The 237216-nt window shown below is 39.1% G+C and overlaps 1 protein-coding gene and 1 long non-coding RNA gene across 3 annotated transcripts; one reads left to right on the top strand and one right to left on the bottom strand.

Annotated features, from left to right (window-relative positions):
* Window positions 1–23804: 23804 nt before the first annotated feature.
* On the top strand, window positions 23805–157128 carry LOC308056329 (guanine nucleotide-binding protein G(q) subunit alpha). 2 transcript variants are annotated; one of them, XM_080371522.1, is made up of 8 exons: window positions 23805–24394; window positions 25096–25240; window positions 68985–69169; window positions 118180–118334; window positions 130860–130988; window positions 131950–132079; window positions 149427–149580; window positions 152161–157128. In XM_080371522.1, the coding sequence occupies exons 2-8, from the start codon at window positions 25105–25107 to the stop codon at window positions 152349–152351; spliced, it is 1080 nt and encodes a 359-aa protein (XP_080227648.1). In that variant the 5' UTR covers window positions 23805–24394; window positions 25096–25104; the 3' UTR covers window positions 152352–157128. The 2 variants fall into 2 exon arrangements, with proteins under 2 accessions (XP_080227648.1, XP_080227647.1); XM_080371521.1 differs by lacking the exon at window positions 23805–24394 and having other exon boundaries at window positions 24668–25240.
* On the bottom strand, window positions 132494–149418 carry LOC308056330. The gene is made up of 2 exons (XR_013924785.1): window positions 149024–149418; window positions 132494–148819 (listed from the first exon to the last, which is right to left on the bottom strand). It is a non-coding gene; the product is annotated as an uncharacterized lncRNA (long non-coding RNA).
* Window positions 157129–237216: the final 80088 nt, after the last annotated feature.

Raw genomic sequence — 237216 nt, 5'->3', positions numbered from 1 at the left:
TGGGAAGAAGGAGGGGTGAGGGGAAGGTGTTCTTACTGATTTGAATGGTAATAAATTGAACTGAATGCCCCAAGTTGAGTCTGTTTTGCCTGTGGTGGTAATTGCTGAATGATCTCCCTGTCCTTATCTTGACCCATGAGCCTTTTGTTGTATTTTCTTTCCCCTGTCCAGCTGAGGAAGGGAGTGACAGACAGGCTTTGGTGGGCACCTGGCATTCAGCCAAGGTCAAACCACCACAAAAAAAATAATGCTGAGTGTTCATTTCCTCAGCATTTGAATCACTGATTTTGGTTTGCATTCTGTTTACTCCTCTAAAGTTTAAGGGGTTTGTTTACATCTTTTTTTTTTATTTTTTTAATCAGATTTTGGTATACGTGACACAGCCAAAAGGGCTGGGCACTGATAAGTGTCAGAAATGTTCCATGTATATGAATCATTGTGTAGGCTCTAAATGCAGGCTTTATGCAGTAGACAGCTGTAATATTTGTAATGATGAATCTACAGCTGATGTCTCATTCTGCATCCTAGTCTTTACTTTGTAGGGTTTTCACAGCCTACAAACTGAAGTAATCCTCTTTATGGCCACTGTGTGCTTTGAAAATAACATAAAGGTTTGGATCACTGTTCAGTTGCTAAAAAATGTAGTATAATACTGCCATTCAAGAATTGTTCTAGATTTCCAAGGAAAAAAAAATTACGGCAAGCTATGACCACTTCAACCCGAACCACAGTATTATGTGAATGGGGTATGTACTACACACTCCCTTGTTTTGCAAATGATAAAAAAGCCATATTAGCTTCCTGTTGTTCAAAAGTATTCCCATAGTCTTTTGTGGTCACAGACTTCCAGATAGTTACACTAGTCTCTACATTCAAATGTAGAAAGAACAGCAGACAGAAAATAAATTTATTAGAGCATGAAAGTCTGCCACAGTTGACACTTAACAATACTTATTCAGGACACTAGAAAAGAGGCTGATTTACACTAATAATCATTGACAAGATACAAACACTTGACTTTTTGAGGGCTTTTCTTAATTTCTTGCATTTATTCATTGCTGTATATCAAAGCCCAACTTACCAATAATGAGACCTTGAGGTTTTTTGCTTCTTAGTAACTATCCATACAAGTAAAGTAGTATTTAAATATTTTTAAGCATGTAATATATATGACATGCTTGTAATTACATTTATTTTAGAGTACTTAGGTGTTGGAGTAAGCCATTTTGCTGTATTTCCTTTTTATCATGTTCAGTCATTGCCTTCATAGCACTTCTGACAATATTCTGACAAAAATATGAGAGCTATTCAGTTAATTTTGTCTCATTAAAGTATTAAAAAATGATACTTGGAATTTTTACTGTAGTGTTTTATATTTTCTCTTTGGCTAGATTTTTCATTTTTATGTAAAGTGTCCCACATTTCGTGACTATAACCATTACTTGCTTTTTCAGTCAGGGACAGTTCCCATTACTGTCTTAGAACTTCAAAAATATGCAATGACTTGGTGAGATACCAGATGTCCCTGCTGTAAAGAACAGTCCCAAACCAGACCTAATTCTGTCACTTTTGCAAATGATGTCTTCTTTATCAGTCATCATTTTGCTGAATTTGTTGAGCTAATTCTTGTTCTTGTTCTTACCATTTTGTTCCTGTAGCTTTCTAGGCCATATGCTCTTTGGATTTTGTTTGTTTGTTTGTTTGATGTATACTAATTCTAATTTTTAATCTGATTTAACACTACAAACCTTTGTCAGTCTCACACCACAGTCAATGTTAGCTTTCTTAGGGGCATCAGGGAGAGAAAGAAAGGGCTGTGCCGTCGTCTACTCTATCAGTGGGTGGGCAGCAGATATTTTTCTCTTGGCATTATGGAGACATTTGGAAGGTATCCTACTAGAGTGGTGTTTTTATACATTATCCCTTACTGCATAGTATGTGTTAAAGGAACAACTTACCATTTTGCCTGCCTTTTTTTTTTTTTTTTGAACTTCTGTATCTAGCCTTTTAAAGTCTGCTTCCAAGACTAAATAGCTAGCAATTCTCCTCTGTTGTGCAGTATGCCAGCTGGGATTGAATGCTAAGTGGCAAAAGGACAAAAAAACAATTTCCAGAACTATCGGAAAAAGTTTTAAGAGCTGCTGCTAGAGCAGTTCTGCACAGCTTCTGTCCAGAAGCCTCAGAGGGTACATTGTTGCTAGGTGGCAATGTTCCTTAAGCAAAGGTGGATCAGTAGAGTCTGTACATCTTTTGCTTAAAGCAAGGACAAAATAATTACTTCCTTGTGTCATCATTAGACAGCTTTATCATACTTTTCTTGGAAGCTTATGATTGCATAATGACAAGTGAACAGTGTTATTTATTATTTGCATTATACTGTAACAGGGCAGGGCACTTCAACACACACAAAATGAGTAAAACAAAATTTGGATGTCTAACTTGGGGCAGTCCAAAGGCATGTCAGGTTAAAAAAGAACGTGTCACGGTTTCTGAATTTTCACAGTAATGCACAGTGAGAGATCCAAAGAGGTGTGAAACTTGGTGTAAAGAAAGAAATTCTTCTGATAATAAGCAATTGCTGAGAATCTCTTGAAACATGGAGTGGGCACTGGAGACTGAAGCAGTGGTAAGGAGATAAACTTTGGACAGCCTGAAAGGAAAAGAGAAAGAGAAGGCTGGTCAAGGTGGAAGTATAAAATACTTAAAGACTAAGGAGACCAAAAAAAAAAAAAAAAGAAAAAAGGAAAGGGGGGGGGGGCAAAAAAAAAGCAGAGTGCAAGGGTAAGTATTCTTTGTTTTAGAAATCTTGAGTTGGATACAGACCAAATAGATTCACTTCTCTCCACAACAGCCTTTAAAGTCAACTAAATCATCTGCAGACTCGCTGCAGACCCAACAGAGTCTTTCTTGCTCAGACCAGTCATCTCTCTTGCCCAATACTCATTCTCCTACAGTTGCTAATAGAAATACTCTATAGGCATAAAAACCTGGCTTTTGTCCAGAGAAGGGCAACGAAGATGGTGCAGGGTCTGGAGCACAAGTGTTATGAGGACCAGCTGAGGGAACTGGGGCTGTTTAGTCTGGAGAGGAGGAGGCTCAGGGAGGGCCTTGTTGCTCTCTACAACCACTTGAAAGGAGGTTGTAGGGAGGTAGGGTGTAGGTCTCTTCTCCCAGATAACAAGCGACAGGACAAGAGGAAACAAGAGGCAGTCCTGGGTTAACAGTTGGACTTGATGATCTCAAAGGTCTTCTCCAACCTGAATGATTCTATGATTCTGTGACCATTTCATGCCCTTTTCTCCTGCTTGCAGCTCCAATGCCCTATTTTGATTTTCTCTAGAGAAGTCACAAATAAATCATTGTACTGGCAGAGAAAAGAACTGAACAGGAATAGTGCTTCTGTGTGTTTCCCAACATGTGTTAACTACTGAATATAAATTCATTATATAAAAATATACATTAGTGTCTTTTATGCTACTTTATTAATAGATCACTTTGTTTACATTATCGAGCACCAACTGGTAGTCTTCAAATTCAGATCCCCTACCCACAAGGAACACTGTAGATACAAACCATACTGACACTGTTTCTGATGCAGTTTGAAAGTATAGTAATAGTGATGAAGGGATTTTTAGCCATTATTTTAATTATTTAGTTGTCACATATAGTGCCAGCTCATTTTACATTATCACCTCAGAAGTCTGATAAAGACATAAGTTTTACTGTGGCATGTGGCCTAATGCACTGCTGTATGTGGTGGGTTGACATTGGCTGGCTCCCAGACATCCATCCAGCTGCTCTTTCACTACTCCTCAACAGGACAAGGGAAAACAAAGTAAGATGAGAAAGATCACAAGCTGAGGTAAAGACATTGATTGCTTACCAATTACCATCATGGGCAAAACAGACTTGACTTGGGGATGATTAATTTGCTGACAATGAAAAAATAGGGTACGATGGTGAGACTCAAAGACACTTAGCTACCTACCCACTCTCCTTTCTTCCCAGGCTCAAATTCACTCCCAACTCCTCCACCTTCTCCCTGCTGAGCAGCACAGGGGGATGAGGAATGGGGGCTGCAGTCAGTCCATAACTACTCCTCACTGCCACCCTTTCTTCCTCACACTGCTCCCCTGCTCTGGCATGGGGTCCCTCCTACAGGATACAGTCCTTCATGAACTGCTCCAGCATGGCTCCTTCCCACACTGTGCAGTCCTTCAGGAACTGACTGCTGCAATGTGGGCCCCCCACAAACCAGGAGGCTGCTCCTGTGTGGGCTATCCACAGGCTGCCGCTTCCTTCAGGGCATGTCCACCTGCTCCGGCATGGGGCCCTCCACAGGCTGCAGGTGGGTATCTGCTCCACCGCGGACCTCCATGGGCTGTAGGGGGACAACCTGCTTCACCATAGTCTTCACCACAGGCTGCAGGGGAATCTCTGCTCCAGCATCTCAAGCACTGTAGAAGAACGGCTGCAGAAGCATGGCCTTAGAATCTCTGAAGATCTGCACAATCCAGGCCTGGTATTAGAATAGGCCTGTAATCACAATTGTACTGAAGTTGCTGTGCTGAAGTTAACAAGAAAGGTAGCCTTGAGCTATTCGTGAATCCTGAGACCAAGTAATTATGTCGTGCCAACAGGCCGTGGCTGTTACAAGCTACAGCTGCTGGGAAAGCAGGTGCAGGGCCAAGAAAGGTAGGGACCGGTATGGGAATATAGGGAGTAACAAACTACAAGGCTGAAGCACAGCAACACAATTAGCAACATGGATAGAATGCTTATTTTAGTCATGATAATTAGGGGTGTGAGAACCATGCGTGTTTAGAGACTACTAACCAATTATATTTCTGCTTTACGAATATACATGTGTATCGGTTCTATATAAGTGGTGTTAGAAACTAATAAAGTTGAGCAAGATGCATAACTCATATTGAGTGACTTCTTGACTCCGGCGAACCCTTCTTCCAACAGAGCACCTCCTCCCCTCCTTCCCCATTGGCATTAGTGTCTGCAAGGCTGCTTCTCCCATGTTTTTCTCACTCCCTCTCACAGCTGCTGTGCAGTGTTTTTTACCCTTTCCTAAACAGGTTTTCCCCAAGGAGCCCCCTTCTCGGCTGAGGGGCCAGGCTGTGCCCTGCGGTGGGTCAGCTGGAGCTGCCTGGACCTGGCTGTGCCCGATGCAGGGCAGCCCCAGCTGCCAGTGCCTGGGCACAGCACCCCATACACCACACCATAGCCCCTGCCTTGACAACTGTAGCACACACTAGGGAAAATTTGTACATCCTAATGATTATTAGGATAATGTACAGCACACATGCTTCTCAATCTTGAAAGGTTTTTTAGAGTTTCTGAAAACTAAGCACAAATACAAAAATGTATTTTTTTTACCGGCCATATATATTTTTAAACATAACTGTTATTATCTGAATAAGAGAGGTAAATGGATACCTGCTGGAACAGTGTTCCCAGAGACAATAAACAGCAATTGGTAATGAAATTATTTCTCTCTAAAAGGAACAGGCTAAGTGAGAAAGCAGCTACTGCCCACTGTATTTCTAGCCAGGTCAGAAGAGCAAAGGAAACTTAGAAACACAATGAATGATCAATATACAAAGTAAATAGAAGTAACAGCCTGACTTTTATAAAATGTACTTGAAAAGGTACGTACAATTGCCATCACAATTATAGGAGATCATACTGCTGATGATTCAGTGCATACCCTGAGGAGTACAAGATGAGAATATTCTGCACCAAGTACTAAACAGAAGCTAGGTGTTTCTCATGTGATGGTTTGAGAGAGACAGAGAGAGAAAAAGCAAAGCTGGGAAGCTGCATATAGAGATAGTGTGCAATCCTGAAAAGAGCGGGAAAGAGTAAGAAGGCAGGAATTATTCAAAGCACCTGAAAAGTGATTCTAGTGAGATGGCTCTTGTCCTGAATATGTAGCTAACATGGGCTCTTCCACTGTACCAGCAGAACTTCCTTGTGAAGACAACTTGCAATGCTGACTGACACAAAATTGAGAGCTGTAATCTGACATGTTTCAAAAACTGCTGAGGAAACCCAAGAAAAGACATGTCTATTTGGGGCCGTATTTGCTCAATATAATAATAGTCTTTGATCATATTTCAGTCTTTCTTTACTGTTATATTTTCTTTCTGACCTTAGGTTTTACTAATTAACTGAGAAATTAGCATGTAATTTTGTGGAAAATCAACAGCTTTAAGAGGCAGGATGATACTTATTTATCAGGCAGGTGACAGTAACTGTTCAACTTTCTGTTTTTTCCTAAGGTCTGGTAATGAGAGAGAGTCCCTTTTTGACTTCAATTGATCAAAGTTATTATTCATTTCAGTGCCACTACTATGATTTACTATAAAAAAGAATGCTTTCCTGTACTATCAAAAAAAGAATGCAAGCAGTATTGAAATCAGTGTGTTCACACATTTTCCCGAAGAGCAGAAAGCTGCACTGGGGATTTAGCCAATATTTGGCCAATATTGGACAGCTAATTCTATTGATCCAAATAACTACATTTCAATTGAGAAAATATATTAGAAGAAAATAAAGACAAATTAAAAGCTTTGAGAAAGAGCCTTAGGAGTGGATTCAAAAGAAGATTGTAGACTGGGATGTAGAACAGAGAGTCCCAGTGAATACCAGTATCCCTGGCGTGGTGAATAAGCAGCCCATAAACACGCACACTTGGGCTGGAACCTCAAAGGAAACCCCCAGCCATTCAAGCTGCCAGACACTGGAGTCTGCTTCCAGCAGTGGAGGAAAACAAGATTTCTTATGAATTGGAGCTCCATGTATTTATGAAAGCAGTTACGCTGAATCCCCAACAGCAATAGGAGACTGGGTCAATACTGTGATCCCGTGAGTCACAATTGCGTGAAATAGCCCAGCTCCACATCATGTGACGAACATACTGCTCCTGTCTGAACTAACTGAACTTTGATACAGGCAGATGCTCAGCAAGTAGGCTTCACATACTTGTGTAAGCCCTGTGTGAGGCTATCCATGAGAACACAGCACCAACCCCAAAAAAAGTTTGGCTGGATACTGGGCTGATAACGAGCTGAGACTAAGCTGATAACCAGCTGAAACTGCATGAACACAGCAGAAAATCTGATGACAGATCAACCACTTTACACTATAAATATCTGCAGCCATCAGGGCCTGTTGAGCTCTCCCTCTGTAGCATCTGGCTGTGCTGCAGCGATCTCCCCTTGAGCAGGGACACCTCTCAAGGTCACCCTTCAAGGCTGAGAGATCCCTTACCTGACACTGGACACTGATGGTTTGATAGGTGACATTTTTTGCATGAATGTAACATTTAAGGTACATATACTAAGTTTATGTGATAATCTTTGTATCCTGTATTAAGTGTCATAAACAGTATTGACTGCTAATCCATCTTATTAAATGTTTGACATACCTAAATTTACTGATCAGAACTCAATAAACTAACTACTACATGCAACCTGTCTGAGTGATCTCTGCCTCTTCTCCTGCGACGCACTGCTATCTCTGTTTCTTTATATGCAGAATCATTCTCAGGAAAGAAAGGTATTTTCAGGTGAAGCTTAACTGTCTGCTTTATAAACTATCCAACTGGCATTTTCTGTATGCAGATTCTTTTTCTTTTTTTCACAGCACAGCTAGCTTAAAGACCAGCCGTCAAGTATTTCAATTCTCCAACATCTAAGCACGAGATACACTGTAAGGAAGACAAGACAAGGCCTCTTCCTTCAGCTTTTGACTTTGCAGCCTGCACTTATATAGCAAAACACTTAAGAAATCAATTTTATTCAGATACGTAAATCTGTTTGAGCCAAGTGGAGTTTACAACTAAGTGCTTTGCAATTTTCACGTCATAGCTGATACTTCTTATTTTTATGAAGAGACATGAAAAATTGAGTGAGATTAAGAATCACAGCTTGTTGCTGTATCATATGCAATAAAATACAATTTTTCAATATTGAACTCCTTATGCATAATTACATATTAGTATTTAAAAATAAGTCTGTATTGCTATTCATTATTTATTGCTACTTCAGGAGTAGATAGGATTTCTAAACAGATATTGATTAGACTTTGCTGTTAGTGGGAGAAAGAACACATTCACTTTATGGACTGCATTAGTATAGTTTATCAATTAAACGCTGCATTTTTGGGGGTAGAGATCTTGTTATGAACATTTCTTAAACCCTGAAATACCAAACTGTTCATGCTAATACAGATAACAAGATACAAACAAAATAATGGGTTTATTGCAAAGGTAAACCTAGACTCCAAATGTTGCCTCATGAAACAAAGCTTCTGTGTCTCTGTGAGGCTTTAATCAGAAGGTGATTAGGCACACTTGAATGCCTTTGTAATTTTTCTGGATTTTACATCACAATGACTTGTTAAAGTCCATAAAAATTCATCTGGTGGCATGTAGCCACAAAAATCTGTGTGTAAAAGTGAGCTCATCTCTGTGATCTTTATTGTAATTCCTGAATAACAAACCCAAATAAAGTCTCTAGAAACGTTTTTAAAAACTGGTCATCATGGAGAGTATTACACAGAATGTGCCTACTGAACATGTTCCTTCAAAGAAGAGAGCTTGTTGTGAGGGCAGTAGGTACTAAAAGGAAATCCAGAAATGCTGACCAAGGAAACAATGTCCTGAATAAAACAAGTGATATTTGCCTAGTAATAAGGGAGCTGCTAACTGATTGGGTGTTTTATTAATAGTGATGCATGTAACTGCTAAATTAGTTACTCTGTACTTACTTGCAGAGTGGCTGAAGTTTTCTTTGAATTCAGTTCTACTTCTATCAAGACGGTATACATGAATACATACGAATACAGACAGCACTTTGCCATGGCAGAGAGAAGGAAATGTACCCATTGAGAGAACTTTTATTGTTGAAGTATCTATTTTAGCACACAGGGCTTCACATATGTACTTCTCTTGCAAGTACTGTCAATTAGGGCTGGAATCCCAATGTTCTATACACTAAATTGAACTACAGGAAAAAGTTGATTGCTGTCTATCCACACACTTTACAAAGCATATCTGGTACTACTGCATGAAAATGTACATGAACCAAGTGGCCAAATGGGGCAATGGAGACAAAAATGGAATGTAACAGAGATTAAGTACACCATAAGAACTGTGGACTATAGTTTATGACACAGGATTCTAGTAACAAACAGTACTCTCGGCTCACTGCTAGAACTAGCTGTTGTGTATTGTATCAGACGTAAGCCTCAAGGAACGACTTGATAAAACTTTTGTGAAGACTGTGGAGCTGGTTTTTTTTTTCGTTCAGAAAAAAGAGAGGGGTAGCAATCATAAAGGTAAAATAAAAAAATTAATGAGATACTTTAGCAGCAGGAAAACAGAATTAAAACTGCAATTAAATCATACTTCACATGATACAGGGGACAGAAAAATTGTGAGTTATCTGAGATTAAAAAAAATGTCTTCATGAATCTTGGGGAGTTATTTCTTTAATGAGACCACAAAGTGGGAGCAAAAATCAACCATTTTGGTTTAGCTGGTTTATTTCTTCATTAACTATCACAAATGCCTGATCAAGCCACACAACTGCTTCAGAAAGAGTGCAAGATGCTGTATTGGGAGCCTTACAGAAGACATGAAACTTGAAGAGTTGGTGATCTTGAACAAGCCATGTCTGACCTATTGGAACTTGCATTTGAGAAGCCCACATGTTATTAGTACAATCTGTAAATTATAACATCTATTTGGGAAAGGTAAACTACATATGGATCAAGGCGGGGGAATGTATTGGTCCTCCCCAGGAGGAGAGCACTGCACACTGCAGCGCACCTGGGCAGGTGCTGCATGCCCAGGGTGGCCTTTCAGGCTGTGCCGTGGCATGCTGCACAGTTCCCTTGGCCATGGGACAGACCCAGACCACGCATGGTGCTGGAGGAGCCTGCAGGCAGCTCCTGCTCCGTACTGCAATGACACCTCCTGCATGGCCTTGCAGTTATCTAACAATAAGGCAAGGAGTTCTCATGAGAACATTCTGTAGAAACAGAATTGTTTTCTTGCAAGATAATTATATATTACTTCAAATGACCAAAAGGGAGTTTCTCCCCACGGACAGGATCTGCTCTGCACAGTGCACTGTGGGAAAATCCATCAAGATTCCATCTGATGTTGCATGAACATAAGGTGTGCAGCATCTGAGGGCACACAAGATGTTATTCACTATCTATATTAATCTTCCTAGTCTGTCCTTTTGCAGCAGTTACCTTACCAAGCCATTTGTTGTTTGGCCTTTCTTACTGAGATCCAGAAAGATCCAGAAAGAAGCAGCAGTGCATACCCCAGAGAACAGATGGTATTTGGTGTTTATGAGGCCAAAGAAACAGGGGTTTGCTGAACTATTTTTTGGAAGTCAGAATTATGAAAAAGAAAGGTAATTTCATTTCAAGAATCTTGAACTCCACAGAGAAATTTAAGAGTAAGTACCAATATATATGATAGACTAGAGCATTTTACCTAAATTTTTTTTGTGTACAATGCTGCCACCTGTCATGGTTTAACCCCAGCCAGCAACTAAGTACCATGCAGCCACTCACTTGTTGCCCCCACTCCTCCACTCCAGTGGGAGGGGGAGGAGAACTGGGAAGAAAGGCAAAACTCATTGGCTGAGATAAGAACAAATTGATAATTGAATAACAACAGCAACAATAAGTGTAATGAAGAGGAGAGAGGGAGAGAATAAAATCCAAACAGGGGAAAAAAAAAGAAGTGGTGCACAATACAGTTGCTCACCACCTGCTGACTGATGCCCAGCCAGTCCCTGAGCAGCTGTCAGCAGGACCCAGACAACTCCCCCCAGTTTATATACTGAGCACGATGTTCTCTGGTGTGGAATATCTCTTCGGGTAGTTCAGCTAGCTGGGCCTAAATGGACAGTTTAATTATTTCTTCATTTCCAGAACCCCTGGTACTATTGTCTCAATTGTCTCAATTTAATAATTGTCTCAGTGTCTGAACAGTCTCAACAAGGATTTTCATTTCATTTGATGTTGACCTGTGACAAATTTATCTTCTTAGAGCACAACTTCTGAAAAAATTTTCTATGGAGACTAATATTTCTAGTCACATAGAATTTTTAGCTTAATTTGCATCTAAGGCTATGACATATTCTTAGAAGGTGTTGATGAAACCACTAGTCTTTCAGCAAAAAACCACAAAAGTTTAGTTTAGGTCATGGGAATTATGAATTTTTAATATTTTATATTAAAATATTAAACACTGCTTTTCTTATTAAATGACTATTGAATCTTATTTCAAGCAATTTTGATCCAAAAGACAATGTCTATGCTTATTCAAATGTCAAGACAAATAGGTAAGTACTTTCTGCCACTTGTCTCTATAGCCTTTTCTAATATCCAACATATACACAAAGTGCCACTCATTCATCTCTTTAAATCCTTATTTGTTTTCTTTTGATGTAACTACATTTAGGGTCTAACCATGAAATTGTTTATTTAGTTAAAGTTGTTATTTAGGCAAGGGAAGCAAAGTGATATTTTACAAAAAGACTCAGTTGTGTCTAATAGCCTCGTATTAAGTGAAAAAATGAAAAATAAAAAATACAGGTTTTGGCTTTGGGCTTTTTCTTTTTGAAATACACTGAAATAAACATTTTTTCTGAATGCTGTTGATCTACTAAGCTTTGTACACTGCTTATTTAACACATTGGATGGCAATTTTTATTTATCAAATGAAAAAAATGGTAACATATTATAAAAGACTTATTTTTATTTCATCTGGTTATATATTTCATAAATGATTTCTAATGGCAACAGTGATGTTTCAGACTCAAAAAAATGCAATTAACCTTGTTACTTCACTGTACCTTAGAACTGATGGTTTTCTAAAACTGGTGTTGCTGGAAGAAAAGGAACAATGACACAACTTATACATGTTATATTCTCTGTATCTACAGAGAGGCAAAGCCTGTAGAAAGAGATATTGTCTTTCATTAGAACATCTGATATGTGTAGTTGAAAAATGGTAAGTCTTGGACTCGGTAAGTTTGACCATGCTGCAAATTATACTGCTTTTTTAAAGACAATGTAATTGTTCAAGAAAATGTATTTTGAATTAAGAAATTTCAAGGGCTGACGCTGCTAAGTGGCAGAACCAGGCATCAGCCCTTGTACAGCCCTGATCCAAGGCTGGTTTAAAACCCAGTCAAGTTAATCAGTAGGAGAATAGAAAAGCAATAGATCATCAATTTGTATACACAGTTGCCCTCAGAAACACAGATGTCTTTAGAAAAGTTAGTATATATGGATAGGAATTCCTTGTTCAAAGAATAAGTGTGCATGAAGGATTGTGTGAGTTAAAGCAAGCGGAAAGAAGATCATGATCCAAAGGGGACCTTGAAACTGAGGCAGAGACTGGAACCAGAATAAATGAATCAACAGGGACAGGGTCAGATGATGGATTCGCAGAACTGACAAGACCAAAGGAAACTCCTCAAAGTTTGGACACTGACAAATGATTTAATAAGTGTATATAAGCTAAGCTGCATCTCTTTGTTCTTTGCCACTCACTGAGGTGGTAGCCCAACTCTTGAGTTGTGATTAAAGCAAGCCTAGTGGTACGCATGTCTGTGTGAATGTCTCCTTTACTAATACTAATACTAATACTAATTAACATATGTCAAATGAAGTTGTCAGTAGTTGGTTCAGTAAAGTTAATCCATACCTTGATCTACTTTACAACTTAAAGATCAAAAGAAGCTGACACAAAAAAAGCAACTTCACTACTGCCTGCATTACTTCCTGTCTTTACCTGTAACTTACACACTAAAGTGCTCAATTAATAAAAAGATTGACAGTAAAGAAATTAGTAAAACAAAGAAAATTGCATAGAGGAAGTCAGTGTCTTTAGGGAAGAGTGCTATACAGCGCTATATCGGGGGTTTTGCCCTCTTTAAAAATTCTGAATTTAAATTCAACTTGCATGTTATTTTGGTAAGATAATCTGTTTCTGTGTTCATGTTTCTCCATCCATTGATTGGTTACTTCTAACAAAAAAACCCATGCCAAAACCTAGTCATGATGCATAAAATCTTGAGTTGGTATCATTGGTATGCATGACAGAACATATTTAGGAGAATTTTGACTCATGCTTAGGGCCTTTTTACATGTGCTAGCTCATTTGAGGTCATTAAAAATAGAATAAATATTTGACTCAAAAATATCAGGAAGTGAAGAGGAGGTAGCCATTTATAATTACCTGAAACAGGATAATAGTGGCACTGTCATTTCTGTGCAAAGAAATAAAGTATGATGTTTCTTACAGGCACTGAATTAATTCTTAGAGCATGTCTTAAGCTTTTTCCAAGCAAACTGCAAAACTACAACACAAACGGTGTGCAGTGCACTTTTGAACTAAGCCTTAAAAGGGGAACTCAAAGGCCACTGGTCTGATGCATTTAGATTCCAGGCTCCTAAGGGATATTTTTCCCATGAAAAACACTGCTTCTCAGTACATTGTGCAAGAAACTACATGAGGAGCCAAATTCTGTTTTCAGTAGATCCACAAGGCTTCTCTTTCACCAGTTTTAGCTGATGATTTGTATTCTAAGTTAAAAATGAGCCTGAAGTAAATACTTGCAAAGTTTAGCAGTCACCAAACAGCCAAGAAAAGAAAGTAAGGCTTTGTATGTTAAAAAAACTGCAGATGCATTCATGCAACATTTTGCACATTTGCTAAGCAAACAGATGGTCAAACATGACATCTGTTTCAGCTCTCTTCTAGAGCTTTTGGAGGAATAAATTGTATCTTATCCTGAACAGAACCTAAAGGCTCATTCTGGTTGTCTTTTCATGCACAATACATGTAGAAGCAACAGTATCACTGACATAAAGTCATCACCTTTCTTTTGATATCTGTGTGCATGTATTTGTTGCGATTTATACATAGGGGTCCTGAATTTGGAGGGCCTGTCATATGAAGTGGAGTGACAACATTCTAGTGTACCCTTCACCAAGTGCAATTGCCTTACTACCAAATAAAATGCATTTGGGTCTCCACCAGTAAATCACTGGCTAAACTTCTCTTTACTTCAACTTGATGGTTGATTTCTAGTCTAGGTTTCCAGTTATTCTGAAACACAACAGACTTCTGCCTCCACCCATAAAATCTCCTTTGAATGCTGAGACTGTGTATCCAACCCTTACTTTCGTAATAAACTGAAAAAAACAAAAGCCAGGGCAGGGATGGGGGGTGGGGGGCAGGAGGGGCAGTGAGGCAGAGGGAAGGAGAGACAACCAAAAAGCCTTTGCCAAATTTACAAAACATAGCTAATAAAACAAAAATTTAAACATTGCCAGAAAACTAAGTTGTCCTGGGAAAATGGCCTACCTAGAACTCTGTCTGAGGCTAACAGCTAATAAGGATTCACATTAAAAAAGGAGTATTTCTGTGAATGCCTGTTAAATGCCAAAGCACAAGCTACTTCTGAAAATATTTATGTAGACAAGCAATTCTAGGAAAATGCAACTCATATCGTTGAGAGTTTCTTCAGAGGAACCCATGGTATCCCTGTAATACAATACTGATGTGACAAGGCTTGTGAGCCCAATTTCACATTGACTGTGCATTTAGACAAAAACATATGGGGGTATGAAGGGAGGAGAACAGGAGAGCTGCTTGTTCACAATGTTCAGTGCAACATGTACACTCCCAAGCACACAATTCAGCTTCACCTTTTCATTTCTTATGTGTATGTCTTTTTGGCTTTTCCACGTATCTGTGATAAAGGTATCAGTGCTGCATATAGAAGGAGAAACACTGGCTTGCCTGAAGGCAAAGGAAGTATCCATCAGTGTTTATTACTTAAATTTCTTTTTTCCTTCTATGATTTTCCACCTCGATATACCAAAAATACACCCATGTTAATTTCTTGTTGACTATTTAGCTGTGTGACACAGCTAAATATTCCTTTTGGAGGAGTAAACTCTACTTTGTTCTCAGGCAAACCCAATGGCTCAGTCTAATTGATTTCTATTGAAAGCATCTGTAGAGAGAACAGCATTACTGACTTATAAAGTAATCAGCATCATTCAGGCATCCATGTGCACACACATGTTGTCACACTATTATCTCAAACCAGAGATTATCATAAAGCTGAATTTAATAAATTCAGAATTTACAATTATCAACACGTTATTAAATCTTACAGCAAAAAGAAATCATAAGACAGTGCACCATTTTTCTTTAGCATACAGCAGTCTCTTCATAGACAGGTAAATGGAACAAGATAAACTGTATGTTTGCACAAAGATTTAAATCCTATCTTTGCACAGGACACATGCAAAACATGTCAAAGTATACACGCTCATGCACATTATGCTATAAATGCCAACAAACTTGAGAATACTAAATACTTGGAAAACAAATTAAATACTCTAGTTCTCTCCACTGTTAGCATCACATTAGCAGAAACTGGAAAATGGTACTTCTTTATTGTTAAAATTTTTCTTTTACCTGACTGACATTTTACCCATCAGAACAAAATCCAGGTTTTCCAGTTATTTGTATACAGTCGGACAGCAGGGGGAGCTCAACGCTTTTTTCCTGATAAATCTCACAGAATCGTGACTAGTTTCTTAGCATAAGCAGATATTAAATGGCAAAAGTTTCCCCTCATAAGTACAAGAGGTTTGAATATGCAATGTAATCCAAAAGTATAGCTAAATTGTTCTCAGTATCCAACTTAGAATTTAACCACAGATTCTTCTGAAATTTTCCCAGTCTCTTCAAAGTTGTAGATCCATTAAACATTTACTTTGGAGTGAAAAATTAACTTCTTGCAATCTCTTTAAATATATAACCACCAAAACAAAAACAACATTTCAGAGTATTTTTATTTCGATTCTGTGTAGGGTTGTGCAAAGCCACAATTCAAAATATAACCAGAATAGGAAGCAGACCAATACAAATATAGCACCCTGACAGCTTGCTTCTTTACAATACCCACACGAAGGTAATGCATGTTTTTTATCCGAGCGCATTTAAACCACCTTAGCACTCTATACAACTGTCCATATAGGTCCAAAGCAGCATTTTGTGAGTGTTTCAAAGTCTATTTTGTCTGTCTTTTCAGACAAATGAAACCAGCCATGTTATCCTTTGCCCTACTGATGAATCTCCATAATTCCCTGAAGTATTACTATAGATTCACCAGTCTTTCTTAAGAGAATACAGCATTATCTAAATTCAGCGTTAAGTGCAGGGGGATTTGACTAATATGCAGCAATCACTGTACTACTACCATTATCTGTGCATCTCAGGCACAAGAATTTTTTCCATTTCTGCCAAAGTTCAGGTTCACAAATCATCCCATATTGTCTTAGGCAACGTACTATCTGGCTATCTTACAGTTAAAGTGAGGTTATAGTTTTAACAAACGTTACATAACTAAAGTTACAACTGTATTTATAAACTGAGGCTTACAATACGACCAACATTTTTACTTCAGAATGGAAGCAAGTGCCTCAATTCCTGCAGAAGTGCCAAATGGAAGCCAATTATTTGCTATCATCAAGCTCAGTTTTCTCCACTATGTTAAATACCTTTCCAGGAATCCTACTTTCCTCAAGTATTTGTGATGGTTTTACGTAAGACTTAAAGAGGACTATTTTTTCTTAGTGCTACAAGCTTTTCTAATGGATTGTCACATGAAGATAGCAAGATACCTCCATTGTTACTGTACTTTTGCTTAAAGGAAGACATTGATTATTTGTTGTCTTAAGATCTTCTCTGCACTCACTTTAAAACAGTAAAGACTGGAAACAGTCTCCTGATGGACTTCTGCTATAATTTTATAAAATTAGATATAGCAATAAAAATCATTTAATTGTCCATCCAAAAATGCAATTGACCAGGTCATAATTTTTATCCTTATGTCACTTATCACTCAGATATTTCCTTTTGTTTTTCACAAAGAGATTTGGTAGTAATGTGCAAAAGACATTGATGCCTCTATTAATACAAGACATAAAGCACAGTCCAAGTACAGAACTTATTACTGAAGCTTCCAAATTCTTGCAGTGAATTTGTGTTTGGATTGTATACTGTAAAAGGCAATTTTAGGAAGTACTATTACATGAAACAGAATATTTATTTTCTGTTCATATTCACTGGAAAAATATCACATTGTCTCATGTTTACATACTCTAACACTATATATATGGAAGTTCTGCGGTAAGAGGTATTTGCTGTTTCCTAGCTGTAAATTGTCAGTTTGCATTCACATATAAATTAATTTTTGCACTGAATTTTCTCCATTTATATATTTATTTCTATGTTAGTTACCTTTTAAGATCATCAGGTGAAAATACCTCCATAAACACGAGAGAACTAAAATGCATTGTCCCTTTAAATTTTTTGCCATTGGCAGACTCTCTTTGATTTACGGTGTTTAACAATACCTGAATCTGTAATGACAGTGTGTGGTGTCTACTGGAATTGCACCAAGAGTATCCAATTATTATTTACTCTGCTATAGTATTGTGCAGGCAGAACAATAGAAATATTAGTAGAATAGAACAATAGAAACAATAGTAGAAATATTTCTACTTCTGATGTTGCCATCATGGTTTATCACTTTATATTTACAGTTACATAAACTGCATTCTGTGCTGTAAGTACTCAATCCCAGCTGGAACACTTTGCTTGCACTGAAATACAAAAATATTTCTGAACAACCTAAGTCTTACTGCAGATCCATCTTTTGAGTGGGCATTGCTTAGGTATTATAACTTAAGAAAATATAATGTAAGATGGTAATTTTTCATTTTAGAAACTAAAATTTGGTGTTAAGATTATGAAAAGTATTGTAGCATGCTTTGATTTTGGATTTGTTTTCCATTATAAAATTATGGCCAGTGAGATAGTTATCCATAGTTCTTTTATGGATAAATAAATAAATAATTAAATAAAAAGACATACTTTGGCTTACAAAAAAAGCAGCTCAGCTAATACACTCTTTGGATGATAGAAGGTATTATGAATAATATTTCTCAATGAAATACAAGAAGAACTACCTCTGTCTGGGTACTGTGTAACTCTTACCTCCCTGTCTTGTGACACAGAAAGAAATAAGGTGGGAATGATGGCCTATGAGTTCTAATAGTTAGACTGTTTCTGAGGATATACCATGAAATATCTGCTGAACAAACTGGAGGATTCACACCATTACATTGTGTATGTTAAAGATCTTAAAGGGAGCTCAGGGTCTGATGCTACCACGTATGGTGATGAAAAACAGCGTAACTCCATTAAAGATGATGGAGTTACAATACTATGAACCTTGAATGAAATCAGAATTAGGTAGCATATACACAAGAGCAGACTGTAGGAGTAAAGAAAAAAAGGAAAAGATAGGAAAGGAATGCTTGAGGTCTTAGATAAATAATCCAAACATCTAATGTCATTGATATACAACGCAGCAAAGCAGGAGGTGTCCTACTGACAACAAATGAACTAGACCTTATACGAAGTGTCTATAGGTTAATTAGTATGCATGATGAAATAGCTAAGAGTAACTCATTCTGGAGCTGCACAAAAATGGAAGTCCCATAAAGAAGAAAACCTGCCTTGTAAAAAATAATGCTAATTCAAAAAGGTGCAAGAAAAAATGTGCTTGAATGTGAAGTACATAATAAATAAGCATAAAAGGTATCTCAACAAGAACGATAGTACTCCTGTGCTGCCAAAATACTCATTTATAATTCAGGTCACAGAGGTGAAGTACTAGTATCCCACAGACTAGATGCTGGGAGGAACGCTTTATCAGACTTTGCTGAAACTTTTGGGAAGAGATTTTAATCTGTCTATATAACAAATAACAAAAATACAAATACGATAGCCTGGATACATAACTGGCATCCATTTCATGATAAAAACAGTAAATAATAAGACAAAAGTCATGGCAGACACAGCAGGTGCTAATACTGAACACTCAATACTTTTGAACCTAATGGTGCTAATACTGGACGCTTTTTACTAGGCTACTGTAGTACTGTGGTATCAGCTCAGACCTACCAAATTGTGTAATTTGTGTGATATGTCTCTGTCAAGTGCAGGGGTGTTCAGGGCTGGAATTTACGATCCTGTCCCACCAGACCTGTGCAGACCACATGTGACCTGCTGTGGCCAGCAGCACCTGATTGTCACAGAGAACGGGGTCTGGACCACCCTGCGCCTACAGGCCTTGAGCAGGCTCAAAGACTCAGCTGAACCTTTGGGAAGCCACTGCAATTCCTTAAACGAACAGCAAACTAACTCGGGAAAACCAGTAACGCTAGAACGGTGCCACGCAGAGCAAAGGAGTGACACTAGCCGGTGACAGCCCGGGCCGCCCGCAGCGGGGACGGAAGGTGAGAGACAGCGCCGCCCAGCGGCGGGCGCTGCAGGGCGCCGGAGGGCAGAAGCGTCCCTGTCTCTTGTCCCACTTCCCTGCACTATGCGCACCAGGGCCTGCTGCCCACGGCGGTCATGTCACCCCGAGGCCTGCTGCCCACAGCAGCCACCTCACCTCCTGTGCCGCTGACAGCAGCCGTCTCACCCACAGGGCCAAGCAGGCGGCTTCGGTGTCACCCTTGTCCTTGCAGTCGCCATGGCACCTTCCCCCCCGCACCAGCCTCTGCCTGCCCTCTCCAGCCGGAGAAGAATAACATCTGGACAAGACTTTATCCGGCCCTGAGCACAACCTACCACTCGTCCCACGAGGTGCTACTTTACGGATAAGTTTCCCTCGCCCGCGGAGGGCGCTTTCTGGGAGAGGCTGTGAGCACTGGCGCGCGGCACGCCGGCGGCCGGGCAGAGACAGCGCCGCGCTGCGGGGCGGACAGCCCTGGAGGGCCGGACAGCCCCATCACGCAACGGCAGGCGGCTGCGGCCCTCACCGCGCCGCGGACGGGCGCCGACACGCGGCGGCGCTGACATCACCACGGTCCCTGGCCGAGGGACGGAGGGAAAAGTCACCGTTTCCGCCCCGCAGCAGGAAGGCGCAGGAAACCGGCAGCACCAGCCGCCCGCTACCGCCGGCCCTCCGCGGCCCCCGGCCGCGGCTGCGCGGGCTGGCCGCCCTCCCGTAGCGCGTCTTCCGGCCGGCAGGGGGCGCCGCCGCTGCGCCGCGGGCGGGCGGGAACTCTCGGGCGCTGTGCGAAGCGGCCGTGGGGCGGCGCGGGGGGCTGCCCGGGGCGCGGGGGCTGGCTGTGGCTGCACGGTCGCCGTGTCCGTGCGTGCAAGCGGGGGACGTTGGGGTGGGGTATAAACGTCTCCCGAGAAGTGCGCCCTGCCGCTAGTTTTACCCACACGCCTGCACGTCTCCACCCATGCCCCAGCCCTCCTCCCTCGGAACGCTGCGCGAAGCCGCGAAGCTGCGCAGGGCCGCAGCCGCGCTGCAGGGGCCTCGCCGCGCACAGCACGTCCGGGGCCGTGCCGGGCAGGCAGCGGCTTCCCCACCGCTCCGCAACCACCCGCTTTCCTTCGCCGCCAGGCGGGATGTGCTACTGCGCCGCCGCCGGCTGAGGCTGCGGCAAGGGCTGGAGTGAGGAGTCCCACTGGCATTTTGTAAGCTGTGGCAAACCCCTGGAAGTCATCATTAATAAGGGTACCTCATAAAGAAAAAGGAGTATCTGGTACTTGAAACGGCGAAGGAAAACATGAAACAATGCTGAGGCTTTTGATCGTGTGCTACATTATGCTGTAATGTCTATGGTGAGTATGGTGCTACACATACCATACTTCTCTACAGAAAACCCCTCCACTGATTCTGATCGAAAAAAATTAGTAAGATCAAGAGAGAGCGTGTGAGGAACAAAGAATATCAAACAATTCTTGGACTTCTTCAGAAATAAGTCATCAATAAGATCCTCAACATGCAAATAGGTAAAATGAAATAAACATTAAGATTTTCACATAAATCAAATGAACAAATATTTTTTTAACCCTTCCTTAGTCATTAGTCTGTACCTCAGGGCTATGGTGAACAGCTATTACTTTGAAATAAATAATGCTGGGGAACATTCAGAAGGTGATCTGTCAAGACTCACACTAGAACATCAGCTGAAGGAAATTGCAGATACTGGATGTTGCTCATTTAACAGTAGAGAACCAGCAGATACAATGTTTGTTGTTCTAAAAAAGACCCAAAACCCCAAAACCTACAAACAAAAACCTGATTAGGATGACATACAATTTGTTCTGCTCAGACATACTGATGGCCTCTAAATTAACTAAGTACTTACAAACAAGACTAAGATGTGCTTGTGCGTAGCACTGTGAAAACATCTTCCTAATGCACAATGACATTCAACAAGCACTTGCAAAATATTCCATTGCTTAAGATGAGACGCTAACTACAAAGTTCCTGCAATATTGCTATACATGATCTGCTCTTTCACTGTCACGTGAGCACCAATTTCATATACTACACAGATCCTGTTCCAAACAGGATCTGTTTGGAATCTGCAAAACATCACAAGAAAACTTATCTCAAGCGGAAGAGACAGGGGAGAGTGTCAGTATCTTCAGGCATATGGAAGGAAGAAATTAAAAACTGGGATGTATTAGTGCAAAGAATGATACGGAGATGATGAAAGAGTGCTGGTTTCCCAGCCTCTGCTGGTGCTTCTGAGCAAAGCCACTGAAGATGCGGGGCATTTAATACCATATTTTGCTCCCTCAGTCACTTGTAATTTCCTGTGGCAGTAAGCAACATTAAAAATGTCTCAGAGACAATGCGTTGCTATGAGCCATGCACTAGAGACTACTCGGGTAGAGGAGTATGAGATTATTAATGCTACAGGGGAGGCTTATCAGGAAGTATCTGCCCAGGATTAGGTAACAGTATGGATAGTATCTATGGATAATAATTATCTGTATGGGCAATAATGGTGTCTGTCATTTACTGTAGTTCTTATTAGGATAAAATATTTATAAAGGATGTTTCATGTTTCAAAACAAAAGCCAACCATTATGGAGCTGAGCGCTGGAAAGAAATTTCCTCGTAGATTTATTATCATGTAATTGTCCATAATGGAGTTCTTCTGACTTCCACAAAGTCACAAAGCAAGTGGGTAAAACAGTGTGTAATAGCTATCTGCTGATGCCAGATTCAGGATTAGATGGTTTATCCATTAAAAATCTAGATATTTATTCAGTGGGATTTAAAATCCAATGGTGTCAATGGGAGCAGTACATACAGATTGAATTTATGGTCCCTGGGGTGTCTTTTCTCATAAAAAATGCAAAATTAAATGACAGTTCTGCATTTGAGGTACACACTGTGTGTTCATGCCCTATACAATGAGCATATAAAAAAGCTGGTTAAAAAAGCTGAGTCAGACTCAATCTACCAGGGAACGTTACAATATCGTCTGAAGTACTTAGTTTCTAATGGAACCACTGTGCCCTCAGTTTGGAGTGGATTTTGGTACAGTTCACCCAAAAGCTGAAAATTCATCAACCCACTCATGCTGTTTCTTTAGACGTGACGCCAGAACATGGTTACTGTGGACTTGAACTCTATGTACCAGGGTTCTAGGCACAAAACATCCATTGAGTGTCTCTTGTGACCTGTACCATGCACACATCTTCACCTTTTCAGTCTTCAGCTTTTCAAAGAAAACTCTAGCATGTTACCAATTAATTTCATGAAGAAATTCTACCTCCCCACCTTTTGTTACTTACTCACATTTTTACGTACCCTATCTCTGTAATTCAATCAGTAGATGTCTTTATTTGGTTTAATATTAATGCATTAATCTGGGACCACAAGATAAATACGTAGATATACCTACGTACATGTGGGTTTTAAAAACAAGAAGATGCTTTGAATGAAATACAATTTATAACTAGAATTACACAGTTTTGACTAAAACTCATGTCTTAATGGAATAAAGAAATGTAAATTATAAAAAAGATTCCAAGTGGTATTAACCTTTTCTTATACATTATACATACTAATACAATATAGAGCTATGTGGAAATTGGGCATTTTTTAAAGTAATGAATTTTTTTTTCATGCTCTAAAAATTGATTGACTGTAGTATTTTCTTGATTATGTTATTTTCATGTTTTAATTCCCTCCTAGTCTTAGACTTTACGGCAGACTTTATTTAATTCATGTTGTCAGTACATATGAAGAGTTTTAGGAAAGACCATTTGAATTTCAAAACAGACGTCAACAGGTGCTGGAGAGGACATCATACCCTAAGCTAGAAGATGGAGAGTGATGTGCCCATCTACCCACTGTATAGGCTAGTATGAGTTTCCCAGCAGATTTTGCAACATTCCTAGGTACAGAGTTTAATGTGGAGGTGAGCAAAGGAAGGGCAGGTATGGGAGTTTTGCAAGTTTTACAAATCCACGAAAACTAGAAGCTATGTCAACACATCCCACCCCATTGTGTACCATCACCCTGGGGGCTACCGGAGGGCAGCATGAGGACTGCTTTTGGGGACTGGGAAGCTCATGGGGAGCAGGGCTGGGGCGAGGGGTGGCAGTTCAAAGTGTTGGCTGAATACAAGTTACAATAGCAAAGCACGAACTGCAGCGTATCGGTGTCTTTCAGTGAGGCAGTCAAGGGTGCCACTGCTCTAGTGGTAAACGTCGTTGCTTTTTGCCGCATGTGACTGAACCTCTCCAGCAGCGTGTCAGGGCTGTGGGCTCAAAAATTTGCTTGTGCCTGGTGGTGCGCGTGTGTCCTGCTTTGCGAAGGGGGCACTTCTCCCCTCCCTCCTCCCTTCCCGCCTCTCAGTTGCCACATATTGCCCCCCACCCTGCCAGCCCAAGTCATGCGTCCTAGGACGGGCACAAAATAAAGATGTGTCCCCTCGACCCTGCCAGCCCAAATCATGTGTCCTAGGACGGACACGAGATAAAGATGTGTCCCCCCGACTGAAAAAACAAGGAAGCGAAAGCAAACGCAGCGGCGGGCGCGGGGGAAGGCTCTGCCCTGCTGGCCGGACGGGAGCAGGCTGCGTTCCTCGCGGCCATTTGGTGCGAGAAGTCGCCCGCTCTGTCCCCCACGTCCCCTCCCCTGCCCTCCGCCACCGCAGCAAGGCGGGCGGGGGCGGCCTTGGGGCGCCGCGCCCGGCTGGGGGCGGGGGGCGGCATCCCGGGGGGGCCCGGCTCCCCCGGCCGCTGGCCCCCGGCGTGCGGCGGCGCGGGGGGAGAGCGGGAGACGGGCCGCCATATTTCTGCCTCACCACGCCCGCGGAGCCGAGCCATTGAAAAGCCGGGCTCGCCCGGCCCTTGGCTGCCTGCTCGCCTCCTTTTCCTCGGCAGCGGTTCCCCGCCACCCTCCCCCTCTCGTCCTTACTGGTAGGGCAGGGGCGAGCGGCGGCAGCTCCCCGGCAGCGGCTCTCCCCGCCCGAGGGGCGAGCGGCCGCCCCGCCGCCGCGCCGGGAAGGAGGGTCGGCCCTGAGGCAGCTCTCCCCGCCGGGCGCGCGCCGAGGTCTCCGGGCAGCGGCGGGCTCTCCCACCGCGCCGGAGCTGGGCGCCCGCTCCGCGGCACGGGAAGCGGCGGGGAAATGTGTGTGCGGAGGGGGGGAGGGATTAGCGGGCATTAGCATTTCCACGGGGGGTGGGGTGGTCGCGTCGGAGGGCGGTGGGGGTGTCGTCCGCCAGGGATAGCTGGGGACCGCTTTGGCTGCGGGCGGCGGCGGCGGAAAGGGAGCAGCAGGGCGAGGGCGGCGGCGGCCAGCGGCTCGGCTCGGCTGGGTAGAGCTGCTGCCGCCGTGGTGGATGTTTCCATGCTGTTTGGTGCATGATTTAGAGGAGAGGAGGAGTTGGCAGCGGCGGGTGTCAGCGGCAAGGAGCGCGGACCCGCGCCGCCAGCGGCCCTGCCTCTTTCTCCTCGCCCCTGTGTGGCATCGAGGCAGCTGCCTGCGCTTGCCCTGGGGCGCCCGGCGGGTGCTCTCGGGCAGAGAGCCCCTGTGCCCCCCGGGGCCGGTGCGGCGGCGGCGGGGTGCGTGTGGCTGTGCGTGCGATTTTAGGGGGTGGGGGGGTTGTGTCTGAACCAGTTAGGAAGAATGACTCTGGAGTCCATCATGGCGTGCTGCCTGAGCGAGGAAGCCAAGGAAGCCCGGCGGATCAACGACGAGATCGAGCGGCAGCTGCGCCGGGACAAGCGGGACGCCCGCCGGGAGCTGAAGCTGCTGCTGCTGGGTGAGTGCTGGCTGCCGCCGGCCGCCTCGGCCCGGCCGCCTCGGCTCGGCTCGGCTCGGCTCGGGCCGCCGCCGGCACGCACGCCCCCGGTACCGCCGGTGCTGCAGCCCCGGCCCCGCCGCCGCCGTCTCGGGCTCTCTCCGGCCGGCGCGTTACATGGCGGGGCCGAGGCAGCCGGCGGCGGGGTCGCTCGGGCTGCCCCTTCGGACGCTCGCCGCCGCCGGCCGTACCCTGGCCGCCTCGGGGCGTGTGTGCCCGGCCGTGGGCATCGCCGGCGGCGGCGGGGCGAGCGGCCGCGGCTCCCGCGGGTGGGCTCGGTGCGGGGGGGAGCGGCTTTCCAAAATGGAGAGGGGAAGGATGGATGGCGGGTGAGCGAGGGGGTGCGGGGTGGGGGGGAACAGGGGCACATGTTGGCGACGGTGTTTGTGGGAGAGCGGTGGATTAACGGAGGGACGCGCAGGGGGAGTCGTTGTGCAGATCGGTGGTGGCGGGTTTAATGTCTGCATTGTTCTGCGAGCCTCGGGAAGGTGGTTGGCTCAGTGGTTGCGTTTCTTACGGCGATTTTCGATTTAATGAGGTAAACTGGTATAAGCGGCTTATGCTCAGATTGTGGATGGGTTTTTAGAAAGAAAAGGGAACGGCAAAGCCCCAGATGCATACGCGAGGCTGAGGAGTAACCTGAAGTATGCAGGAGGGTGACTATCTTTGATAGCTTCGGAGTCCACCCACTGGTCAAGAAATAAAATCTATTGTATCATTTCTCTTTAATTAAAACAGAGGTTGTTATTTCAGAGCCGCAAGTATGCAGAGGCAGTGTTTATCTAACAAAAATTTGGCTTGTGTTAAAATAGGCCTTTTGAATTAAAATACTGCCCTTAATCCAGTGTGCTCTAGCATGTCGCGCAGCTTTCTTGGTAATGGGGCTTCTGCCTGGGACCGGGAGGCCTTGAAATATGTCTGCACCACTGTCTGGTGTGTGGATGAGTGGGGATGTTCCAAGTGGATGCGGGATGTTTATGCAGAAAACTTTTGTCTTTGGTCATGTCTAGGAAAGTAGTGATTTATACTGGGGGAGTAAACTGCCTTTTCAGTGAGGTAAGGAGAGTTTAAAGGAAAAGTCAGAATGCATTTTAGTGCTTCTGTATGAATATGCTATTTTCTGCAGCTTGTCTTCTAGATATGGAGAAAGCTGTTGGGATCCTTAACTGGTGTGGGAAGGGAGTGGTGAAGACAGATGCAGCAGTCCCAGTAGTAATGTTCTGTCTCATTTTGGCCTGATTTTGGTTTATGGAGATGCATGTTTTGACTGTTACAAGATTGAGGAAGAAGATGAAATAGGGCATAGCTAGCTTGCCTTTACTTAACTTTACAGATACTTAATTACTTAGTGATACACATTTGCTTCAGGAGAGGCAGTTGGCATATTTGACTTGTTACTTGGATCCAGATTGTTTCTGTATTTTCTGGATTTTCTTCTAGAAGTATTAGAGGCTTCTCCCAAGTTTTCAAAAAAGTATGAAATGTACTGAATGAGACCAATATGTATTACCCAGACAAGGAACTCGGAGGTCCACTTCTGAAGTCAGTGATGCAGAGTTTGTACTGTATCGCCAGGTGCTCCCACTGGTAACATGAAGTGTTGGGGTAGGTGGTGGTAGACTGCGATGTAGTTGTGGCATCGCTTTGGACTGAATGGTGCCGTGACTTGAAGGAGAACACTGGAGAAGCTGACCCACAGAAAGTGTTGGGGACAACTCTCTTGACTGCCTTCATGAAAAGTTTTTGCATTCATCACCATCAGTGCAAACCAAGAGTTCTGACACGCATTTGAAGGCATAAGCATGATGTACTGGAGACCAAGAGGGTGAACGTTCAGCTGCTCATACTTGACAGCATATCTGTATACTTGGGTAATGAAACAATACAGAAATTGTTACTGTGCAGACACTTTTGGTCTTTTGTCTTGTCAGCCTCAGTCATACTTTGACTGAAAGTGTGTGTGCATGTGCAGCTGTTTGGATTAACACTTACTGCATTTTGCAAGATGAGATCATTATAGTGGTGTACCACTGTTAGGAGTTGTGGGATTGGGTAGAGATTCATGTTTCAATTTATGAACAAATTTTGAGGAAAACTTTTTTTATTGGTGGGTTTATTTTAGGTATTTAACACCAGTTCCACCCCCCCCACCCCCACCCCCCCAGTCACACTGCTTCCCCGGCATAGGCAGTTGCTTTGCTTCCCCGGCATAGGCAGTTGCTTGGTTATTGAGTTTATGTGGGTCATTCACATGGTTATGAGACAGACAAAACCATTTCAGAATAGAAAAGTAGTCATTATAAACAGTGAGGCTGTAGCACAAAACCCACTTGAAATTCCATGGTTTTTTTTAATTGAATAGACCTTTACTGTCCCATTACATGTCTTTCCCCTTCAAAACTTAAATTACTACAGTGCTTAATTTTATTTGATGTAAACATAGGCAAATGTGTTTGTTTTCTTTTTTTTTTCTTTTATTCAGAAGTGCCAACTTTTCAACCTTTTAAGGTATTGTGGGACTTAAAAGCCTAAGTGGGTTAAAAGCTTTTGAATATGGGACTGAGGCATATCCTTTGGGTCATAAAGAAAGTACTAGCACAGTTTAAGCTGAGCCATGTTAATTGACCGTGCATATTCTTCAGACTTTAAGTGCAAAGTCAAAGGTATTAATAACTCAAAAGGTTTTAAGGCACAAATACGCATATCAATGCAAGATTGTTTTCTTGTTTAAAAATTATGTGTACATATATGTAAATGCACATATGTAGCAAATACAGAGAAACTTACTATTTCATGATCAGAAGAGAAGGGGGTTTTGTCCTTAACTTGTGGAAGATACAGTGCTTCCTTGCAGAGTGAGCTAGTTTCCTCTTGTTACTGTGTGACACACACAGGCACACTGTGCTCAGTACGCATTCATGGTGGTATCTTTTTACTTTTCATGGGATCAAAGAGTTTAAAATGCTCAGTTATTTATGGAAAACTTCTGCTGCATGCTAAGATTATTTTTAAGTATTCGTTTAAAAATAAACCCTATCTGTGATTAAAATACCACTGTTAGGTACATTTTTGTACATCATTGCTTAATTTCTGGAACAGCTTAGAACAGGACAAAGTATTTTTTTACTACTGTAATCCTGAAAAGCCAGAATTCAGAAATATGCACTGGAGCATATTGCATAGTAGTATTTCAGCTAGCACTACTTGGCTGTAAGGTTTTTAAGGCGCTTTGGAATAAATTCAGTATTCTGCTGAATTTGGTTTTAATCTTATGTATTTTCCAAACTCTTCTGGATTTCATTACTGCTGAACACTTTGTGAAACCCTATGATTGTTCTCCAGAGCTTACAGTTGTTAATCGCCATCCATTGTTTGCTGTTAGCTGTAAAAACACTTATATTTTTTTTATAATTGGAAAAAAAAAGAGGTGTTTTAATGTTTTATGTTGTTATATGCCAAACAGAAGTATTCAGCATGCTGGCATTTAAGCATATATATATGTACATATTTATTATTAAGCAGTAAGAGCCATGTGCTCGAGGTCTCACATAATTTTGCTTGTTGTCCATGGAAATTTTGCATGGTCTCAGAAAGCAGCATTTGAGCCTGCAGCGTAGATTGTAGCCATAAACCTTCAATCCTAGTCATTCTCTGCCTGTAAACTGTAGATGTTTATATTATACTCTATTTTCTCAGTGGGAAATACTCACTGTCTTAAGTACGTAAGAAGTTAATGTGGCAGTATCATGCTAGCTGGCTAGCTACCCCTACATATCTATAAACCTTGGCAAAATTTAAGTACTGGAGGTGAGTTACAGTGTTTGCTATTTTGTGGCATATTAGCTGGTGTTGTCATGTACAAAACATGGGGTTTTTTAAGGGGTAGGTGTTTCATATGTTTGAGATGGTCAACTTGCTTCACTGACACGTTTGCTGATATGAGTGTATTTTTATTCTCTATGCATTACCAAAGAAAACAGGTGGAAGATAAACCATTTGAAGTAGTGTTGAGTGGCAAAAAGTCTTAGGTGGAAAGATGCTTTTGAACATAAGCTGAATATCTGGCAAGCATGCAGGATATACATGCATTTATTTTCTTATACCTGTCAGCTGAACTAAAGATTTACATACAGAACTTGGTGAATTAACAAATACTTATACTTTCTGTAGGTAAATTGAAGAGGATGTGGGTCCATTAAGCCATCGGTGGAGTACACTGGTTTTATGTAACTTTTTCTTGAGCTAGAGAAATAAGCAAGCTTCCCTATCTTTCCTGTAACTTGTATTTGCATTGGTCTGGCCTACTGAACACTTTTGAATAATTTGAGGTAGTTTAGTTTAGTATGTACTGCAGTATATATTTACAACTGTAAAATGAACAAATAGTTAAAGTTCATCTTGATATGTGTTGAAACTAGATTGGCAAGTATCTACTATTCAGCAGAAGCTGATTCTAAGGATATAAAATTTCATTCTGGATGCAAAACAAGTTGATGTATTCTTATATAGACATATATGTCCATATATAAAAATATGTCTTTTTTGGAGGAAAACACAGTTCATTATCTGTATATCAGTGTGATAACTTATGAAGAACATAGATTTAGAACATATTTAAGAACATATTTCTTTATTTTTAGTGCATCATGAAGGGATGTTTTGTTTGCAGCCATTAAAAGAGTTTGTTGTTGGTTTTGGTTTTACTACTTTAGAAATGGTCTACATACATTGAAGTTAATAAGAACTAGATGAGGGCCTTAATAGTCAAAAGAATTCTGGCTAATTTAATTTTGTTCATATGTCAAGTGACCCCAAATTCGTATCTTACATTGATGAGCAGTGTTGACTTAGTGCAGGAGGGAAAAGTATATGCTGAGCAGAAGAATCTTTTGAGAATGGACATTTGAGTGTATGTTGCAAAGTTTAAAAAATAATAATTCTGCTCTTTAGCTGCTTCCATTTATTATTGTTGGTACATAATGGCAATTTCATAGGGGAAAGCATTTCTTTTGAAATAATATAACAATCTCTGTAAAATCAATCCCATGAAGATGTGAGATAACATTTAGATGGGTGGTTAATGGTGATTAGCTTTGTTGCAGTAGTAGAATGCTATAAACACCAAGGATCTTTTCTTGCCCTGCTGAATGGTATAAGACTCAGGAAAAATCGGTTCTTGCAGTTGAATGCTACTAAGTAAACAGCTGTTAATAATAAAATAATGGAAGTACTTCAGCACTCACCATTTATTTAATTATAAAACCTCTTCCTGGCAAGATCAAAGATCAGAAAAGCAGTACAAAACCAAGGAAGAATCAGAATGTAGGAAATACTAAGAAGCTGTAAAGGCAGTGTACTTAGCATCAGAGACTGAAGCATGCATGCAGCAGGCTTTAAGTATTGTTAACTCTGTGCAAAGAAGTTAGATGCATTAACACTGGAGGGCATGAGTCTAATAGATAGCAGAGTTCCAGAAGTTAAAAGTTTTGAAAGTTACTGGGAGAGTTCCAGGAACAGCACAAATGTTTTTTCAAGCTAAATTGAAGATTAAATCTTAAAAGTTCTGAAAGCACATTGTTCCCCCAATAATTAATGTTGATACAGAGACTAAACTGAAGGGTGATCATACAGATTTTTGTCCTTTGTGGGTTTTCAAAGGACAAATGGCATGGAATAATCAAACTACTTAATTTGCATACTATGCTTAGCATTTAACCGTACTGTAGAGTTTTATCCCAGAATCCCTGAGCAGATGTAGTTGCTAACAGAAAAGCCCTGTTGTTGCTTTTATTCTGTATTTCAGAAGGTAACCTAGCTATTTAAAAAATAAAATAATAATAAAAAATAGCCACCGAACAAGATTCCTCCTTTGTCAGTCCATTCAGGCAGAATCACCCAGCAAACCACAGATATGAATTATATGGTTTAGGCAAGCCCCATTTTGGTGGTTCATCTTGTCTTTCCTCGAAGAGTAGGTGGTGTGCAATATCTGCGTAGCTTGAATAAAGTAACAGAACATCATAAAGTTGCTGAAAGTAGAACCCCCTAGTGATACAGTAAATTGAAAAGATAGAGCCTGTATCACTGTTGCCTCAGCAGAGCTGAGCTGCATATCAATACTTCTATCTCAAAGCTATGCTGTTTGTGAGTTAGGCTGACCTGCTCTGCTATGTGGAAGCATCTGTTAGGAATGGAACTAGATAGTTTTGTCTAGTTCCTGGGGTCTGGCTCTGGTTTTGTCTCAGAGCAAGTAGATAGATTAAATGTCTACCCAGGGTCCTGTCCTCATTGTTTATTCATGCCTTTGGCCATCTAGGAGAATGTTATGGTGGTCGTTGTCAAAATGCTTTGGGACTGAGCCCCAGTTATCAAAAGTCTGTTGAAAAAGATTTCTTTTTCCCCAAGGCAAATTGTGGATAGGGCAGTTCATGTTTGAAACCCTGTTATATTCCTTCCCCCCAGTCCCAGCTAAAATCTCTTGTCTGAAGAGATGAACGCGATTAGGTCCTTAACTCTTTTAAAGTTAACTGGAAATACTGCTCTAATCTTGGTTAAGTATCACCAAATGTGGACCAGAAGTTTTTTTTCCAGATAGTTAGCCACCTTCAAGTAAAATCCAAGTTAAGAGCTCAGGTTTACTATTCTGTAGGAATTTGGTGTAGTTGGATGTGATGGAAACCCAACCTGTTAGAGATTCTTCCAGTAAACAGGAATTGACAATTTAGAAATGGAGTGTGGTTTTATAAACTGAAGTACTATGTAATGAACATATCTTCGGTCCATTTTGAAATTCTCCATTAGGAAAAAATATTTTATATTTCACAGTATTTGCTCTTACGGCACAGGATATACATTACTGCCTGGTCTTGTTAGTATGTCTTATGTGCGTGAACTATACACTGACTGGCTGCTAGCACACTGCGTCTTGGTCCTTGGCTAGTTCATTGCTCTGCCAGCTGCAGACTCAAAGGAAACTAAGATAATGTTTGGCGAGTATCATTGTGCTAAGTGAGAGCACTTCTGTAAGTAAAGGAAAGTTGCTTTTCTGTCTTTATTCTTTAAACCCATCACAGGAGATTTTTAAACTTGTAAGTCTTCAGTGTTTAGTGTTAGTTATCTTGCTCATGTTAGAGAATGTTTTGAAAAGAATGCTGACCGCTACAGCCCCACGTTTCTGGGTGAACAGAGTCAGACAGAAAGTCAAATGGTTTCTGTAGCAGCAATGCTATCTTACAAGGCTAGAAAAACTCAAAATGCATAGAAGTTGGGAAAGATGCCAGATTTCCTTGTGCTTTTAGGAACTGATCCAGCTTGGGAAACAGGATCAAGTATGGAACATTTATTTTGCTCTGACATTGGCTTTACCAAGCACTGTATGTACCACTCTGTCTCATAGACCAGAGCGGTAAAAGCAATGGAAACTAAATGCTGAAAACTAAAGGCATAATTCATGTATCTTCAACAGGTTCTTACATAGCTGTCCACATACTTGGATGATTTGATGTTTGTCACTTTGAAGAGCGTTGTCTAGGTGACATTGAAATCAACATTTGTATTGACAGTGGAAACCTTTCAAAGCTGGTTTGCAAAAAAGAACAGTTTTGAAAAAAACCCAAAACAAACAACTCCAAAATATTCTTAACTCACTTGATCTTTTAGGAGAGAAAACAATGAGTCTCACAATACTTCTCACTTCTACTTCTTTTTTCGTTTGTTTTTAAAAAAGAAGTAATAGTAGCCTGGAGACTAAGACACTGTATGGTTCTGCTGGGGGAAAAAAAGCCCAAAGAATAAAACACATGGTCTTACACATATATTTGTATACTTCTCTCATTAAATTATCTTTTTCATGTTTATGTGATGATGGAACCTGACACTTGGAAGTATTTTCAAAAAGGGTGGAAATCTTCATGTCTACTTAATCTCTCCTGTCCTGAGGCTGCCAGTTTTTATTAGGGATGTTTATGATGTATGTACCTCGTCATCATTAACAATGGTGAGATCAGTAGCTTATCTCAGAGTGCAGCCCAACATGCAGCTGTCTGACTTTTGAACACTGCTGACCTGGCCCATTAGCGAAAGAGACACTTAGAGATCAAAGTCCCTTTATCTCATTACAGTTCCTCTAATCCATCGAGTCTAATTTTAAGTGAATTTTTGTGTGGTGTTTTCATCCGGGAAGTAATAGGTGTTGCATGTCATGCCAAACGGATTTAGTGCAAATCCCCCATCAGAAACACTTCCCTTGTGTGAAACTTTTTCTAATCCAGCAAGATAGGGAAACCTCTTCGGCAACATCAAGCCAAAACTCTGGCTGTAACTAAGCCTTAACCTTAAGATCATGGGATATATCCTTTTAGAAGATACATTGAAACATGTGTAAGACAGGGAGGTGATTAGAGACAGCCGGAGTGACTTCATAAAGGGCAAAATGTGCCTGACTAATCTATTGGCCTTCTGTGATGGAGCGACTGCATCAGGGGAGAGAGGAAGATGTCATCTTATTTAAGCTTCTGTAAGGCCTTTCATATGGTTCCCCACAATATTGTTACCGCTAAATTGGAGAGATATGGGTTTCATGGATGGTCTGTTAGATGGGTGAGGAATTGGCTTGAATACTGCATCCAAAGAATTACGGTCAATAGCTCAGTGTCCAGCTGGAAGCAGTAATGAGTGATGTCCTGCAAGGGATCATACTGTGTAATAACTTCATTATGACATGGACATTGGGATTGAGTTGCACCCTCAGCAAATTTCCAGTTGATACCAAGCGGAGTGGTGCGTTGGTATGCTTACGGGAAGGGATGCTATCAGAGGGACCCTGACAGGCTTGAGGAGTGGGCGCATGTGAATGTCATCAAGTCCAGCAAGGCCAAGTGCAAGGTGTTGGGTGCATTGCCCCTGGGTTGGGGCAGTCCCCAACATCAGTACAGGCTGGGGGATAAAGGAATTGAAAGCAAGCCTTCAGAGAAGGGCTTGGGGGTAATGGTGGATGAAAAATTAGACAAGACCCAGCAATGTCCACTTGCAGCCCAGAAAGCCAGCTGTACCCTGGGCTGCATAAAAGGAAGCGTGGCAGCAGGTTGAAGGAGGGGATTCTGCCCCTTTGCTCTGCGCTCATCAAGACCCCACCTGGAGTACTGCTGCCAGCTCTGGGCTCCCCAGTACAAGGCAGGCATGGACCTGTTGGAGCAGGTCCTGTGGAGGGCCACAAAAGTGGTCAGTGGCTGGAACACCTCTCCTATTGAGAAAAGCTGAGAGAGTTGGAGTTGCTCAGCCTGGAGACAAGAAGGCTTCAGGGAAACCTTGTTGCAGCCTTTCCCTCTGCAAAGGGGTGCATAAGAAAGACAGGAAAGACTTTTTACCTGGGCCTGTAGCGATAGGACAACGGGCAATGGTTTTAAACTGAAAGTGGGTAGATTTAGATTGGACACAGAGAAGAACTTTTTTAAATTAGTGTGATGAGACATTGAAACAGGTTGCCCAGAGAAGCTGTGGGTGTCCTTTCCATGGAAGTGTTGAAGGTCAGGCTGGATGGAGCCTTGAGCAACCTGATCTAGTGAGATATATCCCCTGCCTGTAGTACAGGGGCTGGACTAGATGATCGTGTAAGGTCCCTTCCAACCCAAACTATTCTGTCATTGGAATGCTTTGGTAGTAAGTAGTTCCCTGGAATTAAAGATGTTACACCTCTTCCCAACCTCACTGCTGGATGGAACAGTACTTTATTTATTTATTTTCCTCTGAAAATGCACCTAAACACACTTACAGTTTTTTCAGTGAGAATGTGGAGAAGAAAAATGTGAGATTTTTTTGTACTGTGTTCAGTTTCCTCATAGTCTCTGATTATCTCAGCATCAAAATGGTAAAATAAACATTTACTGTGATTCATGAAAAGCTGGATTTCACTTAGATGACTGTTTCTCCTGGTTTAGCAGCTGACTTCATAGGAAGGCAGGATGGACCATTTAAGAGTAGATTTGCTTTCATCAAAATGTAAAATCAAGTATTTTCTACAAACAAAACTAAGATTCATTGGAATTGCTGGGTTTGACTTAATTGACTAATAGCATGTTTGATCGAATTCTAGGGTTAGCATCAGTAATATTTTACTTTTAAAGATGGCTTGGCTTGTAATCATTTAAGCTTGGCTTTTAATACCATCTGTGATCATAGCAATCTAGAAACATTCTCTGTCCAGAGCAATTTTTGTTCTCTTGGGGTTTATTTACTTAATTCCATGCATTCTTATGTCTTATCTGCAAGACATGATAATAATGAATTCTGATTCACTGTGGTTTTGTTCTGTGTTTGGCTGTACAACAGAGTAATACACTACTATTAATTATTAAATCTAGTTAGGGTTAAGAACTAGCCTCATGATAATCTCTAAAGATTTTAGCCTTTGAACCAAAACCAGATAAACAACCTGAACAGAATTTGCTAATAGTACTCAATGTACTCCCAATGACAAATGCAAACCTCTGATATTGGACAGTGAAGTTACTGTGTACGTTTTTAAGTAGCTTCCCGTGGAGAAACTCTTGTGTCTTTTCTTTTTGTATGTGTATTTTTTTAGATTTTTTTTTTATTATTATTTATGGCCATCTGAGTTTTATCAGAGCACTTTTCCTTTGGTTATTCTCAGAAAATACTTTGGCTGAATCTTTTAATTTGCAGGCATCTTTGGTGTACAATTTCATGTAGTAAAGTGAGGAGCATAGTATTTAAGTTTTTACATTGAATTTTTTTGTCTGTGGAGTTTTCCCATTAAATAATAGAAAACCAGGAAAGCAGAAGGAGATACATAGCTTTTGTTGTTTAAAAAGACAAATAAGGTGGTTTTTTGTTGTAATTATGCAAAGTTACTGTATATATGACTTGTCATGCTGTTAGGGCATGTTCTTATGTTAGAATAGCTTTAAAAAAGGAAGAAAAAACTCCACAACAGTATTTTGTGATGTCTTTACTTCGTGTTTTAGTGGTTTGTGTCTCTAAGGAGTGACAGTTGTTTTCTGGAATAACCCATAGCTGGAGAACCAGGTCATCACCTTCAGCGCATGTGTTTTATTTGTCTTGCTTACATGATATCAAGCAATTCTGCATAGTGATGTGCAATTTTCTGAACACTTTCCCATTCCTTTGCAAGTTTTTTTATGTGCACAGAAAGCCAAAACTCTGGGAAGTGGTCAGAATGGGGCCATAACCAAGGCAAATGCTTAATTTGTTTATTTAGTGTATTTTACTTTCTTTAAAACAATGTTTCAATCTACCTATCTAGATTGTAGTTTAGGTATAGTGATGTTAATTGTATATATTGGTGTGCTCCATAGCTCCCAGGCTTGCTTGTGTGCTTTCTTTGGTTTTTTTTTGTCGGATGAGGTGGTTTTTGAACCAAAGTACATTGCTATTACACAAAATGCCACCACCCTGTCTGATAACCTGTTCGTTTATTGTGAAATTTATTTTCGGACATTAGGTGAAGTATAAGGAATAAACAGACTACACTATTCATGGTTTAAATTAATCATAATCTTGAAAATTGCATTTATTAACAGCAATTAAGGACAAAAAGAAAATTCCAGTGTCCACTATTTGTGGCTCAGTCTGGATGGTTCAAGTTCAGGACACAGAGACTCCTAACTCTGTAACTGGAGGGTGGATTTGCTAATCCTGTAATCATTCTTGTGGCTGTCTTCTGACTCCTTTCCAGCTCTTCAACATCATTACTGAGGTACAGGTGATGAGAATTGAACACTGATACATATATATTTGTTATTACAAGTACAGGAATAAAATTTCTCTTCTGCTAGTTTGGTTACCACTGCTGAGGTGTGTTCGAGGAGTGCAATAGCCTTTTGAGCCATGATGTTTAATTATGTCTGGATGACTGTCTGCTGTAACTCAAATACTCCTGTAAATAATGGCTTTTCAGGGTGGGTTCATTCATTGACAAGCTTATGTTTAACAGTATTCAGATGCAGTCTTTGCCTGTTTCTGGTTTACAGGTTATTCAAATCACTTTTCAGCATTGTATCCTCTTCATAATTTTCTGGTCCACAGCTTTTGTGTTACCTACAAGTACTGTCAGTAATAATTTGATGGTTTTATTCTGTTTCTTGGGTGTACATATTTGAGTTTCTTACCCCAGTCTTAACGTTGCTGGTATCCTGTTTGGAAGACAGCTGTTTGATGAGGACTTTTGCCTGTGTAATTTAATACTTACTGTTTAAACAACTGTTATATGATGCATGCTGTGTTGGTTTGTTGCATGATCAGTTGCGTAGCAGATGCCTAGTTCCTCAAAACCACTGACCTAGTACAGCAAACCATCTGAAATGTTGTAACTGCATACACTTGGTATGCATTCTCTTTCCCTCACCCCTTTTCCTATCCTTGGGAGTTTTTTGGGTGACACTTTGAGAGTTACAAGGCAGGATAACTTGCTAGCCAGTCATTCTCAAAGTCTTTGCTAAGGGGTGTCTGGACCTGCTGAGTGACAATGTTCTAACTTCAGTAAATTGTTTGTAGTGTTTGTCTTCAGTGGGTGCTACAGTGGAAACTCTTTTTAATTGTCACTGCAAATGTGGTCTGTGTTTCCCTATAAACAAATCAGAAATACTTGCAAACTGTTTTTAATGTGTTAATTTATTAACGCATTACTTGTATGTTTTTAATATGTTAATAAATACAAAGTGTTCTACAGGTTTCAAGTGTTCTGTGATTAACCAAAAAAAAAAAAAAGCAAGGTCTCACATGGAGCCCTAGAGTCCTTTATTTGACTCTTTCTGTTAGCAGTTTGTGAAATTTCCCAAATTTTTGGCTTACCTATTCCAGTTTACCTCTTTTACCTCCACTCCTATCCATGCTGCTTTTATTATTTTGCATTTTTCTTTTTTCTTTTTTTTTTTTTTTTGAATTGCGGATGTCTGAGCTATTTCATAACATGTTCTGAAATTACTCCCAATTGTTTCTGTTTTAAATCTAAATCTTATCTACACTTGTAATTCATTCTGCCAGCTTTTGCTAAAGTAGCTCTCATGAAACTCAGCATACCTGTTAACATAGCTCTACTACTGGTGTTGGACTTCTCTTGTTTACACAAGGCAAATGGTATAGAGTTGTAATCACACAGTTACTTTTGACTGTAGTTGTACCACATGTTCTTTTTCTTAAGAAATACTTCTATGTGGGGCTTTTATTATTTAGAAATTACAGTTCATAAACTTGCAGAAATAAAAAGGTGATTTGCTTGAGACCTTCTAACATTAGTTATGTGGACCTGGGAGATTGTATCTCCTTCCCTTTTCATGAAGGTGTTTAAGGAGCCTCACTCAGTTGTCAAATTAGCTGTGACTGAGTCATCTGCCATGGCACCAGCTTTTGTGTCAATTTTTCCTCTATTAAGAGTTTAAACCAAAAATACTAAGGATCACTGGCAGCAAGCCAATTCTGAAGTATATAAAAAACCTAATCACTGAACTTGTGTAAATCTATGCTTCAGTTACACCTCTCTTCAAATCTATGCCTGTATATTAGCAGTTTTGGGTTTATCATTGGCACCTAGAATGTTTGTACAAGCAGTTAAATTTCTCTGTTTAAATTGATTGTTCATTTAATTTTAATTTTGTTTTGATCTTTTTCTGCTAAATAAGTGCATCACACCCTCCCCCTTACTTTCAATAGTGCAACAATATTCTGACCTCTGTGGCCAGCCTGGCTTTCTGAATGTTTTTCCTCCTTTTCTAACAATGGAAACTGTCCAAACTCTGCAACTCCATCTTCCACAAAAATCCAGTGACTAGTCCCCAGGACAAAACTCTTGAATGTCGTCTTTACCTGTCCAGGAGTTTACCTCTAGGTTGTTGTTTACTTCTGGTATGGAACAGAAACATTGTTCAGACTGCATGTCAGGATAGTAAGTGTGATGTGTTTAGGTGTTTATAATTTGCAAGATTCAAAGTAATTTGTCTCATGGAGTGTACTTCAGGCACATGTACAATTTTGCTGTCATTATTTCTGTTAATTAAAGTTGAGCAAGCCCTTTGATCTATTCCAGGGGGCTTGCTTGCATCCGAATGGAGTGCACTCTTAACAGAATAGCTGTCCCAGCTGCCTGTGCCCTTGCCTCAGGGTACCTGCAGGCTTCTCCTATGTACTGCATGCATAGTGGTCATAGTTTATCCACCTTATAAGCACTGTATGACTATATATCAGTGCTTTTGTCTATGTGTAAATGCTTGGTGAATGCCAGCAGCAGCTGCGTAGCACTTCTGTGAAATATGAAAAAAGCTTCAGTTTGCACCTTGAGAAACACTGGCTTTAGAGGCCTGTTGTAAGGAGTTCCACATCTTCTGCAGAGGGACCGGGTCTATGCTTAAGAAGCGGAGTGCTCCTTGTTATCAAGGAGAAAGTGGATTTCCAGGACTTCACTGCAGTTGGAAGAGTCTGGGATGCTGACAAGATACCTTCTCCCACTTACTATTTAGTTTTTAGACTTCCATGGGCAGACTCAATCCCACCAAGATGAGGATTTGAGGTCAATGGTACTACTACTTACTTGTGGGACTGTATTATCTTGAGTAACAGTGGAGACGAGCAGGTTTTGGGTAGTTTTCAGACCTGCACTAACACAGCCAAAGTATGGCTGGGACATGACTCTGCACTGCCACAGATACAGCCTGAGCTCCCACATGTCCCAGAAAAAAAGTTTCTTCATCTAGTAGAGCACTTAAAACACTTCTCATTCAGCTTCGTGGGCAGTGAGTTGGAGGTTGGGCTTCCCAGTACAAGAAAGGGAGGCATGGAGCTTCTGGAAAGACTGTAGCAAAAGGTGCCTAATGTGGTGAAGGGAGTTAAACTTATCTCCTCTGTGAAGGAAGACTGAGAGAGCTGGGACTGTTCAGCCTGGAGAAGCGTTGGGAAGTGATCTTACCAATTTATACGTACACCTGAAGGAAGGGTACAAAGAGGACAGAGCCAGGTTCTTTTCATTGGTGACCAGTGACAGCAAGAGGCAGTGGGCATAAGCTGAAACACAGGAGTTCCCTCTGAACATCAAGAAAGACTTTTTTGCTGTGAAGATGACTTGGCATTGGCAGAGGTTGCCCAGTGAGGTTGTGGAATCTCCCTCCTTAAGAGATATTAAAAAACCACCTTGACACAGTCCTGGACAGCTTGTTGTAGTTGTCCCTGGTTGAGCAGGGGGATTGTACCAGATGACCTCCAGAGGGCCCTTCCAACCTCAACCATTCTGTGATTCTGTGAAATACGGTGATTGTGCTGTAGGATCATCTTGCAGATACAATGTGCTGTGTGTATTGGGTTTGCGGGGCAAGGTTCAGTAGCAGGGGTGCTACAGGGGTGGCTTCTGTGAGAAGCTGCTAGAAGCTTCCCCAGTGTCCAATGGAGCCAGTGCCAGCTGGCTCCAAGAAGGACCTGCTGCTGCGATCGTGGTAGCACCTCTGGGATAATGCATTTAAGAAGGGGCAACAAAACCCTGCACAACAAACTGCAGTGGAAAAGAGAAGGGAATACATAAGAGCAACAACCCTGCAGACACCAAAATCAGGGGAGGAGGAGCTCCAGGCACTGGAGCAGAGATTCCCCTGCAGCCCACGGTGAGACTAGGCTGTGCCCCTGCAGTCCATGGAGGTTAATGGTGGAGCAGATCCCCACCTGAAGCCTGTGGAGGACCCCACACCAGAGCAGGTGGATATGCCTGAAGGAGGCTGTAACTCCATGAGAAGCCTGTGCTGGAGCAGGTTCCTGGTAGGACCTGTGGCTGTGTGGAGAGAGGAGCCTGCACTGGAGCAGGTTTGCTGGCCGGGCTTGTGACCCCATAGGGGACCCACGCTGGAGCAGTTTGTGAAGAACTGCAGCCTGTGGGAAGGACTCAGGTTGAAGAACTTCACGGAGGACAGTCCCATGGGAGCCCCATGCTTGAGCAGGGGAGGAGTGTGAGGAGTCCTTTCCCTGAGGAGGAAGAAGTGGCAGAGACAATATGTGATGAACTGACTGCAACCCTCATTCCCCAATTCCCCTGTACTTTGTGGGAGGAGGGGTAGAGAATTTGGGAGTGAAATTAAACCCAGAAAGAAGGGAGGAGTATGGCAAAGGTGTCTTTAAGTTTTGGTTTTATTTTTCATTATTCTATTCTGATTTGAATGGTAATAAATTAAACTAATTTCCCCAAGTTAAGTCTGTTTTGCCCGTGACAATAATTGGTGAGTGATCTTTCCCTGTCCTTACGTTGAGCCGTGAGCTTTTCATTATATTTTCTCTCCCCTGTCCAGCTGAGGGGACTGACAGGGGCTTTGGTGGGCACCTTGGTGCCTAGCCAAGGTCAACCCACCATGCTGTTACCAGTTTACCCAAGCTGTTAGTGTGGGATTTCACCAAGCTGCCACCCACGTAACAGTTGCTTATGGGTGTACAAAGAATCATTTTGTAGATACTCCTAGGCCACTGTGACCAGGTACTTGAGGAGAAATTGGTGAAAACCTAAGTTCTGTAGTTCCGAAGTCTTCCAGTGGCAGCAGGCCAGCGTGCTTCTTCGGGAGCTTTTGATTTGCTGCCTGAGTGTGTCGTGTGGGGGAGACAGCAGCGTATCTTGTTACCCTGGGTTGTGGGCTGTGTTGGGTAGTACAGGGCTGTCTTTCACCTGGTCCCTGAACAGGACTGAGACAGGCCATAGCTTCAAGCAGCCTTATCCAGTGTCAATACCTCCAGCAATGTCAGCATCATTATGCAAAGTAGGGCTGTTGTGGTTTCAGGGGCTTAGCAGATCTTTATAAACTGAGCAGCACAGCAAGACTGAAACCCTCCGACCTGGGTACACACACTCTGGCAGTGCTCTAACACCATGTGTAAAGCATGTGCATGTAAGCCCAAGCCGCTGCCGAAACATCCTGGTATCTGACACTTGAGTGTGATCACAAGCTCCTTTGTTTTGCCCGGTGTCTAGTGCCAGCACATTCCTTTTGCACAAGACAAATTATTTATAGATAAAAAGAAGTAACAGAAGGAAAAAATGCTCTCTTCTTGTACCTTCTCAACCCTCATAACTAACAGAAGTGTGTCACAAGGTCAGAGATTATTTGCAACTATGAGTGTTAATCCTTATTGTGTACATCCATGAAAGAGATGTGAAAGACTGATGGCTCTCTATGAAGGTACTGTGGACCAAATATGTGTATTCTAAATAAATAACTTTGAAAAACAGCCAGTCTGCCCATTTGAGGTTACTATCAGGTCAGGTGAAAAGGGTCAGGGGTGAGGAAGAAGTGTGTAGTCTGCTGGTCTGTAGCCCTGCCGTGCTCTGGCCCAGTGCTGGAGCGGCAGAGCAGATGGCTCCTGCCTTTGCTTCTGGGGAGACTGAAGCTGGCAGGCCTTTACTCTGAGGTGGATGCCTGCTAGAGAGTCTGGTGGCTTCTCTTAGAAGACTTGTGGGGATGGTGAGGAGGGACACAGGCTCAGGTGCAGACAGGCACCCACTTCCAAAGCAACAGGTACTCCTGCTCCCAGTGCTTTATTGCTTTCTTTAAGAGCCCCCACTCCTAGCTGGCATTTGAAGGTAAGCCTATAATGCTATAGCTGACTGGTGTGGTGCATGCTCTGTGTCTCCAGTGTCCCATTTCCAGTACCCTAGATCATCTGCTGCCTTGGTGTCCACTGATGACCGTGATGTCTGAGCATGAAGCATGAGGCTGTGACACACATCTTAGCTCTGTGTTTGTTGTGCCACAGGGAAGAATTAAGGTATTGTGGTCTTATAGTAAAACATCTTATGCAGTTGCAGTTCAGTTTGGGAGAGATGGGATGTTTGTCCAGCTGCACAGGAGTGGGAACTGTGGCCCATCAGTAGGTCTGTCTTTTAATTTAAAACTGCGGCTCAGTGGTCCCATGGTAACTAGGCAGTGAAATCCTTGGAGAGGGCTGAACCTCAGTAAGTGAGAGCCATGAGGTAGTCCTGCTTCTGTAACAGCTCTTTGCTGTTACTTTGTAAAAACGGGTGTGGATTTTTTCCTTTTTTCATAACTATGTGTGAGTTTTTTGACAGGTTTTACTTGGCTTTTTTGTTCTTTTTTGTTTGTTTTAAAGTAGTCTTCTGAGCCCTCAACTTCTAGAATTTCTTTGCATCTTGACCTGACAAAGCAAATGATGGCAAATTCTTTCCCAGGCTTTCCTTAGGTGATTCCAGAAATGGCTGTTAGCTGAGTCAGCTGTTTGAGGCTATGCTATTTTCTTTTCTTTCTTTGTGAAAACCAGTAAATGAAAGGAAGGCAAAAGCTATTTGAATGCTGGTTTATCTTTTTTGTCTGTCCTTTCGTTGTAGCCTGCTTTAAATATACAAAGACCTTTGCTTCCTGCAAAGATTTGTCTTTCGGTCTTATCCCTCCCCCTGCAGAATAAGGTGTGCTTAAAAAAAACCAAACCAACCAAACCGCAGAAAACAAAACCTCTTCCATGTCATGAAACAGAAGTGTAGAAAAGTTGGAGCTTTTGGTGTGCACTCTTCCTGCAGCCAAGTATAGTGAGCTTGTTAGTTTTCCAGAATATCTTGCTCTGTGATAAAGTAAGTACCTTGGAATAACTCAGGTTTCCTTCACTGAGAAAACTGTAATGAGGAAGTTTAGAAATGAATTTTTATACTTAGGCTTGCAGTTGTAATTTAAGGCTTTACCTTCCTACCGTTCTTCCTTCTGATTCAGTTGCCATACTAATGAACCCCTTTTCACAGAGGGGGAAAATTAGTTTCTCCCCAAGTCTTTTTGAAGTAAAAGACCTCCTTGACCAACTGATAATGCAAATTCCACAGTTTTTTGCTTTCACAGTAATCTTGTTCTGAATTTCAGGCAACCCTTTAAGTCCATCATCAAGCAAGGTAGATTGGTTTTGTGATAAAGCGGATTATTGCAATCCTGTGTAGTGACATTAATGTCACCTAGGAGTATTTCCTCTTTTTCTTAAACTAATTGTATCTGTGTAACAAGAAGTATCATGAACCTCCTTCTCTTCCCAGTAATCTTCTTGTAATTATAATTCTACAAGTTTTATTTCAGAACAATGCTGGAAATTAGACCAGGCTTTGTTACTAGATCAATTAAATCCACACTTACCATAATTTCTGAAACAAAATGATGATTTAGGCTGATGCAGGTTTTGCTTGGGTTTTTTTGGGGGGGTTTGTTTGTTTGTTCGTTCGTCTTGTAGTGCTTTTGATGCTGTAAATTTACCAGGGAATGACGGCATCTCACCAACTTTGCTATTTTTCTGTGATCCACTTAAAAGAATTGTTAAAGTTTGGATCCCACTGCATGATTCTGTTTCTAAATGATAAGGACTTTGCCTATAACTGAGGACTTCATGGATCATTATCTTACCTTCACACAACAGCTTTTCTATTTGGCAAAATGTCATAGTGAAACCAAATTTTCCAGTGGAGGAAGGAGAGAGGCAGGAGATGTTGCTGTCATAGCTGATGACATTGCTGTTCCCCCTCCAGTACGTCACCCAGTTATAGACTGAGATGGAAAAGAGACTGAGGTACCAAAGCTACCCAAGAGGCAGGTTTTAGTTTATGCTGGACTGGAAATGCTTACCTAGGACTAGTAAAGTTTTCATGTCTCAGCCAATACTCCATGAGATGTCTGAACTAAGTTTCACATTTAAGTATCTTGGGAACATCTTGTTAAAATTCTATAAAAAGTGGCTATTTATAGAAGTTCCTTTTCAATCTTTTCTATTGTGTACAGTCAGGTACTGATATTTTTGGTGATGCCAGTGGTTCATTTGTTCTGAAAAACCTTGTTGTGAGATGTATTTGAATATGCTGTTACATTTGGTCTAAACTATGCAGTCATACTGGTATTTGGAACTAATTTTGACTAATACTTTTTAATGTATTCCTCTAAATGTCTGTTTAAAGGCACAAATCCAATAATTTATTTGTAGTACATCCAGCTTCTTTAATTACTGGCTTCTCACACTGTGGGTCAGTGTGAGAAGGTTTTGCCAGGCTTGCACACCTGACTGCATAAGTTCTTCCTTATTATGCCACACTGTGTAGGTGAAGAATCTGTTTGGAAAGATTGCAGGATTCCTGGAGAGAACTGGGTCCTCCACCAGCAAGTACGTCTCAGTGCCTATCTTGCTTGCCTATTGACGTGATTTAGAAGCCCAGACAGAACAGGTTGAGTGAGTAAGTGTGTGTGTAAATAGGCAGAACTGGCAGGATGGGAAGCTGAGACTACCTTTTGATCAAGGGTGAGAACATGATCCTTTTTGTTCCCTTTATCCAGTGATGCTTCCTGCTTTTCAACCCATGGATGGAAGATACACAGCAGTGCAGACTGACAGTCATCTTTCTTGACAGATTGAAGTTGGGAGTTTGAATTGAATTGTCCAAACAAGAGAAATTAATTAAAGTTTTTCCATGTCCTGCATGACTTAGCTAAATAGTAAGCTCTTTTAAGTAAAAGGAATTACTTTCTCCCGTGGTTGTATTTTGAAGCATGTCCTCACGCTTCATGCCAGGCTTGTAACTCATCAGATGAGCCCCTCTGGGAGGTGAGGGGATGTTTAGTTTACAGGCTCCATCAGCACTTAGAAACTGTGGCAACCACTCCTTGGTTTTGCCAGCTGCATGGTGCTTTAGAGTTCAGAAACAAAATCTTAAACAGCTTGGGAACGTAAATGTACAAAATTGAGGAAGTACAGATTTTGGTCAGTAGAAACACAGAGCAGTGGAGCACAGGTGTAAAATCTTTGCAGTTGTGGACTTGGGCCTAAATTCCAAGTTGTTCTTTCTTGCCTTGTTGATGTGAAGGGAACGTGTCTCACAGCCATCCATGAAAGCCCCGCTGAGGATGAACAGTGAAATTCCCACAAAGAACACTGGGGTATATGTTGGTAGCCTGAGTCAAAGCTGTGGTTCAGAGCCCTAGTTTCAGGTAGGAAGTGTGTTCTCATCGCATACCTAACGCATGAGCCTTTGTAATAATGGATGCATTGCCCTGTCATCTTCTGCCTCAGCTTCAGGAGTCCACAAATTCAATTTCACAGTAGACTGTTGCTGTACTGCCAAGCCTGACACGTAAGGAACTCCAGAAGCTTAAATGCAGTGCCAAAAAGATAATTAAAAATAGTAATTTACAACATGGCTGTCTCAAAGGTAAAGATCCATAATCCCTTACATTGTCTTTGGTTCTATTAAGGAAGAATAAATAAGTGGAAGATATAGAAAAACAGTGGCAAGTACTTGTTGCTTGTACTGTGTGTAGGATTCAGTTAATTTTTCATGGGGTTTTTTTTGAATCCCAATTGGATCCTGATTAATAAATACTGAATAATCTTTTAAGCCCTAGGAAAGCATTTACTATATAGAAGGGAAGACTTCTGCTTAACAGAACAGCGTCCTAACTAAAATCAATGCGTGTACTTTTGGGTAGCCATGTCAGATTATTATTAACTTTTATGAAATAAACCTGCTGTGATCCGAGCAGCTTAATCAACTGAAGCAAAGTTTTACTGTAGAGAAACCAAGGATGTTCTGGACTCATTCTTGTTTTCACACTGCTCTCTTTTTGGATTATAACAGCACAGGAGTGTATGTAATAAGAGGGAATAGTTATGTAGCACTGCACATTTGCTGCGCACCCACTAGCTAATCAGTCACTCTGTCATCTGCAGGAGGGAGGAAGTAGTTAATTATTATTATCCCTGTGTTTATAGGTGGGGAGTGGAGACAAAGGCTAAGTTAGAATAGTGTGAATGGGAGAGTGGGTCGATAAGGCAAAACAGTAGGTGCTGAGAATCTGATGTCTGTGTGGTTTGGTTGTGGGTTTTCTTTTTTTTTTTTTTTTTTTTTTTCTCTTTAAACGAGGTCTAGTCTGATCCCAGGGACTAAATGCCTGGTTGTGGCTAGAATGCATTAGGTGTGGTCCGTAACTGCCATTTTTACTGTTTTCATTCTAAAGGTATCCAGCTTCTCACTTGGAGACATTTTGATGATCATGAAGCAGAGCACAGTGAGGCAGGGAGGTGAGAAATTTCATTTCAAAAGTGGTCTCCTGAATGTAGCTTAAAGACTAGTGTATGTCTACCTAGAGGCGTACTCTGAAGAATGGTTTCAGGTGGGAGTTTTACCATGCCTACAGGTTCGTTGTTTAGTCTGCAGAAAAGGAGGAGGCTGAGGGAAAACCTTACTGCTTTCTACAACTACCTGTAAGGCGGTGGTAGTGAGGTGGGTCTCCCAAGTAACAAGCGATAGGATAAGAGGAAATGGCCTCAAGTTACACCAGGGGAGGTTTAGATTGGATGTTGGGAAAAATGTCTTCACTGAAAGGGTTGTCAAGCATTGGAACAGGCTGCCTAGGAGAGTGGTTGAGTCACCATCCCTGGAGGTATTTAAAAGACATGTAGATGTGGCACTTAGGGACATGGTTTAGTGGTGGACTTGGCAGGGCTTTCTGTAGCTGCATGACATGTTGTTAGAATGAGAGGTTTGATGCTGGCTTTCCCATGTGTCAGTTTTAGGTCTACCAAAATGACCCTGACTTGATTTTTGTCACACTGAAAGTGAGCCAAATACCTTTAACTTGATGTGCAATTATCTTTTAGACATTTCTCAGAAGTTTTTTGGCCACCAATATAAGTGGAAAAGAAAAAGGTAATTTAATAAAGAGATGGGAAGTTTTTGATCGGGGGTTGATAAAGTACATTTAAAGTGTTGGAGAAGTAAGTCTCAGAAATTATCCTACACTACCTAGGGAGGAAAAAATGGATCTTTAGTCCATCAGTTCACCGCCATGGATCTTGCATTATTCTTGGTAAGAAGAAAAATCAGTGTTATTAAGTAAGATGAAGACAAGAAAGCAAAACGTAAAAACTCTTGAGATGGGATTGGACTTGGAGCTAGACACTCTGGCAGGTGATTTCACAGGACATGGAAATAGAAAACATTAACTTCATTGTCCAACTGCACAAGGAGGATCACAGGCTGTCTCTCATGGTCTTGCAGAAAATTAATATCTCATAAATTTGATTAGAAAGATGATCAGTTCAAGTAAATAAATCATAGTGTAATTATACAATGCATTAGCTTCTAGTTAAGATTGCCAGTAAAATACATCTACATAAATAATACATAATACAGTGAATGCATCTGTTCATGCAGCATTGTGTTAGCAGTCCTTCCTTGCAAAAGCCAAGACAACATTTTTGTTTAATAACAGTCTGTTTTGTGACTGTACAGTCTCAAGTTAAATCGCGCATACAGTACTGCTGGTGGGATGCATGTGAACCAACTGCTCCACACCAGCAGCTGACATAAAGGAATTGCCTCTTTGCCCTAGGAGGTCATGTTGGTGATTTAGTAGCTGTCAGTAATGAACTGCTGTTGCAGTATGAAAACACCCAGTGCTATAGGTGCTTCATATAGGACCTCTGTGATTTGACATCAAAATGAGCTCATTACAGTATATGTATGTTATGTACTTAGGTTTGTTGATACTGAGATTCTAATGAGATTCCAGCTGGGATGGTTAAACCATTTGCTTTTCTGCAGAGTGCTGGGTTGGTAGGTTTTAAAATGCTTTGCACAAGGTTATTTATTGCGTAAAGTAGTGCGATAAATAAAGGCGGGAAACGGAAACAAAGATGATATTTGCCAAAACCTATTTACCAAGTCAAAAAAGATGCCAGAAGTAGAACATATTACCTGGATCCCAGTGCAGTTCCTTTTCCAGCAAGCCTTTCTGGTTCACAAATCAAAGAAAATAATTTATGGGTAGTTAGTGAATTGCAGGCTTGGTGCTTCATCCTAGCTCCAAGTTATACAATCCCTGGCTACAGAAAAACTCCAGGGCATCTCTTTCCCTACATACTTGATCTAGATGGTATTTCCCAGCATGAAAGACACATTACTGTTAGTAGTCCACAAGCAAAACTTTAGGAAGCCACTGTCCCTTCTGCTTGCTTTAACCTGTAGAGCTTCAGTAGCGGTTGGTGTTTGTACTTGCCTGTTATGCTTATTCAGGAAATCAGCACATTTCAGCAGTGGTATGATTCAGCCCAGGATGTCTATAAAAGCCCCTTGGGTGAAGGCCAGCACCACAAAGAAACCTCCTATTTTCTCACTGGTAATTCATAATAGTTCAGCCTGCAGTAGTCCAAAGCGAACCTAGCTTAGGACACTTCAGTGTGTGCTGAACATAATTTTGTCCTTTTCAAAGTGTAGGCACTTCAGCGTGTTAGGGCATATTAATCGGGGCTCTTGCAGAGGCAGCCCAGGACGAATCAGTGGGCCAGTTAATTGCCGTGCAACTGGTTGCAGCCTATGAATGTTCTTACAGAGCCCACTCACATGCTCAGAGTAAAAGCAGCGTACACACATACTGTAGTTATTGTGCACATGCTTAGTTAAGCCAGTCCTTTCAGGGAGTGCCAGGCTTACTGCATTCACGCCAGCAGCGTGGTTGCCTTGTGGCTGTGGAGAAAGCCCAGTGATTTTGTAAATGTGTCAGGCATGTAGGCTGTGTACAGACCCAGTAAATGACAGCCTCTGGAAAGTTCTGCGTATTTGCCATAGGTCCTTGCCTGCAGCAGGGAAGCATCATGGCTAGCAACCCTGTACCACCAGATAGTAGGTGGCCTTCCAACGTAAAGTCTTCTGTTTGTCTGCAGAAATAGGGATAGTTGCATTTTAGTCTTGCTAATTCGGGAAAAACCAGTGCAAGAGAAGAGAATAATCTAAGACATTTACCTTAGGCTTTAGACCACGGTATTTAGGGCTATAAAAATGTAAAACTTCTTTCAAATTTAATATACGTTCCAAAGTTAATCAAATACTAGATTACTGGTAGTCATCTATTGTTTGAGAGACAGTATTTGTGTAGTTGAAAGCTGGTATATAGTATGGAGTACACGTCACTGCCTCTGCACTTACTTTTTCCCAGATTGTTTCACATCATCATCTGTGTCTTACTGAAGACAGCTAATGGACCTTCTAGTGGAGGGTGTATGGTCAAAAGAGAGTGTATATGGTGATGGAGTGCCAGTAATCAGAGTTTTGAATGAATCCAAATAGCACTGTGTGGAAATGTAGTTAGAATGGACTTGCTTGTCAATCCAGAGACTATTCTTGATACTGACTTCTGTTTTCAAAAAAATCATAAAGATGCAAAGCAACATGTAAGTAACATTTTATTAACTGTTATTTAAAATGGATGGTTCATGTAGAAAAATTTTTGGAATTATTATTACTATTTTTAATCTCAGTAAAATCTAGCATGCAACTGAGATTTATAGAAGAAAAACACAAGAAAACCAGCCTTGAAATTGGTTCTAATTGGTACTTACTGGTTAGGTACCAATACCCTTTAAAAGTAAAGCAGGGAAATGTCATTGATACCTCTTCTTTTTGATTGTTTAGAAATAAGTAAATAGTTTTCAGTAATGAAATTAACAACAATAACGTAAACACATTGGTAAGGAACTGTTCCGAGGACTGGTAAATCACATACAACAGGTGTAACTGTACTGGGCTCAAATGTGTTCTGGTTTAGGTAACACTGAGAAGGAGTGGGATCATGACCTGTACACCTGGTTCTCTGATGTGACAAAATACCTTGCAAAGAATTGTTTCTTCAAATAGAAGTTAAAAAGCATTAGAACAGGTTAATAATAAACTTGTAACAATAAAGTGGCACTGGTGTTAAGTGTAGAGAATTAGCAGCAAATTAAGGGTTCTGCTGCTTGCATTTGATAGTTTACAAGTACAGTGGTTACTAAAAAACTTTAGAATAAACTCTTTAAATAAATTTGTTTTCATTTGTTAGTATGCTATAACATAGATAAAGTAACTTTTTAGAACAGTGTTTTAATGTGTTTAAGCTTCTGATTAGCTACTAAATCCAGCAGGACTTACTGAGAGAACTAACAAATTAGTTTGATAAAGCTTAACATTTGCACATAAACTGAAGCTACCTGTGTAAAAACTCTGTGGAACAGCTAATTTGTGGTAACTGCTCATACCACGGTAACTGTTATTAGACTCCTCTCTCCCATGTTAAGAACTCTTTAGGTATTTGGGTTACTAAGTGATGGGCAGATAATTTTTGAAAGCAGTTAATGCTCCTTATTCCTTATTTTTTAAGAATGCCTCTAAAATGATTAAAATACACATTGCAGTATACTCTCCTTACATACAGTCTCAGTTTTTTACCCTCATGCATATTAATAAGGCCATAGTTTGCAGCAATCTGTTGGGACTACTTAAAGAGTAATGATGGCAGAATAAAAGCCTTAATAAGAATCACACAAAAAAGGGTTTTATGATTAACCTTTCCAGAGGTCATTATCACTTTCAGGGATGATTCCTTCCCCCCCCGCCCCGCCCCCAAATATGGCATGAACATATATTGGGCCTGCTTAGCTGCAAAAAGTTTTACAATTTGTTGTAGTTCTGATAGTGGAACTTTAGTATTTTGACCCTAAGATGCATAGTGTAAAAATCCATATTTTTAGGTGAATACTGTGTGAGTTTTCTCTTGTTTTCTCTTGCAGACTCAGATTGCAGAGATAACTTTGCATTTAAGACTCAGGAACTTAACCTCTGAAAAATTGTGCAGAAGCCTTCGAAATATGTTTTTTTTTCATTACCTTTAGAAAACAGGTGAAGCTCTGTAGCAGAGAAAGCTGTGAAGATGGCACAGGAAGACTTGATCATCAGATTTGAAAGCTGATTTCAAGATGATGATCAAAACCGATTTATATTCATCTGAATAGACACATTCATTTAAAATTTTGTAACAGGGAATAACATAGGACATCTGGGATTCACTCATCTGTTACCTTCTTTTAGCACATTTCTAGTTTTATTGTTTGTCTGCCATAGTGAGAAAGTAATGTAATATTTTCATAGTGAGAAAACTTGTATAGTTTGGTCAACTGAGTTGCTTTACCGGAGTTGACAAACCTGCTGCTGTTTATGAGGTAACATTTTTCCTGAACAGCTACAAATTGAAGACCTTCCCCAAAACATTTCAGTTGTCTTTTATGAGACTGTTGCCATGTGCCAGGGATTAGAGGACCAGCTTGTGTCCTCTGGCCATAAATGTCAGAATGCTTCCATGTTTTTGTAGGTCATGTTAAAAGAGAAAATAAACTGCAGCTTCTTCATAGCAAACATTTTTAAGGAGGTAACTGCTAATAGTGTAAGGTGTTGATTATACTGGATGTGCACTCATGATTCAGCAGCTTCTGTGTACTTACCTGGGAGGGTGTGGTGGTTAATTTGTTACTAACGTGCAAAGGCTTCCAGCAGTGTTCAGGTCTATGGGGCTGTGGTGTTGGAGCAGCTGGGCTTTTTCTTCCATTTCTTCAGTATAACAGATGAGACAGCTGAGGTCAGCTAAGTGGAAAGGAAGGAAGCTGGAGGAAAAAGGAGGATAGTTCAGGATTACCTGGCCCTGCCTGTCACATTGTGTTCCACTTCCCATCTTTCTAGAAAACAAAAATGTTGCACAGCGTGGAATAGGGTTGGCCACTGCTGCTGTTGAGAGTGGCATCCTAATCCTCGTTCAGTCACCTCTCGCTCACCAGTGTGGCAGCAGCCAAATGGCTCTGTGTTCTGCTTATGTGTGTCTATGCTTGAAGGCTTGGGAGAGAGCTTAAAATGCTCCAGAAATAATTTTTGTGCTATGAGCTTTGTAGGGAACTCTTCCCTGCTTCTGCTCAGTGGAAGAGGGACTCCTTCCTCATACTCCCTCACTAAGGACCAAGTCATGCCTATGCTGGGGGGAGCTGGCTGGCTGCTCTCCCTGTGGTGTCACAGGCAGAGGTTGTTTCTTCCACATGTAGCTCTCCTCTCCTGGCTTGCACAGTGCAGAGACCTGCAGGGAGAGGTAGAACAGCTGCTGGTGGGTCTGTGAGAACTGTCCGAAGGAAATGCAGTCACTGGCAGCGACATCTCTGTCTTTGGTGGTGATGTGGCAAATTCTGTATAATGATACTGAAAACAGTATGGAGGGGTCTGCTGGTCAAAAATTGTAAAGTTAGTGGAGGAAACGGTGTTTGTTTCAATACTTTACCCTGTTTTGAAAAACATCAGCATTATCAACATTTGTACCCTCCATAAAATGAACTCCTTATAGAAGATTGAAGGCCTTTAGGGCAACAGTGGTGTTACGCTGGTTTTTTATACATCTAAATGGTCTAGGCTATTTTTCAATCATTGTAAGCTATTATCTGTAACTTGCCCCCTTCCTTCCCCCCTTCCTTCCCCCCTTCCTTCCCCCCTTCCTTCCTCCCTCCCTCCCTTCTTCCTAAAACAAGCCTGACAAAGAAGAAAACATATTTAGTAACTCGTGTTGCATTTCCCTGAGTTTTCCATGGCATAGTTTTAGACAGTCCAATTTATATAAAAGGGAATTAAAGACTAAAGTTTATCAAAAAAAGTTTTCTAATTTTTAGCTTGAAAACTGTCAGAATTTAAGATCAGACATTTTCTCCACATCTTCATGCGCAGAGGCTCCTTACAGTTGCAGGTCTAGTGTAACTCTAAATAAGCTAGGGTTTTTTTTTTTTTGTTACTGTGTTTTTACTGCAAGAGTATAAATAGAGCGATGCAAAAGTAGAAATAAATACGCAGGTGCCAAATATAGTCACCTTTCAGTATCATGCCATTGTGGTTGTTGGAAGTAAATCCTTGTTTAGCTTTGGATGGTTAACTCTGTGGTTTGTGCTGGATGGGTGCTTGGTTGTTCAGTTGTTTTTTTAAGCTGAACTGGAATTATAATACAAAAAAGTTATAAAGAATGTTGACTTTTGTGGATAACATTTTAATAGCCTAAAATATAAACTAAAAATTTGGACCGGAATACTTTTGACTATTGTGCGAAGGAATGGTGTGTGAAATAAATGTTTACTTCCCGGAAGTTTCCTCTATAGAGGGAAAAACACAGCTAACAGAAACTAGACATGCTACAGCCCCCCACCCACCCCGACCCCACCTCACCCCTGTGTGTGAGCTGCAATTGCATTATGTTTCTTTGCCATGACCATTAAATTTGTATATAGTTTGGTGTACAGAATCAAAATAGGAACAGATTCTCAGCATAAACATGCTCTTGAGTATCTTGCTCCATAGCACTGAAAATGGCTAGAAATACATTCAGGGTAACATCTGTGAAACTAGATGCAAGTATAACTTGTGAGAAGCAGAATTACATTAACTCCCGTAAAACAAAAACCCAGCACCATAGAAAACTTTATTACCTAGGGAGTTAAGTGAATGTAGAACTTTCTCTCAGATGCAGTGGTGAACCAGGATTTGGAATGCCAATAACTTCTATGCCAGCAGCATTCCAGACTTCCATTAAACAGGAAGCCACGTGTCATTTCAGGAGAGGTCAGAGCTATGAAGAGACACTAGCAGAGAAAGGAGGTGACTTTTTCTAAGGTACATAGCCACATCTCGGTAGTACATGTTATTGGCTAGAGTTGATGATGTTGGAGTAAAACAGTAGCTGTAAATCAAAACACATCTAGTTCATGCATTTAAGATTTCTTGTAAATACTGTGAAAGTATCCAGCAAACATACTTTTTCTGAGAGCCAGAAAGGCACATGGGTTATCGACAATTTCCATTGTGTTTGATAATATCTTATGGTTTTTATTACCTATATAATTAGAAAGCAGTTATTTATTAATGTAGCCATTCTTGGTTGCTATTTTATGTGTGTGCGCAAAGTAAATAAACATGCAAAAAAATTCTAAAAACTTTCAGAGGAGGTAATCTGGTATCTACAAAGTTATATAATCACATCTTAAAAAATGTGTAACTTCAGCCTATAACAAGGTAATCATAAAGAGAATTCGCAGTTTTCCTTGAAGAGAACACACGAGTCTTCAAGCTGTCAGTTTTGACTTGTCTGAGATGCAGCTGGGAACTGTTTTCCTTTGAGCTGCTGAAGTAGCTCAACTGAGCAGGTCAGTGGCATCGGAACTGGGGTCAAGCTGATCCCCCTGAAGGGGCACAAGCAGTGCGTGCTGTCCGTGCAGCAGTGTGGTGCTCCACTGTGCTGCCTCCTGACTTCTTTGCTGGAGAAGCAGAACATTAACATGTTTCTCTTCAGCCGTCGGAAAGCAATGCTTTAAATGGCCTGGCATGCTAGTCTAGAACACTGCACTGTGAAAAATGCATATGCAAAATGAGGTGACTGGATGCTTTGACCAGTGAAGTCAGCCCACTTGTCCCTGATATCTTCTCATACCATGCTCTTAGTGACCCAGTAGTAGCTTTCATCCTTCACTTCCCCCAAGCTTAAAATTTTTCAACTTTTTAGTTATTTTCATGAGCAAATGCTGCATCTGAAAAGAATGTTGCATTTCTGTAATCGTGTACTTAGCATGAAAATACCTCTGTGGTGTAGTGTATAAGGCTAAGAAGGATGTCCTCTCAGAACTTAGCTATTCAATTTACTTTCTATTTTTTTCTTAATAAAAACCAGGGATTTTTTTTTCCTGTGGATAATCTAATTATAATTTTTTTAATTATAAAATTGTTCTTTGGTAGTATTACCCTTGACCTGATTTCTAAAACTTGGAGAGTCAGTGGTATATTTGTGTCTTATCGAGTCTTCATCACTCTGTGTGTGTATGTGTATGCACATGAATGTATGCACATAGATATATTTACATTAAAATAAGCAAGGAACATGATTATATCATGAATTTGTTCAGTGTTTCTTTTATTAATTTTATTCAAATCTTGCTAGATTTGAAAGGGTTGAAATCAGACGTGGGCTGTCTTCCCTGAGTTTCAGTAATAACAGCAGTTGTGTCGCTCCTGTGCAGCTAATGAGCTGGCTGGCTCTGGTCCGTGCTCCTTGCAGGGGGAAAATGCCTGCAGAGCAGCTAGCTTCATTTTGGAGGAGCTGCTTAATTAGCGTACAGCTCCTTGCAGTGGCTGAGAAGACGTGAATTGCAAGAGGACGGCAAAAAATAAGTAGCAAGTGATTCTCTCCAGGGAAAGTAGCAGTTAAAAAGTGCTCTCGAGTTAAGGACGATTGACCGTAAGCTGCAGGAAACGTGCCACAATATCTGGCACTGTGCTTCCCTCTTAGTGGATTTGTAACGCTCTTGGCCTTGGAGCCAGCCTGGGTTTCGCTGCTGTGCGCCGGCCGAGAAACAGAGAGGGCTGTGAGCAACACTGCCCACGAGAGAACACGGGGAACGCACATCCAACACCTGAACCTCTCAGATTATTTGAGGGGTGAAAATAAAAGTGGAGTAGTGTGTTCTTACTGTATTGTTGCCGTGCCAGAGCTCCTTACCACGGGCTGTCAGCTCCGCAGGATTCTGCGTGTGTCCTGGGACAGAAGGGATGGGGGGACACTGCGTGTTGTCAGGGACTGGTCTTTCGGGGACAGAGCATCTCTCAACCTTGCTTAGTATCCTCTGAGAAGCTCCCAGGCTGAAGGCGGCTGCCGGGAGGCGCCACCCGGGGCGGGGGGGCAGCCCGCCCGCCAAGGCGCTTCCCAGGCCGCCTTATGGCTGCGGATCGGACGGCGCTACCTGCGCTGGCCTTGCTCTCCGGCCCCGCAGCTTGCCTCTTCCCTGCTCCCCCAGCGGCGGTTACGTGCCGGCCCTGTTCAGCTTTCCGGTAGGAGGTTTCTTTGTTCTTGATGTGCGGCCTAGACCCGCCCCCGCGCCCCGGCCTCGAGTTGAACGCAGTGACCGGCTGTAGCGACACTGCGGCCGGCCGCAGGTGGAAGGGCCGGGGAGGTGGTGTGTGGGGGTGAGATGGGTGCTCCCTCAGGGAGCGCCTGTGGGTGGGCCTGACGCTGGGTGGGAGTGGGTTTCTGTCCTCGCCACCTCTGTCTCCCTGGGGAAGGAGTGTCGTGGTTTAAGCCCAGCCAGCAGCAGAGTACCCTAACCTTCCCTGTGGGGTGGGGCGGAGAGGAGAATCAGGAAAAGGTCAAACCCCCATGGGTTGAGGTAAGAACAGATTAATGATTGAAATAAAGCAGTAATAACAACAACTGCAATGAAGAGGAGAGGGAGAGAGAGGAATACAACATCTTAACAACTAAACCATCAGTGTATTATCAGTATTATTCTCATACTAAGTCCAATACACAGCGCTGTGCCAGCTGCTAAGAGGAAATTAACTGTGTCCCAGCTGAAACCAGGACAAGTGTGGAGGCACCCCCTTCACACTGGCGTGAGGGAAAAAGTTAAATATGAGGCAAAAATATTTACTGTAAAACTTCACAGTTGCCTTACACCATTAAGACAGTATTGCCTTTATGGTGTTCTCAAGTTGTGTTTTGTTTGGAAACCAGGGAAGATACACAATGTGTAATACATGTTGTAAGGTATATTATTTTAAAAATCATGCAGATTCCTCACTGCAGTCAGTGCAGGGTTCTGCTTGCAAGACCCTGCATTTGTTTGTGCTTGTTTGTTTGTAGTTGGACTGAAGTAGAATTACTTTATAATTTTAGTGCTAGGGGTGTATTTGAGGCTTGAAAGCAGCCTTCTGTGCTGGCTGAGTGAATGGACCAGGGAAACTGTCCGACAGGTATCTGCATACTGACATTTGATGTATAGTTCCATTATGTTTCTAATGTAAGTTTGATAATGATACTAGTAAGTTGACTCTTGTCTAATTACGTGTTCAGAAACAGCTGTCACATTATCTTATTAGCACAGATAATGTAGAGTGCTCTGAAGCATGAACAACAAAAATGCAGGAGCAGAAGAGGCTGAGAGGACAGCTTGAGTGTCTTCCTCAGGAGTACGTAACACAGAGAGACCTGAAAGAGTTTAATGGAAAAAAATACTCTTAACTCTTCTTCACCTTCTAGAAGAACCAGCAAAATCTGCTTTTCTTTTTTATTTTTTAATCATCTAAATCCATATGAAAATATTCTTTCTTTGGCATAAATGAGGAATATAGAAGAAGGCTGAAAACCAAAGATAGGGTTTTTTCATTTATTTGTTTTTTTCCACCCTGGAAGGAATGCTCCATCATATCTAGGCTATAGCCCAGAATTTGGGTGAATACAATTAGTGGAAGCACTGGCTGGCCATTTGTGAGGAAAAAATGTACAAAAATGCCAAGAAGCACTTGCAGTTCCTAGTCTTTAATATAAGGTAGCAATATTTAGTAATATCAGAAGTTTTACTTGACATAAATATTGCATCATAACGAAAATGCTGCTATTCTTATGACTTTTATTTTCAGTAAGGATACATTTATACTAGTTCTGGTATAGCAAAACAATTAATTTTCAAGTATTTTCACATTCTAAGAAACAAAATGCATTACTGTATCCTTTCAGCTCCTGGATAGAGCCCTTTTGTATGAGCGGTAGGTCAAAAGTTTATGTCAGACTCAAAATAGAGCTCACAAACATTAAATAGGCTAAATATTATTTAAAAATAAAACTATGGAAAGGGTTTTCATGCTTTTGACTTGATTGGTGTGAACGTATTGTTAAAAATTTATCAAATAACATACTATTTTTTGTCAGCATTTTCAATGGACACAAAAATATACATCAGATATGCTTTCCAGCTGTTACAGTACTTCTTTAAAACATAAATTAGAAAGTAGAACACAAAAATTCGAACTACACCTCATGAAAGCAGAACATGCAAAGTGTAAGGCTTTGTGTGTATGGTAAATATGGCTATTGTTTGTGGAGATGTTCTCGCACATAATTATGTTTGAGAATAGAAAATGTCAAAGAGGTCCAGATTCTCCTTTCCCATTTATAACAATGGCATTTTCATTTGGGTAGAAGAATGTTAGCCCAGGGCAGGGGGACCAACAAAAAACTCTGTTGCTGTATCTTAGACATGAAGATCATTTTTTCTAAAGATGTAGGTACTACTTTTTAAAGTAGTAAGGGTATCTACTCCCTCCCATGGTAAAATCGAAGGCACAATGTTACAATTTTGAATGCTAACAGTATTTGTCCTTGCTTTTAAATAATCAAAGAAAAATGGTCCCTGAAATGGTGTCTCTCAGCATTGCAAGGATTGGAAATTATGTCTGTTAATCCTCCGAGTAACAGAAAATGAAAGAGACTTGAAAGGAATTTGAACAATGAATTACCTTAAATGAAGAATTGAAGCCTTCTGGAACATCAGCTGGAAGAGCAGATGCTATTATTTCTTTATAAATACGTGTAACAGTAGAAAATGCAACACTAGTAAAATATGTAATTACAGATTTTTATAATACATTGATAATATTGAAATTATTTAACATCAAACCATCTTGATGCTTTTGATAACACTGTTTTGCAATTAAATCCCCCCCCCAAAAAAAAAAAAAAAAAAAAAAATCTTAGATTTGAGATATTGAGTATTAAAGAACTGGTAAACTTTTGGTTTTTTAACATGGTTGTATTTTTTCCCAACTTCATTTAAAAACTTTTTAATAGATAGGCTTACTTAATGGCAAGACATTTTATATTACTGTCTTCCTTAATATTAGAGCTAACTCAAGCCTTATCCTGCTATGTGGAGAAACTAAAGTCTCATACTGAAATACAGCTCCTGGAAACCTGCAGGGCATGTGGAGTTATATGGATCATTGCAAACCCCAGTGTTTTCAGGCCACTTTCTATGCACAGGTGAAGGACCATAGGTAGAATATGAAAGAAAGTTAAGAGATTTAACCCTAATCCCGGTTTTGATCCAAATAGTAGTTTTCACAGGAACTCAGGTGGTGGTCAGCATACTACTGCAATTTTCTATTAATGAATAGCTTACAGAAGATCTATGTGTTGGCTTACAGGCGGCTGTATATGATACTGATCTCTTCAAAGAAGTTATGTATTAAAATAAGAGAAAACAAAAGGTTGGGTGAAGAGGATATTGGTTTATCTACCTGGATTTTTATGTTGGGTGAAGAGGATATTGGTTTATCTACCTGGATTTTTATATCAGGCTTGTCACTTAGGTGAAAACCACACATCTTTGGGAACAGTGAGCAGCACAAACTTCGACATGTTTATGCCTTGGAGTCTATTTAAGTGAATCTTCTTTCTAATGCTATATTCTGCCCTCATGTGGATATAAAACCCCATTTTTAATTACGCACAAGTTTCTGAAGACAGATTTGGTCTTTGTGCAAGGAAGGTAAGAATTTGCATTGTACCATTTTTCACTAATGCTGGTGTTCACTTCTGGTTTTGTTCATACTTTTTCTATGGAAGAGCAGCATGCAGTGGACTGATTTTCAACAGTTTGCTGTAAGGTAGAGTTGTGAGCAGCATAAAGAAAATGCTTTTGCGGGTGAAACATAGTTTGTGGCACTTTTTCTGGACGGGTGAGCTCTTATAGGCAGAATTTGTTGAAGTTGCTCCCAAAGAGTTTCTCTTCAGGGAGTCCCTAGTTTTTCAGTGTAATCCTTTCAAGAGGAGGGAGGAGAAGGTCACGCAGGGTGTGGTCCTGTCCTCCTCTGAACCCATTCACTAGGCTCTGTGAAGTCTTGAGGAGTTACTTTTCCTCTGTAAAGGCAGGGAGTTTATATCTTCTCTTGCTTTCTTGCCTCTAAATTATACCCAAACCATAAGAAGATAGCTCTAGAATTGTGAAAATTATCTGATTATAGCTTAAAAGATAAGGCCGTTCTTCTGCTTTGTTGGGTGGGGTATTTTTTTTTTGGGGGGGGGGTGTTTTGGGGTTGGTTTTTTTGTGGGGGGGCTATGTGTTTTGTTTTATAGTGGTTTGGCTTTTGGGTTGTTTTTTTTGGGGCGGTTGGGTTTTGGGTTTCTTTTTTTCAGAATTGAAGGTGGAGAGAGGAAGATGCTGACTTTCAGTGATGGAGTTGTGCCTGGCTGCATAGTAATACAGTGTAGTTTCGATCATCTGGCACAAAGCTATGTTTGATTAACTGGATTTCTTGTGAAGGAGTTCGAAAGGTTCTGTTTCAGTAAAAAGCTTGAATTAATACTCATTTAAGAAGCTGCAGAACATCAGCTGAATTTTAGATTTTAATTCTATCTTCCCAATTATTGGCAACTCAGTGTCTTTCTTAGGCTTTTAGTAGTCACTTGAACTGTTTTAATTGTGTCAGTGGTATAGTGAGGATAAGTATTAATTTTATTTCTTTGAGTTTAATGGCTGTACCAGAGCGACAGTTATTATCTGCTCAAACACAACCAGATTAAATTTGTAAGAGGATTTCTTTGCCCTAGGAAGCATTCAGACTAACTGTATACATAATGGAACATTTTCTTTCCCTTTTTTAAGGAAGTGAGAGAGTCAGCTCCCACAATCTGCTGCAGAGAAGTTCATGAGTACAATATGATATTTATACATATCATAGTAAATGAGAGGGGAAAAGTCATTCTTAAAGACGGTTGATACAGTTTTTATAGTCTAGGTAAGGAAAAGATGTGATAGCTGTAGTAATACTTTGTAACGGATAACATGCTTAGTTTTTCATAAACTTTTAGGACATTCAAGACTGTTCTTGAAACAATTCACTCTAGATTGATGTAGATGTTTCATGTAACTTACTTGAGGTAATTCTCCACTTACTGAGCTATATTCATAAAATTCTACTTGTCCTTTCTTTGGCTTTCTTTGGAAGGAATCTTTACTTACCTTGCCAGGCTCTTTTTGTTGTTAGACGAGTCATTCATGAATTGTATTTTCTTTCATAGAATATTTATAGTCATCTTAACTAGATGTTTATAAATCACTAAAGTGATACAGAGGAGGTAATTTAGTGAATGGCAAAATTATTATAATAAACTTCCTTTTTTGAAAGCAAGTGGAATATGCAGATGTGGATTGTGAACAAAATCATTAAGAAGGTGATTATGTAGTGATTTTAAATGAAAAAGATTCTGTCAGTGGAGCAAACACTTGGCAATAGAACAGTATGTACACCTCTCCCACGTTTTTTATTATTGGCTCTTAATTTAAACCTGTGCTTTGTTAAATCTCAAAGGCCATCCCTTGAGTTCTCTCCTAACTTGACTTTTTGTAGTTATTCTATTCAGCTTTTAACATAAATTCAAAGTGGTGTGCTGTTGGTGTAGGAACAGATGTCAGGAGACCTTAGCTCCCTTTCTGGCTTGTTACGTTACCTTGCTTGAAACTTCAGATGCTTTCCTGTTTTATAGGCTTTCCCATTGGTCTGACTGAAACACCACCGAAAATGTTTCCTGACATCAAATGACTTGTGATGTGTAATCTATTAACATTAATTAAGGTGTTTGATAATCACAGAAGGAAGATACTATGGTTCTACTGTTCATTTTATGGAAAATATAAATAGGCCTACTATATTAATTATCAGGGCTTATAATGTTTCCTCATAGAAATTCTACTCACAGCTCTGGATGAGTCATCATTTAAATTCTGTGGTGTTATACCTCAGTTTTTATGACCAAGATGTTGAACATGGTAAATTCCAAAAATAGATTTATAATTGTATAAAATGGTTGCAGGTATAGGTTGGTACTTAAGTAACAGATGTGATACAGCGATACAGTATGTCATGGAGGTAATATTTTTTTAGCAATGGAGAAAAAGTTGCATGGAGTGCTGGGAGTCCTCAGTTAGAAAGGAGTGCTAGGCAATAGCTGTACCAGCTTGAAGCTGATGGACAGCTCTTGAGTTGTGTCCACTGTTGACAGAGGTGATGGTCAAGGCTCTAGAGATTTGTCCTATTTATCTATCTACAGATAGTCCATTTGTGAGGCATCATGATGAGGAACTTGTCTGTGTAGGTGCTTGATCACATCAGATGGACAGAGCTGTTTGTTTAGGACCCTGCTTGTTTCATTAGCCTCGCTGCCTTCTTTTGATGGAGAAGAAATACTCTAATTCTGCTCCAGAACTTGCATCCAGAACATGTGGGTGTTATGGGGTGAGCTGGGGAGCTTTGCATCCACCTTGAGGAGTTCTCCTGCAGACTCTTACCAGCCTGACATCCCTCCTGACAGTGGCCTTCAGCTGCAAGCCTGAAAACTTCTGTTCCAAGTGGTGGGACAGACTGGCTCCTTTGCTTCAGCTCCCAGGATGATCTCATGCATTCTGTAATATGGTTTGGATATTTTGGCACCGACAAAGCCAGTTCAGTCCAAAGCCTGAATTCTGCTGTTTTCGTGTTTTCATATAGGGCCATACTCAGTTTCAGCAGAAATGTGATCCTGCTGCATTCCACCACTGGAACAGCAACAAAAGAAACCGTATTTTGTGTTTTCTCTATAGCTGAATTAGTACTAGCAGAGAGGACATAAAACTTTATTCCAAGTGAAATATAACTTTATAGTTGAAATAAAATATTTTTGTTCTGGTGTCACCTATTACTGGTTTAGCTCTTACTCCTCACAGGACTTACTCTGCTACTTGATACCTGATGAGGTTGATTTCTGCACTTCTCTTTAAATCTGTGAAGCACTGCACAGCAGTCTGCTGTTTCTGTGTAAATGCTTGATGAAACAGTGTAGGTATAGTAACAGTGAAAGTAGAAAAATGGTCAGCCCATAGAAGTGTCAGGCTGTGCGCAGCCCGCGCAGCATGTTGACTCCACTCTTTCCATGTACCTCTAGGCTTCTTTCTGCTACCAAGTCCCAACCTAAAAGCCTGCCTTCTGCTAATGTACACACTGTTGATTTAACAGTTCTTAGTAAATATACGTGGACAGTGACTAACAGGGTAGTGGATTTTTATGGCTTTTTTTTCCTCTTACATATTAAGAATGTCATTTTCTATCTAGTTTAAATATGACAATTCAAATAATAAAATATACCACTTCGCCGCCGCTGCCCCCCACCCCACCCCACCCCCCCTTTCATAGATCAAACTTAGGAATAAAAACAGAGTCAGGCATAGTTTAGCAGCATTTCTTTTCTTAACAGATGCCAGTGTGGATTTTGCTTAAAGAGCTGCATCTTTAATTTAGTTTTAAAACAAGACTGGTATTTATCACTGAGGATACAATATTTGGATTTATTTAAATTACAACACAGAGAAACATGAAAATAAGTACAGGTATGTGTTGCACACTCATGTGAAAGAAAAGTGTGTTAGCCAGGGCTTCTAGTCTTGTTTTTGAATTAGTCTCCTATGTCTTCCTTGTCAGCCACACATGAGTTTTGAAGCCACTCTGCTAGTAGCTGTATTGTCATCTATTTAAAATTAACCAGGTTTTAAGTTTCACTGTAAGTTTCACAGGACAAAGAATATGTGTTTCAATATTTTGTAGTTTCAGTTTTGCAGGCTGTGCATCAGGAATAACAGTAATAATACAACAAATTATGCATGGTATGTATGTATGTATGTGTGTGCCAGCATGCAAGTTAAGGGATTACTGCTGCATTTAAGCAACCTGACTTCCTTCCTGGTTCTGCTTTTGGAGATATTACTGCTAGGGGGACTTCCAGATCTCTGGTTGTAAAATTCTTGATGATGGTATTTGTTGCTATTACCATTTGAAGAAAAAAATTTTGGGAAGGTCTTCAGAGGTTTTCCAGGTAGTAAGATGCTAAGGTTCTAAAAGTTTTGATAATCCTCTGTGCTGCACGTGAATGGGAATTCATTACTATTTGTGAGAGTTCTTCACTGTTTTTAGAAGACAGTTAATTCTTTCATTCATCACTTGGATTGTTTTTAATCTGGAAAGAAATTTGAAAAATGTCAAATAACCAACCATAGTGTGTGCTTGAAACCAGGAAGTTATTTTTTTTCCATTCACACCATTGACTTCTCTCTGAAGTGCCACCCAAGGGTTATTTTAGGATCATGAGATCCTTTTTGGAAAGTCACTGTTTTTAAAAGATGAAGAAGGAGGCTGGTGGTATTTTTATTTTTATCATTACAGGTATTTTGTGTGGACTTCAGCTGTCTTCTGACAAGCAAGAAGGTATTACTTGTCTGGCTTCAGAGAACTGATAAAAGTCTTGGACTAATTTACATGTGCCAGCAGAAGATTGATTTCACTATAGTTTCATCCCTCTTGGTCCATTGTGCTGATCCACTCTGTTACCATTTCACCTTTGCTTTCTCCTTACATCAGCTAGGGGTATTCCTGAGATGAGGGTGGTAGAAAGAGTGGTTATCAGAAACTGTAAGGTATTCAGAACCTCTCGGGACATGTAGATTTCTTTTTATCCGCTTCCAGATTTTCTTCTTTTTACCAGGTGAAACAGGCCAACTCAGGAGTCCTGTTCAGCCTGTTACCCAGTGTTCTTTTTGTTTATTATGGTGATAGGGAAAATTTTAGGCATGTGTTACCAGGTTGTATTTCTTAACTTGCTCTGTAATGGATGAGGCTGTAGAAAGCATGGTTGGTGTTGTATCAGTCAACATCTTGATCTTGTAATGCCAGTTATGGAATTTTAAAAGCCAAAAAATACATTGAAATAATAAAATCTAGGTTTGACTTAGTGCTGTAACAGTGATAGTTTAAAATCCCATCCCCACCAAGAATAATGCTGTAATGTTGGCAGCTTTGCTTAGCTAAACCCTGGTAATTCATTATGCCAAATTCTCCCCTGTTTCTCTGATAGTAAATAACATTGCTTGTTTTCTTTCCAGTTATTTTAGTTTAGGGAGAAGTATGTGAACAAATCATACCTCTAAGTGGTGTTCTGTCATTATAACGCAGTTTTCACATAAACAGGATTTTTTTTTCTGAAAGATTTGATGCCACTGTTTAAAAAAAAAAAAAAAGCCATACTTGAAATTTCTTTGTATACTTTCCTTGTCAGCAACAATATAAAAATATTTACCTTTTGCCCTTGATCATAACAATCTAAGAGGAACTATCAATGTGAAGTTTTTGTGAGTTCCTGCATGTTGTGCTGAAAATGAACATTTTCACTTCTTGGTAATTTTTGGGCAGCCCTGTAAATTTTAATATTCTTGTGTCATTCATATTCTTTTATCCTGGTTTTTTGAATTTTGTGCTGTAAATTTTACATTATTTCCTTTTTCAACAGGGTAGTTTTTAGGCTGTGCCCCCTGTGCATGTGACACACCATGCAGTTAAGGAGGACTAGAAATTTCTCACTGTTGCTGTGGGCTTAACCAGAAAGTTAGTCTTTGGGCAGGCACGTAGTTTTAAGTGTTGACGTGGGGCAGACTGAAGGAAACTTTGAGATGGCTTTAAAAAAGAGAGAGAGGTACCATTTTCATATATGTATGGGTAGTTATACATACTTTATATGTATATACAGTATATATTTTTCATATACATATGTATTGAAAAAATACATTAAATTACAGTGTGTGTATCTATATCTTTAGATCTCCAAGTATAATTTGTTACTGGTCTTTGGCTGACAGTCTTAGTATGGTAACACCCAATTACAGAACCACAAAGCTGAATAAGATGCAGACTTAAGTTTTAGATTCTCCTTTGGATTTTAATTTTGTTTTCCTACCTACTGCAGTTTTTGTAGACTCACTTTCAAGGTGTAAATAATCTGAAATACTGTCTTCTAACATGATGCAGATTGCTTTACCACCGTGTTTTCTTGCGTGTGATTATCATGTGTGGTATCAATTGCTACCTACACTCCCAGCAAAGATTTAAAAGAATTATAAGCTTTTGTCTTTAAAACATAGCAGATAATCCAAATGTGTTCTTCCTATCTTGATGCTAAGTTTGCATTTGGGGATTTGGAAGGAATCTGGATTCCCTAGTAGGGAAGCGTCAGGACCAAAACTGGAAGTCACTTTGTATTCCACTGATTCAGAGGTGTTTGGTGGAAATGATTGCTTTATGCGTTAAAGCAGTATCTTTAGTAAAAGAGTTAATTGTGTCAAAAAGACGTGTCATATACCATTCTGTGCTTTATAGGTTCATGTTGTTCATATTTTTGTATTAAATGTGTGACATAACTTGCAGAAAAGCTGGACAATATTACAGAATTGCTAAAAAATGTGTGGTATAGCACTTCATATATAAGGACATGACTGTTTCGTAGGTTTCAGAAAAAGAGAAAAACTCTGGTGGTCTTAAAGGTAGCCTGAATTATTTTTGACAGTGTAATAGTTCTGTATTGTCAAGGCTTGTAATTTTCTGCAGTCTTAAGGAAAGTTTGGTAGGTTGGCACACTGGTGGATTGCAGAAGTGTAAAGATCTTACCTCTGATTGTGGTGAACTGGAAGAGAGACAGATTTCATTGACCCAGGGTGGTCTGTACTGTATCACCCTTTCCACAAAGATCTGTGCCTGGTTAGCATGAATTTGTCATGTTGTGTGTGGCAAGTTGAGCCTGGTGGCTAGGCAGTGCCCTGCAGAGGTGGCTTGTGCACCTAGGGCTGCACCCCTGACCACAGCACAGGCTGAGGATCCCTGTGATGGCAGAGGGTCAAGCAGGCTTGGTCTCACGTTTCAGCATGAGAGCACATTCTTCATTGCAATAATAATCGCTTTCTCCCCAGAGAAAGTAAAATTGATTGGTATGTAACAGTGTGCTTGATTTTCTGGGAATGTGTATGTAAGGAAGGCTTATGTTAGAAGTTTGTTTTATGTGTGCGGGAAATGGGACTGAAGATTTCAAAATGATGCTTGTGGTAAAGACAAAAGCTTTTAGAGGCTTCCAGCTTAGATTTTTGCCGAGTGTGGTATCTCTGAAATGGTTATGGGTCGCTCCTTTCACCTTGCACTGCACTGCTGTGAAGCACACTTCTCTGATAAGATACCTAAACATTAGCTAAAGGGGCATGAGGCTGCCTTCATCTTGGGACATGAGTATTATGGTATAAGGCATGAAAGCTTTACAGAAATTATTAAAATAAAACCCAGTCTGAAGGGTAGAAAAGCGCAGCAAGCACTGAGCAATGCACTCTGGTGCATGTGTTTGTTTCCTGCAGGGCTGAATTGCTGAGTGAATGCAGGGTTTGTGTGGCTGTGCAACTGCTCATTCTAAATTTCAACTCCTCTTAAGCAAACAAAGGAATAATATAGGTAAGATCTTCTAGTCACAGAGGATGAGCTCACTGAATTGGAGAAGGAAAAGTCTTGTGAGATGTATCCTGTGTGAAATTTCCAACAAGATCTTAACTTTACATTCACAAATAGTCAGAAATGCTTATTAACAAACTAGTTTTAATACAAAGATGGGAAGAAATTTAAAGGAAGGAAGGAATGACTGCCCATTAATGGATATGAACCAAATTTTAATTAAGGCATATCACATGATTCTGAGGTTAAGGTTTGCAGGGCTGAAATTGTTACACTACTTGCTTTTAAAAAGAAAACCACTAAAAAACGAGACCAAAACACAAACATATCTATTGGTTGTACACGTCCTATCATAATGTCCTGAAGGTTGGCCAAGGAATTTGAAGTTTTTTCTTTCTTCCTGAATTTTTGTGATAAAACATCTCATAGTGATTACCTGAAGTTAGATGTTTTGGACAGTTACACCTTCAATAATGGAAGTTTTTTAAATATGCAGTCATATATGTATATTTTTTACTTTAGTTTTATTCAGTAATTTAGTTATTAAATCAAAATTACAAGTTTTAATTCAGTGGTTCTTCAGTTGCTACTGATGCTGCTGTTAGACACTGAACCGGTCCTTGTAGTTACCTTGCAAACAGCCCTTGGCACTGTTCAACCCTGCACTAAACAAGCTGTCAGCACTGTGCAAAAAAAGTCATGTTTGTATCCATTGGCTAAAGCGTGTCCTTCTTACTTGTCTTGCAGGCACAGGAGAGAGTGGCAAAAGCACGTTTATCAAGCAGATGAGAATCATTCATGGATCAGGTTACTCTGATGAAGACAAAAGGGGCTTTACAAAACTGGTGTACCAGAATATATTTACAGCAATGCAGGCCATGATCAGAGCCATGGATACCCTCAAAATCCCATACAAGTATGAACATAACAAGGTGAGATTTTTGTTTATTTTTGAAACTGAAGCTTTTCCTCTTTTTATTTTAGGAAACCTACTGAAGGTCTCTAAAAAATTACATCACACAAATTATACTCAAAGCTTAGAAGAAAAGGGCATCTTCAGTCCTGCCTTTAGCTAGTTCTCTGCCCTTTTTGCTACTTTGACAACACAAAGTTGCTGCTTTTAACAAGAGAGAGCTGCTCTTAACGAGGTGCCTGAGGGGTTTTGTCACAGGGCAGAGATTTAATGGCAGGCTGCTATTTGACTGTGACTTCAGTTACCCCTTGTCTTTTCCAGCCAGGCCATGCTTTGGCCAGAGCACAGTTAAACCATTCATCTGATCTGTGGCAGAACCTTACTGCTTAAGGTTTGCCATTAACATTACGTGTGGAAAAAATTCAAATTATTAGAAAAATAGGTGGGGATACCTGTTTGTGTGTGAACATACTGGGAAATAAAATTCTTGAAGCAAGACCTTAGAACAGTCAGATTCCTCTAAGAATGATGCTGTTATTGAAATTTAAGAGGACAAAATACATTTGAAATGTTTGGAAGGTTCATCTCCGACTAGCCTGACTTCTTTGCAATGTTTTGGGTTTGTTTTTTTTTTTTTTGTATTTACATTTTAAAAGAAAGGTAAGGAAAATAATTTAAACATTCCATGAAGGAGAGCAAAATGTGTAATATTTACTTGAATACATGGTAAGGCACAGGATTACATAGCTGTATCTCCCACTTCTTATCACAGGAGTGGAACAACTTTGATAACAGTTCCTGAGAACTTGCTGTGATTTTTACTGTTGAGCCAGTATCAGTAACGTTGTCAGATGGGGGGTTTAAGATCTCTCACAAGTGGAGAGCTTACCTTTCTTTCAAGATTGTGGAAGAGTAATGATAATTTAGTAATCCTGGATGAATACAACAATTCAGTAATTCTGGATGGAAATAATACTTTCTCTAATAGATTACTCAAAAGTTCTTTTACTCCAATATTTTTTTTAAATATCAGAAACTATTAAAGAGCAAGGACATCTATGGTAAAGAAGTAAGCTGCCATTAACTGGGGAAGACAGGATGAAATAAACTTGTATTAAGATGAAAATCTTTTGTGTCTACATTTATGAAGTTTAATTATTGGAATTGAACTGCTGTATGTGTTTTAAGATATCTAATTTAGAAGTAGGAAAGATAAAGCTTATTACCAGGTTAAAGAAGAGTTCTTTCCCAATTTGCATCTGCCAGAGTCATTGCAGTTGATCATCCCTTTGTTGGTGATGTAATGTTACAATAGCCAGAGTCTTGTAGGAGCCTGGATTTATGCAGTGGGAAGTCAAGAGGATCCTGTAGGTTAAAATCCATATTGTTAACCTTTTGTATTGGTGGGTGGGGTTTTTTGTGTACATGGAAAAAAATTGAAAAAATTGTCTTAATTGGTAAAAGAGACTGTTGAACTTCCTAGTCTGACTGCATACTGGAGCTGTCTAGTTTCCCCTCATCCCTCATGAATCAAAATAAAATGTGTAATTAGTATTAAAAAGAAAACTGCATTTCTATGTGTATTTCAGGCTTTTGGCTCCATGTTTTTGCTGTGCTCAAAGCATACAGCATAATGACCTGAAAAGTCAGTTGATGGTGAAGCACAATCATTTTTCTTCAAAATTGGTACTGATTGGCACTTTGCCATAGGATCTGGAAGTCCTAATCATAAACCAGGCATTTTTTTTCCTTGTATTGTACTATGGAGTGTGTGTTCTGTAGTTTTCCATAGTTACTATGAGTGCTGAATTTATATACTGTTTTTATATAGTTGCAGTGAGTTGGTTAGGTTTTCATACACATGTATATGCATGGCCAGAGCTGTTCACTTTGTCTACACAGAAATCACTTTCCTAAAGGTAGAAGTCTGTCTTTGTGCTCAGCACCTTCACAAGCATTCCCATTCAGTTTATAATAGGGCTACAGGCAGAGCAAAATGGAATCACCAGCTGACAGGGTCTCAAGGCAATTCCTGTACAAATTCCTTCTAAAATACATGGGAAACCAAACTTGCTGCAACATCACACCAGAATAGAGAAGATTGTGGCCTGCTACATTTGTACTTTGTATACAAGGTCACTTTAAAGCAGTGAACACCAATCAATTGGTTAATGTGCTCCTTTTTTTTAAAGGCAGTTGAAAACAAACTCATTAGCCTAGCAGTCTAGAAAACACAGGAAGGGCACTTCCTATTAATTTGAATCTCCTATCAGGAAGTCCTATCTCTGGAGAGAATATTTCGAAGTTTGAGTAGCAGCGTATTTTTAGCACAGTAGTTGTTTTTTGCACAATAGTTTAGAAAACTGCAGTTCAAGCTGGTATTGATGTGGCTCGGCCTAAAGAAAAGTGGCTGCTTTAGTCAAATTCTTCATGTTCTGCGATACTCTCAAGTGCTACTGTTGAAATGTTTTTTTCTTACTGTACCAATTTTCTTGCCTTTAATTAGGAGTTATCAAAATTGGTGTGTTTCAAATCTCTGCTATGGAATTTGAACTGCTGTCATAGAAAAAAAATAGTTAAGTAGGCTAGTTGCAATCTTTGTGTGGTGTACAATATCACATTTAGTTGGGGTTGTTTTAATATAATCACTGTAGCAAGAGGCAAGTTTGAAGTTTAGCAAGTTCTTGTGGAATGTGTTGGCTTCACAGTCACCAACATAACCAAAGAGGCAAAGACTGAAATGTGTTGTCCTATATTATAATAATCTAGGCTGTTCTGAAAGATTTATTGTCAGTGTAGTGAAAGTCAACTGAGAAGTGTAACTATAGTGTTTAGAATGCAGTATCTCAGAACCGATGATAGAGCATTATAACATGAAAGACATTTCTTTTTTGTGTTAAACTTCAGAATATGAGCTCTACTGAGGTTTAAGATAATGGGTGAGGGTGATCTCTTCTCTTAGGAATTTGTCATAGGAAATGGTGGCTTATGGACTGGGTTTTAGTTTCCTTTCGGGTAAATGTTCTTGTGCTTCCGTTACTTATTTTTTAACGAGAAGTTGTTAAGTTTTCGTGTGGCTCTTGAATTTTAGGGTAAGAAGTATTTTATGAAATATGGGAAAGCCTTAGTTTTTATAAAAATGTTTACAAGCAATTCTCAAATTTGTCTGGTTTTGCAGAATTTTGTGAGTGTACAGTGCTAACTCATGTGCAACCACAGGTAATCCAAATGCACATTTAAAAAAACCCTAAAATACAGGTTTATGTTTTTTATAATTTGTCTTTTTGGAAAGCTGAGCTGTGTATCCATGCTTCTGTCATTCCTTTCAAATACTGAAATAAGACGACTGTTCATTTTAATCTTCTAAATTCTCACATCTTCAGTGTTCTTCAGAATGGCTTAGAAGCCTTTCCTTAAGATAATGTAGTGTCCATTTCTCCTTTTCTATGCTTTTTTTTCCCCCCCATGTCCAATATTGCTGAAGGTGGGGAGTACGCATGGGTGGCTTCCCCCTGCCCCCCCCCCCCCCCCCCCAATCTATTACTATACTAAACAAATAAATTATTACTGTACTAAACACTGACTTCCACTGTTGCCCCAGACTGTTCCCTTTCAGTGTAACTTCCAAAAGACAGTCGCCTCTCTGCTCTAGCGAGCAACAGTATCAGGAAGGTGTCGCTCCATGATGATTACAGGCAGGAAATCTTACTTGAATCCCATGCCCATAATTTCCTGTGAGACTTCTTAAATATTCATAACAAGATAACTGATGTGCGTAACGGTAATAGAAAAGGCTAAAAGAAAGTTTTTAAAGAGGCTGAAAACATAAAAGCTAGTTTTATTGTACAATAGACATCTGCTGTTAAGTTTCTAAGATCGCTTTCTGTGGAACTTGTTTCTGTATTTATGCCTGTTTCCTTTGGGGAATATTTTGCAGTAAAAATAAGCAGATATGGGAAATGCTTTCAGAGTCCAAAATCTTACTGGCATTATCTTCAAGTCCATGTTTACCTTGTTAGCTCATTTGTAATAAGTCAGACAAATCCACTGGAGCAAATACAGACAGAAGCAGGACAACAGGAGCAGGTATGGAGTGAGCCTGTATAAATTTTTATCTTGGAAGAGCAGTTGAGGGTGTTAGTGTTCTGGATCTCTTGGGTGAAATTTGATACTGAACAAACCTAGATGGGAAGAAAGAGCCTTCTGCAGACACCTCACCTAATATATGAAGAGTATGAAGGACTGAATCCAGAACAGCAGTGTGCAAACACTGAGAGGGTATTGAGTGTCAAATGATGCAGAATAAGAGGAATTGCTGGCCTTTTAGCGAGGTATGCTTTTAGGTTTTGCTGGTTTGTTTGGGTTTTTTTTAAAGCAAGAATGATGTTCTTGGGATGGTGAACAAAGTACTAGTTTGGAGCAGGGATAATCAAGCAGCTCTTCAAGCAGATGGAGAAACCTGAATGGTGTCATCTGCATAAGCAGTATTCTGCAGCATCTCAAAACCTGGAACAGAGGGCTTAACAAAGGTTACAAGAAAAAGAGATTAAAGAGTTAAATGCTTCTAATACCAGGAAGTTCCAGATGCATTATTTTGGCAAGAAATAGATCACTGCAGAGCCAGCCAACATGCAAGAGACTATAGCTAGATTTAAAATACCACTGTCTTCTAACAACATGTATTGAGATACAGCAACTGAGGATAGCGTATTCTTTTCAGGAGCCATAATGTGAGGTAAAACCCGTCTCCTTGATAGCCATGTTTCCTCCTGTGAAAACATTGACCAGTGAGCTTTAGGGGCTCCAGTAAAGCCGTGAAAAATTTCCTCCTGAGCACTTCATCAAGAGCCCTTCATGAGCACTTCGGCAATCCTAACTAGATCCCAGCTTCTCACCAGTTGTCTGTCTTGTCTTCTTGTCAGTCTCCATCATTTACTCTTCTCATGCCTTGCCTTGAAATAAGGTTTGCTGCAATGGATTAAGAAAACTTCAGCTAAAATGGACCAAAGTTTTCTGCATGTTTTGTCAGTCTGTTCAGTTTGTACTTCCTATGTGGTAAAAGTTACAGCATCTGAGATGCAATAATTCTTTTTCTTAAAATAAAATTCAGCTTTGGCTTAGAAAACATACTAATTCATGTTCAGCGAAAGTGTTGTTTTAAAAAAACGTAGCACACCCCCCCCTTTTTTTCTCAAGTGTAATTTGTTTTGTATTATAAGATGTATTGCCTGGTAGAGGTATTCACATAATTCCTTCCATCACATCCATTCTTTACTTTTTCTGAAAGGTTATTTTGCTCTTTTTTTCTCTTTGATTAAAGTTGGTATAAAGTCTGCACAGGAGGAGTTGATACATATTCAGCCTGCATCAATCCAGTCACATGCCTGCTTGTTTTCAGACTGTGGGCCCATGTCGACATTGTATTCACTTTGGGTGATTGCATACAGGTGAGGCATGAGGCAAGAGTGCAGTGTTTTGCTTCTGGAAGAGGAGGTTGGCAAAGGCAAATCTAAGCATGACATCAGTTGTGTTATGTGTTAATGTTTTTTCTAATACCTTTATAACAATCAGGGCTGTGGTTGCATCCTTTAGCTTTGGCAAAAAAAAGTGTATAGATCTTGACTGTCCTTTTTTTAGTGTTATGGTGGAGTTAAGATACTGGGTAGGTAGGAAAATAATTTATTGTGGGCAGGTTATTTCTGTGAACAGTCTCAAGCATGGCAAAAGGGACCTTAATATTGGGTTGGAGGGGCAGTAACAACCAAGAGTTGCTTTTAATCCTTCCTAACATTTTTCTAACTCTCACATATCTCTCCATGGCCTTAGTTCCTATCATGTGTAAGAGTTTGTGGGTGCTTGGATGAGGCAGGTGATACTGTGGAAGAGTTGTTATGATTAAAGTTTTTCCTTGTTAATTAAGGTTGTTTCATGATGATGACTTTACATTTTTCGTGATGTGATCTATCACCCAGAGTTAAAATTTGGCTTATTTTTTAGTTATTAAACTTCTAAGCCAGTTTGTAGATACATTATAATAGTAGTTTGCATGTGACTTATTTTGCTAGTTTAGAGATGCTCTATTTTTGGCTATTTTTTGTTTGGCAAACTGTGACCGCTGGTTTAAGTTTAAGAACTTAAGATTTACGTATGTGTTCTTGTGTGTACAGGAGGTAGATGAGTGCACTTGATGTGTGAAGATGTTCTTTGCATTTGGTCTCCTGTCTTTATCTAGCTATTTTTTTCAGCCGTAAACAAAATGCTGCCAGTTGTACAGGTTGGATGAGAAGGTAATTGCCTATCACTGGAGCATGAAGAAGACTTGGGGATGTGGAGAAACACAGTAGCAGCCATTACTTATTTAAATGCTTCAAGGATCATTTAAAGCAGAAATCTGCTGAGTAGGGAAACAGTAGTTTTTACACCTACAGGATTCACTGAGTGTTCTCTCACACTACACTGACAACTTGTTGTGCAGAAACAGGATTTGTGGCCCAGGTAAGAATGTTAAGAATTTTTCTGATATATAGCACTTTTCTGCATTTTACTAAAATACTGCTTTTGAAGTGAGTGTAGATGCAAAGGTAGTATTAATTACCGGTGTACTTTTTCAGTACTGAAAAATAATACATAGTTTGGATTGGCAGATTTTTTTTTTTGTTGCATTTGTTTTTAACTGGGTTTCTTTTGTTAAGGGTATCAGTTCAAGATGATACTCCATGAAAAACTATATTTCTGTGTCTTAAGCCATTACAGCGTATGTACAAATATCATTTGAGAATAAAACTAAAGCCAAAATACTTAGTTGTACCAGCCTCTGAAAGCTAAATGCACTTTCTAAAGGCACCCATCACAATCAAATAGGAAGAATCTTGTGCAACTTTAAGCTCTGAGAGGGTAGGATTTTTTGCCTTCCCCCATGTCAAAAGATAAAACTCTGATTTCTGGGACAGAATGGTTTTGAGAAACTTCTAATGTACATTTTTACAGGATTCCTTTGACCCTATGCATTTTTTTAAAAGCTGCTTTCATTCAAACTCTGGATCACAAAAAGACTTCTTGAAAGCTGAAATCTTTTGCAGTAAAGTTTTAATTACTTTTCCTCATAAACCTAGAACTTTATGGGTTTCTTTTAGTTATTTTTTTCCTCCTTTTCTTTCTTTTATTTTCTTTGTTACTGGAACTTTTAAATACTACCTTGACCTTTGAAAAGTTGAAAGAGTAAAAATGAAGGATTGAAAATAAAGCTACTCAAAACAGTGCAAAATCATACCGGATATTATAAGTTCTTCACAGACAGTAGTCAGCAAATAAAAAGAAGAGCACAGGGCATAATGAAATGTGGTGGCATTTTTCAGAAATATTCCAAGGATTTATAATTCAATTTTGCAGTAGCAATTTGGGGAAGAAATTAATTTAAGTACTTTCTTTTTTGAAGCAGCTGTTGGTATTGGAGTGAGACATTACTAAAAGACATGAAGAATGTTCAAGTAGTGCATGTATGTGCTATAGTATATGTAGTATAAAAGGGATTTGTATTAAAGAAGTTGGAGTTGAAACTTGCTCATAAGGGAAGCTGTATAAGGATATGTATAAGAAACTGAGTAATGCATGAATGGACAGATCTGAGATGTTTTAGAAGAGCCTGCACAATGAAAATAAGTGAGGTATTTCTGCAAGGAAGAGCATAGACTCTGCAGGTGGTTTCTCAAATATGGTCAGGAAGTTTCTAAGGAGACTTCTGCGATCTAGAGAGAGAGTATGTCTTTGTGTAAGCTTGTTAGTTTTTAGAAGCTTGTTCTTTTAGATTCTGTGTAGTAAAAGCTATGTTGTATATAGTTCATTCACTGCTTACAACCCAAGTCTTCCTGCTCTTCCAGAAGAATGTAAACACCTGTCAGCAGTTCTCGCTGAGTCTTGGAATTTCTGGAATTTCATCAGTGTGTAGTTCTAGTGCCACTGACCAGAAGAACAAATTATGTGACCTTATTATTAGACTCATTGTGAAAAGCCTCATTGCAAACAAAAAATTCTTCTGCAGGGCAGTATTTATAAATAAAACCATCCTAATCAGACAGGGGCATGGCAGTACAGCCTTGTAGCACGTGTCGTTGTGATAAACAGTGACTTGCACTGGCTGCCCTTGCCATAGTGAAGTATTCATTCCTGCACTGCAAAATGTTTTAAACACCAACTCCCTCCTGTGAAAAACTATGTAACTTTTCCTCATCTGTGTTGCAGAAAAGAAACCTACATTTTAAAGAAGTAGATCTAGGAGGAGGAGCTAGTAGATCTAGTAGAGGAGCTAATTATTAAGGACTGAATGAAGCTCTCCTTCACTAGCTCTGCTGTTTCCTGATTCCAGTGGGGTGTGTATGCTTTTACTGGTATGTTTCTGCCTATCTGTCCTCTTTTGGACACTCATCATCTTTTGTGGTCTTCCTGTAGAGCTTCCTGTGCACTTCTGTCTGATGATACCATATGAATCAGCAATGTGGGTGGTATTTTGTCCATCTGAAAAATAAGAAAACCGCAACAATAATGCTTTTAATTTTTCTTTATTGAAGTCAGTACTATTGACAGTTACTTTCTTAATTTGCATTGGGATGCACTTCTATGATCCAGCAGGTCTTTTGCAACTTATCATCTACTGACTAGGATATGCAGTAGAAAATAACCTTTTATGAACACATTCCAAGCAGATGTTATAACCATCTGTGTCTACTGAGACAGACACCATCTACAGAAGCCTTGCCAACATAAAATGCAATCAAATTCTGGCTGTTCAACATTTTAATGCAATTTTTTATTGTGTCCTGCGTTGCTGGTCCAAACTACATGAGAATTAGATTTTACAAATTCTTTCCTGTTGGGAAAACAATGATAATTAGATTTCTCATATGAAGGTACCACAATGAGAGGAAATGTAAATAAATATGCCTTGGAGGGAGGTTGGTAGAAGTGTGTGTTAAGAGAGTGATGCAGTTGGTATGTAGACTGGGTTGTCAAGAACCTACTTTTAAAGTAAGGGTTAGTCCCTGAAGATAGTTTTGTTTACTAATGTTTCTTCAGTATTCAGATGGTCTCATTAAGTCATTATTCTTTGAACATGACACAGTTATTTCTCAATAGGGTGTCAAATAAGCTTTTTCCCTAAACACCTTTTTTTTTAATTATTTTCCCCCCCCCTCCATTCTAGATTTGGTGATTAGATCTTTTTCTTTCTGTTAAGGTTTGTATTTCTTTTTATCTTTTTCTTGGGTATTCTCCCAATGAGATCTTAGCGCAGTTCTGTTCTGCTGAAGAGTGTAAGAGGAGGATAACGAGAACTGTTATGCTGCTGGGTTTTTTACCTGATTCTCATGCTCCTTTTGAACTTTTACACTTCTTGAAATTTAGTAAGTTTCTTAGGAGAGTCTTAGTTTTCTCCAGCATGGAGATCCAATATGGATCATGGAATTAACCATATGGGATTGTTACTTGACATGGCTACATATGACTGAATAAAATGTGGTTAAGGTGGTTGTGGAGTAGAGACTTCCTGGTTTAGTTACATTTTCCAGCACCCACTTCTAAGAGACAGGGTTATGCCAGCTGCAGAGTTCCAGGGAATTTTATTACAGTGCTTGTTAAAAGTAAGTACTTCCAAGTGGCTGAGGAACCAAACAGAAAGCAATGCCATAATTTTGGGTTTGCAGTTGGCGGCATTGCACAAAATATAAAACATCCCTTCTATAAGCTACATGACAAGAAGGGACAGTAACTATCTCTTCCTTAAAATGAGTAGAAATGTAATGCATACTTTTAATATGAAGTAATTTTGTCTTAGAAACTGGAGTTCATAGATACTTTGGAAGGCTAAAGGAAAATGTGCTTAACCAGAACCCTACCACACCCAAAATTCAGACATCTGTATTTGTCTCAATCTCCTAATTATGCCTCACTCTATCAGCAGATGAATTTAATGAAAGTAACAGGGGAAGATCTTCACTGGTACAATATGTTATGGGTGCCAGCACTGTTACAGTTCAGTAACATTCAGCATTTTTTTGTGCACTTCATGTAATTTTTTTCCTCAGCACAAACAATTACAGAATAAGGGAAAGGCAAGCTCGTGGCCCTTAAAGTGTTTTTTCTGTTTCAAGGGAATCTTGCCATTCTAAGCGTTTGTGCTGTCTTTCATCCTCTTACACCATCTTGCTGTGCAGAGACCTGGGCTGTTAAGAGACCAGTGGGTAGGTCTGAAATATTAATAACTGGACCTTAAATTGAAGAACAGTGCTGAAAAAGAGCTCAAAGCTGTTGTTGGGAGGCTGTTATGTTGGACTGTGGCTCCGTCCATTGGCCCAGCTTCTGCACCACTTGCCCCACTCTCATCATGAGCTGTTGCAGGATGGACCTGCGTCCACTGTACAGCATGGAGTCATGAATGGAGAGCACTGGTAGCATGCCCAGGACACGCTGCCATGGATCACCATGAGTTACACAGTCTCTGAGCTAGATTCTCTCTCACCCATGTGCAGTAGGCTGTAGGGATCCTGTCTTCAATCCCTCACTTTTACTGTATCATGTGGCCATGAGAAAGTCAGTTTTACCAGAGGTGTTGAAAATGCTTGGATCAACCTGGGTAATTTGGTCTGAATACGCTATAGTAGTGCCTTAATTCGGTTTACTGGCTTAATTTAAATAGCTAGCATAACTACCAATTAGTAAATTGAAGCACCATATCTAAGAACCCAAGTGTGGATCTTGGACAGGATTCCAAAGCATTTAAGTTAACATTAATGTTATTTACTTAAAGATAGAAAACTTCCAAGCAGATTCATTTGCTCAATGGCAATTGTCTTTTTCTGTCTTTTTGACCTCTATATTAAACAAAACTGTTTCCTCCCTTTATAACATCATTGTACCATATGTTAATCCTGCTAGTTTGGTGTTGCTTCAAAACCTGTATGATTGCAGAAATGAATGCTTAACGTTTTTCTCCTGCACCCCCCCTTCCCTGCCCCAGCCCCATGCTGCCTGCCACCCCCAAACCCCACGCCACCCCCTCGCTTTATTAAGTGTTTTGAGTTTATATTGCTTAGCTAGCTTTCAGGGTTTGACCTCAGACCTAACATGCGGCAATAAAACATTGTAGAAATTGTCATTAAGATAGCCTTTTAGGGGGTGATTTTTAATGTACCTTTATTCAGTGCCTTCTCAGATATAGCGGGGAATTAAATATGCCTTCCACTTGTTAAAACAAGAAACAAACTTTTCCCTAAGCTAAGAAAGTGGTCTACCTGAAGCTAAAGTAAGCAACTGAAGTTTTGCTACCAGGTCTCATTTCTTTCATACCTGATTTTTTTGTTGAAGACTTCTTTTCTTTTTAATTTGCAGATGTTGATATTGCTTATTTGTCACCAAAACCAGGGTAGAAAAATCCTTTTTGTTCCTGGTAAAAAATGACAAACATTTTATTCTTTGTTTTGAGATTGAAGGTGTAAACTGTTGCCTGTGCAGAAATTTTCTCTGTTCACTGGTCTGTGGACAGGAATTTCACACATTGTCAGGATGGGGCTTTTTGGTTTTCTGATATGTGTTTGTTTGTTATTTTTTAATCTTGGCAAAGTTACTTTTAAGAAGTGAAATCCTGTGTTCTGGATATTAAGCAGCAGTGATTTAACTAGAATTCAATTTGTAAGTAAGGCAATTTATAAAGAACTTTGCTTCAAAGATACTTTTATTTTAGTATTGGTTATATAAAAAGCAGGAAAAGAGATGCTAGCTTCAACAAATGCAGTTTTTCTCTGAAAAATCAAAAGACAAGCTGCAGTAAATTTCCTTTAATTGGATGAAATTAATGCTGCTCTTCTGGCATCAGTTCTTTTAAATATTTAAAAAGAAAATCTCCACTCTTTGCTGACTTATGTTTGACAGTATTTTAAAGCTTTTTCTAATAGGTTGCTAATTGTACTAGCATTTTGTAGACACGGGTAAGGGCTTTTGATGTCCATGTTTTTATTGCTAAATCTGGATTCAACAAGAGGACACATAACTGAGCAGCTAATTCCACTTTCACTGACTCTCTCTGTCCTTTTTTCTTCTTTTTTTAATTTTATTAATAGGGTTAGCAAATCTGTCTTCTGTGAGAAGTTGTAACAAATGAGTCCTAATTTTGGAAACTGCAGGACTGTGCATAGTCAATTTGTAATGAATAAAAGCTAACGCTTTCTGTCATCATCCTTCCCCATCCCCACCCCCTGCATTACTACCTCTTCTCCTCTTTTTAATGCACTTACTTGCTTTTTAACATTCCACTATCATTGTTGCAATTACATGAAAACAGGATAGGTTTTTGCAACTGAATAAAATTAAAATATAACAATTAGGAAGGCAAAGCTTATTTGCCTTGTCTTCCAGCTCTTCTAATTGAATGCTGTTAACAGAAGTGGATTTGTGCCCCACAGATAGATGATCGGACAGTGAAAGTGTAGTGAGACTTCTGAGAAGATACCTCTTTTTAATTGCACCACCAGCCTCACTTAAAAAAGAATCTGATTCAGCTAACCTGTGTTTTTCTCCACAGTCTTGTGAGTGTTGAAATGCAGTATGTATTGATAGGGCATTTGACTTCCATACACATAGTACACTGGCACAAACATACATCATCTAGTCTGTAGGTCAGCTAAACTGGATGCACTGATGGAGTGGGGTACACAATGCATGCAGGCTAAGCTGCTTCCAGCAGAAAGAGAGCTTGGCTCAAGAATTTTTCCTTGGTAAATGGTAAAAATGTTTAAAAGCCCCATTTTTTACATCTTTAATCTCTGGTTACTTGCCTGTCATTTATGGGTCTTCTTAATGAACACCCCGCTACCACTCCAGACCAGCAGCCTGTGGTTCAGGTGCCATGTGAATTGTGTGCAGTTAGCAGGAATGGGTAGTTCACCCCAGAGCTTTCTCCTGTGGAAACCCCTTTGCCTCTGATTTTCTACAGATTATTTGCTGTAGAAGTTATTCTTGGCAGTTGAGTAGTATTTAGCCACTCATCCAGGAGCCACAGTACCTGCATTTCAGATTAGACAGAGGTAGTAAAAGAATTTCCCACTGATTTTCCTCAACAAAACAATAAAGATGAAAGATGTAGTTGAAATTGTAACCAAAAATGTAAATGCACTTTCAATTTATTTACTCTGCAGGTACCTTCCTCTTTACATGAAGCATCCGTCCAAGCATGTTTTACAAGTCTAGTGGAAGTCCTAACGTAATAACCTTTTAAAAAAAAATTGCATAAAACAAGTATTCAAAGAAATCTTTAACCTTTGTAGTATAAACTAGTATAGACTATATGTATATAAACTAGTTTATATATATATAAACTATATAGTTATGGGACAAATCTAGTATAGAACTAGATTTGGCCCCTAACTGTTTTTCTATTTCTTCCCTAAGGGCATTTATGACTCAGCATGAATTATGGTGGGTCCAGTGGTTGTCCTCTTAATCATGTCCATGAGCACTTCCTCAAACTAATACCAGATTATTCTTGTAAGAATTCATGAGTATGAATGAAGATTGCATAATTGGGCTCAGTATATTTGAAATGTTTAAATTAAGGTCTCTAGCTGATTGTCTTCCTTGACAGATAAGTATTTTAATATATTTATATATGACATATAAATATAAATTTTATATTTATAAATATAATTAAATATACTTGAAATAGTATATTTAATGCTTTGTTTTCCTAATCATATAAATCCATGTCCTTAAGTTTGTGCTGCTTTACTCCCTCTTTTCCCTTGTTTCTGCTAGCTGTGAAGGGGGAGAGGAGGCGGGGGGAGAATTAACATCTCAAGTCATGTTGCCTGAGCTGATTAATTTTAGTCCTTTTCTAAGGATGTAACTACTGAAAAATTGTTTCCCTTTTAATTAAGTGGTAAAGAAAAAAGTGAATGTTTACTAACGATTTTTTTTAATTTAAAAAAGTCTATATAGACAGCAATTCTTTATGGGGATCCTTCCCCAGAAACACATTGCTTCCGGAACAATGCTCCCTTGGGTTTAGGTTTGGCTACTTGATGGCAAGCAAATTAGGGATAACTAATGTTACTTAATACATACTTGGGTTATTCATGAGTCACTGTGTAGTTAATTGTGTTCTTTTTTTTGTCTGTTTTGTTCATTACTTTTCAATCTCCTAACTGTGCAGTGAAAACTTATTGTAGGCATTGATTGAATTAAATCTTGTAACAATGAGTAAATTATATAATTTCAGTACGTTGCTATCTTTTTTTTTTTCTTCTTCTTTTCCTGTTGTTGCTCCTGAGGCTCTAACTAAATGGTGGATCTGTGCAGCCAGTAGCTGAATTAAGTGGGAGGGATTTGCTGGTTACCTGGCAAAGTCATGCACTTTCTGGCAGTTGCAACTTCCGTACCAGTTAGCTTTGACTCTCATCTTTGGAGACTTTTCACACCTATTCCACTTAACAGGGAGACTAAACCTAGTAAGCCAGATTTAAACAAAGTAATAATTTAAAGAGAAAAACAAACAAGCAAGAAAACCAAAATCTACAATGGGCCATACTTTTCTTTTTGAAGTCCTGACAACACCCAGTGAATAGGTTCGGAGAAGGAAAGGTGGTATTCTCTTTGTTATATGTGCTAAAGGTGCTAGACTGGAATTTCTGGGGCTCCTTTCTGTTAAGCTCTGATTACAAGTTGATGGCCTCTTCAGTTCTGCTCAGTATAGGAAGAGAAGAAGGAGCCTTTATTTCTGAAAGCCTTTGTGCGTATGTGTCTTTTGATGGCTGTCTCAGGCTGTTTTAGGTTTTCCTCTTCCTTAAGAACTCAAGTGTAGAAGAGGAACAGTTCTGTATTTCATAACTTCCCTTAAGCATTAGCAGCAGAATACAGTTAGCATACGATGTATGACTGCTGCTGAAAAAAATAATGGTGAGGCTGATTGTAAACTTGTTGGTTCCTTCTGTTAGTGTTTGATAGGGCTGTGAACAGCAGTACAAGCAGCTCGGCGTCTGGGCTGTTAACGCAGGAAGACGGCACTGTTCTAATAGGCATGTGAGTCATGCTTGTTATCTCTGTAAATACAAAAGGAGGAGGCAAGTAATAGTACTTTACTTCGAACAAGTTATTCATGAAACAGCCTTGAAAACTGAACCAAAACAAGCAGCTCCAGGGAGTTACGGAAGTGGTTGATCTGTTACAAACTACGCAGCCTTTCACCATAATACATGGGCTCTGTTACGTAATTGTGACATAACAATCATGGGAGGGTTTGGGGGAGGGGGGGCTTTTCACTGTTCCTCTAATTCAGTTGCTTTTACAACAGAACAAGAAGTGCAGTTGCCTCTGCCTAATATGTTGTTAGTATCAATGAAATTCCTTATCTTGACCATTTTATGAGGGTGTGGAGCACAAGCCTTATGAGGATCAGCTGAGGGAGCTGGGGTTTTTAGTCTGGAGAGGAGAAGCCTCAGGGGGGACCTTATTGCTCTCTACAACCATTTGAAAAGAGGTTGTAGACAGGTAGGGTGTAGGTCTCTTCTCCCAGATAAGAGGTGACAGGACAAGAAGAAATGGTCTCAAGTTATGCTAGAAGTGATTTAAATTGGATAAATTAAATAGGATAAATGTCTTCACTGCAAGTATGGTGAAGCATTGGAACAGGCTGCCAGGGAGATGCTGGAATCACCATCCCTGCAGGTGTTTAAAAAATGCATAGATGCGGTGCTTAGGGACATGGTTTAGTGATGCACTTGGCAGTCCTGGGTTAACAGTTGGACCTGATGATCACAGAGGTCTTTTTCAACCAATTCTATGATTTGGTGGTTTTACACTCTCTGTAAATGCATTAGGTAGAAGATGCTTCATCAAGAAGGATGCTTCATCAGTTACCTCCTTAGTTCACAGACTCCATCAATCTGCCTTTCAATAAGCTCTGCTTGCTCGGTGTTTTAGATTCAAATAAGCCTTTACAGGCCAGGCTCTCATCATTTCAGTGAGAAGCCAGGAGCCCTATAGAATTCAGAAGCAGAGCGTTTGGAATCTGTGCTCTGGTATTTGTGATGCTGATGTGGGAGGCGGTAATGTGGAGAAGGCAGTGTGTGAGCATTAGGTGTGACACAGCACTGAAGGGGTTCACTGCAGAGGTCCATAACTTTTTACTTCTTAAGTTGGCAACAACAAAGTAGTAAATCATTGCAAAGAGTTAGGCAGATGTCAGGAAACTCTCCGTACGGGTGACCAAGCAGTCATTAGGCTGTAACAATATAGCTGTTTTAGTGACTGAGATGAATTATTGCGGTCATCTATTAGGGTAAGGTCTGTCTCAGTGGATCTGGAGGACTATACTGTTCCCTGATCATCCTGTTAAACCTAATCCTGATTAATAGTGGTCTTGGGAAGTTGTATAATGTTTGACTTTATTAGTATAGACATTCATGTACATTTTTAAAAGAAAGTGATACTGCAGTGTTTGCAGTTTCCTAAAAAGTTACAATCTATTTTGAAAAGCTGTTTTGAAAATACATGTCAAGGGTTGTGTATCTTCTGATAAATGCTTTTGTGGGAATACTTTTTTTTTTCCACACTGCTTTAAATATTTGTGGTTAAAGTAATTTTGGAACAGACTGAATAACCGTGCCAATCCTAAATTATCTGTGCTAAGATAATTTTATGTTAACTTGTTTCTAAGTGTGTCACTATTACAATAAAAAATCCAACATCTTGGATGATACTAGTTAAAAACGTAGAGAAGGCCTTCAGCACCATGTGCTGTATGAGAAATGTAATAATGAAAATAAAGTTAGGACAAAACTCCAGTTGACATACAGTAAAAAACTGTATGTTGGGCTACACAGGAAGATTGCATACCAAAATCTTAATGTGTTAGAGCATGCATGATTCATAGTAGTGCTTGGGGAATTTATGAGTAATTGTACAGGAAATAAGAGAAACAATCATTAGTTTATATAAATTAAGACATAGCATACAGGAGAAAATTAGAAAATTTTTTAGCTTTTACTCAATTCAGCAGCCATATGCACTAAACTCACTCCTGTTCAGAGCATCATGAAAATAAGTGAAGTATGTAATCACTGTACATTATGAGGTGCTAACTAAAAAGAGAAAAAAGAAGGTGAAAGGTATAATAAGAAGTCTTAATGGGAGTTTGTGGACTTGTACTGTACAGTGCTGTACAGTCATATCACTAGAAGTCATCCCCTGTGTCCTTTCCCGGGGACACACCTTTGGAAGCTGGAATGTTTATAGGTAGTATGGGGACTAACACAAACAGTTGAGCAAGTTTGGGCAACACCTTGCAGGAACTTGAAAGGCTACAGGGGCAGAGGATGAGAACACAAGAGAAAGTATTGGAGTGGTGGAAAATATGTAAAACAATGGAAAGGAATGGAAAGGAATAGTATAGGGTTGTATGTTCACATAGTATGGTATAGTTGCAGAGGTTCCAAAAATACGAAAATTGCAATTTTTATTGCAGCAGCATGTGATCCAGTATATAATGCTACTTAGTTTTTTCTCTTCCCTGGTTTGAAAAGATTTTTGTATTAAAAATGTATTGTTGTAAACAGATCTAAAAGGTGATCACACTTATCTATATCAATATTTATGTAGAGTTCATTTATGTCAGTTGTAGAGTTCAATAGCCATTTACTCCTGATAGTGTTCTCAAAAGGATAATAAAAAATAATGGAAATATTATCAGATACATAATAGGGTTTTCAGCTTCTCTTCTGGGTTTTTGGTGTGTTTTGGGGATTTTGTTTCGGGGTTTTTTTTGTTACAGCATTCAGGGTCTTTTAGTTCTGTAAGACCTTAAATTATCTGTTTTCCACCTATCACAGTGTTGCTATTGCTTGCTTCTTTTTTGTTGACAACAGACTTATTCATGTCTCTCCAGAGACTTTAAAGCAAGAACACTTAGCCTGTACATAGTTTAGCATTCAGGACATTGCGTTCATTTTTCTTGTGCTGCCAGAAGATACCTTTCCATGGTAAGGAAGGATTCGGTTAAGCAAATAATTCTGTACCTGCCTCCATAATTAGTTGGTTCCAAACTGGGTTGTTCTAACAGTCTTCTGTCTCATTTCATCTGCTGAATTACCAGAAGTCAGGTAGGAATTGCTTTAGGGTTTGGGTTTGTTTGGTTGTTTTTGTTTTTTTGTTTTTACCCATCAAAACTGTGGATTCAATCTAGCCCTTCTGCTCTTCCATGAGGGATTTCATTCTAATAAGGAATCTATACCTGATCTCATTATCCACAGACGTTTCAGGAAAGAAACCCACAGCATTTCATACAGTTTAGTTTAGGATTGTAAAACTGTTGCAGTTTTTTATTGTTGCATTCAGAAGTTGCTTACATCATACCTAATAAGCTAAATAAGTTTATCTTTGTGCCATTATGTTTACCTGTGCAGGTTTAATGTCTGCCTTCAGTAGGATTATGAAGTAGCAAAAAACTGGAACTGTAAAAAAATGCCTTCATAGTTGATTTGTCCAGTCTGGAGTTTTGTCTAAATATGTACTGTATAGAAAGACGAATGTTTTTGTTACGGACATTAAGCAATTGTGGTAACCACTGAGGTGCATAACGTTTTTTTCCTAGTTTCTGAAATTGCAGTACAATGCAACAAACACTGAAGGAGCAATATTCAGTTATGCATCCTCTGTTTTTTCACTTACTTTAAATTTAACTTAAGTTACTTCATCATGATGGCAAGTACAAAACCCTGCAATTTTCATCATGGATCTCAAAATAGGGAAGTATTTTAATGAAATATTCTGAAGATTATTTAAATTAAACATTGTTTTAAATGTTCACTGCTTGGAGAAGAAAAACATTTTGTCTCTACTGGAGAATCTAAATTCAATAGTAAAGCAGCAACAAGCACTTTCAGTTTCAACAACAGCATATTCAGCCAAGAAATGTAATGCAAGAAACCAAAAGTAGCAATATTTGTGCCAGTGAATCCTGTCCCATTTATGTGACTTTTGTATATACGCACACACACCCCTTTTTGCTGAGTTTTAGTTAGATTTTAAATACTTAAAGGAAAAGTCATAACTAGAGAAGCAGCCTGCCAGTTTTGTTGTTACTTTCTCATTAAACAGGACTATTGAGTAGGCTATTACATGATGGACTTTTTCCCCGTTCCTTCTGAAGAAGTTAACATCACTAACAGAGTTTAAAATTTACACCATTTTTCCTGCAAGTAAGTGAATTCTGTAGCAGTACCTGTAGCGGGTACTTACAAAATGGCAACATTGTGCTGAACATGTTTTTATAATCGTTCTGTACACATACCTGAGTCCTATTAGTTCTAGTTAGTTCTGTTTTCAAAGATTTGCAGTGAATGAACAATACTTGTGCAGCTTCATAGGTTTGGAGAGATAGGTCTGTTGGTTGTTTTGATAACTGGTGAAAACACTTAGATACCCTTCCTTTTCCTGGTTGGATGGTCCGTTTGGAATGATTTATTGTAGTATCAGATTACTTTTATGTAATGTTACTGTGTTACAGACCATTAACAAACTTAATTTTGCTCAGATCATTTGTCTAATTTCAGAATCTTGATGGAATAAAGATAGCTTTGTTTATGCTGCCTTTACTTGGGGCAGTGGTACCATTGCATCATATTTCATTATCACTCTATTTCTGGACCATATTTTTAATGCATCTTTTAAAAATGTGTGTTTTTAACAAGCAAAAGAATAGATCTGAATTCTCAAGTTCTCTGTTGTTCAGGAAAAATCACATATCCTATATATTCCTTCCTTCAAATAATTGGCAGATACTGGAAAAAATCAGAATTTTAAAAGTTCCATGCCTTTGTGTGCTGCAAAGCCTCTCTTTGCTAATTTCTTAGAAAATATTTTTGTAACAGCCATCACGGATTATGAGACCAATTTGAGACTGTCATCTGGTAATTCTCAGAACAGCCCTGTTAACCCTCCTGCCTCAAATGTCTTCCTGATTGCCTTCCTTCATTAAGGTCTCTAATGCTTCACAGTTATACTTCACTTTGTTTTCCCTTTCCCTTCTTTTTGTGGCTCACATGTGATTGGAATTTGTTCACCAGAGCCTTCCTGCTGGGCCTGGGTCAAATTCAGAAGGTCCTCTGGGGGCCTGTGCAGGCAATATAATGTCAGCCATAGGATTCCTGCCCTGCTGAGAACTCCATGGGAATCGTAATTTATATGGAAACTCCTTATTTCAGGAAAAGAAATCTTCTCTTCACAGTCTTACCTAATATGTTTGAATTTTATGCCTGAAAGTTCTTGGGGTGTGCATTCCCTAATGGATTGGCCCAACTCTTTTGGGCAAGAGGGACTGGAGGAGTTGAAATGGATTTATTTTTCTCAGTGAGGAAAAGCAAGAAGACAACCCATGGGAATCCTAGGAAATTTTCGTTACTTCTTTTCCTGTTTTTCACAAGAAGTTTTGTATTCTGGTTGAGCACATTTTCAACAAAAGAGAACAAAAGGCAACTCATTAACTGCAAGTTGTATCAACTTTTTTTGAATGTTTACAAGAAACAAAATGTTGATAGAATTAGATCATTTCTTCTGAAACCTTCAGTATCTCCCAAAGAACCATCTGTCAGATTACAATTGAAAAAAAATATTTAAAGGAAATTCTGTGCTACTTTTCATATGTTTTGATTAAGCTAGTGGAAAGTCTGTTTCAGCCTTAATTATAAAGAAATTGCTGTCTTTAGCTCTTTATTTTATTCCCTTATGCACCTTTCCCGATCGATTTGGTTGGGTTTTGTGGTTTGAGTTTTCTTCTGGCTCTTGTCCAGACTAGCAAATTTATTTTGTGTTATTTGCAAGTAAGTTTGGGGGAAGGATGGGGGAAAGCCTTTGTCAATCACAGGTTAATCTAGAAGGAATTCAAATGGAAATGCACCTAGTTATATATAATGCTAGCCTGAACTGGCACCATTTTGTGAAATTCTCAAGTAGGTCTTTCCAAGCCATCTCTTTTCTGCCTTTTTTTTCATCCCCCTTGATTTCTCTTTCCTTTAAAACATAAACCTTCTGTCAAACTTGTGTCATCACTTTAAAGTGTTACTATGGTAAAGTCCAGGTTTGCCATGCATGCAAGAACATTCAAACTCAGAAGATGAAATACAATTTGTTCTCTAAAAATTGGTTTTCTTTTCTGATAATCTTGCTGATTATCTAGCTTGGAACCAGAAAATAGTTAATTGGGAACACTTTTCTTACCGAGTTGCAGGAAGTAAGTTTAACTCCTTGAATGGGACTTTAATGGAGCTTCTCCATAATGATGTATATAGTCTAGAATTGTAAAACTGCTTTACTTTGTTTACATTTCTCATTTTAATTGCATCTTCTATGTAAGAGTTTTTTAAAGTGAGTAGATGAGTTATGCTGTAGCACAAATACTCAGAATAACTGAGAAGTATGCAAGGAGTTATGTAAGGAAGTCCAAATGGATGTTATTTCCTTTAGCTTTCCTCTGAGAATATGTGTCCTTGCTTACTACATATGAAGGAGTTGTAGCTGTTTGAAAAGTTGGAAAGTTCATTCCGTAAATTTTTCTCTACCCACTCGCAGTTTTGTCTTCTGAAGCAGTGAGGCACCTTCCCGTTTCTTTCTGCCTATATTCAACGTTTCTCCATATGCTTTGGATAAGTAGTATTGTAAAGCCTTGCTATACTAGTGACTGTACAATAATTCCAAGTAATTTATTTTTTTGTTTCCATTAAAACAGAAAATTATGTGTAGCTCTGGGGTTTGTTAGCCTTTGGACATCTGCTTTTTTTTTTTGAGGGAAGAAACCTGATTGAAACAAACCAGAATGAAGAAAAATCCTTATGTGTGTTGTTTCTCACTGTTCTTATAGCAGAATAACTTAATACGTAGTAAAAGGAATAGATTACTTAATTCATTATTTTAACTTAAATTAAACTATTAATGATTCCAATACCTGAAGCTTAGATACAGTTATCTCAGAGCACTGATTTTAAACTGCATGTGACTAAAGATGTGCGGTTGTAGAAATAATTCGTATCCACAAAAACTTGCAGACAAATAATGTTTAAAAAAATTCAGTATGGGAGACCTTGAAATATAGGGGTGATCAAACATTGGAACAGGCTGCCCAAGGATGTGTTTAAAAAACTTGTAGATGTGGTGTTTAGGGACATGGTTTAGTGGTGGCCTTTGCAGTTCTGGGTTAATGGTTGGTCTTGATGATCTCAAAGGTCTTTTCCAGTCTAAATGATTCTATTTTTCTATATGAAAAACTTTCCAGTTCAATATTCTGTTAACATGATGCCATCCATAAAGCCGTATTTTGTTTAGTCGTTTTAGATTCCTACTACTGTATTGCAGGTCTGCAAAATATAACTGATGTGTAATTTGAATGAATTTACTTTGTTTTGAAATAGTGTTCAGCATTTACAGTTTCCGTAAGCTGGAGGCTAAATTTACATCTGGTCCTCATAGCTGTAATAAGCACATTACATTCAGTATATATGGACATAACATGTTCATTTCCCAGATTTTTTTTCTAACAGTTTTTGTTCTTAGATGCAGATAACATTCATTCTCTGTTGATTTGCTATTTCTGAGCCCAGTGGTTGTTGTCTTTTCAGTTTGTGGATCCAACAGCAGTGATGATTTCTATTGTCAACATTTTTTACTTTGTCTTGTTTTAGATGTATGCTGAGAAGCAAAACCTATGTTACAGTGTGCTTGTTCTCTTTTAGCTTTAATAATAAATATAGTATTTTATAACAAAGCAGGTATATCTTTATCTGTTTAATATTTAAAATTATACTTAATACTTTTTTTACTCCTTAAGAAGTTAATACAACTTTAACAAGGAATTAGTTTCATATATTTTCATCTTTTATACATATTTAATGTTTTCCCTAGATAAAAAATCCTTTTTACATCTTTAAAATGTTTTGTCTCTGTGATGCAGTATTCTGCTGAAGTCGTGTTGAAAGAATACACCATTTTTGTATTTTCATAGTGTGTGTTTTTCTTAGTTTTTCATCCAAGATAAGGCCAAAAATTTGTTTTCCAGTATAACTTTACATCTCACCATGACTTAATTATTTCATGATTTATCCAGAATCCATTTTTGTGGATTACAGTATATACCTTTTGATGAACTAATACGATAATCAAGCATAAATACTGTGTTGAAGACCTACCTCTTAATAGGCATGTACTTCATACCCAGCAGAATTTAGATAGATCAGTAGCAGAGTAGATCCCCTTTAGTGGAAAGATGTACTTGGTATATGTTGACTCCTCTAACTTTTAGCTTCAGATATATGGTGTAGATATTTCATACCTCCAAAATAAGTGGGAACACTTAAAAATCCATTTAATAGAAATGTTTCTGAATTTGTACCATTCATGTATCTGCCATTTACTAGCTTGGAGTAATATTCATCAAAAGGTGATGCTTATTTGATGATATAAGTGAAAGTTTTGTGTAAGAGGCTGGTGAAGTTTGGAAAATCCTAACATTTGCAGTGGTTTCAGTGAATCTGTGCTGGTTCATGTCAGTTGGGCTCTACATTCAACAATTGGATGTTACTAGTCATAAGATAACTTAGCACTTCAGCAAGTTTTGGAAGAAATGTGTTTTTATTTTCTAAAATACCATACTTCAGCACAAGTAAGAATATTATTTAACTTCCCAAAGAAATCTAAATAAAATTCCAATTTCTTAATGACAAAACTTCTAAGTTTAAAAAGTATTTTTCTACTTAGTATTTTACTTTCATTGTCAGAATATATGTTGCGCTAATGATGATTCCTACATAACAGATGGTGTAATGCATATAAACAGTATATTGCTGTTTCTTCCAGACAAACCAGGTAACAGTGACTTAACCTGTAATCAGTAACATGATGAAAGAAATCACTGTTGCCACCAAAGGCTTGCTTTCTAGGAATGTAGTCCCAGATTACATTTTACTTCCATTTTTCAGTTTTATTATGGGGCTAGTGCGCACTGTCTTGAAAATGTTTTTGAAAATACGCAGAAGTCACAAGGTAGGGCTATCTAATAAAGAAAGAAACAGTGTCAGAAAAATGAGATTAGGGTGGAGAGAATCCTCAACTGCTTGAGCAGTGTCTGCGTTTTGGATGTGTTTCAACTATCTTTTACCAAGATACACCTGTGGAATTTGGCTAAGGATTGTGCATTTTGAATGTATTTCAGTCTGTACTAAAATACTGTAAAATATTTTACAATGTAAGCAGCCAAGTTACATATCTGGATGAAATCTATGTGGTTTTTCTATTGCCGTTTGAAGGCAGCATTTCTAGTAGATATCTCATAAGCAAAACCAAATGAAGGGTATGAACACCATGGAAGTTTCTGAGTGTTTGGCTCATTAGTATTCCATACAGTAATTTTTGCATCTGTTGTGATTGGGTGGGCAAAGAGATTGCTGCAGTGGAGGTGGCCACAGGGGCTTGCAGTACACCAAACATTCCTGGTTACTGGCTCCTCCCATAATTTTGCACAGTGAGACAGAGTTTGGGGTACTTTGTGCTGTTGGCCACCTCTAGTTGCAAACCACCTGCCTATGGTCTTCTGTCTGGTTGATTTTTCTTGTGGAGGTTCTAACTCAGGACTGTAGTCCTGTGAGTGATAAATCTAAATGACCTAATTTAGCTACGAACTCATGAATGTTTATTGTAATGTGCTTCTCTAGAGAAATAAATCTAGCACCTTGAAAATTGCAGTAGTCCACCTTATTCTCAAGAGGCCAGAAATCACCCAGAAGGTTTTTACAGTCTCTCATTCCTGGGCCAAGTAATTGAGAAAATGATAACTAACAATATCCATTAACACATGACATCTGTGAACATTTCAAATGCCCCACAGTCAAGGTTCAAACTAGGGCAGAGCTCATAGATGAGCTTAGGGGCAGGAGGTCCAGATACAAGCCAAGTCTCCATTCTAATACAGCCTTCTTTTTTTCTTTTTATCTTTTTTTTTTTTTTTTTTTTTTTTTTTTTTTTGTAACCTTTAAGAGCAGGCCTAGTTTCCAAACTGAATTAGGCTGATCTGAATCGAGACCTATTTACTGAATGAGTTTGTCTACACTGTAGTTAATTTTAGTTGATTCTCCTGAGTGTTCATGTGTTTATGCATGGAGAAGCCATTGCTTTTGGTAGTGGGTAGCACCTAAAATGTGCTGTAATACTGAAAGAGATTTTAAGTGGAAGAAAAATATGGGAACCACTTAGTTTATTCTTAAAATAGATTTATTAGAAGTCCTTAACTATATTTCTCACTGTTCACAAACGCATGCACAGAAAAAAAATAACAGAAAAATAAAATATGTTCCATAAGCAATAGCCTAAAGTCATATAACAATTAACCAGTGAGTATAACTGCAACAAGCATAACACTTAACTGAAGCTATAGCTTTGGTATAAAACAGACTGTATAATGTATCAGATAGAAACCCAAAGCAGTTATTTCAAACCCAGTTCCTCAAGACTGCATGATACATGCACGCAGCTTTGAATCCAGCAAAGCTTGTGAGTCAGTAAAAGCTCTCCTACTGCCAAAGAATGAGCTCAATTTAAATACCCATTTCTTATGCCCAGAAAGTAAAGTGGCTATTCCCATAGAAGTCTCCTTTTTTTCTCTTTTCTCTTTTTAATGTGATAAACCTACATTCAGGGCCGTAAGAGCTAGCTAGCTTCCAGGCTTTCGGAAAGAACCCAGAACAGTTAAACACCTTGAAAGGAAGTGAAGTCTTAAATGTCTGGCTCTTAAACTGTGTTTCAACAGAAAGTGAAAGAGTGTTAATTTTGCAGTGTGGTCACAAGTGAAGTTTTTTGGTTTGGTTGGTTGGGTTTTTTTTTTTCTGGAAGGGTGGCAGATTTAGCAAACTATCCACAAGGCCTTCAGCAAACAAAACAGTTAAAAATTACAGTGTTAATCCAAGCTGTCCGTATACAATTATTCATGTCTACCTGTATAAGTTTTAAGGGCTTGATGTGGGATGAAAATGAAGAAGTAATGGCTAGTAGAAGGTTACCCTGAGGACAAAAATAAGAGGAGCATGTTGTGCGTGAAAAATAAGAACAATACTGGTAAGGATTCAGTGGTGAAAGGTACATAAATGATGAGTTCTTTTTTCTTTTTCTCTCCAGCTTTCAGTTTTGGTGGTTTGTCTGTTTTAATAGTTCTGATTTCAGAAGATTTCTGTGTGGCTCCAATGTAGCCAGAAAGCTGTCTTCCTCCAGCAGCCTACCGTTCATTGCACTAACACAATTACATATGTTTTCTTGGTAATTTTTCATGGCTAAGTCATCTTTTTGCCCGCTGAGTATTATTAATGATAGCTTAGACATTAATCTCAAGGGTAACAGTGATACACCAAGGTGATCTATTCTGAATGTGTGATCACTAATTTCAGATTTTAATTAAAGACATTTTTTTTCCGATCTGGATCAGAACAGTGAAATCATAGGTTCTAGTTGCAAGATGGAAAATGCCTTCCACCCATTTATATCATGGAAAGCAATTTTTATGTTGAAGGTTTTTGCTAGGCTCTTTTTCCTCTTTTTAGTTTCTTTATAATCATCCTCTTTACACTATAAAGATGCATATTTTCTGATAAATAAATGCAGTTCTCTTGAAGGTCCTGCTTCAAGTCACTGGAGCTGGTTTCTCCCTTTTGACCTTCTGGAGATGCTCTAGTGCACATATTGAGATGTGATGTACTTCGTAAGTGTCTCAGATCCTCTTTCACACCATTTCCTCTGTTTGCTGCTTTCTGATGTAGCTCTGTCAGTTTTCATCTGCACTAAGAGTTTTGAAGTATTTTCAGCTACACCATTTTAAAGAACTGAAGCACATACACTGTATCTGGCATTTATGCTCAGTGTTAAGTCTTGCTCTTCTGCTTTTCCTTATGTCCATCCATTCTCCTCTTCTGTGTTCAGTACTTCCCAAAGCCTTGTTTTCTTTTCCAGAGTCACTGGTGAAGTACTGACTTTGCTGGTAATATAAATTGTACCAAAAAGACTAGCAAGCCTCATTCAGATAAATGGTGTTTGGAGTAAGTGATTTCCATGACATGCAACTTCTGCAAATGAGAAATTAATATTTGTACAAATGCAGAACGATCATCCAGTTTTAAATTTGGAGAACAGTCCACAATATAGTAGCTTGAACAGAGGGTAAAAACTATTTTATTAACTGTAGTATACCTAACACAGTGGCTCGTTAGCATTGGTATAGATCCGAATTACCTTTCAGTAAAATATATTCCAATAGTAATTTTATTGTAAGTTTCTGAAGTTACTTTTAGGTCATACTGAGTTACTTGTTCCTCGCTTAGTCGTGTTTCTGTGTGTGATGTTAGCATGACGTAACCAAATTGATGATGCTTGTCTTGAGGATCAGCTGATTGGAATATTTATTATCTCTTTGGCAAGCAGCTTTGGGCTTTTATTTAGAACTAAGTAAACCTGTTTATTTAGGATAAAAAGTAAATATTTAATTTGTGCACTATCATTTTAGAAGTCTTAAGTGACTGTTAAGGTGGGAACTAATGCATGGTGATGTTGCATTTGCTTTAGGGTTGGTTTCAGCCTTCTTAGAAGGGTAGTCCGAGGGCAGTGAAAGCAGGAATGGGAAAAGAAAAACCCGTTCTCATTCATAAATCATCTTTCCACCTATCAGCCTGCTTCCTGGTTTCTTTTCTGCCGTTGCTTACCTCATTGGGTTCTTCAGTTTCAGCTTTTCTTTTGCAGCCTGACTCGGAGAACATACTTCAGGGATTACCAAATACAGTCCACAGTCACATTCAATCCTCAGTATTCTGCAAAAGCAATTCACAATTTAATTATGGAGGTGTAGAATGTATAGACATGCCCAGCTTCTTCTGTTGTCTAGAAACGGTTAAGCACCTCCTCCATAGTTGTGCAGGTTATGAGGGGCAGCTGTCTCCTGCTTTGTTTGATGCGGTTTATGTGCGTCTCACAATCTCATGGCAAGCTGCCACTATGACACTTGGATGAGTAATTTGGTTTCTCCCAGAGTACTTGTTCTGCTTGTTGCTTGTTCCAAGATCTTTATTTACTCATGTTGGAAGGCAAGACCAGCATTAATCTCGGCAAGGCCTCTTAATGAAGAGAAAAGGACTACTTATGCCATCTGTCTTCAGTCTTTTCAGGGGTATGAACCCCTAGCAGTCTTCAAGGGGTTCAGCATTCAAGTTTTTCTGCATTGGCATGGGTACTGTTGGTACATCACTTGAACATTTAACACTGAAACTGGACTTACCTGTAATGAGGTGCTGAGAGGGGTGTACATGAAAACAGTCAATATGGTGGTGCCTTTACCATGAAAAAGAATAATAAAAATTCTATAACTATATGGTTATAGCTGTGTTTGTTGGTTATTTTTATTAAATAATAAATTCTTCACCTCACCCTCTAAATCTGTGTATAAAAGTGGGGAGACTGGTATAGCAGCAACAATTTAAATATGCTTCTAAAATACTGTTATAGAAATGTGTTTAATACTTCCCTTGGCTTCAGGGTATACAGCCTTCCTTATATAATTGTAATCCTAGGACTATAGGACATGGTACTGCCCACAGGTTATCATCTTTAAAGATGTTGTTTCCTTCCACATCTCTTCCTTCTTGTCGCAATCACTTATTTTTTGGTGGCACATGCAACAGGAAAAGGAACTCAGCAGCTGTACTTTGTATTAACAAAAGTAGATTTGTTGTAAATTAAGGCCACTGAATTCACAGTAACCCTCACAGAAGGGTTGCAGGGCATCTTTTGACATACGAACCCTGTAATTAGTCAACACAGCCTTTTGGACCACTTACATCATTCATTAAATGTGTGTAGTGGTTAGATTTCCAGTATGGTCTGATACCAGGACAAGGCAAGGTGGACAACACAGCGTCCAGATCTTTGCAGGACCCTGATGGAGTTTACCATTTCATTTATCTGGTTTGTATAGGGATAGTGACTTCTGCAGTGCTCATTCAGTACAGACTACAGGAGTTACTCTGCTTTAGATTTCAGTAGAGAGAAGATGAGGCTGCTAAACCATTTAAAAGTTAGAGAATTCTTTTTTGTTGTTTACTCCCTATTCCCTTCCCCCCCCCCCCCCCCCTCCCCCGCTTTCTCATTTCTATCTTGATGTGGAAGTATCACTGCCAGACTGAAGATGTTGCCATTGATCCTGTCAGTTGTAGAGCTGAGGGAGGTTGGGTATATTTTGAGATTGATAACAATCAATGATTTTTGTTACAAGTTTTTTTTCTTGATCAAAGGCATTGCTTACAATTACAGCAGTAGAGTTGCAGGGAGGTACAGTATGTATGATGTATCAAGATATACAGGTAGAATTTGTTGATTCCTATTAAAATAATATGGGAGAAGAACAAACACTGGTGTCTCCAAAAGCATTGAGACGCCAACCACAAGTGAGTGTTTCTCTTAATTTAGTGATGCTGCTTGTCAAACCTTTGGTCTTAATGGGATCACAATATGATTTCTATTTAAAGTTCTGTTTCCTTCTCAAGAAACTGCATTTTAACAAACTCAATTAACTTTTTTCTTCACGAACATGTTTTCCAAATTGTGTGCACATAGCCTACCTGTCAGAGCTGAAGCTATATTTGTGACCCTGCTGGCACTGTGCAGTACCTGTGACGCTGGTGCAGGAGGCTGAGACAGTTTCTGCAGAGAAGCAGCCACAGAAGTGTGCACAGGCAGAGCCTTCTGTTCTTATCCAAACTGTTTTGTTCTTTGTGTGGTTATTTTCCTCCATTATATTTGAGTCACATGATGACTCTCAGGAGGAAACATTGCAAACATTTCTGGCTTTTTTCTGCTTAAATTGAAAAGAGGGTGACCTACAAAGAGCAAAAGACTTGCTGACCTCAAACTGTTATCTTACTTTTTTCCGTTATAGCATGGAATGATTTTACTGTTCTATGATTAGCAGTTTGTGAAAGGTAAATACGTGATTGCTGATCCAAATTTGCCTTTAGATAAACACTTCTGGTGGTGAATTACTGGGGCTTCTGGATGTACTCTTTGCTTTCTGTATCATACTGCCCCTAACTAAGGAAGATTTTTCTGTATTGTGGGAAGCAGACTTTTGAAAAATAATGAGGACTATTTGCAATTTATGATCAAAGAAGAAAAGGGCTGATTACTGCATGGAAAAATCTCATAGCAGAATTCAATATTCTGTTTTCCAAGTTTTGGTGTTTTGTTGGTTTTCTTTTTTCAGTGAAAGCCATATTCTAAAATTTAAACCAGTTCAGTTTGCAGCAGTTACAGCAACTAGTGTGCTGTAAAAGGAGATTAATGAAAGGGAGATGATGTGGGGGAAACAGCACTGAAATTTTCTGGAAGTCATGAGTTCTGGGGTTCCCTTGTCCTGTGCCACAAATAAGAGAAAGTTTAGTATTTGCTTTGAACTATATTGTCAATTTCCTATCTTTACATTACGTGATTTGTAATATTTTATTATACAGTTAAAAATAATTCACCAGTGTGACACCAGTGCAGTGAATTATGCCACTACTGTAAATCCATTATAATCCACATCCAGTGGATTTTGGTTAAAAACAATTTGGTGGCATTTCACATATGGCAACTGAGAGTAACTCTGTAGAATAAGAAATGATCCAACGTTGTTATGCTGATGTCTGAACCAATATATTGTATTTTGATGGTAAAGTTCAGACTTCATTATAAGGGGCATTCCATGCTGTGTCACATAACTACATGGTTAGCATGCATTGATAAGGGTCCCCTCTATCTGCTCAATGTTGACTTTTCTAACTAAATCTGTCATTTAAACCAGACATTTGAAAATACATGTTAGTTATAGTATCAAAATAGTAGCGTGAAGGAAAGTGCACCAGCATACAAAGGAGGTGGCAGAGCCATGCCCTTAACACTATTCTCCAACTTCCCAGCCTTTTAAAATTTTACCCTCTTCTGATAACATTTCCAAGTATGATTTGTGATCATGCAGATCAAGGAAGAGCGTCTCATCCCACACAAGTCTCGTACTGCTTTCTGTGTTAGACTGTAGAGGTGGTTTGAGAACAGCAGTGGATGTGTACATAAATGCACAGACTGCCAGGTCCTGACTGTGGCATGGGCTGTCAGGTCACTAACCGTAGTCATACATCGGAGTGACTGCGGTGCTGCAGTGCTTTTGCAGAAGGTTTAGTGATCAGCACTTCCAAAGAAAGTGTTGGGTGGCTGCAAAACCAGCGTGAAACTTCTAATTTTTCCCCTCCAGCTGTGCTGTCTTTAATTTGATTAATAACGTCCTGGCCTATCTACAGACATGCGTAAGTGTTTCTGCAGGTGGGTGATAAGAGAGGCAGGGGGCTACTGGAGAGGGGCCAGCGGAGGGCTGCCAAGGGGATGAAGGGGCTGGAGCATCTCCCTCATGAGGGAAGGCTGAGCGAGCTGGGCCTGGGTAGCCTGGAGAAGGCTGAGAGGGGATCTTGTCAATGTCTACGAATACCTTAAGGGCAAGTGTCAAAAGGATGGGGCCAGGCTCTTTTCAAGGGTGCCTTTTCAGTGACAGGACAAGGGTCAATGGGCAAAAACACAAGGAGTTTCATCTGAATATGAGGAAGAACTTGTTTACCTTGAGGGTGACAGAGCCCTGGGACAGGCTGCCCAGAGAGGCTGTGCAGTCTCCTTCTCTGGAGACATTCAAAAGCCACTGGATATGGCTCAGCAGCCTGCTCCAGGTGAACCTGCTTTAGCAGGGGGTTGGACCAGATGATCTTCAGAGATCCCTTCCAACCCTGACCATTCCATGAGTCTGTGATTGCATGAAATCAAAGTACTATAATTATCCAGTGAAGCTAAATATTATTCACCTTTAATCCAATTTGTCATTCCTTTTAGGCCAGAAGTCTGAATTAAAATACTTAATCTACTCAGTCCAAAGGAATTAGGGTCATTTTCATATCAAGAGGGAGTTTAAAGCACACTGAAGGAAATTGAAGTCTTGATGATAAATCAGTTGGTACTTGGTCAGGGCAATAGTGCTTTGCTGGCTTTTTCGACAAAATCCTTTCTTAAGGTGAAGTAATGATATCTTCCTTAATTTTAAAGACTAATTACAGACTACTTTTGTTAACCATCTAGTTCAGTCTTCGTACCAGCATTTGCATTAATACTGTAATTCCAATTCAAAATGTTCGTTTATGTGTGTGGTAGCTGCATGCTGATTTCCTAAGTAGTTGCCTGTCTCTTATAGTACTTATGACCAAGGTAGATAAGGCATATTAATAAGCATTTTTTCCGGATAGCAGAATGTAACACAAACAGCCTTTCTTTTCTACACCAACAGCTTTCTTAATCTAACTTGATAGATTTGACTTGAAGATTTTCTGGGAAACTGCCTCAGACATTTCTGGAAAAAAATAGAAGGAGGGTAGATTTGGAAATGCGTGGAGTGGAACCTGTTGACTCCAGGAGGCTTGATGTGATAGGTCAGTATGTAGCTGTTGGCTTTGACCCTAGATCTTCATCTCCTTGCTGTGTCCTGGGGAATCTCCAGAGTATATTGCACAGCAAGAGTAGGTGACTTGAATATGGAAACCTTACTATACTAATAATGAGGCTACACAGTTTTTCTCAATATACAGTTTCTACCTGCCTTACTCAGTTCCCAGAAGCTTCTTCCAGATACACTTCAATCAAAATTAATTCTAAAAAGTCCTCAGTTTTGCTTTCCTTTACATAGATTTAACTCTTATTAAAAACATGGACTTTTATAAACCATTTAGATTACCAAAAACTTAATACAAGCAAACAAACAAAATACTCCAAAAACCTATTTCCCTTCATTTGATGACTAATGACACATTTATAAGGACCATGTCTTATTTTGGCTAATGTCTTGGGAGGATAATACATTTGTGCTTTGGCAGATAAATAAGTCTTCCCAAATGGTTGTTAAAAAGCCTGCTGTGACCTCTCCCTGTAAATACTGAATAGTTAGTAAGCAAAATTAATCATTTAAAAATATATATTAATTAGGTTGTCAGACTATGAATCAATTTTACACATGCCAGGCAGCAAAGTAAGAAGCTTTTCAAGCTCTTACTTGTATAAAACTTGAATCTATGATTTTTGTATAAGAAAGATACTGTGTTTTATTGCTTTTCCTTCCTCCTTCCTAACAATAAAAGTTGACAGCATGTTTCAGGAGGCTGGTATGTTGCCTGAAGCCTTGAAAGAGGAGGCAGCAGTGCTTTGCTGTCCTTTGAATAAGCTCTTTTTGGCATCTGATTGGAGCCAGCAAAAATACGGTATATTTCTAGGAATTAGAAGATTGTACCTGATTTATAAAGAAGCTATCACTTTTTTAGGTCACACATGGCATAAAACTTTCTTTTCTAATTCTCCCTGAAGGCATGTTTCAAATAGTTACTCATCACCGTGATATAATGTCTGTGGTTTCTCTAGAGAAAATAGTGTTGGGTTGCTATCTTTAACATCTTGGGGCTAAATTCATTCTTGAGTGACCCTGTTCTAAGCAACAGCTTTTCATCTGAGATCACATTTTGCCCCCTTACTTCCATCCTGCCAATTTGTTAGTCTAGACATAAAGGGATTAATAAAAGCACCCAAAAGAAGTAGGTGATAGGATATCGGGTAGCTTTTCATGCCTAGGGTAAGTCTGAAGCTTATTTTCAGAGTTTAATTCCAAGAAATGAGGTAATTGTTTAGAAAGACAATCTTCTTGGTTGAACAACACACAAATGCAACCATTTAAGTTAGCTGCAATTTTTGAGAGGAAAATTCCTGCTGGAATCATTTATTAATTTGAAAGGGACCCTCCCAGTACTCTGACATTTCTAGCAATACCAGTTTGAAATAACTGTCTTTGCTGGTATGTGTGAGTCAGCAGAGGGCACTGTCCTCCTTTAACAAAAAGAAAAGATATGCTTTAAAAATACAGAGACAAAATGCTTTTCTTTGCATTGCCTCTTTTTTTTTTTTAAAGTCTGAATTATAATTGTGAAATTTGATACGATAGAATTCTGTACAGGATTATTTTTCATGGAGTGCTTCCTCTTCTGAATTGAAACAGAGGCACGATGACATGATTCCTGTAAAAAGAAGCTGCTGGTGGTTTCCCTCTGCCCATACTGTATTCACCATAGGTTCTTCTCTAGATCATAAATGCAGTGAAACTTCTGCAGGTCCTTTCTGTAGGCAGCTGGATCAGTGGCTGAATTTCTGAACTGCCTGAATCAACTGGCTGTAACCTCTGCTCTGTGAGGAGGCATACAGTCTTTTCAGTTGTAGCTATTTGAACCCATGAGTCGAAGCAGCGCTGTTAGTCCTCTGATGCTTAAAAATGTTTGTAGGGCGAAGCTCATTCAGGCTTTGTACAGGAGTGAGGCTCAGCAGGAGTTTTGTGTATCTGTAGACCTTGTAAGTGAAAATTCACATACTGAGCACTGGGCTTTTGTTGGTTTTGGTGGGTTTTTTTAATGCACTTACTATTGTATTGCAGTGGTTGACTGAAGTAATGGATTTTTGTGGGATTGTAAGGTACAGCCAGTTACTTTGCTTGATAATGGAATTGAAATTTCAGCATGTCCCTGTTTACATAACATTCTTTGCCATTAATGCAACTGTACAACTATACATAAGTATTATTATGGAAAAAATACCCATTATTTGCAATGCTGTTATTGAGCACTGTTCTTCAAAAACAGATACTGGGACAAGCCTGCTATACAGCCCTTAAAAACTATGATGCATGTAAAGTGGGAGAAAGACTACTTGAAACTGCGGTGATTTATTCTAGCTTCTTGGGAAGTCACTGTAGAAAGACTGGCAGTTGAATTTTCTGCCTGCCCCCACCCCCCCACCCCCCCCTTTCTGGTTTCCAGATCCGTATTTAAAAAAAAATAAAAAATACTTCTCTGTGGGCAAAGCAGGAGGAAGATGCTTTCCAAGAAAGTGTGAGGGAGAACTTTTGGTTTGTTACCGTGTAGTCCAATACTTTGAATACTGTTTCCTGATGACAAGCATGTCAGGTGCATGCCATATGCTTGATTAGGAGCCGTGGTGCAATGGAAAAATGTGTCCCTGACTCTGGGGCTGGCATTCTTCTCTGCTCACTGCTGTTGAAAACAGCATTAAGTCTGCCCCAGTTTGTACTAGCTGATATATAGAGAGAGTTGAGTTTACCAGATGCGAATATACCCCCTCCCACCTCTGTATTTGCTGCACCTAGACTCGATGCAGCAGTTTTAATGACACTTAACTGGAGTTTCAACTGGAGTAACACTAAGAAGCAGTCCAGTAGTTCACCTTTTTGCTGTGTGTATATGAACTGCTTTAGCTAGCTCAGGAAAAAATTGTGTATTTTCTTGTGTGTCTGTACAGTAATTATTTGTAGGATTACTGCACAATATTTGTTTGAAGATCTCAGATCAGAAGTGGTCCTCAGAGAAAAGAAAAAAAAAGAAAGGGCATGGATATTTCTCTGAAAGTGTGATTATGTATGCATACTTGAATGTGGTTTTGAAAACAGTTATTGGTAATACTGTCATCATATAGATAAAGCAGTATATTTGGATGATTCGTATTAGCTACAAGAACTGTTGTGAGGGGAAATCTTGCTGCTAATTCTTGCTTACGCTGGTTCAAATCTGAAATATTTTTATGATGTTTTGTCATTGCAGATTTGAGTTAAATTTAAAAATAGGTTTTATCACTAGAAAAAGATTTTACTCATTTGGGCTTGTAAGTTATCAACTGTGAGGTCTTCAGGAGGGTGTAAACTGTTGCTAGTAACTGTCAAAAGAGAAGAAGTTTGGATTTAGTTTTATGTTCAGATTAGCAATGCTAGAACTGAAATGCTACTATTAGTTTTGAACTATTTTGGAAATTCAAAACTATTTCAAAACCATCTTCCACTGCTTCCTTGGGAAACATAAGGATTTATATGAACCAAGGTATGAATCTCAGAATTTTGACACCTACTGAAAGCCTCTGAAAATTTGGCAGTAAAAGTAGTATTTGGAAGACAAGTCAAAACATGATGTTCTGGGACTATTTAATTTTTAAATCTAGTAGTAAGGTAACTTTGGGGTCCACTGCTTTGGATCTCTGTTTACTTATGTGGCCTGTTTTACTTGTTGCTCTGTTTTCTTGAAATCAAAATTAGACACAGCCTGGAAAACAAACTGAACTGGCTGAATTAATGTAATGCAGTCCTTACCAAGCAGTTAAATGTATATAAATGAATTCTGTAAAGAAATGGAAGCTGTTGTTCACAATTAGAATATGATTGCATGTCTATTTAAAAAAAAGTATTTTAGCAGAAGTGAATGTAATCGAGTAGATTTAGGCAGATTATTTTGATCAATTTCAAGGTAGAATATCTAGCAAAAAGAGCATCAAGACAAAAAAAGTATTTGGAAGTTAATTGCAACAGCTGTTGGAAAGGACATGGCAGTTGGCTGATCCATAAAGAGGTTTCTGAAAGTCAGCAGTAGAATTTGCCCAACCCTGTAAAACAGAAGTCCTGTCCAGAGAGTAAAGTGGTTTCTGTTTTCATGATCCTGAACAGCAAAAATGACAGATTCTTACAGCACGTGTCAGAAAAGTATTCACTAGGTCCACAATTTCAGAACCAGTGTGTAAAAATTTCAGTGGAGTGCTATGTGTATTACCAGCAGGAGATGTAGAAGTGTCTAATTTATAGTCTATTGCAAATGTTAACAAGCCACACACTCAAGAGTAAATACTAGGTATGGTGTTTTTTGAAACAGTTCTTTGCAACGGCTTTCAGTTTTTGGACATTAGTATCATCTTCCAGCTCAACTTTCATAGCCATGACAATATTTAAAAGAGTGCAACAGCCTATGCAGTCATTAACAAAACAAGCTGTAAATGCTTAAAATGATCTCACCTCATTAAAATGTTACCTAAGAAAATAAGTAGCCAAAAGCCCCCTAGAAATCTTGAGGATCTGTCTGAGGAGTTAGGGGTATGAAACTTCTAAAAGAGAGGATAAAAGGGCTTATCAACTTTGTTTAACAGATCTGATACTATATTGAGCATACTTTATTCTATATCTAAAACTGAAGCAACTAGATCTAGTGAAAAAGGGGAGAATTAATAACTGAAATCTGAAATTGGACTTTCTGTTTCTCTCTTTCACCTCTGTCATCAGAGAGAACACAGACCAATTGAGAAGATACTGAGTTATCTCCTATGAGCTTAGATCTTGTGTAGCCAGGAGAGGGAGTGAAAAGTTCCCCCTGTCCCTTCCAATGACAGATATTATTTCCTCCTTCTCAGGCCAGCAGCACAGAGATTAAAAGATGCTTAGAAATGACTGTGATGTTGGTAATTAAATGTAGTTCAGTAATTTCAAAGATTAGAACACATTCAGTTTCATTTTGCTTTTGAAAAACAAATATATACCTGTAATTTTCATTTAGTCTGAATATCTGAAATTGCATGATATGCGCGGTAAATTGCCTGTTACAGCAGACTGAGGCAAAGCATTGGAGATACTTCAGTAATTAAGACCTCCATGGCAGAGAACAAATGTTCCCTCATGCTACAATTTTGTATACCCTTCTGGGCAATCTGGAGCTGTAAGATTTTTGAGCAGTTCCTCAGAAATGCCTGCATTTTCCCATCTTCATGGAAAAGTTTGCCTGCAAAGCTAACTTTTGCTTACTCCGTATCTTACTTTTGGGTGACATACTGCTTCTGAACAGATCTGTTGTGAATCATTAAAGGATGGTTTAGTGATAAGAAGTCAGCAAGGGTGGTGTAACATTATAATCATGGTCTGTAACATTGTATGCACTGTTTTCATTTGAGGATTTGTGTTGTGTTGCAAACATTTGATCAGCCTAGTGAAAGCATTACTGAGGTCATTATAGAGTCCAATTCAAGTAACCCCTTTGGGCAGAAGAGTGCCAGGATTGATGTAACACATTATGTCAGGGTATAGTAAAACTTACTGATAGTATAGTATATTGGCACTATATTGATGATAATACTTAGAATTGTAGAACTATTTAGGTTGGAAAAGACCTTTAAGATCATCAAGTCCAACCCCAGGACTGCCAAGTCCACCACTAAACCATGTCCCTAAGCATGTCATATCATGAACTAGAACTCTCTGTGTGCATGTTTATTTGTGAAATGGCTCTGTGTAAATTAGTCTGAAATTCTACTGGATTTCAGTTCACCCAGCTAGGGTTTCACCCTTTCACTGTAAAAGAATGAAGAAGCTATTACGCACCCTTATTTTCTCCCTTTGTGTCTGCCTAATTGTGTATATCTTCACGTTACAGGTGGAGCTAGGGTGAGGAGGGTGCTGCTCTAACAGGTTTTGTGAGGCACTGGCTGCCTTATGTGTAAAAGTCATATATGTAAAAGTCAGTACATACTGACTTACAGCTGCAGCACTCTCACTCTTCAAGTTTTACAATATGCATTTTTAGTTTGTGCATTTAAGTTCAACCTACCAGAAACCACAGGGGTTATTGAAAGTTGCTGTGGCATTGTCTTTCTGTAGTTGAGATTTTGGAAGAGGTAGGTGCAATAAATATGTCTTAGTATGTTTTAACAAGATGTAAAACTTCTAAATTAGAGATGTTTAATGTAAATTGTGGCATGATTTTTAGGCAGGAACATATAAGGCTTGTGTTTATAAACATTTACAGTTGCATCTACATTTTAATATAGTCATATAATTACAACAAAATTTCATGGTAGAATGGGCAGGGAGCCATTTAGCTATCAGTGAAATCATAAACAATTTATCAGGAGGCATTTTAAATCTCTGTTCTGGGATTTTCCGTGGAGTTTTTGATGTTATAATTTTGGATGTTTGCATGTGTCATTCTTGGAAATGAACTTATTAAATATGTTGTCCATGTAGGTCCCAGCTTTTTGAAAAAAATTGCCATGGAAAAATTGAACTTGCTTCATGCATGGGATTGAAAATTTAGCTTTCATTCATATTAATTATATTATATAGCATGATCCAGAAGCTAAAGATACTGCCTAAAGAAAGTGCTGCCAAGTAAATTTATTGTAGCATCTTCGCAGTTCTAAGGGTGTTGAAAAGGTTCTCTCTCTTTTTGCCACTTTGTCTTGTGACCTGATCTCAAACAAAGCTAGGCAGTGGGTCATTTTAACAATAAAAATAAGTAACAATTTAACAAAACAGTAAGGTAGTTCTTTGCTGTACTTTTGCCTTCCTTGTCCCTTTAGTCCATTAAAATTAGTTCCGTCTTTCGGGAGTTTTACTGAGGAGCCACCATTGGCAGACATTTGGTAGCAAGCATATGACTTATTTCTTAAAGTTCCTGCTGTTTAATCTGTTTTTTTTATTATCTGACTGTCAGCTAGGTCTGAAATATTGTTGGAGAGTTTTCCTGTGAGAAATTTCAGGCTTGTTAGCAGTTTCTGACCTGTAATTCAGTTCAGTAACAGGACAACAGTAGCCTGTGGCAACATCAGACTTTTTGGATGTTTATCCCTTCTACTCCATTCCCTAGGTGGTACCTGCTCTTCACAGGAGAGGGACATGTAAATAAATAAGCTAACAAAACAAAGAGAAAAAGTCTGTATCTTTCTCTGCAACATCTGCAAACTGTGTATGCACAGTTTGGAGTGGCTTTCCATGACCCTGCATTGTTTATCACAAATCAGACAATTGAAAAACTTGCTGTGCTTTTTGGCTGTTTTGTCTTTCCATTTTCTATGGGGTCATAAATTGTCCAGGAGAAGATGACAGGCCAGTCTTCTGATTTCCAAGATTTTGGTATGCTTTGTGGGCATTCTTGGTCCATACAAAGGCTACAGAAGAGAAAAAGCAGCAATACCATTTTGAGGCTTTTTGGTTGATGAAGCTTTTCCTCAGGGATCTGGCTGATGTTTAATTTTGAAGACTGGTGCTGCTTTACAGAAGAGAGATGACTGATTTAGTTGCTCCTATAGCTGGAAAGATTAAATGGATATTTGCTATCACATATTTTTTTCCTGAGTTTATTCAGCTAACTGCTGTTGTTCCCAGAGTTAAACACTGTGGTAATACAGCAAAAATATTACTTTGAGTGAAATAGTAAACCCCAGCTTATTTTAAGTGTACAAAAATAGCTAAAGAAAGCAAGTACTTTGTAACAGTGTAACATCAACCCATTGATGGAAAGGAAGTCTTGTGTAAATCCTAATCACCATTAATGTAGTCCTACAGTGACAGAGAGCAGTCTTAAAAAATACCAGGAGTTTTTCAGCAGTTATGTTTCCCTTTTGAAGTAGATTGTGTAGGGTTGAGTATTTCCAAGTACCTTTGGGAATCCCATCATTTTCCTGTTACTGCAAAAGCAAATGGAAGAAATAGTTTTGTTTAAGTCTTAAATCTATTCCTTCCTCACCATGGCAATATCAGGATGTGAAAGTCTTGTGGCTACATTGGATATTCTTGTGTGACCAGTGTAGGTTTTAAAAGTACATGGCAATCCATGTTTGGTGTGTTTATGTGAAATGAACATCATATCTTTACCTTACCTGCTGAAAGATGTATAATTCTACTGTGTTTTGATTAAAGGGAGTGTTAAGAATATGTAATTCTGCTTCAGAATTAACCTCTTTCCCATTCTGGAGACATATTGTTCTAAAACAATGCTTTTAAAATCAAATATAACATTTAAATAGCACATTATATCAAAATTAAAAATTTTCTTGGGGCAGAAAAGAACCAAAACTGAAAAACAAACAATAGGAAAAAATAAATACTACTAGGAAGATAAAAAGCAATGTTCTTGGTTCAACAGGGTAGGCTTCCTGGGTCTTGCAACTAAATATTTTTTTTCCTTGAAATCCTTTCAAGGGCAATTTGTGCATAAGGAAATCAGGCTGAATACTTTGGCTGCAGAAAGTTCCACTAAATCTGTGAAACCTATTACTTGGGGGAGAGTTTTCTTCGAATAATCACAGAGGCATTTCACTAAATTGAAGTGATAGTTTAGACAAAGTGTATTTTTTTACTTGGGGATGTATAAGAATGTGTGAGTCTGTATATGGGCATCTGAATTGCAGCATGGTATATGCCATTTAACAGTCCTGTGACTTGCAATGTAGACATACCAGGTTTGTACTCTGGTCAGTAACCTTGTTAGAAATCCTTACAGAAGAGTTGTCATTTGAAGGTAACAGTTACTTTCTCCTACAGAACTGAACCTTAGTCTCAAATGTAATGATAATGGAGTGGTAATTGCTGTTAATTTAACACTAATATGATTACACTTTCACCATTGGAAATGATTGACCAGTGTGTTGTGACAATATTATGTAACTGCACTTAGTGATACTTAGGACCTTTTTGCACTGTCTTGAGACCTTTAGGTTAAAATACTGTGTTATATAATACAAAAATCTAAAAGTCAGTATTTTTTTTTCAGAGATATGAATTCAGAAAGATTTTTGTCATATTAAATCAATTATTTTACCACAGTTTTCTTGTAAATTACTCTGCTTAGATTTATTACAAGCAAAATTAGGATGAATGTTCAAAACCTAGCCTTATTCATCGAAGAAGAAATAGTGAAGACTTTAACAGTTGAGATTACCTAAGATCACTGCAAGACTGATTCGTTTTAGTTTATCTGCCTCTGTCCTTTTGGTAGGGAGGAAATGGCTTGTGGATACTTCATTTCTCTTTTTCTCCATGTTTTGTTGTTTTCTCCTGTGTTTTGAAGACCTTATTTGTTCTATAGAGGTTGATTGCCAGAAGTGCTTGCCAAAGAAGGCATTTCAGTTGATGGAAGTATTACAATAGGTATAGGGTTTTGAGAGGGAAGGGCTGAATAATGATGAAAGTGGTAATTCAGGCTGTTACATGGATTTGGATATTCTATCAAAGTAACAGTAATGTTAATGTTTATATATTTGTGTTGCTTTTATTTGTTAGGCAACAGCTTAACAGTGATAGCCAGGCAACCTAAAGTTTATTTATGGAAAATAGGAAAGCTGGACAGCAAACAGGAAAATTGATCATACCCTTTTGTTGCCCCATGTTATGATTTGCCACAGCAGAATGAATCCGTGTTAGCTTTGGGCTCTTTAGATCTATTTACTTCTAAACAGTATCCACACGTGTGTTGCTGTAATTGCACTGTCCCATAGCTTTTCTTTCCCTAAATAAACAATGCATTTGTTCCATCTCACAAGAGGGAATCTCATGTTTCATGAAGGGAAACTGTATTTTTATATACTTAATTTTCTAACTCACCTAACTTTCTAAAAGTTACTCACACCGGGTAAATTAGTTATCAGAGAAGAAGCTAACTTTTCTGCCTGACATCAGAAAAATCTTAAGTTTGTTGCTATCAGAAGCTTTTGTTTATAAGAAGAGGATCAGAAACTTCAGGATGTAATGGTATTGTGAAGATCTGGATTCTGTATTTAAGTTGTATACCTAACTTCCCCTGTCTTCTCCATCCGCATGAGTTACGTGTCTCTTAGCACTTGCAACAGAATCTGCTGGGGTCAAGAAGTTGTTTCATAATGTTTCTCTTGCTGTGTTATTGAAACAGCTTTTTTTTATTTTCCCAAGAAGGCTATAGTGATAATATGACCTTTAAAATGTAAGTTTCAGAATCCTTTCATGTATATAGAAATTTTGATATAATCCTCAGTAAAAGCTTGCTTGAATGTTCTGGTTGCAGCCCTATAGTGGTGACTTAGTGTTTGTCTTCCATGTCTGGTGCAGCATAAATCAAGACACCAAGAAAATGGTGTTCTGCAGTGCACAGATAAAGATTCAGCTACCTCCTAAGCTTTCTCTGAGCCCTACTAAAAAAAAAACAACAACCAACAAAAAAACCCTGTAAAGTCATGAGATAATTTGTTTAAATCCTTCTCATTTCATTGTATTTCCCACAAGCCATGGGTTAGGGTCTGTTAAGGCTTTTACAAACAATGACCAGTAAAGAAAAAAATTTTCTTAACGCAAACTCATTTTTTTTTTTTTTAGATTCTATTACGTGTTTGGAATACTTTTTCAAAGAGTTTATGCTATTTTTTTCTTTCCAAAGGTTACAATGTGAAACAGGAAAGGGTAACAGATTCTGATTTACATACTTTGATACCCTATTAACCTTTGTCAGCAGCTGAAGGATGATTAGTGTTGCACCAAGCCTTGTTTCAGCAACACTTGAATTGAATAAATTGAAATACAGTCCTCTGGTATAGCACACCATGAAGCCTCCTCTCTGTTTACCCTAGTCCATTCTGTGCTCTGAAGTTGCTCAAGGGAAGCAACATTGTCTGTACTGTCCTCTTAAAACTTATTTTTTGTGGGCTGCTATGTCAAAACACTCCCCTACCTTGGACCGATTTATCAGTCAGTAGCTGCTGCTCTCTGTCATGTTAAGGAATACATCCCCCAACTGTCTAGTTTTCAAGACAGTGACATAGACTAGCATTACTCTCCTTGAATGGCTTCAAATATCTGCAGGTTTGCAGCAGTCTCCAAAGCAGCATATCTTGCTATACAGCCCTGTAAGGCAAGGTATTTGTATGAACTTGTAGATTAGAAGTCACCGGGGTCTGAGTCTAAAAATTACTCCTGTTATTTATAGAATAAATAATAACTTCTAGTTCTAAGCTGCATTATCAAGAATTCCTCCCCTCCCCTGCCACCCCCAATGCCACCCCCCTCCCCCCCCCCCAAAAAAAAAAAAAAAAAAAAAAAAAGAGAGAGAGACAAATGCATGATTATGATTATGATGATGTCTTTGTAATGACTTCCATTCAGCTGCTAGACTGCTTGGACCTGATCACATGCCATTGCACTCAATTTTACAATCAATGTAAATTACAGTATCCAGACCTAACAAATATCACTGTGCTTGATCCTTCAGTTACTGGTAGCCAAGCACTACAGCCACAGGCTTTTTCTGATTGGTTTGGGAAATCCTTTTACGGAACAGATGTTCCATCCCATGTAAGAGAATTCTTTAAATAGGCACCTTGAAACCAGCTAGCCCACAGAGACCATTGATACAAAGGAACCTTGCCTGCTGCATCTCAAGCATATTCCTTTCTCCTGTGGATTTAAAATCCCATGGGAATTTCTTTTGAAATAGACGGTGCATTTTTTCCTGATCTCCCTTGTGTTAATTTGGGGAAATTAGAGAGGCTATATCAAAAGGAATATAAAAATAAGAACCTTTTTTCCATGCTTGCTACATTGATTGTAGCCACTGTTGTAAGGCTCCAAAATGGTTGATGCACATACAGAGAGAATATGAGACCAGATCCACTGGCTGGCGTGTTAATCCCTAAGAAGCATCAGAGCTTTGAAAAAATTATGAAGATAGTAAGTAGAAAACTGACATGGTGAAGGCTAGAGATTAAAAAATATACTTATTATTAATAAATTGTGGCCAAAAGAGTATTGGCAGAAAGACCAGCATAAAACTATAATGCTGTTCAAGCTCAGAATTAATTTTTAACACTGTCGATAGTTTTCTGAGGGGAATGAAAAAGGAGAAATTACAGCTATTTTGGTATCTCCTTAGGTCAGATTTCCTGGTTTCAGAAGCCAATACTATTCCCAAAACCTCCAGTTTTCTTATTCTGGGATAATTTTTGAATACTTGTAGAAATCAGTGAAGCAGCTTTTAAATATAGGAGAGATGTGATTTAGTAAAAAGAATTGAATGACTGTTTACAAGATTTCTTGCAAATAATATTGAAATTGTTACAAGTAGTTTTATATTCCCAAAAGACCATGGAAGATGTTGACTGCTGATGTCAAAAGTATATTGGACTGAAAAATAATCTACACCATCTCGATTTTGTTTGTGGAACATTACAGCTGAACTAGCAGTTACATATTAATGACCAGTTTGAATTTTATGGTACTTAAAAAATGCTTCAGTTTTGTCTGTCATTTTGGGGTTATTCTCCTCCTCTACTCATCAGACCACACTTGGAGTACTGTGATCAGCTCTGAGGCCCCCAACATAAAAAGGACATGGACCTGTTCGACTGAGTCCAGAGGAGGGCCATGAAGATGATCAGAGGGATGGAGCACCTCTCCTGTGAAAAAAAGTCTGAGAGAGTTGGTGTTGTTCAGCCTGGAGAAGAGAAGGCTCTGGGGAGACCTTAGAGCAGCCCTGCAGTACCCTAAGGGGGCTTATAAGAAAAGAAAGATGGGGACAGACTTGTTAGTAGGGCCTATAATGATAGGACAAGCTGAAAGAAGGTAGATTTAGGTTAGGTGTTGGGAAGAAATTTTTACTGTGGGGATGGTGAGACACTGGAACAGGTTGCCCAGAGAAGCTGTGGATGCCCCATCCCTGGAAGTGCTTAGGGTCAGGTTGGATGGGGCTTTGAGCAACCTGGTCTAGTGGAAGGTGTCCCTGCCTATGGCAGGGGTTTGGAACTAGGTGATCCTTAAGGTCCCTTCCAACTCAAACCATTCTGTAATTCTACAGTAACAACTACTGATGTCCCAAAAGAGAGAACTCTTAAGAAGGTGCAACTTCCTCAGGGGTAACATGGTTGACTTTTTTCTTTTGTCCCCACAAATAATGTTGATTTTTGGGTAAAGTGAGAGGCTTAGTAAAGATAAAAAGTGCTTGATACCATTTATAGTTGCAAAAACTGGATTAATTATGAGTCCTTAGATTTATTCATGTTTGAGTGCTAACTTCAAAAGTTACATTCCAAATCTGCTGTTCATATTAGTGGAAGGGAAACCAAGCCAGTAATTAGCAGCAGTGATACCACATGTCATTCATGACTGATTCTTCTGCTGCATTAAAGTTATGCTTCTCCATCTCACAAGGTTTCTCTAGAATTACTTTTGACTTATACCAGGGCAAATGAGAGAAAAATTAAGCCAAATGATGAGATCCTATATTTTCATCTCTGTCTCCACAATCAGAAATTAGCAGCCGGCAAAAGATGTTGCCTGACAAAGATTCTCAAAGACAGACTGATTGTTGTCTACAGGAAAGTGTAGTACCTCTGGGAACAAGAAGGCATAGCTGAGGATTAATAAAAAATTTGAAATCTATGTGAAGGGGCATTACTTTTTTAAGAGAAGCAGCACTGATGTGAGGTGTGATGAATAGGGTGCAAGCTGTCATGAGTTTGGCCAGGCAAACCCCTGGGAAGCAGGAGCAGTTAATTGAAGAAATGCTGTTTCTGTTAAAAGTTGAATCAGTTTTTCTATGGATGCAACTTATTGGCATTTATCATAATTTATTTTGTAAGTTTTTTCACACAGTACAAAGTGGTATTAATTATATGTCAGAACATACAGAACTGATAAATAGAACAATGCAAGATCTTGGACAGCTTTGTAATAATAAGTCTAGATAGGTAACTGAAGTAATCCCCTTTTAAGATTTTCTCTTCCACCAATATAGAATACTTGAGCACCTGTTAGGGAATATTTAGGGAAATGTTAGAGAAATACTCAGATATGATGGATTTCAAATGAAAGCTTTTGAATAGTAAATTAGTCTTCTAGCTCTGTTATCATTTTTATATCAGTTGGTATCCTCGTTTCAGCTGGAATACAGTTAACTTTCTTCTTAGTAGCTGGTACAGTGCTGTATTTCGGCTCTGATGTGAGAATGATGTTGATAACGCATTGATATTTTTAGTTGTTGCTGGGTGATGTTTATACTAAATCAAGGACTTTTCAGTTCCTCGGGCCCTGCCAGCCAGAGGGCTGGAGGGGCACGGCACAGTGGGAGGGAACACAGCCAGGACAGGTGACCCAAAGTAGCCAAAGAGGTATTCCATACCATGGGACGTCATGCTGAGTATATAAACTGGGGGAAGAAGAAGGAAGGTGGGGACATTTGGCATGATGGTGTTTGTCTTCCCGAGTAACCGTTATGTGTGATGGAGCCTGGGTTTCCTGGAGATGGCTGAGCACCTGCCTGCCCATGGGAAGTGGTGAATGAATTCCTTGTGTTGCTTGTGTGCGTGGCTTTTGGTTTACCTATGAAATTGTCCTTATCTCAACCCTTGAGTTTTGCATTCCTTTCTGATTCTCCTTCTGATCCCTCTGGGTTGGGGGGAGCGAGCAAGTGGCAGCGTGGTGCTTGGTTGCTGGCTGGGGTTAAACCATGACAGCTGGCCATAATTTTCAGAGCTCAAGCACAAAAGCAAAATATTAAAATATATTCTTTTATCAGTTTTTCACAAGCTGTGGGAAAATAGTCAAGACATCATTCTTTTGGAAGTACGCAAGAGCAATAGAATACAGAGCTGAGCTTGATCACATATAAGATAGTTAAAAAAAATTTATCCTGTTGCACAAAGGACTTTGTCCTGTGTTTAGTAGAGTACTGTTTCTTGTTATTTGCAGTGAGAAGGTGTAGGGACTCATCGTAACTTGTCCAGACATTTTGGAGGTGTGTGGGCATGATCTGGAAGAAAATACCCTTTGTTAGAACTTTGGAGATTTGGGTCCTGGTAACAGAATGTATGTTCTTATTATCTCCAAGACACAGAGTTTTTTTCACATTGAACTTTGAGGGTTTTATTTCCTCCTGAGTAAACAACAGTTGAAGGTGTGATGTTTTGTTAAGTAATGAAGAGTAGCATCATTCTCCTGGACTGTCTAAAAAGGGGTGTGGGGATTGTATATGTGTAAACAGAGCATAAATTTATTAAAAATCAACAAGAACACTCAGTATACCTTCACCTAATTTAAAATGGAAAGAGGTTTGTGTCCTCACCTCAAATGCAGACTAGATATGAGAGTTGAATCCCTCCATCTTTTTGCAGGACCAAGTTTTCATCTGTTGCCTTCTCTGTTTGTGTATGTTTGTATGTGTATATATCTCTACACAAATACATACATTCATGTATTTGTACTGAAATGTGTCAATAATACTTCCAGGACAAATTAGAAATCATCCTGCTGCCAATTTTAAACATTACTTTTTGAGAATCTCCATAATTTATAGTACAAATTGAAACTAGAGATGATTTCTAATAATCTTGCCCTTTTTTTTACTAGTAACTACTGTTACATTTGTGGTAACATTAAGCACTTTTTTATCAATCTCTCTGAAAGGCAGATCCCTTCCCTCCTTTCCATTCTCTCAGCTACATCAGAGTCTGGATCTGTCAAGTTGGTTACCTAGTCATCATTTTAAAATCATGTTTTATATACTCTTAAGATTGTACCTGAAAAAATAAAAATGAAAGCTTTCTTTAAACTGAGCTTAATTAGACACAAATTTTAATGTGAATGCCTCATCCGTTTATTCTACATAGTAGTGGATTGGAGTAAACTTAGTCTGAAGTAAGGGCCCCTGTGTACGTTTAATTCACTTTCTGTCATAATCATATTTAGCAGTATTTGTCTTTGAACAGACCGTATCATTACTTATTCATAATTTACTCAGTACTCCTATTTATTCTCATTCATTCACCATTTACTTTAAGGTCTTTCCTGGTAAATCAACATCACTGTTTTCTTCCTACATCATTACTAAGTTCATTCATGTGAATACAGATTTTTGTAAAATATCCATCTTTGAATATTTTGGTGGTTTACTATCTTTTATATTTTGATGTTGTCCAGGTTTCCCAGGTTCAGTTGCTAATGAGTGATGCAGTTGGTGGGTATTATGCTTAACACTGTCTTTTAGCATGAAAGGTAAATAATACGCTGATCCATGCTGAAAAATATATACTTTCCATAAAAAAGTGGTATTTTTTTTCTGTTATAAGGAACTCGCTTATAATAGTTGTCTTCTTTTTCCATCTTCACAACCCTCTTAGTGGTACTTGATTTTTCAAATTATGTATATACATCAGTGGTATGGCCAATGTGAAAAATTACTCCTGTTAATCATGTTCATTGTATATAAGCTGTCTACAAACACAGAAAATGAAGTAAATGTTACTATTTTGTTTGTTTTGAATTAGGCACATGCACAATTAGTTCGGGAAGTCGATGTAGAGAAGGTGTCAACTTTTGAGAACCCGTATGTAGATGCAATAAGAAGCTTATGGAATGACCCTGGAATTCAGGAGTGTTATGATAGACGACGGGAGTATCAGTTATCAGATTCAACTAAATAGTAAGTACATTGTGGCTACCAATAACCATATATCTTTTTCTTTGAAAGTAATTTTTACTTTCTATCTTCTTATACTGTATGTCTGTGTACATGTTTGTATGCATATGCAGCACAAATATACTCAAATATACACTTACTAAATTGAATTCAAAGGATACTTGAAGGAGTGGACTACATCTAGTTTAGGATTAAATCTGTATTTGTTTCACAGAATGACAGTCTATAATCATTTGAAGTCTTAAATTTAAGATTCTAACTAGGGATTGTTAATCACTGATCTTTTTGTTTTCTTTTGCTATACCTGTAATTCCTTACTCTCCTCTAACATAAACTCACAAATGCAAGCTGGACAAAAATACTTTCATGTAGTATGTACTGGGTAGTACTAGTTAGACAAGTAGTAGGTACTGGGAGGTGCAATCAAGGTAGACCTCCATACATTTCATAAAAATTGTAATGCCCCAGAACTCCTGTTTTCCCAGGTTTTCCCCTTTTCCCTTACAGATTGCTTTTGCAGTCCTGGTGGTGAAGTAAATAGTACCAAGGTAGGATTCTTGTGTTGTATTGAACTGCCTTTTTTTTATGGAAACAAAGCCTAAACTTTAAAGAACGTGGCTGCCAGGAAGGTAACAGGAAAAGCACTGTGAGTTAAACCCTGTTTGTAATAGCTCAACAGTAATAAATGTGTGTGTGACTAAACTATGTCTGAAATGTTATGCCTTTCGTTTCTTGGGGCAGCAATCTGATAAAATAGCACTGTGAAATCTAATATTGGAGTTGGAGGTCTGCCTGAAGATTGACTCCATGAAATTCAGTTCCTTTTGAGTAATGTAGCATACAGCTTAGGTAAAATTTCTCATCTGTTGTCAAAGAAATGGATGACGGTGGGGGATGATGAACTTCTAATGTTGGCCAGCATTAAAAAACACAGCATAGTTAGTTCCTAAAGCTGTGGCAGAAACCTTCATCATCTCCACATGAATTTTAGTGTTAGCCAAGAAAGTTACTTTGATGATATGATTCCAGTCTCCATTTGTCAGGTGTACATGAATGGAAGCCTCTTACTGAGGAAAGCATAGAACAGAAAGGCACCATGAAGCTCCCATTAAGCTCACTGGAACAGGGCTATAGACATGAGAGATCTGGGCTGATGTTTAGCTGCACGGTAGTCTGAGGATTCTTACCTAGCACAACACTTCATATGTGATTTAGTCAAGACAAACTTCCTAGTATCTTGCTGAAGAGCTACAGATGCATGACATGGATCTCCTCAGATTTGTTCTAATGGTATCACAACACGACCTTTGGCTGTATTTACACCATGCATAGGGTTCCTGTTGTCCTATGCAGTTTTGCTGTCCTCTGGAGCTGGTTACCTTCCCAACCTATCATTTGTGTATGCATATTTTGGTGCAGAGGTGGTGCAAAGCACAGTGGCATCTGTCTTTCATTGTTTGGATTCTTACTGTCCCCAAAGATACCATACCGTGGTTTTGGTTTTAGTGGTAAGAAAAGAGAGTATTACATAAAATGAAAAGTTTTAGGGTGCATAAATGGTAAAAATAAAATTTCAGAGACAAGTTACTGACAGTAACTTGTTACTGACTTCCATCTTGTTTCCATATTGGAATGAGGAGAAAGCATCAGTAGAAGGTGAAGCAGAGCTTGTCTCATACTTCTAATTTCTTGTATTTGTAGGTCCTATTTGTTTCCACAATAGATACAATACTGTTTATAAGGTTGAAATAAATCTATGTATTTCATGTGCTTTCCTTAGAGGATAAAAATAGAATTACTCTCCAATGTAGGAAATAAACATCTGATGCTACTTCAGATCAGACTGCACTGGCAGTAGTTTTAATCTGGTTCTAATGAAAGTGTCACCATAGTAGAACTTTTGAGTAGTATTAAAAATAGCAGGGAGTAGTTAATTAAATAGTTATAGAAGCAAATTGCTAGTATATTGCCTTGCAGAAGGTAATTGTGCTGGTTGGTTGGTTATTTGTCAAGCTCAACTTGTTTAGCAATTTAACATGTTTTTTTTGCAGGTTAGATGACTTTAACAATAATCAATTATAATTCATACTATGTATTTCTGCCAAATCTGTTTTGAATTAGTATTTTGAATCACTGTATGTGCGTCTTTAGAAGAGCCTCTTCTTGTATATTTATGCTTGCAAGTAGTTTTTTCAGGTATGTAAGTCCAGTAAAAGCAATTAGCAGAAATAAGAGAAAAACTGTTCCAAAAATACAGTATGTATGTTTAGTACTAAAATACCCAAAGAGAATTTCCTTTGAATCCACACCATAAAGCAAGAAAACAAAATGTTTACAAGTTACTACTGGGATTCACAAGGCAGTAAGGCAGAAATAAGCACCCAGTGCCCATTTATTTGGTGAGTCTTAGTAATTTCTTCGGACTTGATATATAAACCAAAATGGTTTGTTGTCAGCCAGATTTCTTGGAAGCATATGTGTCAATATTTTTAAGCTTGTGTGTCGGTAATGTTACACGTTCTTTATTCAACCCTTGTGTAAGCCTCTTATCTTCTTAGTGTTTTCCCATGCTTCCAGTCTGTTCCCTGTATTGCCTCTTTCTGCCCATCAGTGTTACTATACATTGCCTTCCTAAATACCTTCCTCTGTACTTTCGTTTCTTTTGTTGTTTCTAAATTATGTTTCTGTTTTTTAATATCACAGCATCACAGAATGGTCAGGGTTGGAAGGGGCTTCTGGAAAGCAGCTAGGTCAACCCCCTGCTAAAGCAGGTTCACCCACAGCAGGTTGCACAGAGTCACGTCCAGGCGGGTTTTGAATGTCTCCAGAGAAGGAGACTGCACAGCCTCTCTGGGCAGCCTGTCCCAGGGCTCTGTCACCTCCAAGGTAAAGAGGTTCTTCTTCATATTCAGATGGAACTTCTTCTGTTTCAGTTTGTGCCCATATGTTATAATATATCCTGTATGTTTCTACACTTACACATTCTGTCATCTTTTGATCTGTTTCGTCATTGTCTGCTACAATTTTGATGTTGTTATACCCACTGCTAGTACCCTGGAAGCATATGTCAGATGCGTGTTTACCACAAGGGGTGAGGGTTGGGTCTAAGAAGGAAGATTTCCTGCATCATGGGAATTGGTTTGAACCTCTGGATGCTCAGCAGACACATTCCATTCTCTTCCCTTACCATTGGGTGCTCCAAAGGTTGTGTGTTCATTTTGATTTTAAAAGTGATTTCTAGACTTCTCTGAAGTAAAGTCAGGAACACTTCAGGTAAACAGAGATTATTCACTTCCCATATACATTACAGGGTGACTTAGCTGCTTACCACTAAACCACTTCCCTTTAAGATACCGTTCACAGTGTGAGACAGATGTAAACACACACCACACTGTGTATTGCCTTAAGTGATAGCTGTATGAGGACAAGATCATTGAACATGTACTTTACAGGATGTCAAGACTGTAACCCAAATGTAAACAGGTTGCCAGTCAAAGCCAGAAGAAAGGAGAGGCAAGGGTTTTACTGTTGTCAGTAAGAAAGACAGTGGTCATAAGTGACATTTCACATTTATGTGATAACATACAGAATTAGGGTTGCAACTAGAATTTCTGGAGATTTCATCACCATTTTTCCCCAATATGAACTAAGGGCTTTCCCTTCATGAAGAAAAAGTAGGAGGTGTTTAGAACTGGGAAGTGTCTCAGAGTCTTGCTGGAAAACTTCGATCTTTCTCTGGCCCCAAGGAATGAAAGTCTTATGTCATTGTATACCTCCAACCAGGGACTTTGTAGTTGCCACACAGGCACTGAGGATATCTGTTTAGTTTCCCTTCCATGGCTGTGTTTTCTAACACTTTAGATAATTAAATATAGTTTTTCAACAAGTTCCTACCCCGCTGTGTTAGCTGCCCCAGTTGGTATTTAATACCTTGCATTGTTACTATTTAATGCACTGCTTTATTAATTATACATGCCATGGTGTTACCTTACACACACGTGAGCCTTTGGGCTTCTGTTTCTGCATTTGCTGTCACCTTTAACAATACAGTTACACAGCTATGCATATACGTGTGATCATGTGAGCCGAGTTAGTTGGATAGCTAGTGCAGAAATGCAAATTCCATTTTTTTACATGTAATAAGAGCACTATGGTGTGACTTTGAGGACATCTTCAGAATATCACTGATTGATAACAAGGAACAAAGAGATTAGTCCTAATGATGTCTTCTTCTTCATAGTTCATCTTTTGTGAAACCGTTGCATGAATTGTAGTGCTTTAGTAATCTAGTAATTTTTTCATTATAGTATTCCATCTGAATTTGAAGTTTTTCATAACTTCAGCTGAACAATTAATTTCTTCATACCTGTCTGTTAAAAATAACATTTTGCTTCCATGTTCCACTTCTGAAACAGGTGCATTTCAGTGGAATTACTGTGTGCTAAGTAGGATGTGCTTTGAGGCACACCAGTGGAAAGATCAGTATAAGAATCCTAAGTTTTTACTACAGCAGTTTACTCCATTTGCTGGTATTGCCTCTAGCAATCAACATTCATTCTTTTATTTCATAAAGTTGTAGGGAACTCTTACAGTATCATGGGTCTGTGTGAGCCTTTCAGAAGGACTAATACTGTCCTAAATTGAGACCTGCTATGCAGTTGACATTGGGTATAGCAAATTATGAAAAACTGTCTATGTGATATCACTGTAACAGTCATTTGCTGAGGGTGAGAAAACCATATATTCATAAGATACATAAGTGCATCATAATTTAATAAACATTTTAGTCCTACTTATTGATCCTTCTTCCCTACATTTGTAAATATGTTCTTGAAGGTTCTAAAGTTATATTTGGAGACTCTTTGTGTTGCAGAATGGTGGATTCTGCTTTTATGTATTCACATTTTACACAGCCTTATTTGTGTAAGGTTTGTGGTAAGATAAAAACAGCAAATAAAATTAAAAGTCTGAAGATTAAGATCAAGTACTAGCAGCAGAACAGTGCAGACCCTATTTTAGGTCTTAGGTATAGTCCCCGAATATAAAAGGAAGGTCTGAAGAGGGATGGGACATGAAATCTACTGCATACCAAAGCACTGCATCCTATAGAAAAACTGGAGATTATGCAACAGGGCTAGGGAAGTTCAGAAAGGGAAGTGGGGTTATGCAAAGCAGTATACAGTATGTATTTCTTTCAAGATCCTTTTTCTCATGCAGTACTGAACACGTTTTTAATATCTGTAATTTTTAAAACATTTGCTATTAAGAAAAGTTTGCACAAGCATTTTTTACTTGATGACTTGCTTTTTTTAGCCATTGCTAAGATTGGCTTTTAGCCATGTAGGAAATTGAAGGAGACAGCTATAGGTAGTATTTGGGTGGGATAAGGATAAAAACAGTACAGACTTTTTCCTACCTCGCTGCAAAGACCTGAGGTTTACAGTGTTTACTTTAGGTTAAGATTAGGTAGTTCCGGAAACCGGTAAGCGTGCCTCAACTTTCAGCTGGTGGTGTAGTGGTTCAGAAATGCAGACCTCTACAGAAATTCTGAAAAGGCAGCCAGTACTCGTTTACACTTAGCTTTGTTCGTGGCTTGTGTTTGTACACTGAAAATTGATTCCATTTACTGTGCTGCTGCATGTTAGCAAAGAGGATGCTTGTGTCAGTTTATTCTGGCAGCTCTGTGAGGTAGGAAAGATCCTGCTACAGGAACTTTAACATTTTGCATATGTGGAGCTGAAAGACAAGCAAGTTGTATGTGTTTTCACAAATGCAGAAAAAGGCTTTTTCCTTTCAAAGATTGTTTTTCAGCACATGGTCAAAATTAGTGCTAGTAGCCCTATCACCCAGTTCAGTTTCTCAAAACAAACAAACAAAAAAACCTCCTACCCCCGCCAAAATGACACCAAACCCTAACAGCAGTATGAAGGTAGTGCCACTCAATTCCAGAATAGCCAGGCTCCAAAGGACAGAAATATATTAAATATGTTATTTACATAGTTTGCCTAATTAGCCTTAGTCATACACTTCGGTTAGGGTTTTATTTTCACCTGCACTGACACTATAGGTGTTGTACAGGTTCATACCTATGAACTACCCGAACTTTGAGGGAAATGCTTCTTTTTGTATGTGTGTGCATTAAACCTGAGCACTTTAAGGTTGAAAAGATGTAAAAGTTTGTGGTTACTGTCATAACTGGAAAAAGTCAACCATGAGGTATCTGGCTGCTGTGGTTGAACACAGTGGAAACATTTGCATATGAAATGGTACTGGTGAGCCTGGCTTTTGCAGCTGTGGTTACACTGAAATCACCCAGCAAACTTTATCTTAACAAGCTTTCTAGATTTTCTTCAGGTTATCCCTTCCCTCTTCCCCTGTACTCTCATTCTCCCCATATATATTTAAGAAATATTCAACATTGTTTGCTGACTGTGTAATTACCTCTTATCTCTGCATGTTTGGGTTTGTTTTAGAGATTTCTCTTGGAGTATGTCTGGTGTGCTGCCAGGCAGATCCCTTCTGATCACACAAAGCAGTGTGTTTCAGAGGCAGTTTGCTCCCCGGGGGCTTCTGTGCTCAAAAGGTCTTGCAGGCAGACTGCTGCTAAGCACAGGGTTTGTTGGTGTGGTGGTGAATATTGGTTGGATATCTTGCTACATCGGTTTTGCTGCTGAGTTTGGGAAGAGTTACTACGCAGTACTGGTGGATAGGGCAATGTCATTTTTACCCTTGGAAAGGGAAATGAGTTTGTTATAGATGGATGAAAGCTGTAGCTTTTCCACCCTTGTCTGTCTGTGCCTTAATGCCTTCTCTTCATTAATTAGGCTATACACTAAACTTAGTTTAAAGTTACAGAAATGATCTTATGGAATTATTCCTGAGAAAATGCTACTTTATCAACTTATTATTTGCAACTAAAGTATGACCTCAAAGATGCTGGAAAGTAGTAGGTCATGGCTAGAGGAGGGTGTTTGTTTGAAGTGCCTGCCCCGTGTTTCTTCATGTTGAAGGTGCTTTAAGACCTCATTCACTGAAAGTAAATTGAATTAAGTTTTGATGGTCTGTCTTCGTTAGGTGATACAGCTGTGGGACTTGAATTAAGGCTGAATGTCGAGCTGCCAGTTCACAGTGACAGGGGTTATGTTTAACTGCTTGAAGAAAGTTATTGGTTGAAACCATTCTGGTCTATTTATTAAGATTGGGAGTCCCACGTCTTTGCGTGATTTCAGTATGAGAAAGGCATGCAGTAAAGCGCAGAGCCGGTCACTCTACTCCCACGATCCCTATCCTGCTGTTTATTTTGAAAGTACCTTTGAAAGTGCTGTCTTCCCAAGGGCATCATTAGCACCTCCATAGCCTGGCTGCTTCCCTGAAGCTGACTGCAGGCTTGGACCTTGTCACAGGTGATTAAAAGCATTAAAAATAAGTACCTCTCTCGGCCCTGCCTGGGAAACAGAAGTCTCCCTCTGCTTCTGGTCAGCAGGCTGTGCGGCGGTGGCAGGTTCTCCTGGCAGTGGGGGAGGGCCGCTGCCAGCAGCTCATCACACACTCGTCGCCCAGTAATGCACCTTTTGCCTGTTGCTATAGCAACCTCCTGGGAAACCTCAGCAGCCACTAAAAATCATCTTTATAAAGCTAATTACCGGCGTAATTAATTTTTTAAACTTCATCTGTATTGTAGATGTACACAGACCTGTGCGGTTTGGTGCTTTTTTAAGAAGTAATTTTATCCAGTTTTCCCTCTTTTGTTCCTTTGTATAATGCCTGTGAGTAGGTGCTGTTTGGGTGAGACGCTGTACAACTGAAGTGTGTCTGTCTCATCAGAGAAAGACATTTCTTAGCAGGTGTAGAAATAAATTCAGAGTGCCATAGAGTGTTGAGATCTAAATGGCTAGCTGCTACCCATACAGCTGAATTCCCTGTGGTCATGCTGGTGGTGACCCACTTTTGGACCAGCACTCAGGGCAGTTGCCAGTGTATTTCCAATATCTGTACCATTACGATTTTAAATTTTGAAGCTAATAATCTGAGGAAGTCATCTGTCTTGGGCAGTTGTTGGCAACAATATTTTTGTGGAAGTTCGTGTTTATGACAAGTCTTGTGGTTTCTTTGCAAGAGTGCACGCATAGCCATTTCTAGTATATGCCAGAGAGTTAATTGCATTGCAAAGGCTGATTGTAGTATTTGTGCATACATTTTGAGCTGGGTACTTACCCTAAAATACCCTGTGCATATCTCCTATGTGCTTAAATTTCTTGTGCACAGGATTTCTTTGCCCAGGTGAGCAATGTATTTACCAGTATTTTGTTTAAGGATGCATGAGATAAGTGCTTTAAGCCATAGTAAATAGGTTTTTTTAATAAGCAGATATGCAAAAAAGTCAGTAAAAATACTGATTTTCTTGCACTCCTCACCCATACGAATTCAGGCTCCGGATACTTAACATAGTCCTGGCTTTGTAAGTTGTCTTCTGGTTGCAGATAAGCCATTGGAGGAAGTAACTCCACCCTGCTTTCCTGCTGGAGTTTATGTACTTCCCACACCCTAGGCTGTATCCATCAAATAAACTAGCTTAATTTGAGCAATTTCAGTAGTGTTTCTTCACTATTTCAAATCATTTTGACAGAAATGTGTTATCAGGCCATTGCACAAGTGAAAGAGCTGGCAGCTGGGGATGGGCAGAGATGCAGCTGGAGTGGGGCTTGAGCCTGCACAGCTGAAAGTGGAAAGAATGAGCATTAGCTAGTTTGATGGTTTTATTCAAAGTTGCTGCTTGCTAAATTAATTTAAAAATAAATAAATTACTAGTTTAATAAGCTGTAGGGTGCTTAAAGCTTGTGCATGCAGTGCTGCATTCCCCCTGGTGATCAGAGAATTTCTTTAAACCCCAGCTTTCACGTGGGAAAAACAAAAGTTAAATTTCCAACCATTTTGGTATGAGGAAGATTTGAAAATATAAGTCTTTATTATGGCAATTAGTTAAACTCTGATAAACCAAGTAAATAAAATCTTAAATTGTCAATGTTTCAGGAACAGCTACAATACTAATGTGTGAAAATTGTGTGTGCTGGTAGTATGCCTTTAAATACCCATATTCCATTTGTCTTTTCTTTTAATGTAAATAGTCACCTGCATTCATTTACATATTCCCTCCCAGCATTTTGAAATAGTAAGTCAGCCCAGCAAATCACTTATTCACCCACCCCTCCTAATACAGTGCAAAAATCTGTTCTTGTGCTTCAAGAAGAGAAAGTGACTTGGTTTTTGTCTATGTAGTACCATGGATGTAGAAGTATGGCATTATGCAAGTAACACAAAAGTCATGATGATGTATTGAGCATAAGTGTGTGGATTCACTTCCACTGGCATTTTAGGAGGGTTGCATCTGACTGAAGAGAGACAAGACATTTCCACAATGTATCAAAAATCTTCAGATGTGCTATAAAACAGTGCGTGCAATGGAAAAGAAATACCCTGGTGTCAATTCCAATGATGTATGTTCTTACCCAAAGAGAACATTATTTTAATTAATTGTGTTACTTTGATTTAGAGGTTGTATGAATTTTAAGAGAGACTGAAGGAGTTTTTAGTGATTTTAGAGTATCTTGAAGAGAGCTTTGTGTTGCTGCTGCAGGCAAAGCTTTCAGTGTGATTTTCAGAAATTGTTCAAGCCCCTTGAAGCTGATGGCAGAATATGACGTTACGTATCCTTACATGGTAACAGGAGGTAGGTGTAACTGATCTGCAAAACTGTTAGCGTCGGTAGCAGAAAATATCCTGCTCCTTTGCTTCAGAGCAACAGTGCACAAAGTTCATTAAAATTTTCTGCTTAATAATTTAATTGACTTTGCTGTATTCTCACAGCATGAAAATAGCAATAATAAAAGATCTAAAAGTGAGGTTGTGCAACAAATGGGACATTTTCATTTAAATAAATGGACACAATAATATGTTTGTTTATTAAGTTTTAAGTAAGAACGAAAAGTGGTAGGGGCTGAATGTCATTATTCAAAACGAAAAAATGCAGGATGTATTCTAAATTACTTTTGTTGGACTGTAGGTTCTGGTTATGATTTGTCAGTATCACAAAGATTGTCTTTTAAAAGATTTTTGTGTGTGCCATCTGTTTTCTGTGAGATACTTTTACTGGTTTTGACACCACTTCCTTTATTCTGGGTTTGAATGTATAATTCAGGACACTTCTTGGAGCCCAACATCCTTTGCTCTGTGAAGTGAGGGAAATCCAGGGAAAGAAACAGGAATCCGTAAGGATGCATAAGGACTCTTCTGTGGACTGTGTATGTTCTGTAAGGTGCTATGGGTGAAAAGAGTGAGAAGGTTGCTCTTCAGTAATTGAGGAGAACTTGAGCAGAAATGAACAAGGATGAGGGATTTTTAAGGATAAATTAATGCTTCTGGAACTTAATGACATCAGTGGTTTGTGGTAGGACAAAAAAACCACTCCTTTGCCCTTTTAATGGTTTCCAGTAACACAAGTGAGATTTAACTATTTAATAATGTTCCTTTGCACTATGGCCTTCCGAAAATCAGCCAGATGTGCATTACAGCATGTCTTATTAAGTGTCCACTTACCTGTGGTGCAGAGGTGTGGTAACAGGCTCACGTTGATGACCGCAGGCTGAAGCTTGCTAAAGAAACGCAACAAGATGATTGTGTAATGGGCCATCTAGCAATTCATTCAGTTAAAGTTCTGCTGCTCTTGTGAATACCACTGTAGCATGTAATGACCTGCAATGCTTCTTTGTACCCTTCCAGAATACAGTCACAAAACAAAACCAAAACCAGTTTTCTGGGGAGTGGGAGGGAAAAAGAATCAAGTTCAAGGTCTCTGTCAGTTTCTTGTTGTGGTGGTTATGAATTTCATTCACTTACACTTTTTTTTTTCACCAACATATTGATGATGTGCTTCTCCATTCTGCTTTTTGTATGAAGCACATGAGGAAAGATGAAGTGCTGAAACCCACAAGCATTTTTCTTATTGGCAGAAACTAATCAGTGTTCTCAGAAAGTATTTGCAGAGTAGTAGCTCCTGAATTAGCTGAGGTATATGGTTCAATACAACTTTCTGATTGTGTGTAACTTTCTCACATACAATGTTTACTGTTGGATTAATCTTTCATGAATAAAATCATAGTGAGGGAGATTTGATAATGTTTTTGGCTCCCTCCTAGATCTAATAAATACCTCTGTATTTTTACTGTAAGGTAGAAATCAAACTGCTTTGTTTCTGTCATTGTTCAGGATAACTTTTTTCACTAGTTTGTTCAGAAGTCATTCAAAGCATCTGATTTGTTGTGTGGGTTTATTTAAAAAGAGCACCTTCACTAATAACTACAAGGAAAAGAACATGTTCAGAGCTTAGTGATCATTTACTAAATTACAAGGCCTTCACTCTCCTCCCCTAGAATGAATGAGGGCATCCATTGGTTAATTTATCTTCTCAGTGACTAACACTAGGTCAGTCTGTGCTGGGAGGTAACCAGACACCCCAGAACTCCATTTTCTGCAGTAGGCTTTCTCCCAGACATCTACCACAGGGAGAATGCAAGCTGCCTGATGCACTGATTTCATGAGATGTCCAGCTTCTGAACCCAGACAGGTTATCTCATACATATGGGTACATGCTTCTCTTTTGAAGCATCTTTTTTATGAGAATTAATTAAAACCTTCAGCACACTGGTGCTTTATGGTTGAAACCCACCATTAAGCAATTGCAGAATGCTTTTGTGTTGTAGTTAATGACCCTTTACAAGCCATTTTATAAGAACTTTGGGTTATTTGTTAACAGACTGGCATGTATTTCATGTACTGCAGGCTTATTAAATTAATCAGATGTTTCAGTGTGAATGCAGGACTTTCAGATGCCAGGCATCCCACTAAATAATCAGTGCTGCCTTCTGATCACAAGATCCGGAATTTTTTTTAATTTGTCAGTGGGTGGGGGTTTCCTTTTTTAAAAAAAAATATTTAATCTCCAAACAGTACCATTTATCCTGCTATTACTTCGTAATTGATAATGATCTATTCCATAGGAGCTGACTATTGCTTAGGAGTTTCTTGTTTGTCTATCCATGCATTTATGTAGACAGTGCAAAATGAATATAAAGAAATATGTTACATATTCAAATAAACTGTGCAATTTTATATTTCTCACACATTTTATAATACTATTTTTCTCTGAATTGCCTAGAATTATGTCATTGAAAACTTTGACTCTTCGGTGAATTTACATGTGAAAGCCAAGCAAACTTGTATGAAAAAAAAAACAACCCAGAATAACGATGGTACCCTTTTGTAGAATTTATTTGAAGCTGTGAAAGTGTACAGGAAGAGAGGAAGGAGCACATTTTTATACTTTGTCCCCTCTTATGCCGATAATGCTCTTTCTTCTGTTGTACTTTTTCCTACCCCACAGTCCATTTCCATTCCCAAGTCTTCCTTTCTCTTTCCCTCAGTGGAATGATGGTGTCACTGTCTTGCATTCCTGTTGTTTCTCCCTGTCTATAGCTATCTTAATGATTTGGACCGCATAGCAGATGCCACCTATCTGCCAACTCAGCAAGATGTGCTCAGAGTTCGAGTCCCAACAACAGGGATCATTGAATATCCATTCGACCTACAAAGCGTCATTTTCAGGTAGAAAAGAAGGTTTTAAGACCCACTTGCTTTGCTTTGTTTCCTTTTACATTAGTAATATATAGGTATATAGGGCATTGGTTAAAACTGCATAAAAAGCAATTGTTCTATGTTTTAAAAAATAAGCTAATATTAAAGATGGGAAAAGGATGAAGACAATTAGGTTTGTCTTTTTCTGAAGGTAGATAATACTGATAGTAAACCTGCAATTTATCTTTTCAATAATATGTATCAAAGTTTCACGGTGGAGTAATAATCTGAAAATACAACCATGTCCTCCTAATTCATCTAAATTATGGAATACAAAGTTATCACTTGTGTACTGATTTTCAGAGAGAGGATACTTCAGAGAGAAATCACCCTATGTGAGTGCAGTTGCTTAAAAAACTATAGAACTGCAGTTGCAAGTTGAACAGCTGTGTTTAGTTAAGCTTAGATGTGTGATGAAGTGAGAATACGCCGCGAGCAAATCTGAATTTTAATTTTGGCTATTAAAAAGCAAATCTGAATTTTAATTTTGGCTATTAAAAATTCTAATAGATATATATTGTACTCTATTTTTCCTCTTAAAATGGGGCAGCTTAAACAAGTTGGTAATTTTCACTTTGGTAATTCAGGGGGAAAAAGGCAGACCACCATGTCTATTCTGTTCACATCTGTTTCTGCTGAATACACAGGGCATACATACATTGCCGAACCATGGCTCATGAGATGTTTATATCTCAGAAATCTGAGGGTTTTGAAACCCACAATAATTTAAATACAGGAAACACAGACTTAAAAGCAAATACAATTAACTGTCTAGTTACAACAGGTTCCATTAAATATCAATGAGAGAAATTATTAAGAAAAACAAACCAAACTGTGTTTTCAACTGAATTTTTGAATTTTGTCATTTTGTGTGTGTCTGTGTTTATGTGTTAAATTATTCATGAAGTTGATGTGGATGTTGATTTTGCAGAATGGTGGATGTAGGAGGCCAACGATCAGAAAGAAGAAAATGGATACATTGCTTTGAAAACGTCACATCTATCATGTTCCTAGTAGCTCTTAGTGAATATGATCAAGTGCTTGTGGAGTCAGACAATGAGGTAAGAAAGCATCAGCAAAAAGCACTAGTTTTAAAGAAAAAGTAGCTTGACTTGTCCAGTCCCAGGTGTTTTTCAAATGCGTCTATCAGCAGTCATACACAACTGCAGCCAGTGGAGTGAGAAGCACCAGAGGGATCAAGAGGTGAGGTGGGGATCAGTCTTCAAATATGTCAGAGCTGATCTGCTCCGTGGATGATTCAAAGAAACCTATTTATTTTCTGTTGAAAGAGAATACAGTTGAATATACAGAAGTGCTCTTAGTGTAGCTGTTTGTGCAGTCAGTGTTTTTTGGCAGAGCCACAAAAATAGGCAGTGGAAATGAAGACAAAATTTATAGATTCTTTGCTAGAACACACCTCAATGTAGTAAACTTCGTGCCTTTGACTTAAAACATAGGAAGTATAATGTATTAAAAAAAAAATACTAGAAGTAGGAAAGTAAATGAGCTGAGGGGGCAAAGCACACTAGTTCCAGCACTTTTAATGCTGTTTTAGACTGGGGAGATTATTTAATGTTTTTGTCTTTCTTGAGGACTGTTTTAAGTTATTGATGAAACTGTTATGATTTACTGTCACTGTCCTATGCAAGTCTTCTAACACATACTTACAGAAGTTAGGTGAAAAAAGAAAACAACTTCATGGCTGCATACATGTTGATTTCAGTTTGAGAGAATGTTGGCATAACAAAGTAAAACAGGTGTCCCTGGACATTCATGTTTGTATACTGAACTTCATTCAGGATTAATTTTTCAATAAATTATGGGAGCTCTGAAAGTCCTTACATTTATTGTCTTTCTGTAAAAGAAGAATATCGTTACATTAGTTATATAATCAACTATATCATTCAAAGCTGAATTTACAAAAAATTTGATGCTGTGATCTGCACCGACTTCATCTATTGTAATTTTGGAAGCTGGATATGTAGATAAAAAGAGAACACAGTCAGACTTGGCTCATTTCAAGCAAAGCCAGAAATGTCTGGTTCTGTCTTTCTCTGTTTGCATTATTCTTTTTTAACCACAAAGTCAACACAGAAGTATTAAGCATTTTAATTATCCAAGTCAAAACAAAGTATCTTGGAAATCACATAAAGAAAAATCAGTTATGATGATTTTGAAATGTTGTTCTAACTATCCAAATTAAACTTTCAAACTTCTTGATGTTGGATACTTATCACTGTGTTTTCATACTGTGTTTCTCATAGGGAGTTGTTCTTGTAGGAACTGTCTCACAGGGAGAGGTTTACCAGGCTCTGGTTCCCTATTAAGTGTATCCTGTTCTAGCTCAGACCTTTGCTCTGGTATGTCAGCTTGGTTTGGTGTGACTTAGAGCATCCCTGCTGTAGAACATGGAGCGGTATTTTCATAGGCTGATTCAGTGGAATATACAACGCTCTGTGTTCTTGTATGCTAAAAGGGTTCGTGTGTTGAGAACTGAATAGAACATCTGACTGAAAATTTCCTTTATGTTTTGGGCTCTCCAGTGACAAGTGATGCCTAAACTTGTCATAGCTTTTCTGTAACTACTTTTCAACTATTATGAAGAAGATCACTTGTAAAGCTGTTTTGATTTTTCAGTTTTTCACTTTTGAAACACTTTGTGGAGGCAAAAGCTGTAAAACTCCTCGTTTTGCAGATAGTTCTTCCACCTTGCTGCTAAACTGTTTGTTTCTTATTAACAACAGTGGAAAACTTGTGAACCTTTTTGTATTTCAGTTTGAAATATGTTCATAACTTTAATTGAAACCAGGTTTTGTTTTAGTCATACGTACATACCCTAGGAGCACTTTCCAGCAGCCTTAGGCCTGTGTTACTCTAGCTCTGGGATGGATCCAGACTGTCTTAGAGCTAAGCACTCTCTGGGCAGATTAGTTTTGGCTTTCAGCGAGCTGTAGCCTGTCTGTCTAGATTTTGTTGTTATACTAGAGCACTGCTTTCTGCCCTTCCTTTTTCCTCCCCTGCATCCTTAAACATTGCAGTCCCAGAACACATGGGAGAAGAATGCGTTTATTTATTGTGTGTAAAGCAAAGCGTAGTTTGTCTGAATGTGGGTGTAGCAGAAATATGGGAAAAGTTTTTAAATGTGTTGACACTCTGAATTAAGAAATTTACCCCCCAAATATATTTTTGTTCTTCACTGGGGTGGGACAAACTCAGTAGGGAAGACAGTAATTTAACTTGAAGACTTTGGTGATCAGCCAAGAGATACTTTTCACACTTACCTTTGAATTGTGAAACAGTATTCAAATTCTAGCACCAAAGTGACAGTGTGTGTAAATGCACTACTTTCTTTGTATGCATGCCATCAGTGTGATGCTATGATAGAACCTAATCCTTCTTTGATCAGTGCACCTCTCATTGAAAGTAAAAGATCTGAGTCTACAGCTTGTAGTGTTCTGCTAGTCCCTTTGCATTGCTTTCATGGCCTGATTAAATAGTATGATTTTTGTAAGATGGCCTACTTTCCTTTTCTAATTAGTCCACTGCATGTTATTGCCTGAAGTCTGTTTGCTCATAATATGTTTTTACAAAGAGAACTATACTTTTTAATCATCTGTGGCGTTCTTTTTAGTTAATACATTTTTCATTAATCTCGTTTTCATGAGTAAACATAAATCTGTAAGAATTATTATTTTCCATTTGGTGCATGTGTGTTTATATAACTGTTCATGATAATGAAACTGGTTTAGAGCCCTTAAGTGTCTTGATCTTGTTTCAAAATGCAGTGCCTGATAGATTCTCAGTTGTAAATCCACTTTTACCTTCGTTTAGCTTATTCAAGAAAAATACATTTGGGCTATAAATCACATGAGGCTATACTAAACTGAGAGGCTTCGCTGGTGTCTTTCAAGGGCTTTTACTCACTGGATATATGTGGGATTGAGCTGGGGACTGTTTGTGTCTTCATGCCCGTGGAGGAGTTAGGTATTAAAAGCTCTGAGAAATACATTTTAACTACTCTAATGGTACATCATACAGAGAAAATAAGACTGAGTGTTGAGACTGCCTGTTAGTCAGAGTCCTGTGTAAGATGACACTTAAATGATAGATCCATGAAATTGCGCTCCCATAGCAGAGATCTGCAGCCAAATGGTTGGGGACTTTCATGAAGAAATGCATGCATAGCTGCCCAACTGTATTTTAACTATGATTCCTCTAACAGGCAATAATCAGAACCAACATTGTCTCTCCTTTCTTAAGTATGTGTCTAGATTGTACATAACTAAGCATCTGATTTCATTGCATAAATACAAAATGAGAAGAATTGGTAAGGACAGTATATTTAAACATATCTTTCAATAATTTCAGATGACGTACAGTTTTGAAATGCCTTTGTCTTCTTAAATACATAAAAAAGGATAGGTAGCTAACTGTTCCAAATTCTGCCCTTAATAAAACAGTAAGTCTGTCTAGATACGTTGGTGGAAATGAGGACAAAATTTGATCCAGAGGACATAATATACTAATTACATTAATAGTACTGTAAATTAAGTAAATCGTTCCTCAGTCTGATATGATGTGATAAAGGAGAACATGTTATAAGTTAAATTATCAGATATTTGACCTTTTCACTTTTTCAGAAAATTCTGACAGAATTAGAGGTGAGATGAAAAAATGAAGGAATCATCTCTCTGGTGAATTAATTTATAGTGTATTATGTCCTCAAGGTCAGGCTTTTGCTCTGAATTATACCAACAGATCTGGGGAAGTTTGCAGTTTTATCAAAAAGTGTTGTTTAGAACTTTTCTATTTTTAGAATCAACTTGTTTTCTTAAATAAAGGATTTTTTCTAGATAAAGTATATTAATCCATGTTCCAGGATATACTGCATTTAAATAAGTATCATTAAATAAGGTAGCTCTTCTAAACATATAAAATCTCATGGTCTTAGTGCAATAAATGCAAAAACGAGTTCCAGCTTTATAAGAGAACGAGTAACCACTTGCAGTTACTGAGGGACTAGAGACATCGCAGTGTACCTGTAAAATCTGGTTTAATAAAAAAAACGGTTTTCATTATCTTTGCAGGGCTTAATGATTACTTGGAAATGGCAGAATGAAGGATGGTGTTTATTGATGCTTGTACATGTTTTTTCTTCTACATTACTGCACTAAAAAGTCTTAAGGCATATATGATTTCATATGGCTTGTACAGGTCTATGGTGGTTATGAAAATGTGAACTATTTATAGGTCAAGATCCTTCTTTTTCTGTGTTCCCGTAGGGAAAACAGAAAAGACAGGATACTATTTCCTCCGTTCAGCTAAATTAATGGATTGACAGGCTAAGTGAAATTTCAAAGTTTTCTAAACTATGAAAAAGCAAATGCTGTCTTTCCTAAAGTGTCAAGGCAGCAAAGCTACTGAGACATTGAACCTCTTGAAGTATTCACTGATAAGATACAATTTTTAGAAGTAAATCAGTATGAGTATTCTGAACATCCATTGCACAAAATAAATCAGGGGGAGAATGCCAGTTTAGATTATTTTGGTTAGAGCTGATATGTAGAAGAATGGCTGCAGAAGCGTGGCCTTAGAATCTCTGAAGATCTGCACAATTGTGATTACAGGCCTATTCTAATACCAGGCCTGGATTGTGCAGATCTTCAGAGATTCTAAGGCCACGCTTCTGCAGCCATTCTTCTACACTGATACATTTTGGTTTAAAAAAAAAAAAATTATATGTGAAGTTTTAACAGGATTGGATATAAATATTGCTAGTATTTACAGCTAAAGTTTTGTCTGCTTTGACCTCTGAGTAAGGAATTTCACTAGTGCCCAGCATTATAAATACATAATATGTATCCTGTATTACATACAAATGTCTTACATCTCTATGCCTTAGGAAAGCAATGTTTTTTTAATTATTTTACTTGTTAAGCAATTTCTTTCCATTGATGAATGAAACCACGTATAAAAGAATTGTTAAAGTGTCTCTTCCTTTGTTAAAATGGTACCATTAGTGTAACTTCAAAAACTTGTATTTCATAGGTGGTTTATTTGCTGGGTTTTCACTGACCTTGGAAAAAAAAACAAGCAAATTTTACTGTTAAGTTGTAACTCATTTATATAACCTATCCAGACAGGTAGTTTGCAAGCTTTGTAAGACGTTTATTAAGAACCCTTATTGGTTATTTTTTTATCAGAAAAGGAGGAGATTCTTCTTAACTAGAGTACTGATTTTTTTAAAAAAAGCTTTTGTTTCAAAGCTGTTGTTAAGCTTTTGGGGTTTTGTTTTTTAAAGCTTGTACTATGTCTTAATACATTGTCTGGTTTAGCTGCAGCTAAAATTGTTAGTTTAAACGTAATAGTGTGTAACTAAATTTCTCTTAACCCAGTATTTCCTTCCTTTCCCTTTAATCATCAGAGTTATCATCTGATTTGCATTATAGTGTGACAGAAAGTACCACCTCCTTATAATTCATGTATTTAAAGGTTTGATCCTAGATTGCAGTTCTTGCCGAAAAATGTTTGTAATGTATGAAGCAGGCTGAAATGACTTAAGAATTCTGAGTTTTGAAAATAATAGCAAAATTGAATCCTTGGCTTAAGAAATCCTAGATACATGCCTTCAAGCTGTCTCTAGTGTTGCCATTACTTCCTGTGTGTCCTCCTTTCACACATTAAACTATTACATAGGATCTGTCTTCTCTGTGATCTTGACAAATGCGATATGGCTTAGTGCACATCCACAAAAATAATGCCATAGAGATAATTTTCCCAGCTTCTTGCTTTTGCGTTGTGTTCATCTTTCCACTGGCTTTCGCTTCCTTACCATGTGGAACCAAATGGTTTGTCAGCTGTAAGGACCTGCATCATCTAACCTGGTATGACAACCAGGTTTAATGGTTTTTGTGCCAGTCTTGATAGTAATTTTTGAAACATTCCAACAAATACTTTTGCATGTGTTACCGTTCTCCTTGTTCTGAACAGAAGAAGTTCCCTGGAAACTTGTCTAAACCTGCTCCATTGCTGCTGCATAGTATACAGTGGTGTAGCAGCCAGAGTTGCATGCAGACTGCTGCTTGCACTGTTGAGAATTCTGCTGCTAAAACTTGATGCCCTCTTTCTGTGTTCAGCATCCCATTGTCTTACAGATTCATACTGAGTTTATAAAGTTTTAAAGAAGTGGCTGTTACTTAGGAGCAAAGGGCAGCTGTGATTCCCCATCAAGTCTTACAGGTTTCTGAGATACGGAATACGAGGTTCATTTACCAGTAGTAGATGTTCACATGGCACCAGCAGTAGGAAAGCATAATATTTTTGAGATGTGAACAGAACCAGTAGATCTGGAAGTGACTCAAGAAACATTTGCAAAAGGCATTGCATAAACCTTGCAGGGATTTGAAGGGGTATTCAGACAACTGAAACAGGAGAGGTGGAAGGAGGAAGGGACATTTGACTGGTGGAGTCTCTTTTATAAGCAGTGTGGAGCTAAATAATCTGGAAAGTTTGTTCTTAAAAATGCTTTGTCCAAAACATTACCACCAGGGGATCATTAAAACTGTCTAGTGGCTTAACAGTCTGTAACTACAGTGACCCATAGTAAAAATGTGTTTAGCTTGGTGTTCAGAGATCACAGGGGCTGAAAGATGATGCCTACATGTGAGTGAGCGAAGCAGAATTAGCTGCTTAGAGGGGTGGGATCTCCATCCTGGCGAGAGGTGTTCAAAGCTTGACTGGACACAGCCACGAGCAACCTGATGTAATGATGAAGTTAGTTCTGCTGGGAGCAAGGGGTTGGACCGGATGACTTTCACAGGTCCTTTCCAACATAAATTGTTCTGTGATTCTAAGTAGAAAAAGTCACAGTTAGTTAAGTGAAAGGAGTTTTTTTCGTTCGTTTCTTTGGGGAGCATCTTTGTGGTCATGCTATAAGGTTTTGCCATAGTTTCTTTACAACACTGAAGAACCCTACTTTATTTAGTGGTTATATGAATTAATGTAGTTATCTTCACAGTACTTAATTTACGCTGAAGAACTGTTTTCAATTTTATCAGAGGTAACACTTGTATGAAGGCAAAACAGAATATTTAGAAAATTAGAGATTAAGTAGCTCAACCACAACTGCAAACTGAAACTGAAGGAACTTTGTAGGGTGGTTTTCTGCAGTATTTCTGTGCTTCCAAGTATTGAATAAAGGTACTGTGCAAGGATGTCAGTTCTTTTGATAGATGGAAAATTTTATTATTCTTGGGTTGTCCCAAGTAGAAAGGATCAACATTGCTTGGTTTGTTAAAAGGTATTCCAGTTAAAGTCTAATGTATTAAAATTACATGAAAATAATTACATGAAACCCAGGATAGGTATTTTTAATGTGAACTCATTTTTGTGTCTATATAGATATGTAGATGCAAGCATACATGCTCGTGTTTTGAATCTGGACAAAATACATCTGCAAAATAGAGTGTCCAAAGCCTAGCTGGAACTTCATCACTGGGATCTGTTAACGGGTGACAAGTTGGTGCCATGTTCCAGTTGCACTTCCTTTTGATGTGACAAGGAATAAGAAATGGCATGAAGCCACGGAGTTCAGGATACTTTCACTCTTTATGGAGGCAGTTATCTGAAGCACGTGTTTCATTTTTTCATCTGAATTATCTTGCTGTTCACATCTGGGCATGCTTCCCCTTCTCTTCCAGTACTTTGTGTTCCTTATTCACAAGCTGATCCTGAATGGCTGAGCATGAAGGCTGGAAGAAAACAATGTTGAGATTAGAGCACTTCTCCTTTTCTGCATTGTGAATAAACATAATACTTTAGTTGTCTGTTTTTTTGCATCAACATTAAGCAATCCAGTACAATTGAGTGTAGGGCAGAGGGATAATGTGAACTCCCAGATAGATTTAAAATTCTTAGATGGTCTTCATAATTATTTAGCAATGTTGTTTCCGTGGGAAATAAAATCTCCAGAACTCATTGTTTATTTGGTAACCAGGGAAAATAACACATTAACCACCTGTGCCAAACCGTGTTGCTGTATGTATTGTATCTGCTCTTACCTGTTCACAGTTATGCGTATGTATTTTCTTTTTGGTTTGTGGATAAGAAATCCTTTGAACGTAAAGTATCAGTACTGGGTAACATCATTTGCATAAGGAAGAGTTAGAGCCTCTCTTTTGTTGAAATGGGTGGTTCATAATGGAAATGGGAAGTTGAATGATTGTGAACCTAACTTGCAGAGGCTGCCAGAAATGCAGCTGGTAAATGTTGCTATTGGCAGCATTTGCTGGCAAAGGCAACTGCCACTTACTTTTTTCAATAACCAGTGTCAAAACTGTCCAGAAAAGGGCCTTTTTCAGTAACAATTTAATTTCAAAATATTTTCACCCAATTTTCTCAAAAGTACGTAGGTATTCATGAAAAACTGATTATTCCGGCATTCATGTTACTTCATCAAAATTAATTTAACAGTCTTTTTTTATTATTTTGGAAATACCTGACAGCAGTGTTTGGACCATGGGTTTTGACCACTCTTTGGACCACTTTTTTTTGTACAGTATTTTTGTGCTTTGGTGGTTGTTGAACAGATTGGTTGGTGGATTTCAGCTGTCATTTGGTTCATCTGTCCCTCTGCTGGATACATAAAATTGCTGTATATTTTTGCGTTCAGTTTTGCAAATTTAAGTTGTTTGAGAGGTGAAAGTCCTGCTCCCAGGTGATTTAAAAGTACAGTTCTCACCTACAGAGATGTCTTCCCAGTCCTCTGCCAGAAGATTTTCTCAGGCTAGTTTGCAGAAAGATTCAAGACCAGTGAAGAAAGTATTTACTACTGAGCTCTGTGTTTGAAATTGTCTCTTGCTGCATTTGAGTTACTCACCAAAGTATTTGTACAACTGTCACAGGTTTTTTCTTAGACAGCTAGTTATAGCAGTGTAGCTGTGAGATTATACTTCATAAGAGTGACAAAAATCTGAGTCGCTTCCGGTTTAGTACTGTATTTACTTCTTTTCCGTAGTGGAGGACTCTGCACTTACCTTCCACTTCCTGATTTCCTGTTATTTCCCAACTTTCATGTAACAGCTTTATTAGATTTCTAGCCAAGGCATACACTGTAGGTCTTTCTGTGCAGCTAGACATTGATTCTACTTCAGTAATTGCTGGAAGTCTTATTTGGAGGATGGTGACATTCCTAATTAATAGAGACTTTCCCACCAAATACCATTCATATGCACAAGATTTTGTCAGGTAAAATAATGTAAGTCCATTACTGTGATACTAAACAACTTCTGAAATATTAACCTCGGCTTTTTTTCCTGAAGGTCTATTGTGTCAGTACCTCCTCTTCTACAGTTGTCTCTGAATGCCCTCTCAGTCAAATAAACATTTGTTACCAGCAGAAACATAGTTATGTACACAGTGCCAGTTGTTGACTGAAAAACGCATCTTGTTTCCCTCCTCACCACCTTCTCGCATCACTTCAACAACATTCAGTCCCTTACAATTTGGGAAATCCTGATTTTGTTAACAGACACTATTTAAATTACTAGCAATTTTAAAGACAAAAGTTACTTACATTTTTCATTCAATATGTAAGTTACAGTATGCCCACTAGATGCCACTCTAGACAACCATAAAGACAGTAATGCATGAAACTCCACTGCTGCTTCTGTGTTGTTTCATTGTACTTGGTCTTTTCTGTCAAAGCACTATGTTAGCTGAGAGATGCTGCTTTCCCTTCACTGGGTACCAGCTGATAGAGCTCTTAAATGCTATTTTAGCGCTCTTCAGGTATTTTTCAGATTTTGACTTCTAGAGTCAAGTGTTTATAAATTACGCCAATTCTATTTATTTCTGCAACTGCAGGAGTAATTGCATAATTTTGCAGAGCAACAGACAGCAAAGAGAATTGCAATGCATGAATCCAAACTAGAAATCCATCATTTTAACACGAAAACTGAAAGTATAGGATTTAAAAAAAAAAAAAAAAATAAGTGGAAGGAGGTACTATTTTAATCTTCCAAAATGAGGAAGAGTAAGAGTTTACACTTAGATAAAAAAGTGAGAAAACAGGGTTTGTATGCTAGTTATATTTGAATTAATGTTTAACCATCTTACAAAAGCTTTTCTATAGTAAGAGGTACATAGTACAAAGACATTTAATTGTATTTTTATTCTTGTTTCATAAAAACATGTTTTTAGTTATAAAACTGGATAGCCCTATGATTCATTAGAAAGTGCAGTGGTTTTTCTTGGTGTTCAATAAGAAAATGGATTAATCTTATCCCAGATTATATAATCTGTTTATAGTTAACGTATTTCTATGCACTTTTGGATTTTGTGCACTATATTTTTTATTCTGTGTTTCATGATGGTATTTTTACATTTGATTTGCGACTGGGTCGGTTTGTGTGGAGGATGGGAGAATTTTATCCTGGCATCTGTATGTCATAACGAGAAAATTGGCGTAATGGCTGGTGATACCAATGTACGTTTGTGCGTTTCGGGATTGACTGCATACATAAGCAGAGCAGGGAAGTTGCGGAGGCCAGCAGACCTTGGAGGATGGTGAAAACAGTGATCCTGCTGCTCATTTTCCTTATGCCAGCTGCCTGCAAAGCCAAATAGGCCACAATGAGCTGTTGCTGCTGTCAGAGCGGGGTTGCTGTGAAGGCTGGCATTACTGCTGCAGATGGCTGTCAGCTGCTGAGAAAACCTTGAGCCAGCTCCAGCTGCATATTTCTATGTATTAGCTATTCACGAGTTTCTTTCTGCAGCCTTTTCCATTGAAGCTGAAATAAGTTTTTTCTGGAAGCAATTTTGTGAGGTAGAGCTGGCTCATAAAATCACATCAAGGGCTTGAATGAACTATTAAATACTGCTTGCTGCCCACTGTTCCTGTCCTGCCACACTGTCTTGCTTGGTTTGGCAAGGCTTCCTTCACACTGCATCTGACAGAAGGTCAGATCTGCAGTGCTGGCCTTTTTCTATACTCCTTGTGATCCTATCCCTGTTTCCAGTGAAAATACTGTTAACGTGAAACGATGTACTTCCATACCTAAACGTGCATACTGTTAATGACAAAGTATTTTTCAGAACAGTGCGTAATTCAACAATTTCATCTTGTCAAACATTCTTTAACTAAACTGATTAAAAATATCATGGCAGTAATGTTGTTTGTATGTTTAATAAAGGCAAATGACAAATATGCAATGTTACAAACTATCACTGGCAACAGAAAAGCTGTTTAAGAGCAATTTTAGAGAAGAATAAGCAGTATTGTTGGAAAAATTACTTCTGGAATAAAAACATTTTATCTGCCATGACATCCATAAAAGCTGATTTGCTCTTAGAAATTGTATAAATGAGAGATGAAAGACCAAAGAAGGTTAAACAGAGATTGATTAGTTAAAAAATTAATTGCGTTATACTTTTCAATTAATCCTTGAATCATTCTACAATAAAATAGTGAAGCCGTGTTAGAATGTTTATTCTGTTACGGTAAACTCAGGACCTATATTGCTTTATCTGCTCAAGCAGATAATACCTGCTTAAGAGTGTTTAGGCCATCTTTGAATTCCTGCAAAACTTCTATAAGGTACACATCTGAGTGACAAAATATCAAAATGTCTGTTCACCATCCTTAATACAATTCCTTTGCATTTCCCCCTGAAATAATTGCAAAGGGTTTATAAACACAATTCAATGATCACATAAACTGTTGGGAAAGGCATGAAGGGCCCAGAGCCTGTATCCGTGAAGACAGCGTGAGGGACAGCTTGTTTAGTCTAGTGAGGAGGACGCTAATAATTACCATGAGTATTTGAAGAGCTGGAAAAGTGTGTCATGAAGGCAAACTTTTCTAGGTAGACAATACAACAAATTGTGGCCTGGGAAGTTTAGGCTCTGTATGAGGAAACATTTTTCCCTTGGGTGTTAGTTTAGCAGTGCAACAGAGAAACCAGAGAGGTATTGAAATCTCCATCTGTAGAGGCTTTCAGGAATTGCCACAAAGCCATGACTGGCACGCTTCTGTGGTGTCATTAGTTGTGCTTGAGTGAAAGACTAAACTAGATGAACTCTAGTGATGCCTTCTAGCCAACATTTCAGAGTCAGTACTCTGTTGCCACTTCAGTGGAAGATGTGTGACAGTCACTGTGAACACTTCACAACTGTCTAAACAAATTACAAAGGTAGGGTTGTTACTCCTTTTGTACAGTTCTAAATGGTATCAGCAATGCAGCAGCAGTCCTGCTGATGTGTGTGTACGTAATTATGCTCTCTATGTTCTCTTAGGTTGTAATAGTAACTGCTGTCATCTAATTGTAGTGTTTTTACCATGGATAGACCTAGCCCTTATTCAGAAGCCGTAGCCAGACTTTGAATGTGTATTGGGTAGGAGCAGTATTACTGTTACATTAAAAGTCTGATTTTGGAACTAAACTGTAAACTACTGTTTCTAATTTTCTAATGAGTAGTTTCCAGTGAAATAAAGGCAAAATTCTTCTCCAGATATAAGCATCCCAATGTCTTAGTGCAGAGAATGTAGAAGGTTGCTTCTTGGGAAGAGCTACTTAAAAATGGAAGAACATACGATGGTAATTTCCTACTCCTTTCCTAACAGAGCATCTGACAGCAAGAAGTTGACTTAAACCTAATGATAAGCAAAGGAGCAGCTTTGCAGGAGTACATGCACATTTATACTTAGAATTGTGCTTAAGTACTTCACTGAATCCAGCTTCTTTACATGTTAATAACATAAGATTAATTCTTCTCTTAATGTTCATCTTCAGAACTTAGGTTGGATATTTATCAGCTGCCCCCACATAAGCTGACTGCACTTGCTCTTCATTGTAACTATGCTGAGAAGTTTAACAAAAACAGTTCTTAAATTTGAAATACAGATTGCAATGTTTTCCTAGGAAGTCCATCACTTTCCATTAGTACTGAAGCTATAACATTTCACCTTTGTGCTTCTTTTGTTGTGTCTTTGCCATCTTCTAAACTTTCTGATGACTGTTAAACTGAAAAGCAAATTTTTTGATTCAGTATGTGGGAGAGTTTCAAAAGGAGAAGGCAGAGGCTGATTGTTGTTTGTAATACATATTAATTTCAAGTTTACAGTGCTGGTTTTTGGGACAGTTTTTAAAAAGTGCTGAGAGTTTGGTATGTATTTAACGAGATCCTGTCTACGTTCCTTTTAAGGATAGGGAAAGGGAAGAAGCCAGTGAGATTTCCCATAATTGAGGCAAGTGGTAAGCATTTTTATTTAATTGCTAAATTGGGGCTCCGTTGTGGAAAAACTGAATGTGTCATTATGGGGAGGGAACAGAAGAGAGACCCTTTAAGTTTTATTGTGTTACATCTACACATCAAGAGAAAATACAGGTATTGTCAATATATAGTGAGTCTCTGTCTTCTCTTTAGGGCATGTTAAGTACTTAGTTTTCTTACACTTTGGTAGTATTGTCCATACTGTAAGTGCAGTTTGTGGCACTAAGAAGGCACAGAAAAAAATAGCAAAAAAACCCCAACCTGACTATGAAGTTAGGATGTCCATTTACTAGGTTCCCCCCTCCCCTGCTCCTCTAAGTCCCCTTGAGTTTTCATCTATGATGTTATTAGTAGTAGTAGTAGTAGGTCTAAGCATAACAGACTGAAAAGAAACCAGCAAAGCCCAGAGTTAACAATTACGGATTTTGTATTTCCTTGGTTTGATCTTTAGATGTCAGAACTGTGATGTTAATGTGACTGCAAATAACCACCCTGTAGTTTATGATGCTGTCAGATACATCTGCCATACTTCAAAGGATCCCCAGGGAAAATACAAATGCTAAAATAAGCAAGATTTGTAAGAAGATAGAATAATTTTATTAGACCAGCTGATCCAATCAGAGAAAATGAACAAGCCCATGAACAATTCCTTCTTGACACTGTTGTGTCTAAGGTTAAGGTTTTCTTCCAGTGAAATAGCATAGCATTTGACCATAGCAATCATTTAGTAATATATACATAATGTTGTGTATTTCACACAATGAACTGAAGAGGAGTTTTCTTGATTAGTATCTTTATGAGGCTTTGCAAGACACTTGTTAAATATAAAAATTATATGAAATTTGCATTGAATCCCTGGAACTGACTGATCTTACCTTTTAGATTTCTGACAGTACTGTCTTATTACATATGACTTCTGAGAAGGAGTATTTGTCTGTGGAGCATTGCAATGTGACATACAGTCAGAGAAGATAATCTGTGATAGCCTTTTTTCTATGCTTCTGTCATAAGGGCAGAACATAGCATTGTATGGTCTTTTCCTTGAGAAGGATCATGGAAATTCATAGACCTGTCAATTATGGATCTTAAGGAGAGTGACCTTTTCCATAACGGATTGGGACAGCCTGTCATCCTTTGCTAACTCCTTAGGAAATGTGTCTGCAGCCTTCCTAATGTCTTGATCCCTGCTGTTTGCTTCATTCTGCAGGTGTGGTAAGGGCCATTCTGTAGTGATAGACACTCTGAAATATTCTATACTAAGATAGTTGCTGTTCCTCAGAGCTACCATTTGGTGTGCAAGACTTTACTGTCTTACCTTCCCAATATCCTCATCTGGTACAACTGTACAGGGCAAGATTATCATACCGTAAGAAATAATGCTACTTCGGTGGGCTCTGGCAATGTAATGTGCATTTTTTATAATTTCCCACAATTCTCTGATTTCCAGTTAATTTTGTTTTGGAGTGGATAATTTAATACAAAATTAGCAAGGGCAACAGTCTCCTCTGTTGCCTCTTTAAAGCCTGTTCTCCCAGAATCAGGAATAGATTTAGACTTCGCCTGGCTCTTCCTGTAAATACAGTTAACTGGATGACTTTTGGAGGCAGGTGGCTTCTGGAGGCAAGTGGCTTCTGCCTGGAATGAAACTTTGACTGTACTGAAGAACACCGTGCAGTGAATGAGGGTGGGATAATCCAGTACTGTTGACTGACTTCAGTTACTGACACCCTGAACTATGTGTTTTTTTTGAAGCAGTTGTGTTAGACTGCACATATTGACCACTTATGTAAATTTCTCAATGCTGTAATTATTTCCTTTGATATGACATCATTGTTCTGAAGGAGCTGTCTTACACCGCTGCCTTAGTAGTATCCTTTTTTGGCACTCCAGATTGGTTTTGAATTAATTGAACTATCTTTGAAATCATGGAAAGCTACTTCATCTCCAATCTGTCTGTTGAGTGGAATCTTTAGCGTGTATCTCATCAAGGAGAGGCTTAAGTCAGATGCCTCAAGTCTTAAAGAACTTGAGAGACATTTATAAATTTATAGTAGGAAAAAAGAGATTGTGGATTGCAATTCGTATTATACAGAATTCATAATTAATGCATAATACATTACATACTCTTTTTACATTGAAGACAGTATTTTGTTCTTTATTGTGTGTGTCTCTTGGTGTTTTTATGATACACAGCACTTACAGGGTTAATTTTTTAGCTGATAGGATGCCAGAAATTGCTTTAGGCATGATGTCAGTGTAGCTGTAGTCTGCATGCCTTTTCTGCTTCATCTTGTTTGGCATCCCTTTCAAACAGAAAATGAAATTCTGCTCTGGGTCTAGTAACAATGTTTGCAAAACAGTTTTCTTGAGCTTTTCTGGAGGAAGGTTCATGAATTTATCTAAATTGATTTATTTATTTTGTCTTTGCAATTCTGTGTTATGTATACGGGGGGAAATCAGCGCTATAGGTGAAAATATTGCAGCCCTCTTGAAGGCTTTTTGTGAAAAGCAGGAATACTTAGATAAAGTAATTTCTTTGTGCACTTTTCTTACTGAGAAATTTTCAATACCTTATTAATTTACTGTGAAAAAACACTGCTGATTGATCCATGATGCTGTTTCATCTTCTGAGTGTCATATTAGGAGATACCAAGTGTTAATGAGTTTAGGTAGATGTTTGTAATTTAAACAGTTTGTAAGTTTACATTGCCTTCTCCTTTTCATCAAGCTGTAAAAGTGAAAACTACCTTGTGTAGTTTCTGCTGTCTTTCCGTAAGGTCTTGTAACATGTTGAGAAGAAAATATGGTCTGATTAACAGTTAGTCTAAGGACTTACGTTTTATGATCAGCCCTGTTGATATTTCAGCTTTTCTGCTTTCTGACTAGAATCCTGGCAGTGTTGAAATCAATATGAGTCGTAAGAGCTGACTGCAAGAAAGCAAAGGTTTTACTCCTCTGCATAAGTTTATTAGTCTATAAATTCAGCTATTTCTTCTCAGCCACCACTCCAACATGCACTGAATTTTACAAATTGCTTGAAGATACTGTGGTGACATAGGATACCAAACCATCAACTTCTACAAAAGGGAATTTTTTAGGGTTTTTTTTTTGGATGGGGTTTTTTTTTGGTTTTCGGATGTTGTTTGTGGTGGGTTTTTTTAATTCCTACTCTTCATGTTTATGTTGGTCTTTTTAAAATGCAAATTAATGCAAGTAAATGTACACTTACTGCAAAACTGTCTGAGTTATCTGACATTGTTATGGCTCAGCAACAGCAGAATCTGCAAGATTCACCTCCTTGCTGTTGTTCTCTGGAGCTCAGCTCAGTGATGAAAACGTTTTTTTGAGGAGGCTGCAGCTTTAAATAATAATGATAAAAAGAGAAAGTTGATTCCTTTGTTTTGAACTCAGTTTGTTCTGACTCTGTATTAACCACATTGTGACAGCCTTACAGTTCTTCAGAACTGTATCAAATCATAACATAATTTTACAATGACGGTAAAGTGTTACAAGTAGAACTGTAGGCTTCACTTCTATTTCAGCTGTAATGCAAAGTGGTTTTCAGCAGCAGTTAAGCCATTATATAAAGGCTAACTGAACAATGTTAGAAACAAATAGAGTGATGGACAGATTTTTAGATTTTATATCATAAGCCTTTGACATAGAAGTGTTTTCAGGTGCCGAATTTACTTGCAGTTATTTTAAAGCTGACCTCTTTCTAAGAATTGCCTAACTCAGCATTTGAAGTTTGGTAAAGACCTATAAGTAATGGTCTTAAACATTGAATTGGTCATTATGTCTTCTTGTGCTATACTTGTGCCTACCATGCATCACATGCATTTCAATACCCACCAGGTTGCTGGCTGGCCATAATTGTGCATATGTGTACCTGTTAGAGTTTTCGTGTTCGTGACCTGTGTTTTAGAGAATACTTACACTTGAGCAATTGAATTTGCAAAAGCAAAATGCCTGCATATTTCTTTAACTGCTTGCTTATTAATTGTAATTTAAATACTAGAACCTTACATACTGGTATGAAGGTGCAAAAGGATCCATTTTCCAAATAAGTGAAATGCATTAATTTATTTTTGTAGAATTTTTTTTACCACCAAAATTCCACTCTTTTTTTAATTCCAGAATCGAATGGAAGAAAGCAAAGCACTCTTTAGGACAATTATCACATATCCATGGTTCCAGAACTCTTCAGTCATTCTGTTCTTAAATAAGAAAGATCTCTTAGAGGAGAAAATTATGTACTCCCATCTAGTTGATTATTTTCCAGAATACGATGGTAAGTATAATAACATCAGATCTCATGTTCTGTTTACAGTGCAGTAGCGACAAATTGTAATAGCTGTGTCCAAATGCTAGACAGATAGATCCTTCGTTATATTTTGCGCTTTGAAGGAAAAAGAAAGGTACTTTGCAATTTTTAATCATCTGAATGTTTAAAATACAATTGAACTTGTGGGATTTTTTTAAACTGCTAGGATTTCATTTTCTGCTGTAATTGTGGGTAGGATGGCAGAACTTTTCACAGGAAGTGCTTGACTTTTAAATTAGTATTGTCATATTAGCAGTGAACTGCATTCTGTCCTTTTTCATAAGTTGGGGTAAGGGTTTAACTGAAGTATAAAAGCTAAAAAATAAAAATAAAAATGCATTCCTCACTTCTACTGTACTTTCAGAAAGTTCTCCTGAGGTAAAAAGGAAAGTTTTTTCAGGTAACTGATTTGAGGTCTTCATAATAGAGAAAAATCAAACTCGTATAATAAGAGGTCCAAAGAATTAAATGCTCCTATTTAAAAAAAATAAAATAAAATCTGTTTTAGCAGATCTGAAAGCTGAATAAAAAATTAAAACTCCCTTGTTCATATATGGAAACTAATAATAGGAAAAATGTAAATTTTGTTTCCTGTTTAAAGGGAAGGAAACAATAAACAGCCTGCAGGATCAGACTGTATTATTTATGAGTCAGTGTGAGTTTAGTTTCATAGTGTTGTGCAGAGGAGAAGTGGCAGTTCAATAGAAATATGCTTGTTCTTCTGAGTTTAATTTGTATGACAGGTTCCCTAGAGATCATCATGAAGGTGTAAAGACTGTACGGTCTACTGTGTTATTACCACTTAAGTGACAACAAAGCCTGTGTTAAAACGCTTGTGCAGAAAAAAACAGACAAAACTCAACCACTCAGCTCAGAGAAACCCTGTTTCTCCTGTCCTTTCCTATTGGTGAGGGGAGAAAAAAAAAAGATTATGGACTGGTAGGGCTGTTGAAGTCAAGACTTGAAAGTCTTCAAGAGTCTTCATCTCCTAATTCTGCAGGTCTTGCTGGACTTAACTCCATAGACAAAGGTTATTGTTTGATTTGATTTCTTCTGGTGGCAGGGTGGGGTCTGTGGCTTTCAGAGGTCACCATGTGGTCCCCTTGTCTGTCTCAGCACACTGAAGATGTGGGAGGTGGGATGATCTGTGGAAGAGATCAGAATTAGGTATTTTTTAGCTGAATCGCTCTTCCCATTGCTTTTTCTGCACAAGGGAGAAGGTAACATAGGAATAAGAACTGCTAGGCAGGGTGGCAAATTGGACTGATTAAATTAAGCTAAGCAGTTCTGCTGCATGGTGTATTTTAACAGTATGGGGAGGGGGACTGAGGCGACCCCAAGAAGACATCCCTGCATGGCTAGTACTGGAAGACTGACTAACAGGCTGGAGTGCAGAGCTGGGAGAAGGAGAGAGGACAGAGACAAAGATGGGCCTAGCTGGGAGGAAATGAAGAGAAAATATTGGTGTAATACTTCCTGTATAGATTTTGAATGTATCACATAGAGACACTCTTTGAAAACTGCTGATCAGGGAGCAGTGAACCAGAAACCTACTGGTTTATATGGCAGTTCTTTTCCAGGTTTCCATATTGTTTAGATCACTACCACTCTGCAGTCTAAATTTAACATTGACTCATTCAATTTTTTTTCTAAATTGCTGAATTCATCAACATCCTTTCAAACCTCAGTTTTCCGTACTTCATCTACACTCAAACAAAAATTTAAATTACATGATAGTCAGTAGACATGTGATTAGGTAAGCAAATCTGGATATAGCCTTTGAATAGTGCATAGATTTCAATAGTGAATATATTTTGAAAGCGTACTGTGTCTAGCTACTATGAATGTCTAGCTACTGCTTAACAAAATACTAGGAAGTTGTTGAAAATAGTAAGTGGTTTAATTTGAAGAAATCATTGTCTTTGAAAGTCTGAAGAGTTTTGCAAATATTGCAAATTTATTCATGGCACTGTGAGACTTAATGCTGCTGCTGTGTATAGAGTATGGGTCACCAATCCAAATGCTACGACCCTGTTGTGGTTTAGAAGGTGTAGAACTGTTGAACAGTTCTCTGTCCTGCTTCAGGTCTGTTTAGACCCCTAAATCTCAGGAAATGTGTCATCTGTATATATGTATGTATGTACATATATATTCCTGTGCATACAGCCATATATTGCAGAATCTTGCCCTGCCTCCACATGGATTTGCAGCACACCAGAAAGTATGTGAATTCTTTTCAGTGCATTCCCTACCTACATTCAATAGACTTATCCAAATGGGGAATGTTAGCAACTGTAAGCTTGAAGTATGAATACTCCACACACCACCTGAGAGACCCACTTCAGGGCAGGTGTGCCCCTCCAAAAATACGCAGGCAAGTGCTAACCTCCGAAGTACAGATTTCGTAAGTACTGAAGGACAGAGCTGCATGTAACAGCTGAGCACTGGTATTGCCATGTAACCATGAGGAGGATGCAGCAGCACAGAAAGTATGTTCAAATACTGAATCCACTTGAAGAAAACTGACTTTCTTTTCTTAATTATCAGGACCACAACGGGATGCACAAGCAGCACGGGAGTTCATCCTGAAGATGTTCGTGGATCTGAATCCAGACAGTGACAAAATTATCTACTCCCACTTCACATGTGCTACAGACACAGAGAATATCCGCTTCGTCTTTGCTGCTGTCAAGGACACGATTCTACAGTTAAACCTGAAGGAGTACAACCTGGTCTAACTGTGCCTAGGAGGCCCTCCAAAACCAACTTTGCGTGATTGAAGATATACAAGAGGGACTGTATTATCTGTGAAAACAATTTGCATAATACTAATTTATTGCCGGCCTGGACTCTGTGAATGTCCACAGAGTTTGTAGTTAATATTATGATTTTATTTAAACTATATGGAGGAAAAACAAAAGATGCTGAAGTACATTCACAGCACATTTCCTCATTTTTTAGGCAAAACCTTGTGACTCAATGTGTTTTAAATTCTCAGTCGTACATTTTCAAAGGATAGCAGTTTTTTGCTATTGAAACAAAATCAAGCTGGTTTCCTCTTTCCCTGACCCTTTCTCTCTCCTCCTCCTCCCCCCCTTATCTTTTACAAGGTACAATGGCCTTTTTTTTCCCAGTTGCATTCCTGGGTGAAATATTTTCTGCTGAGTGGTTTGGTCAGGAAAATACCATCATCAGAATTTAAGTCATCAGTTATTCTAAATTTACAGTATGTACTTTCTCTGAAGGATAAAAAGTATTGATACTGTGATTTTTAAATTCTTTACTTGAGTGTCTTCATTCTGTCTTACTTTTGAGACTAGAGTATTGGGATTGCAAAATAGAGTTACAATTATCTAAGAATATTAAATTTAACCATATTTTCACAGTTTGGAACGATGCACAGAAGACAGTAATGAAATAATTAAGACACAACCTGGGATGTATGTGGAATATGTTCGAATCTCTTTTTAATTGCCATGTGCCATTTTTTTCTTTCTTCCTTTATTCACAAATGCCAAATAGAAATGTCATAGACACTACATTTTCCCCAGTGGCTACAGCCTGAAACAGTGGTGGGTTTTTTTTCAGTTGTGTGGAGGTTTTTTTCTTAAGTTAGAGCTTTTAAAGTGTTCTTTTTCCACAGTAGAAATTTTGTTGTTGTTGTATAAAATAATGTTGCCAAATCTGGCTTTTTATAAAACCAATGCTCTTGAAACATAAGATACTGATTGAAATGCCAAACTGCTGATGGGTTGGGAACTGACCTGTTTGAGTCAACTGCCAAATGATAAACAAACACAGTTTCAGCTCATATGTTCCCTTTTTTAGAAAGTGTTACATTTTCTAATGCCAAAACCAACAGTGTGAATGAATACGCTATGAGGTGCACCATGCACACATATGTGGTCTATTAAAGACAGTTTAGATCTCTACTTATGTCAGATATGACATGAGATTGTTTTCTGTAACAATATCGAGGCACCTTCAGTTGTGTAACAAGAAATTATTGATGAGAGATCACGTTCAGGAACCTTCCTTGATAAGGTAGCTTGTTAACTAACTGATTCACAGACATCTGATAGGCTAATGAAAAACAGCCTCTCTCAACATTTTTAGAAAAGATTAATTAATGTAAATGAAACAGTGAGAAAATAATTCTTGAAAATTAAATGTGCAATTTTTTAACAACAAAAATGCAGCACACATTGGTGAGCCTTTATTCTGCAGCTTAGGTTGAAAGGTGTTTTTTGACCAGGTGCATGATTGATAGCAAGCTATAGAAAACATGCAGTTGGATTGATTATCTGCAATGCCAAGTAGCACTAGAGTGCAGTTAACACAGAAATTACTGCTGTCTCATAGCAGCAGATGGGAGTTGGAAAAAAGAATGGCTTATTAGCTGATTACCAAAATTAATGAGATGTTTTTCATCCTTAACCCTCCCAACTCCAAAACAACAATAATAAGAACAGTTGCTATTTTTTGCTCCCTCTTAAAACACCTTGTAATTTAAAACTGGTTGTAGGTATAGTGCAATTATGAATGCTATATCATTGTACATACATCTATATATATATATATGGCAGCATCCATATTGGCTTTGTAATCATTAATTTTTGGCAAATTGAATGTGCTGTATTGATATGTATCTATGTAATTGTATTGTATGTCTTATAGCTAATTCACATTTTAAATAATGTTATTTTATTTACTTTTTTAAGAGAGAAGAATGTAAATTTTGTCAGTTTATTTCTGACTAGGGATTTGTTGTTTTTTATTTACAAAACAAAAAAAAATTACTATAGTACAGAGCGGTACTAGCATCGTGCTCTATAAAATCATGTGCACATTCCTGAACAGAAGTAAATGGGAGGCATCCAGGCAGAGGCCATTCACATTCAAAGTAATGCTAACATCTTGTCAGGGCTTTATGCAGGTGTAGAAACCAGTTGTATTAGAAGAACTTATGCCATTATAAGCCTTTAAATATAAATGTAATTAATAATAATTTATATTTGGCAGATTCATGTTAGGTTACTCTTACTTTTCTGATAAGTTTTATTAGAAAAGTAATTTAGAGATACTTCATTGTACGTAAGTACTAATGAGTATATGCTGTTGCCCTAAAAATACCATAAAAAAATACAGAACATGAGATCAATCTAAGTCTTTCAGAAACTGCAGAAAGCTTATATATAACAATAACAACCAAAAAGTCACTATTGTTAATAAGGAGTTGAAGCATTTTATTTAATAAAGCTAAAGCAGGTAGATCTAGGTTATAAAAAGTGACACTGACATTCTGAATAGGGGATCAGAGCACTGACTTTTACACACACCATAACAAAATTGAATTTTGCTATAAATGCAACACAGCTTCTGTTTTCACAGTTCCACTGCTGATAATATACCTTCTTATAACCTGGGAATACAATCCCCATGCTGGATTCAGTGCTATAAATGGAACTGTAGCCAAAAAAAGAAAAGAAACAAAACACACAAAAAACCAACCAAAACCAAAAACACAGACAGTGGTGTCTAGCAAAGGTTTGGGTTTCTTTGGTTTTTTTAAAATTTGTTTTGTTTTCTTATGGGATATTGGGTGGGGGAGAAGGAAATGTTCTGAGTTTTGTATAAAACAAAACAAAATTTTACTCATGCTTTATAGTTATATTGTGATTGCAAAAGTTTTCAAGAGTGTGTGCCACTGGGCTACTTCTGGTATATTTTAGGTAAGTTGAACCTGTGGCAATGTTTAGATCATTTCAGCATGTTCTGAAAAAAAACAATAAATATTCGGCATGCCAAGGCAAGCTTTACATAAATCACCTAACACAGCATTGCAGTGTGACAGTTTACAAAAACTTTTCCTTTTTAAATGACACAGCTGTTCCCACTTGCAGTATATTCTGTTGTGGTGGTGGTAGTGGTGGTGTTGCTGTTGTTTTAATTGGTGGTTTCTACTATGCCTTATAGTGCTTGAGTCCAGAAGTTTGTGCCTCTAACATTAAGCTGAAGGCAAAAACATCAAGAGAGAAACCCTTTTAACTTTGCCAAAATTACATTATTTCTTTGAATGTCATAAATGGGGGAAGAAGGAAGGAAAACATCTTGGGAACCTGTGTATTCTAGATGTTCACTAGCACAAGAAAGCTGTAATACATGTTTTACAGAAACCTTAAACTTGCCTTTTTCACAAATTAACTGGCACTGTCCATATATAGGATGATGCAGCTATAAGGGCATTTTACTTTTTATAATTCAGACTCTTTTGATTGTCGAGGTGTATGGACTGCGATTTTTAATCATACTGCCACATGATTGTGAATCACTTTTTAAAGTTTGAAAGTGGAGAAGAGACATTTTATGCTGAGTTTCAGTCAGAATTGACTGCATGATTTGCAAAAACTCTAAATGGGGGGAAAAGGGCTGCATATAAAGACACTGCTAGACTCCCAGCCTTTGATTTTAAGGTGCAGAAGACTTTCAAATTACTCAACCTCATTACCTTTTCTTTCCTTGTTACACATTCTTCACAAAAGGATGAAATACTGGGAGAAAATAAAAACATGTTAAGCCACCTGAAAAAATAAAATTTAGCCAATTAATTTATTATATGTGCTGCTGTTCTTGGAGCTCTGTGCATGGTTGTCCTGCAGACTATTATGTTAGTGAACTAATGAAGTGTGCACAGCGTATTAACAAGTCCTACAAATTACCTACCTCTAGCTAAGAGACCAGTAAAGTAAATACACTTTGGAGAGACCATCATAAGTTAGGGAATTAAAATGTGCTGGCGCAGGTGATTAACTATGGTATTTTAGAAATTTACATTTTTGTAAATACGGTCCCTCTTTTAACATAAACCACGAATTAGAAAATTTAATACACATTAAACAAATAAAGCCATCTGTCCCTGTCCAGTCTGTTGAGTAGAGATCTTGCAAAACCATATATTTAGTTTGAGTAGAGGAGCTACTGATACTTCCTCTTTTTTGGCTTTTGGTTACCCATAATGTTTTATCAATCAAACCAAAAACGTTTCTACATAGTCAACAACGCATGGAGCGTCACTATTTAGATAGTTAAAGGGATTTTACTGTAAGTTTCACTCAAGGGAAGAAAGGAATGGAGGGCAATTTTTGAAGGTAGTATGAAAAATATAAAGTCAGCTGGAATCCATTTTACCATAAATCTGTTGGTTTGGGGTTTTTTCCTCTCAAAATACAGTCTAAGCTGAAGTCTGTCGCTGGATTCCTCATTTACCATGCTGCAGGAAATCCGTGTTTGACCAATTGGGGTTTTTTTTTGAGGGGCTGTCAGATACATTTTTAAACTTGCAGTATTTAAAAATAAAGATCATATTTGCTGTTCTTAAAGTGTCAATTAAATGCATGTATTGTGTGTTGTTTGAGGGACATAAATAGTTTTTTGGGGAAAAAAACTAATATTGTACAGTTCCTGCCCTTCAAAAATGTTGCTGGTTAAAAATACAATATTTTTGGCCATAACTTTGTACTATAGTATCTTCATTCCTTGAAATTAAGCTTTTCTGAAATACTATTTGGGCTTACTGTTCTCCCCAGATGCTTCTTATTATGATAAATGTTGGGTAGATGTATTATTCCTTTATTACTTTTTAATTAATATGCTCTGTCATCATTGTCTAAATACTAAAGTTTCCAGAATTTCTTTATGACAGCCAGAAAGTTCAAAACATTTAAGGTTTGTAACAGTGGAGAAAGTCATATGACAGTGTTATTAAGGGGAGGTGGGATTTGGCATGTGTACAATAGAAACTTAGAAGCATGAGGGAAAATAATAGCCTAATAAGTAATATCTCAGTAGTAGAAAACTTTCAGAGGTTGCAGACAGCAAGGTGAATTTCTTAAGCATTTTGGCTGTTTGCAATGGTACTGCAAAAGCAGACTGTTTTCTTCGATCTTTTTGTTCACCTGTGTGGTGACAGGAGTAACCGAGAGGTGCCTATAGGTTGCTTTTCAGGAGCCTGTCTCCTATGTGATCAACAACCAGTGGATCTCAAGTCTTAATTACTGAAGAGACAGAAATTCAGGCCATTTGCAAAAATTAGTTTATTCTCTATTATGTGATCACAACAGTTTAAGTAAGATTCTTGTCCAAATGGTTTGCCTAAGCAAGGACTTCAGTCAGTGTTTCCTGATTTTTCTTTCCTGTTGCAGAATGTAAGGGAGAGGGATCAGTGGGGAAGGATTTATTTTATCTTTATGTCTCAGTGAAGATAACGTCAACAAAAATACAGTGTTAAGTGGTGATATTTAGATACGTGAAATAGATGTAGAAACTGTATCTGTGTGATAAATTGTGCATAGTTGTGATAAAACCTTGCATCACATACTATGATCGTATCACCCAGTTGCCAACCGCTTCGTAGGATACTGTTCCAAACACTTAGAGTATTTGTAGACTGACACAAAACACACAGTTGCCATCTCCTCAGGAGCACATCTGGTATCAGTATCTGGTGTCAAGGCAGCTGACCCTCTCTCGTAGCTCATTGCTACAAAAGGACCTGCTCTTAAGACCTCCTCAGTTCCAGCTTCGTAGCTGCATGGGGGTTTTCCATCCCCATGTGCCAGCCCTGCCCAACTGGCCAGCCAGTAAACTAGGTGAAAAACCCCACGATATTGCTCTTCTTGCTCAGCTGGTTTAGTAGTCTAGTTTTCATGGGTTTCAGTCAGTTTAGCTAATGAACAGTTTGGCAAGTGCTAAGCTGACTAAGCGGAAGTAGAATTGCGTGGCCAGAAGGCTTAGAAAAGAAAGCACGAACATTCCCCTCCCTTTAAAACCTAGGCCTGAACAGCACGTAGTCTCCAAAGCCTTCATTTTATGCACTTCATGGGCTGTTAGGTATTCTGGCTTGGAAGATTTGCTCTTTTCAATTTGAAAGGTCTTGATTTCATTTTTATCCTGGAAAAACATAATGATAGGACAAGGAGAACTTTTCTGCTCCCCATTAAGAGTAAACAATTCGTGTATACATGGACTAGACCCATCTGTAGTCAGACTAAAGCCAACAAGTCACACTTGGTGTTAGGGGTGGAGAAATATAAGAACTGGGCTTTCATTCATTCACAGGAAAAAAAAAAAAGTAGTTCTTGTGCATTTCCAGTAAGATCTTAAAAATAAAATATTTTCCATCTTGAGGTATTTAAAATGCTGTGTCACTGTGCATGACATTCAAGGTTGACTGTGTCCTTGTCCAAGGCACTTTTCCTTCTCCATTCACACTTGTCTATCACACTGAGTAATTGCTTCCTGCCATTTAAAGAAAATATTTTTACAATACTGCTTTATGAATGTACACTCTGGAATACTTTCTGATCCTTGTGAATTAAATGTAAATTGGTCTGCTAAAACTGAACAATTGATGAAGTGTAATACATCTGAAGAAGACCGCACTTTTTGCTTAATCTTATTTCATGTTCCTCCTGCCATCTTATTCTGATTATTTTTCTGTACCTTTCCTTTATCCTGTTTGCCATAAAGAGAAGGTTGCTTGATGTATCAGATTCAGTTCTGATAATCATTACAGAATTGACAATACTGGTTGAATTAAAGACAAATTGCAAATAAGAATAGCTTCAGAAAGTTCCTGTAACTGGGGGCAGATCCAATTAGCCTGTGGACAGGCATTTCAGAAAACAAAACTATATAGTTGTAATACAGTCAACTGAAGGATATAGGTTAACATGGGCCAAACTGGGCCAAAATACCCATTTAAATATGTTATTTCACATTGTCAATGGAGAACTGTGTTTGCTTTTTTTTCCTACAGTCCTATATGAGGTGGTTAATGCAATGATCAGACTGGCACTCAACTGAAGAGATGCATTAATTCGACCATAAGTTCAAATGTATTCTTGCAGAGATAAGTTATTGCATAAGATTACTTTATATGATGCTAACAAAAAAAGGCAACTTGCATGCAGTCAATATTTAATATATTGCACTTTTATACATTTATTATAAAGAGGAATCTCTCTCCCTAAAAATAAAATTCCATTTATCTCAAGATGAAGTATCTGGAGTCTCTTAACAACTGTCAATTAACTGTGCACACAAGTGTGATTATTGTATAATCAATTCCTTATCACATGCTGTAGAATATTTGGTTTATCATAAATCCTGATTCTGGAAAGGCAGAACAACATTTTGTATCAATATCTTAATTGCTACTTTTCTCAGCGTGTCTTAGGAGAGCCTTTACAGTTACTGATAGGGCCTGATTTACTTTAGCCTGAGAAATCGCCATGTAAAATCCATTATTAAGGTTTTTCTTCAAGTACCTTAGAACTTCACTGTTCTGACTTTACCTAAGTTAAGCAACCTAAGTGTAAACGAGAGGCAGAAGGCCAGATATAAGCATAATCAATGTTTATATACTTCCTTTGCATAATAAATCTTTTAACACATAAATCAGTAATACCACTATAATTTAGCTGATGGAGCTGTTCCTCTTGGAACAGGCTATGGTGGTACTAAGACAGAAGAAATCAGTTTTCCTCGTCTTATATACATAATCATATCATTCAGATCCTTTACCAGTTGTCAGAAGTGTTAAAATGATATTTTAACTATTATTTGTAAAAACTGCTTAATTGACTTTTGCCATTATTCAATATGACCTGTAAATTGTCTGCTTCTCTTGGGAAAGTACAGAAATGGTGGCATAAATGGAAGATTTCTGTGATTGAACAATTCTTTTTTGATATGTATTCACATGCATATGTGCTTATGTCATTTCTGCTACTATGAAACAAAAGCAACTCCACTGATAGCAAAATGTCATTTTAAATTTAAAAGCAGAAGAGCAACATATATATAGCTCTAGAAGGTGAACATAGGACTCATCCTAGATGGCGGTAGAATGTAAGTGAGCCGGGTTTGAATCACTTGGGTGAGCGTTCATTTGTACAAAGTTAGTAGGAAAATAAAAACTGGGTATGAGATACTTTGTTAACTTATCTCTAAGAGGCTTTTTTAAACATTTGTCAGAAAAATTACAAAGTAATGCAGGTTAATAGTTCTTTCTCCCTTACTCGGGTGTTCAATTCAATTATATACGCTATTGCAGAGCATTCAAAATGAAGGACAGCTCCAAACTGCAGCACAGGGGACTGGTGTAGTGCTGCACATCGTGCAAGGCTAGCCTCGCATCCTCAATCAAGCAAGTGAAACTGACTTTGCTAGTTGACCTGCAATATATGCATACTTCAGTTATGTCTTATGTATTCGGTTTATCTTAGCATTAGAAAATATTACTGTGATTTCAGTAGCCTAGCAGGTAATCTTTTCAATTCCTCACTCTCCAGTCATTCTAAAGGAAATACGCAAGAAGAATTGTCTTAGGCTGGGCTACAAAGACAGAAGGTGAATTCCTTTCTGCAACTCTCCAGCACTGCATGTCCTAATTTATCTTCTAGAGAGCCATGAGTATAACCTTTATGTAGTCTTCCATTCACAGCAAGCAGAAAGACGGGTCTCTACCACCAGAAATTAATGAAATAGCAGACAAGTTTGGCTCCTGCAGTCTTCGCAGTAATTCTGTGCCCAATACATTTTAGTAGAAGGAAAACAGATTCGCTTTTCTGCCTGGAGGTCTTTGAGTAAAAATTTGACTCCCCTCAGATCTATGAAAAAAAACAACTTCTCAGAGAAGTGTTCTGTTAGAGCTAATCATCTCAAATTCTTCAATATTAAGTTGCTAGTTTAAGTGTTCTGTAAGTAGCGGAGATTGAAGCATTAGTGCAAAGACAGCATGCATCTCCATCACCAACAGCAGTTTGTCGAGCAGACTGATTCAGGACAACGTGGCATTATTTAGAATGCACATGGGTAAATGGAAGTGCCCATATGGTACACTGCTGTCACCCTGACCCACTGTGTGCCACCTGTGAACTGAGGGTCCCAAAGGGTGGAAATACTAACAGAAAGTCTTAGTGTCTGATGTTTCTGCATTCAAAGGAAGAGCAGTTCTGCAGTTCCTTTAGTGGAACAGAATTTCTCTGCCACAGAGATACCTTACACACTGTCTGTTTTTTTCCTCTCCTTCTCTCTTGCTTTTATTTTAAATAAATAACTTCCAGGGTAACTGAGAAGTCTAATGACATCCTACACTTCACGTTCCAGACAACAGTTTTCGGTAGTGTTGTTTGAGCCCACAGGAATCCTAGAACAGTTTGGGTTGGAAGGGACCTTACAGACCATCTAGTTCCAACACCCCTGCCATGGGCAGGGACACCTTCCACTAGACCAGGTTGCTCAAAGCCCCATCCAGCTTGGCCTTGGACACTTCCAGGGATGGGGCGTCCACAGCTTCTCTGGGCAGCCTGTTCCTCCACTCTCTCACCACCTTCACTGTAAAGAATTTCTTCGCAAAATCTACCTTCTTTCAGTTTAAAGCTATTACCCCTTGTTCTATCACTATAGGCCCCACTAAAAAGTCTGTCCCCATCTTTCTTATAAGCCCTTTTTAAGTATTGAAAGGCTGATACAATGACTCCCCAGAGACTTCTCTCCAGGCTCAGACCAATAATAATAAGAGACCAATAGGTTTATGAATATGATCACTGGCTATCCATTTTGAGCCTGTAATTACAACATCAAGTCTGTAATGTCTGGTGGGATTCAATGTGCAGGTACCCCTTGTTGTTTAGAAAGATACCTTTACTGATACTGTAAAAGATGGTTTCAGTTTAGAATTTCTCAAGTGGCCAGAAAAGAATCAATTAGTGATAGATAGCCATCAAGTGATGGTCATCAACAGTAAGAACAAGCAAGATGCTGGACTCTGAAGTATCCACACACTGAAGTTACAGATGCAGGACGACAGGTCTTTCTTTTTGTGGAAAACTAATTCAGTAACCAACTGTGCTTAGACCAAAAGTATGCTGAGAAAATAGCAACGTGAAAATGATCATACCACTTAATAAAAACTATTTTGAAAACACAAAAAGGTAAAATCCGAGGCATTTTGCCTAGACTTTGAGGTTGTCATTAAAGCAAATGAAGTTCAGAATGTATCTTTACAACCATATACTACCTAGCTATAAATGCAGGAGCTGACACTTAGGAAATGGCATATAAAAACAATGACTTAAAGAATTTAACACAAAGCCAATGCCAGGCCACACAATTTTACGTCTTTCATCACAACACAAACACTTTGTCTATATGTACATAGTCATTTCTGTTGGCATATCAGATGGTTTACAATGTCTGAGAGAGCCATAGTCTTATAGAAAATGCTTACATACTTCAAAAATTTCCAGAAAGGTATTATAAAACTATTGTAATTTCACAGATTTTAATGAAAACTAGAGGCTGTGTTTGGTTTGTTTGTGGTGTTTGGTGGGTTGATTTTTCTTGTTTTGTTTTTTTGGGGCGTTTGGGTTTTTTTTGCTTTATATTTAATGGACATTTATTCTAAAGATGTTTTCTAGTAAGTGCCTGAGTTTCTGGATCTCTTACATCTATGTACAGCAGTGGTTGTTACAGTGGCTGAAAGGTATTATCACAGTGAATGATGATGAGAAAATCCAGGATGCTGAAGTAGTGTGTGCTCAAGAGACCAGAAGTATCTTGTGAATATCTGAAAACAGCAATAGTTGAAACATACATATTTTCCAAATATTTTTGAAATTTTCATCATTTAGATCTCATCATTTGGGATTTTATAAGTCTCAGATGTCCTCAATGTCTTTGGTGTTAATGCTACATGTATTGGTTTGTGGATTTTAATTTTTTAGAACTATACTGAATGAATTTGGAACTAGTTGAGCAATTATAAGTTAACCTGTATTTATTAGCATTTACTACAAAACTGCATTTGCATTCAAAGAAAAATGTTGAATAGAGTGGGAATATTTATCCCCCAAAGAAATAAAAGATGGCTCTTTTTATCGTGCATGTTCTAGCACAGCAACACTGTCACAGTGAATACTACAAAAACAAACAAGCACTTTGTAGATTCTAGAAGTCATGTAATTCCCATGCATGACTTGCCCTTGGCAAAGGGTTTGCACCTTTCCCAGACTTTAGTGTTACTGATAAGGTCACAGCACATCTGAATACTAAATTCAGAAAAATAAAACAAAAAATATTCTCTATTTCTTGATTGAATTTCCATCCTCCCTGGACTAGCATTCAAGCAAACGACTTGCATTTATCATTTGTAGTAGTTAGTGCTGACATTCTGTCACATAGTGCCTTGACACTGACTTCATAAGCCAATCCTCTCTGTTGCTTAACCTCAGGATAAGCACTATTTTTTGCCTGTGGGAGCTAATGGAGAATTATCACAGTTCTAGGATTAGTCATAGCCCTTTGAAGAGCATCTGTCTACATTGGGCCTTTGCTTCCCTCTTTCTTGGGGTAGAAATCTAAACTTCTAGTCCCAAGTCCAGGATCTGAAGTCTGCAATTCACTGTGATTATCCAAAGACGCTAGAGATCAATACTTGCAGATCTGCTACAATCTCATAGTGAGTGAATCAGTATTCAGATGGCTTTACAGAAGTATAGCCCATTTTGTTTACAGACAAAACACGTTGTAGAAAAATAAAGCCTACACACCTGCTAATAAGCCATCCACAAAAGCCCCTGACCATTGCTGTACATAATAGGCTCCTCATAAGATTCTTAGCAATTTATATTTACCACATTCCAATATCAAAGGTATTTTCTTATTTCTGCTGAACCTGTACAAACTGCTTCATTGTGGCTGAACGTTAGAACCATAGAACCATTTAGGTTCGAAAAGATCTTTAAGATCATGAAGTCCAACTGTTAACCCAGGACTGCCAAGTCCATCACTAAACCATGTCCCTAAGCACCACATTTATGCATTTTTTAAACCCCTCCAGGGGTGGGGATTCCACCACCTCCCTGGGCAGCCTGTTCCAATGCTTCACAACTCTTTTGGTGAATAAGTTTTCCTAATATCCAATCTAAACCTCCCTGGTATAACTTGAGGCAGTTTCCCTTGTCCTGTCACTTGTCACCTGGGGAAAAAAGACCCACACTCATCTGCCTACAACCTCCTTTCAAGTAGTTGTAGAGAGCAATAAGGTCCCCCGAATCTCCTTCTCTTGCTAAACCGCCCCCGTTCCCTCAGCCGCTCCCCGTCAGCCTTGTGCCCCAGACCCTGCACCAGCCTCGCTGCCCGCTCTGGCCACGCTGCAGCACCTCAGCGTCCCTCTTGCAGCGAGGGGCCCAAACCTGAACACAGCGTTCGAGGTGCGGCCTCACCAGTGCCCAGTACAGGGGGACCATCGCTGCCCTGGTCCTGCTGGCCACACCGTGTCTGGTACCAGCCAGGGTGCTGCTGGCCGCCTCGGCCACCTGGGCACACTGCTGGCTCACGCCCAGCCGGCTGTGGACCAGCACCCCCAGGCCCTTTCCCACCAGGCCCTTTCCAGCCGCTCTGCCCCAGCCTGTAGCGCTGTGTGGGGCTGCTGTGACACAAGGGCAGGACCCGGCACTGAGCCCTGTTGAACCTCATACAGTTGGCATTGGGCCATCGGCATTGGGCCCTGTCCCTATTTAGCATCACCTGCAAACTTACTGAGGGTGCACTCAATGCCCTCCTCCAGATTGTTGATAATGTGCTAAACGGGACTGGTGCATTCACAGTGAACACCACCTGTGACCGGCCACCAGCTGGATGTAGCTCCACTCACCACCACTCTTTGGGCTTGGCCATCCAGCCAGATTTTAGCCAAGCTTAGAGTACACCCATCCAAGCCATGAGCAGCCAGTTTCTCTAGGAGAATGCTGTGGGAGATGGTATCAAAGGCTTTAATAAAGTCTAGGTAGACAACATACACAGCATTTCCCTCATCCACTAGATGGGTCATCTTGTTGTAGGAGATCGGGGTCATCAAGCAGGATCTGCCTTTCATAAACCCATGCTGGCTGGGCATGATCTCCTGATTGTCCTGCACATGCTGTGTGATGGCACTCAAGATGATCTGCTCCAGAACCTTCCCCAGCAGTGAGGTTCAGGCTAATCCTCCTGCCTGCCCTTCTTGCAGATGGGTGTCACGCTGGCTAACTACAGTCTTCTGGGACCTCCTTGGCTAGCTAGGACTGTTGATAAATGATGGAAAGCAGCTTGGTGAGCTCCTCTGCCAGCTCCCTCAGTACCCTCAGGTGGATCTCATCTGGCCCCAAAGACTTGTGCACATCCAAGTACAGCAGCAGGTCACTGACCATTTCCTTCTGTACTGTGGGGGCTGCATTCTGCTCCTTGTCCCTGTCTTCCAGCTCAGGGGGGCTGAGTAGCCTAAGAGTAACTGGTCTTGCTATTAAAGACTGAGACAAAGAAAGCATTCAGTACCTCAGGCTTTTCCTCACCGCTTGTGGCAATGTTCCCTGCTGCATCAATAAGGGATGCAGATTCTTCTCAGGCCTCCTTTTTTTTCTATTTGTAAAAATATTTGTTGTTATCTTCTACAGCAGTGTCCAGCCTGAGTTATACCTGGGCTTTCACCTTTCTAGTCTTCACCCTGCATAATCTCATGACATCCTTGTAGTCCCCCTGAGTTGCTTCCAAAGGCGGTGAACTCTTCCCCCTGAGTTCCAGCCTAAGCTCTGTGTTCAGCCAGGTCAGTCTTCTCCCCTGCTGGCTCATCTTTTGGCCCATGGGGACGAACTGCCCCTGCAACTTTAAGACTTTCTTCTTGAAGACTATCCAGCCTTCCTAGACCTCTTGGACCTTCAGGACTGTCTCCCAAGGGACTCTGTTGACCGATCTCCCAAGCAGGCCAAAGTTGGCCCTCTGGAATTCCAAGGTAGCAATTGTGCTGACCTCACTCCTTATTTCTCCGAGAATTGAAAACTCTATCATCTCGTGATTGCTGTGCCCAAGACATCCTCCGACCACGACACCACCCACCTTCCCTGTTTGCAAACAGTAGGTCCAGCAGGGCATCTCCCCTGGTTGGCTCCCTCACCAGCTGTGTCAGGAAATTATCTTCTGCACAGCCCAGGAACCTCCTAGACTGTTGCCTCTCTGCTGTGTTGTATTTCCTGTGGACATCCAGTAGGATGAAGTCCCCCAAGAGAACAAGGGCTAGTGATTGTGAGACTTCTCTCAGCTACTTGCAGAATGTTTCATCTGCCTCTTCATTGTGGTTGGGTTCTTTGTAATAGAATCCTACCAGGATATCCACCTTGAGGCCTTCCCCTTGATCCTTGCTTATAAACATTTGACTATGTTGATACCATCATCAGGCTCTAGGCAGTTGAAACACTCCCTGGCATACAGAGCTACCCCACCATGTCTTCTTCCTTGCCTGTCCCTTCTGAAGAGTTTGTAGCCATCCATTGCAGCACTCCAGTCATGTGAGTCATCTCACCATGTTTCCATGATGGCAGTTATGTCATAGTTTTCCTGCTGCACAACGGCTTCCAGCTCCTCCTGTTTGTCTCCTCCATTTGTTGCCCATGCTTTGGGGATTGATGTAGGTGCACTTCAGTTCTTCTACTGATCTCACCTCCAACACTGACATGCCATCTCGAGGCTTGTCTCTTCAGCTTGGTTTTATTCACTTCCCCATTTTTTATCTAGTTTCAAGCTCACTCAGTAAGCCCTGCTAACTCCTGACCTAGAATCCTTTTCCTGCTTTGAGACAGGTGAACCCTTGTGTTCCCAGCAATCCTGGTGCCGTGTAAACTGACCCATGATAAAAACCCCCAAAATTTAGCCGATGACATCAGGCCCAGAGCCAAGTATTGATCTGTGTGATCTTCCAGTTACATGCACCATCATTCCCTGCAAGTGGCACGATAGAAGAAAACACTGCTTGTGCTCCTGATCCCTCACCCAGTCACTCCAAGGCCCTGAGGTCTCTCTTGATTGCCCTCAGACTTTTCGTTTGCACTTCATCATTGCCCACCTGGAAAACCAGCAATAGGCAGTAATCAGAGGGCTGTACCAGACAAGGGAGTTTTCTAGTGACATCCCTTACCCGTCCCCAGGGAGGCAGCAGGCTTCACTGTGGGTTGGGTCCAGTTGGCATATCAATCCCTCTGTTCCTCTCAGAGTGGAGTCACCAATGGCAACCACCTTCCTTTTTTCCTTAGCAGAGGTAGTCATGATGTGTGGGGTTGCCCGACTGTCCCTCAGCAACTCCTCCAGCCTTGATGGGCTTTCATTCCTACTTTAAGTATCAAACCAGCTGAACTCCTATGAAAAGCAGATTAAACATACTGTTATGGAGGTTATTTCAGGCCTTGCCCCCACCTCCAGAACTTTTTTCACCCATTTTCCCTGTGCTCAGTGGGCACAAATTAAATGCTGAGTAATTTTATAATTTCACCAGTAGGTTGTAAATGAAGGTATGTCAACCACTTTTCCAGACAAAACTGAAAGTGGTCAGTTACCAGGATGGTGGAACATAAATATGGAGGTATGAAGAAGGTTTTCTTCCTGGCAAAAAAATTAACCATTTAAACCACCAAAGATGCTAAAGATGTAGGAGTTGATAAAGCACCTATTTCTCATAAATAGATCGATAGACATTTTTTGGTAAACATGGCAATACGTTTTTTGATCAAATTTGCTATTTAAAAAGAACATACCTATTTTATATGTTATAAGGACAGAATATTAAAAATCTATACATTTTGATAGATCTAGAGCATCATTCATGTCAGAGAACCTGTCCTTCTGTACATGCTTTTTGATATCTGTTCGAGTCTTCTGCAAATGATTGATACATTAAACACTCCCATAGAGACCAACTGTTTAAAATTCACTAATTTAAGAGAATTATCTGTTTCCTCAGTTCCCAAAATATATTACTTCCTTATGTGGTCCTATTTTGAGGCTGCAGAGTGTGGAATATCTTACCTGTACAGTGAGTGTTATGGTGCAGTGTTTCTGTGCAGTCTGCATATGAAAGGATCTAAGTGATTGCCTAACCAACTATCCAGCTACAACTTCCTATCTTCTGAAAGACTTTCTTCACTTCTCAGTAGCACCATCTAATTCCCCACTGAGTTCTGGAGGAGGGTAAGTACTGAAGGCAGCTTTAGCTAAATGGGAACCAATAAAAAAAGCCCTTCTTGATGTTATGGTGCACAACACTTTCTTGTTGGAATTGCCACGCACCATTACCTGTCAAAGCCTGAATCTTTGTTGTCTCAGAGGTATAAAATTCAGCCTGTGTCCCACTATTCTGACACATGGCAAATACAATCTGGTGACTGCCATGCAAACCATTACTTTACCAGCTGCCCCTATGTTAATACTCTTGACAATCCTAAACTGCTGCCATTTTACTCAGAAAGGTTATGCTTTTCAGCATCTGTATCTTGTAGCTTGGTAAGTTACTGTATTTGCTTTGGACAGAAAGGAGTGCCTCAGCTCCCGAAACAGGGTTCTGCTAGGCAGACCAACCTGGGCAAGTGGGTTTATTTTTCACCTTAGTATATTTTTTAGCTACCATCCCTTCCAGAGGTGGTCTCAACTATAGTGAACTTAGGGCATTTATTGACCTTGAAAGAGCAATTATCTAACTAAGGCACATCTAGCAGCCAGAAAAGTGGTATTCTAAGTTGCATAACGGTAAGTTTCTTTCCTGAAAAAAGACCCCATTTTTCAGTGGATTTCTCTTTTTCCTCCCCCTGTAAGCCTTGAACTCCGTGAATAGTCACATGTGGAAAGGATAAAATTACAGTGCGGTTTTTTTTCCTGTCTTGCATATGGTTAAGACCATCACAGAGTTTCTGTGGCTGCTCAGGTCAGTTTGCTAAACTTTTAAAGACAAAGATATTTCCAAAAGGAGAACATCTAATTTGATGATGACTGGTATCATGATAACCAGTTAGTGTAGTTTTATCACAGTACAGTATACAATCTGTAGAGCTTCAGTAACCTTGCTAAAGACTATCTTGATTTTGAACACTGCTGCATCATCTGCCCTTAACACTGCTCTCAAATATACCAGCTGCTGTAGTGTCCGTGTGATCATGCAGTGATCATCTGTTGCATCTAACTAGTCTAAGGAACACTTAAAACCTGTCTTCAAGATATTATCAACATTAGAGAGGTGATTTCTTGGAGTTTCTCAGTTTGACTGTATGTGTGACTACAAGAAAAACAGTACTTTGCCAATAATCAGAGATATTCAGGTTAGGAAGAACATACATGCATGTTCACCCCTCCGTCAATGTATCATGTGTGCCATCCTTTGCATAAACCACATTGCAAATGAGGTGAGGGGGGACGTGTGCATGGCCTGCAGACATTGTTTCAACCAAAATTTCTCTACTCATGTTAATAAGATTGTGGACAACACATCACAAACTATCATTTCATTGCCTCCCACAGCTTAGGCCACTGAACAAATTTTTTACATTCTGGAAAACTTAGTGTAATAAAACTGTATATGAGTCTGTTTTATGCATTCCCATTTCTACTTCAGAGCTTTTAAATGAACGCTGAATGTTTGCAAGCAGAAGGCATAAGGAAAAGCAGAGTCAATTTTTTTGCTCTAAAATCACTATTTGTGTGAATTCCAAGTGAACTCTACCAGTTAATAGGAGAAGGGTTTCTTGTCCATGATAGATCAGGACCTGGAACTCTAACACAAGTCTTTATTTGGTAAAGTACCATCTGTCACAAGTGTATTTAGTTGATCTGCAGTACTTGAAAAAGTCACACTCGCAAGGAAATGTGTCAGAGAATGATAAGAGAAAGAGGAATGAGAATATGACTCCCACAGGAAAGTTCATTATATAAAATAATAGTCACAGTGTCAGTAATGTCCTTGTTCTAGCACTGACACACAAAATTGACTTATACCCCAAGCCCTTGTGCAGCTGTAATAAATACTAACATAAAATGCTTTACCACTTCTGACTGTTCACACATTTGTGTCTCATTCTGACCTGTTCCTTCACAACTAATGAGTCCTCTGCCAGACCTGGATATGTCTTCTGATTTTCTGTCCATCTCAATTCTTTCAACCCTTTGAAAACAAATCTCAAGTTTCTGAATGCCATCATGTCAACATATTTTTCCTACTCAGACTAGTGGAAAACAGTTGTTGCAGAATCTGAATGAGTGAAGAGCATGGACACAGGCCCTGACAGAATGCCATGAACTGCATTTACAGTGGTTTGATTTGTTGACTTTATAGATTCTAAAATTGCTGTTAGACAGAGAGTTAGTGAGAGGCTTACTGGAATGAAAAATTTTCAGAACCTGAAAGCCTACATTTCTGAATAGAAAAAGTGACAGACTTGATTACAGCTCAACTTAATACTTTCCTTCCAAGCAATAGAAAAAAAGCACTTTCAGATACAAGTATATAATTTTTAAAAGTTCTCTTAAATAATACTATAAGTAATCACTATAATCACTATAAATAATTTCAGAAAGCAAATTGCATCCTGGGCTGCATCAAAAGAAGTGGGACCAGCAGGCTGAGAAAGGTGGTTCTCCCCTTCTGCTCCACTCTTGTGAGACCCCACCTGGAGCACTGCCTTCAGCTCTGGGGCCCCCAGCATGAGAAGGACATGGGCCCCTTGGACTGAGTCTAGAGGAGGGTCATGAAGATGGTCAGGGGGCTGAAGCACCTCTCCTATGAAGACAGGCTGAGAGAGTTGGGGTTGTTCAGCCTGGAGAAAAGAAGGCTCTAGGGAGACCTTACAGCAACCTTAGCAGGCTACCCCTGTCCCTTAGGGGGCCTACAGGAAAGATGGGGAGGGGCTCTATCAGTGACTGTAGTGATAGGATGAGGAGTAACAATTTTAAGCTGAAAAAGGGTAGATTTATATTAGCTATTAGGAAGAAATTCTTTACAGTGAAGGTGGTGAGACAGTGGAACAGGTTGCCCAGAGAAGCTGTGGATGCCCCGTCCCTGGAAATGTTCAAGGCCAGGCTGGATGGTGCTTTGAGCAACCTGGTCTAGTGGAAGGTGTCCCTGCCCATGGCAGGGGAGATTGGAGTGAGATGATCTTTAATGGTCCCTTCCAACCCAAACCATTCTGTGATTCTATGATAATTGAATAGTAGGAATAGGTGTAACTTCAGAAGTGGTAGGTCAACACCAGAGACACAAAATGGTAGCAGTAATTTTGAAATGGCATGGTTCAAATATTTTACATACACTACTATAGAAGAAAGGCCTCTTTCCTCCATGCTTCTGCATGAAAATTAGTCTTTACCTTTCAGATTCCTTTTAGTCAATACCAGGATGGAACCAGAATTGCATCAATGATATTCATGGTTGCAGACCTACAAACTGGACTGTGGAGTTCATTAGCAGGAACCTGATGATGATAAAGTTAACTGAGCAGTGGCTTTGATCTCTTAGGTGGAGACAGAAGCAAAATAGGCAGCATGTTCTCATGGCTAGACATGAGACTGTCTTTGTAAGTATGCAGTTTTTTCCTGTAATGACAACATTTTGTAATAAGGAAAATTTTTAACTTTGTGTGGATGGACACTCATGCTGAGTGGCACAAAGACATTAAGGAGACACTAGTTTGTCCTAATGTTATTTTGATTATGTGATTCTTTAAATGTATTATGTTTTGTTTATATCCTTGCTTTGTATAATTTGATGCACAGAAAGAGTCATTTTCCACTATGCATATAAATACACACACATACATGTATATTTATAAAATTATCAAAAATGCCTGTCTATAATTGGCCTGAGAACCTCAAAGGAGTACTCTGGTAACTGCCAGATCTTCCTTGAGTCTCTTCCCAGATGAAATGGCAATTCTTAACATGGGCTTTTGTGTCATCAGGGTAAAAAAAATGTGAGGGAAGAGCTGAGAGCATTGTGCCTATTATTCTATTATTTTATGAAACATATGCTGGTCACAACTAGATGTAGTTTAAGTCTGATTTACATCTGAGGGAATCATAAATCATAGGAATTCAAAGGTAAGGAGTACAGAAAGTGTTAAATGGAATTTTAAATACCAACCACTCTTAAGGATAAGGTGACACTAAAAAGGCAGGTATTTTAAAATGCATTAGAATATATTAGCCATGTTATAGGTCCTACGTGGTTTTACCTGAATGGTAAAATATGAGGATGAAGAACTTATGAAGCAGTAGTGCCAGATGCTGATATCTGGTATATGTCTGAAGAGAACATAGCAAGGTGCTGTTACACAAGCGTGATTAAATACTTTCTAATTCACCAGTAACCAAGGATAATTGTGAATAATACTGAGCAAGAATTAAAACAGGCCCACATAACTTGCAGCCAAAAATTCTGAGGATGTGTTGTTCTGTTTGATGTGAAAATTAATAAATCATGAACTCCTAGAGAAATACCAGAAGACTAGAACAGTGCTGCTGTTGTGCTATCAGCTGTAGTTTAATTAATTAAATGCTGCCATCAGTCAGCAAAAGCAAACACCCTGATAAATTTTCAAAAACATTTGCCTGAATGTTCCTGAATACTTTACGATAAACTGAAGAACAAGACAAGAAGTGATAGAATCAGGCTTCCTGTTCCAGTTCTGCCATAGTCATGGTGTGATCCAGTGGAACCAGATTCCCCACCCTCCAGCCTTTCAGATAGGGGTGGTGGAGCACAGGGGGTAAAAACAGTCCATCCAAACAGGCTTTTATGGGAGGAATATGCATTAATTTTAGTTATGTTTAGGCTACATGATAAAAGAGAATATAAAAATGCAAAACTTTTTTGTATTTGCCAGCAACAGAAACATGTATTTTTTTCCAAAATGTCTTTTAATCCAGTGTATTTCTGGGTCCCTCTTTGAGCCTGCAGTTATCTAATGTGTTTAAATCAGCACCTTAAAATACCTGAACTGGACAGAATTTTAAGACTGCTGTTAGGGCCCACCACTATTACAGGAGACAGTGGATTTAATTCCTCCATAGACACTGAAATATTTATGTAACATTGATTCTAATTAGTGTTTTTAATAGTAAAAATATGCGATTTCTTTCCTCTTACAACAGGATGTGGTCTTGTGGTTTAATGTGCATTAGCTCCTTTATTCCTGCACGCCATCAGCCCTTGTAATACTAAACATCAGTAAATCTTAACAACAGAGGCACATGTGGAATTACTCAGGAAAATTATCCTATGTGGTCAAAACTTTATGATTTAAGAGAAGAGTCTTAAGTTTCCACTTACACATACAATAATCTGAAAATTCCTTTGCTTCCTCATTTGCTCACCTTCTTTAATTTTTTTTTTTATTTCTCTCATGAGATAAGGAACACCAGCAGTTTTATCTTACTCCCATAATTTTTTGTTTGTTTGCAGTGTTCAGATAGTGGATAACTTTACACTGCAAAGATGAGGTTAACTCATCGTGCAACTGAATTAGCAAATTTTGGCTGTGATAAGTCTCAGACATCTGTTAGAAAGAAAACTGAGCTGCTGCTGTCGTTTGTTTTCGAAGTATTCCTACTGCAAGGCCCAGTTTTGCCTTTTGAGAACTAGACTGGTTTGAGATTCTTATCCAATTAACTGTTCACTTTCTAAGTGCTACTTTAATCCAGGCATTTCTGTTGAAGGGTAAGGGTATATTAAATAATGTGTACTTGGAAGGTGGATGAATCTGGGATATTTTATACTGCACCAGTATTTGGGGTCATTGAACCTGTCACACTCGTTTGGGCCAGTACCAAAGTTTCTCTGAGTCTGTTCCTTTTAAGGAGTGCAAGCTACTGTGATTACTGAGCAATGACACGCACAAAGTACACAGAGCAGCAAAGGAAAAAAGTCAGTTGCAGTGAAACTTTATCACTGTGTAAAATAACAAAACAAACAGAAACTAAACCACCCACCTTAAAGAGAAAACCACACATAATTGTTAGTGCAAAAATGAGTTTATTATAATCTCCCAATTTTGAAATATGCATAACATTTGGGGTCTGTTTCTCTGAATCTCTGCATCCTGCATAGTTGTTTACTCCTAAAAAATGTGGATATAAACCACTACCAAATAAAAATCCTGTATCCATTTTTCATGGTTTAAATTGACGATGCTCTACAAAGGCCCAGAAAAAAGCAGGTTTCCCATTCTTTCATTATGTCTTGAGTAAACGACAGCAGGATTTCCAACTACCACTGCTCTGGCTCATAGTAGATAAGAATATATTCTTCGCTAGAAAGTTAAGAAAAAGTGTATACATACTGTAGGAGTAAAATTGAAACATTATTGGTATCAAATATTCTGCCTTGAAGTTCTCTCTCCATATCAATACCCCAAAAGCCACTCTGAGCCATCGAAAAAACCCTACTTTTAAAACCAGCAAAACTGAAGTTAATTCCCTCATTGAATCTACACTGATACATTTTTGCTCATGTTTTTTCTAAAGCATGATCTGCCTCACTTCTACTCATTACCTTTTTCTATTCAGCCAACTACTTCCATGTAAAGCACGTAATAAAATACAAGGTTATGGAACACCTAAAAGGTCCTTCTACTGTAGCTGTTCTCCAGGTTCCGACCTCCACCCAGAATCACAATACCCACTCTCCTTCTGGTTGTCACTGAGCACTGTTTCTTGGTCTTTTTAGCTGGTACCCTGCTGATCTGAAGATGATGTGCACTCTTAAGAAAGTATAACAACAACAACTTTGTCAGCAGAACAGAGCAGTGTATGATTTTGAGAGCCTTTGCTCTTGAGAAATAACCATGTACAATAGCTGTTTCATGATTTTGTTACAAGATACTCACTGAAAATTACTTCTGACCATCCTCCATGAGTTCAAACACAACTGCCACCCAACTTAAAAAAACAGGAGTGATTTGAAACTTTTCCCCACTGCATACAAGCACAGCTTTTTCGGCTACTTTTAGAGCAATGTGAGCATGTCAGACAATCAGATGTTTGAGTTCTAAGCATTTTTACATCACCAGATTTTTAAAAGTCTCAAACCTACCTTCAGCAAAACATACAATTTTTTTTTTAGCCGAGGGCAGAATTTTCAGCACTGATGTTTATTTATATTGTAACCAGCTCTCAAGAAAAACTGTTCTGACACCAACCTTTTATATACATGTTAGTTTTTGGCAGCCTTCTTGAAGTTATTAGCATGTCTGCATCTGTGGGGGCAGGCCTGTTTAGTTACTGGAGTATCAGCCAAAGGACTGAGTTAAAGGATGTTAATAACTGGTCTAGAAAATACTGCTAAATCTCAGTGTTCTGCACAGACTCTTGGAGTGCAACTTTTAATAAAGCCTAGATGCTGCTATGGACAAAAGTGGCTGTCAGGTACTCTGAGCGGCTGTGTTCCTCCTCAGCTGCACCAAGAGAGATGTAGCAGCACTTTGGGATAAACAAAGCCTTCAGGAACCCAGAGGAAAATTTTGCTAGTCTTGTAATCTGCACAATTCTATAACTTAGCTACATGCTTATGCAAGAAAACAAGTAGGCTGAAAAAAATAGCACCAGTGATTGAAAGAAAGCTTAAGCATATTACATAAATGTTAGTTTCAGGAATAAATTGCCCAAAGGATTTCCTACATTATACTAATTTGTTCTTAAATGAAGAAATAGGTGAAACAGTGTAATATGTTGGGAAGAGTTCTTCAGCCTGTTAATTAATTTACAGGTAGGGAACTCCATGGTCACTGAGTAATTGTTTAGAACTTGACTGTATTATGGCACAAAACCCCCATCCTCTAGAAGCCTAACCCTGCTAGACGTTAGAAGCCTAACCCTGCTAGACATAAGAGATGGGAATCTGTGTAGCTTCCCTTTTCCTCTCCCTTCCTTTGGCTGTTGCATCATAATGCTTTTTTGTTGTTGTTGAAGAATCACTGATGAGGGAACTGGGTCTCTACTCCATTGAAAAAGGAATTTTTATTGATGCTGATGTGCTTCTGTGGAACCATGGAGGAAAACCTCACATAATACAATTCTGAAAACTCTTCTGTAGATGCTTATTTTAGCTTTTGAATAATGCTAATAAAGGTAAAAGACTTACAGTATTTATACATATATACATATACAAAAGAACAAATTATGGCTTTGAATTTTTTTCCTTGGAAAGCCAACCCTAATGTGGGAACAGAAATATGATGTGAATTTCCAAATTTATTAGCGTAGTGGGAATTGTACTGCTGTGTACACCTTTCTGTAGTTCAACAAAAAAAACCTGATTCTAACACTTATCTCAAACTGTATGTACTGGTCGTCAAATACTATCAGACAAGGCAAATATTTACTTGCACTAACAATGAATAACATTATTCAAAGAATAGCCACATTTGTATGGAACTCCAGGATCAGCAGACTCAGAGGATCCGACTTCTTTAAAACCTGTCTGCATTCTATCTTAGGTCAGGAAGGTATTCTAAAAAATTACTATCACTAAAAAGTACAAAAATATTTAGCTTTCAAATGATGAAGCATCTGCTTTATAATCCATTAGTCTTATATATTTAATTGGTAAAGGTGGAGACAACTGTTTTCCACAGATCTAGAAATATTAAACTTTGATTTTAAAAAATATTTTACATTAATAGTATAAATACATGCAACTGCCTACAGGGAAGAAACCAACAAACCGACCAATTAATGTTTGTTTAAACAAATATTTCCTCATCTTTCCATTTTCTAATGGTTTCTCCTATCACCATTCCATAAACTTTGAGACAAAAGCCAGTTGCTTGTTATTAAATGCATTCAAAACTCTGCATATTCAAAAGTTCAAGTACCATTTCAAAGTTTGTTTTCTTTAGAATAGGATGGAGGATGACAAAGTAAAGTATCAAACTCCAAGGAAACTTTGAACACAATCACAGAGAAAGCAAAGCTGAGAAAAAGAATCAATAGTTTAATTTTTAGTGCAACCACAGTGGTACTATAAACCTGAGGATCTATCTCTTCTGCTCCCCATCCCGCCCCCCCCCCCCCAAAAAAAAAAAAAAAAAACAAAAAAAAAAAAAACAAAAAACAAAAACCCAACAACCAGAAAAAAAGGCTTTGTACACCTGAAGTATCCTTCAAAAGAGATTGTAAAATCAAGTGCTGATTTTGGAGACCTTCAGTCATTAGGAGGTCATAAATACCATATTCTCCACTGTTTGCAAACTTGTAAATGAGTCTCAGACGCCGGGACATGGAGTATGAGCTAGTGTTACATTAGCAGGTGTGTCCTGAAAAAACAGCTATGGAGATGAATCTGCAGAGGGAGAGAGGAAGGGGCTGAACTGGAAAGAGTCCTGAAGCCATGGGTTCTCTAGCTTGAAGGAGTTCTCACCTCGACCACCCTCAGCATAGAGTTATATCCATAATTACAGCACAAGTGACTATGTAGATCTTCAGCACTACTGTAATCAAGCAGTCTGCTTGCAGTTCCATGTCCTCAAAGGAGATGGTAGTAATTGTTCCATAGTGAGTCTTTTCTATATCAAGGAGTAGCAAACATGCCTTTTGTAATAACACTGCTAAATGCTACGTACCCGTACTGCTGCAGACCTTGAACTACCTGTAGGCAGAAGCAAAGCGACCGTTGCCTTACCATGAGACAGGGTAGGCTCCCAGGACGTCGACAGGGCACCTGAAACAGCCTTGTGTTAATGCCTCCCTGCTGCTCTGAGGTGTTCGTCTTCCTACTGCATGCATGGCTTAGACGTGAACGATCTTCCAAGATCGCATTCCTTACAAAACACAAACCCAGTAAGTTAAATGCTAGATCCAGCTATGTAACCAAGAAGTGAAATACTGCTAATTCCAAAAAACCTGCAAAATGACAACCAGCTGACACCACAGGCAGGCGCGTTCCCGGCCTTTCACAGCTCCCATCGGTGTTGAAAGGCAAAGACGTTAGAGGGGGAAAGCAAGCCCCAGGTACGGGGTTTTACAATACCAACTACTCAGGTCGCCCCTCTGCCCTCCGGCGGCCTCGGGGGCAGGCAGGAGCAGGGCGCAGGTGCGCTGCCCGCCCGCCGGCAGCCCCCCGGCAGCCCCCCACCCGCCGCACAAGGCGGCGCGCCCCGCGGGCAGCCGAAGCCCCGCGGTGCCAGCCAGCCCCCCCTTCCCCCCCGGCCTCCTGGCTCTCGCCAGCGGGTGCGTGAAGTTTTGCTTTTTGGTGGTTGTGGGGTTTCTGTTGGTTTTAGTTTGGTTTTTTTTTCTTGTTTTGTTTTGGTTTTATTATTATGGGGCTTTTGTGTGTGTATGAGGGCATTTTGCTTTGGTTCTAAGTAACCGGCTCCCTTGCTCCCCGCCCGCCCCGCCCAAGGCCTACGGAGCGCCGCTGCCTGCAGGCTGTCCCCCTCCGCCCGCGCAAAGCTTCCAGCGTTGCGGGAGGGCGATCGTTCCTGTCCCGCCGGGGCCGCGGCCCGGCCGCGCCTGCCATCGTTAACCGGCGGGAGGAGGCGGCACCTGCTCGTCCCGGCCTCGCCGGCGGCGGGAGGGGAGGAGGCAGCCCCTCGCCGCGGCGGGGTGCTGCTGCGGACGGCTCCCCTTCGCTCCTCTCCGGCGGCGGAAGCCGGGGGCACCGGTGGCCAAGGACGGCTGCCGCCGCCTCTGCGCTGAGGAGAAGGAGTCGCAGCGCATCATCGCGGAGACGGAGCGGCAGCTGCGCCGGGCCGAGCGGGACGCCCGCCGGGAGCTGCCGCTGTCGGGTGAGTGGTGGCTGCCGCCGCCCGCCTCGGCCCGGCGCCCGCCCCGCAGCGGGGAGGCACCTCGTCCCGGGGGGGTCTGCAGGCTTGGAGCGGTCCTGCCCGTGCGGGCAGCGGTTCCTCGGAAGGCTCAGCCGGCCCTTCCGTGCGGCGGGGCTGGGCTGGCAGGCTCTCGCAGCCCTCTGCGAGCGGGGTCGCTGCCCGGGTGCTTTTCTTTCGAGAGAAACCAAGTGCTACCCAGACGTGCGCAGGCACTGTGAGGCGGCCGTGGTGGCAGGTGCGGTGACGCCGTTAAGGCAGGGTGAGTGACAGGTAACCGCAAGCTCAGGAGACGGTGCTTGCACGCCTTACCGTGACGCGTGGCCGGCCCCGTGCCCGGGCGGCACGGCGGCTCCGAGCACGGCGGCTCCGAGCACGGGTACCCCGGCACCGGGCGGGGGCCTCCCGCGGCGGGGCGGCCCCGGCCTGCCTGGTCCTCCCCACCGGGCGTCTCCTCGGGGCGCCCCTTCAGGGGCATCGGGCCCTACACCAGCCACCTGACGCTCGCAACGAGTGCTCCTTCACCGGTGGTAGCTCAGCTTGGCGGAGGCGTCGGCCAGCAGGTGAAGGTGACAGCTTTAAGCCTTTCTACCTGTCGCTGCTCCGCGCAGATACCGAACACACCGCTACGACAGCGTCCTGCTGGTCTGGTGCTGGCGGGGCCGGGGGGGGAGCTTCAGCCCACAGTAGCAGTTGGAAGACAACACAGAACCTGAAACCATCCGATACGAAATCGTGAACTAAGGTGAAGCAGCCTCAGTCTAGGAGAGTTGTTTCTGTGGCGGCTGTTTGGGCGCCAGCAGCTCGGTGCAGAAGGTCTTGGGTATCAAAGCTCACAGTGCAGCAGCAGCTGCTCTTGGCTGTAAGGGTGCAGTGAGCCGGTGGGCTGGCGCTACCGTGTGCTGGTGCTAACGCTGCCGGGCCGGAGGCTCTGCCACATCTCTGCTGCGGATGGGTCGAGACTTGGCAGCTTGCGTAAGGTACATCACTAAATAACCAACCAGGCTTCAAACTGGTGTTTAGGAAGTGTTTAGGAAGTGTTTCCTTCCTAAGTGTTTAGGAAGACTGAACAAAACTGTGGATCAGGAACTGGGTTTAAATGGACTGTTCCAAATGTGGAATTGCAAAATCATTTTAAGACAAAGCTGATTTTTTTAGAAACTGAAAACCCAAAATATTGACTCCCCCTCAGTGCTGTCTGTCTGGCTTGCCGTTGCCTTTGCCCCTTGTATAGAGAACTGTGGAGGACTGGTGCAAGTCTAAACTGATACCGGTTGGACTTTGGATTTTGCAGTGTAAATTCGTAAGAAACAGGTATTGCCTTTTAAAAAGTCCTCTACTGCAGTGTTTCTTGCGTGCTGCTGATGGCTTGAAAGACTGTGAAGTACTTTCTATTGCAATTTGCTTTTCTTCAGGATAATGCTCCACCTTTATGCGATTTAAATGTTAGAATGTTTACTGTTCTCACATTCTCCTCTGCTTTTTGGGATATCCCATGCTTTGCAATGTTGCTTAGGTTTCACTGAAAACACTGCAGGTGTCTTTATACTCATTCAGTGTTTTTATCAGGAAAATAGGAGCATAAGAATGATTCGGTTTGATTGGAAAAACAGAACTAACAAAAAACTTGCTAGAAACCAAAACACTGACGTTATCACTCTGTTAGTATTTTTTCTTACTAATAATTGTACAACACATCTTCTCCAGCTATATGCAGCAGTGCACAGCAGATTATTGTGTTGTACACAATTGAAATAATTCTTTCCTTGGACAGGCTGGCTGTTTGAACATAAAGCATAATACACAAATAATACTTATAGTTTGTGGTCAAGGATAATTTTATAGGTTTCTGAACAAGAAACAGCAGATTCTTGGTGTGATTTTAGAAAAAGATACAAGAAAGTAAATGATAGAACCTAGTAGGCAAATCATAAGGTGCTGCTGCATCTGGAAACTGGATTTGTATACCTTACTATCAAAGATGAGATGGAATTTTTAACTGAGGGTGGTGTCCTTAGGTAATGGCTGCATTCCTGTGGACAGCTTGGCCAACACTGTTGAGTCATGGTGGGGAAACCCCATGGATGACCAGCTCTGAGAGGCTTGGTTCTAGATTTCTCCAACCCTTGAGTTACTTAGATGAAAACATTTTTCATAGCTATCTCAAAGGAAAGCTTTTGGGTAATATAAGATTTAGATTTGATGGAGAAATTAGAATGAAATCCCATGTCCCTATTTAGCCATGAAGCAAATGAGGCTATTGGTTTATTTTGAGTGGCAGATTTGTCCATTACTTCCAATGTTTGAGTCCAAGTTTAAAATTTTAAGCAACTGTAATGTTAATAACTTGAAAGGCCAAAATTAAGTTTGACTGCAGTCTGTATTCATCTGCTGGTTTGTGTTGCACCATAGTCAGCTTCTCCTTTAAAAGGTACTTTTATTTGCTTGCTTTACTGCAAAACCATCATGGAAAAACTCAGGTGGGGCAATACTATTAATCATAATTAATAGTATTAATCACAAAAAGACGGCAAATCTGTTGAAGAAGCAGTATGCTTTCAAAGAAGGGACTTTTCAAAAGCACTCATTTGTGGCAGTACTCATGGGTCTTGAGGGAATACCAAGCCTTTTCTGAAACTAGCGGTTGCAGTAGAGAAACTAAAACTTTGTTCTGAACTAGGTGGGACATAATCAGTATATGTAAGAAGCATAACTTGTTTATGGTATTAAGATACTTTCTTGAATATGGATGTAACCATGTATGTCCAGATATTGCAAATATATTTCAGAAAGTGTAATTTGAAGTGTGTAGTTCTGTTCAATGTAAAGTGAAAATAAATCTTCTTGTCTGGCAAATTTAGCAGTTCCTGTAGTCTTTCACATGATAGGAAAAGAGGTGGTTAGGCTGGATTGCTATCCATCCAGCATTTTTTGTCCTCAAAAAAAGAGAATGATGCAAGAATGGCAGAAACATGACTTCTTTCTGTAGCCTGTACTCTCAGCTTCCAACGGCTTCTGAGCTTCTTGAGCCGCATGGGGGTTTGAGTTTTCAGCAGCTTTCAGTGGATTTCTCTTCCATGCATTTACCCAGCATCCTTCTGCCATCCACAGCATTTTGTGGCTGGCAGGAGATGGTCAGCTTACCAGTGTTCTGCATCAAAAACCGTATCATTTTGTTTTCAGTTGACCTATTCCTCTTATTTAAAACCTCTTAATATTTGTTTTGAAGGAGACAGCAGACTGTCAGTGCTTATTCATTTATCCCCATGCCTCTTTTGGTGTTACAGAACCGTTATATCTGTCTTCAGCCATCTGTTTGCTAGGTTGAAGCAAGTGATTTCTTCTTTTTCTTCAGTGTGCCTATACCAATGCATAGGAGTGGTGTGCTCATAAAGGGGAGTACAATATATTTTGAAATCTTGGTTCTTCTTGAGAAATACATGGAGAAATGGCTAGCTGTTTTTCGTCTTAAACATCGATTTTCATTCTTACCTTTGAACTCATTTAAGGTTTTAAATGAATTATTTGGTACACTAAAAATCTGTCCCTAGTTGCTTTTCTTTTTTGCTTTTGGCTTTTTTTTTTTCGTTTTAATGTCTTCCCCCACCTCCCAATGCACGCACAATGCGTTAGGGTTTCCCTCTTGACAGTAGTTGCAGACTTTGAATGGAGCTTGGATTACTCCGTAGTACTGAGACCTTTTGCTGAGTGGATCACATTGCAGGCATTATAGGTTCCTAAAGAAAGACCCCATTAAAAACTCTTAAAGAAAAAGAATTTGTTGCTGGGAGAAGCAGGTATTTTTTTAACAAAACCAAACCAAAATAAATATAATGGCTAAGAGGACTAATGTATTCTTTTCCTGGTAGCTTAATAGAAGATATAATAATTTATGAGTAAATACTTAAATGATGATTGTGAATAAAACTTCAGTGTAAAATCTCTAAGCATGGGGAACATAATGCCGCTTATGAACACACATAAGCATCAAACTGTGAACTGTGGGGGTAAGCTCAGGTGATCCTGCTGAAGGCCCAGTGAGGCCATCTCAAGCAGATTTTCTTCCAGCCTGCATCATTATAATAGCCAGGTGTGGAGAGGGTTGTGTTGGGCAGGCAGAATCAGTTCTCTGTGATAAGCCACGTTAAGACAGAACAGCTGCTCTTTCTAGGGCTTGCATAGTGCAGAGAGGTGCATTTGGAGGCCATAATGCATAGCAGTTTTAAGAAATGATGTAAAGATGATAGACTGGCAATACATTGACTCCTGATTGGAAGCAGGGAGATCTCAAGCCAAACAAGATTATGATAGATTTCAGTGAAGTAAGATTACGCTTTTGATAGACATGCTGTCATAAGCCTTTATTTTCATTTAAGCACCTGGAAAAGTTTACATTGGTCATTATCACATGTGGGTTGTCTATGAACCACTTTTTTTCTTTCTTTCTAATTTCAGACCATGCTGGATAGTGGTCTGAAATGTGTGACAATCCTGTGGGATCTGTGTTCCCAGTTATGCTAAAAAAGAATGAGTTTCTAAATGTATTCAGCTACAATCTAGTATGAAACAGTCCAGTTTTACATTTTCACTTAGTCGGGTGTGTGGACAGAAGCACTGTATTGAACCAGAAACTTCCACACAGATGAAGTGCTTTCTGGCGTTTGTCGTAGCAGCAAGGCATATCTTGGGACATTTTGTTTCCTTACATTTCTACAGGAAGCACAAATTAATCTCTCTAAGAATAGGAAAGTTCTAGATGTGTCAGCACCATTAATTTTTTCAATGGCACTGGGCAGGCTGATATTCATGGATGTGGTAAAATACAATTTATAATTTCTGAGTAGCGGCATAGGAGTAAGAAACCTGTCTGTAATGAAATGGAGATGAATTGGCACAAGTCAGAAAGATGTGGAGGAAGAAAATACATCCATATAAGTCCAGTGATGGTAGAGTACATCTTACCAAAGTCCTTAGTAGATCTGTTCGTGTTAATCCAAACCAGCAGGCTGCATAATGTAATCTGAAATAAACATTTTAGGGTTTAGTATTAGCTTGAAGAGGCAAGACTGAGCACCTATAGTGAATAGGACTTTTTTTTTCTCAGCACACTAATGGCTTTGAGTGTTGGTTTTTCAATTTTCTGCTGTAGCTCTCACTGGGTTGTAATTACTAGAAGCCTTTTACTCTTCCATTTTAAATGCAGGTTTTAAGCATTGTTTTTATTTACTGTTGATAGCCAGATTTATCTGTGGTGAATGGAAGACTGGTGAAAACCATAAGAGCTGAGACAGATCTGAGTTAATCAGTGAGCATGACTGTACCTGAACCCATGTGAGTACTGGAGGGCATGATCAAGGCATCTCAGCCTGTGCAGCTGCATACTGCACTGCAAATAGACATGGAAAAACTGCTGCTGTGCCTCAGCACTGTTAATTCGCAGTAATGGCTCTTGGTTTTGTTTCCTGGGTTATGTGTGCTAGAAGAGTCCTTATATCCTAAATCATGAGGGCATATCTGATAGTGATTGCTTGTTTTTCTACAGCTTTCTTCCTCCAAGCTGTCTGCTTGCCTTTGTCAGACATTTTTACTATACCTGGGTTGGCTTCTGTGAACAGATTTTATAAAAAAACCACGGAATCCCTCTGCTTAGCAACCTGGTAATTTTTTTTTTCTTTCCCATCTATTTCAAAATTATTACCAAGAACAAATAGTGTAAAACTAATCTGACTTGAGTAGGTACAAAAAGAGGAGGCTGTCTTAGTCTGAGGAATAATATTTTGACGTGAAGGTACTTAATTCTTGTTCATTTTGCTTTGGTAGTTTGCTACTCAGGATTCCCAATTTACTCTAGAGAAAACTGATGCAATGAACAAGTCCTGGTTATGCCTTTAGAATCTGATTGTGTACTAAGGTTTCTAAGACTAAATGAGGTAATCCATTTCTTTAGAAGCTAATCTGAGCAAATACTTGATACAAATAAATTTCGGTGCCTGCAAGCTTCATCATGATGGGCAGTTCTAGAATACTTACAAACTGTTTGGAATGTGCATGGTTGACTGGCATCAGGAAGTCCAGAGATAGTGTAAGCATATGTAAGAACATCTCCATCACTGTAAAAATACATCTTCATTCTTAATTATTTCTAAATCACATTACAGATAGTTGGAGCAAGGTAGCATCCTTTTATAAATTAGAAAAACAAAATGTGTTTAATATTGAGAACCTGATTTTGCAGGGCTGAAGGTAGACTGGTCCCTGAATGAACATGCCGGGTGGCAAAAGCAAGCATTTATAGCAACTAACTGAAACCTTTGCTCAGATTTTTCCCATCAGTATGTGTGCCAAGACAGTAATTTTAGATGAACCGGATTTTATTTCTGAGACAGGTATGTTGAAGCTATCAAACGACAATTCATGAATTCCCCTTGTGTACTTCTTAATTAAAACAGCTTTTCAGCTCTTCAAACAGAACAGTTTACATATTTCTCATGATATTATCATTATGAAATTTTAAGTATTTTAAGGATTATATTAAGGTAACATTCCTTTCTTTGGAAGTTCAGCAAAATGATCATTAAATGCCAGTGCTTTGTGCCAAAAACATTTTTTTTGTCTTCACTGGGTATTAATTGAAAATGCCAGTTATTTTCCAACCCTATTATGCTTGTGTTTCTAGTTGATGCCATCATTACCAAAACATAAAAAAAATTATTTTTTTTAGATGTTGAAAGAGATAGCCGTTACTAGACAACTAGTAGCAGTTGTTGTAGGATAAAACAAGCACAATGTTTTGAGGAGGGAAAGGATCATACAGCTTTGTTGTTGGTTTTGTATTACTTGGTATACAAAACCCCTGAAGCAGTACTTTGGGAGGGGAGAAATCAGCAGCGAAGAGATGAGGACATGATCTGTTGAGAATGTTTGCTATCTGTAAAGTCCCAAAAAGGTAATGCACTGAAAGGACTAAAGTGGCTTCCCTGCAGTTCTTCTATAAAGAGACATCTTACTGTCGAGCCTTTTGGCTTTTTGGTGTGCTGTCATTCTCCAGGATGGCTAATATTCATTCTTCGTGTTCCTTGAAGAAAGCAACAATACAGAATAAGGGAGAAAATGCAATTGGTTTTCTTTTCTGTGGCTGCTATCACAAAGGAAGATATTTTATTTTATTTTTTCATTTCATCACATCTTTGTTTCCAAAGGAAATAATAGTGTAATAGGCAAGGCAAAATTAGAATTTTCTGTTGGTTTTTTTGTTTTGTTTTGTTTTTACTTAAAAGGAGGATTAATGACTAGTATAATGTAATCATCTTTACCATTTTGAAAGAGAAGGAATGAAAGACTGAACAAGTACATTTTTATGATAATGTTATTAAATCTTCTGGAAACTGCTAAGTAATTCTTGTTAGGATTGCCTTCAGATTACTTTCTGTTACTGTATTTGCTTTGTTGTTCTTTGTATGAGTTACTTTGCCTAATACTAGTGGAAAGAAGTAAATTGAATAGTGTATCTTTTTGCTTTGAAACCTGGATCTCTAAGGGCTGCTGTAGCTTAAAATTAGAGTTTAGGATTCCACAGCTCCCCTGTTATGCATGAACACCACATACTGTGGTTCTTAGTACATGGCACTAAGCTAACGTAAATGAATGTGGGAGGTTATGCATTTCAATCTGTGATTTTGAAGTACTGAGGAACTACAACTTAAAACCACAGCCTGACTCTTGATTGAATTTCTCTCTGAGCAGCAGTGATGACAGATAACTACTAAACAATTTCACCCAAGTACATTCATGTTTTTGATCAGTAAATTAGTTTAGCCTGTAGCCTGTGATTTAAAGGGCTCTGAAGAAATATTTTCATTTATTTGCTTAGCAAATGAAAAAAAGTATGAAAAATTAGGTCATACTGATAACTTTTATCACTGAAATTTCCATTATTTATCATATTTAATTGCTGAAACTTAGCAGTAGCTTACAAACTTTTTGGTTATATATTTTAAAATTTGTGTTAAATGGCCTTTGAGCTGTCATATTTTAATGCTTTTCTGTAATTACTGTGTTTTACTATGTTTTGCCTCACATCTCTTGTATGATTTTATAGAAGTAACTTTATTTGCAGTATTTCTTTAAAGAGTAAGCTAACTTTTCAGTACCCTAACAGCGTGGGTTTCTGCTTTTGCCCTTTTCCACTTCTGAGATATTTTGCTGTTGACTGGATTTCTTTGTTTCTTTCTTAAATGCTCACAGGAATCTGCCTTTTTCTGAAATACAGTGTCTTAGAAGCCTTCCATTACTTTCTATGGAAAACAGTTTGCAATATCCATGCTAAAAGTACTGTAAGGTATTGTTGAAAAAGGAATGTGCCAACATTTGGTAGCCTGTTATGGAAAAAACTGTAAAATTTGAGTTTATTTACAGCAGAATCATAGAATGATACCGCAATTTCTTAGATGTTTCAGTTTCTACTGTTGCATAGTTAACCCACAGTGATAACTGCAACATAGGAAACATGGAAAATATTTTTCTATCACTTCTATTTGCAAATTTTTCACTGATACATGGGTTGAAAACAGAGTACAGAGAGGGATCATTTTCAACTTAAAACATACAAGTATTACCAAAAGTAATGTGAAAAAATGTTAAAAAATAAAGATATAATTATGTAGTTTTTCCCAGTCTGTGCTTACCACAGCAATCTTTATGTTTCATGTATGTTAAAGTTAGGGGGGTTCATCTAAAAGATAAGGAAAAAGGTAATGTATTTTATTGATATTGTATTTTATTATTATTTATAATAATTTATAAAATACATTATCAATTTATTGAAATTGATGATGTGTTTTATTATCTTGTTTCTTTTAATTTTGTTTTAGGAAATTTAAATTTGAGACCTCTTTAAATCAGGTAGTACACATTAAGTATACATGTTCTTAAACAAAACTTAAAGGCCAACTTACTTCATTAGCTGAGATTTTCCTTCTGCTTTCTCAAATGTCCTTTTAGAAAGATGTCCTTTTCCATTTCATTGAATAGTTTCTGTTTTGTACATTTCTTCTAATATTCATACCCTTCTAATAGACTCATCCTATGAAATAACACAGGATGTTTAACTTTCTCTAGGTAAGAGTTCTGAGCTGTAAATGGGAAAATAATCTGTGCCTGAAAATAAATCGCTACTTTATTTTTTTTTCCTTATGGCTGAAGAGAGTAAGTTTTGCTGTCTGAATGTAGGATCTTCTGCTTGTAGTAGTAGTGACTGTACATGTATTTTAAATTAATTTATTTCAAATATATTTATGCTAATTCTGTTCAACCTGCAATTTTATCGGCCCAAGCTCATGGGTATGAAAAAAATTGTAATAGGAATGAAGTTCTGTGGCTTTGGTAGGAATCAGTTCCTTCTGTGTGAAAACACATTCTGTGTGTTTCATTTCACCGCAGGCAAAAATGGTGTTGAATTATAATGTGGGAGATGATGCTGTCTATAATATTGGATATTCACTTATTTCCAGGCTTTCAGGCACTGATGCTCTTTCTACAGGCAGAACTTTTGGCATGTAATATGGGATTCTCTCTTGAAAACTATTGTCTCCATGTGATTAGGATTATAGGATGTTTTCTACAGCAGTAGCACAGGTAAGTAGATCTTTGCAACAACCTTTGTGGACAGTGATACCACTGTTGTTTTATGATTATTTTCTTTCATCATTATGGAATTTCAATATATTTATGTTAGGAAGCTTAGAGGATTCTATTTTGAAACAGTATTCCATCTTTCTAAAAGAAAATTCAGTGTGCTTGTAATGAATGCTAAACATAAGTTAATAAAACTTCGTTAAAGTTCAGGAATACATTGAAGTATTTCATCATTGAAGTTCTGTTGGGTTCCTCAGGAGTAATTAATGCTCCTCAGTACTGAAATAACCATTTCTACTATGAAACTATTAATTTAATGATGACACCTTCTTCTCTCTTAATGTTGAGCTAGAGCTGGAATAGTTTATTGGATATACTTTCATTTGATATCTCCAATCTAAAGATATTCCATGGAAGAAAAAATTGTTGTAAAATAATGCTTAAATAAAAAGGAAGAATGAGTTCTAGAGGTATTACATACCTGTAATCTTTTGTGGTTCCATGTTAGTCCAAGGTCTCTGTAGTTAGTTTGTTTTAAATGTGATTACTTTTCCTAGCGCTTGTACTTGTGCCCATCTTCTTCTGAAAAGCATTAGAACTTTATGCAGAGCATTTTGGAAATATCTGTAGTTAGCCGCTGGTTGGGAATTGCATGGAACACTAACTAAAAAGCAAAACACTTTAAGTAAATAAAAATGAGTCACAAAATAAACCTTTTTTTTATGTTACAAGTAAATACTTTTTGGATCTAAATATTTCCAAGATAATAGTGCCAGGAGGTAATCCATAATCATATAATTGAAAAAGCAAGTAAGTTCCCAACCTGATATGTTTTCTTTGGTAGGAAAGGCCAAACAATTCATTCTAGCCCTTAGGACATAGCCATTTCACAATTCGTAGCTTAGTGTTTGAAATGAAAATGTGTTTTATATAAAAACTTGGCATTCATTGCCCAGGCAGGAAGCTTTTGTGTTTAACTTTGGCTTATTGTTACTTTACAATCAGAAAGCCATGTGTAAGCCTCTGTTTCTTCGGAGGTAGCACCTTCTGTGACACCGTGCTATGTAACCTCTGAGTAGGAGCTGGTATCTCTTACTTGACAGATATATGGGGTCCTATTTTCCAGCTGAAATTCTTAAATGCTAGCACAATGAATGTCAAGACAAGGAGCTTGCAAACCCGTGTTTTGGAGGCGTTCCTGCCAGTCTTACAGTGCTGAGTTGCCAGACCTTTACTCTGCATGTGTATTAATTAGTGTGCTGTAGGTTTTCCTTTTTTTTTTTCTTTTTTGTTTTGTTTTGTTTTCCCTCCTAGTCATAAAGCACTGTGAAAACTGAGTAGCTGAAAGCAAAGTTTATTTCACTGGAAGTTTTCACTGGTTATTAAGCTTTTATTTCGCTTTGGTATCTTTTGTAGTGTCAAGCCTTTTAAGTTCATCCCCATGTAACTCTCTTTACTCACGAGCTCTTGCAATCTGTATGAATACAGTCATCTCCCAGCACAACTGTATCGGCAGGTTGCTGTAAAAATACTCGAAAAATCCAGTTTTTGCCAAGAGAAAGAAGAAAGGGAGCAAACACGTTGCTTAGAATTATGAGCTGACCTGAGCAGTCGGAGCTGACTGGCAGTCTGTTCCCAAGATTAAATTGGTCACAATTTCCCATGCAAAAGAACTGGGGCCCTGTGAAATCTCAAGGTGGCTGTTCATTTAGGGTAGAGCTGCTTTACCATCCTGTTACTGCATGAGACAGAGAGATCTCAAACCTCTCTTCTTGTTTTGAAATTTTTTACATGCTGAAACTCCCAATACGTGAGGTAAAGCCAGTCCTAACAGATTTAGGAGCATGTCTTCAGTATAATGCCAGTAGGCTTCATGAAACTTAAGGGAATTTAGATGTTCAGGTGATGTAAGAGCTTTTTTTACTTCAAGGTATGTGGTGCTTTTTTTTAAATAAATTGAATCATTACTGGGTATGTTTTTAAAGAGCAGCAGTTCCTTGCAAAATGTTTTTTCATTTTAACATAAAATAGTTTGTTACAGTACTTGGTACAAAGTATGCTATTTAGTACTTTTAAACAATGCAGCAGATATTTCTTTTCATGAGATGTTCTCACCTCTGTAAAAATAGAAAACTTTAGTTTCGATTTTGAAGTTGATTTACACTATTGTGTCTTGATTATATTCTTGTTTTTCATCAATGCACTCTTCAACAATATTTAATTTGGTAATCCCTCACGCTTCAAAAGTTCTCATCAGCTAATTGTTTTCAACATGTAGATGCTTGAAAATCCCAGCTTAAATGCTGGGAAAGATAAGGGATCTTTTGGGGATTGCATGTTGTTCAAGTTTTTTATTTGGCTATGTGGAGAAACAGCTGGTGCTCTGTGAAATGCAAACTAAACAGGGGAACCTGCTTAGTACTTGCACTCTTATTCCAAATCATGTATGTAAAATTTCATACTTTTGATCTTGTATCTGATGTAGAAGTACACTCATGAAATACAAAGTAGTATTTCTAGTGTATAGAGAATTGATGGAAGTATGATGATAATGGCAAGGGAATGGTGATACAGTTTTTGAATTATGACCTGTGAAACCAGATGAGGTAGGGAGATAGTGTATTGATACTGTTAGCATACGTAAAGCATATATACTTACATAAAGAACATGTAGTAGTCTAGTTGCAGAGGTCTAATATTTTGCTGCTGTGAAACAGATTAGGACACTGTATATCTCTTACTACCTTCTGGGGAAAATGCTGTGTGTATGACCAAGTATACTGTTGTGTGAGTCTATTGTTTTAATTATTACTTTATGGAAGAGCCACTGTGAGCTTTTTTGGAGCTCAAAAAAAGACCTATTTTGGAGCTCAGTATCTTTCTGCTAGTAACATTTACTGTGATCAGGCTGTGGTTTTGATCATTGGATGGTTTTCATTGGGGCCAGTCTCAAGGAGATCAGTAAGCAAGTTTTATCCTAACTGCATGGTTTGTGTAGGTACTTACTAGTATCCGTTAAAGCAGCTGAATGGCTTTCACTGTGCTGAGTATGCTTTGGACATAAGAGTGCAATCCCTAACTAGTATCTGTTTTACCTAATAATTTACCATTCCTAGGAGTAACTGTGGGGCTGTATGCTGGAATAAAGTACATATTTTATCACTTTTTCCTTTGTAAAACCATCTAAGAGTTATCTGTGTTCACATGTGCGATTCAGAAAGATGTGTGGAGATACTTTTTCATGCTCATGTATTACAACTATTTAATTCAAGAATTGTTTTTCAGTGTCAAAAAGACCTTTGATAACAGTAGAAGTATTCTCAGAAAATCTGTGAAGGCTTCTTTGATTAGATTAAATAATTGTAACTCAGTTTACTTAGAAGCTACACAAACCCCCTGACTTAGACTTCAGTATTAGTATAATTTTTCACAAAACAGTTTTACTTGACCGCCTTTTTGAACTGGCTGCTCCTTTTTGGTGGGCCACCCATTAAACCATTTCTGCTTCCCTGGCAAATAACTGCAGAAGTAATCTCTACCAAATTTATCTTGTCTCTTTAAGTTGTTTGGCTATTTATGTGTTACTTCTGAGAGTGGAGTAGGGTTTTATAGTTGTTTCTTAAGGGTTCTACATAATGTATATTGAAAAAGTTAGCTATAGTCTTGTTATATGTAACTATAATGGACTGTATGGATCTGGAGGCTATATTTGTCTTGACTGCAAAACATAACCTCTAGATCTGAGTGGCAGTAATTTCCTTAGGAGGATTAAGACTCTGCATTTCAAGAATACTGGTTTATTCTCTTTTTGTCTCTTTGATAAGGTCCATCCAGCTGTGCTCAGTTTAATACAGCAGCCACAGGAATACCAACCAGGTTAATAGATTGACATATGTTTATATTCTCTGCAGGCCAGGGTATAAAAGATAATTCTTACTATAAGAATATTATTATACTTTTTTTGGGGGGGAGGAGTTAGGGGGCTTTTGCCCTTTGAGTTCAGATGTTAATAACAACTGTTTTGTTTTCAGGTTACTGCAGTTTTGATTAAGCTTATGACCCCAAATCCCGTTGAGTTTTTTTGCCAGTTTACATGGATGCATATTATTATATTTCAAATAGATTTATATTAATGTAATGTCATGTTACTGGATACAGTCACCTTTTTAAATCCACTTAAGAAATTTTTGATAGTTACTTCTGATACTTAGAAACTTTTAAGAAGTATTTCAGCCTCCTGAGTGCCCCTGATAAAGAGTTCCCTTTCATAATATATCTGTATTTCTTGGCTAAGGTGTGAGTTTGCACAACACCCTCTATCTCAGTATTAATCTTGGTATTTGCATAATGAATACAAGAGTTCTGTGAGGGCTTTGAGCTGTTAAAATTTAAGTTTAAGAAAGGTTCAGTACCAGTTCAGCTGGTTTTTGGCCACTGCTTTGATTTTTCACATTAAACTCTCATTCTACTTCTTAGTTAAGCCCTGCAAGATCCTGCCTTCTTTGAGGCTTGGCAATGGTTGTAGGTTCAAAGCCTAAGTCTGAACTTAAAAATTTGACCCTAGAACACATTGGATAACTGTGTGTTTGGTGATAGAAGCTGCAGAGAACAGTGTAAATATAAGGGACACTTCAGCCTGAAGGAAGGATCAGGAGTGTTAAACTAAGTGTACAAGCTCTATATAATTCGACACTTCAATTTCATGATCAGACTTGCCATTATGACAGTACCTGTTGGGATGCAGATCTAAATTGGTCTGTGAAATGGTGAGGGAAATTATGGTCCTAAGTGATTGCAGATGGTTGGACAGGCATGCACTAGCATGTGGTTCTAGCTCCTTAGAGGATCCAGAGTCATTGTTGAGGAAATGCTGTAGCAAATGACGGTAGATAATGTCAGATCCACTGCAAAAGCTCTGGTTTTGATACCTGCATGCCCACAGGGTCTCACTGAGGGATTCCGTGGCCTTACTTAGTAAAGACTAGCTGGGAAGTGGGTGGATCTAATGAGTGATACTTATTCTGGATCTGATCTGCCGCAGTACTGTATTGGGAGCTGGTTCATTAAGTGCAGTGATATGGTCCTCTGGGGCTGGGAAAGTATTTGGTCTCAAATCAGAGATTTTGGAGGTAGAGATGGGAGGTTGGAGAATCATGTTACTTAGAGTGACAGTTTATTTTTTTAACAGCTCACTGGAAACAGCAAAACTAGGAAAGACAGAGTTTTCACCAGCCTAAATTAATTCACCTTTTCTTTCCCTTGCTATGCCATATAATTTTAGTAAGGCGTAGGTCTGGGTTCAGACAGTTCTCCTAGGTAACCTCACAGAAACAAAGGCATGATAAAAGAAAGCACTTGTATATGTACAATAGTGTGTTGTGTGCATGCATATGCATACACACACACCCCTCAAACAACGGGTGCTGTTCTTGGTAGTTTCTCACTTTAAAGCTGTATATTTAGATCCAAAGTGATTAACTTCAGCAGTGTCCTACAATTGCAAGAATTGGTTGGACAGCTTGCTTGTGTATAGCATTGAAACCACAAATAGGCATGGTCTGCTTTTGTGTGTTCTGATGCCAAAACTTGAACTGCAGTAAGGAGGTTACTAGGTTTCTTGAGTGGAAGCAACCTCAGCTCTGGAAGTCATGCCTGTGTAGCATCTGACTGGTAAGGTTATTAGTTGAGGCTTGGTGGCATTCAAAAGTGACTCTGCTACTTCTAAATACGGGTTACTAAGTCAAATCTGTTCCGGTGTGTGCACTTGCTGTGTGGAGCCTCTGCTATCCTGGTATATTCAGGTTCTGTTACCTGTAGCAGCAAGAACTTGCCTACTGAAGAAATGGGATTCTTTAAAACACCTATGAATAGATTAAGGGACTGCTACAGATCAAATAGTAAAAGAGTACCATAATCTACTTTTCTTGGCTATGTAAAAATAACTTGGGAATAATTGACCTATATTTCTTGACCCTTGTAAACAACAAGCAAAACTTTTAACTTCCTGGTGGGAAAATAAAAAAACTAGAAACTTTTATTGCTGTTTGTTAAAAATCAGGAAAAAATGTTCATTTTGTAAGCAGATTTTGCCAGGATTTATTATTGCTGGTTTCTAAAGCTTTCTATAACTCAATGCAAAGACCACGTTCATCAGCTTGTTCTTGCAATGGAAGATTGTCATGGCATACAAAGCTCACAGTTGTAAACAATGGCTGTCATCCTGTGATGTTAAAGCTTGAAGCTATGTAAGGTAACCTTCAGAGCTTGCTTATATCTATATTAATGTGGTACAAGTATGGATTTATCCCATTCACCTCCTCTTTCCCAATAGTATTTAAAGAAGAAAGCTGTAGAGCTGCTGATTCAGGGAGAACAAAGGAAGTGGAGGATAAGGATAGTCTTTATAATTGGCAGTTAAGATTAAGTATGTGGGGGTTTGGTGTGTTGGTTTTGAGTTTTGTTGTTTTATTTGTTTTTTTGTTGGCTAGCCACAAAGTTTGTTTCTGGCAATCCATAATCTTACTGGCAGACTCCAAAATACCTGCTTTCTATCTTTTCTGAGATAAAGTCAGTACTTCTAGCTTTTTTTGACGAGCAATATCTAAATAATACTGCTAATAAAAAAAATCTGTAGGAGAATAATAGAAGATCTGCAATCTGTTGTCCAAAGATCTACATTAAATTTGGGTGGATCCACAGCAGCTGTGCTTTGATCCCACTCATCCTTTTTGGAGTCTGTTGCCGTTTAGTCACCACTCCTTCTCTAGCTAAGATCCCATTCTGTCCATCTCCCAGGGATGTGCAGGACTACTGGCATTCAAGTTCTTATCTTTTCTTCTTTGTGATCCAAATAGCCTTTTCAAGCTCAGTATTATTTTGGTTCAATGCAAGTTTTATGCAAGGTGCCCCTGCCTCTGGGGACAGGGTTTCAGTCAACTTCCATATTCTCCCTACCATACTACTGTGTTATTTTGGGCTGTGTTTTCATCCACCCAGTCATAGAATCACAGAGTCACTGAGACTGGAAAAGACCTCTGAAGATTTTATTGTCCCCACCTGTGCTCAAAGCAGGGTCATCTAGAGAAGGCTACTCGGGACTGTGCTTAGTTGGGTTTTGAACATCCTCCAAAGATAGAGATGGCCTCCCTGGACAGACCAGTTGGATGTTCAGTCATCTGCACATCAGAAATAAGTTTTTTCTATGTTTACACAGGATTTCTTAAATTCCAGTCTATCTACGTTGTCTCCTGTCCTGTCATTGGGTACCACTAGAAGAGCCTAGCTCCATCTTCTTTACTCTCAGCTTCAGATATTTATGTGCACTGATGAGACCCCCTCATTGGACTTCACTGTGGGAAACAGTCGCAGCTGCCTCAGCCTCTCCTTATAGGAGAGATGCTTATCTTAGAGGCCCTTCACTGGACTCACTCTGGTATGTCTGTACCTCTGTTATAATGGTGAGCCCAGACCTGGACCCTGCACTCTGTGTCTCACCAGTGCTGATTAGAGTGGAAGAATCACCTCCCTTCATCTGCTGGCTGCACTCCTCCTAATGCAGTTCAGGGGGCTGTTGACTTATGTTCAACTTGATGTCTCCTCCAGGACCTCCAGAGTCTTTTCTGTTGTGCTTTTTTTCCCGATGGTCAGCCCAGGGAGGAACTGATGCCTGGGGCGGTTCCTTACCAAGTGCAGAACTTTGCATTTCCCTTTTTTTAACTGCATGAGATTTCCATTAGGCTTATTCTCCTACCTGTTGAGGTACCTCCGAATTGCAGCACAGCAACCTATCTAGTGCATCAGGTTTTCCACTATCTTCCAAATTGTAGATGTCTCAAAGGTATAAGTCGTGTTTAGCAGGCAGAGCTTATTTCAGGTGTCAGCAGGCATAAGGTCTGTGCCATCCCATTCAATTCTGGTGAATGTAACAGTGAAAGACACTTTTCCCTTTTCTTGACATTCCACCCTTTCTTGCAGTCACCAGTGGCAAACATACTTGTGAAAAGTAACGAAGTAATGCTCAGTAAATTACTTTATCACAAATATATGGCAATATTCTGTTCTTAAAAAGTTACAAATGCCTTCATGAGGAGATTAATTGTAGCAAGGGAACTGCCAGCTGCTGAGTTTTAAAATAAAATAAGAGTCTTAAGAACTGTATCATACAAATACAAACATGCCTTCTCCTCTCTAGAAAACTTTATTTCACTGGTAGAAATGTATCCACAGTTGTCGCACACACTTGAGCCAGAATTAGCAACTACCGTCCAAATGCCATGAACAATGCTTTTAAGCTTTTCATATAATAAGGAAGGTAGATCCCTCAGTCTCACTTTGAAAACTTTGTGCACTGAGGAAAACTAATGGGATAAGAGTTTGAGCCATATACCAGGGAACTTCACTATACTGTAGCATAGAACTGACAAAGGAGAGTGGCAGACATACACAATTCCTACTGAAAATTTTTTTACAGATTGTCAGGTCTCTGCTTGTGTAAGTTCCTGCCCTGTTGGCACAAGTAATGAATGGTACTTTCTCAGTACTGTCTTTTCTTCCTTGAGCTAGAGGGGAAAGGGCCAAAGAAAAGTCAGCCACTTTAAGTCCCTTTGAGGTACCTATGTAGAAGTACTAGCCAGCCTCCAAGCAGTCACCAATAGGGCAGCCTAGAGTTGATGAGATGTTCCTTCATTGTCGATACGTTTTGCCCTTCATGTTTAGAAATTAAATGTATTGAAAATTTCTTAGACAACTGGGAAATTTTACGTGAACAGTAAAATGGGAGATTACAATGGGGAGATGTTAAAAAAAAAAAAAAAAAGGCATTGTTTACTTTAGGAGGTTTTTAGTCCAAAATGCAGCAGATAGTTTCCAACTACATTGCTCTCTAAGGAACCTTCATAAGCATGGCAACAGTCTCTGTATTTTAGTCTGTCTTTTCCATTTAAAGAACAAAAATGTTACTGTTCTATTGTGTGGTTTTAAAGTTAGGATAATATTCAGCATAATTTTCTACCATTAGAGTACTTCCTGTTAGTTTGTTTTCCTGTTCTGCTTTCACATTCTTCAAAACTAGATGATTAGGAAACATCTTACTCTGTCACAGTTGCCCTTTTCATATTAAACTTCTCCCCTGAATGTAATATGTTGCTGTAGTTCTTTAAATAGTTCTTGTGCTCTGGAACATGGAAGGCAATGATGCATATTTAACCTTTGGTTATATAGGTGGAGTTGCAGTGTTTCATCTTACGGGATACTGTGATATGATGGGTCCTGGGGAAGCACAGGGTTGGAAAAATAGAATTGAAATACCAGATATAAGCCTATAAAATTAAAGTTCCGTCACCAAGTGGATTTCTTAGCTCAAAATACAACATTAGGGTTAAGGGAAAACTCTTGCTTGAATTGTCAGAAACTTAGATCCAGTCCATCAGCATATCAGAGTGACTTTCTATCATTTATTCTGTTTCAGTTAGTTGAATTCTGGCACAGCCTTTTCTTTTTTAAGAAAAGTTTATTTTATAAACTTATTTTATAAATATTCTACTTAAACCTCTAAAGCTTTTTTAAAAATCCTATTAGATAATCTCCATCACAAATTATTAATAATTTACTTAGCATCTTTGGTGACTGGAAATGAAACTTGAGTATAGTTAACTTCTCTAAAACTTCCCATATTCTTCGGCAAATTTGCCGTGTTTTCCTACTCTTGTTAGTTTACAACTTTGTCAGACACACACTCTTAACATACACTATTATCAAGTACCACACAGGAGATGCCTAGTTCAAGGTGTATGATGGTGGTGTAGAATTAAGGAGTTGCTGCATGCTTTCTACTTCCTCAACAACAGAGAGACTCTGAAGGATATGGAGATATTTTGGCCTAGGCTGTGAAGTGAGAGGAGAGGATGTCTGGAATGGGATTTTGTCCTTGGTGGTGCACAGATGATAAAATTGGTGGTTAAGACTGAAATCCAGGTGGTGTTTGCATTTGCCATTCAAGGATCATGTCAGTAAATCTTTCTCAGTTGCAATCTAATTTAATGATTCAAAGCTATGGGAGATCAAAAAATGATGTAAGATGACTGTGAAATGACCTTTCAGAAAGTTATCACACAGCCAATAGTATTTTCCTGTATTATATCTGTGTATATAAGGTGGCAAAGTTAGATGAAATGTATTGAGAACAGTTTTGATTGTATTTTAAAGTTAGTTTCAGATGAACATTTTGGATGGGAAATTTGTTGTTTATCAGCAATTTGATAAACAATCAAATAAAGTTCTTTGGCTTTTGTAAATACTTAAGTAATCTCCTCCTGAAACAGGAATTTGTATCTTTTCTCATAGTTGTGTGTAACCACCCGTAACAGCGTCCTGTGCTCCCTGCATGGGCTGTGACAGGAGATGGAGTCTGTGTCACCTCTTTTTGGAAGTGAAATAAAGCATAACTATGGCAACAGCAAATTAGCCTCTTTGTATTCTGCAGTGCAAAGTGATAATGTAAGGTCTGACTAATTAGGGATAATATCAGAATATATTTTAGAAAAACAACATTGCAGTGTATGTATTTGAGCAATATAATGCTGGCTTATACAGGGTGGGAGACTACTTGTGATTTAGAGGTAAGTCACAAGTAATTCATGGTGTAGATTTTATTTTTTTTTAAGAGATCTCAGGCAAGTGTCTCAGTCTCCTATAAAGTCAAGAGAACTTCAGGTGCTAAATTGCTCGAATTATTCAGAAGCAGTTAGTGTTCATCCTCCGCAGGGAAAAAAAAAAAATAGAAAGCGATCCTGGTAGTTAAACTGTTAAATTTTGGTGGGAAACTTCTACTTTAATCAAGTGCCTACTATATCAACCTATATATGTTTGTAGGATGACCTCACAAAACTTTAGTGTAGTTCTGAGAAAGTGTTCATAGATTAGTGTTTAGACTAGGCCACAAATCAGTATTTTGATAAAGTTCAGAGTGTGTGAATGCTGAGTGCTGCTGATCTCCCACTTCTGCTTTTTGTCTCAGAAGTAGTTTGGGGGTTCGTTTTGGTCCCACGTATCACAGGGCTTGTGCAGATACTTTCACACCTTCTCTGGGGTTTGTGCCAAATATACATGCAAAAGGCTGATGTTGAACTCCGGTCACCGTTCTCATGTCACTGAAGTATTCATGTCACTAATGTCATGTTCATCTCATGTCACTGATGTATTTCACTAGTGGTGCATGTACCAAAGCAGAGATCTCTGGATGAAATATTTCTTGCAGTCAGAGCCAGCTTAACTTTTATTCTAAGAGAATACACATACATGCCTGCTGTGCGTCAAGTTTTTACTTCCCTTACATAGTCAGGCAGAAGTGCATTGTGGCTTCTGATTTCAAATCTGGTTTCCAAAATTGCTCCTGTCTTCACAGCTGATTGAATTAATGCAGAGAATGTAAGCAGTGAACATGACATGTCAGTGTCTTAATTGCATTTCGCTTTGATTTTGGAAAGATCTGCTCCCAGCACTGCTGGAAGGATGTAAAGGGTTTGGGTTTTTTTGGCAAATACAGCACTACTTATGGTTATGAAGTGCTTAGCTGCTACTACGTAAAGTTTCTTTAAGATTCTAGCTAGACGTCCTAGTGTGTGGTGGTTTGTTTTGTTTTTATTTGTAAGCACCCTTTACAACAGCATAATTGTTGTCAGCAGTTGAGATTGAAAATGGTTGTCGTATGCTGCCACTCCTATTTTGCCTCTGTACCAATGGCATCTGTAGCTATGTAAAGAACAGCTTTCTGTCCTGAAATGTTAAAAAAATTACTGATGTGACCTTGCCATCTTTTCCTTGTAGCTAAAGAGAGTTTATTATCATGGTTCTTACAATTCTTCAGTGCAAGTTTGTGTTTCCTCATAATACTCAATTCCTTCTAGGCTTTTTTCTGTCTTTAGTTTTAAAATAGTCTGGCAGAGTAGGGGAAGTAAGAAACAAGGAGATGAAAGATTGAACACATGTTGAAAATTGGTGTATGATGTGGATGGGGAAGGAAGGAGATGTACGTAACATTTCCTTGGTGGTAGCTTCCAAATGTCCTAGGGGTAGGGAGCTACTCGCACACTGGTATGCTAGACACAGTGGAGCCTGTGCCCTCCCTGGTTCTCGTATATCTGCTAGTGGAGGCTTGCCGTGCCAAGTGGCAAAGTTTTGCTGATCAGCTTTATTTGCCATATTTCTATAAAATGCAGAAGATGGGTGTTGCTGTTACTGAACTTGCAGAAATGAGAAAGGAAGTGTTGAGATTGCAGCTTTTTTTTGGGGGGGGCGGGGGAGGATAGTGAGGGAAGCGTTGCATAGGCTAAGCAAATTGAAAAGGGGTGTTGTGAACAACAGTCATGCATTTGCCAGCTTTAATAATTTGTGTGTCTTGTTAGGTCTAAAGGCTTTAAGAACGTTTAGAAGTTGCTAAGTAGCTGCTGTGACAGCCTAAGTTTTTAATGTAAGAAGTCACATGTATTCACTGTCCTTAATGGGTACAAGCATATGAATTAGCAGCACTGGAGCTGTCCCCTCTACCCTTGCCTTTCCATACGCTGCGGCAGTGACTCCTTGAGCACCGACCATCAGTTTTGACCTGTCTGGTGTGGCAATGCAGTAAAGGAGCTCTGTTTTCCTGAGCAAAGCCATGCATTGGTTGTATTGGTTTTGGAGGCTTCTGCCTTTAGAAGTCAGGTGTGGATTTCAGGAACTACAACAAACAGTGTCAGTTTTTAGGGGTTTTTTTTCTGCTGTTACGCAGAGTCAGGGTATTCAGGATTGTAGGGATTTTATGATTAATTTACCATCAGTTTCGAAGTGTTGGAATGAATATTTGTGAAGAAGCTTGTCCTACCACTGAATATAAGAAGTAGTTGTTTTCATAGGGTTATCAGGGCTAACCCTGTACAGAGTGTGAAAGAGATGCAGCTCAAAGGGTGGCTTTTGTTGGCATTTATTTGTTTATTGTAGATGAGTCACTTGTTTGTTTTGGCACTTTTGTTTGCACTGGACCCATTCCTTCCACTAACAACTAAAAGTATAATCTAGCAAGGCAAGAACATGTATTTAGAGTTCTTGTCTGGTGGATTTTGTCAGTTTAAACCACACTTTTTCTTCTGTTTTATTTTTATTCCTGCCTGTTACGGTACTTCCTATTACACACACCCCAAGAATATAAACTGTTACTGGCATCATCCAGGACATCCTGCAGCAGCAAAAGATTTTCCATTAGGAAGTTTTTTTCACTGTTTCCTTTTATTTAGTACAAAAAAGAGGACTTTTAAAATAAATTTTAAAAAACCAAGAACTTTAAAGTAAGAGAATGCATTTCCAAGCTGAAAGCTGTCTATTTGTGCGATTGAGAAATCCATGGAAATAGGGAAATTTGGCCAAAAGAAAAGAGGAGTGTACCTTTTGTTTGGAAATGTTTAAAAAATTGCATGAATGTGGTGCTTCAAGACATGATTTGGTGGTGGACTTGGCAGTCTTGGGTTAACGTTTGGACTTGATGATCCTAAAGGGGTTTTCCAACTTAAATGATTCTGTGGTTCTAAGATGCCCCTTTGTCTTTATTCCATAGAACACTGTTTCAAACAGGATTTTTGAGCCTGCATCAAGGTATATCAAGACATTGATTATCAGTGTTTTCTCCTGGGGAATGAGCTGGTGAGAATCTAATTTTGCATGATGCTGTCATAGTGGAACATTAGTATTGATCGAGGAGAATGATCTACTGCGTATTGGGCCTGTCATAAAACAGAGCAATAGCAAGGCTGTCTTGTTACACGTTCAGGTATATTGTGATCTAGATAGGGTAGAGTTCATCCTTCATCACCTACCTTGGCATACCTGAGTTTTCAGAAAGTGTGTTTTAATTATAGTGGGTTTATTTGGTGTTTTTTTTACATTGCAGTTCTATTTCTTGGGATTGGTAGTAGTTTGTAATATTTGCCTGAAGGATTGCACAGTAATGTAGCTAGAAATGTACAGATCGAAAAAATATAGTCTCAGCGAAGAAAAAAGGTGAAGAGTAGAAAGAATATAAGAATGAAATATCTGTTGGGTCTTCACTATTTATTTATTTGTTGCCTGCCTGGATTTTTGTGAAGGCTCTATTTCCAAAAGTGCTAGCTAGACAGAGGAAAAAGAGGGGTGTGGAGGAGACTAGAAGGGCATCGGGAGGGAACATATGAGAGATAGGTGAGACTGGGAAAGGATAGGGGGAGGATGGAGAAAAAAGGGGGTATTTTGTATGCTATTTAGTTTTTTTCTTTTTACTTTACATTTAGACAGATCTATGTTTCTCTTTCAAATCATGCCACTGTATTGTAGAGCCTTGTTGGTAACAGTTTTTTTCAGCTTCTTGATTTCATTTCAGTGTTGTACAAAAACAAAGCTTGTTTCTCAGCATTGAATGAAATCTCTTTGGAGTGTTGTATCACACTTGTTTTCAGATCTCTGCCACCTGAACTTCAGAACCAAAAGAACTTTTCAGGGTTTTGCCATTCCATTGCTTTTGAATTTGGTGATGAGATGATGAGTTAATTAACTGCAGTATTAGCCATTTTATATGATATAAATGAACCTTCTTATTCAACAGTAATTGTTAATTATAAAAAAATAAATAGATGGCAGTAACATATTTGTATTACCTTTCTAATAATCATTTGCACCATTTTGCATGTTTGTGGTACTGTAGTCACAGCAGTTATAGCACGCTTGAAGTGGAAACTTCCTGTCATTTATTTACTGTTATCTGCAGGAATAGTCAGAGGTGAGGGTCAGGCAAACTATAAACTCTCATATTGCCCTGTTTAGTACAGTGTTCTCAGTCAAAGATGAGGTTTCAGACTACCACTCCTTAGAATATTTATAAACATTTAAGTCTATATCCTGTGTATCACTAGATAGACTAAATTTCCTTTGAAATGAGTAGGAGCCCACCCATGTATGTCAAAGGCGGCATGTGGTCTTTTATGAAGTTGGGTTGTTGTAAAGGGACACGCACATCTTCAGGTTTGTTATAAAAGAACATCTCACGCCTAAGTATGTTTTGTGGTCCATCACAGCTTGAAATGCACGTGGGTACTGGCTTCCACTAACATGTTTACTGGGAATTCTAATCCAATTCCAAATCTGATCATAGAGTATACACATTTAAAGACGTAACAGCAACTTAGTTATCATTTTCTCATGACTGAAGACTTTCAAACACCCACCCCCACCCACCCCCCACCACGTGATATTTTTAAATTAGCATGTCCCCAGGCTCAGTACACTAATGTTGTAAGGTTGCCTTTACTGAAGTCAGTCACTTGCAATGTACTTGGGAATCGTAGCCGCAGCAGTAAAAGCATTTGGCAATAAGCATTGAGGAAGTGTTATGTAAAGCCTGTCTTTGGTTTGTGTGTATGGTGCAGTCAGTTTAAAGTCAGCGATCAGAGCATATGAAAGTCATTTGAAACAGTTACTGCTGCTCCTGATGGAAGAGCTTTGTATAAATGTGTGCATATATGTAGTTTATTTCCTGTTTTACAACATTGAGCTAGGCTGCAGTCTCTTGATACTGGTGCCTAGTAATGACATTTTACTGTTCACTAACTGCAGCATTCACTGTTTCATGGATTAATATGGAAAAGGTATTTGAAGTAAAATGGTGAAATTTTAGAGTAAGGTGTTGCTCTGAAACAGGACACTGCAATGCAGGCAGGGACTCAAAAACGTTAGATCAGTCATTCCTTCTTCTCAGCTGTCTCACAGTAAGTGGCAAGGTAGGCTTACTGACAGTTGTATTTTGTAGGCAAATTTTGCCTCAGCTGTGGTGTCTTTTTGGTGCAAATCAGTGTAAATTTGCCTCATCCTTCTGTTTCATACGTGAGGTTGCCAAAAGCTGGGTTATTATGCAGACTAATGGACATGGCTTGTATGCCTACTGAGGTGGCCTTAAATAGCCAACTTGAAATTGAAGTGGGTTGCCTCTCTTCTGTAGGAAAAGTATTTCCTATATTTGGGGAATACTCACTGTCAATCAATTAGGAGTAATGTAGGACTGTTGTACTTCTTTAAAGGGATAACGTCTCACGCACTCTGATTACTAAAACAGTATTTTTCCCCCATCTGCTGGTGTAATTTCTAAATGCAGTATTAGTTGTGGTATAAGTTTAAAATTTGAGAACTAGCTAAACCAGTGAATTTGGATCTTAATGGAGTTCCTGAATTCAGCATTAAGAGTAAGGAAAGGGACCAACGATTCTATTTTACTTGAAAGGGAAAGGAGCTTAGCTGCGGGGAGTGTTCAGAAATCTTCATTCCTATATAAATCTGTTAGGACTAAGGTAAATTGTGCTCTTACAGTTTTGGTGTGATGGTGTTTTTCAGAGGATTAGTTTAGCTGACTTTAATGAGTTACTACTAACTAATGGTGCAGGAGAAAGAACTGACTTGAAAGATTTTCAGTTGTGTCCTTGCAGGATAAGAAGCTTTATACATTTGTCTCACTGGAGGGTTTCAGCTGTTAGTTTCGGACTCAGCTTTGCATTTGTTGGATACCTAACTTTTTTCACAGCTACATAAATTTTCTAGAGCCTTTCTTTCAGTTGTCTGTCACTGAAAAGGGTGATATCTTTCTTTTATCTTTCATTCTGTGTAAATGAGTTCTGTGCTTTGTGTAGTATTTCCTTATGTAAATGTACACCTTAAGTTTGATTTATTGGAAGTGAATGATTTTACTGATATGAAAACATTATCCAAGGAGAGCATGATTAAATGACAGCTTCACAGCTAGAAATAGCCTCAAGTTTGCATGCCCTTGCTCTCAGTGGGGACCTCAGACATCCTGATATCAGCTGGAGGGACAACATGGCATGGCATAAGCAATCTAGCAGGTTCCTGGACAAGATTGCTGACAGCTTCCTGAAGCAATGAAGCAAGGTGCTGTCCTGGACCCTGTACTCACAAACAAGGAAGGACATGTTGGCGATGTGTAGGTGGAAGGCAGCCCTGCCTGCAGTGACTATGGAGCAGAGCTCAGGATCGTGGCTAGAGGGAGCAGGACAAAACTTAAGCTCACAACCCTGGACATTAGGAGAGCAGACTTTGGCCTCTTCAGGGATCTGCTTGAAACAGTGACATGAAATAAGGCCCTGAAGGGAAGAAGGATGCAAAAAAACTGGTTAATATTCAAGGGTCTCCTCCTTAAAGCTCGAGGGTTGTCCATCCCAATAAGCAGAAAGCTAGAAGGCCTGCACTGATGGAAAAGGAGCTCCTGGCAAAACTCAAATGTAAAAGGAGACTATATAGAAGGTGGAAGAAGGGACAGGTGACTGGGGAAGTACATAGAAGTGCTGTCTGAGAATGCAGGGATGAGGTTAGAAAAGCTAAAGCCCAAGTGGAGTTGGGTCTAACGATGAGTGTCAAAGGCAACAGTAAGGGTTTCTACAAGTCCATAAGCAGCAGAAGAAAGACTAGGGTCAGTGTGAGCCCACTGCTGAATGAGACAGGGGCCCTGGTGATGCAGGGCATGGGCTGAGGTACTGAATGCCTTTGCTTCAGTCTTTACTAGTAAAGACTTCAGAAAAATCTAAGGACTTGGAGACCAGTCAGAAAGTGCAGAGCAAGGAAGACATACCGTTAGTGGAAGAAGAGGATATTAAAAAATAATTAAGCAAACTGCCCATATATAAGTCCGTGGGCCCTAGCAGGGGACCCATGAGTACTGAGGAGGCTGGCTGATGTCATTGTGAGGCCACTCTCATTAATCCTTGGTCAGTCTCAGTGACCGGGAGAAGTCCCTGAAGACGAGGAAAACAAGTGTCACCCCCATCTTCAAGAAGAGCGAGGACCCAGACAACTACAGGATGATCATCCTCCCCTTGATCCCCAGGGAGCTGATGGAGCAGCTAATCTGGAAACCACTTGCACATTGAGGACAAGAAAATCAACCAAAGTGACGTCATGCTTGACCAATGTGATAACCTTCTGTGATGGTTTTTGACACTGCGTGCCTTAAGAACCTCACAGAGAAGCTGATGAAGAATGGACTGGATGGACCGTGAGATGGATTGAAAACTGCCTGAATGGCCAGACCCAGAGGGTGATGATCAGTGGCACAAAGTCTAGTTGGGAGACCAGTAACTCTACTCCAGGGGTCAGCAGTGGGTCCAGTCATGTGTAACATCTTCATTAGCAATCTGGATGATAGGACAGCCTACCCTTGGTGAGGTTGCTGATGACATCGAACTGGGAGAAGTGACTGATAAACCAGAGGGTCCTGCTGCCATCCAGATCCCCAACAGGCTGGAAAAATGGGCAGTCAGGAACCTTATGCAATTAAACAAAGGCAAGTGCAAAGTCCTGCACCTGGGGAGGAACAACCCCAGGCACCAGTTACTGTGGGCTGGCTGGCTAGAAAGCAGCTCCTCAAAGGACCTGGGAGTCCTGGCAAACACCAAGTTGAACGTGAGCCAGCAGTGCATCACTGCAGTAACAAGGGCTGGTTGTATTCTGGCTGCACTAGGAGTGCTGCCTGCAGGCAGAGGGAGCTGATCCTTCCCTTCTGCTCAGTATTGGGGGGGCCACACCTGTAGTGCTGGGTCCAGTTCTGGGGTCCTCAGCACAAGAGAGGAAGAATCATAGAATCATGAAGGGAAGTTGTTCCGTAAAAGTTCTTTTCTTTCCGATTTAAAGCCTGTCTGGGTGCTATAATAAGTTTTATAGGATACACACACACACACGCACATGTGCACCTGCACATTGTGATCTCCTTTTCTGTTTTTTGTTTATTTCAGTTTTTTGTGTTGTATTTTTTTTTAATAAAATAATTTGAAAAGCACTTTTGATATTTTCAACAGTAGCATACACTTGGGGGTTGGGGTGGAGGTGGGTGGTAGCTTTTACATGTTAAGCATGTGAACTGTTTTACAAAGCCTCGTATTCCATGCGGATGGATGTTGGAGTATTTGACCAGAGGTTGTAAGTTCTGCTTCCAATGCTGATTTTGCTCTCATGCTTTCCTTCAAGGTGTTTGGCATAAGTTAGAATAATGGAATGAGGACTGACTTGATCCTGCACTTTTATAGCACAGAAGACCAGAATGACCAGTAGAATTTTTGCTTTATGTAATTGTTCCTCACTAAAAATGTATGTATTTAAGTTTTCTTTTGGTTTTTAAGAATCCTGTAATTGAATGGCTTATTTGCAGATATATTATTGCCGCCACCTTTATACCTGGTAGCAGAAATAAGATCGAAATAGTGAGTTACATAGCTGTCAAAGAAGTGGTGCCAGTGCAGAAGCACACATTCAACTATATGCATAGCACTAGTCCATCTGGATTTATAAATAATTTTTGAAAAAGTATATTGATTTTTCTCCACAGAGCTTTTGATGGTGATTATTAATATGTTTGGAGCCAATCTCTCTGTTACATTAACTTTGAAAATTGCAAAACTCTTAATCATCTTCTATGTCATCAGCGGAGGAAAAGTCACTAGAATGTGCTTTTAAGACACGGGATTTGATAGTGAATGAGAGCTGTTTCCCGGGTAACAGATGTGGAAGATGGTTCTGAATCCTACAGAATATGAATGGAGTATCTGAAATAGCTGATGGGTTTTTGGGAGTTGTTTTTTTTGACGGTTTCCCCCCACCACCCCTGCCAGATTTATTTCTTTATACATTTATGGTGGGGTTTTTTTGTATTGTTGGTTAGTAAAAGGTGACAGGTAATACTTCAAAATATCGCCTGGCATGGATATCGGGATGCTTATTGGTAAATGAGCAAGAGAAGTGAAAACACATTTTATTTTGGGGTTACATTCCTATTAGAAAACAAGAACTAACTGTATATGAGTTGTAGAGATGGAATCTGCTCTGGCTTTCCCCCAAGTCATTAAAAACACTGTCTTGTCCCTGCCTAGTAGTAGTGGAAATGGTTGTGGCTTTGTTTTCATGTAACTATGTGCATTACATTGTGAAGCTAATTTCAGCATTTAATATGGTCCCTCCATTAAAGTAGTTAATGGAAGGGGCAGAGTAGTCCTTCAAGGTTGCCAAATGACTCTAAATATTTTCCTTTCTGATAACATAAGAAATTTCCTTTCTTCTGCTTCAGGTCTGCTCCTTGAAACAAACAGTTTCATTCTGTATAATTTTTCTGCCTCCGTTGTTTTAAAAATGTCTTTGTTGCTCTGACCTCACAAATATTCAGTAAGTCAGGTTTATTTACTTGAAAGTCATTTTTGCTACATCCACATTTGTGCACTAGCACAATTTAGTTCTGTATATCAAACTGTTAATCCTACAGTTATAGAAAGATGTTTCCTTCTGCTAGTTGAGCAAACCTAACTACCGCAGTACAAAATATTACAGAACTTGTTTGAATATTGTTTAGTTTTCAGTACAAGCAGCAGATCTCCTAATTTAGTTACTAAATATTGCTATCTTTATTCTTATAATTATTTCTGGCCATGAAATAGCTATTTGTGTTAACAGAAATAGCTGTTTTTCTGTTAAAGAGAGTCAGAAATGTGGCCTGTTGCAGAGGCTTGAGAGCAGAGGCTTGAGGCTACTGAGTTTTGCAGAGCTGGTAAATCAGCTATAGCTATAAAACATGATGCTGTTAGTGAGCCTTTCCCAGTGGCCACTCATAACTGGAGAAGAGGTTTAATACTAGATTATGGTCTAAAGATGGCACTGAACATTATTAGTTTCATGGCCCAATACCTTACCTTCTGTTTTACTTGTAGCATTTTGATTTTATCATGCTTGACAACAGGGACAATTGGGAAACTAATACAGACTTCTCTTGCTTCTGCTGGGACCAGGGGGCTTGCTCCTGAAGATATCCAGTGACTGGTCCCTTACCAGCACGACAGTGTTGAGTGAGACACAGCTGCTGGGACAAGAGTGAAACCTGTTGTCATGCAGCAACAGGTGAAATATATTTGTTTACTAACTGACCTCCATCTCTTCAGGTATGGCAAGTGGAAGGGAGCAAGCACATGGGCAGGTCTGTACTGTAGATGAAGATATCATTGCCGTTTGAGAGCTGATAACAATGAAGAGCAACCCAGATCTCAGGCATTTGAACTTCTCAAGTGTGGATCCAGGATTTACAGTAGTCCATCACCTCTGCTAAAGCTGTTGTTCTGTTTCTCTTAATGGTGGCAGGGTTAGCAAAACTAATGAGTTACCTTTGCTCTGTCCTTAGCAGTTACAGCCATCTAGTTTTGCTGTGGCTGTATTCACTGTATTCACAGTCTGCTCATTGAGTAATTAAGTTGCACACACAAAGTGTTTAGGAGAACGAGGGCATAGAGTTCTGGTTTTGGGGGTTTTGAAGTTTTTTGTTTGGTTGGGTATTTTTAGTAACTTTTTGTTTCTTCCATAAAGAATTGAGGTACTAGACTTGGAAAATAAAGCTGACAGGCAAAAGAAGAGTTAAGGACAAAAGAGACCATGGCCAAAACACATACAATGTTGTATTCCTTGAATTTTCTGGAAAAAATGTAAGATTTATTTTAATTGAGAAAGTGGATTTGGTTAGGTAACACCTACCTATGTGGCAATTGGTAGTTGGAAGCAGAGAGGAAAAAAAAAAGAAGGCTTGAAGTGACTGGAAGAAGGTAAATATGTGACATTCACTAATTTATTCACATCTTAACCTTCCAGAATATTTTGCCTCTTGGCCTAGTATAGGTCAGTAGAGCATGCATCCTGTATTTTGGCAGTAATGATTCAACAGGTCATTTCCTGAAGATAAATGCACTAAATTTATTCTGAGTAAGTGCTTACAAAAGATGTCACTGAGGAGAAAAATACACATTGGGGTTTTGTGGGTTCGGTTTAGTTTGGTTTTTTTACACAAATAACCTATATAAACTTGCTTGTAATAACAGAATTTTAGAATTCTAACACCTTGGAGGTATATAGCCATGTTGTAAAGTTCCCCATACTCTAATGCTTCTAGAATGGACGATATCAAAATGTGATTACATACCTCCAAGGTATATAATATATCAATATTTTACTGTTCTATTATCTACCCTTCCTGTACTACCTGCTCTTTACTACCCTGTTACCACTTTCATTATCCTAATGTAAAAAGTGTACTCCATTTTCTTAAGCCCCACCATCTGAAGTCTTAAAACACAAGTTAAAATTTGTGTATCTCCATTTGTTTTCCAACAATTTGAATTAAAAGATACTCAATGCAAATCTGATCGCGTATGCAGTTCTATCCTGAAATGCAGTTACCTTTAGCTTAATTTCTCATGCATATTGGCACAACCTCTCTATTCAAACTCTTTTTGAACAGCCTGCTACTTTTTAACATGCTTTAAAATTATGTTCTGTCAAGATGCGATTCAAAAGCCTTGTTTCATTTTAAGCTTATGAGCACTGAAGATTTTTTTTTAGATAGCTTATGGGAAGGGAAAAACAAGGAGCACATGTTGTTGGATTTGCACAGAGACCCTGTATTCTGGATTTGTGACAAGAGGCACAGCTAGGCACATGAAAAGCTGCTGGAAGGAAGAATACAGAAGGAAGAGTGTGCCCTCTACTGAAGGGCAAGGTAGGGAGCAGCACAAAGCTTTTGAATCAGCTCGTTTTCAGGATTATGAGAGGTCAAGTGGTAAAGCAGGATGGCTTTGTTTATTACCTGTGTATTTCATACCACTTTATTAATCACTTGAATAGGCAATTTTCATTTGCTGTAGGTTGGTATAGAATAGATCAAATCAGATAATAATAAAATGTTAACCTTGTATTTCTTTTAAAATTAAATTAGATACATGCAGGAACAACTCTAGCTTTAATTATAGGTGATGATCTCTTCAAACCTGGCTCCATCTGTCTTTGGTGTTTGTGGGACTTGGAAAACAGCATTTTTCTTTAAAAGCCAAAATTGGATTTTTTAAACTTAATTTCATAGCACTGCAGTGTATCCCTGACAGTGAAGTTAACTGTTGCGCAATGTTTTTTACTTGAACCCAAACATTAATAGAGGGCACTGCTGTAATGTAATAGGACTGTTTATTCTGACACATAAAAATGTAGCACAGCAACTCAACCTGGATTAATCAGAGTGTTTTCCTCTCAAATACAAGGGTTTCACTGGCAGTTAAAAAAAGGGGGGGGGGGGGGGGGTTGGTTTTGATTTGCAACTCATTTGTATTTACATTGACTTCTTAAATCTGAAGAATGCCAGGACTGCCTTTCTGAGGGCTGTGGTATATAATGTAACATCTGCATCTTACTAAAATAGATTCCTCCAGATATTTGTTTCGTATGTATTCCAGCTTATCTCTATGTTCCATCTCTCTCAAGAAAACCAATACAATGCCATAATTAAAGAAATCCTGAATATTTGTTGAAAGAACAGCTATATTAATCTTCTTTTTACAGACAAAAATATTAAGTATTTCTTACTGTTTGTTAAAAAAAATGTGATTAAAAAATCATGTTCTGATGAGTGCTATGGTCCTGTTACCTGGAGAGCAGAGCTGTGCTGTCAGTCTCCTAGAGAAGGACTGCTGAACAACATGGGCTTAAATAAGGGGCAGCTACAGCTTTGAAAGGAAGTCCACAATGGATGGTGCAAAATACAGAAGAAGGTCATAGAGTAAGGATTGATGACAGTCATAAATATTTCAGAAAAATGGCTATGATATATGAGTAACACATAACATACCACACTTTTCTAGGTTACATGGGTTTTGCTGGCTATTACTGTTAATGTTTGGAGCCCTGCAGTTGCATGGTCTTTCATTAAAGTGATACTATGGTACTGAGATAGAGTATGATGAGTTGGGCATTTGCTGTGTTTTCCTAGTTTCTTTTATTTGAAGATGAAACGTTCAGAGGAACTCTCCTCTTTGCGCTGATATATTTCGACACCTAGTGGTACTAAAGAGTAAATCACTGAAAGTTTGCTAATGGGAATAACTGTTAACCAGCAGTGGATTCTCAGTGGAGAGGTGAAGCAAATACTATAGCTCAGCCAGGATGGGTTAATTGTTAGAACTTCTGAAAAATTACAGTGAAGGTTTTAATAAGAAAGTATAACAGGGTTTTTTTGCTCCTGGACCATCATTCTGTTGGCAAAGAACAAGAAAAGGCCGCCCATGACCCTTTCATATAAAAGCTCTGTGGGGCAGGAATGGATTTGTTCAGTCACATCATACATCAGTTGAGTAACAGGAAATATAAGGAAAATGAAAGCTATGGTGAGAAAGGGGTTGAGTAATTACAAGAAAAAAAAATTCTGCTCAGTATTAATCAGGTTTGTAAGGGTGACTGAAAGCTGCAGAAGGATATAATGAGCGTAGGCAGTGAAATGGCAGATAAAGCTCATTGTAGACCCCAGCATAAAGTAGTGCAGATGGAGAACAACTATATGGCACATGCACTTTCTCTCTTTTGATTACTTGCTGTAAAGATAACACAATGGTGCCACTTCATAAATCTAAGTTTTGGCAGCACCTTAGTATTTGAAGTCTTGGTACTCCAGGTGTATCTCAGAGGTAAACAGAACTGAGGAAGCTTCAACAAGGGTCAAAGGAGTGATTAAGCTATGGAGTATCTTCCATCTGAGAACGAACTGACCTGATTAGAACTTTTCAACCTAGAAAAAGTACAGCTGAAGGTGAGTATGTGTGGTGGGTTGGCCTTAGCTGATCTCCAGGTGCCCACAAAGATGCTCTCTCACTCCCCCTTCTCAACAGGACAGAGCAGAAAATACGATGAAGAACTTCATGGGTCAGGATAGGGACAGGGTGATCACTCGCCCATTACTGTCATGGGCCAAACAGACTTGGCTTAGGGAAATTAATTTATTGTCAATTAATAACAGAAGGGCAGTGAGAAGAAGAGAAAACTTTAAACATCTTCCACCCAGCCCTATCTTCTTTCAAGGCTCAGCTTGACTCCTGACTCTTAACTTCCTCCCCTCGAGCAGCACAGGGGCATAGGGAATGGGGGTTATGGTCAGATCATAACACTTAGTCTCTCCTGCTCCTCCATCCTCACAGTCTTCACCTGCTGCAGCCTGGGGTCACTTTCACAGGACAGTCCTTCACAAGCTTCTCCAACATTGGTCCTTTATACAGGCCAAAGTTCTTCAAAAACTGGTCCAGCATGGGGCCCTTCCACTATGTGCAGTCCTTCAAGAACAGACTGCTCCAGCGTAGGATCCTGTGAGCCACAGGTCCTACCAGGTCCTACATGGGCTCTCCATGGGCTGAAGCTTGCCTCAGGGCATGTCCACCTGCTGTGGCATGGGGTCCTCCATGGGCTGCAGGGGGACAAACTGCTCTACCATGGTCTTCTCCGTGGGCTGCAGGGGAATCTCTTCTCCAAAGTAGAGAGCAGAGGTGCCTCAAGGACCTCCTCTTCTCCTTCACTGACCTTGGTGTCTGCAGGGCTGTTTCTTTCACATATTCTTACTCCTCTCACATAGCCGTTGCACAGTTTTTCTTACCCTTTCTTAACTATGTTATCACAGAGGCGCTACAAATATTGCTCACTGGCTTAGCTTTCACCAGCAGTGGGGATCCTCTTGGAGCTGGTGAAACTGGCTCTGTCTGACATGAGGAAGCTTCTAGCATCTTTTTGCAGAAGCCACCCCTGCAGCACCCCCTGCTACCAAACCTCTGTCATACAAACAAACCCAATACAGTATGACAGAGGTGTATAAAATTGAGCATACATGGAGAAGGCAGGGGAGAAGGTTTATTGAATACAAGAAACAGGAATGAAGATGGAGGGTCCAGGCTCAGAACAAATGATGTATCATGGGTGATAGAGCTCTGAAACTCCTTACTAAAATGTATTTTTCCATGGTTTTAAGGAGACATCTGCCCAAATACTCAAGAGAGTGGGGCTGCCAAACAGGTAGCATTCAGCTAATGAACTTCTAAGCTAAGTTTTAACTTTTAAGATGCAGGGAGGGTTTTGTGGAGGAAGTGTCATATATTCTGGCCCTCTTTTTACTCTTCTCTTGGCCACCACTTACAAACTTGGCTGGAGGTGGGACACTGCTTGAGTGGCTGCTTGATATGAGCAGTGCAGACATTTTTCTGTTGTAAGGCTAATAGGAAATAACAGAAGAACAAGGTGTATGTCCTGAAAAATGTCAGGAAATACATTGTTATGGGCTGTAAATGGGCTTGAAAAAGTATGTATATGCAAAATATTACACCAATGATGTAAGTTCATATATTACATATATGACATATATGTAAGGGTTTTTTTAAACAGAATCAATAATTCCCAGAGTAGCTGAGAGCAATGAATGTATTTTTCATAATTTCAGTTAACATGTTTTCAATCAGTATCTATTATAACAATCAGTAGTAATGTGAAACTAAATAATGTGGCCTAATGATGAAGTTCTTCCCCATGTTCAGGATTAGTGCAGGCTCTATTGTTAAGGTGTAAATGGTACATAAACTTTGTACAAAGTTCTCGATATGGAGGATTTTGATCCTTACAAAACCAGATTTTCTTTCTTTTGTACTCAAGTGGTTTGCTTGTTTGGTAATCTGACTTCAGCCTGCAAGATGCTTAGATTAAACATTGTAGGACGCATTGTAAGATACTTATAGATATTTTTTACCAAAAAAAAAAAAGCCTCCTAAACCCAGCAATGCAAGTATTTTGACTAAAACAATGTAGATTATGGAGAACGGAGAATTCAGAAGACAGACTACAGTTAATGGTGACTCACATACGCATAGATAAGGTGCACATCCTTGTATGTGTATTTAAAAATACTGTCAACTGCCAGGATTTGCAAATGCAATACTTTTTGTCTGTCTCCTCTTTCCCCGTCCCCCAGGCAGAGGAGAAAGTGGCAAGAGTATGTTCATTACACAAACGAGGATTTCACAGATCAGGTTACAGAGAAGAAGTCTGAAAAGTCTTCACAAAACTGGCTTTCCAAAACATATTCACTGCCATGCAAGTGATGATCAGAGCCATGAATACTCTTTAAGATACGGTACACATCCAAAGAGAATGAGGTAAGCCAGTACAAAGAAAATCCTAGTTTCAGTCCATGAAATTTCAGTTTTTACATAAATTATTTGAGTAATAGCCTTCTACAGGCAGAACCTTAAAAATCCATATATGTCTTGTGGGGAATTTGGTTCCCCACTGTCTGATTCTACAGAATGACGGGGAGTTCCTAGTGGAAAGAGGGGCAGGGTGAGTGGGCATGGGATAGAGCTGGCTAGGAAGGGAGAATTTCCAAAGTTGCAAGCTGGTAATAAGTATAAAAAGAAAAATAATTTTAATCTAAGTTGTAGAGTTAGACTGTGCATGACAGGAATGCACAGAAAGAGCCTGGTTTGTCAATAGAGCTCCAGAACGAGGAATTATGGGTCTGTATAGGAAAACGTCAGACCTGCTTAATGTTGGTATGCCTTAAAACATACCACCTACAGCCCTTTTATGGATTTGGTAGCAACTTTTATGTGCTTAAATAACTTGAATGTATTCTCCAACCATTTTTATTTTCAACATATGGTCTACAATTACATTTTTGTTTCAGTCAGTGCTTGTAACTATAGAAGTATAAAAAAAAATCTCCTTCAGTTAAATCAGTTGCATCCTTTGCATCCATTCATTGCATCAGTTACTCAATTATCATGAAGAATATGTAAGGAAATTATTGAGTGATATTTGCTTAAATTAAAAGGGATTTCCAGTTGGTTAAATTTTAGTGTCAAGATAGGGAAGACTGTGTAGGAAGTACTGAGCCAGAAATAATTTGTAGAATTTATAGGTTTATTAACAGAAGTAATATATGAAGAAAATATAGTTGATAGACTACTTTTAATTAAAAAAAATATAATTTCATATGATCAAACATCAAACATTAAAACAAAATTAAGATCACATTCTTTATTGTTTAAGTTGGCTTGTGTTACTTATTCTCCTTAGGGTTATAGAGAAGAGGGATAGGAAAAAAATTTTAAAATAAAGGATGGGGAAATTAAAATTCTTGTATCATAAAAGAACAGGTGGTGTCAGCAAAAACAAATTTTGAACTTCAGAGAGCTGAGGTATTAGGGTAATTCTTTCCCACATAATAAAAATATGCTGAGGGTTTGTGAGTTATTTGTAAAACACCTTTAAATCCTTAGTAAGGCAGCAGTTAAAGAAACAGCAAATGTGACTGTGAATATACTTCATCATAATTTGGATGTGTGTATTTTGATGAAAAATGTTAATCGGAACCTCTTTGAAGGAATTTATTTGCACTGCCTCTTAACTGAATTTTGATTTTGTTTTTGTTTTTTCTTCCCATTAGGAACAAAATACAAAGACTTGATAAACAGCAAACTTCGTCTCATTCTGGGCTCTGAGCTGAGCTGGATACATTCCCGTAACACACTATTCTGGTTAAATTGTGCTCTTGATTGATTGCTGTGCTGCCAATGTCTTCAGATTCAGAAGATTATAATGCTATTTTTCAGTTGTTGGAGAGAGGCAGAATTTGGTCTTGTGCTTCTTTATGAAAGTTAACAAACTGCTAAGTGATAAGAAAATCGTTTGGCAGGCTCAGTTTCAGTGGCATTTAGAAAGCAAAGTTATTTTTGTTTACACAGGGAGAAACTCTTGAGAGACAACGTGAAAATAACCACGCATTGCTCCAGTCACTTTGTAGGAGAAACTGCATTTTAATCTTTCATTTAGGCAATGGATACAATGCAAAGTACTATAAATCTTGTAATTGCCTTTCATTAAAAGATCTGAAGCCTGTAATGAAACAACATGTTGACAACAGTGCAAAAACAGAAGGGTTGTGATTCTGCTGTCATAATTGTATTGCAAAGCTGTGTCCAGTGACCATGCAGGAATTGTCCATCGTGCTCCTATGCATTTCAGTATGTCCATCTTCTCCATGGCATGCCTTCTTTTCCCTAAAAAATGTGTTTCCTTCTGGCCCTTTTAGTATGGTTTGTTTGTTTGTTTGTTTTTCTTGTATGCAGTCTGTGCTTTGACCAGGTCAGGTTGTCTCCTCTGTGGGCCCTGGAATTCTTTGGCTGCTGTATATCTTCATGTAATGTTTTTGTGGTGGAGAACAGATTGTTCTGCACCAAGTGTCTCTTCCCTGTAATGTGACGTGTATGAAAATCTGTAACTCATATATCAACAGAATGTTTGCAAATAAAAGCAAGTTTCATAGAAGGTGTTTAAAGAGGTTTTTTATTGCTGTTTTCAACTGCAAGTATTTAAGTAAATGGCCTAACTTTCTATAGATGCTGCATGGAGATGAGAGAGGGGTTTTGTTTTATATTGGTTTGAAGTAGCTTGGATGAAGTACTTACCTACATAGTTGTGCTGGATCTTTAACTGAACAGACAATTTTTATCCTAATTTCAGGTCGTATGTTCTTTGGGATACTTCATCTCATCCTTAATTTGAAGTTGGAAGGTATTGTAGCATGTTTTGGGTATATTTTAAGCATCAGTCCTGCAGATGTTTAGGAGCCTGATAATTCAAAGAATTATTATAGTACTGTCTAAACTCTACAGTTTTTTAATGGATTGTTTATTTTTTCCCTGTCTTTTTTCTGTCACAACCACTCTAAAATTTGCTGCTAGAGGTGAACTAGGTGGGGGGGTGGAGGCAGGAGGCGGGGGGTGGGGGGCAGGGTGGAGGAAGTAATATTTATTATCTCTATGTCGCTTTTCAGTGTCATAAAGTGGAAATTGGTAAACTGAGTGTTTGTTAAGTAGCCGTTCATTGTACAACATGATTTACAGTCTCTGAGATTAGTCTTTTTGTGTGAGGGCTTGAATCAATTACTTTTATGAACACTTCTTCTTTCCATATCATAATGAGATGGAAGCTGATGGCAGCCTGTCTTAGCTTCTTTGAGATATTGCAGTTGGGTTAATGTGAATATTAGGATAAGTAAATTAAATGTACATGTGAGGCATAGAGAAATAAAAAATCAGTTGATAGCTGGGAAGTAGCGAAAGCTCTTTTTGCTGTCTGAATTTTTTCTTAATCAAGTTTAAGTGTAGGAAAGCTCAAGACTGGTGCATCCCAATGAGTAAGAAATCAAGCAGAGTGGCAGGAGGCCTGCATGTATGAGCAAGAAGATTCTGACAAAACTCAAACAGAAAAAGGAAGTTTACAGGATGTTGAAAAAGGGACAGGCCACTTGGGAGGGATATAGGAACACTGTGAAGCCTTTTCAGACTTCTTCTCTGTAACCTGATCCGTGAAATCCTCATTTGTGTAATGAACATACTCTTGCCACTTTCTCCTCTGCCTGGGGGACAGGGAAAGAGGAGACAGACAAAAAGTATTGCATTTGCAAATCCTGGCAGTTGACAACATTTTTAAATACACATACAAGGATGTGCACCTTGTATGCAGGGATGCAACGAGGAAGGCTAAGGTCCATTTGGAATTAAATATGGTGAGGGAAGTCAAGGACAACAAGAAGGGCTTCTTCAATATATCAGCAGCAAAAGGATGGGTAGGGAAAATATGGCCTGCTGCTGAATGAGTGACGTAGTCACACCAGGTGCCCTGGTGACAAAGGGCATAGAGAAGGAGGAATCATTGAATACCTTCTTTGCTTCAGAGTTTACTGCTAAGGCCAGCTCTCAGGAATCCCAGACCCTGGAGGCAAGAGAGGAAGTCTGGAGAACAGGAGACTTTCCCTTGGTCAAGGAGGATCAGGCTAGAGATCATTTAAGCAAACCTGACACCCACAAACCCATGGGCCTCGATGGGATGCACCCCTGAGTGCTGAGGGAGCTGGAAGATGTTATTGCTAAGTTACTCTCCATATTTGAAAGGTCATGGAGGACCAAAGACGTTCCTGAGGACTGGAGGAAAGGCAGTGTCACTCCAGTCTTTGAAAAGGGCAAGAAGGAGGACTCGGGGAAACTACAGGCCAGTCAGCCTCTCCTCCATCCCTGGCAAGGTGATGGAACTGCTCGTGCTGGAGGTCACCTCAAAGCATGGAAAAGATTAATTGGGTGTAATCAACATGGATTGACCAAGGGGAAGTCACGCCTGACCAACCTGCTAGCCTTCTGTGCTGGAACGCCTGGCCGGGTGGGTGAGGGGAGAGCAGCGGGTGCTGTCTGCCCTGCCCTCAGCCAGGCTCTTGCCCCTGTCTCCCACAGCCGCCCCAGGTGAGCGCAGGCCGGGTGGGCTGGGCGCGTGGGCAGGGCGGTGGGCTGAGACCTGGCTGATGGCAGAGCCCAGAGGGCTGTGACCAGCGGCGCAGCCCAGCTGGGGGCCCGCAGCCAGCGCTGTGCCCCGGGGCTCAGCACCGGGTCCCGTCCTGCTCAGCCCACCCACCAGCGCCCTGGGTGAAGGGGCAGAGCGTGCCCGCAGCCAGTTTGCTGGTGGTGCAGCGCTGGGAGGGCGGCTGATACCCCGGAGGCTGCGCTGCCGTTCAGCGGGGCCCGGGCAGGCTGGGCAGTGGGGCGGGGGGGGCGTCATGAAGCTCAGCAAAGGCGGGGGTAGGGTCCTGCGCCGGGGGGCAGCGACCCCACGCACCAGCACAGGCTGGGGCTGACCTGCTGGCAGGCAGCTCTGCGGGGAAGGACCTGGGAGGCCTGGAGGACACCGAGTGGCCCGTGGGCCGGCAGTGTGCCCCGGTGGGCAAGGAGGCCGCTGCCAGCGTGGGCTGCATCAGGAGGAGCGTGGCCAGCGGGTGGAGGGGGGTGTCCTGCCCCTCTGCTCTGCCCTGGTGAGGCCGCACCTGGAGTGCTGTGCCCAGCGCTGGGCTCCCCAGTTCAGGAGAGACAGGGAGCGACTGGAGAGGGGCCAGCGGGGGGCTGCCGAGGGGGTGAGGGGGCTGGAGCATCTCCCTCATGAGGGAAGGCCGAGGCAGCTGGGCCTGTGCAGCCTGGAGAAGGCTGAGAGGGGATCTTGTCAAGGCATACAAATACCTTGAGGGTGAGTGCCAGGAGGATGGGGCCAGGCTCTTTTCACTGGTGCCCAGTGACAGGACAAGGGGCAACAGGCACAAACTGCAACACAAGGAATTTCATCTGAATATGAGGAAGAACTTGTTTACCTTGAGGTCAACAAGAGCCCTGGGACAGGCTGCCCAGAGAGGCTGTGCAGGCTCCTTCCCTGGAGACATTCAAAACCTGCCTGGACATGATTCTGTGCAGCCTGCTCTGGGTGAAGCTGCTTTAGCAGGGGTTGGCCTAGAACAGGGGTCCTCAAACTTTTTAACCAGGGGGCCGGCGCGCGGATGCAGTGGCAGGCAGCCATCTGCGGCTGCTTGGTTTCCCCCCCAACGCCCGGCGGGGAGGGGATGGGGGGGTCTGTAAATACCGGAGGCCGGATTGAGGACCCTGGGGGGCCGTATCTGGCCCGCGGGCCGTAGTTTGAGGACCCCTGGCCTAGATGATCTCCAGAGGTCCCCTCCAACCCTGACCATTCTGTGATTTTGTGAAAAGAAAACTTCAAACAGGATGAGGAAGAAATCACATGACATTGGAGGAAGGGAAAACAGCATTCAATTTGTGAATATATGTCAGTTTTTAAAAGCAGTTTTAAAAATATTTCTTGGTTGCTTGATTGTGCCAGTCAGTCACAGCTTGCACAATTACATTAGTTTTTGCTGTATTTCAAATATACAGAAGAAACAAGTTGTTTAAACCAATCTGAACTGGAGATGCAATAGAGGTTTTAAAATACTAGTTCACTGAAACTTTTCCCTCATCTTCCAGACTAACATGTATCCTGTATCACAGGAAATTCACTGTTTTCCTTCTTCACTGAAGGCAACATCAGAAATTTCAACTTATTTGCATTTTTTAAAAAAGGGTAAAAGTATGCACTTAGCCCACTGGGAAGACCTTTTCTATGGCTGTTCAGCATGAGGATCATAGAATGGAAATTCTGTCCTGTTACTGTGAGTTGGGTTGGTTTTTAAAATAGCCTGGTAAAGATGACAGTGCATATGTTTGCAATTAACAACAGATCTTTGTAGCAGTATGAACAATTACTTTTTTCTTAAGGAGAAAAACAGAATACCAGAATACTGTGAAAAATGAATTTCAGAGAAAGGTCATCACGTTGCATTTCCAAAACATTTCTTGCTTTCAGTAAGTAGTAATCTAGTGTTCTTCCGTCTTACAAAGTTGCCCTGGCATGAGTGTGTGTTGGCAGAACTAATATTTTTCTGAACAAAAGAAGTACTACAATGCTAAGTGAATTTTACAGGACAGGTAATTCACATGTCAGAAAAGGGGAGTGCAAAAAGACAAGTACAGCAAGATGAGATTTTGGAATTAATGAAGGAAGCCATGTAGCTAGGACAAATCAAAGACACAGCAAAGAGTGATTATTTGTTGATTTCATTGCATGTTTACATTTGAAGATGTGGAAAATGAGATAATAGTTCTTTCTTAATTTTTTTTTAACTTTAGCAGAGTAACCATTGCTCATAGCAGGTGCTTTGTTTTAATATTAATACCATCAGACTACTCTTACTTTATGCTTTTAAAAGTACTTTCCTATTACAATCAAATTTAAGTTTAAAGATGACATACTTCAGTAAATTATTTTCTTTGAGGTAGCATTAATGCAGATAATAAAGGGTAGAATTTATAGACACTCTGGATGTATTTTTAGCAGTTTATTTTATAGAGACACTAATTCAAAACATACTGCATCTTTCTTGATAACAAACATGTTTAATTATGGACCAGCACACACAGTCTGGGTCTAGGCACTCCTAAACAGAGGTTCTGGTATGTCATAGTAAAAGTGTATGCTTACAAACGATAATGCTAGTTGCTAATTATTATTAAGAGACCTGTGGGAGTGCTGTACAGGCCTGTAAGTATACAGATGATTTCCTTTTGCTTTAAAAACTTCTGAGTTTCTCTACCATACCATCTTGTTGATAAGGGTGAATACTGGGATCTATTTAATTTATTTGAATATCATAGAATGTCATAGAATCATTTAGGCTCGAAAAGACCTTTAGGATCATCAGAACCAATCACTAACCCATGGTTGCCAAGTCTACCATTAAACCATGTCCCTAACCACCACATCTACACATTTTTTAAACACCTGCAGAGATGATGATTGCAGCACCTCCCTGGGCAGCCTGTTCCAATGATTCAACACCCTTTCAGTGATGAAAGTTTTTCCTAATATCTAATCTAAACCTCCCCTGGCACAGCTTGAGGCAGTTTGCCTTGTCCTGTCACTTGTCATATGGGAAAAAGAGACCATCTAACACCCACCTCTCTACAGCCTCCTCTCAGGTAGTTGTAGAGAGTGGTAAGATCTCCCAAGTATCCTTATCTCCAGATTAAACAGCCCCAGTTCCCTCAGCCGCTCCTCATATAGAGCATTTGTGCTCTAGACCCTGCACCAGCTTTGTTGCCCATCTCTGGACACACTCCAGCACCTCAGTGTCTCTCTTGTAGTGAGGGGCCCAAACCTGAACACAGTATTGAAGGTGCGGAATCACTTCCCTAGTCCTGCTGGGCATGCCATTTCAGACACCAGCCAGGGCGCCTTGGCCGCCTTGGCCACCTGGGCACACTGCTGGCTCACGCTCAGCCGGCTGTGGACCAGCACCCCCAGGCCCTTTCCCACCAGGCCCTTTCCAGCCGCTCTGCCCCAGCCTGTAGCGCCGTGTGGGGCTGCTGTGACACAAGGGCAGGACCCGGCACTGAGCCCTGTTGAACCTCACAGGAATGGCCTCGGACCATCGCTCCAGCCTGCCCAGATGCCTCTGCAGAGCCTGACTGCCCTCCAGCAGGTCAACACTCCGCGTCCCTACTCAGCGTCATCTGCAAACTTACTGAGGGTGCACTCAATTCCCTGCCCAGATTGTCAATAAAGATATTAAACAGGACTGGCCCCAACACAGAGCCCTAGGAAACACCACTTGTGACCAGCCACCAGCTGGATGATGCTGCATTCACCACCACTCTTTGGGCCTGGCCATCCAGCCAGATTTTTTGCCCAGTGAAGATTGTACCTCTGAGAGCTCTGTGAGTTCTTTGTCAACTCCGTCAGTACCCTCAGGTGGATCCCATCCAGCGCCATAGACTTATGCACATCCAAGTGGAGCAGCAGGTCACTAACTGTTTCCTCCTGGACTGTCAGGACTGAATTCTGCTCCTCCTGATCCCTGTCTTCCAGCTCAGGGGGTTGAGTAACCAGAGAGAAGCTGGTCCTGCTATTAAAGACTGAGGCAAAGAAAGCATTAAGTACCTCAGCCTTTCCCTCATCCTTTGTGGCAGTGTTCTCCCCCGCATCCAATAAAGGATTTAGATTTTCCTTGGCCTTCCTTTTGTTTCTAATGTATTTGTAAAAACATTTGTTCTTATCTTTTATAGCAGTGTCCAGCCTGAGTTCTACCTGGGCTTTCGGCTTTCTGATATTCACCCTGCATAACCTCATGACATCCTTATAGTCCTCCTGAGTTGCCTGTCCCTGACAATACTAGAGAGGTTGTGTTATCGTTTGCATTGCTCCATTCAATTTAAATAAATGTAACTGGCTAGGTTTAGAGTTCTTTTTTGTTTATCTTTTTCTTTAGTACTTCTGACATCATGGCTGCTGGCAAACTTCCTTCCTAAATAGTTTCTAGACAGACCTAGATGAAAAAGTAATATTGACACAGTTTTGCTTTTTTTCTTGCAAGTTCCAACTACTCACTCCCCTGTTTTCTAGCAAGATTGCTGTATTCATTTGTTCTTCAAAATAATTATCTGTTAGTTATAAACGTTCTAGAATTTACCTTCTAAATTCTCAGAGCTACCAGAAATCTAGCCGTTTTCCTTCTAACTTATTTATGAATTCGTTCCATGTTTTGTGCTGTCTTCTTGTTATTTAGTTCAAGGTGGAAGTTTTTATGCTTTGTTTTGTACTAATTGGGTTCTTTTTGGTTTTTTTCCTTTTTGTCAGTAAAATTTTATGTTGAAGTTCTATGTGTTTTCATTTTGCTTTTGGTTTTTTGCTCTAGGGAAGATGGTTTACCTTACCAGAAACGAAACCTTTTCAATTTTTTTGATGGATTATAACTGCCTTTTGGGTGTTTTAGGAAAAAATGTGTCAAAACCACCTTTAACTGAAGAAATATCACAAGCAGAAGAACAGAAAGGAACGAAAAGTATGTCTTAAAATGCATATACATTTAAGGTTTCTGGCAGAGAAGTGAAGGATGGGAGACAGACTTTGTGTCTGTATTGGATTTTTAATCCAATTTAAATTAAAGTTTGGGCTGAATTGGCTTATTTGATCTCTAAACTGAGTTGCATTTGTGATGGTGGTGATTTTTTATTTCTTAGGTCTCATGATCTTTCAGGTAGGTGCATATTCCTTCTTTAAAAGGAAAATATTTTCTCTTAAAATGTTGGAAGTGTACCTGTACTTTAAATTCTGTTGTTTTTAAGAGAAGTAAATACTGGTGGATACTGGGTTCATGGTGAGTGAAGTTAAATGTTTTCTGACCAATAATAGGGCCTATATTTTCATAAATATGAAAGTTTGGCCAGAGGTACGCCAGCAGATATACCAGAATCAGGTACTTCTCAAGAGTTGAATCTGTGTTAGACTTTTTCAAAAAAATGTTTTGTCTGTATCTTCTGGAATTGATTGAGGCTTTTTCTCTTGACATGATATTTCATCTAAAACATTCTAGCTTTATGATTACTATCTGTATGCAGCATTTAACATAACACACAAAATAGACAAGCACACAGCATGTAAGTAACTGGGCTTGATTTTCCTGTATTAGGAATGACTGGGTGGAAGCTTTTTAGCCAGCAGTGAATTCATTGCACCTAGTTCTCCTCTTACTTTACTATATTACAAAGTGTGCTGGTATAAATAATACATATAGATAAGAAGTGATCTGATAATGAAAAGGAAAGGCGGTGGTCCTGGGAAAAACAGTGTTGTAGAACTCTTAAGTGAAGACTCCAGACTTAGATTTGTACTTTGAAGTGAAGGATTGCTTGTAAGGGCAAATACTAGAAGGATATGTGCAAGTGGTTACGATTTTTTTTGGCTTTTCAGAGCAGACTTTAATGTTCTGCAGACCAAATCGCCTTTGTGTTCCCCATACTCCTTCCTTTGTAACAACTGAATAATTCCATTGCTGCCTTTGTGGCTCTGAAAGCATTAATTATTGGCAACTGAAACTAAGGGAAGCTTGGTAAACAAGTCTGCTAATGGTGCAGAAGATGGAGCAGAGTACAGTTATTCTCTGTGCTGTGAGTCAGAGAGATAAAAAGTGGCAAAATTTTGCTATAGAGGCTAAAACAATTTCACTGTACAAAAGCTGCTGTGGCTGAAAAATATTTTCTCACCCAGCTTCTCCACCAGAACTTGATGCTTCTGCATCAGAATCAAGATGGAAACATACGCCTCTGGCTCTGCTGCCCATGTTCAGTCTGACAAGTTCACATCTGTAGTTGTCACAACAAAATTAGCCATAGTTCATCTCTCAGAACCGTTGGTCAGCAGAATGAGGAAAAAAAACTACTCTCAATCAGACAGCAACAATAAATTGTCATTTTTTAATGACAGTTTGTCAAAAGCTCTAAGAAAATAACATTTAAAACAACAGAAAAGTCTGCATTTTTTGACTTGTCATGAGGAGCCTGAGGTTGAATCAGTCCTGAGAGGAAGGTTGTGTGAAAATGTGTGTTGCATCTGGAGGCTTTTGGTATCTGCACACAACCAGCTGCATAAAATACATGTTCTCTGTGTGAAGGGCTATGTGACTGTTTTTGCTAACAACTTTTTCCAGTTCATGAAGTTTTCTTTTGTGGTCTTCCTTGAATACTTTGTTTTATTAAGATATAAATGAGTGAATGCATACAGTTGAAAATTCCTAACTCTTAGAAGAAATACATAGTATTTTATAGAAATATTTACTATAATATGGAACTAACTCCTTGCAGTGGAAAATATGAGGATTTTTTTGAATTGAAAGCTTATCGGTATTTTTCTAAAAGAAAATTGGCAAATATCTTTTGTTGCTGCAATTAAATCTCTTAATGAACAAGAAGACAAATAAATTAATGGCAGCTGAAAAGACCAATTAGTAGCAACTCAGCCAAAATCACTTAAATCAGCATCTGCTCTCATGTTAAAAATGAAGAAGCCACTTCAGAAAGTGGCTAGAAAACTCCTCTAAGCCTGCTCTTTCATTAGTGCTAAAGCCTGTGACATGTTTTGTGGATTTATGATCTGCTGACAAAATTATTCCTTGGAATGAATTTGCCACAATGAAGAAGTGCTTTTAGTGTTAAACTATTTCCTAGCAAACACAATGGTGCCATTTTTTTACACTCCTCACCCAACGTCTTGAAACATGATGCATATTGTTCTTTCCATTATTTTAACTTCTTTCCAAAATTTAAACTATTTTTAAATTATTTTAACATTATTTTAACTGGTTATTTTTACACTGTGTGAAGCAGTTCTAATGACCATTATACTGATGCTGGTCAGCAAGCCTGTGTACCTGATCCTCTTTCCTGGAAGGGTACAAAGCAGAGCAGAGTATGCTACTCTGTTACTGGGTGTCTCTTTGCACGCGGTCAGTTGGTTTTTCTTGCAATCCATTTCCATATCTCCATGTTTGACTGGGATATTAATTTAGAAGCATGGAGAAATGCCTACGGCTGCCTGGAGACCACACTGCCAACACAGCAAGGAGGCTGCTGTAGTCTAGTGGCATTGATGGTGTTATCTATTTAGAAGGGCTGGACAACTCTGAATAGGTCTTGTGCTCAGAAGCTGTCAAGTAGAGTCTACTAAGGTCCTGCTTGCTTGTGCACAAAAGGGGTTTCAATGGCTTTGACACTCAAACCAGTATTTATTTACTCACCTGTAGAGCAACAAGAATACCATAAATAAGGCCAGGTGGATTTTTGTGTGCAAACCTTGTTCACTCCATTGAATTGTAATGGTAGCACTCACTGTGAGTTTAGCTTTCCTGAGGAGTATACATGGTAACCGGGGGGAGGAGGAGGGAAGCTGGGGGTGCACAGATCAACAGCTCATCACAGGAAAGGGAAGCTTGGAAAAAGATTTGTATCTTTTAAACTAAAGAGCTTACTTTCTGTCACTTGATTATTATCACCTTTATAAAAAATCTGCAGTAGTGTAGAATACATCATATTTGGATGCAAGATAAGAGGAGAAATTCTGAATTAATTTTTTCCATTCCTGTTTTACAGTGGAAAAGTTCTATTTCTTAGAAGACGTGTATTATGTTTTATACATTTATTTACTCACTAACTAAATTTGTGTGACATTAAAGAGTGTATCTCATGTTTTTGAGGTATTTATAGAATACATTACTTAAAAACTGAAGTGAAAGGTTGGCTAATTTGCCCTTAGGCTACAGTGCACAACAAATTTCAAAGCAGCAAGAGCATAAATTGCATATAAGCAATTCACATTAATAAGGAAAATGATGAGGTTGTAAAAAGCTGTAGTAATATAGGCAACTATTTATGGGTTTTAAGGAACTGACTTCAGGCCAGATCTCCTCTCCCTAATATGCTCCTTTGAACAAGTCTTATACTAGAAGATATATCCTGAAGAAAACTCATTCTTATTTGGGAATTAGAATTGCTCTTTTTTCCATTTGTTAATTTGGCTTCTTAAATATACAGGCCTGTCCCTCTGAATCCCTCTTTAGATATTGTTCTCTATCTTAGAACATATCTTCATCTGAAATGGAGGTAAGTATTTATTTACCTGGCAATTTCTGTTTGAAGCTGAGACTGCTTGGTAGGCAGTACAGTAAAAAAGCAGAGTGGTTGCATGCTTTATGGCTGGTATTTTTCTTTCTCATTCCTGCTGTGTTTTCATATGTGTTTGTGCTGCTGGCATTTCTTTTTTTTTTCTCTTATTTCTTATTCATTAAAAAAAAATAGTCTTAGATTTCTGCAAAAGTCTGAAATTTCTAATACTTTAAAGAATTTTTGTAATTTGTGATAGTTTCTGACAATGTTAGCTGAAATATCTTGTGGACATTTGGGAATTGGCAAGTACTCTTTTAAAACAGAAATATAAGTTTCAGTGTCTGAGGAAACTGAAAAGACAGTGTAAGTAGTAGTATGGATTATTCAGTTGAATACAGTGTAACACATTCATTGTGTGTATAATGACTAATAGCAGCACTTCCAAAATGATGCCTAAAAACCACATGCGTTGCCAAAACTCTTCTGAAAGGGGAGCTCCAGTAACATAAGCCATTAATAGCATTAATATCATTATTGGATACTAACTATTAAACACTCACACTACTTATTGGTCCACATTGCAGTGAAAGCACTCTGGCCATCTTGCAAGCCTTTTGCCACATGTGCTAGATGGCAGCTACTCTCACAGAATTTCACATAAACACTTGCATTTGTACACCAGTGTCAGGTATTTCAGCACTTCAGTTTTGTGTTCAAACCATGTGCACTACCATGAGCTAAAGCTGATCTCTAGGAAAATGTTGGATGGGATGGGTGGCTGATAGCTAATGGAATAAGAGACAACAGTCAGAAAAAGGTGAAGGTTTCTTGGCTCCAGATGACCTCCAGACGTCTCTTCCAACCTCACCTTTTCTGTGACTCTGTGAACTCTACAGGGGTAGTGATGGACAAGCAGGGTAGAGTCCCTCAGAGCAGTGTGGGAAGAGGTAGTCTGGAAGGTAGGTAGTGAAAAAGGGGTCCCGCCAGGATCTACAGCTTTAGTGAGTTTTGTCAGCAGATACCTGAGAGGTCCTTTTGGTATTTGCAGACCCCTTCACAGCTGTAAGCAACAAAGTTATGTGTCCTGTGTTAATTAAGTGTGTGGTAAAGCCAGGAATATATAGTATTGAGTTTATTTGTCTTAAAGAGACTTGTCGAGACTTACCAAAATACTAGGCTTTTCTCCTTGCTTTTTTGTTTCTTTTGCTTCTACTTAAAGGGACAATTGTCTGATGAGCAGGAACAAGGAGAAGGTAATTATACAGGGTTACAGACACTGTGGGTATCATGAAAAGAAAGTTGTGATAGGTAAAAACCTCTTTCTACTTTAGTAGTAGAAAAATTTAGTTATTAGCAGAAAAAATAGACTGACAAGACTTTGGTATTTCTTCTTTCCCCCCAAGCCAAGAGAAGTAGAAGAACTAAGGCATTTTTCAAGGATAACCATTGTGACCACAGGCAATGTTGAAGTATTCTTGTACAAAAAAGAAATTATTGGGATAAGGGATCAGAAAGGTGTTGGGGATGCTTAAGACAGAGGTGTAGGAAGCCCAAAGAGAACAGGGGGCAAAGAATGAACTGGAAAGAGTAGAAATTCTAAAAGTCAGTAAAGCTTAATATTGTGCAAGTTAAGGTTTTATTCCTAGTTTTCCTTTGTTAAATTCGTGAGTGTCTCCTTTTCCTTTTGATGCTAGATATGTGTTTGTAATTCCCCTGCTTTGTTGGCTTGTGCTCTGTGTTTTTGCAAAGACCAAATGAAATGAAATACGTGGAACATAGCACACATTGTGCTGAATTCCAAGAGATTTCTTAAAAGTGTCCCAAAAGTTGACTGCTAGTTTTCTGTTATGCCATGCAAATATGCCCCAAAAGTGCTTGGCACAAAGAAGCATTCTAGAATAACAGAATGGACTAGAGAGATGGTACTGTGATTATCTGCTCTGATTTCCTGTACAACACAGACCATAGGACTTCCTCGCATTCCAGCTTGGCTATTTTTCTAAAAGTTATGCTCCGGTTGAAAATAAAATAGGAATAAATGTAATAGTAAATTAACTTCAAATTTTGGTGAAGTATTTCAGTGATAGGTTACTCTCATAGGAGTGGATGGAAAAGGCGCCTTGCTCTGTTCCATGCCAAGCTTCTACTTTTGGCATGTGGATATTGTTACATATTTGCTGGTTATCTTGAAAAGTCATCTGTTACTTTCTGTTCTACACTTTAAGTGATTGAGTCACTTGTGCTTATTCTCTTTGATCCCTTAATAGTTTTGGTTTTCTCATGAAGGCACATATTAGGCATGTCGCCAGTCCTTTAATCAGGACCAGTTCCAAACTTTTTTCATGGTGTGGGCTAAAAATCAAGAGGCAGGATGGCTAAGCTGACTTTTTCCCAAGTCTCAACATGGCATGATGCCTGCTTGGAGGGGTGTGAGGCGGTTGAGAAGCTTTGCTCTCTGCTTTGATTGGGAGTTCCTCGTTAAAATAAGTACAGCCACAGTGGTGTGCAGGCTGCTTCTGTCAGCCTAGTATCCTAGGCAGCAGTCTCCCTTGCGTAGGTGCAAGTTGCCTTGAATGGTAAAAGAATGCCTGTCACCATTGTCACAGCTTTTCTATCAGCACTCTCATAGAGTGTTTGGGTAGTAAAGATGAGGGTCAACAGTAAAGAACTGCATGAGAGAAATAATAACATGACAGATGAAATTTGGTGTAGAGTGGTTAAGTGGTCCATATAGGGAAAAGAAATCCAAATTTCACACAAAATTACAAACTCTGTTGCTGCTCAGAGTGGTATTTTGGGATCTGAATAATTGTTCAATGGAAAATGTCAATTCAGCACTCAGTAGCAGTCAAAAAAAGAGTTAAGAAAGTTAAGAAGCAAATGGAGATTCTGTGCCACTGTATAATCGTCGGCTTGCCCAAGCCCTAATTATTGTGGGCAGTTCTGCTTCCTCATTGCTAAAATCATATAGTAGGCCTGGAAAAGGATGAACAAAGTTATTAAATAGTTACCATGAAGACACATCACTAAGGACTGGAAGAGAGATAGGAGAGGGGTCCTTATAGTGGTCTACAAAATCTGTAATAGCATAGAGGGAGTTAGAAGAGGTTGAGCTAGTCTTTGTTTCTTCAACATCAAGAACTGTAGAACATCAAATGAAAATTAAAAGCAAAACAAGGTGATTCTTCCCAGAAAATTAGTTAATCTTTGGAATTCCTTGCTGTAGGATTGCAGGCAGCAGGAGAACCTACTCATGTAGGTTCGAGAGCTCAAGCAGTCATGGTAAAGTTCATGGAAAGGAACTCTCCTGACAGTTATTACATATACAGAAACCACACATAGATCACAGCCTCACTGAGCTGGAAGTGATGGGATAAGGAAGATACACATGAAGAGGAAATACAGTGTGTGCTTGTAGTCTTCCCTAGATATCCCATTTGGCCACAGCTGAAGAATAGGAGAGAAGGACATTTCATCTAATCCAGCATTGTCCATTGTTTTATAATTCCATAATGTATCTGGAATTCCTATAGTGGTGGAATCCATGTAAAAAATAAAGTTCTCTGCCACTGCTATTGTTGTGCATTTTATTTTACTACTGAGAGTCACCTTAGCCATTGTAACCTCAGTGTGGCATTGGAAACTCATGCTCAGCTGTCTACATAATCTGACTTCCAAGTCTGTTTGAATTGTTTCTCCCTAGAATAGCATTCTATCTCTTCCCCTCGACCTCTCAGATTGTGTTGAATTTTCATTTGCTTATACTAAAACATCATGCACTGTTTGCTTGCATGCCATAGAGAAATAATGTAAATTGCTGTCAGTGAAATACTATCAGTTTGTTTTATCACTTTCTTGGGTTTTGTGTCAGTGTAAACTTGATTAGTTGTTCAAACAGAATGGAACTGCAAAAAGAAACAAAACAGCAGAAATCGCAGAATGAGAGAATGGTCAGGGTTGGAAGGGACCTCTGGAGATCATCTAGGTCAACCCCCTGCTGAAGCAGGTTCACCTGGAACAGGTTGCAGAGAGCCATGTCCAGGCAGGTTTTGAATGTCTCCAGAGAAGGAGCCTGCACAGCCTCTCTGGGCAGCCTGTCCCAGGGCTCTGTCACCCTCAAGGTAAACAAGTTCTTCCTCATATTCAGATGGAACTTCCTAAACAGGCTGCACAGGCCCAGCTCCCTCAGCCTTCCCTCATGAGGGAGATGCTCCAGCCCCCTCACCCCCTTGGCAGCCCCCCGCTGGCCCCTCTCCAGTCGCTCCCTGTCTCTCCTGAACTGGGGAGCCCAGCGCTGGGCACAGCACTCCAGGTGCGGCCTCACCAGGGCAGAGCAAAAGCAGAGGATAACCCTCTTTGAACCAATGTTGAAAAATATATCGTCTATTTAAATGTGGTCATTTACTGTGCATAAAATTTAAAAATTGGTTTTAACTAGACGTTTTAAGTAAAATATTGTTTCAGAAGACTGTAATTTACTCTGTATGCTAAATTGTGGGATTTCATTTCTTTCCATCAAAGGTAGGTATAGCATGAAACTTTATTTCTGTTGAAAGAGTGTATGAAACTTCCCTAGTACATCTGCAATGGAGGTATTTATACAATCTTGATTTCATCCTCATATGAATTGCAGCAAAATGAAACAATTTAACAAACACGTATTTTTCTTCATAATTCCTGCCATATTCAAGCTATACATTACTTCAGTTTCCATTACTGGTTATGGAATTACTTTTTTTAACACTGTAGTTACATGCATTGGTATTTGCCTACATTATATAAGAAAATATGGAAGAAAATTAATTCAGATCATAATAGGCAAACATTTGATTAAAGATCTCAGGACTTTGTTTACCTTGTATTCTCTACAGAAAATCTGGAGTAGTTCTGCTGTGCTAAAGCATGTTTATGTTGATAATTTAGTTAATATGTTTAGGCTGAGTGGTTTGGGTTGTTGTTTTTTTTAACTTGCTAAGATCTGGTGAGAATTCTTTTAAAAAACAGTGATTGCTGGAAGTTCTGACCAGTATTTTCTTTCTCAAGAAAATTAGTTTACTATATAGTTGGCATAGAGCTTTCATGGAATGCTTGAAGTCTATATCAACACCAGTGTTTTACTTTCAATGAAGACTGTGGTTTAAAAGAGAATCTCCTTATCATCCCCAGTTGCTGTTCTTTGGTTTGAATGCTTGCTTACATAATGTATTTTAGAACATCAGAAGAAACTAGTTGCTAAGCAGTTGATAAAAGCAAATAATGTTTTTGTCATTGCAGAGGGGGTAAGAATAGAGTGTGTTTGGTCTCATGCTGCAGTCTCACAAAAAAGAACCTCTGTGGAGTCCTTTTGTTCCTCTTTTTTACAGTCATGTTCAGTCAATATACTTCTATAAGGACATATTCAGGAGTACTTATAGCAGCTTTAGAGAGAAAACCAAAAATTTCTCAGAGAATAAATTTGAGTTTGATACTGAGCACCATTGGTTCCCAATGAACATAAGGCTAGATGCTGAACAATCTGGGTAATTTAAAGTAACCTACCTCTATTTTTGACTCTCAGGATTGTTAAGAACACTTATTTCTTGGTAGAATAATTAGGATCTCACAGGAATGGTCTTAATTGATATGTAGTATTGCCCAAGAATAGGTATTTCTTTCTTACCTGTATTGATTAAGACACGTGTCAAAACTGCATCCCCATTTTTAGCACAGGGTTCTGGGATTTCATTAGTACTTGCATGTAGCTTGAAGTATCACACATAGTTTTGCATTCAAATTCTCAGATTATTCTCACTGAATATTCTAATTTTATTGGGGTTATGGTAGCGTAATTATAAAGCATTGATTCATTTATGTTGTCTAAAAATACAATTTCCTGCCATTAAGTTTCTTGTTATGTATTGAATGGTGCACAATAAGTTCAACTGTTGATTATGTTGGTTTTTAACAATAACATGAACAGTGAATGGTGCTGGCATTCAGCATTGCTGTTCTTGAACCAGCATATTGGGACTTATAAAAAAGCTAATTTAGAAGTGTGGGTGACACCTAGTAAGTTTAAAATCAGCAAGATAAAAGATGTAACGTAGACAATAGATAGTTGTGATCGGCATGAGAAACAGTGGCCCTAAACACATACTGACATCCTAGCTTTGCGAAGTTTTCTTGGGCATACATCATGGTAAAGAAAGGTTTTCTCAAGAAATCGGAAAGAAAAGAATTAAGTTGATTTCTGGGGGCTTAGAGAGAGCTCATTCTAAACTTGCAAGGGACTTCACGGAAGAAAAATATGAAGGGATTGGAACAGGATGATGTGTGGGCACAGGAGAGAGCAAGATGGAGTATAGAATTGAGTTGCTGATAAACCTGGGCAGATTAGGTAAGTATCAGTGTCTGTGGTACAGAAGATAAAGATAACTTCTGGCTAGTGTTAGTTTCATGTCTTGAGAGAAATTATAACATCAGTTGTGCTGGCATGCACTAGTGAGGTCCATGTCCTGGCTTTCTGTGGTCTCTGCTAAAACCTTCAAATGTTTGGGAAATTCTTCAACAAGTTTTGTCGTCTCTGGGTGGAGATGCTCAAGTCATCAAAATAATCTTTATTAAGTGGGTGCTGCAAATACGCTATTTCCACTTGCAAAAGACTGCTGAATAAGAAGCAAATGAAAACGTCCTCAGCTGTGGGGAATTATAAACAAATATTTGACAAAGCAAAACCATAACGCAAAGGAAAGAAATTACTCTTTCAAAAAAATGTGAAGGATATCATTGGACAATGACATTCAGAGATGTCATATGATTGTTGCCAATATTTAATGCACATTTTCAGTTGATTAAGAATGTAAATTGTGAGAGTAGAAGTCTGTTCTTTACTCAAGTGATATCCAATGATGAGACTTGGTGGGACGGTTCATCTGTTCACCTGTCTGATGTGGTTTTGGGCTTGTCTCCATACCCTTGGGACAGAAACATGAAATTTTCTTCCAAAAGCAACAGTGGAGATGTGTCTGGACTTGCTGTTTTCTAAGTGTTAGCAGAAAAAAGGAAAATGTTCTGAATTTTATAAGACAGCTGCTTGGCAATAAGGTGCCTGATGCTTTCTATTGCTAGCAATCACCTGCTTTAGGAGCAAGTTGATGTTATAAGGAGTAGAAATGGCAATTCATGAGCTAGACACAGGCAAAACACTGGTTAGCCTCTCCTTTGTTTAATGTGACATGCCTTACTTTTATCTGTTTCATTAATTTTCACTTGTCTTCAGTCAGTTTTATTCATGTCACTGCAGTCTGCTAAAGGGAGGACATTTTCTTTCCGTGGCAAAGCTTCTTGAAGGAAGGACAAGAATGAGAAAGTTGAGAAGCAGAGTACCTTGGTTAGATACTGTTCACATTGCAGTAAGATAATAAATCAGGTGTCTGGTGAGGTGTCTTCAGGAAATTACCTTGGACTCCCTTGCTAGTAGTTACCCTGGCTTCTGCTGGCAAACAATGCTTCTAGGGCAGCCAGGCACAAAAGTTTGAGTCCACGTTGTGGTAATGCTTTCCACATGGCGTGCTCAACTCCAGGGTAGCCTGGCAGAAATGCGAATGTGAACACATTCATAGCATAACACATAGCGTAGCAGTGTTAATATTTGTGGACAGTTTCAATCCCCAGTCCAGGGAAGACAAAGTATAATTCACTGGAAAAGAATGACAGGGTCATTAATGCAGCACGCTGGTTGAAGTGTCAGAGAGAACTGGCTGGTTCTAATGTGGCTTGTCAGCATTGCTGTTCACATCAGAAGTCTGTTACTAAGCTGAAGAAATTCAGAATTGATTCAGAGAAGAGAGCTGGAAGCTGAGTAACAGCAGCTTCTCTTATTCCAGGAATGACAGGCCTATTATTTCCTAGGGAATTGTACATAGGTGGTGAACTTGATGTTCTTAAAGGCCAAGAAATACTCTGCTGGGGAAAAAGGTTTGATTTTTTTGTGGTGTTTGTAGTTGCTATTGCAACATTCTTTAATGATGTAAGGAAAAAGGACTTCTAACAACATGGTAAGCTTGTAGGTTTGTAATTCATGCTTGTAAATTGGTACATTTGTTTTCAGTCTTTCCTAATGCAGAAACACTTATGACTTGAGTCATAAGTGCAAATGGTAACTGTTTTTAACACTCACCGAAGCTTGACAGGATTGCCAACCCTGACATATATGTCTGTTTAGATTTAACAACTATATTCATGAGGCTTCTGACTCTACAGCTTCATACGTGTGGAATCCACCCTGGGAAGTGCACCTTTGTGGTGTTGTTAGTGTTTACATAATAATTTATTAAAAATAAGCAAAATCATAAACCTTCCACATACTCCTATCTGTTCCTCCTTATGTAGAGATCTCCTGGTTTAGGAAACTGATTTATTATTTCTGCATGGAACAGTATTTTACAACCTGTATCTTATTTTGATACCAAGAACTTTTTCATGAGTTAAGCTCCATACAATGGTAAGTCTGTGCTGAAGATCCTTTTCTATTCACAAGTGTTTAGAAACAGGGAGGGAGTTTCTATAGAAACAGATAACGTGCA

Source organism: Falco punctatus (assembly GCF_963210335.1).
Source record: "Falco punctatus genome assembly, chromosome: Z".
NCBI lineage: Eukaryota > Metazoa > Chordata > Aves > Falconiformes > Falconidae > Falco > Falco punctatus.
Note: the sequence above shows the minus strand (reverse complement) of the source record. Positions and strands in the feature narration are given on the sequence as shown.

Coding starts and splice junctions, on each gene's coding strand:
- LOC308056329 (XM_080371522.1), top strand. CDS start 25,105: ATGACTCTGGAGTCCATCATGGCGTGCTGCCTGAGCGAGGAAGCCAAG. Junction 130,989..131,949: donor CTACAAAGCGTCATTTTCAG/GTAGAAAAGAAG, acceptor TTGATTTTGCAG/AATGGTGGATGTAGGAGGCC. Junction 132,080..149,426: donor TTGTGGAGTCAGACAATGAG/GTAAGAAAGCAT, acceptor TTTTAATTCCAG/AATCGAATGGAAGAAAGCAA.